Genomic DNA, 243,793 nt, shown 5'->3' on the forward strand with positions numbered 1-243,793 from the left:
ATCCATCATCACCCGTTCTACCTTCTGTGCAGGTGTAGATGACTCTGGCTGCAGCCATTTCTGGACCAGGTGCAACAGATCAAACATTTGGGAGCGAGGTGGTTTGTCCCGGTGATAGGCCCAGCACTGAATTCGCTGTGCCCTGACAGTCAGTGTCACCCCCAAATGTGCGAGAATCTCGGCTTTCAATTTGTGATACTCCTTGGCATCTGCAAGGTCAAGTCATAGTACGCCTTCTGGGGTTCTCCCGTCAGGTATGGCGTCAGTACCTCTGCCCACTGCTCTGGCGGAAGTTTTTCCCTCTCAGCGACCCTCTCAAACACCGTCAGAAAGGCCTCAACATCATCCCTGGGGGTAATTTTCTGCAATGCGCGTCTTACTGTCTTCCGGACGTGGGTGTCATCAGCCAGACCTGGGATTGGGGCGCTTGTCTTGCCCTGGATGGCGGTTGCCAGAAGCTGCATCTACTGCCATTGCTCCTACTGGCTCTGTTGCATCTGCTGCCATTGCTGCTGCTGGCTCTGTTGTATCTGCTGCATCAACAGCCTGTTGGTCTCTTGCTGTATCTGCTGCCGTTGCTCCTGCTGTGACTGCAACTGGACCAAGTGTTTCAGCAGGTCCTCCATTTTCCCCGGCAATGCTTGCTGGCTTGCAACAGACTTGACCCAGGACATTCAATAATAGACTTACGTCTCCGCTGAGAACGCTGCCCGCACGTCTACCACCAATTGTAGGGGTTTCACTCACTCAGGTGCGACGGCTGACACTCAGGAGGCACGTTCCTTTAAAAGTTCATAGGGTTTATTGCTCCATAAACCATATAGCAAAATAACAGAAAGCAAATAGCCTTTAGTTCAGGAAAAGGAAACCAAGTGTCCAGTCCTTCAGGCTCAGTCCTGGAGCCTTAACGCACTCTGGAGGGTTTCACCTCCACACATATATATCCTGTGTAAAGCATTAGGCTGTGTGCACACGTTGCGTTTTTTTCATGCTTTTTCTCGATAAAAATGCTATAAAACCGCATACAATAAGCATCCCATCATTTAGAATTAATTCCGCATGTTTTGTGCACATGATGCGTTTATTTCCATGATAAAAAACGCATTGCGGTAAAAACCGCAGCATGTTCATTAATTTTGCGTTTTTTTTGCGGATTTCCCACTGCAAAATGCATTGGGAAATGTCCGGAAAAAACCGCGGCAAAAACACATGCGGTTTTCTTGCAGAAAATGTCCGTTTTTTCTCAGGAATTTTCTGCGAGAAATCCTGAACGTGTGCACATAGCATAGCCTTAGCCTGTCTTATATGGAGCTAACCACACCCAGGAACCCATCACATGATTAGACATGTGGTAATGACATCACCACAGGTCCTGAAGCACATATAGATAGGCATGGTTATGTGCAATAAAGAAAACACTCCGGGTTACATCACAGCAACAAGCGACCTATGTGACACATACCTCCCATCGACTACACAACCTTTAGCCATGCTCAGTAGCGTAGCTACTGGGGGGGCAGAGGGGGCCATCGCCCCGGGCCCTGTCACATGAAGGGGCCCACCGAGAGCCAGGGCCACTTCTGTGATGAGGCAGAACACATCATAGGAGCAGAGCAGTATAATGTCTGCTCCTATCTGACGGAGAGTCGGAGACACACGCTGCTAGCACAGTGGCCGGCTGCAGTCTCTTTCTTCACTCTGTGCACGCTGGGATTGGCTCAGACACGCTGGGTCTTAGTGCCCACACCTTGCATTTCACTTACTTCCTGGTCCTGCCTGCAGTGCAAACTTTAGCAGTAAGTGGGGATGGAACTTATTAGATTTATTAAATTCAGTTATGTCACTGTGAGACCGTTGGGTAATTGTGGGGGCTGAAAGTGAGTGAGGGGGGACAGGGCACTGAGAGGTGAATGTGAGATGATGGGGGTATTGGGGCTGAATTGGGGGAGGGAGGCCAGGTCACTGGGGGCTGAATATTATAATGTTTTATGATAGTATATGTGCTCCATCACGTAATATTTGCTGTCTGGGGAAGCTGGAGATGGGGGGGTAGGGGGCTTTTGATACGTATCACCTGGGTCTTTTATGAGTATTAGTATACGAAGCCCCCATACAGTAACCAAGAGCTGCATCACATTTACAGCACCACTCCAGCATTATTTTTTATTTCATTGCTGGAGCGGTGCTGAAAATCCAAGTCCGCTGCCCCCAGTCTGATACTCATCTTCTGGCATCTTCATCTGTTTTTGTCTCTGCTCGGCTCTGTCTCCTGCAGTTTGTGGCCTGTCCGTGGCTCCAGTGTTTTATAGAGCAGCGCAGAGGTCACTAATCAATGTGAGTCGGTGGGAGCCTCGTTCTGGCCTCTTTCTCACTCTCAGGCTATGTGCACACATTGCGGATTAGCCGCTGCGGATTCGCAGCAGTTTTCCATCTGGTTTACAGTGCCATGTAAACCTATGGAAAACCAAATCCACTGTGCCCATGGTGCGGAAAATACCGTGCGGAAACGCTGCGTTGTATTTTCTGTAGCATGTCAATTCTTTTTGCGGATTCCGCAGCGTTTTACACCTGCTCCTGTATAGGAATCCACAGGTGGTAAAACGCAGGTGAAATCTGTACAAAAAACACAGGAAATCCACGGTAATTCCACACACGAAACACAACAAGTGCACATAGCCTCATAGTCTTACATTGAGCGCTTGTGAAATAGCTTCTAACTTCTGGCGTGTCAGAAGCTGCGCTCATAAGTTTGAGCAGCGGCACTGCAGCAGTGCCACAAAATAGTGAATACGCCGGAGGATGAGTAAATGACCGGGACATCCAAATCATGACAGGGAGCTGTGAGTCCATCATACTGTGTATAAGGAAGCTGCGGGCCCATCACACTGTGTATACGGGAGCTGTGGATCCATCATACTGTGTATACGGGAGCTGCGGGTCCATCATACTGTGTATACGAGAGCTGCGGGTCCATCATACTGTGTATAAAGGAGCTGCAGCCCATCATACTGTGTATAAGGGAGCTGCAGGCCAATCATACTATATATAAGGGAGCTGCGTGCCCATCACACTGTGTATACGGGAGCTGCGGGCCCATCACACTGTATACGGGAGCTGCAGGCCAATCATACTGTGTATAAGGGAGCTGCGGGTCCATCACACTGTAAAAGGGAGCTGCAGGCCCATCATACTGTGTATAGGGGAGCTGTGGCCTCATCATACTGTCTATAAGGGAGCTGCGGACCAATCACACTGTGTATAAGGGAGCTGCGGGCCCATCATACTGTGTATAAGGGAGCTGCGGGCCCATCATACTGTGTATAAGGGAGCTGCGGGCCCATCATACTGTATATAAGGGAGCTGCGGGCCCATCATACTGTGTATAAGGGAGCTGCGGGCCCAACATACTGTGTATAAGGGATCTGCAAGCCCATCATACTGTGTATAAGGGAGCTGTGAGTCCATCATACTGTGTATAAGGGAGCTGCCGGCCCATCACACTGTGTAAACAGGAGCTGCGGATCCATCATACTGTGTATAAGGGAGCTGCGGGCCCATCACACTGTGTATACAGGAGCTGCAGGCCCATCACACTGTGTATAAGGGAGCTGCGGGCCCATCATACTGTGTATAAGGGAGCTGCGGGCCCATCATACTGTGTATGCAGGAGCTGAGGGCCCATCACACTGTGTATAAGGGAGCTGCGGGCCCATCATACTATGTATAAGGGAGCTGCGGGCCCATCACACTGTGTATACAGGAGCTGCAGGCCCATCACACTGTGTATAAGGGAGCTGCGGGCCCATCATACTGTGTATAAGGGAGCTGCGGGCTCATCACACTGTGTATGCAGGAGCTGAGGGCCCATCACACTGTGCATAAGGGAGCTGCGGGCCCATAATACTGTGTATAAGGGAGCTGCGGGCCCATCACACTGTGTATACAGGAGCTGCAGGCCCATCACACTGTGTATACAGGAGCTGCGGACCCATCATACTATGTATAAGGGAGCTGTGGGCCCATCATACTGTGTATAAGGGAGCTGCGGGCCCATCACACTGTGTATACAGGAGCTGCGGGCCCATCACACTGTGTATACAGGAGCTGCGGATCTATCATTCTGTGTATACGGGAGCTGCAGGCCAATCATACTATGTATAAGGGAGCTGCGGGCCAATCACACTGTGTATAAGGGAGCTGCGGGCCAATCACACTGTGAATAAGGGAGCTGTGGGCCCATCATACTGTGTATAAATGAGCTGTGCGTCAAACATACTATGTATAAGGAAGCTGTGCACACATCATACTGTGTATATGGGAGCTGCGGGCCCATCATACTGTGTATAAGGAAGGTGTGGGCCCATCATACTGTGTACAGGGGACCTGTGGGGGACATCATACTGTTTGACAGGAGCTGCAGGCCCACCATACTGTGTATAGGGAACTGTGAAGGCATATTGTGCATATGGGAGCTGTTGGCCCAATACACTGTATATAGGGGAGCTGTGGGGGGGCTTATACTGTGTATAGGGAAGCTTTAAGCTCACCATACTGTGTATAATGGAGCAGTACATGGGGGAACTTAAGGGACATTATTAAATGTTACGTGGGCACTTAAGCATCATTGTTATAGGGGCACTCAGAGTATTGTGACCATCAAAGTTGCATATGGTCACAATATGGCGGTAAAGTCAATATATATATATATGCACCAGAGCTTTACCATATACAAACCATTACAATAATGATGAGCGTTGTTTTCCTTACTACATTAATTCCTATACATGAATAAGTATAATAATTTCAATCCCATTCGTAGGTTTTTCTGGTACCAGTCATTTGGTTTAGTCCTACACAGCAGATACCTTTTAGGTGATCAATGCACTACTTGAACAATTGATTATTACTACTGATTATGCTTTTAAAATTGCTCATCATCTGGATCAACTTGCCACAATGCTGCATAACAATTTTCATGAATATTTGCTATTTCAGATGTTATATAAAGTTGACACAGGAGTAAGACTGGGTATTACAAATAAAAGGAATATTTATATTATGATCAATATCTCAATAGTCTACTCATAGGTGATTACCAAATAGTAAACCAAGCCACCACCTGTGTAAAAAAGTATATAAGAGCAGGAAAAACATGCACCGAATATGAACAAAGCCAGGAAAAACAAAGGATGTCAGGAAATACTTTGAATATATCACTTTTATTTATATATAATGACAAACAGTAACCAATATTTTTTTTTTTAAATAATGTATATGTATACTAATAAAATATATTTTACTATGTGCACATATTAAAAATATATACAGTATGTGTTAGGTCTCGAGTTCCCGCTTCTGCACAGGGGGAATCTCGAGCCATCTCCGCTGCGGTCTCCCATTCTTATCCAGCCGCAGTGGAGTCTGCTCAGCAGGGACGTCGGTCCCAGCGTCTTGCTCAGTCTCACTCTGTACAGAGAGTTACTGCTGCTTCTTCAGCTTCTGCCATTAAAGCCAGTGCTGGTCAGCAGCGAGCGGACTTCTCTGGGACTAAGTCCTTGTCTGCACACACTGAGCATGCCCAGGGCAAGATCTCCCGTTGGAGATCGAGGGTCATGTGCTCAGGCTCTGCAGCACATTCCATTGGTCCTCTTGGCAGGCCTTGGAAGGGCAAAGTTTCTGTGGCCACTTCCTGTGCTGCAACTATATAAACTGCGCATGACCGCACGGCCATGCGCTAGTGTACAATTGTTAATGTGTGTATGTTGTGAGTGCAAGTCGTCCTTGGATACCCCTACCCTATTGAATGTCTGTTCGCGGAAGGTGTATGGTTGCTATCTAGCGCCCGACTTATCTTACAGCACGAATCACACATTACAGCGTCCAGTTGCTGTGACTGCCAGTACGGCGCCGTGCACTTCCTCTGTGCTTTCCTTACCCAAGCCTGGGTGGTTAGTGGCGTTCGTCAGTGCGGCACCGCATGCACTCTTGTGCCTTAATATTGTTATTTGGTTTCCTTACACACCCAGTTGCGGTGTTGTGCCAGCAAGGGTCTAATCGGACTTCAATCCTAGTTGGGGTTGAGTTCGCTGACTACTTGCTCGCGCTCTATGTGCGGTACCGCGGTCCTGTGACTCAACAGGATCGCTTCCTTCACGCTGGGTGAGGTTTAACCCACGTGTGTATACTTATGAGTACCGCCATATAGTCCGTCATTACTTGGCAGCAGGTTCCATCTCTGCACGGTGGACCCCGGGCTGCGAACGCACCATACTCTATCTGTCTTATTATTTGGTGCGTTCCGCTAGCCCTAACATTACACTAGCGCCAGGGTCTGGCTAGTAATGACGGACAAACAGCAATCCTTGCGGTATATCCAGCAGCTGGAGGGTAGGTTGGCGGCTCTTGAGAGCGCAACCTCAGCTGTGGATGTTACCGCAGTTGCTGTACAGGCTGCTAGCGTGGCTGCAGCAACCCTGTCCATTGCCACCCCTGCTCCGACATTTTCTCGCCTCCCGCTGCCAGAAAAATTTTCTGGTGATAGCAAATTTTGTAGGGGATTTGTGAGTCAGTGCTCTATTCACCTCGAGCTCCTGGCTGCACGTTTTCCCACAGAGCGGGCTAAGGTGGGATTTATAGTGTCTCTCTTGTCGGACAGGGCGTTGGAATGGGCTACGCCGCTGTGGGAGCGTGGCGATCATGTGGTGCAGAGTGCTCCGCTGTTTCTGAGCATTCTGAAACAGGTCTTTTTAGGACCTCAAGTCACCCATGATACTGCGCTCCAACTGCTGGCATTAACTCAGGGTGAGTCCTTGGTCAGTCATTTTGCCGTCCAATTCCGCACTTTAGCTTCTGAGCTGGATTGGTCAGATAAAGCTCTTATCCCCATATTTTGGAGGGGCCTGGCTGACCACGTTAAGGACGCTCTGGCCACTAGGGAAGTTCCTGCCACACTGGAGGAGTTAATAACTGTCTCCACTCGAATTGACCTCCGTTTTAACGAGCGGAGGTTAGAGCGAGCCCAGTGTAGGCAGAGGTTTCGGCTGGCTCCTACCTTCGCCAAACCTCTGGAATCTCCGGTCCTAGTTCCTGAGTCACATGAGGCCAGGGAAGTGTCACAAGCGGGATCTAAGTCCCGGACCGCTTGTGCACTCAAGGTCTGTCATGTTTGCCAGCAGTCAGGACATCTAGCCACCAGATGTTCTCAGCGGTCGAGGAAACGTCAGCGTCTAGTGGTAGTAGGTGGAGGTACACTAGACACGGCGACGTTTGCCTCTAAATTGTCCTTTAAGGGGACAATTACTATAGGCTCATTCTCCCACTCGGTAGAGCTCTGCGTGGATTCTGGGGCGGAGGGCAATTTTATGTCTTCTGCCTTCGCCCAACGTCACGCAATACCCCTGGTTATGCTAGCTCAACCAGTAACGGTACGAGTGGTGAATGGGTCGACACTGCCCTCACAGATAACACACCAGACCATCCCGTTTACTCTGTCCATGTCACCATCTCATCAGGGGATTATATCTCTGCTCGTCATTCCTGAGGGAATTGATGAGGTCCTGTTGGGAATACCTTGGCTACGGTACCACTCTCCTCATATCGAGTGGTCCTCTGGCAGAATCCTGGGATGGGGCGAATCTTGTGGGGGTAGGTGTCAGAGGGAGTGCGTTCAGGTTGCTACTACAGAGGTACCCGCAGATCTTTCCTCTCTCCCCAAGCAGTATTGGTCTTATGCAGACGTGTTCTCCAAAAAGGCGGCGGAGATCCTTCCGCCCCATCGCCCCTATGACTGTCCTATTGATCTCTTGACTGGTGCTGAGCCTCCCCGGGGTCGAGTCTATCCGCTATCTCTCCCGGAGACGGAGGCAATGTCACAGTACATCCAGGAAAATCTGGCAAGAGGATTCATTAGGAAGTCAGTGTCACCTGCTGGGGCAGGGTTCTTCTTCGTGCAGAAGAAGAATGGGGAATTGCGTCCATGCATAGACTACAGGGGTCTTAATGCCATCACCGTTAAAAATAAGTATCCTTTGCCCTTGATATCTGAGCTCTTCGATAGGCTTCGGGGAGCAAGGCTATTTACTAAACTAGATCTGCGGGGTACTTACAACCTGATTCGCATCCGTGAGGGGGACGAATGGAAGACGGCTTTTAACACCAGAGATGGGCACTATGAATATCTGGTGATGCCCTTCGGGCTCTGTAATGCCCCAGCCGTTTTCCAAGACTTTGTGAACGATATCTTCCGGGATATGCTTTCCACCTCGGTCGTAGTCTATCTGGATGATATTCTCATCTACTCTCCAGATATTGACTCCCACCGGAGAGATGTTTGCAACGTCTTCGACCTCCTACGGGCAAACTCCCTCTATGCCATGTTGGAGAAGTGTATGTTTGAGCAGGAGTCCTTACCTTTCCTGGGCTACATCATCTCTGCCCAGGGATTGGCTATGGATCCTGCCAAACTACAGGCTGTGATGGACTGGCAGGAACCCCATTCTCTTAAAGCGGTGCAGCGCTTTATGGGGTTCATTAATTATTATCGCCAGTTCATTCTGCACTTCTCAACTTTGGTAGCTCCCTTGGTTGCCCTCACCAAGAAGGGGGCGAATCCCAAATTGTGGTCTGAGGAGGTCTCCAAGGCCTTTAACTCTATAAAGTCACACTTCGCTAGCGCTCCCATCCTACATCGCCCCGATGTTGATAAGCCATTTATCATGGAGGTGGATGCCTCTTCTGTTGGTGCTGGAGCAGTCCTCTTCCAAAAGGATGCTCAAGGTCGGAAGCATCCTTGCTTCTTTTTCTGCAAGACCTTCTCACCAGCAGAGAGGAATTATTCCATCGGGGACAGGGAGTTGCTAGCCATGAAGTTGGCTTTATCGGAGTGGAGACATTTCTTGGAGGGAGCACGTTTTCCCTTCCAAGTCTTCATAGACCATAAAAATTTGGTGTACCTGCAGACAGCCCAGCGGTTGAATTCTCGCCAGGCCAGATGGTCCTTATTCTTCTCCCGGTTTCATTTCACCCTCCATTTTCTTTCTGGGGAGAAGAACATTCGGGCCGACGCTCTCTCTCGCTCCGTTGTGTCATCTGCGGAGGAGGAGGAGGAGCCTCGGCTTATTGTCCCCACCGAGAGCTTGAGAACTGTGGCCCCGGTTTCGCTAGAGTCTGTGCCCCTGGGCAAGACTTTTGTTCCATCCAGTTTGCGACCGGAGGTTCTCTCTTGGGCACACTCGTCCAGGGTGGGTGGACATTTTGGTACCAAAAGGACATCTGAGTTACTGGCGAGGACATACTGGTGGCCGCATATGGCTCGTGATGTCGCAGAGTATGTTCGGGCGTGTGTCTCTTGCGCCAAGAACAAGACTCCTCGGCAACGGCCAGCTGGTTTGCTTTATCCTCTGCCGGTGGCGGACAGGCCCTGGGAGATGGTCGGGATGGACTTTGTGGTGGGCTTACCCAAGTCTCGTAACTGCACCATTATCTGGGTGATCACCGACCATTTTTCCAAAATGGTGCACTTGGTGCCTCTTCCACGGCTACCTTCTGCACGGGCGTTGGCTGTCTTGTTCGTCAAGCATATCTTTCGCCTACACGGTATGCCAGACAAAATTGTTAGTGACCGGGGTCCCCAGTTTGCGTCTCGATTCTGGAGAGAGCTTTGTCGTCTACTCAGTATTGAGTTGAATCTCTCTTCGGCATATCATCCCGAGACGAATGGGTTGGTAGAGAGGGCCAACCAGACCTTGGTCACATATTTACGACATTTTGTTTCTGCCAGGCAGGATGACTGGGCATCCTTGCTACCGTGGGCAGAGTTTGCACTTAACAATGCCGTAGCCGACTCCACCGGTCAGACTCCATTCCTCCTAAATTACGGCCAGCATCCGCGTGTTCCTGTGCCCATGCCTGTGTATTCTGCTGACTCCAGGGTGGCAGACTGGGCTGTGGAGGCACGGGACATTTGGGACCGCACGCAGGATGCCATTCAGGCAAGGTTCTCGAACGGGTTAATCCTGTGGTCTACCGTTTGGCTCTTCCTCCACGTTTGGGTATCACCGACACCTTTCATGTGTCCCTCTTGAAACCCGTATACATGTCCCGGTTTTCCGAGTCATCTGCCGGGACATCGGGTTCGTCTACGGACGATTACGAGGTGAACGCTATTTTGGGATGCAAGGTGGAACGCGGCAAAAAGTTCTATCTGGTGGATTGGAAGGGTTATGGCCCAGAGGACAGGTCATGGGAGCCTGCTGAAAACATTCGGGCCCCACAGCTCATTGCTGCCTTCGAGCGCAGCGAGGCCCAAGGAGGGGGGGCCCTAGGAGGGGGGTTAATGTTAGGTCTCGAGTTCCCGCTTCTGCACAGGGGGAATCTCGAGCCATCTCCGCTGCGGTCTCCCATTCTTATCCAGCCGCAGAGGAGTCTGCTCAGCAGGGACGTCAGTCCCAGCGTCTTGCTCAGTCTCACTCTGTACAGAGAGTTACTGCTGCTTCTTCAGCTTCTGCCATTAAAGCCAGTGCTGGTCAGCAGCGAGCGGACTTCTCTGGGACTAAGTCCTTGTCTGCACACACTGAGCATGCCCAGGGCAAGATCTCCCGTTGGAGATCGAGGGTCATGTGCTCAGGCTCTGCAGCACATTCCATTGGTCCTCTTGGCAGGTCTTGGAAGGGCAAAGTTTCTGTGGCCACTTCCTGTGCTGCAACTATATAAACTGCGCATGACCGCACGGCCATGCGCTAGTGTACAATTGTTAATGTGTGTATGTTGTGAGTGCAAGTCGTCCTTGGATACCCCTACCCTATTGAATGTCTGTTCGCGGAAGGTGTATGGTTGCTATCTAGCGCCCGACTTATCCTACAGCACGAATCACACATTACAGCGTCCAGTTGCTGTGACTGCCAGTACGGCGCCGTGCACTTCCTCTGTGCTTTCCTTACCCAAGCCTGGGTGGTTAGTGGCGTTCGTCAGTGCGGCACCGCATGCACTCTTGTGCCTTAATATTGTTATTTGGTTTCCTTACACACCCAGTTGCGGTGTTGTGCCAGCAAGGGTCTAATCGGACTTCAATCCTAGTTGGGGTTGAGTTCGCTGACTACTTGCTCGCGCTCTATGTGCGGTACCGCGGTCCTGTGACTCAACAGGATCGCTTCCTTCATGCTGGGTGAGGTTTAACCCACGTGTGTATACTTATGAGTACCGCCATATAGTCCGTCATTACTTGGCAGCAGGTTCCATCTCTGCACGGTGGACCCCGGGCTGCGAACGCACCATACTCTATCTGTCTTATTATTTGGTGCGTTCCGCTAGCCCTAACATATATGTGTGTGTGCAATTCGCACTAGGCAGGTCAAAAAATTATTATTATTATTTCATTTATATAAACTGGATATCCCAAAAGATAAAATTGTAAGTCTAGAAGTAGGGAGGTTATAACTCTGGAACGCTTTAACGGATCCCGGTGATTCTGACATTGTTTTCTCGTGACATATTGTACTTCATGATAGTGGTAAAATTTCTTTGATATTACCTGCGTTTATTTGTGAAAAAAACGGAAATATGGCGAAAATTTTTAAAATTTCGCAATTTTCCAACTTTGAATTTTTATGCAATTAAATCACAGAGATATGTCACACAAAATACTTAAAGGGACACTGTCACCTGAATTTGGAGGGAACAATCTTCAGCCATGGAGGCGGGGTTTTGGGGTTTTTGATTCACCCTTTCCTTACCCGCTGGCTGCATGCTGGCTGCAATATTGGATTGAAGTTCATTCTATGTCCTCCGTAGTACACGCCTGCGCAATGCAATCTTCCCTTGCGCAGGCGTGTACTATGGAGGACAGAGAATGAACTTCAATCCAATATTGCAGCCAGCATGCAGCCAGCGGGTAAGGAAAGGGTGAATCAAAAACCCCAAAACCCCGCCTCCATGGCTGAAGATTGTTCCCTCCAAATCCAGGTGACAGTGTCCCTTTAATAAGTAACATTTGCCACATGTCTACTTTACATCAGCACAATTTTGGAACCAAAATTTTTATTTGTTAGGGAGTTATAAGGGTTAAAAGTTGACCAGCAATTTCTCATTTTTACAACACCATTTTATTTTAGGGACCACATCTCATTTGAAGTCCTTTTGAGGGGTCTATATGATAGAAAATACCCAAGTGTGACACCATTCTAAAAACTGCACCCCTCAAGGTTCTCAAAACCACATTCAAGAAGTTTATTAACCCTTCAGGTGTTTCACAGGAATTTTTGGAATGTTTAAATAAAAATTAACATTTAACTTTTTTTCACAAAAAATTTACTTCAACTCCAATTTGTTTTATTTTACCAAGGGTTACAGGAGAAAATGGACCCCAAACCTTGTTGTACAATTTGTCCTGAGTACGCCGATACCCCATAAGTGGAGGTAAACCACTGTTTGGGCGCATGACAGAGCTTGGAAGCGAAGGAGCGCCATTTGATTTCTCAATGCAAAATTGACTGGATTTGAGATGGGACGCCATGTTGCGTTTGGAGAGCCACTGATGTGCCTAAACATTGAATCCCCCCACAAGTGACACCATTTTGGAAAGTAGACCCCCTAAGGAACTTATCTAGAGGTGTGGTGAGCACTTTGACCCACCAAGTGCTTCACAGAAGTTTATAATGCAGAACCGTAAAAATAAAAAATCATTTTTTTTTCACAAAAATTATCTTTTCGCCCCCAATTTTTTATTTTCCCAATGGTAAGAGAAGAAATTGGAACCAAAAAGTTGTTGCACAATTTGTCCTGAGTACTCTGATACCCCATATGTGGGGGTAAACAACTGTTTGGGCGCATGGGAGATCTCGGAAGGGAAGGAGCGCCGTTTGACCTTTCAATGCAAAATTTACAGGAATTGAGATGGGACGCCATGTTGCGTTTGAAGAGCCACTGATGTGCCTAAACATTGAAACCCCCCACAAGTGACACCATTTTGGAAAGTAGACCCCCTAAGGAACTTATCTAGAGGTGTGGTGAGCACTTTGACTCACCAAGAGCTTCACAGAAGTTTATAATGCATTACCGTAAAAATAAAAAATCATTTTTTTTTTCACAAAAATTATCTTTTCGCCCCCAATTTTTTATTTTCCCAATGGTAAGAGAAGAAATTAGAACCAAAAAGTTGTTGTACAATTTGTCCTGAGTACGCTGATACCCCATATGTGGGGGTAAACCACTGTTTGGGCGCATAGGAGAGCTCGGAAGAGAAGGAGCGTCATTTGACTTTTCAATGCAAAATTCACAGGAATTGAGATGAGACGCCATGTTGCGTTTGGAGAGCCACTGATGTGCCTAAACATTGAAACCCCCCACAAGTGACACCATTTTGGAAAGTAGACCCCCTAAGGAACTTATCTAGATGTGTGGTGAGCACTTTGACCCACCAAGAGCTTCACAGAAGTTTATAATGCAGAGCCGTAAAAATAAAACAAAAATTTTTTCCCACAAAAATTATTTTTTAGTCCCCAGTTTTGTATTTTCCCTAGGGTAACAGGAGAAATTGGACCCCAAAAGTTGTTGTGCAATTTGTCCTGAGTGCTCTGATACCCCATATGTGGGGGGGAACCACCGTTTGGGCGCATGGGAGGGCTCGGAAGGGAAGGAGCGCCATTTGGAATACAGACTTAGATGGAATGGTCTGCAGGCGTCACATTGCGTTTGCAGAGCCGCTAATGTACCTAAACAGTAGAAACCCCCCACAAGTGACCCCATATTGGAAACTAGACCCCCCCAAGGAACTTATCTAGATGGGTTGTGAGAACTTTGAGCCCCCAAGTGTTTCACTACAGTTTCTAACGCAGAGCCGAGAAAAAAAAAAAAAAATTCCCCCCAAAATTATTTTTTAGCCCCCAGTTTTGTATTTTCTCGAGGGTAGCAGGAGAAATTGGACCGCAAAAATTGTTGTCCAATTTGTCCTGAGTGCGCTGATGCCCCATATGTGGGGGGAACCACCGTTTGGGCGCATGGGAGGGCTCGGAAGGGAAGGAGCGCCATTTGGAATGCAGACTTAGATGGAATGGTCTCCAGGCGTCACATTGCGTTTGCAGAGCCCCTAATGTACCTAAACAGTAGAAACCCCCCACAAGTGACCCCATATTGGAAACTAGACCCCCCACGAACTTATCTGGATGTGTTGTGAGAACTTTGAGCCCCCAAATGTTTCACTACAGTTTATAACGCAGAGCCGTGAAAATAAAAAATCTTTTTTTTTTCCACAAAAATTATTTTTTAGCCCCCAGTTTTGTATTTTCCCAAGGGTAACAGGAGAAATTGGACCCCAAAAGTTGTTGTCCAATTTGTCCTGAGTACGCTGATACCCCATATGTTGGGGTAAACTCCTGTTTGGACACACGGGAAAGCTCGGAAGGGAAGGAGCACTGTTTTACTTTTTCAACGCAGAATTGGCTGGAATTGAGATCGGACGCCATGTCGCGTTTGGAGAGCCCCTGATGTGTCTAAACAGTGGAAACCTCCCAATTATAACTGAAACCCTAATCCAAACACACCCCTAACCCTAATCCCAACGGTAACCCTAACCACACCTCTAACCCAGACACACCCCTAACCCTTATCCCAACCCTATTCCCAACCGCAAATGTAATCCAAACCCTACCCCTAACTTTAGCCCCAACCCTAACTGTAGCCTTAACCCTAACTGTAGCCCTAACCCTAGCCCTAACCCTAACCCTAGCCATAACCCTAGCCCTAACTCTAACCCTAGCCCTAACCCTAACCCTAGCCCTAACCCTAGCCCTAACCCTAGCCCTAACCATAACCCTAGCCCTAACCCTAACCCTAGCCCTAACCCTAGCCCTAACCCTAATGGGAAAATGGAAATAAATACATTTTTTTAATTTTTTTATTTTTCTCTAACTAAAGGGGGGTTTGATTTACTTTTATAGCGTTTTTTTTAGCGGATTTTTATGATTGGCAGCCGTCACACGCTGAAAGACGCTTTTTATTGCAAAAAATATTTTTTGCGTTACCACATTTTGAGAGCTATAATTTTTCCATATTTGAGTCCACAGAGTCATGTGAGGTCTTGTTTTTTGCGGGACGAGTTGACGTTTTTATTGGTAACATTTTCGGGCACGTGACATTTTTTGATCGCTTTTTATTCCGATTTTTGTGAGGCAGAATTACCAAAAACCAGGTATTCATGAATTTCTTTTGGGGAAGGCGTTTATACTGTTCCGCGTTTGGTAAAATTGATAAAGCAGTTTTATTCTTCGGGTCAGTACGATTACAATTATTTTTTAGCCCCCAGTTTTGTATTTTCCCAAGGGTAACAGGAGAAATTGGACCCCAAAAGTTGTTGTCCAATTTGTCCTGAGTACGCTGATACGCCATATGTTGGGGTAAACTCCTGTTTGGACACATGGGAGAGCTCGGAAGGGAAGGAGCACTGTTTTACTTTTTCAACGCAGAATTGGCTGGAATTGAGATCGGACACCATGTCGCGTTTGGAGAGCCCCTGATGTATCTAAACAGTGGAAACCTCCCAATTATAACTGAAACCCTAATCCAAACACACCCCTAACCCTAATCCCAACGGTAACCCTAACCACACCTCTAACCCAGACACACCCCTAACCCTAATCCCAACCCTATTCCCAACCGCAAATGTAATCCAAACCCTACCCCTAACTTTAGCCCCAACCCTAACTGTAGCCTTAACCCTAACTGTAGCCCTAACCCTAGCCCTAACCCTAACCATAACCCTAGCCCTAACCCTAACCCTAGCCCTAACCCTAACCCTAGCCCTAACCCTAACCCTAGCCCTAACCCTAACCCTAGCCCTAACCCTAACCATAGCCCTAACCCTAACCCTAGCCGTAACCCTAGCCCTAACCCTAGCCATAACCTTAACCCTAGCCCTAACCCTAACCCTAGCCCTAACCCTAGCCCTAACCCTAATGGGAAAATGGAAATAAATACATTTTTTTAATTTTTTTATTTTTCTCTAACTAAAGGGGTGATGAAGGGGGGTTTGATTTACTTTTATAGCGGGTTTTTTAGCGGATTTTTATGATTGGCAGCCGTCACACACTGAAAGACGCTTTTTATTGCAAAAAATATTTTTTGCGTTACCACATTTTGAGAGCTATAATTTTTCCATATTTGAGTCCACAGAGTCATGTGAGGTCTTGTTTTTTGCGGGACGAGTTGACGTTTTTATTGGTAACATTTTCGGGAAAAAAAGAGAAAAAAGATATGCATACAGTGGGATCAACCATATGTAATAAACTTTTATTATACCATAACATGTCACTTCACATAGAGGCAAAGACAAGGGGGGGAACAAACATTTAAAAACATTTAAAAACCAAATGGACCAACCCTCATCCCCCAAGGTACAATGATAGGGATCCTTAAACCAGTATACAAAATATGTGCAACAAATACAGAGAACATCAGAACAAGCAGCAAAAAGATACAATAATAGTGCAAATGCTTAATGCCCTATGCTGCTAAACCAGTCCCAAATGCCCTAGACCCTACATGTAACCGACTCTCCTAGTTCAAATAACAGGCATGGAATAGAATTATACAGTTGTCCCAAGAGACTAAAATGTACTGCTAGACCACACAGTTATAAATGATATAACCGGCCTACTGCCTTCCTTAATGCAAACACCCCATACTATACATTACCACAATAAGGAACAAGGTCCTAACCAATGAGGAGCCCATATGCTGACAATGCAGAGCGGTAGATATGCCCCTAAGAAGGAATATAAAGGCTAGCAGGCACAGCAAGAGCGTGTGCCCCTGAGTGCAGCCGGGGTGTGAAGGGAGTAAGGCCGGAGCATAGGAGGCCTGAGAGAGGGGGGATGGCGGCCCCACGCGTATCGACGCTGCTAAGGCGTCTTCGTCAGGGGAAGGTAGTGAAAATAATCCCCAAGTATGCCTCTTAAGTATACAACATAATTAAACGTAAGTAGATATCACCTGTGAGGCTGACGGCGGCATGATGCTGACCTGGCGGCGTTCAGTGTTGGGTGAAACTTCCGGACATGCGCAGATGCATAGTACCCATTAGCACTGCGCGCCCGCTCATTAGTTCCAATGTACGGCATCCTACTACGTAAGCGCCGCATAAGTCCATACACAGGACGCTGGATACCCTGCAATCACTCCAGGGCTTGTGCGCAAGCGCACCGGTTACCATGGAGGGGACGCCAAAGGGAGCCTCCTGACATGCGCAAATGCACGGCACAAATAGGTGTCTGTGCGCCCGCCTGCTAGTTGGAGTATGCATCGTCCTGCTATGCAGGCGCCGCATAAGTTCATGCAGTGGACACTAATCCTTCTGCTATGGCCACGGGACTTGTGCAAAAGCGCTCAGATGACCATGCAGAGGACGTCCACACATGCACGCTCGTGTCCTTGGCCAAGACTGCAAAATATGCAAGCCTGATAAGGGACAGAAGCCCAGATTGTGTATCCATAATGGCCCCAAAGGAGCCCGGGCCTCTGGTAGGGATGCGCCAGTCCTCTCACCAGCAAAGACGGCATATCAGTGTGCACGCATCGCACAGGTCCATAAATCTAATTTACAAGAACCCTATTTTATATATACACAGGCACATGGAATGCCATGGCAGCAGTGCCCAGGCATACACGATAAGAAATAAAAAGCGTTACCCAAATATGGACAAACAATGTTACACCTCATTCACGCTGCATGCATACGACACATAGATGGTAGTACGCAGATAGTCATGTGCGAGCGCACAAATTGCCGTAGAAAGAGCGCTTTGGGTCCAAACAACGTATGCACAGATGCTAAATGGCACAGGTGGTGACAAATGTCACCCCATGCCACCAATCACCTTGTAGGAATTTGTAGAGCTAATGAGAAAGGGTATATACATATAGAACCGATACAGCAAGTTGTTATTGTGTATAATTTTATTATTTCGTGCAAGATGTATCCTACCCTTACAGACATATCCGGGTTACGCTAAGTCCCTCTTTATTTCGTGAGCCCCATGTGTGGCGTAAAGAAAGGGGAAGAAGCCCGGACCCACGATGAGGGTGGTGACACCACCCAAATGGCAAATGGGGTTTAACCCTAGACAGTATGCCACCCCAAGTAACAGACCAATAAAGGTACAGTCCACCCCATAAGCTCGGCCAGGCTACAGAGGCAAATAGGGAGACAAAATATCCCAGCACAACCCTATAAATAAAAAGGGTTTGGGCAAGGAAAAAAAATATATATATATTATTTATATATACATAGCACAAAAACCCAATGGGCAACCCATAAATAAACCAGGGATAAAGTAGGGGAAGAGGAAGGGAGGGGAAAAAAAAGGGGAAAAGGGCGGACACAGCTGGCAACACAATAAAAATCTGGTCAAATGCAAATAAAGATAAAATACAGATGACAGCAGTAAGATAGCAGTAAGAAGGTCAACAAGACCTATCCAAGAGTACCAAAATCCATGATAGGGAACAGCCCCAATGCCATTGAACCTGCAGGAAAAAATGGTATAAATGACTAAACCCGCACCAAATATGTACCTCAGAACCTAGACCTGTTTGTAAAAGCCAGTGAATAAAAGTTCTTCATTGATGCCTGCCGGAGCCCGACTGTTCAAGTTGTAAATCCACTTGGATTCCCTCCTGAGCAGGTCCAGTGTAACATTGCCACTCCTTATATCCAATTTCACCCCCTCCAATACCATCACCCTCAAATTCCTGGCGTCGCCCCCATGCGCCTGCAAAAAGTGTCCAGCCACCGATGAGAGTTTTTTCCCTTTCTCCAAGTCTTTCTTGGCCGTATTGATGTTAGAAAGGTGTTGTTGCACCCGGCGTCTCAACTCCTGTGTTGTGTAACCCACATGTACAGTTAGGGCCAGAAATATTTGGACAGTGACACAATTTTCGCGAGTTGGGCTCTGCATGCCACCACATTGGATTTGAAATGAAACCTCTACAACAGAATTCAAGTGCAGATTGTAACGTTTAATTTGAAGGGTTGAACAAAAATATCTGATAGAAAATGTAGGAATTGTACACATTTCTTTACAAACACTCCACATTTTAGGAGGTCAAAAGTAATTGGACAAATAAACATAACCCAAACAAAATATTTTTATTTTCAATATTTTGTTGCAAATCCTTTGGAGGCAATCATTGCCTTAAGTCTGGAACCCATGGACATCACCAAACGCTGGGTTTCCTACTTCTTAATGCTTTGCCAGGCCTTTACAGCCGCAGCCTTCAGGTCTTGCTTGTTTGTAGGTCTTTCCGTCTTAAGTCTGGATTTGAGCAAGTGAAATGCATGCTCAATTGGGTTTAGATCTGGAGATTGACTTGGCCATTGCAGAATGTTCCACTTTTTGGCACTCATGAACTCCTGGGTAGCTTTGGATGTATGCTTGGGGTCATTGTCCATCTGTACTATGAAGCGCCGTCCAATCAACTTTGCAGCATTTGGCTGAATCTGGGCTGAAAGTATATCCCGGTACACTTCAGAATTCATCCGGCTACTCTTGTCTGCTCTTATGTCATCAATAAACACAAGTGACCCAGTGCCATTGAAAGCCATGCATGCCCATGCCATCACGTTGCCTCCACCATGTTTTACAGAGGATGTGGTGTGCCTTGGATCATGTGCCGTTCCCTTTCTTCTCCAAACTTTTTTCTTCCCATCATTCTGGTACAGGTTGATCTTTGTCTCATCTGTCCATAGAATACTTTTCCAGAACTGAGCTGCCTCTTGAGGTGTTTTTCTGCAAATTTAACTCTGGCCTGTCTATTTTTGGTATTGATGAATGGTTTGCATCTAGATGTGAACCCTTTGTATTTACTGTCATGGAGTCTTCTCTTTACTGTTGACTTAGAGACAGATACACCTACTTCACTGAGAGTGTTCTGGACTTCAGTTGATGTTGTGAACGGGTTCTTCTTCACCAAATTAAGTATGCGGCGATCATCCACCACTGTTGTCATCCGTGGACGCCCAGGCCTTTTTGAGTTCCCAAGCTCACCAGTCAATTCCTTTTTTCTCAGAATGTACCCAACTGTTGATTTTGCTACTCCAAGCATGTCTGCTATCTCTCTGATGGATTTTTTCTTTTTTTTCAGCCTCAGGATGTTCTGCTTCACCTCAATTGAGAGTTCCTTTGACCGCATGTTGTCTGCTCACAGCAGCAGCTTCCAAATGCAAAACCACACACCTGGAATCCACCCCTGACCTTTTAACTACTTCATTGATTACAGGTTAATGAGGGAGACACTTTCAGAGTTAATTGCAGCCCTTAGAGTCCATTGTCCAATTACTTTTGGTCCCTTGAAAAAGAGGACGCTATGCATTACAGAGCTATGATTCCTAAACCCTTTCTCCGATTTGGATGTGGAAACTATCATATTGCAGCTGGGAGTGTGCACTTTCAGCCCATATTATATATATAATTGTATTTCTGAACATGTTTTTGTAAACAGCTAAAATAACAAAACTTGTGTCACTGTCCAAATATTTCTGGCCCTAACTGTATCTTGGGGCACCCACACACCAGGGCATATACCAAGTTCTTAGGCTACGTTCAGATTAGCGTTGCGCGCCGCTGCGTCGGCGACGCAACGCACGACGCACGAAAAAACGCGTGCAAACGCACGCAAAAACGCTGCGTTTTGCGACGCGTGTGTCGTTTTTTTTACGAAATCGGACGCAAGAAAAATGCAACTTGTTGCATTTTCTTGCGTCCGACGCTAGCGTCAAAAACGACGCACGTGTCGGAAAACGCAACAAGAAAAACGCATGCGTCCCCCATGTAAAACATAGGGGCGCATGACGCGTGCGTCGCCGCTGCGTTTCCCGACGCAGCGTCGGGAAACGCTAATCTGAACGTAGCCTTAGTGCGGCAGTTAAAATACGCTGGTGGTTCAATCCTGCTAGGGATGTGTGGTAATGTTACACCCGTGTCCGAAATCATAAGGCTACAAACATTGCAGCCACCACATGGGTATGGACCAAAGTTACGGCCACAGGTGTTGCTCCTAGAGGACGCACGTTTAAAGTGGCTAGATACCAACTCGTCCTTGAGGTTACGCGACCTCCTAGCCACCATCCTTGGAGTGGGGGCCAACCAAGGGTGGAGTTTGGGCTCCGTAAGCAAAATGTTCCAGTTCTTTTTTAAGATCTCATAGACGTCCCCCCACTGATTATGATACACAGTAATAAGATCGATGGTGCGTACACTCTTCTTCTGTCTTGGTTTGAGTATCTCCTCACGTTCACACTGCTGAGAATGTTGGAATGCTCGTGAAACAACTCCACGTGGGTATCCCCTGGCCTGAAACCTCTCCGTGAGCTTCCTAGACTCTGCCTGAAAATCCTCCTCAGCAGAACAGTTCCTCCTCACTCTCAGGAACTGTCCTTTATACTTTTACGAAGGTGAGTCAGATGTGCACTGTCATAGTGGAGTAGGCTATTCGTAGCCGTTTCCTTCCTGTGTAGGTTCGTGATAATCCGATTGTCCTTTACAATGATGTTAAGATCCAGAAAATCCACTATGACAGGAGATATCTTAGAGGTGAGTCTGATGTTCCATGGGTTCCTGTTGAGGAGATCAATAAAGTTATTACACTCATCCAGGGTCCCAACCCAGAAGAAGAGGACATCATCAATGAATCTGTGCCATTCCAGCACATGCTCACGGAACCATTGTAGCTCATACACATGGGTCTCCTCCCACCACCCCATGTAAAGGTTGGCATACGAAGGTGCGCACCTGGCACCCATGGCGGTGCCGGATGCCTGTCTGTAGAAGGTACGATCAAATATGAAATAATTCTTCTCCAGAACTATCTTAAGCAGGTCCAATATAAAGCAATCATGGTCCCTGTCCCAGCTTGATTTCTTGTCCAAAAAATATGTGATTGCCTCCAGTCCAAGCTTATGGACATTTTCGGGCACGTGACATTTTTTGATCGCTTTTTATTCCGATTTTTGTGAGGCAGAATTACCAAAACCCAAGTATTCATGAATTTCTTTTGGGGAAGGCGTTTATACCATTCCGCGTTTGGTAAAATTGATAAAGCAGTTTTATTCTTCGGGTCAGTACGATTACAGCGATACCTCATTTATATCATTTTTTTTATGTTTTGGCGATTTTATACGATAAAAACTATTTTATAGAAAAAAATAATTATTTTTGCATCGCTTTATTCTCAGGACTATAACTTTTTTATTTTTTCGCTAATGATGCTGTATCATGGCTCGTTTTTTGCAGGACAAGATGACGCTTTCAGCGGTACCATGGATATTTATATCCGTCTTTTTGATCGCGTGTTATTCCACTTTTTGTTCGGCGGTATGATAATAAAGCGTTGTTTTTTGTCTCGTTTTTTCTTTTTTTTTCCTTACGGTGTTTACTGAAGGGGTTAACTAGTGGGACAGTTTTATAGGTCGGGTCGTTACGGACGCGGCGATACTAAATATGTGTACTTTTATTGTTTTTTTTTTTATTTAGATAAAGAAATGTATTTATGGGAATAATATTTTTTTTTTTCATTATTTAGGATTTTTTTTTTTTTTTACACATTTGTAAATTTTTTTTTTTACTTTTTTACTTTGTCCCAGGGGGGGACAATACAGATCGGTGATCTGCCAGTTTGCACAGCACTCTGACAGATCACCGATCTTGGTAAGCCACCTCCCTCCCTGCAGGACCCGGATCCGCGGCCATTTTGGATCCGGGACTTGCTGCAGGAAGGAGGTAGGAGACCCCCGGAGCAACGCGATCACATCGCATTGCTGCGGGGGTCTCAGGGAAGCCCGCAGGGAGCCCCCTCCCTGCGCGATGCTTCCCTGCACCGCCGGCACATCGCGATCATGTTTGATCGCGGTGTGCCGGGGGTTAATGTGCCGGGGGCGGTCCGTGAGCGCGGCCGATCGCCTATGACGTACTATTCCGTCCTTGGGAAGTAAAGCCCACCCCACATGGACGGAATAGTACGGCTAATGGCAGAAAGGGGTTAAAAACAGAAAGAATATATATCTGCTTTTTTTGGAAGTATATATTATCTCACAAGTGACGTGATATTATAAGTGTTAAATATAACATATAACATGCAAATGATGCAAAAAAAAGTGCTACGTGCTAAATGTAGTTTGCTATGCAAATACCATATGTATAGATCATATAGGAAATATAGACCAGAAGGTGCAATGTGCGTATTATACCAAGTATGGTTTACCATGTATATCATACATGGTCCCCATAAATACTGAATATATGATCCAATCGCTACTTACTTATAATCAAGTTGGGGGATATATCCAGGACCGCCAATATGAAGCTATGTGCACCCCGACGCGCGTTTCGGACCCAAGAGTTCCTTCGTCAATTTTATTGATTACTGTTTGTCATTATATATAAATAAAAGTGATATATTCAAAGTATTTCCTGACATCCTTTGTTTTTTCTGGCTTAGTTCATATTCGGTGCATGTTTTTCCTATTTCAGATGTGTAATTTTTTGTCACTTCCTTCCCACAGCTCGCTGAGTCTGTATGGACAGTACATGTGGTCACCATGTTTTACAGTATTGCCATTTCTCTTTAATTGAATTTATAGATGTAGGATGACCACTTCAATGGAAGATGAAACAAATGAAGTTGTACAGCTTCATCCAAAAATAAAAGTATTCTTAGGATTACATCTCAATTAAAATCTGTAACAAAATACAACTGAGGAAAAAAGCTAAAAAAACCATTTAATTCCAGATTAATAACACACATTGCGTTCAACATGTTGGAGACATCTCCATTTATCCCATAAAAGATCAGATCAACGGTGATCTGTCTATTTACTTCACCTCAAGGCACATGACAGAATTAATACCACAGTCCTTAACCCCTTCATGACCTCGGGATTTTCCATTTTTCCGTGTTCGTTTTTCGCTCCCCTCCTTCCCAGAGCCATAACTTTTGTATATTTCTGTCAATATGGGCATGTGAGGGCTTATTTTTTCGGGACGAGTTTTACTTTTGAACGACATAATTGGTTTTACCATGTCGTGTACTAGAAAACGGGAAAAAAATTCCAAGTGCGGTGAAACTGCAAAAAAAGTGCAGTCCCACACTTGTTTTTTGTTTGGCTTTTTGGCTAGGTTCACTAAATGTTAAAACTGACCTTTCATTTTGATTCTCCAGGTCATTACGAGTTCATAAACACCAAACATGTCTAGGTTCTTTTTTATCTAAGTGGTGAAAAAAAATTCCAAACTTTGCTAAAAAGAAAAAGAAAAAGAAAAAAAAATTGCGCCATTTTCCGATACCTGTAGCGTCTCCATTTTTTGTGATCTGGAGTTGAGTGAGGGCTTATTTTTTGTGTGCTGAGCTGACGTTTTTAAATGATACCACTTTTGTGCAGATACATTCTTTTGATCGCCCATTATTGCATTTTAATGCAATGTCGCTGTGACCAAACAAACGTAATTCTGGCGTTTCGAAATTTTTTTCTTGCTATGCCATTTAGCAATCAGGTTAATCTTTTTTTTTTTTTGATAGATTGGGCGATTCTGAATGTGACGATACTAAATACGTGTAGGTTTTATTTTTAATGGGGCGAAAGGAGGGTGATTTAAACTTTTATATTTTTTTTATTTTTTTCACATTTTTTTTAACTTTTTTTTTAACTGTTGCCATGCTTCAATAGCCTCCATGGGTGGCTAGAAGCTGGCACAACTCGATCAGCTCAGCTACATATCAGCGATCATCAGATCAGGGTGGCGCTCACAGCAGGCCGGCATCAGTAACCATAGAGGTCTCAAGGACCTCTATGGTTACTATCCCGATGCATCGCTGACCCCCGATCATGTGACAGGGGTCAGCGATGCGCTCATGGCTGGAAGCGCTGGTTAAATGCTGCTGTCAGCGTTTGACAGCAGCATTTAACTAGTTAATAGCAGTGAGTGGATCGCGATTCCACCCGTCGCTGTTGCGGGCACATGTCAGCTGTTCAAAACAGCTGACATATCCCGGCTTTGATGCGGGCTCACCGCCGGAACCCTGCATCAAAGCGCGGTATCTGACCTCGGACGTACTATCCTGTCCGAGGTCAGAAAGGGGTTAAAACTCCTGACTGTCCTATCATAATTTAACAACAGATGCCTTTACATATGTAAGATTAATGTGATGAAATGTAAAAATAGTACAAAGAAAAAACAGCTTTTTATCTTTTTTGAGAAATACCACTCAGCCTCAGACTGTCACCTTTTTAGGATACAGATATTTCTTTTATCCCCATAGCCTAAGACCTGTGAGGGAGCCTGGAAGGTTCAGTTCTGTTGTGTAGAAGAGCCAGAGGCGTAGCTAGGGTTTTGGCTCAGGGGGGGCGAAACTTCTCAGTGGGCCCCTAACCAGGTAACCTTGATTAAAACTCGGTGACACACCCTAATACTGGAGGAGAACCTCAGCAGATGACAGCGATGTTGCTGAAAATAATCTCTATACAAAGACCAACATGGATATTACCGCCATATGGTCAGTGGTAGATACCAGCCCTACAGAACATATAAGTGATCACAGTACAGTTATGGATAGTAACTTACAAAGATGTTCATTTTTCCGGTCTTTTCCATCTGGCCCAGACCAACATGACAACTTCTTCCAGCTACAACTCGGCTGCAGAGATTACAACAAAGACATATTTCACTTCTCATATTCCAGCCCCATCACCATCTATTCCCAATCTGCACAAACTTCTCATCCTGCGGATATCCAAATACTGATCTGCTGCTGCTGCTGCTGACGTATTTGTCCCTATTACTGCACCTGCTGTGTGGTTCTCTGTGCCTTCTAAATTCTAAAGCAACCCTCTATAATATAGTACTGCTGGGTGCAAGTGCCCTAGAAAACAGTGCCCATATTTTGCCCCCTAGAAAGTAATAATGCCCTCTGTGTGCCTCTTTGATAGTCACAGTAACCTGTACAGCTCCCCTATACACAGTATGATGTTCTCTTATACACAGTATAAAGCCCCCTCACTGTATAGTACCACCCACACAGTATACTGACCCCTTAGTAGCCCCCAAACTGTTTGATGTATCCAACACTGTATGATGGCCCCCTCACTGTAATCTCCACACTGTATGATGGCCCCTAGATAGCTCCATATAGTATAATGCACCAGATAGTCCTCAATATAGTATAATGCACTTCCCATAGGCCTCCATATAGTATAATGCACTCCCCACAGGCCTACTCTATATTGTATAATGCACCCCATAGACTGACTCTATAGCATAAGGCAGCCCCCATAGGCCTTCATATAGTATAATACACTCCCCATAGGCCTACTCTATACTCTATATTGTATAATACACTCCCCATAGGCCTACTCTATATTGTATAATGCACCCCCCATAGGCCTACTCTATATTGTATAATGCAGCCCATAGGCAGACTCTATAGCATAAGGCAGCCTCCATAGGCAGACTCTATAACATAAGGCAGCCCCATAGGCAGACTCTATAGCATAAGGCAGCCCCATAGGCAGACTCTATAGCATAAGGCAGCCCCCATAGGCAGACTCTATAGCATAAGGCAGCCCCCAAAGGCAGATTTTTAGCCCAAGGTAGCACCCATAGGCAGACTCTGTAGTATAAGGAAGCCCCCATAGGCTGACTCTGTAGTATAAAGCAGCCCTCATAGGCAGACTCTGTAGTATAAGGCAGCCCCCCATATGCAGACCCTGTAATATAAGGCAGCACCTCATAGGCAGACTTTGGCAGCACCTCATAGGCAGACTCTGTAGTATAAGGAAGCCCCCATAGGCAGACCCTCAAGTATAAGGCAGCACCCCATAGGCAGACCCTGTATCACACGCCGATACAGTTACAGTAGCATAGCTATGGGTGGGCCCCCTCAGAGCATGGGCTCAGGGTGATGGGCCCCTCTGTCCCCCGGTAGCTACACTATTGTAGTAGACTGAACAAGTATGAAATGAACGGTTTGTTAGGCAAAGGCTCTTAGGATTAAGACCAGATAAACAGTGAGTATGGAAAGTATTCAGACATCTTTAAATGTTTCACTCTTTGTTTCATTGCAGCCATTTAGTAAAGTTCATTTTTTCTCATTTTCTCATTAATGTACACTCTGCACCCCATCTTGGCTGAAAAAAACAGAAATGTAGAAATTTTTAGGCACATTTAAAAAAAAAAAAAAAACAGAAATATCACATGGTCATAAGTATTCAGACCCTTTGCTCAGTATTGAGTAGAAGCACCCTTTTGAGCTAGTACAGCCATGAGTAGTGTTGAGTAGTGTTGAGCATTCCGATACCGCAAGTATCGGGTATCGGCCGATATTTGCGGTACCGAGTTCCGATATTTTTGTGATATCGGGAATCGGTATCGGGATTAAGATTCATGTGTAAAATAAAGAATAAAAATAAAAAATATTGATATACTTACCCTCGGACGCGCCCTGGTTGTCACCGCTGCAACCGCCATGCTTCCGTTCCTAAGAATGAGCGCGATAAGGACCTTCGATGACGTCGCGGCTTGTGATTGGTCGCTGAGCTCAGCGACCAATCACAAGCCGCGACGTCATCGAAGGTCCTTAACGCGCTCATTCTTAAGGGAAGCATGGCGGTTGCAGCGGTGACAACCAGGGCGCGTCCGAGGGTAAGTATATCAGTATTTTTTATTTTTATTCTTTATTTTACACATGAATATGGATCCCAGGGCCTGAAGGAGAGTTTCCTCTCCTTCAGACCCTGGGAACCATAGAGGATACTTTCCGATATTTGTGTCCCATTGACTTGTATTGGTATCGGATATCGGTATCGGCCGATACCATCCGATACCGATACTTTCAAATATCGGACGGTATCGCTCAACACTAGTGTTGAGTATTCCGATACCGCAAGTATCGGGTATCGGCCGATATTCGCGGTATCGGAATTCCGATACCGAGTTCCGATAATTTCAGTATATCGGATACCGGAATCAGAAGTTCCCGTAAGGCAAAGTCCCGGTTTTATTTAATTCAGCCAATGAGGAATGATTACAAGTGTGGGCACATCCTGTTCTGCATATTGGCCATGTAACTACTGGCATGGCTGTGATTGGCTGCTGAAATGATGTCACGATGCCCTATAAAAGTCGCCGCCGCCATTTTGGGTTCACTCTGCTGTGAATTCAGTTAGGGACAGGACGCTGTGTTCTGACTGAGGGCCAGTTTAGAGATAGCGATTTGCTTCATTGTGCTTTACCCAGGCTAATTTAGCAACCGCTGTGTGAGAACCTTGCTTTTGACTTGCAGCGCTGTTCACAGCTGTCTGCAACGTCTCTGGGTGTGTGAGTGCAGTTCACTCGGTAGTCTGTCCACAGCCACAGCCGGTCGTGGTCAGCTCAGGGTGCATCACTGCCTCATACTGCTCAATCCATTGTCCTTTTTTGCAATTAGTGCAGCCTGCTGCACATTTTTTCAAATTTATCCTATTAGTGGCTTTCCCTCCGTATCCTGCTAGATTGTGGAAAAACACTATATAGGATTATTTAGAGGAGCTTGTTTTAGCCTTGCAGCGCCATTCACGGCTGTCTGCATGGTCTGTCTGTGAGTGCAGCTCGCTCTGTAGTGTCTGTTCTGCAAAAAAAATAAATAAAATAAAGTTCACCAAACACACCACTTTTCAGTTGTGTAGGCCACATTAGCTCATATTAAAGTGTAGTCCATACTTTATAAAATTAGTGTTTCTTATACCTGTTAGCAGCTGTTCAGGAATAAGCACACTAAGCCCTTAGTACTTTTCTGCCTATCTTTATTAGTCTACCAAGATGAAGAAGGTAGAGAGTAAGGCACGTGGTCGTGGGTGTGGAGCAGGGAGAGGACGTGGGGATACTGTGCCTGCTGCGGGCACCGGTGACTCATCATCCCCCAGTTTTAGCAGGGAACAGACCTTCATGCGCAGCTTTGTAGGAGCTCGCCGTACCCCGCTGCTGTGGGACGAACAAATTGAAGCCATTGTCGGATGGATGGCAGCTAACGCATCGACTTCAATTAGTGCCACATCCTCTCAGGCACAGAGTACTGAAGAGCAACCATCTGTCTCTTCACCACCTACCAAATTGCCCAGGCAGTCAAAGAGCCCAAGACAGGAGCCATCTCTACTTCTGTTCTCTGAATCTCTTGGCTTGGAAAGAGGGGGCCCGCCAAGCAGCATTCTAGAATCAGAAGAGGCAGCATGCAGTGATGCCCAACAGCTTGTTCTCTCTGAATCTGAAGGGGCGGGTGGTATAGTGCCTCCGGTCAGCACACCTCAGTACGCATCTGATGATGAGACTCAGGTGCCACTTTCAGGTGCATACTGTGCTGCCAAGACAACCCAGGAGAAGCAGTTGGTGGAAGAGGGTTGCGTAGATGATGAGGTGCTTGACCCATTATGGCGTGAGGTACAGGAAGGTGGTGGGAGCAGCTCTGAGGAAGAGATTCCCCGAACGGCTTGGGAGAGGGAGGGGGAAGACTGCCTGTAGCCTCCACTTCGGCACCCATTAGGAGCATGCCTCTTCCAAAAGCCAAAGCGGGCGCTCCCAAGACTTGCAGTGCCTAGTCCTTTTTTGACACAATTGCAGTTGACATTTGCTTTGTCAAATGCATGCTGTGTCATCAGAAAATCAAACTCTGGGATAGGAATTCTAGGTTCAGACATAGGCGTATGTACAACAAAATCTTGTATATTTTGAACCTTAGCAGCAAGATTATTCAGGCTGGAAGCCAAACTCTGGACGTCCATGATAAACAGCTGAGGTCAGAGCCATTCAAGGATTAAGAGGAGGAAAAAAAACAGCCAAGCTGCAATTAAGGCTAGGCAGCAAACACTGAGGAGGGGAAAACAAAAAAAAAAAAAACTTCCTCAGACTACTTTGCCTCCTACTTCAGCCAAAACGATGACCAATTTTTTAGGGCCGGCTATACTGTCATGATCCCTATGGCAGGGGATCACAAAAGGACAAGCACAAAAACAAAACAAGCTCTAGGGTGATGGAACCTGAGCTGACCGCGATCCTGAACCTAAACACACAACTAGCAGTAGCCGGGGAACGTGCCTACGATGATTCCTAGACGTCTCGCGCCAGCCGAAGGATTAACTTCCCCTATTAGAAGAAACACAGACCTCACTTGCCTCCAGAGAAACACCCCACAGAAATAGCAGCCCCCCACATGTAATAACGGTGAAATGAGAGGAAAGCACATACGTAGTTATAAAAATAGAATCAGCAAAAATGAGGCCCGCTAAAGCTAGATAGCAGAGGATACAAAAGTGAACTGCGCGGTCAGCGAAAAACCCTTCAAAAAACCATCCTGAAATTACTTGAACTCATGTGCCAACTCATGGAACATGAGGAGTAATTTCAGCCCACTAGAGCAACCAGCAGCAAGGAATCACATAACAGCAAGCTGGACTAAGACAAAAATAAAGCAAAACGTGGAACAGGAAAATCAAAACTTAGATTGTCCTGAAGATAACAGACGCAGGGAGCAGAGGTAAAAAGACACGCTGATTACATTGATAGCCGGCGAGGAAATGACAAAAAGGCCAGGTTAAATAGGAAACTCCCATAACCTGATGGAACAGGTGGACACCAGAGACCGCAGAGAACACAAGTCACCCAGTACCATCAGTAACCACCAGAGGGAGCCCAAAAACAGAACTCACAACAGTACCCCCCCTTGAGGAGGGGTCACCGAACCCTCACGAGAACCACCAGGGCGACCAGGATGAACCCTATGAAAAGCACGGACCAAATCGGCAGCATGAACATCAGAGGCAATCACCCAAGAATTATCCTCCTGACCATAACCCTTCCACTTGACCAAATACTGGAGTTTCCGTCTGGAAACACTAGAATCCAAGATCTTCTCCACAACATACTCCAATTCACCCTCCACCAGCACCGGAGCAGGAGGCTCAAGCGAAGGAACAACAGGTGCCTCATACTTCCGCAACAACGACCGATGGAACACATTATGAATAGCAAACGATGCCGGGAGATCCAAACGAAACGACACAGGGTTAAGAATTTCCAAGATCCTATAAGGACCGATGAACCGAGGCTTGAACTTAGGAGAAGAGACCTTCATAGGAACAAAACGAGAAGACAACCACACCAAGTCCCCAACAAGAAGTCGAGGACCCACGCGGCGACGGCGATTAGCAAACTGCTGAGCCCTCTCCTGGGACAACTTCAAATTGTCCACCACATGACTCCAAATCCGATGCAACCTATCCACCACCATGTCCACTCCAGGACAATCAGAAGGCTCCACCTGACCAGAGGAAAAACGAGGATGAAACCCCGAATTACAAAAGAAAGGAGAAACCAAGGTAACAGAACTAGCCCGATTATTAAGGGCAAACTCGGCAAGCGGCAAAAAGGAAACCCAGTCATCTTGATCAGCAGAAACAAAACACCTTAAATAAGTTTCTAAAGTCTGATTAGTTCGTTCCGTCTGGCCATTCGTCTGGGGATGGAATGCAGACGAAAAGGACAAATCAATGCCCATCTTAGCACAGAACGTCCGCCAAAATCTAGACACAAACTGGGATCCCCTGTCAGAAACGATGTTCTCCGGAATGCCATGCAAACGGACCACATTTTGAAAAAACAGAGGGACCAACTCAGAGGAGGAAGGTAACTTAGGCAAGGGTACCAGATGAACCATCTTAGAAAAGCGGTCACACACAACCCATATGACAGACATTTTTTGAGAGACAGGGAGATCCGAAATAAAGTCCATGGAAATGTGCGTCCAAGGCCTCTTCGGGATAGGCAAAGGTGACAACAATCCACTGGCCCGAGAACAGCAAGGCTTAGCCCGAGCGCAAACTCCACAAGACTGCACGAAAGAACGCACATCCCTCGACAAGGAAGGCCACCAAAAAGACCTGGCCACCAAGTCTCTAGTACCAAATATTCCAGGATGACCTGCCAACACAGAAGAATGGACCTCGGAGATGACTCTACTGGTCCAATTATCCGGAACAAACAGTCTTTCCGGCGGACAACGATCAGGTTTATCCGCCTGAAACTCCTGCAAAGCACGTCGCAAGTCTGGGGAGACAGCCGACAAAATCACCCCATCCCTAAGGATACCAGTGGGCTCAGAATTTCCAGGGGAGTCAGGCACAAAACTCCTAGAAAGAGCATCCGCCTTCACATTCTTTGAACCTGGCAGGTATGAAACCACAAAATTGAAACGGGAGAAAAACAGTGACCAACGAGCCTGTCTAGGATTCAGACGCTTGGCAGACTCAAGGTACATCAAATTTTTGTGATCAGTCAAGACCAGCACACGATGTCTAGCACTCTCAAGCCAATGACGCCACTCCTCAAATGCCCACTTCATGGCCAAAAGCTCCCGATTACCAACATCATAATTCCGTTCAGCGGGCGAAAATTTTCTAGAAAAGAACGCACATGGCTTCATCACTGAGCCATCGGAGCTTCTCTGTGACAAAACCGCCCCCGCTCCGATCTCGGAAGCATCAACCTCAACCTGAAAAGGAAGCGACGTATCTGGCTGACGCAACACAGGAGCAGAAGAAAACCGGCGCTTAAGTTCTTGAAAGGCCTCCACAGCCGCAGGAGACCAATCAGTAACATCAGCACCCTTCTTAGTCAAATCCGTCAAAGGCTTAACAACACTAGAAAAATTAGTTATGAAGCGACGATAAAAATTAGCAAAGCCCAAGAACTTCTGTAGACTCTTAAGAGATGTAGGCTGCGTCCAGTCACAAATAGCCTGAACCTTGACGGGATCCATCTCAATAGTAGAAGGGGAAAAAATATACCCCAAAAAGGAAATCTTCTGGACTCCAAAGAGACATTTAGAACCCTTTACAAACAAAGAATTGGCCCGCAGGACCTGAAACACCTTCCTGACCTGCTGAACATGAGACTCCCAGTCATCAGAAAAAAACAAAACATCATCCAAAAACACGATAATAAATTTATCCAGATATTCACGGAAAATATCGTGCATAAAAGACTGGAAGACAGAAGGAGCATTAGAAAGTCCAAAAGGCATCACCAAATACTCGAAATGGCCCTCAGGCGTATTAAATGCGGTTTTCCACTCATCACCCTGCCTTATCCGCACAAGATTATACGCACCCCGAAGATCAATCTTAGTGAACCATTTAGCCCCCTTAATGCGAGCGAACAAATCAGTCAACAATGGCAAAGGATACTGATATTTGACTGTAATCTTATTCAAAAGACGATAATCTATGCAAGGCCTCAAGGAACCATCTTTTTTGGCCACGAAAAAAAAACCTGCTCCCAAAGGGGACGAAGATGGACGGATATTGTTATGGCTGGCAATCAGGCCATCTGATCTGCTGTATCCACACCCCCTTTGGTGGCATTGTAAAATGTAATTATCTCCGGTTTTTTTTCTGCCCCAGTCCCAGGATCGATGGCAGCATCATCATGAAGTGTTGATAGAAGAAGTACGATTTTTTTGGCATGTGGTACATAGGAAACTAAAGCCTTTCCATTATGGAATGTGTTATGGCTGGCAATCAGGCAACACAGCGTGCAGTAATCAGCGCACATACAGAGATCTGGCAATAACCAAAAACAATAGGACGAGCTCTGAGACGTGGAATCTCTGTAGACTGCAGTACCTGATCTATCCTCACACAACTATAAGCAGCAGTGGATTGCGCCTAACAACTACCTATGCAACTCGACACTGCCTGAGGAGCTGACTAGCCTGAAGATAGAAATACAAGCCTGACTTACCTCAGAGAAATACCCCAAAGGAATAGGCAGCCCCCCACATATAATGACTGTTAGCAAGATGAAAAGACAAACGTAGGAATGAAATAGATTCAGCAAAGTGAGGCCCGATATTCTAGACAGAGCGAGGATAGCAAAGAGAACTATGCAGTCTACAAAAAACCCTAAAACGAAAACCACGCAAAGGGGCAAAAAGACCCACCGTGCCGAACTAACAGCACGGCGGTGCACCCCTTTGCTTCTCAGAGCTTCCAGCAAAAGTTAATAGCAAGCTGGACAGAAAAAACAGAAAACAAACTAGAAGCACTTATCTAGCAGAGCAGCAGGCCCAAGGAAAGATGCAGTAGCTCAGATCCAACACTGGAACATTGACAAGGAGCAAGGAAGACAGACTCAGGTGGAGCTAAATAGCAAGGCAGCCAACGAGCTCACCAAAACACCTGAGGGAGGAAGCCCAGAGACTGCAATACCACTTGTGACCACAGAAGTGAACTCAGCCACAGAATTCACAACAGTACCCCCCCCTTGAGGAGGGGTCACCGAACCCTCACCAGAACCCCCAGGCCGACCAGGATGAGCCACATGAAAGGCACGAACAAGATCTGGGGCATGGACATCAGAGGCAAAAACCCAGGAATTATCTTCCTGAGCATAACCCTTCCATTTGACCAGATACTGGAGTTTCCGTCTAGAGACACGAGAATCCAAAATCTTCTCCACAATATACTCCAATTCCCCCTCCACCAAAACAGGGGCAGGAGGCTCCACAGATGGAACCATAGGTGCCACGTATCTCCTCAACAACGACCTATGGAATACATTATGTATGGAAAAGGAGTCTGGGAGGGTCAGACGAAAAGACACCGGATTGAGAATCTCAGAAATCCTATACGGACCAATAAAACGAGGTTTAAATTTAGGAGAGGAAACCTTCATAGGAATATGACGAGAAGATAACCAAACCAGATCCCCAACACGAAGTCGGGGTCCCACACGGCGTCTGCGATTAGCGAAAAGCTGAGCCTTCTCCTGGGACAAGGTCAAATTGTCCACCACCTGAGTCCAGATCTGCTGCAACCTGTCCACCACAGAATCCACACCAGGACAGTCCGAAGACTCAACCTGTCCTGAAGAGAAACGAGGATGGAACCCAGAATTGCAGAAAAATGGAGAGACCAAGGTAGCCGAGCTGGCCCGATTATTAAGGGCGAACTCAGCCAACGGCAAAAATGACACCCAATCATCCTGGTCAGCGGAAACAAAACATCTCAGATATGTTTCCAAGGTCTGATTGGCTCGTTCGGTCTGGCCATTAGTCTGAGGATGGAAGGCCGAGGAGAAAGATAGGTCAATGCCCATCCTACCACAAAAGGCTCGCCAGAACCTCGAGACAAACTGGGAACCTCTGTCAGAAACAATATTCTCAGGAATGCCATGTAAACGAACCACATGCTGGAAGAACAAAGGCACCAAATCAGAGGAGGAAGGCAATTTAACCAAGGGCACCAGATGGACCATTTTAGAAAAGCGATCACAGACCACCCAAATGACCGACATCTTTTGAGAAACGGGAAGGTCAGAAATGAAATCCATCGAAATATGTGTCCAAGGCCTCTTCGGGACCGGCAAGGGCAAAAGCAACCCATTGGCACGTGAACAGCAGGGCTTAGCCCTAGCACAAATTCCACAGGACTGCACAAAAGCACGCACATCCCGTGACAGAGATGGCCACCAGAAGGATCTAGCAACCAACTCCCTGGTACCAAAGATTCCTGGATGACCGGCCAGCACCGAACAATGAAGTTCAGAGATAACTTTACTAGTCCACCTATCAGGGACGAACAGTTTCTCGGCCGGACAACGATCAGGTTTATTAGCCTGAAATTTCTGCAACACTCTCCGCAAATCAGGGGAGATGGCAGACACAATGACTCCTTCCTTGAGGATACTCGCCGGCTCAGATAACCCCGGAGAGTCGGGCACAAAACTCCTAGACAGAGCATCCGCCTTCACATTTTTAGAGCCCGGAAGGTATGAAATCACAAAATCAAAACGAGCAAAAAATAACGACCAACGGGCCTGTCTAGGATTCAAGCGCTTGGCAGACTCAAGATAAGTAAGGTTCTTATGATCAGTCAAAACCACCACGCGATGCTTAGCACCCTCAAGCCAATGACGCCACTCCTCGAATGCCCACTTCATGGCCAGCAACTCTCGGTTGCCCACATCATAATTACGCTCAGCAGCAGAAAATTTCCTGGAAAAGAAAGCACATGGTTTGAACACTGAGCAACCAGAACCTCTCTGTGACAAAACCGCCCCTGCACCAATCTCAGAAGCATCAACCTCGACCTGGAACGGAAGAGAAACATCAGGTTGACACAACACAGGGGCACAGCAAAAACGACGCTTCAACTCCTGAAAAGCTTCCACGGCAGCAGAAGACCAATTAACCAAATCAGCACCCTTCTTGGTCAAATCGGTCAATGGTCTGGCAATGCTAGAAAAATTACAGATGAAGCGACGATAAAAATTAGCAAAGCCCAGGAATTTCTGCAGACTTTTTAGAGATGTCGGCTGAGTCCAATCCTGGATGGCCTGAACCTTAACCGGATCCATCTCGATAGTAGAAGGGGAAAAGATGAACCCCAAAAATGAAACTTTCTGCACACCGAAGAGACACTTTGATCCCTTCACGAACAAGGAATTAGCACGCAGTACCTGGAAAACCATTCTGACTTGCTTCACATGAGACTCCCAATCATCTGAGAAGATCAAAATGTCATCCAAGTAAACAATCAAGAATTTATCCAGATACTCACGGAAAATGTCATGCATAAAAGACTGAAAAACAGATGGAGCATTGGCAAGTCCGAACGGCATCACCAGATACTCAAAATGACCCTCGGGCGTATTAAATGCCGTTTTCCATTCATCTCCCTGCCTGATTCTCACCAGATTATACGCACCACGAAGATCTATCTTGGTGAACCAACTGGCCCCCTTAATCCGAGCAAACAAGTCAGAAATCAATGGCAAGGGATACTGAAACTTAACAGTGATCTTATTAAGAAGGCGGTAATCAATACACGGTCTTAGCGAACCATCCTTCTTGGCTACAAAAAAGAACCCTGCTCCCAATGGTGACGACGATGGGCGAATATGTCCCTTCTCCAGGGACTCCTTCACATAACTGCGCATAGCGGTGTGTTCAGGTACGGACAAATTAAATAAGCGACCCTTAGGGAATTTACTACCAGGAATCAAATCGATAGCACAATCACAATTCCTATGCGGAGGTAGGGCATCAGACTTGGACTCTTCAAATACATCCTGAAAGTCCGACAAGAACTCTGGGATGTCAGAAGGAATGGATGACGAAATAGACAAAAATGGAACATCACCATGTACTCCCTGACAACCCCAGCTGGTTACCGACATAGAGTTCCAATCCAATACTGGATTATGGGTTTGTAGCCATGGCAACCCCAACACGACCACATCATGCAAATTATGCAGTACCAGAAAGCGAATAACTTCCTGATGTGCAGGAGCCATGCACATGGTCAGCTGGGCCCAGTACTGAGGCTTATTCTTGGCCAAAGGTGTAGCATCAATTCCTCTCAACGGAATAGGACACCGCAAAGGCTCCAAGAAAAATCCACAACGTTTAGCATAATCCAAATCCATCAGATTCAGGGCAGCGCCTGAATCCACAAATGCCATGACAGAATACGATGACAAAGAGCACATTAAGGTAATGGACAAAAGGAATTTGGACTGTACAGTACCAATAACGGCAGAGCTATCGAACCGCCTAGTGCGTTTAGGACAATTAGAAATAGCATGAGTAGAATCACCACAATAGAAACACAGTCTGTTCAGACGTCTGTGTTCTTGCCGTTCTACTTTAGTCATAGTCCTGTCGCACTGCATAGGCTCAGGTTTACTCTCAGACAATACCGCCAGATGGTGCACAGATTTACGCTCGCGCAAGCGACGACCGATCTGAATGGCCAAGGACATAGACTCATTCAAACCAGCAGGCATAGGAAATCCCACCATTACATCCTTAAGAGCTTCAGAGAGACCCTTTCTGAACAAAGCCGCTAGTGCAGATTCATTCCACAGAGTGAGTACTAACCACTTTCTAAATTTCTGACAATATACTTCTACATCATCCTGACCCTGGCATAAAGCCAGCAGATTTTTCTCAGCCTGATCCACTGAATTAGGCTCATCGTAAAGCAATCCCAGCGCCTGGAAAAATGCATCAACATTACTCAATGCAGAATCTCCTGGTGCAAGAGAAAACGCCCAGTCCTGTGGGTCGCCGCGCAAAAAAGAAATAATAATCAAAACCTGTTGAATAGGATTACCAGAAGAATGAGGTTTCAAGGCCAAAAATAGCTTACAATTATTTCTGAAGCTCAGGAACTTAGTTCTGTCACCAAAAAACAAATCAGGAATCGGAATTCTTGGTTCTAGCATCGATTTCTGATCAATAGTATCTTGAATCTTTTGTACATTTACAACGAGATTATCCATTGAGGAGCACAGAGCCTGAATATCCATGTCCACAGCTGTGTCCTGAAGCACTCTAATGTCTAGGGGAAAAAAAAGACTGAAGACAGAGCTAAGAAAAAAAAATGATGTCAGGATTTCTTTTTTCCCTCTATTGGGAATCATTGGTGTGGCTCCTTGTACTGTTATGGCTGGCAATCAGGCAACACAGCGTGCAGTAATCAGCGCACATACAGAGATCTGGCAATAACCAAAAACAATAGGACGAGCTCTGAGACGTGGAATCTCTGTAGACTGCAGTACCTGATCTATCCTCACACAACTATAAGCAGCAGTGGATTGCGCCTAACAACTACCTATGCAACTCGACACTGCCTGAGGAGCTGACTAGCCTGAAGATAGAAATACAAGCCTGACTTACCTCAGAGAAATACCCCAAAGGAATAGGCAGCCCCCCACATATAATGACTGTTAGCAAGATGAAAAGACAAACGTAGGAATGAAATAGATTCAGCAAAGTGAGGCCCGATATTCTAGACAGAGCGAGGATAGCAAAGAGAACTATGCAGTCTACAAAAAACCCTAAAACGAAAACCACGCAAAGGGGCAAAAAGACCCACCGTGCCGAACTAACAGCACGGCGGTGCACCCCTTTGCTTCTCAGAGCTTCCAGCAAAAGTTAATAGCAAGCTGGACAGAAAAAACAGAAAACAAACTAGAAGCACTTATCTAGCAGAGCAGCAGGCCCAAGGAAAGATGCAGTAGCTCAGATCCAACACTGGAACATTGACAAGGAGCAAGGAAGACAGACTCAGGTGGAGCTAAATAGCAAGGCAGCCAACGAGCTCACCAAAACACCTGAGGGAGGAAGCCCAGAGACTGCAATACCACTTGTGACCACAGAAGTGAACTCAGCCACAGAATTCACAACAGGATATGTCCCTTTTCCAAGGACTCCTTAACATAATTCCGCATAGCAGTATGCTCTGGCACTGACAGATTGAACAAACGACCTTTAGGGAATTTACTGCCAGGAATCAAATCTATAGCACAATCGCAATCCCTGTGAGGAGGAAGCGAACTGAGCTTAGGCTCCTCAAAAACCTCCCGATAATCAGACAAAAATACCGGAACCTCAGAAGGAGTAGATGAAGCGATAGAAATCGGAGATGCATCATCATGAACCCCCTGACATCCCCAGCTTAACACAGACATTGTTTTCCAGTCTAGGACTGGGTTATGAGTTTGTAACCATGGCAGACCAAGCACTAAGACATCATGTAAATTATACAGTACCAGGAAGCGAATCACCTCCTGATGAACGGGAGTCATACGCATGGTCACTTGTGTCCAGTACTGAGGTTTATTCATAGCCAAAGGTGTAGAGTCAATTCCTTTCAAAGGAATAGGAACTTCCAGAGGTTCCAGACTAAACCCACAGCGATTGGCAAATGACCAATCCATAAGACTCAGGGCAGCGCCTGAATCCACATAGGCATCGACGGAAATGGATGATAATGAACAAATCAGAGTCACAGACAGAATGAACTTAGACTGTAAAGTACCAATGGCAACAGACTTATCAACCTTTTTTGTGCGTTTAGAGCATGCTGATATAACATGAGCTGAATCACCACAATAAAAACACAATCCATTTTTCCGCCTATAATTTTGCCGTTCACTTCTGGACTGAATTCTATCACATTGCATTATCTCAGGTGCCTGTTCAGAAGACACCGCCAAATGGTGCACAGGTTTGCGCTCCCGTAAACGCCGATCAATCTGAATAGCCATAGTCATGGACTCATTCAGACCTGTAGGCGCCGGGAACCCCACCATAACATCTTTAATGGCCTCAGAAAGGCCATCTCTAAATTTTGCAGCCAGAGCGCACTCATTCCACTGAGTAAGCACCGACCATTTCCGAAATTTCTGACAATATATTTCTGCTTCATCTTGCCCCTGAGAGAGAGCCAATAAAGCTTTTTCAGCCTGAATCTCTAGGTTAGGTTCCTCATAGAGCAAACCCAATGCCAGAAAAAACGCATCCACATTGAGCAACGCAGGATCCCCTGGTGCCAATGCAAATGCCCAATTCTGAGGGTCACCCCGCAGGAAAGATATAACAATCTTGACCTGCTGAGCAGGGTCTCCAGAGGAGCGAGATTTCAAAGAAAGAAACAACTTGCAATTGTTCCTAAAATTCAGAAAACTAGATCTATCTCCAGAAAAAAACTCTTGGATAGGAATTCTAGGTTCAGACATAGGCGTATGTACAACAAAATCTTGTATATTTTGAACCTTAGCAGCAAGATTATTCAGGCTGGAAGCCAAACTCTGGACGTCCATGATAAACAGCTGAGGTCAGAGCCATTCAAGGATTAAGAGGAGGAAAAAAAACAGCCAAGCTGCAATTAAGGCTAGGCAGCAAACACTGAGGAGGGGAAAACAAAAAAAAAAAAAAAACTTCCTCAGACTACTTTGCCTCCTACTTCAGCCAAAACGATGACCAATTTTTTAGGGCCGGCTATACTGTCATGATCCCTATGGCAGGGGATCACAAAAGGACAAGCACAAAAACAAAACAAGCTCTAGGGTGATGGAACCTGAGCTGACCACGATCCTGAACCTAAACACACAACTAGCAGTAGCCGGGGAACGTGCCTACGATGATTCCTAGACGTCTCGCGCCAGCCGAAGGATTAACTTCCCCTATTAGAAGAAACACAGACCTCACTTGCCTCCAGAGAAACACCCCACAGAAATAGCAGCCCCCCACATGTAATAACGGTGAAATGAGAGGAAAGCACATACGTAGTTATAAAAATAGAATCAGCAAAAATGAGGCCCACTAAAGCTAGATAGCAGAGGATACAAAAGTGAACTGCGCGGTCAGCGAAAAACCCTTCAAAAAACCATCCTGAAATTACTTGAACTCATGTGCCAACTCATGGAACATGAGGAGTAATTTCAGCCCACTAGAGCAACCAGCAGCAAGGAATCACATAACAGCAAGCTGGACTAAGACAAAAATAAAGCAAAACGTGGAACAGGAAAATCAAAACTTAGCTTGTCCTGAAGATAACAGACGCAGGGAGCAGAGGTAAAAAGACACGCTGATTACATTGATAGCCGGCGAGGAAATGACAAAAAGGCCAGGTTAAATAGGAAACTCCCATAACCTGATGGAACAGGTGGACACCAGAGACCGCAGAGAACACAAGTCACCCAGTACCATCAGTAACCACCAGAGGGAGCCCAAAAACAGAACTCACAACACATTGGCAGTCCCACAATACAATGTGCCCAGCCGCTTTTATTTCAGCAGGCAAGCCGTCCCTGCCCTGCAAAAGCATGTGGAGGGAAACATTAAACATGCGCTACTAAACGCCATCAGTAGCAAGGTCCACCTCACCACCGATGCGTGGACCAGTCACCATGGACAGGGACGATACCTTTCCCTCACTGCCCATTGGGTTAATGTTGTGGAGTCGGGTACAGATCGTGAGATTGGCGCTCTACGTGTTCTGCCAACTCCTAGGATTGCAGGAATCCAGTCTGTACACATTGACTCCTCCTCATACTCCAGTTCCTCAGAATCATCGCTGCAGGAGCCATCAGGGTCCACCTCCACATGGACCCGTGAACGCCTACCTGATCTTACCGATATGAGCACAGCCATGGCCAAACGTCAATAGGCTGCATTGAAATTAATTTCTTTGGGGAATCGAAGCCACACAGCGCAGGAGCTCTGGAATGCCATCAAGCAGGAGAGCGACGTGTGGTTTGTGCCAGCGAATCTCCAGCTAGGCATGGTAGTGTGTGACAATGGCCGAAATCTGGTGGCAGCGCTGGGCCTAGGCAACCTCACTCACATCCCATGTCTGGCACATATGCTCAACTTGGTCGTTCAGAGTTTTTTGAGGGACTCTCTGGATCTTGATGCACAGAGAAAAACATTCGCTCATGTGTCAGTGGGGTTCAGTAACCCCAGCTGTTCCCCTGCTGTGTAGCCAGCAACGTGTCCTGCGACCGCCACGCAGACACAACAGATATTTAACTGCCTCCAGTGCAGGCCTTGGCCTACACTCTGCTCCTCCTAGATTCCCTGGGCTTCAATACCGCCAGTTGGTGGTCGGAAGTGCAGTCTGCACAGAGAAAAACACTTGCTCATGTGTCAGTGGGGTTCAGTAACGCCAGCTGTTCCCCTGCTGTGTATCCGCCAAACGTGTCCAGCGACCACCACGCTGGCACAATAACAGACATTAACCTGCCTCCAGTGCAGGCTTCGGCCTACATTCTGCTCCTACTGGATTCCCTGGGCATCAACACTGTCAGTTGTTGCCCGGAAGTGCTGGCTGCACAGAGAAAAACACTCGCTCATGTGTCAGTGGGGTTCAGTAACGCCAGCTGTTCCCCTGCTGTGTAGCCAGCAACGTGTCCTGCGACCGCCATGCAGACACAACAGACATTTAACTGTCTCCAGTGCAGGCCTCGGCCTTTACTCTGCTCCTCCTAGATTCCCTGGGCTCCAATACTGCCAGTTGGTGGTCGGAAGTGCAGGCTGCACAGAGAAAAACACTTGCTCATGTGTCAATGGGGTTCGGTAACGCCAGCTGTTCCCCTGCTGTGTAGCCAGCAACGTGTCCTGCGACCGCCACGCAGACACAACAGACATTTAACTGCTTCCAGTGCAGGCCTCGGCCTACACTCTGCTCCTCCTAGATTCCCTGGGCTCCAATAACGCCAGTTGGTGCTCGGAAGTGCAGGCTGCACAGAGAAAAACACTCGCTCATGTGTCAGTGGGGTTCGGTAACGCCAGCTGTTCCCCTGCTGTGTAGCCAGCAACGTGTCCTGCGACTGCCATGCTGGCATAACATCAGATATTAAACTGCCTCCAGTGCAGACTTCGGCCTACACTCTGCTTCTCCTGCTGACCCTGGGCACTTACACCGCCAGTTCGTACTCGGAAGTGCTGTCTGCACAGTCCACACTTGCTGCCGTGTTATTGGGGTTCAGTAACGTCAGCCGATCCCTAGCTGTGTGTGCGGCAATGTGTCATGCGACCGCCACACTGGCACAACATCAGATATTAAACTCCCTCTAGTGCAGGCTTCGGCCTACACTCTGCTCCTCCTGCTGTCCCTGGGCACTTACACCGCCATTTCGTGCTCGGAAGTGCTGTCTGCACAGTCAACTCTTGCTGCCGTGTTATTGGGGTTCAGTAACGTCAGCTGATCCCCAGCTGTATGTGCGGCAATGTGTCATGCGACCGCCACGCTGGCACAACATCAGATATTAAACTCCCTCCAGTGCAGGCTTCGGCCTACACTCTGCTCCTCCTGCTGACCCTGGGCACTTACACCGCCAGTTCGTGCTCGGAAGTGCTGTCTACACAGTTAACAGCTGCTCCTCTGTTATTGGGGTTCAGTAACGTCAGCTGATCCCCAGCTGTGGGTGCGGCAATGTGTCATGCGACCGCCACGCTGGCACAACATCAGATATTAAACTCCCTCCAGTGCAGGCTTCGGCCTACACTCTGCTCCTCCTGCTGACCCTGGGCACTTACACCGCCAGTTCATGCTCGGAAGTGCTGTCTGCACAGTTAACAGCTGCTCCTCTGTTATTGGGGTTCAGTAACGTCAGCTGATCCCCAGCTGTGGGTGCGGCAATGTGTCATGCGACCGCCACGCTGGCACATCAGATATTAAACTCATTCCAGTGCAGGCTTCGGCCTACACTCTGCTCCTCCTGCTGTCTCTGGGCACTTACACTGCCATTTCGTGCTCGGAAGTGCTGTCTGCACAGTCAACACTTGCTGCCGTGTTATTGGGGTTCAGTAACGTCAGCTGATCCCCAGATGTATGTGCGGCAATGTGTCATGCGACCGCCACGCTGGCACAACATCAGATATTAAACTCCCTCCAGTGCAGGCTTCGGCCTACACTCTGCTCCTCCTGCTGTCCCTGGGCACTTACACCGCCATTTCGTGCTCGGAAGTGCTGTCTTCACAGTCAACACTTGCTGCCATGTTATTGGGATTCAGTAACGTCAGCTGATCGCCAGCTATGTGCGGCAAAAACTTAAGTCTGCTCCTCCTGCTTTCCCTGGGTTTCAACACCGCCAGTTATTGCCTGGAAGTGATGTCTGCACAGTCAGCAGTTGCTCCTATGTTATTGGGGTTCAGTAACGCCAGCTGTTCCCCTGCTGTGTGTGCGGCAAAAACTAAAGTCTGCTCCTCCTGCTTTCCCTGGGTTTCAACACCGCCAGTTGTTGCCTGGAAGTGCTGTCTGCACAGTCAACAGTTGCTCCTCTGTTATTGGGGTTCAGTAACCCCAGCTGTTCCCCTGCTGTGTGTGCGGCAAAAACTAAAGTCTGCTCCTCCTGCTTTCCCTGGGTTTCAACATCACCAGTTGTTGCTCAGAAGTGTCTTTTGCACGGGTACTCCCTCCTGCCCAGCCCGGTTCTAGTATGCCTGCTGTTTCCGGGTAGTGTCAAGGTCACTTAGACTCCAAAACGTTGTCCTGTCGTGTTGCGGTCAGGTTAGCTGACTCCATGGTGCCTGCAGTTTAGGTGCTTCCTATGTGGGCTGCGGGAAGTGGCAATCAAGGCTGGTTCTGTAGTGCCAATGGGACAAGCTCCCAATGTAGGACTGTGGTTTTTTGGTAATTGCGGCCGGCTCGTGGCATAGCTATTGTTTCTTTTCCTGTGGACCTTCTGCTGCCTATCTGAGTTCCAGCACCGTTAGCCAGTTCTTGGGAAGACAATCTTGACTAGGTCCCCCTGGTTCCAGGCAGAGCCTTTGGCTTAGATGCCTCCTTCTGGGTATCCGAGTTCCGCCAACATCAGGTGGTCCTTGGTAGTGCTTTCAGGCACGGGTACCTCCTGCTTAGTAACTGGGTTCCAGTACCGTCAGCTGGTCCTTGGTCGTGCCATTGGCTCTTCTACCTTCGGGTCGCCATCCGGGATCCAGTACCGTCAGCTGGTTCTCGGCAGTGTCTTTTGCTCTTCTGCCTTCTGCTCCCCATCCTGGTTCCTGCACCATCAGCTGGTTCCAGGCAGAGCCTTTGGCTTAGGTGCCTCCTTCTCGGTATCCGAGTTCCACCAATGTCAGGTGGTCCTTGGTAGTGCTTTCAGGCACGGGTACCTCCTGCTTAGTAACTGGGTTCCAGTGCCGTCAGCTGGTCTTCGGTCGTGCCATTGGCTCTTCTACCTTCGGGTCGCCATCCGGGTTCCAGTACTGCCAGCTGGTTCTCGGCAGTGTCTTTTGCTCTTCTGCCTTCTGCTCCCCATCCTGGTTCCAGCACCGTCAGCTGGTTCCGGGCAGAACCTTTGGCTTAGGTGCCTCCTTCTGGGTATCCGAGTTCCACCAACGTCAGGTGGTCTTTGGTAGTGCTTTCATGCATGGGTACCTCCTGCTTAGCAACCGGGTTCCAGTACCGTCAGCTGGTCCTCGGTCGTGCCATTGGCTCTTTCACCTTGGGCAACGCATCTGCGTTCCAGTACCGTCAGCTGGTTCTCGGCTGTGTCTTTGGCACAGGTACTCCCTCCTGCCCAGCCTGGTTCTAGTATGCCTGCTGTTTCCGGGTAGTGTCAAGGTCACTTAGACTCCAAAACGTTGTCCTGTCGTGTTGCGGTCAGGTTAGCCGACTCCATGGTGCCTGCAGTTTAGGTGCTTCCTATATGGACTGCGGGAAGTGGCAATCAAGGCTGATTCTGTAGCGCCAATAGGACAAGCTCCCCCTGTAGGACTGTGGTTTTTTGGTAACTGTGGCTGGCTCGTGACCTAGCTATTGTTTCTTTTCCTGTGGACCTTCTGCTGCCTATCTGAGTTCCAGCACCGTTAGCTGGTTCTTGGGAAGACAATCTTGACTAGGTCCCCCTGGTTCCAGCACCGTCAGCTGGTTCCAGGCAGAGCCTTTGGCTTAGGTGCCTCCTTCTGGGTATCCGAGTTCCGCCAACGTCAGGTGGTCCTTGGTAGTGCTTTCAGGCACGGGTACCTCCTGCTTAGTAACAGGGTTCCAGTACCGTCAGCTGGTCCTCGGTCGTGCCATTGGCTCTTCTACCTTCGGGTCGCCATCCGGGTTCCAGTACCGTCAGCTGGGTCTCGGCAGGGTCTTTTGCTCTTGTACCTTCTGCTACATTTCCAAGTTCAAGACCCCAAAGATGACGACCCTGAAGACCGAGAAGCAGTGTCTTTTGCTCTTCAGCCTTCTGCTCCCCATCCTGGTTCCAGCACCGTCAGCTGGTTCCGGGCAGAGCCTTTGGCTTAGCTGCCTCCTTCTGGGTATCCGAGTTCCACCAACGTCAGGTGGTCCTTGGTAGTGCTTTCAGGCACGGGTACCTCCTGCTTAGTAACCGGGTTCCAGTAACTTCAGCTGGTCCTCGGTTGTTCCTTTGGCTCTTCTACCTTCGGCTAGCCATCTGGGTTCCAGTACCGTCAGCTGGGTCTCGGCAGGGTCTTTTGCTCTTGTACCTTCTGCTACATTTCCAAGTTCAAGACCCCAAAGATGACGACCCTGAAGACCGAGAAGCAGAAGAACAAGAAGCTGCAGAACAAAAAGCAGAAGAACATTAAGCATAAGACTAAAAATCAGACCAAAATATATTATCTAAATTATAAGGAGAAGAAGACTAAGCAGTGTAAGGGGGTGAGTCCGTTCCTCCTCGTGGTGCCCCTCAAAAATTCCTGCTGCTGCAGGCAAAACCGAACGCAGACAAATACTGTTGTAAATCTTTTGTGACAGGCAGAACGGAAGGTGTAATCTTCAAACTTTTATAGATAACAACTACAGGAATGCCTGTCACAAATAAGAATATTATGAAGAAGAAGAATATGAAGAAGATGAAGAAGTAGAATATGAAGAAGAATAAGGGTTGAATAAGAAGAATATGGAGAATTTTTACAAAAAGAATAATAGGAAGAAGGTGAAGAAGATGAATAAGGTGAAGAAGATGTTGAAGAAAAAGATGCTGCTGCCGAGGATGATGAAGAGGAAAGTGTGGGAGAAGAAAAAAAAGGTGCAGAGCATGGAAGTAGTGAAACATAAATATCTGACAAAATATAAAAAAATCTAAACATAGTCAATATCTTTGTAACTCCGAACATCTTAAAAAGAATTAATTCCTGCTCTTCCATTTGATTTGGGCTAAACCTCTATGCCTTTAATGTCTCCTTCGCCTCCCCCGATACATTCTACTTTATTTTTTGTTGTTTTCCTTTTTGTGGAATTAACCACAAGGAAAGAAAGGGTTTATTTTAATTCCAATATTTTTGTCCCATTGACTTGCATTGGTATCGGGTATCGGTATCGGCGATATCCAATATTTTGTCGATCCAATCCGATACCGATACTTCCGAATATCGGAAGGTATCACTCAACACTAGTCAGTAGTTTTCCTCTGATTGGGCTAAGGTGAGCTAAGGTGGAATTCCTAATGTCCTAACTAGCCGATCATGCCCTGGCATGGCTCAACCCTCTGTGGGAAAATGGGCTCCTATCACTTTGGACCTGCAGGCCTTCCTGGTGGCCTTCCGTTAGGTCTTCAATGAGCCAAACCCAGAATCTTCAGCAAAAAATTCCTTTCCTAGCTTCCAGGAACAGAACAGACAAGTGACGCGTGTAAGGAATCTGTCACGTCTGGCCCTGTCCTTTCAAAGACCACCTGTTCCCTAGTCTGCTGGGGCAGCTATCCATGCAGAACCCAGGAAGGTCTACCATGTTTGGTAGGCTCACCAGAAGCTGAAACTCAGTCGTGAGATGGGACTGCGGTATCCCTGCAATTGTACGGAGCATCCTGATAGTCTTTGTCCAGTGAAGTCTTAAAAACTCCAAAGCCTAGGACCAGAAGGAAAGGCTGGCTTTGGTGAGAGTATTCCATCTCCACCAATGACTGTGACTGTATCTGTGGCAAGTGGAAACTTCGGTCCAGAGGGAGAGTTGGCTTTGCAGGCCAAGAAGAGTCCGTGTCAGATTCCTGTCCGACAACGCCAGAATTCGGTGAGGGTGTTGCCAGGTGAAGAACGAGCTCTACCAAAAAACAGTCAGGTCATCTTAGAGCTTCTGATAAGAGCAGTACGTATGGAGAATAATTTTTGTTTTTTGATCACCTGTTCTTATGATTCACACTGAATAATTTATTACACTGTATATTAATCATTTTGCCATATAGGCTCCTTTGAGTACTTTTTTTGCATACATTTTTTATGCTTTATACTGTATTCTATTTTTTTCTGATCACTTGATCTGATAACTGCATTGCATTTTCTTCATGTGGCCACTTTGATTATCATCGAATATCTATTCTTTTCATTTGCATATTGCACTTTGGCACTTTATGTATATCATTTTTTGTGAAGGTCTTCATCATATATCTTTCTGAGTGAAGCAGTTAATCTGCATTTTTATCTACTTTTATATTTGTGGTATTCTATTTTTTTGATTAGTAAAAGGTTTACATTATTTATCAAGATTGGTAATTCTGCTTCCTTTTCTTTGTAAGTTTTTGAATTGTATTGAAAGTATCTGTATTTACTTAGTTAAAGCCGCATTTGGGTTTTAGGGTATGTGCACACGTAGGAAAAGAGGTGCAGAATTTTCTGCACAAAATCCGCATCTCCTGGCAGAATCCGCAGCCGCGGATTTACCGTGGTTTTTATGCGGATTTTGTGCGGAATTGATGTGAATTTTGTGCGGATTTTCAGCGGTTTTTGCCACTGCGGAATTTTAACATGGAGGGGTGCAGAAACGCTGCAGATCCGCACAAAAGAAGTGACATGCATATACTGTACATCACAGTGCGAATCTGCAGCGTTTCTGAGTGGAAAAATTCCGCTGCGGATCCGCAGCAAATCCGCATCGTGTGCACATAGCCTTATAGCACAGCGATCAATTGTAATTTCATGTCAGCCCCATGGATACACACATGTACATCCACATATACACACACACCTATATACACACACATATACAGTGGGGCAAAAAAGTATTTAGTCAGTCAGCAATAGTGCAAGTTCCACCACTTAAAAAGATGAGAGGCGTCTGTAATTTACATCATAGGTAGACCTCAACTATGGGAGACAAACTGAGAAAAAAAAATCCAGAAAATCACATTGTCTGTTTTTTTAACATTTTATTTGCATATTATGGTGGAAAATAAGTATTTGGTCAGAAACAAAATTTCATCTCAATACTTTGTAATATATCCTTTGTTGGCAATGACAGAGGTCAAACGATTTCTGTAAGTCTTCACAAGGTTGCCACACACTGTTGTTGGTATGTTGGCCCATTCCTCCATGCAGATCTCCTCTAGAGCAGTGATGTTTTTGGCTTTTCGCTTGGCAACACGGACTTTCAACTCCCTCCAAAGGTTTTCTATAGGGTTGAGATCTGGAGACTGGCTAGGCCACTCCAGGACCTTGAAATGCTTCTTACGAAGCCACTCCTTCGTTGCCCTGGCGGTGTGCTTTGGATCATTGTCATGTTGAAAGACCCAGCCACGTTTCATCTTCAATGCCCTTGCTGATGGAAGGAGGTTTGCACTCAAAATCTCACGATACATGGCCCCATTCATTCTTTCATGTACCCGGATCAGTCGTCCTGGCCCCTTTGCAGAGAAACAGCCCCAAAGCATGATGTTTCCACCACCATGCTTTACAGTAGGTATGGTGTTTGATGGATGCAACTCAGTATTCTTTTACCTCCAAACACGACAAGTTGTGTTTCTACCAAACAGTTCCAGTTTGGTTTCATCAGACCATAGGACATTCTCCCAAAACTCCTCTGGATCATCCAAATGCTCTCTAGCAAACTTCAGACGGGCCCGGACATGTACTGGCTTAAGCAGTGGGACACGTCTGGCACTGCAGGATCTGAGTCCATGGTGGCGTAGTGTGTTACTTATGGTAGGCCTTGTTACATTGGTCCCAGCTCTCTGCAGTTCATTCACTAGGTCCCCCCGCGTGGTTCTGGGATTTTTGCTCACCGTTCTTGTGATCATTCTGACCCCACGGGGTGGGATTTTGCGTGGAGCCCCAGATCGAGGGAGATTATCAGTGGTCTTGTATGTCTTCCATTTTCTAATTATTGCTCCCACTGTTGATTTCTTCACTCCAAGCTGGTTGGCTATTGCAGATTCAGTCTTCCCAGCCTGGTGCAGGGCTACAATTTTGTTTCTGGTGTCCTTTGACAGCTCTTTGGTCTTCACCATAGTGGAGTTTGGAGTCAGACTGTTTGAGGGTGTGCACAGGTGTCTTTTTATACTGATAACAAGTTTAAACAGGTGCCATTACTACAGGTAATGAGTGGAGGAAAGAGGAGACTCTTAAAGAAGAAGTTACAGGTCTGTGAGAGCCAGAAATCTTGATTGTTTGTTTCTGACCAAATACTTATTTTCCACCATAATATGCAAATAAAATGTTAAAAAAACAGACAATGTGATTTTCTGGAATTTTTTTTCTCAGTTTGTCTCCCATAGTTGAGGTCTACCTATGATGTAAATTACAGACGCCTCTCATCTTTTTAAGTGGTGGAACTTGCACTATTGCTGACTGACTAAATACTTTTTTGCCCCACTGTATATACACATACATGCATTATTTCATTAGCTTAGCCCATATTTCTCTGTACAATTTATGTTCAGTCAAAACAGACATCAGTGGGGTTCACATACTAATTGTCCAAGTTTGAAAACACTCTTGTAACTGAACATGAAAACATTTTACTCCTATTGGTCCAGAAAGAGGACATGTACGAGGTAGCACAGCTACATCATTTTATAGCAGTGGTGATATCTGCCACAATCCATCATGAGATCACAATGTTGGATTCAGTTATCTCTATACAGCTAGTGAGTTATCTCTGAGCAGATATTAGCTGCAATTTGCAATTATATACACAATGTTTTAAAATTATTTAAATAAAACAAAAACTCAATTTTATACTGTTTTATTAGGGTATGTTCACACGTTCCTGATTTCCATCCTTTTTTTTCAGGACTGTTTTTTAAAAAACTGCAGCTCTTGGCAGAAAACGCAGGTCCTTTTTTTGGTCCTTTTTTTGTCCTTTTTTTGATCCTTTTTTTTTATCCTTTTTTTGATCCTTTTTTTTTTGCAGTTAAAATGGCTGAAAATACCCTAACCCTACCCCTAACCCTACCCCTACCCCTAGCCCTACCCCTAACCCTACCCCTACCCCTAACCCTACCCCTAACCCTACCCCTACCCCTAACCCTAACCCTACCCCTAACCCTACCCCTAACCCTATTCTAACCTTAGTGGAAAAAAAAAAAAAAATTCTTAATTTTTTTTTATTGTCCCTACCTATGGGGGTGACAAAAGGGGGGGGGGTCATTTACTATTTTTTTTTATTTTGATCACTGAGATAGGTTATATCTCAGTGATCAAAATGCACTTTGGAACGAATCAGATTCGGCGGGCGCACTGCGCATGCGCCCGCCATTTTGCAAGATGGCGGCGCCCAGGGAGAAGACGGCCGGACGGACACCGGGACTCCGGGTAAGTATAAGGGGGGGAGATTAGGGCACGGGGGGGCATCGGAGCACTGGGGGGGGCATCGGAGCACGGGGCGGTGGGATTGGAGCACGGGGGGGCGGGATTGGAGCACGGGGGGGCAGCCACACTCCGCCCACGCACTTCCGCCCGCTTCCTTGCACTTCCTGCTGCAGCGGTTCGGCACCACAAACCGCAGTAAAACCCGCAGATATTTTTTTCATCTGCGGGTTTTACTGCGGGTTTGACCTCACAATGGAGGTCAATGGGTGCAGAACCGCTGCGGCTCCGAAAAAAGAAGTGACATGGTACTTCTTTTTTACCGCGGCTATTCAGCGCGGCTTTTTTTCCCGATTCCCGCATCATGTGCACAGTGGTTCCTGTTTTCCATAGGGTACAGTACACTGTACCCTGCATGGAAAACAGCTGCGGAACCGCAGCGGCAAAAACGCTGCGGTTCCGCAGAAAAAAACGCACTGTGTGAACATGGCCTTAAACAGGAAACAGTAATTTATTCTGTGCCTCTAATGGACTTGCCAGTATTAACACCCAGTATCAACTAAATGGAGTCATCAAGTGCAGTTTCCAGTAAAAGGTCCCTGGGTTCAGTAAGACCCAAATCTCAGCAAAAGCCCCCTCTATTGGTAAAAAGGTCACATTTATTCTTCCATTAAAAGAAGACAAATAGTGCAGACATCATGAAAAAATAAACGATAAGAAAAATGACATACTGTTCAAAAATGTAAATGTGTCTTTTTCTGCAGTAGTAGTAAGAATTGCTCAAAAATGTTTTCATATTCAGTTATTTTCAAAATTGGACAATTAGTATGTGAACCCCACTGATGTCTGTTTTGACTGAACATAAATTGTAAAGAGAAATATGGGCTAAGCTAATGAAATAATGCCTGTGTGTGGTGTATATATTTGTGTGTATATGGGTGTGTGTATATACAGTATATGTGTGTGTATATGTGGGTGTACATGTGTGTGTATATATATATGTGTGTGTATGTGTGATGTGTGTGTGTATATATATGTGTGTGTGTGTATATATGTATATATTTGTGTGTATATGGGTGTGTGTGTGTATATACAGTATATGTGTGTGTATATGTGGGTGTACATGTGTGTGTGTGTGTATATATATATATATATGTGTGTGTGTGTGTATGTGTGATGTGTGTGTGTATATATATATGTGTGTGTGTACATGTGAGCACGTGTGTGTATATGTATGTATGTGTGTATGTATATATGTGTATGTGTGTGTACATGTGAGCACGTGTGTGTGTTGCGTGTGTGTTTTTGGGTGTGGTGTGTACACATTAATTAAATTATTCTAGCATATTCTGAAGATCAGATATGACTTTATGTATATATGTACAGTGCCAGCAAAAAAAATCTTTACATATAAAATCGGCGTCATGATTTCACTTCTTAAAAGTGCACACAATGCGGGAGAAGATCAAAACCTGTCTAATCGCAAAACTAACTTAGGAAAATATAAATACTAATTAGTACAAATGAATTAATGACGAAATACTAATTATAATGGAATATCCACAATAAAACATTGGAATGTTAATATTTTGTGGTTTGGTCGAACTTGTAAAGATTTTTCTGGCGTGTATGTGTATATATACGGCCAGTGCATAGTCCATTCTATCGATCTATCTGTGATTCTATCTGTGATGCTGATGAACAGAAATACAATAATCATAACTGTAAGAACAGCTCCTGGCAGTGAAAGGGTGGGTCGCCCCCAATCCATTTTCCTGTTGCTTCAGCTCAGCCTACACTCTGGTCCAGGATTCTCCTTCGGAGTCGGGGGGAGCAGGCTCCCTGACACTGGGGGGCTCGGAATGAACCTGCACTACAGAAGTGCTTTGAATGGGAGAGGATGTGTAGAAATGGTTGTAACCTTCTAGCAGAGGATGTTCTGCTGCTCCCCTGCTGCTTGGTCGCGCAGGCGCACACCGTCACTGGTCCTCTCCCCCTCCTCGGCTTCTCTCTCACACTCTCTCACTCCCTCTATCTTCTATGCTTCTCTCTCTTTTCTCGGTTCCTCTCTTTCTGCCGGCTGGGTGCTGAAGTTGGGCGGATGGCAGCGATACACCTCGGCTAGAGAGCAGAAGAGCCTCTCCTGGACAGCTTGTCAGCAGCTGCGGCAGCCCCCATCACAGGCAGTGGTAAGAGCGCCCCCATAGCAGTGGCGTCCACCTTCACCATCACTTCTCTATGTCCTCGTTATAGAAAGCTGTGTGAGGAATGGCAGGAATCTCAGAATAATGCAAAGTGGCTAATGGCAGCATGTCCTCTGCTGCAGCCTGCCCCCCATCATCCTGCATAGCACAGGCAGACCCCGGGGGGCTTCCTGGGACCCCTGGATTGTGCAGTGGTCTGCTGGTGCAGTACCTGATTTCCAGCATCACTCCAGCAGCAGCTGCAACAGCTATGGGAGGGGAGAAAGGGGGCTCAGAATCCCCCTCATCAGGAAACATTATCAAAACGTGAGAACTGGAGGCGGTGGATGAGGAGGAGGAGAGGCGGGGATGTAGGGGAAACTCAAAAATATAGTGTGTATGGAATAGAATAAAGAACATTAATATTCCCCTCTATATATTCACCATACAGATGTTGTGGTCCTATAGGAAGATAAAGGCGACATATTGTAACTATGGGGGGATCAATAGCCTGTATATGCCCCGCTCTCACGGTGAATTAAGGTCATTGTCGATTTCCTAGTGAGCGGGGGAGGGGGATACATAGTATTTATGTCTTCTGTAATGCATTGCAATTAAACCAGAGGAACGCCCACTGGATCTACTATGTTGGCAAATCCCTGTATGATCGTTGCACAACAGCGTTCCCCATGTAAATATTGAGAGACGTTTGGTAAATACTCCAGATCTGCCTCCCTGTTACTCCATAGATATTTCATACAGTCATTACAGATTGCTGGCGTGTTGTTTCATCAGGGCTACATTATAGATGATAGCTGGTGAATAAATAAAGCTGATGACTGGCTGTGAAGATGAGGATGAAATGTACACATACAGAGCACTGTACATGTATCCATGTAGTCAGGTGGGATGTGGTAGCCTTCAGAATATCAGCATGACATAGTATATAACATCTCATGATACTGATCGGATTTTTGGTCATTTGCAGTTTGCCCGCTATTAGGTCTTGTAGGGTGCAACAAATCAATGCCAACAACTATAGGATTGGTTTTACCATAATATTCTGTGTCACAGCAGATCAGTTCACTCTTCTATACGCAATGATTATAATGGAAATTGGACCCCAACGTACCTCAAGGCCCATAAAAACCTATTTAAAGGGATTTATCATCAGGTTTTTGCTACATGATGTAGAGACAGAGACCCTGATTCCAGTGATGTGTCACTCACTGGGCTGCTTGCTGTAGTTTTGATAAAATGTCATTTTATCCGCAGATTATCACTAGAGGACTAGCAAACCTGCAGCAATGTAGTCCTCCATATTCATGATCTCTATACAACCCCACATCTACCACTGACTGGGAGCTTTCTGCTTATGCACAGTGTACACAGAAAGCGGTCAGTCAGTGGTGAGGAGGGGGGGGGGGGTAGTCAGAGCTCAACATTGAGAGAACTGACAGATCTGCAGTAAAGAAAAAATGACATCATACAGGCAAGCAAGTGACGTATCTCTGGAATCAGGGTCTCTGCCTCTAAATCACACTACTCTCAATGGGGTAGCACAAACCCTTTAAAGATCTGCAGCAGATGAAAATTACAGCACCTAGTAAAGTAAGTGACATATTGCTGGAATCAGGGTCTGTGCCACTACATCATGCTGCTCTCAGATAGAATATGAAAAACCTGGGGACAGATTTAACCCCTTGATTCCTCAGCCAATTTTTGTTGTTAAATTTGTATTCTTCCCTCCCCTTCTTCTAAGAGCCATAACTTTATTTTTTTTTTCGACCTAGTGGTGCTATGACAGTTTTTTTTTTTTTCGGAGTGAGTTATATGACACCATCCCTTTCACCAAACGTTGTACTGAAATCCCCCCCCCCCTCCCCTATAAAAAGAAAAAATAATTCCAAGTGTGATGAAATGGTGAAAAAAATGAAATTCTGCAAATACGTTTTATGGTCTTCATACTGACTGGAGCGGTGGTAATAAACGGTGAAGACGCCGGCAGGTGAGTATAAGAGTAGGTCAAGGACCTTAGATTAGAAGCACCATTCCAGCGGTGACATTTTAAAGTAATCGCCGGAGTCATGCTTTTATGGAACAGAAAAACAGATCTCTTGAAGGAAACCGATCATTCACGTGACACAAACAGCTGCACACATACTCCATTGATAAAGTTGAGGAGTATCTGGTAATATATGGGAAATAACAGCTCCGCGTCCAACACATTTTCTCCCTGTGAAGGTGGAGCATGTATGAACTTAACCTGATTCCAGGTATCTGTCGCTTATGGGTTAAATGCTGTATTTTGATAAAATCACTGTTTTATCTGCTGTAAATCTATCAGTTTGCTCAATGCTAAGCTCTGTATAACCCTGCCCACACCACTGATTGGCAGCTTTCAGTATAAACTGTGCATAGGCAGAAAGCTGCCAATCAGTGGTGGGGGTAGGATTATACAGAGTTCATGAATATGAAGGACTACAATACAGCAGATTTACTAGTCCTCTAATGATAATTTCCTGCTTATAAAACAGTGATTTTATCACAATTACAGCAAACAGCCCAGTAAGTGACACATGACTGGCATCAGGGTCTCTGCCCCTACATTATGCTGCTTTACAATTAGGTGGCAAAAGCTAGTGACAGATTTCATGGGGGTTTTCATGACTTCTTGATTGATGACCTATCTGAAGAGTAGTATAAGATACTCAGCATCCTCATGATTAGTTCTTATCACCGCTAGCGGTATGTGAATGTAACTGTGTGTGTAGCGGAACAGTGTGTATTGGCCGCTGACAGGCACTGCAGATCGCCTCCAATTCTCTTTAATAGGAGCTGATCTGCAGCAACCAGCTGCAGCGACTACACAGTGTACAGAGCTGAAGATCCGACCCGCAGCCGCTGATTGGCTGCAGCCGACATGTGACAATAATTATAACATGTAACCACCAAGGTGACACAGTGCAGACATTGGTGGAAAAGATAATAAATTATTTTTTGATTACGAAGGGGTCTTCCAGCAGTGGGAACTTCATCACAGTAATCAGTAAGTAATCCGCTAAATCTGGACTGATTTAACAAGCTTCTTATGTCATTCTTTTGCTCTCTTTAGGATCCATTCTTACTTTTTTATGGGAAGGAAACAAACCCGAAATAAAGCAATATTGTGAATGTTGTCTGGTCTGCGGGAGCTCAACACTTCACTAAAACACCCCACTTCATACAGAAGGATTTTGGCGGTACGACATCGCTCACAATATTTTATCTTTGTCCCAGAGATCTAGGGTTCACAAAAGTGTATGCAAAATTCATAAGTGTTGCATATGGTGCAGGGCCTGAACGCTCCACTAATGTTCATCTCCGGGCTCACGCACAGGTTCATGCTGCAGTATAACTCTACACTGTGTAAAATAAAGGCAGCATTCTGCTTCAGAGCCATTATGAGAACTGATTGGTCCAGTAAAGGTGGACTGGATGACCTCCATGCCGTTACTTTATTTTGATTTGAATGAGTATATATAGAGCTGAGTCCTAGAATACTTCTGTCATCATTGGGCAGAAAAATATATATAGAGCTGAAACACAAGCCACATGGGGCGCAGTCTGGTTATTTTTAAGATTCTGTAAATAGACCTATATGGGTACCTTATTCCAGTCACCACTTGTGCTTTTTACGGCTAAAAAGAAAGAGTGACCCACCATTCCGAAGATTCCATGCAACGTACTTACCCCATATGGTTTCTAGTTATTTCTAGTGATGAGTGAACGTGATCAGATAAGGTGTTATCCTAGCATGATCCTGTGCTAACCGAGTGTCTCCGGAGTGCCCAAAACATATGTCCAAGTCCCGCAGCTGCATGTCTCGTGGCTGTTTGACAGCGACAAAACATGCAGGGATTTCCTAACAAACAGGCAATCCCTGCTTGTGTTATGGCTGTCAAACTGCTGTGAGACGCAGGCGCAGGGACTCGAACATATTATTCGAGCACACCGAAGTCACTCAGTTAGCACACGAGCATGCTGGGATAACACCTTCGCACATCCCTAGTTATAATACACCCACATCGGACTCCCTCCCTTTGATGTGGCACATCGGCTGTTTTCAACAGCTGACAAATGCCTCTAACAGCCACAGGTGGAACTTCAATCCACCTGCAGCTGTTAACCCATTAAATGCTGCTGTCAATCTCTGACAGCAGCATTTAACTCGCTCTTCCGGCAAGCGTTCCGGAAATCCCGCCCATTGGTGACCCCGTCACGTGATTGTGGGTCACCAATGGGTTGCTACGACAATCAGAGGTCTCCAGCAGATCTCTATAGCTGTCACTGCTGGATTGCTATGAGCGCCGCCCAGTAGTCGGCGCTCATAGCAAGTGACCATTTTTGCTACTGTTAAGTCCTTCTCAGTCCCTGGCTTACTAGAGGTAGGGATCCTAAGTAAATGACACGCAAACAAGGTATTGTGTGATCATATACAGGGGAAGCCCAGGAGCACATCTCTCTCTCTGGGCTTTGCCCTCCCTTTATATAGAAAGAATTATTCTTTTACAGACATGCGCACAAGCGCTCATATTTCACTATCTCTTACATAAACAATCTATACCAGTCTTTATCAGTAGAAAGTTACATCATCTGGAAGGTGAATGAAAGGCTGCTATTGAAAGAAGGAATGCACACATGATTACTTCCATAAAAGGAAATGTCAAGTCAGCAGAAATGTATCTTGTTGTAAGCGAGATTTCTCAGGAAGAAGATAAGATGGATTCCTTTAGTTCAGTCTGATCTCCACAATTCCCCCCTTTGACATTTTCTTTTATTTATTTTATTACCACAGGGCCAAAGACAAAGCCTTTATTTGGTATTACACATGTACATGCTTGTATTCAATAAGAGAATCAAATCTAGTATTAATTCTTCCGTTTAACTCTCGCAACCTTTTCTTTGTTTTGCAATAAGTACAGATATTACAAAGGGATAGCAAAATAAGCGCAATAATCAGTATTAGCAAAGGATAACATAAGAGAAGAAGGAAAAAAAACTTTATACTCTTGCATCTATTACACAAAGTTTATCTGTGCATACTGAGATACTCTTGAGCACAATCTGGAATAGTACGTATATGACTACAATAATCATAACTATATGTATTATGCTCTGCATAATCCCAGCAACCCACCCACCGATTCCTCTGAACCAGTTGGCTGGGTTAAGAAAAGAAAAGGTATCTGACCACCAGCTATCCTTATTCTGGTCATTGTCTTTGTCATACTGATCCCTGAGTCGTTGTACGTCCTTTAATTTAAATCTCATACTCATAGTACTATTCGGGTCTATATAATGACAGCAGGTGGGTCCGATGATTTGACACATACCCCCTTGTGAGGCAGTTAGGTAATCCAATACCAGGGTATGTTGGTTAGTGACTATTATAAGCTGATTCTGTACAGCTATACTAGTGTTTAGTATATCCAATATATCCCAGATCTGATCATCTAGATAATCCGTGGCTCTAACTAATTTATCCCACATCTGTGTTAACATAGGATAAATAAAAATGGTACTAGCAATTTTGTTGGGAATTCCCATTTGTACTATATGTGGCCTCCCCGAGGGACGTGGTGAGTTATCTGCAGCTCTTTTATACAGTGTGTGCTTGGGCACGGCTTGCATATTCACTTGTTTATTTGAAATTATGAATGTAGCCGGGGTTAGGCGTCCTAATGTACAAGTACCCTTTATACCTACGGGAAGCCATTTATATGCTCCTTCTCCGCATATCCAAAATGTACCTTCAGGCAGATCCCATAGAGCTGAGTGCTGCAATACCAATCTGTGAGCCAAGTCCACAAATCTAGATACATTCTGAAGCATACACCAAGAGGGTTTTTGTCCCAAGGGGCTACAGTACCCGGCTGCGGGATTCCCACATACAGGCATTCCTTTGATATACTCATTGGATTTATTACAAACCAGGTTCCCCAGCTTACTTGTACAACTGTTTGCATCACCTTGGGGGAACAATTTAGAATGTTTCCATTTTCTATTATGTATGTATCTTTCCAATACTACAGGTTTGAAAGCATCAGAGGGGGGGACGGTTGTACTGAAACTAAACTGTAGATTTTCTGTGGGGACCTGTCCTAAATTAGTTAATCCAGTCTTATTTCTAGGTACCCATTTTCCTCCCCTAAATGCTAAATATTGTAGATGTGTGTTACTCCCTGAGAGATTACCCTGCCACCAAGGAAATTCTACCCATCCCACAATTGGTATGGCGATTGTAGTATTCCACAGCCTAGCATTACCAATTTGGTTGTTGGCCAGGTTGTCTGAACAATTAGGCCAAGCGAATATTTCTTCTGCTAATACGGGAACTGCTAGAAAAGGTATACTTGTGGCTGATACCGGCGAATGGGTACAGATCCAACAATCTGTCAGGGTTTGTGTATTGTTTAACAAGTCATGCACTAATTTTCTATGATGTTGTACGAATCTATTGTTCAAAGGGGCTAGAGAATTCAGTCTATCCCACGCCTCCGTTGAGGTTATCATTATTAACATCAATATCATGAGTTTATACTGCTTTTCTTGCAATGGCTTGCATGTATCCATGATGCCTTTCCTTCAAGCTTGACTGATGTAGGTGTTGTCAACAGGACTTGGAAGGGTCCGTCAAACCTTGGTTCTAGAGCCTTTCTGGTGTGTCTTTTTACATAGACTTGATCACCTGGTTCCAACTTGTGACTTCCTTCTGTGTTGTCAGGATCTGGAAGGGAAGCAAAAACTTGTGCATGCACCTTAGTTAGTTGTTTCTGAAGATTTTGCACATAAGAAGTCAATGACTCAATATTTAACACAAGTTGCTGTGGAAAATAACATCCTAAATTGGCAGTCCTGCAAAACAAAATTTCATATGGAGACAGTTTAGTCTTACCCCTTGGGGTATTGCGTATTGAGTAAAGGGCCAGTGGAAGGCATTCTGTCCAAGGCTTTCCTGTTTCAGCCATGGCTTTCTGTATTTTTAATTTTAAAGTTCCATTCATACGTTCTACCTTACCAGAACTTTGAGGATGGTACGGAGTGTGTAACTGACTTTCAACACCCAACATTTTCAGTACATTTTGAAATATTTCTCCAGTGAAATGAGTACCCCTATCTGACTCGATCACTTCAGGGAGACCGTAACGGGGTATCAGTTCGGCAACTAGCTTTACAGCAGTGTTTTTAGCTGAAGCCTTCCGAACTGGATAGGCCTCTGGCCACCCCGAGAACATGTCCACACATACCAACACATACTCATACCCATTACTTTTTGGCAGCTGGATAAAGTCTATTTGTAATCGCTGAAACGGGTAGAGAGGTCGGACGTGGTGCTTCATAGGGGTCTTTGCTGTCTGTCCGGGATTATGTGTCAGGCATATAGCGCATGCAGCACAATAGTCTCTTGCATAGTTGCCAAAACCTGGAGCCAACCAGACTTGCTTTGCCAGTAGTGTCATTGCATTTGCAGACACATGAGTAGGGTGGTGCAGTCCACCAACTACAATCGGATACCAGGCTCTAGGTAGACATATTAGTCCATCTTTCTTCCAAATTCCTGCTTGTTCTTCTGCCCCTTCCTTTTTCCACCTGTCCCTCTCCTCTTCTCCTGCATCTTCCTGTGCTTGTCTCAGTCTATCTTCAGTATTTTCTGTGGGGTTTACAGTATGAACCTGTTGTAAGGGTTTGACAGCTGCTGCTTTGGCTGCTTTATCAGCCCTATCATTTCCCCTAGATTCCCTAGTGTCGAGTCTCACATGTGCAGCTACCTTGATTACTGCTACTTCTTTTGTTTCTTGTGCAGCCTCTAAGATCTGTTTGATCAGAGAAGCATGTTTTACAGGTTGTCCTGACGCTGTCATGTAACCTCTAGCTCTCCAGATTACTCCAAAATCAAACACAATACCATGTGCATACCTAGAATCAGTGTATATATTAGCTGTCTGGTTCTCAGCTATTTTAAGAGCTTCAATCAATGCTGTTAGTTCTGCTTCTTGTGCAGACTGTTTCGGTGGAAGTGGTTCTGCTTTGAGAGTTTCAGATTCTGACACAACTGCATACCCTGTATGGAAGTTACCTGTGTCATCTGCAAACCTACTACCATCTATAAACAGCTCTAAATCTGGATTTTGAAGTGGTGTTTCGGATACATTGGGTAAGCCTACCGTTTCTTGTAAAATGAGCTCTGTACAATCATGTGTGTCTGTAGGGAAAAAATTTGCGTGTGGATCAGTGTCCTTATTCCCCCCTTCAGACTCGAGAGGTAGCAGTGTAGCTATATTGAGAGTCTGAAGCCTAGCAAATGTGATAGTAGAGGGGAGCAACAAAGAACACTGTAGCCGCAAATGTCTGACCATGGAAATGTGTTTTGGTTGGACCTGGTTTAATATCCCATAAACATCATGTGTAGTTTGAACTGTGAGTGGATACTCTAGGACAATTTCTGATGCTTTGTCCAACAATAGTGAGACAGCAACAACTACACGTACACAGGTTGGCGCTGCTCTAGCTACGGGATCTAACCTTGCTGAAAGATATGCAATTGGTCTTTGTTTCCCTGCATGCTTCTGGGTAAGAACTCCTGTAGCATGGGAATCAACTTCTGCAGCCATAAGCTGAAACGGTTTGGTGTAGTCTGGTAGCCCTAACGCTGGAGCTGAAACAAGGGCATCTTTTAATTGTTGGAACGAAATCTGACCTTCTTTTGTCAACAAATAAGGTTCACTTTTTACACAGTCATACAGTGGTTGCATTAGTTGACTGGCATGTATAATCCATTGTCTACAATGAGACACTATTCCTAAAAATGCTCGTAGCTGTTTATGATTTCTAGGCTCATTCATCTGTCTTATTGCTTCAGTTCTTTGTGGTGTAAGATGCTTTTTACCTTGAGAAATGCAATGACCTAGAAAGACCACTTTGGTCTGACAAACTTGTAGCTTTTGTCTATTCACTTTACACCCTTCTTTTTCTAAAAAACATAGTAAACTCACAGTGGACCTTTCTGCAGTTTCTAGATCTGGGCAGCAAAGTAGTAGGTCATCCCCATACTGCAAAATTACTACCTGTGGTTCGGGTTCAAACCTCTGAAGGACTGTTTGTAGGGCATTTGAATAAAGAGTAGGGGAGTGTATCATTCCCTGTGGAAGGCGTGTCCACGCCAACTGTTTGCCCTTAAATGTAAATGCAAACAAATGCCAACTATCTTGGTGTAAAGGAACCGAGAAAAATGCATTTGAAAGATCTATTACAGTAAATACTTGAGAACTGGCTGGTATCTGTGATAGTAACGTATGAGGATTGGGTACAACTGGGGTGATTGGATCTAGAACTTTGTTTATTTCTCTTAAATCATGTACCATACGATATTTGGGCATAGAACTCTTATCAAGAGTTCTCTTTTTGACTGGATACAGAGGAGTGTTAGCAGGTGATTGTATCTCTACCAAAACTCCTTTCTCTTTATATCCCTCTATCTGTTTTGTAATCGCTAGTTCCTGCTGGGCACTCACAGGGTATTGTCTGAGCTGTGGGAGAACAGTTCCTGGTTGCACAGATAGTTTTACAGGAGAGATATGCAATAATCCCACATCAGTGTCACCCTGTGCCCACAGTGTTTCTGGGACCATTGAGAGGTCTAGATCTGTGGTGTACTCTTTTTCTTCAGCATAATCCTCAAAAGCCTGAATTCTAACATATTGTTCTAATGTTTCTGCATCATCAGGGATAGTCAGTATAACTGTGCCATCTTCCCTAAAATTGATGTTAGCTTCTAATTTCTTTAGGACATCAGTTCCTAACAAACATGTTGGGGCACCTCTGGCATACAAAAATCTGGATGCAAAACATTTAGGTCCTAATGAGACCTCTAGGGGCACAGTATATGGCAGTGTTCGAATTACCCCATCATAACCCTCAGCAAAAGTTGTTTGTTCTGAAATATCTTCCGGATTCGGAAGAAAATCTTGATTCAAAATTGAGGAAGTTGCACCTGTATCTATCAAAAATGGAATCTCTCTCCCCCCCACATTCACCTGTATCATAGGTCTTCTAGCTGGTAGGGAAGTTTGTAACACATCGAGTCAATCTGAATCTGGTATGGGACCATCTATGATGGTAGATTTCTGCTGGTTGTCCGTTTGGGGAGGGTTATTTCTGGGAACAAATTTGCCTGACTTTATATCTGCCAACTTCTTCCTGCACTCTCTTTGGAAATGACCTGGCTTTTTACAGTAGTGGCAAGGAAAGTTGTGTCTCACTCTTCCTCCTGTATTAGCTTGTGCTATTCTAACAGGCTTACGATTCTCTCTCATATCCATGACTATTCCTAAACATCGTTGTTTCACAATATTTGGTTGTTCAATTGTTCTCCAATCTGGAGTAGAGGATTTAAATTTTTCTCTGATTTTCGGATCTAGCCCCTCTATTAATTGTTTTGTAAAAAGTCTCCTTACTGAAGCATCAGTCAAATCCAATCCTTCATCCCTAAAGCTATTTTCTAATTCTTGACTATATTCTTCAATACTTTGCCCAAATTTCTGCATAATCACACCCGTAGATCCCCTTTCCCTCTGTTTTTCTCTCATGAAAATTATTAATGCCTCTGTGAACTGGGTACCTGATGCTTCTGTCTGTAAGGCACCCCCTTCTGCCACTGGTCTATTGGGCTGTAGGTGTGTCAATAATTCCTGAAAAAGTCCGGGGGACATTTTCATTCTACATAATTCTTCCCCGTCCGCCCAGACCCCAGCATGAGTCTGCATGATTTGTTGTATGTATTGTGCAAATCGGATGGGATATTGAGTGGGATCAGGCGCATTATGCAGGAGGGACATACCTTCAGCAGGGGACCAAGGAAAATACTGTCGGGTCTGGTGATATCTAGTTCCCATTACCCCGTCAGCACCAGGTTCCCTAAAGGGTCTTGGTACTACCCTAACAGGGGCAAGTACAGCGCCATGTCTAGGTGTACCACAGACTAGGCAATCATTTCTCCAATCTGGATTTTGTTGTCCACAGTGTGAACATACCCATCCTCCTACCCCACCAAGATTGGGATACAAGGCTGGAAATTGTTTTCCTCCTTCTGCTCCTCCAGATGGTACAAATGATTGGGCTTTTGGATCTAGGTAAGGTGGTGGGATTATGTCACAACTTTTTCCCTTCCCCATAATCCATTTGGAAGTGTCTGGATCATACTTCCAATTCTCCTCTTTAGCTGTTTTTGAGACCTCTATCATACAGTGTATGATTTCTTCCCACCCATTGTCTTTGATAATTCCACCTCGTTCTTTACTCAGTTTTTCCCATTCTGTACTGAACATAAGTGCTTCTGAAATTCCCAATTTTTCTCTTACCCTTCTAATCTGACTTCTGACTGTCTTCCCACATCTTTCCTGTATGATATCTGCTGCTTCCACTTGTCCTAAGACGGTTTTTTTGTCTGTTTATTTCCCATTTTTCTTTTTTTTTTTTTTTCTTTCAATATTAGCTATTTCTACCCCAGGTGACGTTTGGACAATCACTTATCCTAGGTGATGTCTCGTTGCCTTCTCTCCTAGGGAGCTAAAATATTGAAGGGCTGATCTGCTCCATTCTTTCTAATGTGCAGAATGTACTTAAGTGCTATTATGCACGCAAACAGACCCAGCAACACCATACAGATCACAAAACTTTCTGTGTCAGTTAGCATACTTGTCCCAGGCTCATGGACCCGCGTCCTGGGCTCATTCTATCAAACCTTATCCAGAAATGAAGGAGGTTGAGCACTTAAATGAGAGTCAAGCATGGGCGGAGGTCTCCCCGAAAGGACGCAACCACATGACCCAGTTAGGCTGACTTCCGTGTATAAGGCTTATACCCCAACTATTTCGGCTTATTTTTCTACGCACTTTTGCTCTTCTTTCACAACATACCACAACCTTCACACTTGTTCACACACTGCCAGGGACAGGACTCATAAATCTATACAATATAGTAACCCAAGTTTTATAGGTATCTACTCACTACTAGACTAACCCAGCGTGACACGGCTCATAGAGATCTTTCGGATAATACAAGGCAGATAAAAGAGAACTAATAATGTCTCTTACCTGGCCAGGTTTTTCAGTTCATTTTCCGTCCATTATCCCAGATCTCCATTGTCCGTATCTGCAGGTGAATCTCGAGCAAATACTCTCATCTCGGGTCCCTGTTCGGTGCGCCAAAGAAATGTTAAGTCCTTCTCAGTCCCTGGCTTACTAGAGGTAGGGATCCTAAGTAAATGACACGCAAACAAGGTATTGTGTGATCATGTACAGGGGAAGCCCAGGAGCACATCTCTCTCTCTGGGCTTTGCCCTCCCTTTATATAGAAAGAATTATTCTTTTACAGACATGCGCACAAGCGCTCATATTTCACTATCTCTTACATAAACAATCTATACCAGTCTTTATCAGTAGAAAGTTACATCATCTGGAAGGTGAATGAAAGGCTGCTATTGAAAGAAGGAATGCACACATGATTACTTCCATAAAAGGAAATGTCAAGTCAGCAGAAATGTATCTTGTTGTAAGCGAGATTTCTCAGGAAGAAGATAAGATGGATTCCTTTAGTTCAGTCTGATCTCCACACTACATACAGGTGATCTGATCATCGACTGTATGTAGCCGAGCCAATTGGACAAGTGCAGCTTCTAGTCTCCCATGGATGCTATTGAAGCATGCAAAAAGTAAAAAAAAAGTTTTAAAATATATTAACAAAATAAAATGTAAAAGTTCAAATCACCCCCCTTTCGCCCCATTCAAAATAAAACAATACAAAAAAATTAAACATACATATATTTGGTATCACCGCATTCAGAATTGTCCGATCTATCAATATAAAAAAATAATTAACCTGAGAAATTAAAAAAAAAAGTCAAAATGCCAGAATTACTTTTTTTTGATTACCACTACATTGCAATATAATGCAATAACGGGCGATCAAAAGATCATATCTGCACCAAAATGTTATTATTAAAAACGTCAGCTCGACATGCAAAAAATAAGCCCTCACCTAGCCCCAAATCACAAAAAAATGCAGACGCTACAGGTCTTGGAAAATGGAACCATTTTTTTTTTTTTTTTACCAAAGTTTGGATTTTTTTTCACGATGTAAATAAAAAATAACCTAGACATGTTTGGTGTCTATGAACTTGTAATGACCTGGAGAATCATAATGGCAGGTCAGTTTTAGCATTTAGTGAACATGGTAAAAAAAAAAAAAAAAAACAACCATTGTGGAATTGCCCTTTTTTTTACAATTTCACTGCACTTGGTATTTTTTTTCCGTTTTCCAGTACAAGATATGTTAAAACCAATGGTGTCGTTCAAAAGTGCAACTTGTCCCGCAAAAAACAAGCCCTCACATGGCCATATTGACTGAAAAATAAAAAAAGGTATGGCTCTGGGAAAGAGGGGAGCAAAAAACGAAAGAGCAAAAATGGAAAATGGCCTGGGGGTTTAGGGGTTAATAAAGCAGAATAGAGAGTGGATCCAGATGCCCCTTGTGCATTGATAAAGAGGCATAAAATAATTATTTTGAAACATTTAATGAGACAGTTATTTTGAGCCCAGAATTCTTAAACAAAATGAAACATATTACAAATAATGCCACCATTCATCATTGCCAAAAAATAGTAACATACAGTTCTTCCAAAATACTTCCTTAGGGTGCTTACAGAATAATATCTCAAACCTTTCTAATTATCATTCTAATAGTACAGATAATGCAATATATGATGACTCCCACTGCCCACCAAAAAGTATGATCTTACACACAGAATGATGACACCCACGCAGTATGATCCCCTACAGCTCCCTATCTTAATATGTACTTACTATGTCTTCACATCCTGTTCCATCCAGATCCCAGAATTCAAAGCGGCGGAAGTTCATCGACCGCGATATTGGGACACCTAAGTGATGGGTGTCTCAATATGGAAACTGCTGGTGGTACTAGCCTCTTGCGCGGTAACACCAGAACACCGTCGCACCACACACACACCACACACACATTGTATACGCCGTATGCACCACACACACACACACTGTATATGCCGTACACACACACTGTATACCCCGTCCGCGCCACACACACTGTATACGCCGTATGCAGCCTCTTGTGCGGTTCCACCTGCTCAACACCGTCGTGAACACGTCACCGCCGGGATCAGCCGAATGATTCACTGACCACCACCATCTTTGTACAGGAGGTGCGCATACACAGTTTTAATATGACCACCGCTTTCTGTCTGCACAAAGATGGCGACGGTCTGATTTACTGTGCCTGCACAAATTCTGCACAGGCGGGGACAGATACGCGACATGTCTACAGGCAGAGGAAGCCGGTCACATTAAAGGGGTTTTCACACGAATGAAAGTTCATCTTAAAAATGTTCTGTGTCTGACCGTGTACGGAGCATACCACATCTCCTGGGCAGGGGAGCAGGCAAAAGACAATACTGACATTGCAGCAGGGGATCACAGAGGATTCACTTTGTCAGATAAAATATTTCACTGACTATTTTTAAACAATATTTTACCTCACAAAATGTATCCTCTGCGATCTCCTGCTGTAATGACAGTATTGTCTTTTGCTTCCTCCCCTGCCCAGGAGCTGTGGTATGTCCGGTACACGGTCAGACACAGACCATTTTTAACATGAACTTTCGATCATGGGAAAACCCCTTTAAAAAGCAAATATAAACGCGAACATGGCTCCTCCTAAAAAGTATGCCAATGACAACGCTGCAAAACCTGCCCCCATCGTAACAATACCGCCCTCCCGATGCGATGGCATTGGGCCTCCATCTAGTATACATAATAATCACTGTCGCAGCATGATCCCTCATAGCCCCAACACATTATGATGGTCACCACAGCACCCAAACTGTATGATGGCCTCCACAGCTTCATATACACAGTAAAATGGTTCCTACTTTCCCCCTCACAGTATGATCCGGCATGGCCCTCAAACACAGAATGCTGGCCCCCAACACAATATGATTTCACCTCAAACACAGTATGATCCACTACAGCCCCCAAACACAGAATAATGACCTCCACAGTCCCACAAACACAAAATGAGAAGCCCCACAGTATTATTTCCCATAGTCCCTCAAACACAGAATGATGACCAACACAGTCCTCGAAACACAGAATACCTACTCCCACAGTCCACAAACACAGAATGATGACCCACATAGTATGTTTCCCCACAGTATCATCACCCTCACACAGTATGATGTCCCCCACAATCCTCCAACTCAATATCATAGCCCCATGGTTCCACCCACAGTTTCACAACACATTATGATGGCCTCCACAGTATAATTCCTCACAGCCCTCTAAAACATTATGATGAAACCCATACAGTATGACACCACAGGCCCCAAACACATATTGATGGCCCCACACGTTAATGACAAACACTACTCATCTTGAACCCGTTCCACCGCCTCCCAATTCCGGTCTTTGCTCCGCACACTGAGGCCCACAGCAGGTGTGATCTAATGACATCATTGCACCTATTGCACTAATACACTCAGTCTCACAGGCTGAATGGTGGAAGATCAAGCCAATGGCTACCTCTTGTACCTTCTTACATTCACCGATATTTGCATGCCGAGGATGTAGATACCAGGGAAATCGAGACGAAGCTGGGCAGGTCACTGCTTCTAGCCCTCTTGCTGTCCCGATCCGTGGGATGGATAGGAACAGCCAATAGGCTGGATGTGGCCCTTGGGCCATAGTTTGCCCTGCTCTGTCTTAGTATGAAAATAATATAAATCCAACTACAAATTTGACACTAATTTAGGCCTCATTCAGACGTCTAGGAGTCATGTATGTGTTCTGTATTTTTCATGGATATAACATTTACCCAAGTCATACAGATCAAAACCACCCATTTAATTCTATGGATCTGTTAAAATCACAGACAGCACACGCATGGCATCAGTGTATAGCCTGTGTATAGCCTGTGTACTTTACGTGATTATTATTGCAATGAATGAATAGGAGAAACTTTGTAATTTATTTATTTTTCCATATGTGAAATGCACTGATGAAACACTGATGGTAAAAACGAGAAACTAACCAAATGTTTCTGAACAGATGAAAATTGGTCTGTTTTTTGGTGTACCAGAAAATTCACTGATGTCTGAACGAGGCATTAAATCTTTGGGTAGACAGGCATCACAATGGTACATGACCTCATTGCTTCATGGTAATGTACACTGCAACCTGGTACGACTTCAAAAACTGAATGCACTAGTATGGTAAAAGAGTGCAGGTGTTATGACTGACAACACAAAATCTGAATGCTGATTTTCTGAGTGATACTCAACCAGAAAATACAGTTTATTTGCCAATTAGTTTTTCTTAATTTCAACAACTGTGTTTGAAATATAATTTTGTGGTACAGGTTCTCCCCCTTTCTTATTATAAAGTGAGTATGGAAAGTATTCATACCCCTTTAAATTTTTGACTCTTTGTTTCATTGGAGCCAATTGGTAAATTCAAAAAAGTTCATTTTTTTCTCATTAATGTACACTCTGCACCCCATCTTGGCTGAAAAAAAAACAGAAATGTAGACATTTTTGCTAATTTATTAAAAAAGATAAACTAAAAATATCCCATGGTCATAAATATTCAGACCCTTTCCTCAGTATTGAGTAGAATCACCCTTTTGAGCTAGAACAGCCATGAGTCGTCTTGGGAATGATGCAACAAGTTTTTCACACCAGGATTTGGGGATCCTCTGCCATTCTTCCTTGCAGATCCTCTCCAGTTCCTTCATGTTGGATAGTGAACATTGGTGGACAGCCATTTTCAGTTCTCTCCAGAGATGCTCAATTGGGTTTAGGTCAGGGCTCTGGCTGGGCCAGTCAAGAATGGTCACAGAGTTGTTCTGAAGCCACTCCTTTGTTATTTTAGCTGTGTGCTTAGAGTCATTGTCTTGTTGTAAGGTGAACCTTCGACCAAGTCTGAGGTCCAGAGCACTCTGGAAGAGGTTTTGATCCAGGATATCTCTGTACTTGGCTGCAATAATGTTTTCTTCAATGGCAACCGGTCTTCCTGTCCCAGCAGCTGAAAAACACCCCTATAGGATGATGCTGCCACCACCATGTTTCACTGTTGGGATTGTATTGGGCAGGTGATGAGCAGTGCCTGGTTTTCTCCACACATATCGCTTAGAATTATCACCAAAGACTTCTATCTTCCTCTCATCAGACCATAGAATCTTACTTCTCATAGTCTGGAAGTCCTTCGTGTGTTTTTTTTAGCAAACTCTATGCAGGCTTTCATATGTCTTACACTGAGGAGAGGCTTCCGTCGTGCCACTCTGCTATAAAGGCGCGACTGGTGGAGGGCTGCAGTGATAGTTGACTTTGAGGAACTTTCTCACATTTTCCTACTGCATCTGTGGAGCTCAGTTACAGTTATCTTGGGGTTCTTCTTTACGTCTCTAACCAGGGCTTTTCTCCCACGATTGCTCAATTTGGCTGAACAGCCAGGTCTAGGAAGACTTCTTGTGGTCCCAACATCTTCTATTTAAGGTTTATGGAGGCCATTGTGCTCTTAGGAACCTTGAGTACTGCAGAAATTGTGTTGTAACCTTGTCCAGATCTCTGCCTTGCCATAATTCTGTCTCTGAGCTCCTTGGCCAGTTCCTTTGACCTCGTGATTCTCATTTGGTCTGACATGCACTGTGGGCTGTGAGGTCTTATATAGGCAGGTGTGTGCCTTTCCAAATCAAGTCCTATCAGTTTAATTAAACACAGCTGGCCTTCAATGAAGGAGTAGAACCTTCTTAAGGAGGATCACAAGAAAATGGACAGCATGTGACTTGTCTGAGCAAAGAGTCTGAATACTTATGACCATGTGATATTTAATTTTTTATTAAATTTGCAAAAATTTCTACGTTTCTGTTTTTTTCAGTCACGTTGGGGTGCCGAGTGTACATTAATGAGGAAAAAATGAACTTTTTTGAATTTACCAAATGACTGCAATGAAACAAACAGTGAAAAATTTAAAGGGGTCTGAATACTTTTCGTACCCACTGTATGTCACCGATTGTTGACAGCCTTCCTCAAACTGCACTGCGCTCTGGTTCTCAGTATCACAGTTGATGGTGGAGTAGACCATGACCAAACCTGTCCTTCACTACTATTAGAAAACACGGCACTCGATAGATGTAGAGATTGAAGGTGCTCAAGTAGGGTGTCCACCCCGTCGAATAAAGATGAATAAAACTTGGCACTCAATGTGAGAAGAAAAAGCTTCTTAATTTATTGATGCATCCAGACAAACAAAACTGCTAAACGTTTTCGGTCCACACCAGACCTTCGTCAGAGCGTTTCTTTGACATTGACTATGAAATATATAAATAAATATAGTATCACATGATGCAGAAGTACATCTCAAATAATGTAAACAAGAGTGATATATACTAGTGAATGTAGCACAAAAATATATACGTGATGCTCCATCTGGTTAAAGGAACATGTGTCGGAGAGATGAATCTATCCAGAAAAACAGGTGCTCCGTGCGTGGTGGAGATCTAGTCCGTGCTGAGTTGCTGGATAAGGGAAATAACAATAGTGCTAAGGATGGAAGAGCGCTGATGATGGTGTGGCCAAAGGCAAATAGATAGGACCTGTTGAAGCGCTTGCTGCGCGAAACAGCTGTTGTCCCGTTCTTTCCCGAACACATTTTTCTCCCGTCCGCTCTTCCTTGTAAGATGTCTCAATAAAGATTACTTCTTCGTCCGTATTGAGGAGTGCGCTCCACTTTCTTCTTTGGCATTTAAAGGCAAATAGATGCCTCGCTCAATGAGGGAAATGAAAAAGGATACATAGCAAATATGCACTACTTAGTGGTAGATCTAACGTGAAGACCTAAAACGATAAAGAATGAGTGAAAGTGTGCATATGTACATAACTGGGCACACAAGGAGTACAGAAGTAATGAAAAAAACGGGAACAAGGAAAAAAAAAAGGGAAAAAATGGAGAAGAAAAAAGAAAAAAGGCAGTGGTGAAAGAGGAGAGCATGAGCGAAATGGGTCCTGGGAGAATAGAGATGAGGAGAGAGACACACATGTACCTGAAGGTAAAAGAGCAGCGAGGTAGGTAGGTACGTACAGAAGGAAAGCAGGGTATGTAAAAAAGGAGAGAACTACCTGGATATGGAAGCTAAAATGGTGCCCAGTGTAGTGAGTATAGTGAAATCTAGCGATTCTAAAGGAGGAAAAAAAAAAGAAAAAAGCCAATTAGTATACAGAAACAAAACATAATGTACAATAATAAACAACAATTTACAACAATAAACAACAATTTACAATAGGGCCGATACATCATATTCCCTATTGAGACCTTTTGGCTCTAGGGTCTGAAGGGTAAAGATCCAAAAAGCCCGTTTTTTAAGGATTTTAATCCCATTAAGACCTCTCCTATTAGGTTCAATTTGTTCCAGAACCTGGAACCTCAGTTGCGAAATATTGTGGTTCTTTTGGTGGAAGTGGTATGGAAGGGGCAGATGATTTTTATTACAGCGAATGGTTGATTTATGCTGTGAGACCCTATCCCTAATGGGTTGGGTGGTTTCCCCAACATAGGCAAGACCGCATGGACATTTGATAAGATATACTACGTATGAGGAATTGCATGTATAGTAACCCTTGATAGGGATGCCCTGGCCCGTGTGAGGATGAAACACTTTGGAACCTTTTTGGACGTTATTACACTGGAGGCAACCGAGACAGGGGAAGGTGCCCTGTTTTTGTGTCTGTAGAAAAGTTTGTCTAGATATAGTGCTCCTAGAACCCACATCCGCCTTCACTAGCCTGTTCCGTAGATTTTTTGCCCTGCGAAAACAGGATAAAAAGGGTAATTTAAACTCGGGAATGGTAGGGTAACTCTTTTGCAATAGACCCCAATGGCGCCTGATGGTGGATTGTACAACATTGGAAAAGGGGTGAAAGGTGCTATCAAAGGGAATACGTTTAGTATTGTCGTTAGCCGTGTTGGAAACACTAGAATGTCTAGCTTGGAGTAGTGTTTTTTGTGGGTAACCCCTATTAGAGAATTTCTGTTGCATTTCATTGAGTCTGGTATTTTTAGTGGTTTCATCCGAGACTATCCTGTTTATACGTTGAAATTGTGATTTGGGGATGGCATTTTTAATCGAGGGGGGGTGGCAACTATTGTAATGCAGGACACTATTCCTGTCAGTGGGTTTCGAAAATGAATCAATAGATAACTCACCACCATCATTTTTACAGATCAGGGTATCCAGAAAGCTTATCCAGTCCATGTTAAACTGCAAAGTGAATTTTAATTCTGGCCACACGTTGTTCAGGTGTTTGTCAAAAGAAATGAGTGAATCAACAGGGCCGTCCCAAATGCAAAATATGTCATCTATGTAGCGGCGCCATATGCGCGAGTGGGTTTGGAATAGAGGGTGGGTGTACACAAAGTCTTTCTCGAAGGATGACATATAGGCGATGGCATACGGGGGCGCTACGTGCGAGCCCATCGCGGTGCCCTGTTGTTGAATGTAGAAAGTGTCCTCAAACATAAAGTAGTTCTCTCTAAGGACCAGGTTTAAGAGGTCCATGCAGAAGCGGCGTATCTTAACATGGGTGCCCGCTTCATTAAGGAGTCTGTCTACAGCTAGTATACCTTTCTCATGTGTTATGGACGTGTATAGGCTGCTCACATCCCAGGTGACTAGCAGTGAAGAGGAAGGGATAGTGCCGAGAGCCCTAATGAGTCCAAGGAATTCATTGGTGTCTAGAATAAAGGAGCTGGTAGCATTGACCAAAGGTGTAAGGATTTTCTCCAATACTATAGCTGGAGGGGATAGAATGGAGTCAGTGAGGGACACTATAGGATGCCCGGGTGGTTTAAACAAACGTTTATGAATTTTGGGCAAAAGATAGAAGATAGGAGTAATAGGATCAGTTTTGGTAAGGAAAGTCCTGAGCTTGCTATCTATAGTGCCCTCCTGTTCATGGAATTCAAGTAGGATCTTAATTTTCTGGGCAATGCTGTTGAGAGGGTTTTGTGAAGTGGCTCTGTATATATCAGAGTCATTAAGCTGTCTATAAGCCTCTTCCATATAATCTGTCCTATCCATAATCACTATTGCCCCACCCTCATCAGCTGGTTTAACCACAAGTGTCTTATCAGCAGACAGCTGATCTAGGGCCAGTTTCTCAGATGGTGCTAAGTTGGTGTGAAAATGGAATTTACCACAATGTAAATCTCGATGGAAAACATCAATGTCCCTTTCCACCAGAGAGATGAAAGTCTCAATCGGTGGACTATTTTTTGGAGGCATAAAGGAACTTGGGGAGCGAAGGCCCAAACCCCGAAGGCCAAGGAGAGATTGACCCGCCTGTGAGGGAGGGTCACCTGAAGGTGGCTGAATAGAGAAATGGACACGTAAACGAAGGGATTAGGAAAGAACATCTGTAGATCCATATTAAGTTCAAAAGAATTGAACTTATATGTAGGACAGAAAGATAAGCCTTTCTGGAGTAAAGTCAGTTGTGAGGTGTCCATAGATTTCGAGGAGATGTTGATCACCAGTGGGGGTTGCGGTATCTATTTTCACTGAATTCGTTTACCCGGATACATTTGTCTCCACAGCGCCGTTATCCCCACTAGGCTCTGATCCTTTCCATGGCGCTCCATATTTAAGTGTGTTCCGATCCTCAGGTATATATTCTCTCTGCCTTTAGCAGGCTTACTCGTTACTACTATGTAGCACCTATGTTCTTTTATTCCTGTTAACCCCTTCTTTCTCATGTCTGGTCTCTTTTAGCATCTGCTGCAGTATGTGCACTTTGTTCTGACGCTCATCCATTCATTTTAGCTTCCATATCCAGGTAGTTCTCTCCTTTTTTACATACCCTGCTTTCCTTCTGTACGTACCTACCTACCTCCCTGCTCTTTTACCTTCAGAAGGGGCCACAGATACACCAAACACTGTTTTTCTTATACCTGTGCCACAATTAGCAAAAACTTAGATAATAGTTAATATCTGACCAGTGTTCTGTGGAAAACGTGAACCGAACCACTATCAAGGGAGCAGGGGCAACCACAGCCAATATATAGATACAAAAACCAGAAAAGTACACCAAAGAAGAAGTAGATATAAAATGCCTTTATTAAATATAGACGGCAAAGAACATATAAATAAAATTATATAAAAGTGACGAAGGAGTTAAATCCGAAACGCGCGTCGGGGTGCGTTACACAGGGACTCGGCTGACCCCATTTATTTGATCAAAGGTATTGTGTGTTTCTCCCTGGCTTATTTGTACATTGTATGGTGGGCTCTTCGCTGGATTACTACTTGCAGCCACACTCGGTGTTTCAGTAAATGTACACCGGTGTACGGACTGTGGCTGGACTGATCATTTCTGTGCACACTATCATCAGGTGCATCCAGCTCACTTTGCGGTTTTGCACATTTCCCTTTATACGAGCACTTTACAGAGCTTTATTCTCATCTCCTCAATGTTAGTTTTGCACATAGCACTTTTTTATATAACTCCATAACACATATTTATTATAATCTTTTTTGGCTCTTATGGAGTGGCATTGATTGAGTTTTATCACCTCATAATCTGGGTTATACGTCCCCCTTTTTTTGCACTTATTACTTCATGAATATAGTTCATGTTTAAGGCTCTTTTCATATTTATTTTTATTTTTACTATTTATTATATATATTTTTTTAACCACCACTAACTTTGTATTCAAAAAAATTTTCTATTATACGCTGCTAGGGGTTACACCGACCTTACAATATAAGGACTTATTTAGGTCAGCCTTTTTCATTTCCCTTGTTTTTATATTTTTTTATTATATATTGAAATGTAAAATATAATTTTTTGTCCTTTTGTGCGCACACTGTCACTTTTATATAATTTTATTTATATGTTCTTTGCCGTCTATATTTAATAAAGGCATTTTATATCTACTTCTTCTTTGGTGTACTTTTCTGGTTTTTGTATCTATATATTGGCTGTGGTTGCCCCTGCTCTTTTACCTTCAGGTACTATACACGTGTGTCTCTCTCCTCATCTCTATTCTCCCAGGACCCATTTCGCTCACGCTCTCCTCTTTCACTACTGCCTTTTTTCTTTTTTCTTCTCTTTTCTTCTCCTTTTTTTCCCTTTTTTTTCCTCGTTCCGGTTTTTTTCATTACTTCTGTACTCCTTGTGTACCCAGTTATGTACATATGCACGCTCTCACTCATTCTTTATCGTTTTAGGTCTTCACGTTAGATCTACCACTAAGCAACTCTATATTTTCTCTCCGAAGGCGCATATTGTGTCTTTTTTCTGGCCTTTAACCATTTGAGTAGTGCATATTTGCTATGTATCCTTTTTCATTTCCCTCACTGAGCGAGGCATCTATTTGCCTTTGGCCACACCATCATCAGCGCTCTTCCATCCTTAGCACTATTGTTATTTCCCTTATCCAGCAACTCAGCACGGACTAGATCTCCACCACGCACGGAGCACCTGTTTTTCTGGATTTCTGGATAGATTCATCTCTCCGACACATGTTCCTTTAACCAGATGGAGCATCACGTATATATTTTTGTGCTAAATTCACTAGTATATATCACTCTTGTTTGCATTATTTGACATGTACTTCTGCATCATGTGATACTATATTTATTTATATATTTCATAGTCAATGTCAAAGAAACGCTCTGACGAAGGTCCGGTGTAGACCGAAAACGTTTAGCAGTTTTGTTTGTCTGGATGCATCAATAAATTAAGAAGCTTTTTCTTCTCACATTGAGTGCCAAGTTTTATTCATCTTTATTCAAACCTGTCCTTCAGCCTCTTCCATTTGAAGAACAGCTTTCCTATTTGAAGCGTTTTTCAATTGGAGGAGGCAGAAGGACAGTTCTGGTCACGTGCCCTGGATTAACTGAGGTTTTGATAACAGGAGAACAGTGCAGTCTGATGATTGTGGCATTTAACTAGCGCTTCCGGCCATCCGGGGTCCGTCACGTGAACGGGGGTCAGCGATGCATCGGCATGACAACCAGAGGTCTATTGAAGACCTCTATGGTTGTTGATGCCAGATTGCTGTGAGCGCCACCCTGTGGTCGGCGCTCATAGCAATGCAGCAATTCTACTACATAGGAGCGATCTGAACATCGCTTCTATGTAGCAGAGCCTATCAGGCTATGCCATTTTCTAGCCTCCCATGGAGGCTATTGAAGCATGGCAAAAGTAAAAAAAATACGAAAAAAAAAATAAAAGTTTAAATCACCCCCCTTTCACCTCATTCAAAATAAAACAATAAAAAAATCAAATCTACACATATTTGGTATCGCCGAGTTCAGAATCGCCCGATCTATCAATGAAAAAAAGAATTAACCTGATCGCTAAACGACGAAGCGAGAAAAAAATGTAAACACCAGAATTACGGGTTTTTTTGGTCGCCGCGACATTGCATTAAAATGCAATAACGGGCAATAAAAAGAACGTATCTGCACCAAAATGGTATTATTAAAAACGTCAGCTCGGTGCGCAAAAAATAAGCCCTCACTCAACTTCAGATCACGGAAAATGTAGATGCTACGTGTATCGGAAAATTGCGCTTTTTTTTTTTTTTTTAGCAACCTTTGGAATCTTTTTTAGCACTTAGATAAGAAAGAACAGAGCCAGTCAGTTTTACCATTTAGTGAACCTAGCAAAAAAGCCAAACAAAAATAAGTGTGGGATTGCACTTTTTTTGCAATTTCAGGGCACTTGGAATTTTTTTCCCATTTTCTAGTACACAACATGCTAAAACCAATAATGTCGTTCAAAAGTACAACTTGTCCTGCAAAAAATAAGCCCTCACATGGCCATATTGACGAAAAAATAAAAAAGTTATGGCACTCGGAAGGAGGGGAGCGAAAAACGATAACGCAAAACCGAAAAAAGCTGGGGTCATGAAGGAGTTAAGGACCTCCAAATTTTCTGTGTTCAACTGCAAAAATTACACATGTGATATGAAAATGGTCTGACCTGCCGAACAGATGAAGGCAGCATTTTTCAACATTTTCCACAACCCTTGTAAGATAAGAACAATTCCACATTACTTTCTTAGTTTCTGTTATTAGAGTAAGGGACTGGTTTGCATTCATGCTGCTGAAATGCTCCCACCCTCATGCAACAGATCATTTATAATACTGGTGGAGCCTTAAGACATTTCAATCACGAGTGCCAGAGTGGCACTACTAAGGCCGGGATCACACACAGCGAGATACGGCCGAGTCTCGCAGGTTAAAACCAAGCTCTGGCACCGGCACTCCAGAGCGGAGCGTGCGGCCGCATAGCAATACATGGATCTGCACGCTCCGCTCCGGAGTGCTGGTGCCAGAGCTTGTTTTTAATTTGCGAGACTCGGCCGTATCTCGCTGTAGTGTGACTCCAGCCTAACTCTGACCACCCTGACACTTGTGCCGGACGTGACAACTGCTCTCGAGTTATATACTTGGTTTTTTGTTTCCTATTCTAAATGTTGTCAACTTTTTCTTAAAGTTTTTTTACGTGGGTACAGAGTGTGTATGTTCCCTTTACTTTCCTATAATTTCACCTCTTAGTGTTTACACCTGCAGCTGCCATACCCGTATTTTGGCCTATTCAATATTCCACGGTACTTTGCAGTGTCATGTGGACTCTTTTCTATCCTTCATTTCATTGGCTAAGGCTAAAAATCAACTGCTCAATATCTATGACCTTGCTCAGTGTGTCAAGGGAACTTGTCAGCAGGATTTCACCTTCCAAATTATTTATATGCGCATATAACTCTTTCAAAAACAAGTCCAGGAATACCTTTACATGGCTAGTCCATTCCTCCATTACTCAGATATCAGCATTTGAATTAATATGCAAATGAGGCTGAAGAGCCATTTGTAGGTCTGGAGCCTCTGTCACTCCAACTCTATCCCCAACCAGTGGCACCTACTCCTGCTTGACCAACAACCTCTGCACTGTGTGACTTCAGACAGAGGAGCCTTCAGTTAAGCATGAGGTGGCGGTGAGAATAGAGCTGTAGTGACAGAGGCTTCAGATTTACAAATAGATTTACATATCATTTACATATTAATTCAAATTCTGATTTCTCACTAATGAAGGAGTGGACTTGCAAAGTGAAGGTATTTCTGATCTTGCGTGGGAAATAACTACCGTACATGTACAGATAAATAGTTTGGCAACTGTGAAATCCTACTGATATATTCCATATAAAAGTATTGCTTATAGACAATCACCTTTAGTCTGAAGAATCCCCCGATAATATGCAAGATGTCCAGGATTTCCAGATGTTGGGACCCTTAGCATTTAGTTGTAATCATTGGGATAACCAAGAAGCAGCTTCCGTGGGAATTAAAAAGTACGGTAGTTGTTTTGGCCAGGCGACTACTAGACAAGTTAGCATAACGCATTACCTGTAGAAAGCAATAAACTGTCTAATGAGCGAATATAAAAGATCTCCCAGAGTAAGTGGCATACTTTGTTCAGTAGCTAATAAAGGACTACAGAGCGGGGGACTTAATACTTTACACTCATATACTGTAACAGGGTTTATCAGCTGTTTTGTCTCAGGCTCTATTCACACTAGTGTCATCATTTTCTAAAGACAGGCAGTAATGGACCTTATTTATCTTGCTGACTTTCTGCTGTTCTTGCGTATCCTTATGTTTGTGTTTTACCTGAATTGACTTATAACACTAGTTATCTGTGACTCCATTGTCTCTAGATGCTCTGCAGTTTTGGTTGGCGCTACCCTACATTCTGACCATAGCTAATAGTTGATCTAGTATTTTCTTTGGCGCTGCACCTACTGACTCCTCTCAAACTAGCTACACGATGTTGAGACTTCAAGCTCTATTTGCAACTGCTTGCTCCACTTCTTTGATCTACCACATTCCAAAGATATACTGATAAGGAATTTAGATTGTGAGCCCCATCGGGGACAGTGATAATAATGCGTGCAAACTGTAAAATGCTGCAGAATATGTTAACCCTACAGTACAGACCAAAAGTTTGGACACACCTTCTCATTCAAAGATTTTTCTGTATTTTCATGACTATGAAAATTGTACATTCACACTGAAGGCATCAAAACTATGAATTAACATATGTGGAATTATATACTTAACAAAAAAGTGTGAAACTGAAAATATGTCTTATAGTCTAGGTTCTTCAATGTAGCCACCTTTTGCTTTGATGACTGCTTTGCACACTCTTGGCATTCTCTTAATGAGCTTCAAGAGGTAGGCACCAGGAATGGTTTTCACTTCACAGGTGTGCCCTGTCAGGTTTAATAAGTGGGATTTCTTGCCTTATAAATGGGCTTGGGACCATTAGTTGTGCTGTGCAGAAGTCAGGTGGATACACAGCTGATAGTCCTACTGAATAGACTGTTAGAATTTGTATTATGGCAAGAAGAAAGCAGCTAAGTAAAGAAAAACGAGTGACCATCATTACTTTAAGAAATGAAGGTCGGACAGTCCGAAAAATTGGGAAAACTTTGAAAGTGTCCTCAAGTGCAGTAGCAAAAACCATCAAGCGCTATAAAGAAACTGGCTCACATGAGGACCGCTCCAGGAAAGGAAGACCAAGAGTCACCTCTGCTTCTGAGGATGTTTATCCGAGTCACCAGCCTCAGAAATCGCAGGTTAATAGCAGCTCAGATTAGAAACCAGGTAAATACCACACAGAGTTCTAGCAGCAGACACATCTCTACAACAACTGTTAATAGGAGACTTTGTGCAGCAGGCTTTCATGGTAAAATAGCTGCTAGGAAACCACCGCTAAGGACAGGCAACAAGCAGAAGAGACTTGTTTGGGCTAAATAACACAAGTTATGGACATTACACCAGTGGAAATCTGTGCTTTGGTCTGATGAGTCCAAATTTGAGATCTTTGGTTCCAACGACCGTGTCTTTGTGCGACGCAGAAAAGGTGAACGGATGGACTCTACATGCCTGGTTCCCATTGTGAAGCATGGAGGAGGAGGTGTGATGGTTTGCTGGTGACACTGTTGGGGATTTATTCAAAATTGAAGGTATACTGAACCAGCATGGCTACCACAGCAACTTGCAGCGGCATGCTATTCAATCCGGTTTGCGTTTAGTTGGACCGTCATTTATTTTTCAACAGGACAATGACCCCAAACACACCTCCAGGCTGTGTAAGGGATATTTGACCAAGAAGGAGAGTGATGGGGTGCTACACCAGATGACCTGGCCTCCACAGTCACCAGACCTGAACCCAATCAAGATGGTTTGGGGTGAGCTGGACCTTGTGTGAAGGCAAAAGGGCCAACAAGTGCTAAGCATCTCTGGCAACTCCTTCAAGATTGTTGGAAGACCATTTCCGGTGACTACCTCATCAAGAGAATGCCAAGAGTGTGCAAAAGCAGTCATCAAAGCAAAAGGTTGTTACTTTGAAGAACCTAGAATATAAGACATATTTTCAGTTGTTTCACATTTTTTTGTTAAATATATAATTCCACATGTGTTAATTCAGTTTTGATACCTTCAGTGTGAATGTACAATTTCCATAGTCATGAAAATACAGAAAAATCTTTAAATGAGAAGGTGTGTCCAAACTTTTGGTCTGTACTGTATATAAAAATAAAGATAATTATTACTTACATTATCCACAAACTCTTCCAATAGACAAAAAAAAGTTATTTCCAACCTAAGGCCATGTTCACACCATCCTTTTTTTAATGCGGAACCGCCGCGATTTTCCCGCTGCGGGTCCGCAGCTGTTTTCCATACAGGGTACATTACAATGTACCCTATGGAAAACAGGAACTGCTGTGCCCACATTGTGGAAAATCGCGAAAAAAGCCGCGCTGAATAGCCGCGGTAAAAAAGAAGTACCATGTCACTTCTTTTTGCGGAACTGCAGCGGTTCTGCACCCATAGACCTCCATTGTGAGGTCAAACCCGCAGTAAAACCCGCAGATGAAAACAATATCTGCGGGTTTTCTGCGGTTTGTGGTGCAGAACCGCTGCAGTGTGGCTACCCCCCCGTGCCCCAATCCCACCCCCCCATGCTCCGATGCCACCCCCGTGCTCCGACGCCCCCCCCGTGCCCTCATCTCCCCCCCTTATACTTACCCGGCCTCCCGGTGTCCGTCCGTCCGTCTTCTCCCTGGGCGCCGCCATCTTGCAAAATGGCGGGCGCATGCGCAGTGCGCCCGCCGAATCTGCCGGCAGGTAGATTCGTTCCAAAGTGCATTTTGATCACTGAGATATAACTTATCTCAGTGATCAAAATAAAAAAAATAGTAAGTGACCCCCCCCCCCTTTGTCACCCCCATAGGTAGGGACAATAAAAAAATAAAGAATTTTTTTTTTCCACTAAGGTTAGAATAGGGGTAGGGTTAGGGGTAGGGTTAGGGGTAGGGGTAGGGTTAGGGTTAGGGGTAGGGGTAGGGTTAGGGGTAGGGTTAGGGGTAGGGTTAGGGTTAGGGTATTTTCAGCCATTTTAACCCTAAAAAACTTCCTAGAAAACACACAGACTCTGCACAGAAAACTGCATAAAAAAGCACTAAAAAATGCATCAAAAAACGCACCAAAAAAGCACCAAAAAAAGGACCTGCGTTTTCTGCCAAGAGCTGCGGTTTTTAGTGCAGAAAAAACAGCAGGGAAATCAGGAACGTGTGAACATGGCCTAAGTGTTAAAGTACTTAGGGTATGTCTACATGTTGCCTTTTAACTGTATGCAAACCCCACGAGTTTTTCCAGAGGAAGATGCTTCAGGCCAGGTCTTTTGTCCTGAAGCCTCTATGTTTTGGACGTCTTCTCAGTTGTTTTTTGTGAGGTTTTTGGTTGCCGACTTTTTTTTTTAAATACATGAGTTGTATAATTCAGAAATGAATGTAGTAGTCCATGGAGGTGTGGTACAATTTGAAGCTTTCTTTTATAACACAGGCCAGGTTTGTTGGGGCAAGTGTCGCATTGATAATGGTGTCCTTGCGTATCCCCCTTCTGTTACACAATCGGCTCCCTCTTTTGTGATTTTCCTTTCTTTGTGGTTTGAGAGATTTTCCCAGGGAAATGTTGGCCTGGTTCAATACAAGCACATTCAGTTTCAGGAGTATTGGGGCCCACTCCTTCCTGATCTCCAAAGATTAGGGCATTGATCACTACTAGTGATGAGCGAATATACTCATTACTCGAGATTTCTTGAGCATGCTCGGGGGTCCTCCGAATATTTTTTAGTGCTCGGAGATTTAGTTTTTCTTGCCGCAGCTGAATGATTTACATCTGTTGGCCAGCATAAGTACATGTGGGGGTTGCCTAGTTGCTAGGGAAAACCCACATGTACTTATGCTGGCTAACAGACGTTAATCATTCATCTGCAACAAGAAAAATTAAATCTCCGAGCACTAAAAAATACTCGGAGTACCCCGAGCGTGCTCGAGAAATCTCGAGTAACGAGTATATTCGCTAATCACTACCTTCTGGAACTGAAGGGATCGGTCTGGCCTTCACATCGTGATATCACGTACACATTGTACATTGCCATCTGTACGATGTGCACAGCCAGCTTCTTGTACTTTTTTTACTCTTTACTATCTTACACTAACCCTGACTCAATTCAGTAAAAAATGCTGCAGTAGACGCTGATTACTACAATATATTCTTTCTGTTCATAGTCTAGTCCTATCATCTAATCTAAATTATTTCTATTGATTCCTTTTCCACACAAAAATAAGAAAAAAACAACCGGAGGCTGATCACTGGTGTGATCGACTTCTGTAGAAAGCGCGCACGGATGTGGTGCAAAAATGGGATAAAAAAATTAGACAGGGAAAAAAAAAGTTTGTGCCCGGAGCGAGCACAGACACTAATCAGTGATGTTCATCTCATCAGCGGCTGTAGGATGCAGACATGCAGGTGGTGCAAAGATGGGGAGAAAAAATAGAGGAAAAAAAAGTAGAGGAAAACATAAAGCTTGGTCGTTGATCAGTGATTTTAATCACAAAAAAGAAATTCACAAAAAAATGCACATAAAAGAGAAAAGTTGCCAAAAATCTAGCAATCAGCCCTTGGCGGTAGAAATGTGTTTGGGGGGGGGGTGAAAGGGGATAAAAGGGCGTAAAGGGGGAAAGGGGAATTGGGGTGGATTAAGAAAGGTCAAGGATGCAGAATGGATCACGGAAGGATCAGAAACATCTTCTTTCTTCAGCAGAAACACCAGCAGTGATGGCACAGGTTTGAAAAAGTCTGTAGCACCACAATGCCCAGCACAGCGCGCAGAACGACACGGTGACCGCCCTGTACACGTCCACAGCTAAAATGAGGAAGTGCAAGGCGGTCACTGTGGGTTCAGATCGCGTCTGTGCACTCTGATTGGTGCAATTGACTTCTTTGTTGATCCCTCCCATCAGAGCTAGGCCTGGTGATGCCATGGTTGCTAGGCTCCAGCATGTGATCGATGCTCTTACAGTACCGACCGTAGGCTGAACATCATTGCCTGAAATACTGAAAATGCTCTGATTGGCTATTCAGAATTGAACAGCTAATCACAGCGATCATAGTTGTGGGGGGTGTCAGCACTACTACTCCATGTGCCCTGGTGCAAGCTGGAGGCTGGCATCTTAATACGATGACTGCGACTGACCTTGCAGTGCCGCATTAAAGATACTAAATGATATATACATACGTCCAAGTTCGGTAAGAACCTACCTACATGGACTTATGGATACATCAAAGGTCGTAAAGGGGTTAATCAACCCAAATATTTGGAAACCTGAAGCATTTGAAAGAAGCTCAAAGGACTGAACATATGCACAGCAAGTTGCTTTTTCATTGTAGTGCAAATGTTCATGATGTTTAACATTTATTTAGCACTTTTTCAGGCTGGTCACTGAAAAAGACATATTCTTAGATTTCTGTGCTATGGGATGAGGTGTTTTATGCTTTTCACGTAATACTAAATTCACTATCACTCTCCTCTGTATCCTCTCAAGTTACTTATCGATCTCTGTTTTACTTACATTATTTTGTGGAACAATAATGTCTTAAACTATTAAACCATTATTCTTAGGGTATGTGTCCTTGCGTTTTTTCTGCAATGTAAGGACATGCGTTCTTAAAAGGCGCGCCACATATGCGTTTTTGCGGGTATGCCGCATGCGTCTTTTAATGCATAGTGGAGACGTGATTTCATGAAATCCCCTCCACTATGCTGTAACATCTGGATGCTGCGTTTTTGACGCTGCGGCTCAACGCAGTGTCAAAAACGCAGCGTTTCCTGAACGTGGAAACATACCCTTATACTGTTTCTTTTATTATATAACAATTTTTTATCAGTTTTTCTAATTTGCTTCTTTTGAGTGCATGAAGACCATTTAAGTTATTAAGTAGATCTGTGTTTTAGACTTTGACTATATGTACGTATGAACACATAGTCTGTAATTACATATCTATTGGTAGAAGAGATTCTTGTGTTGTAAAAGTGGCAACTAAATACCATATATACTCGTGTATAATTCGAGATTTTCAGCACATTTTTTTGTGCTGAAAACGCCCCCCCTCTGCTTATACACAAGTCAGTTGTCCAGAATGCTGGCGGGGTAGCGGCGGAGCAGTGGCACAGTGACAGCTACAGCCACCAGCTAACAGAAGACATCATACTCACCCTCCGTCGCTGCATCTCCGTTGTCCCAGCGCCAGCAGCTCTCCTCTCCTGTGCTGAGCGGTCATGTGGTACCGCTCATTAAGGTAATGAATATGCACGCGTCTCCACTCCCAAAGGTGTGGAGCACATATTCATTACCTTAATGAGCGATGCCACGTGACCGCTCAGCACAGGAGAGGAAATCTGCCGGCGCCGGGACAATGGACATGCAGGGACAGAGATGCAGCGACGGCGCGAGGTGTTGTGAATTCTGTGGTCAAGCTCCCTCCTGTGGTCATGAGTGGTACTTCGGCTGGTTCTGTCTATGAGCTTTCGCTGGTGGATGTGAGTGGGGCTGCGGCTTCTGAGTTTCCTTCCTCAGGTGACGAGGTTAAGTCGTTAGGTGCTGCTCTATTTAACTCCACCTGGTTCTTTGTTCCTGGCCTCCAGTCAGTGTTCCAGTATTGGTCTGGCTCTCTCCTGGATCGTTCTTGTGGCCTGTCTGCCCTGCATAAGCTAAGTTCTGCTTGTGTTACTTTTGTTTGCTATTTTTTCTGTCCAGCTTGCTATATTGGTTTTTCTTGCTTGCTGGAAGTTCTGAGACGCAGAGGGAGCACCTCCGTACCGTTAGTCGGTGCGGAGGGTCTTTTTGCCCCTCTGCGTGGTTGTTTGTAGGTTTTTGTGCTGACCGCAAAGCTATCTTTCCTATCCTCGGTCTATTCAGTAAGTCGGGCCTCACTTTGCTAAAATCTATTTCATCTCTGTGTTTGTATTTTCATCTTAACTCACAGTCATTATATGTGGGGGGCTGCCTTTTCCTTTGGGGAATTTCTGAGGCAAGGTAGGCTTATTTTTCTATCTTCAGGGTTAGTTAGTTTCTCAGGCTGTGCCGAGTTGCATAGGGAGCGTTAGGCGCAATCCACGGCTACCTCTAGTGTGGTATGATAGGATTAGGGATTGCGGTCAGCAGAGTTCCCACGTCTCAGAGCTCGTCCTATGTTAGTAACTATCAGGTCACTTTGTGTGCTCTTAACCACTAGGTCCATTGTGGTTCTGAATTACCTGTTCATAACAGTACTGGAGGCCCAAAGTACTAATGCTTCTCAATAGAGGGAAAAGAGAAGTTCTGAGACCATTTTTTTTTCTTTGCACTGTGTTTTGTTTTTCTTTTCCCCTTTACATCAGGGTGGTTCAGAACACAGGTGTAGACATGGACATTCAAGGTCTGTCCTCTTTGATGGATAATCTCGCTATAAGTGTTCAGAACATTCAAGATTTAGTGGTTCAGAATCCTATGTTAGAACCTAAAATTCCTATTCCTGAGTTGTTTTCTGGAGATAGAGCTAAGTTTCTGAATTTCAAAAATAATTGTAAACTATTTCTGGCTTTGAAACCCCGCTCCTCTGGTGACCCAGTTCAACAAGTAAAGATCATTATTTCTTTATTACGTGGCGACCCTCAAGACTGGGCATTTTCCCTTGCGCCAGGAGATCCTGCATTATGTGATATTGATGCGTTTTTTCTGGCGCTCGGGTTGCTTTATGATGAACCTAATTCAATGGATCAGGCAGAGAAAATCTTGCTGGCTCTGTGTCAGGGTCAGGATGAGGTAGAGATATATTGTCAGAAATTTAGGAAGTGGTCTGTGCTCACTCAATGGAATGAATGTGCTCTGGCAGCAATTTTCAGAAAGGGTCTCTCTGAAGCCCTTAAGAATGTCATGGTGGGATTTCCTATGCCTGCTGGTCTGAATGAGTCTATGTCTTTGGCCATTCAGATCGATCGACGCTTACGTGATGGTAAAACTGTGCACCATTTGGCGGTATTATCTGAGCATAAACCTGAGCCTATGCAATGCAATAGGACTTTGACCAGAGCTGAACGGCAAGAACACAGACGACGGAATGGGCTGTGTTTTTACTGTGGTGATTCCACTCATGCTATCTCCGATTGTTCTAAGCACACTAAGCGGTTCGCTAGGTCTGCCACCATTAGTACGGTACAGTCGAAATTGCTTTTGTCCGTTACTTTGATCTGCTCTTTGTCATCCTATTCTGTCATGGCATTTGTGGATTCAGGCGCTGCCCTGAATTTGATGGACTTGGAGTATGCTAGGCGCTGTGGGTTTTTCTTGGAGCCCTTGCAGTATCCTATTCCATTGAGAGGAATTGATGCAACGCCTTTGGCCAAGAATAAGCCTCAGTACTGGACCCAGCTGACCATGTGCATGGCTCCTGCGCATCAGGAGGATATTCGCTTTTTGGTGTTGCATAATCTGCATGATGTGGTCGTGTTGGGGTTGCCATGGCTACAAGTCCATAACCCAGTATTGGATTGGAAATCAATGTCTGTGTCCAGCTGGGGTTGTCAGGGGGTACATGGTGATGTTCCATTTCTGTCTATTTCATCATCCACCCCTTCTGAGGTCCCAGAGTTCTTGTCGGATTACCGGGATGTATTTGATGAGCCCAAGTCCAGTGCCCTACCTCCGCATAGGGATTGTGATTGTGCTATCGATTTGATTCCTGGTAGTAAGTTTCCTAAAGGTCGACTGTTTAATTTGTCTGTGCCTGAGCACGCCGCTATGCGGAGTTATGTAAAGGAATCCTTGGAGAAGGGTCATATTCACCCGTCGTCATCGCCATTGGGAGCAGGGTTCTTTTTTGTGGCCAAGAAGGATGGTTCGCTGAGACCTTGTATTGGTTACCGCCTTCTAAATAAAATCACGGTCAAATTTCAGTACCCCATGCCGCTGCTGTCTGATTTGTTTGCTCGGATTAAGGGGGCTAGTTGGTTCACCAAGATAGATCTTCGTGGTGCGTATAATCTTGTGCGCATTAAAAAGGGCGATGAATGGAAAACAGCATTTAATACGCCCGAGGGCCATTTCGAATACCTGGTTGTGCCATTCGGGCTTTCTAATGCTCCATCAGTGTTTCAGTCCTTTATGCATGACATCTTCCGAGAGTACCTGGATAAATTCCTGATTGTATACTTGGATGATATTTTGGTCCTCTCGGATGATTGGGATTCTCACGTGAAGCAGGTCAGAATGGTGTTCCAGGTCCTGCGTACTAATTCTTTGTTTGTGAAGGGGTCAAAGTGTCTCTTTGGTGTTCAGAAGGTTACATTTTTGGGTTTCATTTTTTCCCCTTCTACTATCGAGATGGACCCTGTTAAAGTTCAGGCCATTTATGATTGGACTCAGCCGACATCTCTGAAGAGTCTGCAAAAGTTCCTGGGCTTTGCTAATTTTTATCGTCGCTTCATCAATAATTTTTCCAGTATTGCTAAACCGTTGACTGATTTAACCAAGAAGGGTGCTGATGTGGTCAATTGGTCTTCTGCTGCTGTGGAAGCTTTTCAAGAGTTGAAGCGTCGTTTTTCTTCTGCCCCTGTGTTGTGTCAACCAGATGTTTCGCTCCCGTTCCAGGTCGAGGTTGATGCTTCTGAGATTGGAGCAGGGGCTGTTTTGTCACAAAGAAGTTCTGATGGTTCGGTGATGAAACCATCCGCCTTCTTTTCCAGGAAGTTTTCGCCTGCTGAGCGTAATTATGATGTTGGCAATCGAGAGTTGCTGGCCATGAAGTGGGCATTCGAGGAGTGGCGTCATTGGCTTGAAGGAGCTAAGCATCGCGTGGTGGTCTTGACTGATCACAAGAACTTGACTTATCTCGAGTCTGCCAAACGGTTGAATCCTAGACAGGCTCATTGGTCGCTGTTTTTCTCCCGTTTTGACTTTGTGGTTTCGTACCTTCCGGGCTCTAAAAATGTGAAGGCGGGTTTGTCTGAGCCGACGGGTATTCTCAAAGAGGGGGTAATTTTGTCTGCCATCTCCCCTGATTTGCAGCGGGTGCTGCAAAAGTTTCAGGCTAATAGACCTGACCGTTGCCCAGCGGAGAAACTGTTTGTCCCTGATAAATGAACGAGTAGAGTAATTTCTGAGGTTCATTGTTCGGTGTTGGCTGGTCATCCTGGAATCTTTGGTACCAGAGATTTGGTGGCTAGATCCTTTTGGTGGCCGTCTCTGTCGCGGGATGTGCGTTCGTTTGTGCAGTCCTGTGGGATTTGTGCTCGGGCTAAGCCCTGCTGTTCTCGTGCCAGTGGGTTGCTTTTGCCCTTGCCAGTCCCGAAGAGGCCCTGGACACATATCTCTATGGATTTTATTTCGGATCTCCCCGTCTCTCAAAAAATGTCGGTCATTTGGGTTGTTTGTGATCGCTTCTCAAAGATGGTTCATTTGGTACCCTTGTCTAAATTGCCTTCCTCCTCTGATTTGGTACCATTGTTCTTCCAGCATGTGGTTCGTTTACATGGCATTCCGGAGAACATCGTTTCTGACAGAGGTTCCCAGTTTGTTTCGAGGTTTTGGCGAGCCTTTTGTGCTAGGATGGGCATTGATTTGTCTTTTTCCTCGGCTTTCCATCCTCAGACTAATGGCCAGACTGAACGAACCAATCAGACCTTGGAAACATATCTGAGATGTTTTGTTTCTGCCGATCAGGATGATTGGGTGTCTTTTTTGCCTTTGGCTGCGTTCGCCCTTAATAATCGGGCCAGCTCGGCTACTTTGGTTTTGCCGTTTTTCTGCAATTCTGGTTTCCATCCTCGTTTCTCTTCAGGGCAGGTTGAGTCTTCTGACTGTCCTGGTGTGGATACTGTGGTGGATAGGTTGCAGCAGATTTGGACTCATGTGGTGGACAATTTGACATTGTCTCAGGAGAAGGCTCAACGTTTCGCTAACCGCAGGCGCTGTGTGGGTCCCCGACTTCGTGTTGGGGATTTGGTTTGGTTGTCATCTCGTTATATTCCTATGAAAGTTTCCTCTCCTAAGTTTAAGCCTCGTTTCATTGGTCCGTATAGGATTTCTGAGGTTCTTAATCCTGTGTCTTTTCGTATGACCCTTCCAGCTTCTTTTTCCATCCATAACGTATTCCATAGGTCATTGTTGCGGAGATACGTGGCACCTGTGGTTCTATCCGTTGATCCTCCTGCTCCGGTTTTCGTTGAGGGGGAGTTGGAGTATATAGTGGAGAAGATTTTGGATTCTCGTATCGTATTTCGAGACGGAAACTTCAGTACCTGGTTAAGTGGAAGGGTTATGGTCAGGAAGATAATTCCTGGGTCTTTGCCTCTGATGTTCATGCTGCCGATCTGGTTCGTGCCTTTCATTTGGCTCATCCTGGTCGGCCTGGGGGCTCTGGTGAGGGTTCGGTGACCCCTCCTCAAGGGGGGGGGGTACTGTTGTGAATTCTGTGGTCAAGCTCCCTCCTGTGGTCATGAGTGGTACTTCGGCTGGTTCTGTCTATGAGCTTCCGCTGGTGGATGTGAGTGGGGCTGCGGCTTCTGAGTTTCCTTCCTCAGGTGACGAGGTTAAGTCGTTAGGTGCTGCTCTATTTAACTCCACCTAGTTCTTTGTTCCTGGCCTCCAGTCAGTGTTCCAGTATTGGTCTGGCTCTCTCCTGGATCGTTCTTGTGGCCTGTCTGTCCTGCATAAGCTAAGTTCTGCTTGTGTTACTTTTGTTTGCTATATTTTCTGTCCAGCTTGCTATATTGGTTTTTCTTGCTTGCTGGAAGCTCTGAGACGCAGAGGGAGCACCTCCGTACCGTTAGTCGGTGCGGAGGGTCTTTTTACCCCTCTGCGTGGTTGTTTGTAGGTTTTTGTGCTGACCGCAAAGCTATCTTTCCTATCCTCGGTCTATTCAGTAAGTCGGGCCTCACTTTGCTAAAATCTATTTCATCTCTGTGTTTGTATTTTCATCTTAACTCACAGTCATTATATGTGGGGGGCTGCCTTTTCCTTTGGGGAATTTCTCTGAGGCAAGGTAGGCTTATTTTTCTATCTTCAGGGTTAGTTAGTTTCTCAGGCTGTGCCGAGTTGCATAGGGAGTGTTAGGCGCAATCCACGGCTACCTCTAGTGTGGTATGATAGGATTAGGGATTGCGGTCAGCAGAGTTCCCACGTCTCAGAGCTCGCCCTATGTTAGTAACTATCAGGTCACTTTGTGTGCTCTTAACCACTAGGTCCATTGTGGTTCTGAATCACCTGTTCATAACAGCGAGGAGCATGAGTAGGACGTGGGGGTGGAAGGGGGGAATGTGAGCCATGCGGGACCAGGGAAGCCAAGTTATGCGGGACCAGGCGAGCTGAGCCATGCGGGATCGGGGGAGCCGAGCCGTGCGGGACTGGGGGAGCCGAGCCATGCAGGACCGGGGATGCCATGCATACAACAGGGGGAGCCACACATACCAGGACAGGATAGGGAGAGCCAGATACCAGGACAGGATGGGGGGAGCCACATACCAGGACAGGATAGGGGAGACACATACCAGGACAGGACAGGGGGAACCACATACCAGGACAGGACGGGAGAGCCACATACCAGGACAGGGGAGCCACATACCAGGACAGGGGGAACCACGCATACCAGGACAGGACCGGGGGAGCCACATACCAGGACAGGACGGGGGAGCCACATACCAGGACAGGGGGAACCACGCATACCAGGACAGGACAGGGGGAGCCACATATCAGGACAGGACAGGGGGAGCCACACATAGCAGGACAGATATGAGGGGACAATGCACACCCGGCTTATACTCAAGTCAATAAGCTTACCCAGTTTTCCTTGGCAAAAGTAGGTGCCGCGGCTTATATTCGGGTCGGCTTATACTTGAGTATATACGGTATTCGATATCTGCCAGGAAATGTCACACTTTGACTCTTGCTAGAACTGCTGCTTACGATAGTTTCATCAGTCTGAGACCAGTACACTTATGAAGGTATTATCTGGTGAGCCACTTACATGGCCTAGTCCACTGACAACAATGGCCTTTAGGGCTACTGCAGTCAAGCATGCTATTGGTCTCTGTGCTGTCTGTGTGTGCAACAGACAGCACATTGATAAGGGTATGTTTCCACGGTCAGTATTGCCAGCACTTTGGACGCAGCACATGTCTGCTCTGTCCAAAGTGCTGCTGGCTTTGGTACGCGCGGTGATTCTGCATGTGTTCATTGAACCATGCGGAATCACCATGTCCAATACATTGTTTGGGTGACTTTATCTTGCGGAGACGGAGCGTCTCCACAAGATAAATAGACATGCTGCGATCTGGAAAGACGCACCGCATGTCCGGTTATGCAGGCAAGCCGCGGGCGTCGGTGCACGCATAGTGGAGCTGGGATTTCATGAAATCTCCTCCACTATGCAGTAACATCTGGCCTCTGCGGGTTGGACACTGCGGTTGTATGCAGCATCCAACCCGCAGCATTTACTGACCATGGGAACATATGGACAAGACTACTAAGAACAGTAGAAGGAAGGACGCTCCTGCACCCGTCTATATGGGCAAATGCAGGGATGCACACGGAGCCAATCACGACTGGTTCTATTTTTCATACACCCATCATAACCCTGTCTCCAAACTCCTATAGAAACAGTCATCAGCGTTACTTATTGAATTATTTAAAAAAAAAATTATTTAGAAAATTTGTAGTCCTAGTTTCTTGCAAATGTTATTTTCTGACATGTTTAATAATATGAGAAAATATTAAACATTTAAAAAAATATTTTAATGGTTTTATTAAAGGGTCATTCCAGTCTTAGGCTGGTTTCACACTTGCGTTTTTTGCCGCTGCGTTTTAGCGCAAAAAAACGCATGCGTTTTTTTTCTATACTTAACATTAAAAACGCATGCTTTTTTTGCATGCGTTTTGCCGCGTTTTGACGACGCATGCGTCGTTTCTATGCTTGCGTTTTGTTGCAGAAATGCAACATGTAGTAATTTCTAGAGGCGTTTTTTTGCCGCAAAAAAACACATGCTTTTTTTGCGGCAAAAAAACGTATTGCTGTCTATGTAAACACATGCGTTCTTAAGCACATGCGTTTGCTTGCGTTTTTAAACGCATGCGTTTCAATAGAAAAAAACAAGAATACACACTGATAAGCCAACCCTAACCCATAAAGGTGAAAAGTGATCCAAACCCTAACCCTAACCCTAGGGATCCTAACCCTAGGGATCCTAACCCTAACCCTAGGGATCCTAACCCTAACCCTAGGGATCCTAACCCTAGGGATCCTAACCCTAGCTATTTCTGTTTATAGTGGGTTTTCTAGTTGATTTTCATGATTGGCAGCTGTCACACACTTCTCATCATGCGTTTCAAAAACGCAAACGCAGGAAAAAACGCATGTTAGGCTACGTTCACATTTGCGTTGTTGTGTGTTGCGTCGGCGACGCAACGCACAACGCATGCAGAACGCATGCAAAAACGCATAGTTTTGTGATGCATGCGTCCTTTTTTGGCAGATTTTGGACGCAAAAAAAAATGCAACTTGCTGCGTCCTCTGCGCCCTGATGCTTGCGCCAAAAAAGACGCATGCGTCACAAAACGCAAGACAACGCATGTCCATGCGCCCCCATGTTAAATATAGGGGCGCATGACGCATGCGTCGCCGCGGTTGCGCCCGACGCACCGCAAATGTGAACGTAGCCTAAACGCGTCAAAACGCCGCATTTTTTTTACCACATGCAAAAACGCATGCGTCTAAAAAACGCAGCGTTTGCACGCGTTTACATGCGTTTTTTTCACCACCTGCGTTTGCGTTTAAGACGCTGCGTTTTTAAACGCAAATGTGAAACTAGCCTTAGCCTTATATTTCCCTGGTGGCTATATCTCAGTCTGAGCTCCGATCACTGCTAGTGGACTTACTCAAACAGCCAAGAGCAGCTGAGCAGCACTGTTTGTTTTACTCCAATAGAATGTAAAAGAAGTTACAAAAACTGCATAGTACAAAACAATCAAGCAAAAAACACAGCGTAGCTGTACGTTCTACAATGCCCTGTTCATGTCTTTAGAAGCTACGTAAGCAGCATAGCCCAAATGCTCTCTGCTGATTTTGTAGATTCACCGTCAGTGGTCTGTGCCTGGACAGACATATTCCTCTGCAGCATCCACAAATCTCTGTACGGAGCTGTGGTGTTCCGTTCCAGTCATTGCTTACATTTGGTCTCTGCTGGATCAGATTTTAGCTGTTCGTTGTGGGTGTTAGGCCATGTTCACACAGTGCGTTTTTTACCGCGGAACCGCGGCGGTTTTGCCGCTGCGGTTCCGCAGCTGTTTTCCATGCAGGGTACAGTACACTGTACCCTATGGAAAACAGGACACACTGTGCACATGGTCCGGAAATTGTAAAAAAAAAGACGCGCTGAATAGCTCCCGGAAAAAAGAAGGAGCATGTCAATTCTTTTTCCGGAGCCGCAGCGGTTCTGCACCCATAGACCTCCATTGTGAGGTCCAAACCGCAGTAAAACCCGCAGATCAAAAATATATCTGCGGGTTTTACTGCGGTTTGATGTGCAGAACCGCTGCAGCAGGAAGTGCGGGGAGCGGGCGGAAGTGCGTGGGCGGAGTGTGGCTGCCCCCCCCGTGTTCCGATCCCGCCCCCCCGTGCTCCGATGCCCCCCCCCAGTGCTCCGATGCCCCCCCCAGTGCTCTGATGCCCCCCCCGTGCCCTAATCTCCCCCCCTTATACTCACCCGGCGTCCCGGTGTCCGTCCGGCCGTCTTCTCCCTGGGCGCCGCCATCTTGCAAAATGGCGGGCGCATGCGCAGTGCGCCCGCCGAATCTGCCGGCCGGCAGATTCGTTCCAAAGTGCATTTTGATCACTGAGATATAACCTATCTCAGTGATCAAAATAAAAAAATAGTAAATGACACCCCCCCCCTTTGTCACCCCCATAGGTAGGGACAATAAAAAAAATAAAGAATTTTTTTTTTTTTTTCACTAAGGTTAGAATAGGGGTAGGGGTAGGGTTAGGGGTAGGGTTAGGGGTAGGGTTAGGGTTAGGGTTAGGGGTAGGGTTAGGGTTAGGGTTAGGGGTAGGGTTAGGGTTAGGGGTAGGGTTAGGGTTAGGGGTAGGGTTAGGGGTAGGGTTAGGGGTAGGGGTAGGGTTAGGGGTAGGGGTAGGGTTAGGGGTAGGGTTAGGGTTAGGGGTAGGGTTAGGGTTAGGGGTAGGGTTAGGGGTAGGGTTAGGGGTAGGGTTAGGGTTAGGGGTAGGGTTAGGGGTAGGGTTAGGGGTAGGGGTAGGGTTAGGGTATTTTCAGCCATTTTAACCCTAAAAAAATTCCTAGAAAACACACAGACTCTGGCTAGAAAACTGCATCAAAAAAACGCATCAAAAAACGCATCAAAAACGGACCAAAAAAGGACCAAAAAAAGGACCTGCGTTTTCTGCCAAGAGCTGCAGTTTTTTAAAAAACAGTCAGGAAAAAAAAAGGATGGAAATCCTGAACGTGTGAACATACCCTAAGTGTCAGACAAATGAGTCACTAGTATGTACATTCCAGACAATCCCTTTAAGGACTTCTCTTGGAAGAGAGAGACTCAGAAAACGGACTTCGGTTGGAAGAGAGTCTCTGAAAATGGATTTCTCTTGGAAGAGACTCAGAAAACTTTGACTTCTGTTGGAAGAGAGACTCTGAAAATGGACTTCTCTTTGAAAACGAGAGAAAGTCTGAACTTCCACTGGTCCGCTCTTCCATTCTTATAGCTTATATTCTTTCTATAGATACCTTATAACTATAGCATTCAGATGTTGCAAATGTCTTGCAGTTTTTCGATGTGGATAGGGTTTTGAAAACTGAATCGATATACAGCAGAGTTAAGGACTTTCATATCAATTCCGTTGCAGAAATGCCAAAAAATTTTCACCCTGCTTTTTGTCCTTTGAGATCCAGAGGTTGAAATGCATGGAGAATTCACTAGTGTTGAGCCACCTCCCTAGTGTTCGGGTTCGGTTTGGTTCGTCGAACTGGGACGTGTTCGACGAATGTTCGTCGAACGTTCGACGAACACCGTCGAACCCCATTGAAACCAATAACAGGCAAACACAAACACATACAAACACATAGAAAACACATAGAAAATACCTTAAAAGGTGTCCAAAAGCTGACAAACTGCTCAGAAGACACAACAAACACATGGAAAAGTCACAACTACATATACTCATGCGAAAAGAGGAGGAGGAGTAAAAGGAGGAGGAGACAGATATAGGCATGTCATGCCCTTCTAAAATCTAGAAAGGCTGGAGTAAAAATCTAAAATCACTCTACCAATACCCAGACGTCTTGACAAAAAAAAAAAATATATATATCTTTAGGTAGAATTGCGGAGGGTCCATTCAGAACACTTTCCTTAGAAGACGTAGTGGTAACCCCATTGGGAGTTGTGCCAAAAAATGAACCCAGTACATTCAGACTACCAGGTCAGTAAACGACAATATCGACGCGGAACCAAGTACAGTACTATGTACTGTACCTCCTTTGATGAGGCAATCAGGCGGGTCAAGAAGTGGGTAAGGGGCACCTTTATGGCCAAAACAGACATTGAGGGGGCGTTCCGGTTACTACCTCTGCCTCCGAATAGTGTCCTCCCATTGGGCTGCTTCTGTGAGCGAGCATACTACATAGATCGCTGTTTGCCCATGGGGTGCTCCATATCCTGCTCACTATTTGAGGCGTTTAGTTGCTTCCTCGAATGTGTCGTCATGGACGTTTGTAAGGCAGCACATATTATCCAATACCTCAACGACTTCTTATGCCTGGGCCCAAAAGATTTGCCACAGTGTGAAAACACGCGGTAGTCCACCTGTGAGAAGGAGAGAGCTGGAAGGAGAGTTGACACCCCAGTGCCGAGGGGTTAGATTGAGAAAGAAAGAAGACGTTGTAGCTTGCTTCATGGGTGGGGTACTCTGCTGAGTAGCAGAAATTGCTACTAGGCCCAAAAGGATTTCCTGGGCCAGATGCCGTTAAAAAATAGTACTTAGGTAAACAGGCAGTGTAGCTTGCTTCATGGGTGGGGTACGCTGCTGAGTAGCACTAAATTCTACTAGGCTCAAAAGGATTTCCTGGGCTAGATGCCGTTACAAACTAGTAGGTAAACAGGTGGTGTAGTTTGCTTCATGGGTGGGGTACGCTGCAGAGTAGCACCAAATTCTACTAGGCCCAAAAGGATTTCCTGGGCTAGATGCCGTTACAAAATAGTACTTAGGTAAACAGGCGGTGTAGCTTGCTTCATGGGTGGGGTACGCTGCTGAGTAGCACTAAATTCTACTAGGCCGAAAAGGATTTCCTGGGCTAGATTCCGTTACAAACTTGTAGTGAGGTAAACAGGCAGTGTAGCTTGCTTCATGGGTGGGGTATGCTGCTGAGCAGCACTAAATTCTACTAGGCCCAAAAGGACTTCCTGGGCTAGATGCCGTTACAAAATAGTACTTAGGTAAACAGTCGGTGTAGCTTGCTTCATGGGTGGGGTACGCTGCTGAGTAGCACCAAATTCTACTAGGCCCAAAAGGATTTCCTGGGCTAGATGCCGTTACAAAATAGTAGTTAGGTAAACAGGCGGTGTAGCTTGCTTCATGGGTGGGGTACGCTGCTGAGTAGCACCAAATTCTACTAGGCCGAAAAGGATTTCCTGGGCTAGATTCCGTTACAAACTAGTAGTGAGGTAAACAGGCAGTGTAGCTTTCTTCATGGGTGGGGTACGCTGCTGAGTAGCACTAAATTCTACTAGGCCGAAAAGGATTTCCTGGGCTAGATTCCGTTACAAACTAGTAGTGAGGTAAACAGGCAGTGTAGCTTGCTTCATGGGTGGGGTATGCTGCTGAGTAGCACTAAATTCTACTAAGCCCAAAAGGATTTCCTGGGCTAGATGCCGTTACAAAATAGTAGTTAGGTAAACAGGCGGTGTAGCTTGCTTCATGGGTGGGGTACGCTGCTGAGTAGCACAAAATTCTACTAGGCCGAAAAGGATTTCCTGGGCTAGATTCCGTTACAAACTAGTAGTGAGGTAAACAGGCAGTGTAGCTTGCTTCATGGGTGGGGTACGCTGCTGAGTAGCACTAAATTCTACTAGGCCCAAAAGGATTTTCTGGGCCAGATGCCGTTAAAAATAGTACTTAGGTAAACAGGCGGTGGGTGGCTGGGCTACTCTGCTGACTAGCAGACACTGAGGCTTTGGAGCAGACCTCTGAATCCCAGGCCATAGTATGAGGAAACAACTCTGCAGACGACCCCACCCACCTGGAATTGATGATGGCAATGTCATGTAAAACTCAGCAAGGGGACTAAATAAAGAGTCTCCATTTTTTCCAAAAATTCGGCCACAGACACCACTTAAGTGGCATCAATTTCGCCAGACCAACCAACCAAAACGGTTGGTGAGGTGATTTTCAAAAATCATCAAGCTTTTAGTCTCCCCAAGATGACACAGGGGTACAAAAGTCCTTGGGGAGCCAGGATTTGTTCATCTTGATGAACGTTAGTCTGTCTACATTGTCACTGGACAGCCGCATGCGCTTATCTGTCAGCACACCACCAGCAGCGCTGAACACACGTTCAGAGAGAACGCTGGCTGCGGGGCACGACAAGATCTCCAAGGCATGAGTGGCGAGCTCAGGCCATTTTTCAAGATTGGAAGCCCAAAATGAGCAAGGGTCCAGTTCCACAGTCATGGCATTGATGTTAACTTGGAGATACTCTTCTACCATCCTCTCTAGGCGTTGGCTGTGCGTCAGACTTCTTGTCTCCTGTGGCCTTGCAAAGAATGGTCTAAAAAAATCTTGAAACGATTGGAAAAAATTGCTGTTACCACCAGATACGATGTTACTGTTACGGTATGAGTGATGACTCGATAGTCCCACGGTTGGCAAGTTAGAACTCAGAGATTCACTACGTGCACCACTGGTGTTTTGTGGAAAAGCAGATGTTAGATTCTGTAACAGTCTCTGCTGATACTACTACATGCGTGAATCCCTTTCTATGGCAGGAATTATTTTGCCAAATTTACTTTTGTACCGGGGATCTAAGAATGTGGCAACCCAGTAGTCGTCATTACTTCGGATTCTAACAATCCGAGGGTCATGTTGCAGGTAGTGCAGCAATAAGGCACTCATGTGTCTTGCGCATCCAGGAGGACCAAGTTGTCTTGGTGGTGGCGAGGTGAGAATCATGCTTCCTTCGTCTGCCCTCTCCCCCCAACCTCGCACAACAGAAATTTGATCAAGGTCTCCCTCATCTAATGAGTCTTCCATGCCCAGCACCAGTTCGTCCTCCACTTCTTCCTCGCCTCCTGCACCTTCCTCAACAATTTGGCTGCTACCATGCGCCCTCAGTAATCCCTTTCCCCCAGCCTCCAATGCCAGCCGCCTTGGTGCTGCCAACCTTCTTGACCTTGGAGATATTATCCCTTCCGCATACTACTCCTGTTCCTCTTTCTCCTCCTCTTGTTCCACCACCTGACTCCAAACACTGTGTAAGGTGTGCTCCAGCATGTAAATCACCAGAATGGTCATGCTGATAATGGCATCGTCAGCACTAAACATCTTCGTTGCTATTTCAAAACTGTGCAGAAGGGTGCATAGGTCCATGATCTGAGACCACTTCTGCAGCCGGATTTGCCCCACCTCTTGATCTCGTTGGCCCAGGCTATACGTCATAACATATTGCACCAGGGCTCGTCGTTGCTGCCACAGTTGCTGCAACATGTGCAGAGTTGAATTCCACTGTGTGGGCACATCGCATTTCAGCTGGTGAACTGGCAGGCCCAACGACTTCTTTAGAGATGTAAGTCGTTGAGCTGCGGGATGCGAACGGCGGAAGTGAGCACACAGCGACTGTGCCCTCTGCAGAAGCCCATCTAGTCCGGGATAGTGGGATAAAAATTGCTGGACAACCAGGTTCAAAACGTGAGCCATACAAGGTACGTGTGTGACATTGCCCCGGCGAAGGGCCGCACCCAGGTTTGCAGCATTGTCGAACACAGCCTTCCCTGGCTGCAGGTTGAGTGGAGACAACCATTGATGGAACTCGGTCTCCAGAGCTGACCACAACTCCTCAGCTGTGTGACTCACATTTCCCAGATATTTCAATGTAAACACTGCCTGATGCCGTTGAGCCCTGGTAACAGCATAGTGAGGAGGTGTGCAGGATTCCTTCTGCGCAGTTACAACGCGGGTGGCATTACCAGACAGGCTTTGGGTGCAGGTGCAGGACCGAGAGGAGGTTGAGGAGGCAGAAGCAGTGGAGGAACTTCTAGAAACAGAGGATCGATGAGCAACTCGTGGGAATGGCAAGACTTGGACAGCAGCCCCTTCTCCTGATGTGACCGTAGTTACCCAGTGCCCAGTCACCGACATGTAACGCCCCTGTCCATGTCTACTCGTCCAAGTGTCTGTGGTGAAATGCACCCTGTCACACACAGAGTTTCTGAAGGAAGCGGTGATGTTGTGTACGACATGCTGGTGTAGCGCAGGCACAGCTTTCTTTGAGAAGTAGTGGCGACTGGGCATCTGGTACTGGGACACTGCAACAGACATAAGGTCTCGAAAATCCTCTGTGTCCACCAGGCGGAAAGGCAGCATTTCTGTAGCCAACAGCTTGCAGATGGAGAAATTCAACTTCTTAGCTTTCTCATGGCTAGGAGGAAATGGTCTTTTACTTGTCCACATCTGAGGGACTGAGGGCTAGCTGCCGTGCTTAGACGGAGTTGAGTAGGGTGTCCCCGGCACACTGCTGGTCTGTGAGGGAGGTGCAGGCGGAGATGTTATGTTGCCTTGATCAAAATGTGGTGTCGATGTCGGAGAGCGCTCAACAACAGCAGGTGTTTCCACTTCCAAACGTCCTGACGACCTGCCAATTACACTGGCTGTTGCGAGTAAAAAGGTGTAAGGTCTGCGTCCAAAACCATGTGCGACTGCTGTCCCCACAGTAACATAGGATGAAGAGGACGCGGATGCACTTGATGGGGTAGACAGTGGTTGACCCAGCCCACTAGGCCGCATTGTAGCACAGTGAGCTTCCCACTGCAACTTATGCCTCATATCCATGTGACGGTTCATGCATGAAGTACTCAAGCTAGTAATTTTTTGTCCTCTACTGAGATTTTGTTGACAAATCTTACAGACAACATGAGTTGGGTCATACTTTGCAATGTCAAAAAATGCCCAGGCTATGCAAGGCTTAGAGCCCGTGTGACCTGAAGAGCCACCACGACTTCTGGTATGAGGCACAGTTGGGGTTGAGGATGCAGTTGTTGACGTGCTTCCAGTACTCTGTCTCTGTCCAGGAAGGCGCAACATAACCTCGTCGTCAGACTCGTCAGTAGCATCCTCCTCCACCTCCTCTGCTAACCTCATGGACTGGCGGACTGGGGGTTGACAGTAAGTGGGGTCTAAAACCTCATCATCATCATCCTGTGTGTTCTCACACCCGTCGTCCTCAAAGCCAACCTCTTCCTGCCCCGACCGAAAAGTCAAGTTTTCGTTCCAATCAGGTATCTCAGTTTCATCGTCATCTTCCTGTTATAATCTGGTGGCCTAGGAGCAGCATGAGACGTACTCTGGAGAAGGTGGTACCTGTACTGACCGCAAACCCTGAACTAGCAGCGCACCTAGAAGTAGCCGTGGGGGGTACCTAACACTCCCTAGACCCCTCGACACAGCCTAAGAACTAACTTCCCCTAAAGACAGAAACGAGAAAACTATCCTCAGAGAATGCCTCAGAGAAAATCCCAAAAGGATAGACGGCCCCACACATATATTGACAGTGAGAGGAGAGGGAAATAACATACGCAGACATGAAATCAGGATTTAGCATAGGAGGCCATTCTAGCTAAAAAGAAAGAACAGGACAGAGTACTATGCGGTCAGTATTAAAACACTAGAAAATATCCACCACAGAAAATACAAATCACCACATCTGACTAAAAACATGGAGGGTATATCTGCATCTCCAGAGACACAGCTTGGCTGCAAAAAATCCTTCACAGACAAAGCTGGACAAGACAAAACATGAAAATGCACAGAACTATAAGGTCCACAGCAGGTGGACAGCAAAAACAAAGCCAGAACTTATCTTTGTTGAAATGAACAGCAAAAACAGGAGAGACCAGGAATGGATGTGAATCCTCCAAAAACAATGGACAACTGGCACTGACAAAAGGATAAAGCAGGACTAAATAGCCCAGCCCAAATTGCAAGAAATGGATACACCTGATAAATGCTGCGATCCAAAGACAGCAGCACTACCACTCATAACCACCGGAGGGAGCCCAAGAGCAGAATTCACAACACTTCCTTATTGTCTCCACCAACAGGAGTTACAGTTTGGGAACGAGTGTCTACATTATGCTCAGAACCTTCTTCATCTGGGCCTGGATCCGACTCACAAAGATTCTGGGCATCAGTGTAGATCAGTTCCTCGTCTGGATTCACAGAAGCTCTGGAGCAGACCTCTGATTCCCAGGCTATAGTATGCGTAAACAGCTCTACAGACTCAACCATGTGTGTTACCCCATCCTCAGACGGGCGGCTGGAGAATTGGGAGCTGTGAGGAAGCAAGTGCGATTGGGGTGACAACTCTGAGGATTGGAGTAGTTGTGATGTTGAAGTTGACATGGAGGAGAGCCCACTTGAATGAGCACTTGATATCCGTTCAAGCACCTGCTGTTTTTGTGCCTCATCTGGAATTTTTGGCAATGTTTGTAGCGATGGTCATAAGAAAGGGATCATATCAGATTGTCCATGAAAAGATGTAGACTGTTATGACCTGGTGGTCAGGACAATAATGGACCTGGTGGTTAAGAGCACACGGAATGACCTGATAGTTACTGATAATTAAGGACGAGCTCTGGGACGTGGGAACTCTGCTGACCGCAATCCCTAATCCTATCAAACACACTAGAAATAGCCGTGGATTGCGCCTAACGCTCCCTATGCAACTCGGCACAGCCTAAGAAACTAGCTAGCCCTGAAGATAGAAAAATAAAGCCTACCTTGCCTCAGAGAAATTCCCCAAAGGAAAAGGCAGCCCCCCACATATAACGACTGTGAGTAAAGATGAAAATACAAACACAGAGATGAAATAGATTTAGCAAAGTGAGGCCCGACTTACTGAACAGACCGAGGATAGGAAAGGTTACTTTGCGGTCAGCACAAAAACCTACAAAAAGACCACACAGAGGGCGCAAAAAGACCCTCCGCACCGACTCACGGTGCGGAGGCGCTCCCTCTGCATCCCAGAGCTTCCAGCAAGCAAGACAACAATAAAAATAGCAAGCTGGACAGAAAAATAGCAAACCAAAGAAATACAAGCTGGAACTTAGCTTCTGCTGGGAAGACAGGTCACAAGAACGATCCAGGAGTGAACTAGACCAATACTGGAACATTGACAGGTGGCCTGGAGCAAAGATCTAAGTGGAGTTAAATAGAGCAGCCAGCTAACGAATTAACCTTGTCACCTGTGGAAGGAAATTCAGAAACACCCACCAGAGGAAGTCCATGGACAGAACCAGCCGAAGTACCATTCATGACCACAGGAGGGAGCCCGACAACAGAATTCACAACAGTACCCCCCCTTGAGGAGGGGTCACCGAACCCTCACCAGGGCCCCCAGGCCGACCAGGATGAGCCAAATGAAAGGCACGAACCAGATCGGCAGCATGAACATCAGAGGCAAAAACCCAGGAATTATCTTCCTGACCATAACCCTTCCACTTGACCAGGTACTGGAGTTTCCGTCTCGAAACACGAGAATCCAAAATCTTCTCCACCACATACTCCAACTCCCCCTCAACCAACACCGGGGCAGGAGGATCAACGGATGGGACCACAGGCGCCACGTATCTCCGCAATAACGACCTATGGAACACATTATGGATGGCAAAAGAAGCAGGAAGGGCCAAACGAAATCACACAGGATTGATAACCTCAGAAATCTTATACGGACCAATGAAACGAGGCTTAAACTTAGGAGAGGAAACCTTCATAGGAACATAACGAGACGACAACCAAACCAAATCCCCAACACGAAGTCGGGGACCCACACAGCGCCAGCGGTTAGCGAAACGTTGAGCCTTCTCCTGGGACAATGTCAAATTGTCCACCACATGAGTCCAAATCTGCTGCAACCTATCCACCACAGTATCTACACCAGGACAGTCCGAAGACTCAACCTGCACTGAAGAGAAACGAGGATGGAAACCAGAACTGCAGAAAAACGGCGAAACCAAAGCAGCCGAGCTGGCCCGATTATTAAGGGCGAACTCAGCCAACGGCAAAAAGGACACCCAATCATCCTGATCAGCAGAAACAAAGCATCTCAGATATGTTTCCAAAGTTTGATTAGTTCGTTCGGTCTGGCCATTTGTCTGAGGATGGAAAGCCGAGGAAAAAGACAAATCAATGCCCATCCTAGCACAAAAGGATCGCCAAAACCTTGAAACAAACTGGGAACCTCTGTCAGAAACGATGTTCTCCGGAATACCATGTAAACGAACCACATGCTGGAAAAATAATGGCACCAAATCAGAGGAGGAAGGCAATTTAGACAAAGGTACCAAATGGACCATCTTAGAAAAGCGATCACAAACCACCCAAATGACCGACATCTTTTGAGAGACGGGGAGATCTGAAATAAAATCCATAGAAATATGCGTCCAGGGCCTCTTCGGGACCGGCAAGGGCAAAAGCAACCCACTGGCACGAGAACAGCAGGGCTTAGCCCAAGCACAAGTCCCACAGGACTGCACAAAAGAACGCACATCCCGTGACAAAGACGGCCACCAGAAGGATCTAGCCACCAAATCTCTGGTACCAAAGATTCCAGGATGCCCAGCCAACACTGAACAATGAATCTCAGAGATAACTCTACTAGTCCATCTATCAGGGACAAACAGTTTCTCCGCTGGGCAACGGTCAGGTCTATCAGCCTGAAATTTTTGCAGCACCCGCCGCAAATCAGGGGAGATGGCAGACAAAATTACCCCCTCTTTGAGAATACCCGCCGGCTCAGGAACACCCGGAGAGTCAGGCACAAAACTCCTTGACAGGACATCAGCCTTCACATTCTTAGAGCCCGGAAGGTACGAAACCACAAAATCAAAACGGGAGAAAAATAACGACCATCGAGCCTGTCTCGGATTCAACAGTTTGGCAGACTCAAGATAAGTCAAATTCTTGTGATCTGTCAAGAGCACCACGCGATGCTTGGCTCCTTACAGCCAATGACGCCACTCCTCGAATGCCCACTTCATGGCCAACAACTCACGATTACCAACATCATAGTTACGCTCAGCAGGCGAAAACTTTCTAGAAAAGAAAGCACATGGCTTCATCACCGAGCCATCAGAACTTCTTTGCGACAAAACAGCCCCTGCTCCAATCTCAGAAGCATCAACCTCAACCTGAAACGGGAGCGAAACATCTGGCTGGCACAACACAGGGGCAGAAGAAAAACGACGCTTCAACTTCTGAAAAGCCTCTACAGCTGCAGAAGACCAATTGACCACATCAGCACCCTTCTTGGTCAAATCAGTCAACGGTTTAGCAACAGTAGAAAAATTAGCGATGAAGCGCCGATAAAAATTAGCAAAGCCCAGAAACTTTTGCAGGCTCTTCACAGATGTCGGCTGAGTCCAATCGTAAATGGCCCGGACTTTAACAGGGTCCATCTCGATAGTAGAAGGGGAAAAAATGAACCCCAAAAATGAAACCTTCTGAACTCCAAAGAGACACTTTGACCCCTTCACAAACAAGGAATTCGCACGAAGGACCTGGAACACCATTCTGACCTGCTTCACATGAGACTCCCAATCATCCGAAAAGACCAAAATATCATCCAAATACACAATCAGGAATTTATCCAGGTACTCTCGGAAGATGTCATGCATAAAGGACTGAAATACTGATGGAGCATTGGAAAGCCCGAATGGCATAACCAGGTACTCAAAATGGCCCTCGGGCGTATTAAATGCTGTTTTCCATTCATCGCCTTGTTTAATACGCACAAGATTATACGCCACTCGAAGATCTATCTTGGTGAACCAACTAGCCCCTTTAATACGAGCAAACAAATCAGACAGCAACGGCAAAGGGTACTGAAATTTGACTGTAATTTTATTAAGAAGGCGGTAATCAATGCAAGGTCTCAAAGAACCATCCTTCTTGGCCACAAAAAAGAACCCTGCTCCTAACGGTGATGACGACGGGCGAATATGGCCTTTCTCCAAGGATTCCTTTATATTACTCTGCATAGCGGCGTGTTCTGGCACAGATAAATTGAACAATCGGCCCTTAGGAAACTTACTACCAGGAATCAAATTAATTGCACAATCACAATCCCTATGAGGAGGTAGGGCACTGGCTTTGGGCTCATCAAATACATCCCGATAATCCGACAAAAACTCTGGAACTTCAGAAGGAGTGGAAGACGAAATAGACAAAAATGGAACATCACCATGTACCCCCTGGCAACCCCAGCTGGACACAGACATAGATTTCCAGTCCAATACTGGATTATGAACCTGTAGCCATGGCAACCCCAAAACGACCACATCATGCAGATTATGCAACACCAGAAAGCGGATATCCTCCTGATGTGCAGGAGCCATGCACATGGTCAATTGGGTCCAGTACTGAGGCTTATTCTTGGCCAAAGGCGTAGCATCAATTCCTCTCAATGGAGTAGGATACTGCAAGGGCTCCAAGAAAAAACCACAGCGCCTAGCATACTCCAAGTCCATCAAATTCAGGGCAGCGCCTGAATCCACAAATGCCATAACAGAATAGGATGACAAAGAGCAAATCAGAGTAACAGACAATAGAAATTTAGACTGTACCGTACCAATGGTGGCAGACCTAGCGAACCGCTTAGTGCGCTTAGGACAATCGGAGATAGCATGATTGGAATCACCACAGTAAAAACATAGCCCATTCCGACGTCTGTGTTCTTGCCGTTCAGCTCTGGTCAAAGTCCTATCACATTGCATAGGCTCAGGCCCATGCTCAGATAGTACCGCCAAATGGTGCACAGCTTTACGCTCACGCAAGCGTCGATCGATCTGAATGGCCAAGGACATAGACTCATTCAGACCAGCAGGCATGGGAAACCCCACCATGACATCCTTAAGGGCTTCAGAGAGACCCTTTCTGAAGATTGCTGCCACATTCATTCCACTGAGTGAGCACAGACCACTTTCTAAACTTCTAACAATATATCTCCGCTTCCTCCTGACCCTGACACAGAGCCAGCAAGATTTTCTCTGCCTGATCCACTGAATTAGGTTCGTCATAAAGCAATCCAAACGCCAGGAAAAACGCATCAACATCACGCAATGCCGGATCTCCTGGCGCAAGGGAAAATGCCCAGTCTTGAGGGTCACCACGTAACAAAGAAATAATGATCTTTACTTGTTGAACAGGGTCACCTGAGGAGCAAGGTTTCAAGGCAAGAAACAATTTACAATTATTTTTGAAATTCAAGAACTTAGATCTATCACCAAAAAACAAATCAGGAATTGGAATCCTAGGCTCTGACATCGGATTTTGAACCACAAAATCTTGAATGTTTTGTACCCTTGTAGTGAGATTATCCATCCAAGAGGACAGACCTTGAATGTCCATGTCCCACCAGAGGAAGTCCATGGACAGAACCAGCCGAAGTACCATTCATGACCACAGGAGGGAGCCCGACAACAGAATTCACAACAGTAGACATCTTACTTTGGCTGGAAGATGGTCTTTCTTCTGCAGATGTTACTGTTGCTTTACCACCTACCCCACGGACACAACCTTTTTTTCCCTTTCCAATACGCATATTCCCCTTTCCACCAGCAGCAGGCCTTTTGCCACTCATTTTAGTGCTTAACTAATTGGCAACTCTGTATCTGTAGTTGTTGGCACAACAACCGATGGATGAAAACCGAGCAGAACTGAGTGGCCTGAGTGAGGGTTAGCGTTGGGGCTAAAGTTATGGTTAGGGTTTAGATTACATTTACAGTTGGGAATAGGGTTGATATTAGGGTTAGGGGTGTGTCAGTGTTAGAGGTGTGGTTAGGGTTACTGTTGGGATGTTGGGATTAGGGTTAGGGGTGTGTTTGGATTAGGGTTTCAGTTATAATTGGGGGGTTTCCACTGTTTAGGCACATCAGGGGCTCTCCAAACGCGACATGGCGTTCGATCTCAATTCCAGCCAATTCTGCGTTGAAAAAGTAAAACGGTGCTTCTTCCCTTCCAAGCTCTCCCGTGTGCCCAAACAGGGGTTTACCCCAACATATGGGGTATCAGCGTACTCAGGACAAATAAGACAATAACTTTTGGGGTCCAATTTCTCCTGTTACCCTTGGGAAAATACAAAACTGGGGGCTAAAAAATAATTTTTGTGGGAAAAAAAAGATTTTTTATTTTCACGGCTCTGTGTTATAAACTGTAGTGAAACACTTGGGGGTTCAAAGTTCTCACAACACATCTAGATAAGTTCCCTGGGGGGTCTAGTTTCCAATATGGGGTCACTTGTGGGGGGTTTCTACTGTTTAGGTACATTAGGGGCTCTGCAAATGCAATGTGACGCCTGCAGACCATTCCATCTAAGTCTGCATTCCAAATGGCACTCCTTCCCTTCCAAGCCCTCCCATGCGCCCCAAACGGTGGTTCCCCCCACATATGGGGTATCAGCGTACTCAGGACAAATTGGACAACAACTTTTGGGGTCGAATTTCTTCTCTTACCCTCGGGAAAATACAAAACTGGGGGCTAAAAAATAATTTTTGGGGAAAGTTTTTTTTTTTTCACGGCTCTGCGTTACAAACTGTAGTGAAACATTTGGGGGTTCAAAGCCCTCACAACACATCTAGATAAGTTCCTTAGGGGGTCTAGTTTCCAAAATGGTGTCACTTGTGGGGGTTTCTACTGTTTAGGTACATTAGGGGCTCTGCAAACGCAATGTGACACCTGCAGACCATTCCATCTAAGTCTGCATTCCAAATGGCGCTCCTTCCCTTCCGAGTCCTCCCATGCGCCCAAACGGTGGTTCCCCCCCCACATATGGGGTATCAGCACACTCAGGACAAATTGGACAACAAATTTTGGGGTCCAATTTCTCCTGTTACCCTCGGAAAAATAAAAAATTGGGGGCGAAAAATAATTTTTGTGGGAAAAAATTTTTGTTTTATTTTTACGGCTCTGCATTATAAACTTCTGTGAAGCACTTGGTGGGTCAAAGTGCTCACCACACCTCTAGATAAGTTCCTTAGGGGGTCTACTTTCCAAAATGGTGTCACTTGTGGGGGGTTTCAATGTTTAGGCACATCAGTGGCTCTCCAAACGCAACATTGTGTCCCATCTCAATTCCTGTCAATTTTGCATTGAAAAGTCAAACGGCGCTCCTTCCCTTCCGAGCTCTCCCATGCGCCCAAACAGTGGTTTACCCCCACATATGGGGTATCAGCGTACTCAGGACAAATTGTACAACAACTTTTGGGGTCCAATTTCTTCTTTTACCCTTGGGAAAATAAAAAATTGGGTGCGAAAAGTTAATTTTTGTGAAAAAATATGATTTTTTATTTTTACGGTTCTGCATTATAAACTTCTGTGAAGCGCTTGGTGGGTCAAAGTGCTCACCACACCTCTAGATAAGTTCCTTAGGGGGTCTACTTTCCAAAATGGTGTCACTTGTGGGGGGTTTCAATGTTTAGGCACATCAGGGGCTCTCCAAACGCAACATGGTGTCCCATCTCGATTCCAGTCAATTTTGCATTGAAAAGTCAAATGGCGCTCCTTTGCTTCCGAGCTCTGTCATGCGCCCAAACAGTGGTTTACCCCCACATATGGGGTATCGGTGTACTCAGGACAAATTGTACAACAACTTGTGGGGTCCATTTTCTCCTGTTACCCATGGTAAAATAAAACAAATTGGAGCTGAAGTAAATTTTTTGTGAAAAAAAGTTAAATGTTCATTTTTATTTAAACATTCCAAAAATTCCTGTGAAGCACCAGAAGGGTTAATAAACTTCTTGAATATGGTTTTGAGCACCTTGAGGGGTGCAGTTTTTAGAATGGTGTCACACTTGGGTATTTTCTATCATATAGATCCCTCAAAATGACTTCAAATGAGATGTGGTCCCTAAAAAAAAATGGTGTTGTAAAAATGAGAAATTGCTGGTCAACTTTTAACCCTTATAACTCCCTAACAAAAAAAAATGTTGGTTCCAAAATTGTGCTGATGTAAAGTAGACATGTGGGAAATGTTACTTATTAAGTATTTTGTGTGACATATCTCTGTGATTTAATTGCATAAAAATTCAAAGTTGGAAAATTGCAAAATTTTCATAATTTTCGCCAAATTTCCGTTTTTTTCACAAATAAACGCAAATACTATCAAAGAATTTTTACCACTATCATGAAATACAATATGTCACGAGAAAACATTGTCAGAATCACTGGGATCCGTTGAAGCGTTCCAGAGTTATAACCTCATAAAGGACTGTGGTCAGAATTGTAAAAATTGGCCCGGTCATTAACGTGCAAACCACCCTTGGGGGTAAAGGGGTTAAAGACCTCAATACAGCTTATTTTGCAAGTGGTATTACAAATTTCATACTAAACACCACTTTTACAGACTATTGCTGTCTCAGAATCTCAAAATTATTCAACCTCTGTATTATATTCCCTCACAAGATCACATATTTTATCAAATCAAATGTCTCAAGCACAGTTTAAAGTATGATTTACAACTTCAAAGTTAAAAGAGCACTAACTACACTGCCTGGACATGACAGATGGAGGAAACTATCACCACTAAGCTGATGCGGATAAAAAACGCTTTGTTTGCATGCGTTTTGGCATGCCTTTGTGCATGCAGATGATACACTGCGCACAGAGACGCTAATGTGAACTTAGCCTAAATAAGTCACTGAAACTTTGGGATTCTGTCCTGTGGAACAATGAATCAAAACCTATTGGATCAGTGGTAAACTATATTGGCCTCTGGATGATCAGTATGTCTGAAAGAGAAAGAGTGAAGTGTATGCGGAAAAGAACAACGTGCCTACGGTGAAGCATGGAGATGGCTCAGGGATGCTCTGGGTCTGTTGTGCTTCCCTAGGCACTGGAAATATGCAGTCTATGGAGGAAAATATGAATTTCAGCAATTATCAGGAAATCCTGGTAGAAAATGTCTTGTGTGATGAAGCTGAACCTTGTGCATCATTGAACCTTCCAGCAGGACAGTGATTCCACGAACACCTCCATGTCCACCACGGCTTGGTTTAAGAAGAAATCCTGGAAGACTCTTGAGTGGTCGTGACAGTCAAGTGACTTGAAACTTATAGAAAATCCATGTAATATGAAAAAGGTGGTTTCAGGACAGTAAACCAAGAAATTGTAGGTCATTGCCTGTTGAATGGGCTAAGATTCGACAGGTACGCTGCCAGAAAATGGTGTACGATTAGACATAATGTTTGCAGCAGGTCATTGCAACCAAAGTGTGCTTTACGAAGTGCAAAATATGCTAGTCATGAAGGAGTTAAATAACTTGTGTTGACCTTCAAGAAACCCCATGTTATGTTAGATGCGTTGAGGTATATAAATTATTTGGTTTATTGCAAATAGCAGAAAGTTTGTAATTGTTGCTACTAAAACTAATTTGCTATTGTGGGGGTGAATAATTTTGATTTCCGCAACAACACTGGTATGTTATTAAAAAGAAGGAATGTGCTAGGCTGCTGAGCAACATGAAAAGGTGTGGAAGAGCTCAGAAGACAACAGGAGTTTTCTTGGCAAAGGAAAATCCCCTTCACAAGATCTAGCCAAGTCAAGACCCAGTGCCCCTTTCAAAGAGTTGGGTTTATCATTATCAAAGCCTACAATCAAGATCTGCCTTCATGGATGTAAATTTAAAGGGTTTATGTAAAAATGCAAATCACAGTGAAGGGCTTACATATTGCTGATTTACTGTGCATTCCCCATCCAGATTTGTGGACATAAAAACCACAGCAGAATAATGAAAAACTCTCATCTAAGCATTGTTAGTCATTTTCAACATGGATTTGATCCTTTGCTATGCAAAAGGTAAATGAGTAGCACGTCTCCAACAACATCCACATTTAAAACAGACATATTCTGTAACGGATCTGAGAAGAAATCCATGACAGAAACTGCAACACTTTTATTTCTCCCACCTCTGGATATAGAGATTAGGACCCTGTGCAAGAACAGCACATGGACGCTTTGCAGTCTAATACCTAATCATAATGCACCCCTTTATGTGCCCATGGCAGAGGCTGTGGGCCTCTTTACTCTATGGGCCACTGTACAAAATCAGCTTTTGGTGCTGTCCATGCATTCAGAATTCAGACTGTCGTTGATGGCAAAGTATGCTTATATTTATAACTAGATGGTGGCCCTATTCTAATGCATCGGGTGTTCTAGAATATGTATGTATATAGCAGCCACATAGTATATAGCACAGGCCACGACATATTCTTGAATACCCGATGCGTTAATACAGGCCACACAGTATATAACAGTGGCCGCGCAGTATATAACACAGCCCAAACAGTATATAACACAGCCCACGCAGTACATAACATTGCCCTCACAGTATATAACACTGCCCACATAGTATATAGCACTGCCCACGTAGTATATAGCAGCCTTGTAGTATATAACGCAGCCCACACAGTATATAACACTGCCCATGTAGTATATAGCAGCCATGTAGTATATAACGCAGCCCACGCAGTATATAACATAGCCCACATAGTATATAACACTACCCACATAGTATATAGCAGCCATGTAGTATATAACGCAGCCCACGCAGTATATAACACTATAGTATATAGCACAGGCCACGACAAATTCTTGAATACCCGATGCGTTAATACAGGCCACGCAGTATATAACAGTGGCCACGCAGTATGTAACACAGCCCAAACAGTATATAACACAGACCACGCAGTACATAACATTGCCCACATAATATATAACACTGGCCACGTAGTATATAGCAGCCATGCAGTATATAACACAGCCCACACAGTATATAACATTGCCCACATATAGTATATAACACTGCCCACGTAGTACATAGCAGCCATGCAGTATATAACGCAGCCCACGCAGTATGTAACAGCCACGTAGTATATAGCAATGTGGGCACTATATGCGTGGTTAAAAAAAGACTTAAAATAAAAAATAAACATATAATCATCTTCCGAAGGCCCCTTGAAGTCCTGGCACCTGTGTGCGGTGAACACGGCAGCTTCCGGTCCCAGGGTTAGAATGAGAGCAGGACCTGTGATGACGTCGTGGTCACATGACCGTGACGTCATGGAAGGTCCTTCTCGCATAGCATCTTTGGCACCGGAACCTGCCGCTTGCACTGCCGAGGACAGCATGCTACGTCGGAGGGTGAGAATAACCATTTTCTATTATTATTTTTAAAATTAGATCGTTTTACTATTGATGCTGCATAGACAGCATCAATAGTAAAAAGTTGGTCACACGGTTAATAGTTGCGTTAATGGAGTGCATTACACCGCGGCATAACGCGGTCCATTAACGCTGCCATTAACCCTGTGTGAGGGCTGACTGGAGGGGAGTATGGAGCGGGCACTGACTGCGGGGAGGAAGGAGCGGCCATTTTGCCGCCAGACAGTGCCCATCACTGATTGGTCGTGGCAATGGTCGTGGGCGTTTTCCTCAGCTACTAAGACAATTTTAAAGCAAAGACTGTTGAATTATGCTAAACAAAATCTTAATATCAGTAACATCTTGATGGTTTTGTGTTAAATCCATTGTACTAGAGTACTGAGGATAATTTAAAAAATTCTGTCCCTGGGACTTACTGTAGCTGTGAATTTACATTATAAACTTATATTGCTTATTTACATTCTAAAAAACTGTCTGTTTCCTTTATAATCAGCAGCCATAACCTCTGGGACCATGGCTGCTGGCTAAAAAATACATACTGTACCCTCAAACAAAGAGATGGGATATGTCCATAGGCATAAATGTACATATTTGTTAGCAGGGATGAGATCTGAACAAACCATCCCCACTGCAGCTATGTGTCTTGGGATCAGCTGGAGGGCTAAGCTTTGAAGAGGATTACAGAATAAATGAAAGTACATGTAGTACTTTTGTGATATCTTAATATATATTTTTATATATACATATACATATATATATATATATAGTAAGATTTCTTTTTACTCACTTGGATGCGTCATGAGGTAGGGCCGGGAAGCGGTTTCTGTAAAACGTCTGGGCTGGTTTATTATGACTCCATAATCTGCTCAGGCCAACAAAACAGCCTTTTCCATCACAAAGTAAAAAAACATAAAATAAATAGTCCATACAGTAGACCGCCTTCACCCACTCGGGTTAGTGTCCAGCTTTTTAATCCTTAGCAAAGGCAAGCAACACTAGAGGTCTGCACACCTCCACACACAGACACTGAATGAAACAACTGGTCTCCTTGCCATACCCCCCCGGGGGTATCCCACCCATCTCTCTGACTGCTCGCAAACTCGGCCCTGATACACCCTATTCACTATCAGAACTATACGTGATGGAGCCTGGATCTCCCATCGAGTACCTGTCCAGTGGCCATCTTACTATATATATATATATATATATATATATATATATATATATATATATATATATATACTAACAAGCAAAAAGGTAACAATCTTTTGAACGTTAGAACTTCAGACTCCATATCTCACCATTCACTACTGCTTCAAACCTAAGACTATCCTCATTTTTTAGATCTTGGCTATCTCAAACATAAATTTCACTTGCAACTATTATGCAGATAACTAGTTATTGTAATGTGCTGCTGCATTGCAGTATAGTGCAACCTTCACCAGGGGGTGCTGATGAGGGAAGAGAGGTTGTACACACAGAGTAGCAACACTGAATAGCAGCACTGGTGCCACAGGTAATGAAAGAGTAGTTAGACAAGCCAAGATCATACACAGAGAGGTCAGCACAGTACACAGGGGCAGTCAGAAGAATAGTCTGGGACAAGCAAGAAGTCAGAGCCTACCGGGAACGTGGTAACCAAAACGTGAGACGTAAGACGAAGTTGGGGTACAAACCAAAGTCGAAGCCAGTCGGGGAGCGTGGTATCAGAAACAGAAAACCAGGGGCAAAGTCCAGAGATCAGATCGAGTCATACACGGGTACAGGCAGTCAGAGGCACAAGGATCACTAATACAGGTCAGGGGCTCAAGCCTGGAAGCGAGAACTATCACTAACACTGGTCAGCAGGCTGTGACGGACTGAAATAGCCCAGCTAGCTCCGAATGAGGCTGAGGAGATTAAACCCTGCATGACCAGTCACTAGAGAGGAAAGAAGAAAGTAAACTCCGGACTGGACATGACAGTTATGTTTGCGATTGGACTGATTGGTAGGGTGAGTAAGTGCACTTTGGCAATGTGCAGTCTGGTACTCTTGCCAGATTGACCATTATTGTGGCTGTTAGGATGCCACTGAATTGTGTCAAGATATATATAAAACATTCTTGGACAGTTTTTAGAAGATGTTTCTTACGTAGCTATGCTCATTGCCAGTTAATATTGAAAGAATTTGTGGGCACTGTAGCTATGCACAAACTTAAAAGGGGTTTTTCATTCCCTTCATTTATCACTAGGACAAAGTAATAAACTTACATATTACTCACCCTACCTAGTTCCAGAGCTGCTAAGTTCCCAGACTGAAATGGTAATGTTATGGCTATAGTGCATGTGACCACTGCAGCCAATTACTCAGCTTAGTGGCTCTATTAATGTAGATGGCTCAAGCCAATGAGTTCAGTGATTGGCTGCAGCACTCGTGTGATGAATCATTGATGACACCGCTGCAGCCTGTCACCAAAGATTTGAGCAGTGAGAGGCAGTGCTTGACATGCAAAGGGTAAATAACACCTGAGTTTATTTTTTTAAGTCAACGGGTATGAAAATGTATATCTTGGAAGCCCCTCTAATAAGTGGCTAATATTACACATTTCATTGTAAAGTCCTTTTTTAAATAGAAAATTATTGATTTGGAAGACAATGAACTGCATGTAGGTATCTATGCTTTATTTACAGTGCTGTAATGATGGTCTACCAATAGAGAGTAATACAGAAAGTAGGGGTGTATATACCATACCTCCTGTGTCAGATGTCTAGCTGTAAAAACGTAAAGTAACAGAAGAATACTTTAGATGTAGCGTTGTTGCTGTGTGGGTGCTCTTCAGTCATATATTTTTGAATATGAAATTTGTTACGTATAAATAGATGTGCAATTATGTGATTGTGCTGGCAGAGGTATTGTTATCAGTAGGATTTTGCTTAACCCCTTAACCCCCGGAGCTTTTTTCGTTTTCTGCTCCCCTACTTCCCAGAGCCATAACTTTTTATTTTTCCTTCAATATGGCCATGGAAGCGCTTAAATTTTTCGTTGTACTTTTGAATGACACAATTGTTTTTTATCATGTTGTGTACTAGAAAACGGGAAAAAAATTCCAAGTGCGGTGAAATTGCAAAAAAAAGTGCGATCTGACACTTGTTTCTTGTTTGGCTTTTTTGCTAGGTTCACTAAATGCTAAAACTGACCTGCCATTATGATTCTCCAGGTCATTCCGAGTTCATAGACCCCAAACATGTCTAGGTTCTTTTTTAGCTAAATAGTGAAAAAAAATTCCAAACTTTGCTACAAAAAAAAAAAATTGCGCAATTTTCCGTTATCTGTAAAGTCTCCATTTTTCGTGATCTGGTGTCGGGTGAGGGCTTACTTTTTGCATGCCGACCTGACATTTTTAATGATATCATTTGGTGCCGATATGTTCTTTTGTTCGTCCATTATTGCATTATTTTTATTGTTATATTTTGAATGGGGCAAAAAAGGGGTGATTTAAACTTTTATATATATTTTTTTTCATATTTTTTAAAACATTTTTTTTTTATTTTGGCATGCTTCAATAGCCTCCATAGTAGGCTAAAAGCTGCTGCAACTTGATTGGCTCTGCTACATGCTGTAGTAGATTTGCAGCATTGCTATGAGCACCGACCACAGGGTGGCGCTCATAGCAATCTGGCATCAACAACCATAGAGGTCTTCAGGAGACCTCTAGTTGTCATGCCGATGCACCGATGACCCACGAACACAGCCGGAGCCCACATCAAAGCGGAGGTTCTGCCATCGGACGTACTATTCCGTCCGATGGCAGACAGGGTTAAACCATAATAGTTATATGTGTGATCAAATTAAATGAAATTAATGATTTTAAAGGGAACCTGTCACCCCGTTTTTTCAGATTGAGCTATAAGTACTGTTAAATAGGGCCTGCGCTGTGCGTTACTATAGTGTATGTAGTGTACCCTGATTCCCCATGTATGCTGAGAAATACATTACCAAAGTCGCCGTTTTCGCCTGTCAATCAGGCTGGTCTGGTCAGGTGGGCGTGTTCACAGCGCTCTTTTCTTCTCCAGCTTTCCGTTGGTGGCGTAGTGGTGTGCGCATGTCCAAGGTCCGAATTCCCTGCGCCCACGTGAAGACACAGCGCGCGATCTGCGCTGTTATCCCTTGCATCGGTGGGGGCGGCCATCTTCCTGGGGCCGCGCGTGCGCAGATGGAGTGCTCTGCTGCACGGGGCTTCAGGAAAATGGCCGCGGGATGCCGCGTGTGCGCATTAGAGATCGCGGCGGCCATTTTTCCAAAGCCGAGATGCAAACTCAGCTTTGGGAAAATGGCCGCCGCGATCTCTAATGCGCACGCGCGGCATCCCGCGGCCATTTTCCTGAAGCCCCGTGCAGCAGAGCACTCCATCTGCGCACGCGCGGCCCCAGGAAGATGGCCGCCCCCACCGATGCAAGGGATTACAGCGCAGATCGCGCGCTGTGTCTTCACGTGGGCGCAGGGAATTCGGACCTTGGACATGCGCACACCACTACGCCACCAACGGAAAGCTGGAGAAGAAAAGAGCGCTGTGAACACGCCCACCTGACCAGACCAGCCTGATTGACAGGCGAAAACGGCGACTTTGGTAATGTATTTCTCAGCATACATGGGGAATCAGGGTACACTACATACACTATAGTAACGCACAGCGCAGGCCCTATTTAACAGTATTTATAGCTCAATCTGAAAAAACGGGGTGACAGGTTCCCTTTAAAGTGAATGTAATCTATTTCTGTGCAATGTAAAAAGTAATCAGATCTGATTCACAGTGCTAATCATAAAGAACATTGCTATAAGGTTGTCATTTTTTTCCTTTTTAAATGGCATCTCAATGAATTTGATAACTTGAAGCTGGGATGTACAAAGGGCCCATTTAATTATTGTAGACTTGGTACACTGAATGGTAAATATAGTAGAAGATTCACCCAATGACAAAATACTGACCAGGCAATTTTTTAAAGCTTTGCTCATCTCTAATTTTAAGTGGAAAATGTATAAATGCCACTATAGCTGAATACATAACAGCTCAGTTTATAATATTGGTACTAGCTATTGAACCCGTTCTATGCCCGGGTGGCGAGTATTTATATTGGTATATGGTCTCCATCCTGGTATGTGCTGCTTCCATTCTGCGCCCTAATTTTGTCATGTGCTGCTACCATCTTGCGCACCCCATAGGCAGACCCTGTAGTATAAGACAGCACCCCATAGGCAGACTCTGTAGTATAAAACAGCACCCCATAGGCAGACTCTGTAGTATAATACAGCACCCCATAGGCAGACCCTGTAGTATAAGACAGCACCCCATAGGCAGACCCTGTAGTATAAGACAGCACCCCATAGGCAAACTCTGTAGTATAAAACAGCACCCCATAGGCAGACTTTGTAGTATAATACAGCACCCCATAGGCAGACCCTGTAGTATAAGACAGCACCCCATTGGCAGACTCTCTAGTATAAGGCAGCCCCCTATAGGCAGACCCTGTAGTATAAGAAAGCACCCTATAGGCAGACTCTGTATTATAAGACAGCACCCCATAGGCAGACCCTGTTGTATAAGGCAGCATCCCATAGGCAGACCCTGTAGTATAAGGCAGCACCCCATAGGCAGATGCTTTATTATAAGGCAGCACCCTATAGGCAGACCCTGTAGTATAAGGCAGCACTTCCCCTACAGGCAGACTCTGTAGTATAAGGCAGCACCCCCACAGGCAGACTCTCTAGTATAAGGCAGCACCCACCCACAGGCAGACTCTAGTATAAGGCAGCACCCCCCCAGGCAGACTCTGTAGTATAAGGCAGCACCCCCCCACAGGCAGAGTCTAGTATAAGGCAGCACCCCCCACAGGCAGACTCTGTAGTATAAGGTAGCAACCTCCTGCCACAGGCAGACTCTGTAGTATAAGGCAGCACCCCCCACAGGCAGACTCTGGAGTATAAGGCAGCACCCCCCCAGAGGCAGACTCTGTAGTATAAGGCAGCACCCCCCGAGGCACACTCTGTAGTGTAAGGCAGCACCCCCCACAGGCAGATTCTGTAGTATAAGGCAGCACCCCCCCCCCCCGCCACAGGCAGACTCTGTAGTGTAAGGCAGCACCCCCCACAGGCAGACTCTGGAGTATAAGGCAGCACACACACCCACACAGGCAGACTCTATAGTATAAGGCAGCCCCATAAAGAAAAACATAAATACTCACTTCTCTTCCTGGTTCCTGCGCTGCTCCTACTCACCTCCGGACCGCAGGCGCTGGGCAGTGACGTCATCTTGCCCCCTGTCAGTGTCGGCGTCAGTGACGTCAGACGCTGACAGGGGGATGATGGGAGAAGGATCGTAGTGCTCCTTCCCTCATCAATGCGGTCAGCTGCATTGGCTAGATGCCGATACAGCTGACCCTGCGGTGCCAGCAGTGGGTCTCCGCCTGCTCAGGGGCCCCATAGCAGCTGGGTGGCAGAGCAGGGAGATCGATTCTCCCTGCTCTGCCACAGAATGAAACTGTATCTGCACGCTGATGGGCCACAATCCTCATCCCATGCAGCGTAACTCTGTGGGGTCCAGACTGCGCAGGCGCGTTGCGCTTGCGCCGTCTATAAAGGCTTTGGACAGAATGATGCTCCCACCATTATATTATAGATAGCGCTATCACAAAAAAGTATTGGCCCCTGACATATGTCATGATTAAGGAAGCTTAGTCTCCAGAAACGCGTTGAGATTCTTACCCATATGGTTTGTGCTGCAGTTTGTATCCTCCATGTTTAAGTTTGTGAATAAAGAAAACTTTTCACGGATTCGGTGAAGCTGGACATTTTCTTGTCTTACAGATTTCTGCACTGGAAGTATGTATTAAATCAGTACACCAGCACCATTATGGCAATGCCATAAGTTTAATATGACCTGATGGCAGGTTCTCTTTAAATCTAACACAGCATTTCACATCATTTGTTTAGAATGATATTGTGATGGCAGTCCAGAAAACTGCTTCATATCTGAAGGCGTTACTGGCTCCTCTTTGGATTAGGCTTCTTTCACACTAGCGTCGGAATCTCCCCGTCGCAATGCGTCGGGGAGAGATTCCGATGCTAGTGTTTGCTGCATTGCACAATGGGTGCAGCGGATGCATTTTTCCGGCACATCCGCTGCCCCATTGTAAGGTGCGGGGAGGTGGGCGCATGCGCGGTCGGAAAAAGCGGTCCGTCAGGAGAAAAAAACGTTACATGTAGCGTTTTTTTCTCCCGACGGTCCGCAAAAGCACGACGCATCCGTCGCTCGACGGATGCGACGTGTGGCAATCCGTCGCAAATGCGTCGTCAATGCAAGTCTATGGGGAAAAAACGCATCCTGCAAGCACTTTTGCAGGATGCGTTTTTTCTGCAAAACGACGCATTGTGACGGATTGCAGAAAACGCTAGTGTGAAAGTAGCCTTAGCCAGCATAGCATGACACCATCGTTGCAGCAAAATAGTTTTCAGATACATTGTGCTCTTCAATGTTCAATTCGTGTTAAAAATTGGGTTATTTGCACTCCAAAGTCATCTTTATCTAACATTACATTTCAGTTGAGATAACTACAGGGACCTTTTCCTTCCACTGCGTGATAAGTTAAGCACATTGTGATAATCTATTGCATGCTTGTTTTTTTGTTCTAATTTAATTTTCGTTTGCAAGGTAATGTAACTTTTGCTAAATATAACTTCTAATTCATCAGATTCCACAACAATGTGATCTGACATCATTCTGATACTTATCTGTGCTAGAAATGTAATACATTACAGACTGGATGATTTCATTACTTTAGATCAGGGGTCCTCAACCTGTGGCTGGGAAGTCACATCTGTTTTGGGCCCAGGATGTGTGGCTTACAACTGCAAATTTGATGCAGTAGCAAAAGCAACCAATTATGAAGAGAAGGTGTCCAGTTGGTGACGTTTGTGAGTACCTTAATACAGGAGAACAGATTTGGTTGTGCATATACTATCAGGAGCAACAGACTCGGCGTGAGTCAGGGGCAGACACATCATTTGTGCAACCTTTCTGCAACAGGGGCCAATAGGATGAGGACCCATTTCAACCTCTAAAAACAGGTAAAATGGTTCATTATGATGAGCTGTTGGACTGGAAAGGGCCCCTATATTGTTCTGGCACAGGGCCCTTTTCTTTCTGTGTACACCAGTGGGGTGGATGAGGGCTCTGCATCTCTGGTTAGACAGATCACTAATTGCCAATGGGTTGTCATGGCACATGGGCCTACTGAAGCCACAATGCCTGCCATGTTTTTATTCCTATAAAGCGTTTTATAGTAGACCGCTAATGCACAATACATTGCAATACAAAAGTATCTATGATCACAAATTAGCGTTCCCTACAAGCAAGTGCTTGTTTTTTATTTAAATTGAAACAACTGAGATGCAATTGAAGTGGAGACTTTCAGGTTTAATTAAAGGGTTGAGAAAAAATATCCTGAGAAACATTTAGGAATTGCAGCCATTTTTTTTTACTAACCCTCCTCATTTCCAGGACTGAGAAGTAATTGGACAAATTTAACTTTACCATAAATAAAATGTTCATTTTTAATACTTTGTAGAGAATTCTTTGCAGGCAATGACTGCCTGAAGTCTGGAAGCCATGGATGTCACCAAATGCTGGGTTTCCTCCTTTGTGATGCTTTGATAGACCTTTATGCTAGCGGACTTCAGTTGTTGCTCGTTTGTGTGTCTTTCAGCCTTAAATTTTGTCATAAGGTACCTTCACACTAAACGACGCTGCAGCGATCCAGACAACGATCCGGATCGCTGCAGCGTCGCTGTTTGGTCGCTGGAGAGCTGTCACACAGACAGCTCTCCAGCGACCAACGATGCCGGTAACCAGGGTAAACATCGGGTTACTAAGCGCAGGGCCGCGCTTAGTAACCCGATGTTTACCCTGGATACCATCCTAAAAGTAAAAAAAACAAACGCTTCATACTTACCTTCGGCTGTCTGTCCCCGGCGCTGTGCTTCTCTGTACTGGCTGTGAGCACAGCGGCCGGAAAGCAGAGCGGTGACGTCACTGCTCTGCTTTCCGGCCGCTGTGCTCACAGTGAGTGCAGGAAAGCACAGCGCCGAGGGACAGACAGCCGAAGGTAAGTATGAAGCGTTTGTTTTTTTTACTTTTAGGATGGTATCCAGGGTAAACATCGGGTTACTAAGCGCGGCCCGGCGCTTAGTAACCCGATGTTTACCCTGGTTACCAGCAAAGACATCGCTGAATGGGTGTCACACACGCCGATTCAGCGATGTCAGCGGGAGAGCCAGTGACCAAAGAAAGTGCTGGCCTTCTTGCCCCGACCAACGACATCACAGCAGGGGCCTGATCGCTGCTGCGTGTCACACTGAACGATATCGCTAGCCAGGACGCTGCAACGTCACGGATCGCTAGCGATATCGTTTAGTGTGAAGGCACCTTTAGTCATGTGAAATGCATGATCAACGGGGTTGTGATCTGGCAATTGACTCCACCATTGCACAATATTCCTTTGCCTAACAAACTCCTGGGTTGCTTCTGCAGTATGGTTAGGGTGATAGTGATAGTCCGTCTGTACTGTGACGTGCCATCCAATCATCCTTGCTGCATTTGGTTGAATCTGAGTAAAAAGTTTAACCCTGTACACTTGAGAATTTATCCTGCTGCTTGTGTCTTCAGCTACATCAATTCGTAGCCATTAGTGATTCAGTGCCATTAAAATACATGCATGCCATGCCAACACACTGCCTTCACAATCTTTTATAGAGTATGTGGTTTGCTTTGGATCATGAGCCATTCCAAGCCTTCTCCCTACTTTCTTATTCATATCATTCTGATACAAGTTTTTCTTAGTTTCATCTGTCCAAAGAATGGTTTTCCAGAATTGAGCTGGCTTCTTGTGATGTTTTTTGTCAAAGTCTAATTAGGCCTTTCTATTTTTAAGGCTGTTTAATGGTTTGCACATTGTGGTGAGCCATGTGTGCTTGTTCTCATGAAATCTTCTCTTTATGATAGACTTAGATATTAAAACATCTTCGAGGAGAATGTTCTTCACTTGGATGAATGTTGTGAACGGGTTTTTCTTTACCATGGAAAGGATTCTGCGATCTTCCTCCACTGTTATCTTCCATGGATGAGCAGACCTTTTTGAGTACCCAAGCTGTCTAGTGCGCTTTTTTTATTTTGCAGAATTCACCAAACTGTTGATTTGGCGAACTCCTAAGATTTCTGCTCTCTCTGATGGATTTCTTGTTTTTTTTTCAGCCTAATGATGGTCTCTCTCACTTCCAGTTAAGAACTCTTTAGTCCGCATGTTGTGAGCTCACAGCAACAGCTTCTGAATGCAAATGCCACACCTGGATTTTAGCTTCCAATCTTTTACCTTTTTAACTGATGATGGATTATGGAGTGAATAGTCCATGCAGTCAATTAAAGAGCTTCTGACATAATTGTCCAATTACTTTTAATCCCTTTAAAAAGAGGCTGCTACAGTGTGGAAAATAAGTATTTGATACACTGCCGATTTTGCAAGTTTTCCCACCTACAAAGAATGGAGAGGTCTGCAATTTTTTTGTAGATACTCTTCAACTGTGAGAGGCAGAATCTAAAAATAAAAAATCAGAAAATCACAGACAAAGGTCAAGCAGCTCGGTGAGAAGGCAACAACTGTTGGCACAATTCTTAGAAAATAGAAGAAACCCAAGATGACTGTCAATCTTCCTTTGGTCTTGGGCTCCATGCAAGATCTCGCCTCCTGAGGTCAGGAATCAGCCCAGAACTACATAGGAGGACATGGCCAATGACCTGAAAAGAGCTGGGACCGCAGTCTCAAACATTATCTTTAGTCACACACTACGTCATCATGGATTAAAGTCCTGCAGGGCATGCAAGATTCCCCTGCTCACACCAGCACATGTACAGGTCTGTTTGAAGTTTGCCAATGATCTGGAATAATCCAGAAGAGGCATGGGAGAAGGTCATGTGGTGAACTTTTTGTTATCAATGCCACTCATCGTGTTTGGAGGAAAAAGAACAATTAGTACAACCCCAAGAACCCCTGTCCCAACCATGAAATGTGGTAGTGGAAACATCATATTTTGGAGGTGGTTTTCTGCAAAGGGGACAGGACAACTGCATCGTATTGAATGGAGGATGGATGGGTTTATGTATTATGAGATTTTGGCCAACAACCTTCTTCCCTCAGTAAGAGTGTTGGGATTCGAGCCCGATGGTTCCTGTGCACCGGCAGCGGCTCTTCCCTCTGAGCTATTCAGCATGCTGGACAGTTTCTTGCTAACCCAAATACTTGTGCCTATGTTGTTGCTGAGGTCTCCACCCTGAGGTCCTGTTGGTCACCACCCTGAGTTTCTGATTGGCTCCATCCTGATTGAACACACTATTTAAACCTGGCCTTGCTCTCCTTTCCTTTAGTGATTATTGAGCCACCAGCCTCTAGTCAAGCTTCCTCCCACCTGCTGCTTCAAATGACGTTGCTGCTCCTGATATCGACCTCTGGCTTCCCTGACTACAATTCCTGTATATTCCTTCTAACGACATTGCTGTTCCTGGTAAACGACCTCTGGCTTCCATGACTACGATTCCTGCTTACTCCTTCAAACGACATTGCTGTTCCTGGTAACGACCTCTGGCTTCCCTGACTACGATTCCTGCAAATCACATTGCTGTTCCTGTGTACCAACTCCTTTGCTATCCCTGACTATGTTACCTGCCGATGCTTCCTCTAGTAGTTGCAATATCACTACTCCAAACCAGATCAGTCCATAACAAAGATCATTGAGGATGGGTCATGGTTTGGTCTTCCAGCTGGCAATGACCCAAAACACACAACCAGGGCAACTAAGGAGTGGCTCCATAAGAAGCATTTCAAGATCCTGGAGTGGCCTGGCCAGTCTCCAAACATGAACCCAATAGAAAATCTTTAGAGGGAGCTTAATCCCTATCTGACCTCGGACGGGATAGTACGTCCGAGGTCAGATCCCCTGCTTTGATGCAGGGCTCCGCGGTGAGCCCGCATCAAAGCCGGGACATGTCAGCTGTTTTGAACAGCTGACATATGCCCGTAATAGGCGCGGGCAGAATCGCGATCTGCCCGCACCTATTAACTAGTTAAATGCCGCTGTCAAACGCAGACAGCGGCATTTAACTACCGCATCCGGCCGGGCGGTCGGAAATGACGTCATCGCCGACCCCCGTCACATGATCGGGGGTCAGCGATGCGTCTCCATTGTAACCATAGAGGTCCTTGAGACCTCTATGGTTACTGATCGCCTGTGGTCGGCGCTCACAGCACACCTCCATTTCTGCTACATAGCAGCGATCAGCAGATCGCTGCTATGTAGCAGAGGCGATCAAGTTGTGCCTGCTTCTAGCCTCCCATGGAGGCTATTGAAGCATGGCAAAAGTAAAAAAAAAAAGTTGAAAAAAATGTTATAAAAATATAAAAGTTTAAATCACCCCCCTAAAATCTACGCATATTTGGTATCGCCGCTCTCAGAATCGCCCGATCTATCAACTAAAAAAAAGCATTAACCTGATCGCTAAACAGGGTAGCGGGAAAGAAATTCAAAACGCCAGAATTACGTTTTTTGGGTCGCCGCGACATTGCATTAAAATGCAATAACGGGCGATCAAAAAAACGTATCTGCACCGAAATGCTATCATTAAAAATGTCATCTCGGCACGCAAAAAATAAGCCCTCAACCGACCCCAGATCACGAAAAATGGAGACGCTACGGGTATCGGAAAATGGCGCAATTTTTTTTATTTTTTTAATTTTTTTTTTTAGCAAAGTTTGGAATTTTTTTTCACCACTTAGATAAAAAATAACCTAGTTATGTTAGGTGTCTATGAACTCGTACTGACCTGGAGAATCATAATGGCAAGTCAGTTTTAGCATTTAGTGAACCTAGCAAAAAAGCCAAACAAAAAACAAGTGTGGGATTGCACTTTTTTTTGCAATTTCACCGCACTTGGAATTTTTTTCCCGTTTTCTAGTACACGACATGCTAAAACCAATGATGTCGTTCAAAAGTACAACTCGTCCCGCAAAAAATAAGCCCTCACATGGCCAAATTGACGGAAAAATAAAAAAGTTATGGCTCTGGGAAGGAGGGGAGTGAAAAACGAACACGGAAAAACGAAAAATCCCAAGGTCATGGGTTAAACTCAATGTTGTCCAGTGACAGTCCCTAAACCTGAAGGATCTGGAGAAGATCTGTATGGATGAGTGAGCCAAAATCCCTGCTGCAGGTTGTGCAAACTTGGTCAAGAACTACAGGAAATGTCTGACCTGTGTAATTGCAAACAATGGTTTCTCTACCAAATATTAAGTTCTGTTTTTCTATTATATTAAATACTTATTTCATACAGTAAAACGCACATTAATTATGTAAAAATCATGCAATGTGATTTTCTGGATTTTTTTTAAACTTCTGTCTCTCACAGTTGAAGTGTACCTTCGATAAAAATTACAGACCTCTCCATTTTTTGTACGTGGGAAAGCTTGCAAAATCCGCAGTATATCAAATACAGGTGCTTCTCACAAAATTAGAATACCATCAAAAAGTTAATTTATTTCAGTTCTTAAATACAAAATGTGAAACTCATATACAGTCATGGCCAGAAGTTTTGAGAATGACACCAAAATTATATTTTCACATGATCTGCTGCCCTCTGGTTTTTATTAGTGTTTGTCTGATGTTTATATCACATACAGAAATATAATTGCAATCATATTATGAGTACCAATAGGTTATATTGACAGTTAGAATGAGTTAATGCAGCAAGTCAATATTTGCAGTGTTGACCCTTCTTCTTCAAGACCTCTGCAATTCTCCCTGGCATGCTCTCAATCAACTTCTGGACCAAATCCTGACTGATAGCAGTCCATTCTTGTATAATCAATGCTTGAATTTTGCCAGAATTTGTTGGTTTTTGTTTGTCCACCCGTCTCTTGATGATTGACCACAAGTTCTCAATGGGATTAAGATCTGGGGAGTTTCCAGGCCATGGACCCAAAATCTCTATGTTTTGTTCCATGAGCCATTTAGTTATCACCTTTGCTTTATGGCAAGGTGCTCCATCATGCTGGAAAATGCATTGTTGGGAGAAGTTGCTCTTGGAGCACATTCTGGTGCCATTCTTTATTCATGGCTGTGTTTTTAGGCAAGACTGTGAGTGAGCCGATTCCCTTGGGTGAGAAGCAACCCCACACATGAATGGTTTCAGGATGCTTTGCAGTTGGCATGAGACAAGACTGGTGGTATCGCTCACCTCTTCTCCGAATAAGCTGTTTTCCAGATGTCCCAAACAATCGAAAAGGGGATTCATCAGAGAAAATGACTTTGCCCCAGTCCTCAGCAGTCCACTCCCTGTACCTTTTGCAGAATATCAGTCGGTCCCTGATGTTTTTTCTGGAGAGAAGTGGCTTCATTGCTGCCCTCCTTGAAACCAGGCCTTGCTCAAAGAGTCTCCGCCTCACAGTGCGTGCAGAAGCACTCACACCAGCCTGCTGCCATTCCTGAGCAAGCTCGGCACTGCTGGTAGTCCGATCCCGCAGCTGAAACAGTTTTAAGATACGGTCCTGGCGCTTGCTGGTCTTTCTTGGGCACCCTGGAGCCTTTTTGACAACAATGGAAGCTCTCTCCTTGAAGTTCTTGATGATGCGATAGATTGTTGACTGAGGTGCAATCTTTGTAACTGCGATACTCTTCCCTGTTAGGCCATTTTTGTGCAGTGCAATGATGGCTGCACGTGTTTCTTTAGAGATAACCATGGTTAACTGAAGAGAAACAATGATACCAATCACCAGCCTCCTTTTAAAGTGTACAGTGATGTCATTCTTACTTAATCATGACTGATTGATCGCCAGCCCTGTCCTCATCAACACCCACACCTGTGTTAATGGATCAATCACTAAAACGATGTTAGCTGCTCCTTTTAAGGCAGGACTGCAATGATGTTGAAATGTGTTTTGGGGGTTAAAGTTCATTTTCTGGGCAAATATTGACTTTGCAAGTACAGTAATTGCTGTTGAGCTGATCACTCTGACATTCAGGAGTATATGCAAATTGCCATTAGAAAAAATGAAGTAGTAGACTTTGGAAAAATTAATATTTGTCTCATTCTCAAAACTTTTGGCCATGACTGTATTATATAGAGTCACTGCAAACAGTAATCTATTTCGAGTGTTTATTTCTGTTAATGTTGATGATTATGGCTTACAGCCAATGAAAACCCAAAAGTCATTATCTCAGTAAATTAGAATGTTTAATAACACAACCTGTCTCATCCATACATCTGTGACATGGTCTCCCGGTACCTACCTACATTCAACCTCCAATCCTCTCAAGACCTCCTTCTCTACTCCCTTCTCATCTCTTCTTCCCACAACCGCATCCAAGACTTCTCCCGTGCTTCCCCCATACCTTGGAGCTCTCTACCCCAACACATCAGACTCTCGCCTACCATAGAAACCTTCAAAAAGAACCTGGAGACTCACCTCTTCCGACAAGCCTATAGCGTGCAGTGATCCTGAACTTACTGAACCACCGCAAAACCTGCCCTACCCTCTCCTAGTGTTTCATCACCCATCCCCTCAGACTGTGAGCCCTCGCAGGCAGAGTCCTACCTCCTTATGTACCCGTGTGCCTTGTTATTTGCTCATGTTTAATGTATTTGTCTATATTTGCCCCGTATTCACATGTAAAGCGCCATGGAATAAATGGCGCTATAAAAATGTATAATAATAATAATATCAGCTTGAATAATGATCTTAAAATCTGTAATGTTGGCCTACTGAAATGTATTTTTAGTGAATGCACTCAGTACTTAGTCGGGTCTCCTTTTGCATCAATTACTGCATCAATGCGGTGTGGCATGGAGGCAATCAGCCTGTAGCACTGCTGAGGCATTCTGGAAACCCAGGTTGCTTTGATAGCAGCCTTCAGCTCATCTGCATTGTTGGGTCTGGTGTCTCTCATCTTCCTCTTGACAATACCCCATAGATTCTCTATGGGGTTAAGGTCAGACGAGTTTGCTGGCTAATTAAGCACAGTGATACTGTTGTTTTTAAACCAGGTATTGGTACTTTTGGCAGTGTGGACAGTTGCCAAGTCCTGCTGGAGAATTAAATTTCCATCTCCAAGAAGCTTGTCGGCAGAGGGAAGCATGAAGTGCTCTAAAATTTCCTGATAGACGGCTGCGCTGACTTTGGTCTTGATAAAGCACAGTGGACTTACACCAGCAGTTGACATGGCTCCCCAAACCATCACTGATTGTGGAAACTTCACACTAGACCTAAAGCAGCTTGGATTGTGTGCCAATACAATCTTCCTCCAGGCTCTCGACCTTGATTTCCAAATTAAATACAAAAATTACTTTAATCTGAAAACAACACCTTGGACTACTGAGCAGCAGTCCAGTTCTTTTACTCCTTGACCCAGGTAAGACGCTTCTGGCATTGTCTATTGGTCATGAGTGGCTTGACACAAGGAATGCGACACTTGTGGCCCATGTCCTGGATACATCTGTGTGTGGTGGCTCTTGAAGCAATGACTCCAGCAGCAGTCCACTCCTTGTGAATCTCCCCCAAATTTTTGAATGGCCTTTTCTTAACAATCCTTACAAGGCTGCGGTTATCCCAGTTGCTTGTGCACATTTTTCTACCACACTTTTTCCTTCCACTCAACTTTCCATTAATATGCTTGGATACAGCAATCTGTGAACAGCCAGCTTCTTTAGCAATGACCTTTTGTGGCTTACCCACCTTGTGGAGTGTGTCAATGACTGCCTTCTGGACATCTGTCAAGTCAGCAGTCTTCCCCTTGATTGTGGAGCCTACTGAAACAGACAAAGGGACCTTCGGAAGCCTTTGCAGGTGTTTTTTTATTATTCTAATTTACTGAGATAATGGCATTTGAGATTTCATTGGCTATAAGCCATAATCATCAACATTAACAGAAATAAACACTTGAAATAGATCACTCTGTAATGACTCTATATAACATGAGTTTAATTTTTTTGTATTGAAGAATTGAAATAAATTAGCTTTTTGATGATATTCTAATTTTGTGAGAAGCACCTGTACTTTTTTTTTACACTGTACATATTAAAGATCTGTAATTCCTAAACTCTTTCTCCCATTAGGATGTGAATACCCTCAAATTAAAGCTGAAAGCATGAACCTTAAGCCCATATTGATTATATAACTGTATCTTGATTATGTTTTGTTAAACAGTTAAAATGACAAAACTTGTGTCACTGTTAAAATATGTCTGGACTTAACTGTATGTATGTTCTTATAAAATAAACTCTTTAACAACTTTGTAGTTGTAACCATTGCCCATTAATATGACAGATATATAATGTAGTTGTGTATGTTATCATCTTCCAAACAAAAGTGATGGGAAACTAAAAGCTAGGTGTTACAGGATTTGCCAGAACCGTAATGTTAACTACAGTTCAGTAAGTGCAACATATTGCATTGTCCTCGCACAGTTAGAAGTCTCCATGCATATATAACCGATGACAGCTAATACTCATGTTCACATAATAAAAGCAGAAACAAAGTTTTTTCAAGCAGCCGAAATAAATGCAGCCATAACAAACCTGGAGCTTTGATTAGAGCTTTGATAACATTGCCACCTAGTGTCCTGTCAGCTTACTGATCTGGGATGTAATTGAATGTACAGACATCAGGTATTGCTTTTCTGTGCAGGTGTAGAGAAGTGGAGCAGCAAATGCAAATTATACGCTAATTGGGAACAATATAACTTGTAGTCTTTGAGAATAGATCATGTGTCAGATTTATACATTTGTATCAGAAACAGTGTAAGGACGGCAACGCCCTGTTGAGTACATGTATAGAAAGTTTAAAAAAAAGGTCGAAAATATTTGTTCAGTCTCAGCTTCATATAATATATAAAGATAAGCAAAGAAAATATTAAAGTAATTTTTATTATGAGCTTCAGAATTAAATACAAATTAAAAATATACATGAACCTATAATCTTGTTTTACAGGCTATAAAAGACAGATTCCAGTTCTTGCCTCAAATATTCCAGCCCAATAACCATCTCCTGGTGCACCGAGCTATAGGAGCTGATCAGATTCCTTTTACAGATGTAGCAGTTACTGGATTGTGGTGTGCCAATAGCAGAGTGTCATGGCATGCGTATTAACATAGTGTGCCAGCTGCTCGTCTTGGCGGCTGCTGCATCTCTAATCACACTGCACATATTAAGAACTATCCATTATATTTTATACTGTATATAGTACATAATATTGAACTGACCCAAAAGAAGATTCATGTAAAACAAGAAAGTGCAACCTTTTTTTGAGTAGTTAAGCATGGAGACAACTATTGACTGTAGTACCTATGCATATAGATACAAGGTGGGATGACATCACAGTCCTCTCTCTAGCCATCTCCAAACCCACTGATCCCACACTGGCAACTGAGGATAACCATTCAGATTAGTAGTGCCCTTTGGATCTCAGTATTATACAAATGTGACAGAATGGGACACTCCTTATTACTAGCTAAGATCCATCGAACATAACAAATAACTATGGTCATGTAATAGAAATGGAACGTTGTCACCCAAATCCAACCATGTTGGCAATACCCAGAATTACACTTTCCAGTATGATGGAATCGATATCTCACTAACTGTGCCCATAACTTGTCCAGGCTGAAGGAAGTACAATGGCATGTAAAAGTTTGGGCACACTGGTCAAAATTGCTGTTATTGTCAACAGTTAAGCAAGTTGAAGATGAAATGATCTCTAAAGGGCTTGAAGTTAAAGATGACACATTTCCTTTTTTAGGCAAAAATATGTATTTTTATCTTTTACACTTTTGAAATCACGAAGAGGAAAATGAGAAAATACAAAACTTTGGGTATCCTTGAAGATTTGTGTGCTCAGATAACTTTGACCAAAGTTTCTGACCTTATCTTTAGGAAAAGGCCAGGTGATGCAAATTTCCCAGCTTTATAAAAACTCATCCTCCCCTAACCTTGTGTCAAAAACTGCAGCCATGGGTTCTTCCAAGCAGCTGCCTAGCACTCTGAAAATAAAAATGGTAGAGGCCCACAAAGTAGAAAAAGGCTATAAGAAGATAGCAAAGTGTTTTCAAGTTGCCCTTTCCTCAGTTAGAAATGTAATTAAGAAATAGCAGTTAAAAGGAACAATTGAGGTCAAGATAAGGTCTGGAATACCAAGCAAAATTTCAGTGACAGCTGTTCATAGGATAGCTAGAAAGGCAAATCAGGACCCCCAATTGACAGCATAAGACCTTCAGAAAGATTTAGCAGATTCTGGGCTAGTGGTGGTACATTTTTCTACTGTTCAGAAACATCTGCGCAAATATGACCTTCATGGAAGAGTCATTAGAAGAAAACCTCTCCTGCATTCTCACTATAAAATTAAAATATTTATACAAGCCTGATGCATTTTGGAAACAAGTTCTGTGGACCGATGAGGTTAAAATATAACTCTTTGACCACAATGAGAAAAGGTATGTGTGGAGAAAAAGGGCACAGAATTTCAGGAAAAGAACATCTCACCAACTATTAACCCCTTTCTGTCCTTGGACGGAATAGTACGTCCGAGGACAGAACCCCCACTTTGATGCGGGCTCCAGCGATGAGCCCGCATCAAAGCAGGAACATGTCAGCTGTTTTGTACAGCTGACATGTGCCCGCAATAGCGGCGAGTAGAATCGCGATCCACTCGCCGCTATTAACTAGTTAAATGCCGCTGTCAAACTCTTGACAGCAGCATTTTACTAGCGCTTCCAGCCATCGGGCCGGAAATGCATGCATCGCTGACCCTCGTCACATGATCGGGAGTCAGTGATGCGTCAGCATGACAACCAGAGGTCTACTGAAGACTTCTATGGTTGTTGATGCCGTATTGTGGTGAGGCCCACCCTGTGGGCGGCGCTCATGGCAATGCAGCAATTCTACATAGGAGCGATCTGAGCACCGCTCCTGTGTAGCAGAGCCAATCAGGCTATGCCAGCTTCTAGCCTTCCATGGAGGCTATCGAAGCATGGCAAAAGTAAAAAAAAGTTTTAAAATATATATATAAAATTTTAACCCCTTCCCGACCTGTGACACAGCGTATGTGTCATGAAAGTCGGTGCAAATCCGACCTGTGACGCATATGCTGTGTCACAGAATGATCGCGTCCCTGTAAGTCAGGTGAAAGGGTTAACTGCAATTTCACCCGACCTGCAGGGACAGGGGAAGTAGTACTTCAGCCCAGGGGGGGTGGCTTCGCCCCTCGTGGCTACGATCGCTCTGATTGGCTATTGAAAGTGATGTTTCACTTTCAATCAGAGCAATCATAATATTTCACCAATGAAAATTAGTGAAATTTTACAATCCAGCCATGGCCGATGCTGCAATAACATCAGCCATGGCTGGAGACCGCGATCTGCCACCGTCAACGATCCACTGCCCACGTCCTCCGTCCTGTCCTGTGCTCTGCTCCCCTCCATACTCCTGTCCGCTCCCCCCGCAGTCCGATCTCACCCCCCATGGTCCGATACCCACCCCCGAATACTTACCGACCTCCGGTGTCCCTCCCGGTGTCCGTCTATCTTCTGCATGGGCGCCGCCATCTTCCAAAATGGCGGGCGCATGAGTAGTGCACCCGCCGAATCTGCCTACCGATTCATTCTAGGTACATTTTGATCACTGTGATTGATTGCTGTGATAGAACCTATATAAAAAAATAAATAAACCCCCGTTTATCACCCCCATAGGTAGGGAGAATAATAAAATAAAGAATATATATATATATTTACTTATATTTTTCCCACTAGGGTTAGGGTTAGAACTAGGGTTAGTGTTAGCACTAGGGTTAGGGTTAGAACTAGGGTTAGAACTAGGGATAATGTTAGAACTAGGGTTAGGGTTAGAACTAGGGTTAGGATTAGAACTAGGGTTAGAGCTAGGGATAGGGTTATAACTAGAATTAGAACTAGGGTTAGAGTTAGAACTAGAGTTAGGGATAGAACTAGTGTTAGGGTTAGAACTAGGGTTAGGGTTGCAATTAGGGTTAGGGTTAGAATTAGGCTATGTGCACATGGTGCAGATTTGGCTGCGGATCCGCAAAGGAATGGCCACGGCGGATTCATAACAGTTTTCGATCATGTTTACAGTACCATGTAAACGTATGGAAAACCAAATCCGCTGTGGCCATGGTGTGGGAAAATACTGTGTTGTATTTTCCGCAGCATGTCAATTCTTTGTGCGGATTCCTCAGCATTTTACACCTGTTACTCAATAGGAATCTGCAGGTGAAATCCGCACAAAAAACACTGGAAATCCACGGTAAATCCACAGGTAAAACGTAGTGTTTTACCTGCGGATTTTTCAAAAACTGTGGAAAAATCCTCACACGAATCTGCAACGTGGGCACATAGCCTTAGGGTTGGAATTAGGGTTAGGGTTGGAAATAGGGTTAAGATAGGGTTAGGCGTATGTTGGAGTTAGGGTTAGGCTTGTGGTTAGGGTTATGGTTAGGGTTGGGATTAGGGTTAGGGGTGTGTTGGGGTTAGGGTTGAGATTAGGGTTAGGGGTGTGTTGGGGTTAGGGTTGTGGTTAGGGGTGTGTTGGGGTTAGGGATGTGATTAGGGTTATGGCTAGAGTTAGGATTAGGGTAGATGTGTGTTGCGGTTACTGTTGGAGTTAGAATTGAGGGGTTTCCACTGTTTATACACATCAGAGGTCTCCAAACGTGACATGGCGCCACCATTGATTCCAGCCAATCTTGCGTTCAAAAAGTCAAATGGTGCTCCCTCCCTTCCGAGTGGTTTACCCAAACATATGGGGCATAAGCGTGCTCAGGAGGAAAATTTGCACAACTTTGGGGGGTCTAATTTCTCCTGTTACCCTTGGGAAAATAACAAAATGGGGCTAAAAACTTATTTTTGTGGGAAAAAATGATTTTTTATTTTCACGGCTCTGCATTATACATTTCTGTGAAGCACTTGGGGGTTCAAAGTGCTCATCACACATCTAGATAAGTTCCATGGGGGGTCTAGTTTCCAATATGGGGTAACTTGTGGGGGGTTTCTACTGATTAGGCACATCAGGGGCTCTGCAAATGCAACGTGACGCCCGCAGACCATTCCATCAAAGTCTGCATTTCAAAACGTCACTTCTGAGCCCTGACGTGTGCCCAAACAGTGGTTTATCCCCACATATGGGATATCAGCGTACTCAAGACAAATTGGACAACACCTTTTGGGGTCCAATTTCTCCTGTTACCCTTGTGAAAATAAAAAATTGGGGGCTAAAAAATAATTTTTGAGGAAAGAAAAATGATTTTTTATTTGCACGGCTCTGCGTTATAAACTTCTGCGAAGCACTTGGGGGTTCAAAGTGCTCACCACACATCTAGATAAGTTCCTTGGGGGTCTAGTGCCCAAAATGGGGTCACTTGTGGGGGGTTTCTACTGTTTAGGCACATCAGGGGCTCTGCAAACGTAACATGACCCCCGCAGACCACTCCATCAAAGTCTGCATTCCAAAACGTCACTACTTCCCTTCCGAGCCCTGATGTGTGCCCAACCAGTGGTTTACCCCCACATATGGGGTATCGGCATACTCAGGACAAACTGGACAACAACTTTTGGGGTCCAATTTCTCCTGTTACTCTTGTGAAAATAAAAAATTGCGTGCTAAATATAATTTTTGAGGAAAGAAAAATTATTTTTGATTTTCATGACTCTGCGTTATAAACTTCTGTGAAGCACTTGAGGGTTCAAAGTGCTCATCGCACATCTAGATTAGTTCCTTGGGAGGTCTGGTTTCCAAAATGGGGTCACTTGTGGGGGAGCTCCAATGTTTAGGCACACAGGGGCTCTCCAAACGCGACATGGTGTCCGCTAACGATTGGAGCTAATTTTTCATTCAAAAAGTCAAATGGCGCTCCTTTCCTTCTGAGCCCTGCCATGCGCCCAAACAGTGGTTTACCCCCACATGTTATGTATCGCTATACTCAGGAGAAAATGCCCAACAAACTTTAGGATCCATTTTATCCTGTTGCCCATGTAAAAATGAAAAAATTGAGGCTAAAATAAATTTTTATGTGAAAAAAAGTACTTCATTTTTACGGATCAATTTGTGAAGCACCTGGGGGTTCAAAGTGCTCACTATGCATCTAGATAAGTTCCTTGGGGGGTCTGGTTTCCAAAATGGGGTTACTTGTGGCGGAGCTCCAGTGTTTAGGCACACAGGGGCTCTCCAAACGCGACATGGTGTCCGCTAAAGATTGGAGCAAATTTTTAATTCAAAAGTCAAATGGTTCTCCTTCCCTTCCGAGCCTTGCCGTGTGCCCAAACAGTGGTTTACCCCCACATGTAAGGTATCGGTGTACAATAACTCCTTTTACCCTTGGGAAAATAAAAAAAATTGTTGCTAAAAGATCATTTTTGTGACTAAAAAGTAAAATGTTCATTTTTTCCTTCCATGTTGCTTCTGCTGCTGTGAAACACCTGAAGGGTTAATAAACTTCTTGTATGTGGTTTTGAGCACCTTGAGGGTAACTCTCTGGTTTAAAGAATAAAAATTCAAAATTTGAAAATTGCGAAATTTTCAAAATTTTTGCCAAATTTCCGATTTTTTCACAAATAAATGCAAAAATTATCGACCTAAATTTACTACTAACATGAAGCCTAATATGTCACGAAAAAACAGTCTCAGAATCGCTAAGATCCGTTGAAGCGCTAAGATCCGTTGAAGCGTTTCTGAGTTATTACCTCATAAAGGGACACTGGTCAGAATTGCAAAAAATAGCCAAGTCATTAAGGTCAAAATAGGCTGGGTCATGAAGGGGTTAAATCACCCCCATTTCGCTCCATTCAAAATAAAATAATTAAAAAAAAATCAAACCTACACATATTTGGTATCGCCGCGTTCACAATCACCCGATCCATCAGTAAAAAAAAAGATTAACCTGGTTGCTAAATGGCGTAGCGAGAAAAAAATACAAAACACCAGAATTATGTCTTTTTGGTCGTCGCGACATTGCATTAAAATTCAATAAGGGGCTATTAAAAGAATGTATCTGCACCAAAATGGTATCATTAACCCCTTTCTGGCCACGGTCGGGATAGTACATCCGAGGTCAGATCCCCTGCTTTGATGCGGGGTCCAGCGGTGAGCCCACATCAAAGCCACGACATGTCAGCTGTTTTGAACAGCTGACTTGTGCGTGCAATAGCGGCGAGTGGAATAGCGATCCACCCAGCGCTATTAATTAGTTAAATGCCGCTGACAGCGGCATTTAGATACCGCTTCCGGCCGCGCGCCTGGAAATTCACGCATCGCCGATGCGTCAGGATAGTAACCATAGAGGTCCTTGAGACCTCTATGGTTACTGATGTTGGTTTGCTGTGAGCGCCACTCTGTGGTCGGCGCTCATAGCAAGCCTGTAATCAGCTACATAGGAGCGATCTGATGATCGCTCCCATGTAGCAGAGCCGATCAAGCTATGCCAACTTCTAACCTCCCATGGAGGCTATTGAAGCATGGCAAAAGTTTAAAAAAAGTTTCAAAAAATATGAAATAAATAAAAAAATATAAAAGTTTAAATCACCCCCTTTCACCCCATTCAAAATAAAACAATAAAAATAAAATCAAATATACACATATTTGGTATTGCCGCGTTCAGAATCGCCGATCTATCAATAAAAAAAGGATTAATCTGATCGCTAAACCACGTAGCGAGAAAAAAATTGGAAAAGCCAAAATTAAGTTTTTTTGGTCGCTGCGACATTGCATTAAAATGCAATAACGGGCGATCAAAAGAACATATCTGTACCATAATGGTATCACTAAAAACGTCAGCTCAGCACGCAAAAAATAGCCAACCCCAGATCACGAAAAATGGAGACGCTGCGGGTATTGGAAAATGGCGCAATTTGGTTTTTGTTTTTTTAGCAAAGTTTGGAATTTTTTTCACCACTTAGATAAAAAATAACCTATACATGTTTGGTGTCTATGAACTCATACTGACCTGGAGAATCATAATGGCAGGTCAGTTTTAGCATTTAGTGAACCTAGTAAAAAAGCCAAACAAAAAACACACATGGGATTGCACTTTTTTTGCAATTTCACCGCACTTGGAATTTTTTTCCCATTTTCTAGTACACGTCATGATAAAACCAATGATGTCATTCAAAAGTACAACTCGTCCCGCAAAAAAATAAGCCCTCACATGGCCATATTGACAGAAAAATAAAAAGGTTATGGCTCTGGGAAGGAGGGGAGTGAAAAACGAAAATGGAAAATCCCAAGGTCATGAAAAGGTTAAAAATGTCAGTTCAGCATGCAAAAAATAAACCCTCACCCGGGTATCGGAAAATTGCGCTTTTTTTTTTTTTAGCAAAGTTTGGAATTTTTTTTTATCAGTTAGATAAAAAATAACCTAGACATGTTTGATGTCTATGAACTCGTAATGACCTGTAGAGTCTTAATGGCAGGTCAGTTTTAGCATTTAGTGAACCTAGCAAAAAAGCCAAGCAAAAAAAACAAGTGTGGGATTGCACGTTTTTTGCAATTTCACCACACTTAGAATTTTCTTCCCGTTTTCTAGTACACAACATGCTAAAACCAATGATGGCGTTCAAAAGTACAACTCGTTCTGCAAAAAATAAGCCCTCACATGGCCATATTGACGGAAAAATAAAAAGTTATGGCTCTGGGAAGGAGGGGAGCCAAAAACGAAAACGCAAAACCGAAAAAAGTTGGTGTTAGGGCTAGCGGAACGCACCAAATAATGATACAGATAGAGTATGGTGCGTTCGCAGCCCGGGGTCCACCGTGCAGAGATGGAACCTGCTGCCAAGTAATGACGGACTATATGGCGGTACTCATAAGTATACACACGTGGGTTAGACTTCCAGCGTGAAGGAAGCGATCCTATTGCATCACAGGATCGCGGTACCGCACATAGAGCGCGAGCAAGTAGTCAGCGAACTCAACCCCAACTAGGATTGAAGTCCGATTAGACCCTTGCTGGCACAACACCGCAACTGGGTGTGTAAGGAAAATAACAATATTTAGGGCACAAGAGTGCATGCGGTGCCGCACTGACGAACGCCACTAACCACCCAGGCTTGGGTAAGGAAAGCACAGAGGAAGTGCACGGCGCCGTACTGGCGGTCACAGCAACTGGACGCTGTAATGTGTGATTTGTGCTGTAGGATAAGTCGGGCGCTAGATAGCAACCATACACCTTCCGCGAACAGACATTCAATAGGGAAGGGGTATCCAAGGACGACTTGCACTCACAACAAACACACGTATGCAAATGTACACTAGCGCATGGCCGTGCGGTCATGCGCAGTTTATATAGTTGCAGCACAGGAAGTGGCCACAGAAACTTTGCCCTTCCAAGACCTGCCAAGAGGACCAATGGAATGTGCTGCAGGGCCTGAGCACATGACCCTCGATCTCCAACGGGAGATCTTGCCCTGGGCATGCTCAGTGTGTGCAGACAAGGACTTAGTCCCAGAGAAGTCTGCTCGCTGCTGACCAGCACTGGCTTTAATGGCAGAAGCTGAAGAAGCAGCAGTAACTCTCTGTACAGAGTGAGACTGAGCAAGACGCTGGGACCGACGTTCCTGCTGAGCAGACTCCACTGCGGCTGGATAAGAATGGGAGACCGCAGCGGAGAGGGCTCGAGACCTAACATTACCCCCCCTCCTAGGGCCTCGCTACGCTCGAAGGCAGCAATGAGCTGTGGGGCCGAAATGTTTTCAGCAGGCTCCCATGACCTGTCCTCTGGGCCATAACCCTTCCAATCCACCAGATAGAACTTTTTGCCGCGTACTACCTTGCACCCCAAAATAGCGTTCACCTCGTAATCGTCCGTAGACGAACCCGATGTCCCGGCAGATGACTCGGAAAACCGGGACATGTATACGGGTTTCAAGAGGGGCACATGAAAGGTGTCGGTGATGCCCAAGCGTGGAGGAAGAGCCAAATGGTAGACCACAGGATTAACCTGTTCGAGAACCTTGAAGGGACCCAAGTAGCGAGGAGCAAACTTAGTGGACTCAACTCGCAGCCTGATGTTACGGGCGGAGAGCCACACCAAGTCGCCAGGAGCAAAGGTCGGAGCGGGTCGCCGATGAACATCGGCGGAGGACCTTATTCTCTCCTTGGAGGCCCGAATGGCATCCTGCGTGCGGTCCCAAATGTCCCATTCCTCCACAGCCCAGTCTGCCACCCTGGAGTCAGCAGAAGACACAGGCATGGGCACAGGAACACGCGGATGCTGGCCGTAATTTAGGAGGAATGGAGTCTGACCGGTGGAGTCGGCTACGGCATTGTTAAGTGCAAACTCTGCCCACGGTAGCAAGGATGCCCAGTCATCCTGCCTGGCAGAAACAAAATGTCGTAAATATGTGACCAAGGTCTGGTTGGCCCTCTCTACCAACCCATTCGTCTCGGGATGATATGCCGAAGAGAGATTCAACTCAATACTGAGTAGACGACAAAGCTCTCTCCAGAATCGAGACGCAAACTGGGGACCCCTGTCACTAACAATTTTGTCTGGCATACCGTGTAGGCGAACGATATGCTTGACGAACAAGACAGCCAACGCCCGTGCAGAAGGTAGCCGTGGAAGAGGCACCAAGTGCACCATTTTGGAAAAATGGTCGGTGATCACCCAGATAATGGTGCAGTTACGAGACTTGGGTAAGCCCACCACAAAGTCCATCCCGACCATCTCCCAGGGCCTGTCCGCCACCGGCAGAGGATAAAGCAAACCAGCTGGCCGTTGCCGAGGAGTCTTGTTCTTGGCGCAAGAGACACACGCCCGAACATACTCTGCGACATCACGAGCCATATGCGGCCACCAGTATGTCCTCGCCAGTAACTCAGATGTCCTTTTGCTACCAAAATGTCCACCCACCCTGGACGAGTGTGCCCAAGAGAGAACCTCCGGTCGCAAACTGGATGGTACAAAAGACTTGCCCGGAGGCACAGACTCTAGCGAAACCGGGGCCACAGTTCTCAAGCTCTCGGTGGGGATAATAAGCCGAGGCTCCTCCTCCTCCGCAGATGACACAACGGAGCGAGAGAGAGTGTCGGCCCGAATGTTCTTCTCCCCAGAAAGAAAATGGAGGGTGAAATGAAACCGGGAGAAGAATAAGGACTATCTGGCCTGGCGAGAATTCAACCGCTGGGCTGTCTGCAGGTACACCAAATTTTTATGGTCTGTGAAGACCTGGAAGGGAAAACGTGCTCCCTCCAAGAGATGTCTCCACTCCGAGAAAGCCAACTTCATGGCTAGCAACTCCCTGTCCCCGATGGAATAATTCCTCTCTGCTGGTGAGAAGGTCTTGGAGAAAAAGAAGCAAGGATGCTTCCGACCTTGAGCATCCTTTTGGAAGAGGACTGCTCCAGCACCAACAGAAGAGGCATCCACCTCCATGATAAATGGCTTATCAACATCGGGGCGATGTAGGATGGGAGCGCTAGCGAAGTGTGACTTTATAGAGTTAAAGGCCTTGGAGACCTTCTCAGACCACAATTTGGGATTCGCCCCCTTCTTGGTGAGGGCAACCAAGGGAGCTACCAAAGTTGAGAAGTGCGGAATGAACTGGCGATAATAATTAATGAACCCCATAAAGCGCTGCACCGCTTTAAGAGAATGGGGTTCCTGCCAGTCCATCACAGCCTGTAGTTTGGCAGGATCCATAGCCAATCCCTGGGCAGAGATGATGTAGCCTAGGAAAGGTAAGGACTCCTGCTCAAACATACACTTCTCCAACTTGGCATAGAGGGAGTTTGCCCGTAGGAGGTCGAAGACTTTGCAAACATCTCTCCGGTGGGAGTCAATATCTGGAGAGTAGATGAGAATATCATCCAGATAGACTACGACCGAGGTGGAAAGCATATCCCGGAAGATATCGTTCACAAAGTTTTGGAAAACGGCTGGGGCATTACAGAGCCCGAAGGGCATCACCAGATATTCATAGTGCCCATCCCTGGTGTTAAAAGCCGTCTTCCATTCGTCCCCCTCACGGATGCGAATCAGGTTGTAAGCACCCCGCAGATCTAGTTTAGTAAATACCCTTGCTCCCCGAAGCCTATCGAAGAGCTCAGATATCAAGGGCAAAGGATACTTATTTTTAACGGTGATGGCGTTAAGACCCCTGTAGTCTATGCATGGACGCAATTCCCCATTCTTCTTCTGCACGAAGAAGAACCCTGCCCCAGCAGGTGACACTGACTTCCTAATGAATCCTCTTGCCAGATTTTCCTGGATGTACTGTGACATTGCCTCCGTCTCCGGGAGAGATAGCGGATAGACTCGACCCCGGGGAGGCTCAGCACCAGGCAAGAGATCAATAGGACAGTCATAGGGGCGATGGGGCGGAAGGATCTCCGCCGCCTTTTTGGAGAACACGTCTGCATAAGACCAATACTGCTTGGGGAGAGAGGAAAGATCTGCGGGTACCTCTGTAGTAGCAACCTGAACGCACTCCCTCTGACACCTACCCCCACAAGATTCGCCCCATCCCAGAATTCTGCCTGAGGACCACTCGATATGAGGAGAGTGGTACCGTAGCCAAGGTATTCCCAACAGGACCTCATCAATTCCCTCAGGAATGACGAGCAGAGATATAATCTCCTGATGAGATGGCGACATGGACAGAGTAAAAGGGATGGTCTGGTGTGTTATCTGTGAGGGCAGTGTCGACCCATTCACCACTTGTACCGTTACTGGTTGAGCTAGCATAACCAGGGGTATTGCGTGACGTTGGGCGAAGGCAGAAGACATAAAATTGCCCTCCGCCCCAGAATCCACGCAGAGCTCTACCGAGTGGGAGAATGAGCCTATAGTAATTGTCCCCTTAAAGGACAATTTAGAGGCAAACGTCGCCGTGTCTAGTGTACCTCCACCTACTACCACTAGACGCTGACGTTTCCTCGACCGCTGAGAACATCTGGTGGCTAGATGTCCTGACTGCTGGCAAACATGACAGACCTTGAGTGGACAAGCGGTCCGGGACTTAGATCCCGCTTGTGACACTTCCCTGGCCTCATGTGACTCAGGAACCAGGACCGGAGATTCCAGAGGTTTGGCGAAGGTAGGAGCCAGCCGAAACCTCTGCCTACACTGGGCTCGCTCTAACCTCCGCTCGTTAAAACGGAGGTCAATTCGAGTGGAGACAGTTATTAACTCCTCCAGTGTGGCAGGAATCTCCCTAGTGGCCAGAGCGTCCTTAACGTGATCAGCCAGGCCCCTCCAAAATATGGGAATAAGAGCTTTATCCGACCAATCCAGCTCAGCAGCTAAAGTGCGGAATTGGACGGCAAAATGACTGACCAAGGACTCACCCTGAGTTAATGCCAGTAGTTGGAGCGCAGTATCATGGGTGACTTGAGGTCCTAAAAAGACCTGTTTCAGAGTGCTCAGAAACAGCGGAGCACTCTGCACCACATGATCGCCACGCTCCCACAGTGGCGTAGCCCATTCCAATGCCCTGTCCGGCAAGAGAGACACTATAAATCCCACCTTAGCCTGCTCTGTGGGAAAACGTGCAGCCAGGAGCTCGAGGTGAATAGAGCACTGACTCACAAATCCCCTACAAAATTTGCTATCACCAGAAAAATTTTCTGGCAGCGGGAGGCGAGAAAATGTCGGAGCAGGGGTGGCAATGGACAGGGTTGCTGCAGCCACGCTAGCAGCCTGTACAGCAACTGCGGTAACATCCACAGCTGAGGTTGCGCTCTCAAGAGCCGCCAACCTACCCTCCAGCTGCTGGATATACCGCAAGGATTGCTGTTTGTCCGTCATTACTAGCCAGACCCTGGCGCTAGTGTAATGTTAGGGCTAGCGGAACGCACCAAATAATGATACAGATAGAGTATGGTGCGTTCGCAGCCCGGGGTCCACCGTGCAGAGATGGAACCTGCTGCCAAGTAATGACGGACTATATGGCGGTACTCATAAGTATACACACGTGGGTTAGACTTCACCCACCGTGAAGGAAGCGATCCTGTTGCATCACAGGATCGCGGTACCGCACATAGAGCGCGAGCAAGTAGTCAGCGAACTCAACCCCAACTAGGATTGAAGTCCGATTAGACCCTTGCTGGCACAACACCGCAACTGGGTGTGTAAGGAAAATAACAATATTTAGGGCACAAGAGTGCATGCGGTGCCGCACTGACGAACGCCACTAACCACCCAGGCTTGGGTAAGGAAAGCACAGAGGAAGTGCACGGCGCCGTACTGGCGGTCACAGCAACTGGACGCTGTAATGTGTGATTTGTGCTGTAGGATAAGTCGGGCGCTAGATAGCAACCATACACCTTCCACGAACAGACATTCAATAGGTAAGGGGTATCCAAGGATGACTTGCACTCACAACAAACACACGTATGCAAATGTACACTAGCGCATGGCCGTGCGGTCATGCGCAGTTTATATAGTTGCAGCACAGGAAGTGGCCACAGAAACTTTGCCCTTCCAAGACCTGCCAAGAGGACTAATGGAATGTGCTGCAGGGCCTGAGCACATGACCCTCGATCTCCAACGGGAGATCTTGCCCTGGGCATGCTCAGTGTGTGCAGACAAGGACTTAGTCCCAGAGAAGTCTGCTCGCTGCTGACCAGCACTGGCTTTAATGGCAGAAGCTGAAGAAGCAGCAGTAACTCTCTGTACAGAGTGAGACTGAGCAAGATGCTGGGACCGACGTCCCTGCTGAGCAGACTCCACTGCGGCTGGATAAGAATGGGAGACCGCAGCGGAGATGGCTCGAGATTCCCCCTGTGCAGAAGCGGGAACTCGAGACCTAACAGTTGGGGTCATTAAGGGGTTAAGCATGGTTGTGGATCAATCATGCTTTGGGGATGTGTTACAGCCAATGGCATGGGAATAATTTCACGGGTAGAGGGAAGAATGGATTCAATGAAATGTCAACAAATTATTGACGCAAACATCATCTGTAAAAAAGCTCAAATTGAAAACAGGATGGCTTCTACAAATGGATAATGATCCTAAACACACATCAAAACCCAGAATAGAATACCTCAAAAGACAGAAGCTGAAGGTCTTGCAATAGACCTCACAGTCCCCTGATCTGAACCTCAATGAAAATCTGGCTAGATCTCAAAATAGCAGTGCATATAAGATTACCCAGGAATCTCGCAGACCTGGAAGATTTTTCCAAGGAAGAATCAATGAAAATCCCTCAACCAAGAATTTAAAGACTCTTGGCTGGTTGCAAAGCATTTACAAGCTGTGATACTTTCAAAAGTGGGTGCTACTAGGTACTAACCATGTAGGGTGTCCAATATTTTGCATTGGCCTATTTTCCTTTTTGTAATTTTTAAAATATGAAAGATGAAAATATGTATATATTTTTTGCATAAATTACAAAGGAAATGTGTCATCTTTAACGTTAGTCTTTTTAGAGATCATCTTCATCTTGCTTAACTGTTCATAATAATTTTAATTTTAACCAGGGGTGCCCAAATTTTACATGCCAATGTATGTTTAAAATGGCTTCCAATGTGTTTCCTGTTTATGATTCATAAGCGGAGACTGGTGTTGGTAGTGGTCTTTCCTTGCCACTTTTATGAGCAGGTATTGCTAACGCATCTCGCGGTCATCGGACACCTTTATGCTGACATGTGTATTAAGGAAACTCTACCTTTTGTATGTGCTGCTCCGTATATGACATGACCGCAATAATCATAATAATAAAAGTAAAGGGCTCTATGCCACTTCAATAAATAGGTGCCACAAGGAAAATTTGTAAAAGTGTGAAGAAGAACCTTCAGCACAATCGTAATCTTGCTAACATAATAGAATGTATTAAGCCAATATGAGACAGAATTCGTATCAACGTTTCGCCCCTCAGGCATTTTTCAAGGTTATCTGTGTACAACATAAAATGCATCATAATTTTATGTAAACTGAGCCAAAGAAGTTTGCGAACATGTCTCATAGTATGACAAAAATATTTTGTGGGATATTATGTAACAATAAAGCATAATGGACACTGAATCTTGTACATAGGAGATTTGTATGGCATAAATGTTTTCATTCCCAAGTAAACGGCAATGATCAGTGCGGCACATAAAAAAGATAGAGTTTCCTTAATACCTGAGTTGCTGATGTGGGATCAGTGGGTTTGGAGATGGATAGAGGATTGTGATCTTATCCCACCTTGTATCTAAATGCATAGGTGCTACTGTCAATAGTTGTCTCCTTGGTTTACTGCATCAGTAAGGATGCACTTTCTTGCTTTACATTAATTTTCTTTTGGGCCAATATTTTAAATGTTAAAATAAAAGTAAAATTTTAAGCACCCTACTAATTGCTATTTCATACTTTAATAAGTGGGTTATTATAACTTTATATTCAGCTATTCTAACACAGAATATTGTTTACATTCTAATGATAACATCTATGCCTGTATCTGTCCCCTCTATCTCCACTTGTGTCACAGGCCAACACAGGATGACTATGTGGTTGCTTTTTTTGACTTCTGGGAATTGTACTACCTAGCCTGGAAAATTTGTAGTTACGGTAATTTCGGCTAGTTAGAATTTGTGCTTTCTGTGAGCCCCTATGTTTAAACTATTGAGTCTCAAGTCTCCCAGTGCCAGTTATAGTTTATACTAGATCTGGCTTAAGTCTGTTGTCATCTTGGTATATTCTCATACTGATCTTGGTTCATTTACGGATGATTCTTCTGACTTCCTATTTTGTCCCTTGTTTTCAATCCTGATGCTGACCTTGGACTGTTAAGTGACAGTTCTTAAGAATTACGATTCTGTCCCTTGTCTTCCTTCCTGGTCGTAATTGCCAACCTAACCATTCCACCCATCCCACTCCATCGGCTATTCTGAGGACTCAACCCAGGGCCTTTGTGTAAGTCCACATATATGTACATTGGTTAATAGGTGAATGCCTAGGCTCTTCTAGAACCTGATAAAAAGTAGCTTGTGCAAACTTTGTCCATGGAAACACTATTTAGAGCTGCCTGATAACCATGGACCTAGCATCATTACACTAGTCTTGATAATACAATAACAGGGTTTGTCCCATATCGACACTTATGTCCTGATGACTCATGACTGGCAATAACGATTCAGCAATGAGAGCCATGATACCAGCATTATAGTATGCAACCTTTGTGGTCACTTGTCAGCCATGTGTAACAAACACTTGGAGCACCATAGGAGACTCACCACTGATGGAGACAAAGAGTAAAACTGAAAGCCCTTTTCACAAACTTTCTTAATACATACAATTTTTTTTATTGTGTTATATTCTATTTGGCATATTCTCAAAAGTAAACATTTATTGGGATCCCATTTTATAAATCCCTTATACAATAGTGTGATGCAAATTAAACTTAACATGGGCGTATTTGTAGCTTTCTTCAGTATAGAATACATGTTGCTTACCTGCTGACATGAGTTTATATGCCACGCGTTCATTACCGTTCAGTAGTCATAGTGTGCATCTTAGATTGTGTAGTTCTCCACACAGGATTCTGGAGACCACTGGTTTTGCTTTTGGGTAAGACTACCCTTGATCCCATACTTCTCCATATAACCAAGTGGTTTCCCCTGTTCTACAGTCTAAAGCCTGATGAAGGATACCATAACTGGATCGTTGCTGCCCCTTATTATAACTCACTACTGTGTGAATCATGAATATGAGAAAAACAAAATAAGAAGTATTTGTAACATTTTTCGTGTCTCCCAAAATTCAGCAGCAAAGTTGTGTGCTCCATTGGGTCAAGCAGCCACTTATCTATTTGCACGAACAGAGGATTAACCTGCACCTAAGTTGTTTAAACTTTATTCTTTGGTTCAGTATAATTACAGCAATACCAAATTTATGTAGGTTTTTTTATCATGTTTTGCTCATTTTGAACAATTTTTTTATTATATTATGAGAGCACTGTTTTCACTAACCCTTCTCCTTAACTGACATGAGATGGAAGAAATGTGGGCACCACTGACCAGACATCAGATTAGCAGGATCCACGTATAAAACTCTGATGCCTAATTCCAGAAACATCTTATTCACTCATATCAATTTTAATAGAAAGATAAGGAAATTCTCTTTATGATTGCTGAAGGAAACTGTAGATCTTTGAGAAACCCTTTATGAATTTGGAGAGAACATTAGATGCCTTCACGATACTGTTCTTGTTAAAATCCAGCATACTGTGCTGCAAAGCAAGACGAGTCATTGTACTGTCAAGATGCAAGAGCTGAGATAAATTGGAAGATAGATCTGGGAGGAGGGAAGTACGTTTTAAGTGTGCAGTGTAAATTAATATAGGCCCTTCATATGGCTGAATAGATCAGGATATGTCATCATCTAAATATATCTTCAATAAAATGCAGCCATATAAAAGAAAAATATGGTACCGTTTAGAGGGATATCTCCTTTTCATTGCATAGCAACTCTACAGTGTGGTTGTTTATGTAAATGTCACCTTTTTAGACGAATGCAGTGTTTAACTACCTGAACAGTTCTATACTGCCAATAGCAGAAATCAACATAATTTTTATCATAGTAAATTCATGACAGTTGACAATAAAATTTTTATAGTCTGCAATATCTATAGCAATAGGTCTGGTGGATATTTTCCTTAATGCTATTCAAGGGCTTAGAGAACTGGGATTTATACAAGAATCTCAAATCCTGTCCTCTTATGTTTCTATGTTCCATTACATCTTTAGATTTTCAGTAGGAATTTTTTTTACTGCACTTAAAGGGAACATGACAGCTCATACATGCTGCACGATCCACGGGTTGCATGTATCAGACACTGGCTGTATGATCTCAGCCTGGTATGTTTGATCCTGAAATACTGCAGCATTTAGGAGAAAAAAAAACTTAAAAAGCCGCTGGGATTTGAGCCGCATGTGAAACTGGTAGGAAAGGCAAGTCTCAACGGCTTCTCACCATCAGCTTTTCTTGAGTTACAGTACTCTTTACATGTGTAGAGACCTGTGAGTCATTGACTGTGGACGGGGAGAAGCCACAGGAAATTTGCCTTTCTTACTGGTCACCAGCTAGGTCCCCAGCAGTTTTTAAAGTATGTTTTTTTCAGAAATACCATAGCCTTTCAGAGTCAACGATACAAGGTTGAAATCATACTATCAGTGTATTCTCTTTAGGATTCCCTTTCAGAAACTTTGACGACTTTCAACAAAAGACCACGTCAGAAATGGTTGTATATAAATTTCATCTAGACAATCATTGTGGTCTAATTTGAGGTAGTCCAACATTTATTGTGGGATTGAGCAATGGATACTAACTGCATCAACAGACAGCATGGACCTACAATGGCGTGCGTTGGAGTTCTGTTGGAAATCCAATGTTTTGGTAACAAGATTAGCTCTGCTTGAAGCTGTACTCCTACCTGTAACAGTGTGATAGGATTTGTGATAACAGCCTCCATGGAGCTTTCATCACAATAGTGAATATATCTTTAATAATAATAATAATAATAATAATTTTTATTTATATAGTGCCAACATATTCCGCAGCGCTTCATATTTTCTAATTAATATTTAAGGCTTGATCAGATGAACGTATTACACGGACGGGTGTTATACATAGTAACATAGTTAGCTAGGCCCAAAAAAGACATTTGTCCATCCAGTTTAGTCTATATTCCATCAGAATAAATCCCCAGATCTACGTCCTTCTAAAGAACCTAATAACTGTAAGATACAATATTGTTACGCTCCAGGGAGACATCCAGGCCTCTCTTGAACCCCTCGACTGAGTTTGCCATCACCACCTCCTCAGGCAAGGAATTCCAGATTCTCACTGCTCTAACAGTAAAGAATCTTCTTTTATGTTGGTGGGAAAACCTTCTCTTCTCCAGACGCAGAAAATTCCCCCTTCTGACCGTCACCTTCCTTGGTATAAACAGATCCTCGGAGAGATATTTGTATTGTCCCTGATATACTTATACATGGTTATTAGATCGCCCCTCAGTCATCCAGGTTCTAGACTAAATAATCCTAATTTTGCTAATCTCTCTGGGTATTGTAGTCCCCCCATCCCCTTTATTATTTTTGTTGCCCTCCTTTGTACTTGCTCTAGTACCATTATATCCTTCCTGAGCACCAGTTCCCCAAACTGTACACAGTACTCCATGTGTGGTCTAACCAGGGATTTGTATAGAGGCAGTATAATGCTCTCATCATGTGTAACCAGACCTCTTTTAATGCACCCCATGATCCTGTTTGCCTTGGCAGCTGCTGCCTGGCACTGGCTGCTCCAGGTACGTTTATCATTAACTAGGATCCCCAAGTCTTTCTCCATGTCAGATTTACCCAGTGGTTTCCCGTTAAGTATTTAACCCCTTCATGACCTTGTGATTTTCCATTTTTCCGTGTTCGTTTTTCACTCCCCTCATTCCCAGAGCCATAACTTTTTTATTTTTCTGTCAATATGGCCATGTGAGGGCTTATTTTTTGCGGGATGAGTTGTACTTTTGAACTACATCATTGGTTTTACCATGACGTGTACTAGAAAATGGGAAAAAAATTCCAAGTGCGGTAAAATTGTAAAAAAAAAGTGCAATCCCATGCACTTTGGCTTTTTTGCTAGGTTCACTAAATGCTACAACTGACCTGCCATTATGATTCTCCAGGTCAGTATGAGTTGATAGACACCAAACATGTCTAGGTTATTTTCTATGTAAGTGGTGAAAAAAAAATCCAAACTTTGCTAAAGAAACCAAATTGCGCCATTTTCCAATACCCGTAGCGTCTCCATTTCTCATGATCTGGGGTCGAGTGAGGGCTTATTTTTGCATGCTGAGCTGACATTTTTAGTGATACCATTTCGGTGCAGATACATTCTTTTGATCGCCCGTTATTGCATTTTAATGCAATGTCGCAGCGACCAAAAAAAATTAATTTTGGCTTTTCAAATTTTTTTTCTCCCTACGCCGTTTAGCGATCAGGTTAATCCTTTTTTTATTGATAGATCGGGTGATTCTGAATGCGGCGATACCAAATATGTGTATATTTGATTTTATTTTTGTTTTATTTTGAATGGGGCGAAAGGGGGTGATTTAAACTTATATTTTTTTTATTTATTTCATATTTTTAAAAAAAAAATGTTACTTTTGCCATGCTTCAATAGCCTCTATGGGAGGCTAGAAGCTGGCACAACTGGATCGGCCCAGCTACATAGGAGCGATCATCAGGTCGCTTCTATGCAGCTGAATTACAGGCTTGCTATGAGTGCCGACCATAGGGTGGCGCTCACAGCAAACCAGCATCAGTAACCATAGAGGTCTCAAGGACCTCTATTAGCTTCATAGGTCTCTGTTTCCCAGTTAATATCCAGGTAGTTAAAGTCCCCCATAACAAGGACCTCCTTATGGGTTGCAACTTCATCTATCTGCCTAAGGCCGGGATCACACTAGCGTATTGCATCCGATGCTAATGACACTCGGCTCCTGCTCGCAGCAGAGCAGGAGCAGAGTGTCATGCGTCTGTGCTCCGATTCTCTCGCACAGGGAAAATCGGAGCACAGCTGCGGAGGAGGCGGAGAAATGAATTTCTCCATCTCCTCCATTGCTGGGGTCCGCTTATAGCGCACATCACTCGGATGATATCCGAGTGGTGTGTGCTGTCTCACTCGCACCCATAGGCTTATATGGGTGGGAGTGAGCCGAGAGTTTTCCTCGGTCCGAGACAATCGCAGCATGCTGCGATTGTCTCGGACTGAGGAAAACGGCCGACAAAAAGTCGGCTGGTGGGAGCGGCCCTATATTGTAACATTGGTCCGAGTGCAATGCAATTTTTTATCGCATTGCACTCGGCCATATTACGGTCTAGTGTGACCCCGGCCTTAGTAGTAGACTTTCCATGATTTCTATTATATTTGGGGATTTGTAACAGACCCTAATTAGAATTTTGTTACTATTTTTCCTTCCATGTATTTCAACCCATATGGACTCGAAATCCTCATTCCCTTCACAAATATCTTCCCTTAAAGTGGACTTTAGACAAGAAGGTACATAAAGACAAACCCCTCCTCCCCTCCGATTTTTACGATTCTTTCCAAACAGACTGTAACCCTATAAGTTAACTGCCCAGTCATAGCTTTCATCTAACCATGTCTCGGTTATTCCCACTATGTCATAATTACCTGTAGATATTTCTGCTTCTAGTTCTTCCATCTTGTTTGTCAGGCTTTCTGGCATGCAGTTTAGAGGATTTTGTTTTGTTCCAATCTCCTCCCTGTGGAGTGTTTTAGAAATTTTCTTACCTTCCTTCCGAGCATGTTGTCTTGGGTCTTCTTTGCCGCATCTCATATCCTTCATCAGTATATTTTCTGGCTTCATGTTCGTGTCTAATGTTTTTCTTCCCCACCCCTCTTCTTCTAGTTTAATGCCATCCTGATGAGTGTAGCGAGTCTTCTGGCGAAGACTATATTGTTCTAAACAAGACAGCACACTGACCGATATCAAGAGGACTGTTCAGATGACAGGTTTTTTTTTTTGCAAGGACCAAATATCCATATGAAAAAAATCTCAGCCTGCACTATTCTTTTTTGAGTCTTGGATGAGATTCACCTATTCAAATCTATTCATGCTCAAAAAATAGGATCCCATACGGAACATCTGTATCACATCCGATTTTTACAGATACATTGCCTTTATTAACCTACAAAGCTGTACTTGCTCATGTACATTTTAAAATGTTGATGTATAAATAAATGTCACACTGACTTAAAATACGGACACACGGATGACAATAAGGATGAAAATATCTGAGTTTTCTGGTTGAAAATTTGAAAATTTTTCAAACACTTGTATGTCCCCTGCCTTAGGCTCGGGGCAAATGAACGTAGATTCTCTCATCCGATAGAATCAGGCCAATTTTGCAAATAACACTCTAATCATAGTGTTAGCATAGTGTCAACTGATTCTCTAGGATGAGAGAATTGGAGCATACTGTGTCAGTGTCAGTGTGTGGAGATTGAACTGCATTCAGATGTTATCCATTTATAGAATGATGATTTGAACGGTTTCATTGATTTGCATGGGCAAGTGCAATTTGATAATTGGATCAAACTGGGAAATGCTGCAATTTTTTCTGAGGAAAAACATTGAGCATGTGCGCGGCCCCATAAAATTACAATGGTCTGAGTATGATCCAATGTTTTTGTCAGATCGCACTCGGATGAAAAATACGATGGTTTGCACCTGGCTTTAAGTAGAGTTGTTGCTACTGTAAAGATAGCCTACTAGTGACATATTTTAATACTTTAATAAAGCGTATAGTAGCATACCTAAGGAATAGGAATTTGAACCTGAAACAAAAATAAAAGAGATCCCTTCTATATAAATTCCTGTAGTGCTCAGAGGAGCGTAGAGTAGCGATCTCATGCATAATAAAACTCCAGAGTAAGAGAGCGTGCAGGGCTAGTTGCGAGAGACAAGCAAAAACATTTGTAATGCAAAATTCTGACCTCTGACGAACATCTCCTGGGCACCTCTGCCCTTTCCTTAGCTCTGCCACATCATGATGTGGTTGAGTGATGAACATCTCGGTCTGAACTTGTTAACAAAGATTATTTTGCTCATCTTTACTACCTGTTGTAAGCAGATGCATAATAAAGTATGGTACACAAGTCTGATGCCAGTATATTAGGACATCATATATAGTAATGGTGCCCAGTCAGGAGCATTTCACATTAGGTAATAGCAAACATGTAATCTGCCATCAGATACAAAAATGAATAGTCGTTACCAAGAAGCCCAAGGATCCAGGTTGCCACCCTCACACCTTGCTATAGCTTGTAATATGTTGTTGTACTTAAAGGGAACTTGTCACCTGAATTTGGCGGTTTTCGATCGTATGGGCGGAGTTTTCAGGTGTTTGATTCACCCTTTCCTTACCCAATCTTGCCTTGCGCAGGCATGTACTACGGAGGACAGAGAATGAACTTCAATCCAATATTGCAGCCACCATGCAGCCAGCGGGTAAGGAAAGGGTGAATCAAACACCTGAAAACTCCACCTATATGACCGAAAACCAGTCCCGCCAAATTCAGGTGACAGGTTCCCTTTAAGGCTGTAATCTAGTGTTATCAGCTATTCACTCAGTGAGATCCACGCATTAATACTAGGTTAAATGGTATGTCAGAAGCTGATCAATAACTATTGCTTCTAAATACATCTGAATCACTTAGGAGGATTGCCATTAAAATTAAGCTGTGGTGTATGCTGTAGATAGCTACAAACACACAAAATCAATAAAGCAATAGATAAAGTAAGTAATGGTCTCTTTATGCGGCATGATCTCAAACCACCAATGAATTACTAGTGGTATGAAAATTTGTACAACTAAACAGGCTTCTCAATCATGACAATTCTCTCTGGATGAATAGGATCATTGTTGCCTCATCATAACTCTTGCGAGAGCCATTGGCTAGTCACTAAGGCCTGTTGTAAAATGGTGCATGTATATTTACTGATATTTTTTTAATCAATAAATTAATTGACAAATAGAAGATTTCATCATTCACACGGGATAAAAAGTTTCTAATCATTCAGAAACAAACAAATTGTGGCAAAGTGGTAGTCTAGACAATGTATTAGATGTGTGAATAGGCTGCTGAATGTTGACAGTATGTAATATACTCACTGTCAGTACTCTTCACGCCTGCCTTGAGACAGCGCTTATTCATGTACCCAGCTTCATTACAAATTTAAAGGGACTCTGTAATCTATTTTCCTATACATTTCAGAGATAGTGTTCTCCTTCCTGAATGGAAATGTGTAGGATAACAGACTACTGTTTTTTCTCACCGGGAGACCCTTAGCAAGTGACGTCACTTTTGCTGAAAGTGGCAGTCTTTTTTGGAGTTTCTCAAATTAGTACAGCTGGCCAAAGCACTACAGACACAGAAAGCTCCACAGATGGAGGTCTGACAGCTTCTTCCCCACTCAGCTAATCCTCATTCAGTGAATCATCTCTATGTTCCTACAGATCTAGCAGCGACCCATCTCACATCTATTCACAGGTAGACATGGGAGATTTTTTATATTCGGGATTCTATGCATCTATCATAGAGGATAATTATTTATATTATATTTTAACTACATTTACTCATTTCACTTTGGACATAAAGAGATTCTCTGGTGCATTTGACTCTTATTTGAATTTTGTATAGCATTTTATGTACGTAGGCAGCAAGTGCAATGTTTTATGTAAAGTAGTATTCTATGTTTGGGAAAAATATAGCGGCAATTCAAAATCAATAAATGTTCCCATATATCCATTTATGGAATCTGTACAAGAAAGGGAGGATGATGTATTCTAATCAAATGTGCTATCCAAGGGTGGGACTGGGAGGTATTTTTATATATAGTCCTATCTATCTACACATGCATGTTAAGGGCTCACTCACACTGACGTATAACACGGCCGCGTGCTATACAAGGAATTATTGGAGAGTACTCGGCCCAATGTTATACTATGGGACAGTGCAGATCTGTGATTATTTGCTCATGCTGATTCGGCATGCGAGAGACAGATTTTCAGACCACACAGAACCATACAAGTCTATTTCTGCGTATAAAACGTCAGACTGCACTCAAATGTCATCCAAATATCGTCTGACGTCTGTGGACTCAATGTAAAAGATGGAGAAATTAAGTTCTCCATCTTCTCTGCACCTGTGCTGCTATTCCCTCATGCGAAAAAAATCGGATCATACTCTGACAGAGATTGACCTGAGTGTCATTAGGATCGTCCTGATTCTCTTGCATGAGAGAATATACGCCAGTATGATCAAGCCCTAAAGATGAGCAATTTGGTTTACACTCCTCCTTGCCTGGCATCTTGTTCCCCTCATTATGAATGCCTTTGACGTTCACTAAGCCCTTTGACATGAAGTCAAGATGTTAGCTTCATTTTTTTTTAACAAATGTTTGGGGACATAATTTGTGACAGTGTATAAGTATTACAGGTTATCCTTATCAGGATCCTAGCTGCAGACTTGAAGCAGGAGTCTGCGCACGTTTCCCGAGAGTGTGTGAGGAGAGCTGCGGAATGCTTTATTTATTCCCACCCTCTGGCTTTCATTCCCAGAGGAGCGCATAGTGAAAAATAAAATTTGCACCACTCTTTGAACACCCTGAATAATTTTTTATCACCAGAAAAGGTGTTGGATAACTTAACAGTTGGTTTGGGGGAACTAGGGAAACATCTGTGACACCGCCATCCTGAGCCCCAGAAGGAAAAGAACCCCACATGGTGTCAGCAACCTCTCTCTGAACTTGTTGGTGCGACTGAACCAGGGTTCTCTGCTCCAACAACCGCTCTTGCATAGTTTGAGTGAGGTTACTCACTTGCTCAGAAAGTGCATGCAACGGATTCATGGCAAAGCAGAACCCTCACAGCAGAAAGGAAGAAATACTGTGCGGTCAGTGATAATATGAGGAACCTAGCTGCAGACTTGAAGCAGGAGTCTATGCACGTGTCCCAAGAGTGTGTGAGGAGAGTTGCGGAAGGCTTACCTGCTGGCGCACAAGACCTGAGGCACGTGGCCGGAGACAGGGTTATGCGCCAAGTAGCGGCGGTGGCCGTCAATGCTTGAGAGTAGTCAGAACATGCCAAAGTCAAGCCAGGAAGGTCGAAACAGTACCATAGGTGAAACACAGAGAGTGGTCAGGATGTAGCCAGAGGTCAGAAGGCCGAAGATAGCGGTACAGTACAAACAGGTCAGACAGGAGAGAGGTACGATTAATAAGCCAAAGGTCAGAACCAGAAACAAACCATAAACACAGAGTCACAAGGCAATACACAGAGCGAGGAAACAGAACGAATCATACACAGGAAGGCAAATGGACTAATAGTATGCAAGCACTCCAGGGGGTCAGACACTCCACAAAGATGAGTGTATCACTGAGAAGGAACCCCAGGCAGAGACGGGTAAATATAGCCCTCCCCAAACCAAAAGGAGGCCATGCAAAATTAACCCTGCGGAGGCAGGAAAGGGAACCAAGTACACAACCATGACAATCCTCCTGTTCTCAAATGGCAGTCAATAGAGGAGCGCTGTTTGTTAGGTAATTTACAAAAACAAGACGGAATTTGACAAAGTAGGTGCCACAAATTTGTATTCTTTTCACATTTGTTAAAATAGATAAAGTGGATTGCCAATTAAAATGATTGTCAGCACATATAGGAGGGTCCTTACTTTTGTGTTATATGTCTGGTTTACTTGAAGGGTTATTATCATTTAAGACTGGATATTTTTGAGGATACTGCTTGTAAACACAAGAACTTTTGCAATTTACAGCTTATTAAAATGTGCTGCTGTTCTTGAGATTTTAACTCTTACCCTTTGTTTACAGATTGTTGTCTAAGAGACCGACCACCGCTGCTGTCTTACATGTAAGCACTGAGCTGAAGCTTGTTGGGATTAGGAGGTAACTGCACTCCAGCAATAATGACCAGCTTCAAAGCCGTGTTCACAAGCTCAAAAGAAATGCACTTGTGAGCAGTACCTATGTACTCCTGTGTAGTAACCTTGGTCGGTCTTCACGGCAATGAGCTGTAATCAACAGAACGGTGTTAATATCTCAAGAATGGCTGAAAATGCTAATAAGCAGCAGACTGCAAAATTTGCTTGTACATACAAGCACTATGAGACAATACCCATTTATAAAGATGGGAATAACCCTTTAATAGGTCCAGAGTTACAGGTGCATCTCACAAAATTAGAATATCATCAAAAAGTTTATTTATTTTTTTCAGTTCTTCAATACAAAAAGTGAAACTCGTATATTACGGTATATAGAGTAATTACAAATAGAGTGATGATTTCAAATGTTTATTTCTGCCAATGTTGATGATTATGGCTTACAGCCAATGAAAACCCAAAAATCATTATCTCAGTAAATTAGAATGCTTCATAACACCAGCTTGAAAAAATTATTTTAAAATCTGAAATGTTGGCCTACTAAAATGTATGTTAAGTAAATGCACTCAGTACTTGATCAGGGCTCCTTTGGATTCAATTACTGCATCAATGCGGCGTGGCATGGAGACAATCAGTCTGTGGCACTGCTAAAGTGTTATGGAAGCCCAGGTTGCTTCGATAGCAGCATTCAGCTCATCTGCATTGTGGGGTCTGGGGTCTCTCATCTTCCTCTTCACAATACCCCATAGATTCTCTTTGGGGTTAAAGTCAGGCATGTTTGCTGGCAAATCAAACACAGTGATATTGTTGTTTTTATTAATACTTTTGGCAGTGTGGACAGTTGCCAAGTCCTGCTGGAGAATGAAATCTTCAAAAAGCTTATCAGCAGAGGGAATCATGAAGTGCTCTAAAAGTTCCTGGTAGACGGCTGCGCTGACTTTGGGCTTGATAAAACACAGTGTACCTATACGAGCAGATGACATGGCTCCCCAAACCATCACTGATTGTGGAAACTTCACACTAGACCTCAAGCAGCTTGGATTGTGTGCCTCTCCACTCTTCCTCCAGACTCTGGGACCTTGATTTCCAAGGTGTACGGTGAAGTATCCACAATCAATGATGGTATGGGTAGCCATGTCATCTGCTGGTGTAGGTCCACTTTGTTTTATCAAGACCAAAGTCAGTGCAGCCATCTCCCAGGAAATTTTAGCACACTTCATGCTTCCCTCTGTCGTCGAACTTTTTGGAGTTGGAAATTTAATTCTCCAGCAGGAATTGGCACCTGTCACACTGCCAAAAAAACCAATACCTGGTTTAAAACAACAGTATCACTGTGCTTGATTGGCCAGCAAACTCATCTAACCTTAATCCCATAGAGAATCTAAAAGGTATTGTCAACAGGAAGATGAGAGACACCAGACCCAACAATGCATATGAGCGGAATGCTGCTATCAAAGTAACCTGGTCTTCCAGAACACCTCAGCAGTGCTACAGACTGATCGCCTCCATGCCACGCCGCATTGATGCAGTAATTGATGCAAAAGGAGCCCCTACTAAGTATTGAGTGCATTTACTGAACATACATTTTAGTAGGCCAACATTTCGGATTTTAAAATCATTTTTTCAAGCTCGTGTTATAAAGTATTCTAATTTACTGAGAAAATGACTTTTCGGTTTTCATTGGCTGTAAGCCATAACTATCAACATTAACAGAAATAAACACTTGAAATAGATCACTCTGTTTGTAATGACTCTATATAATATATGAGTTTCATTTTCTGTTTTGAAGAACTGAAATAAATTAACTGTTTGATGATATTCTAATTTTGTGAGATGCACCTGTAACTTCGAATTTCCACTTTTGACCAGGACATGCAGTTGGACCTGGCCAGCCTTGACCTTCATTTACACTATGTAACAATTTTTATTTATTTTTTGTTCCTGGGTACAAAGTCTATTTTCCTTGTGCAGGCATGTACTACGGAGGACAGAGAATGAACTTCAATCCAATATTGCAGCCAGCGGGTAAGGAAAGGGTGAATCAAACACCCGAGAACCCCGCCCCTATGGCTGAAGATTGTTCCCTCCAAATTCAGGTGACAGAGTCCCTTTAAAAATCCCATTAGGGAAGGCAAGTCTCTAGCAACTACAGTCTACCTATTTTTAATCTCCATGACCATCTCCATGACTATATTCTCCATTTCGGATCTTAAGCTACTATAAAATTATTATAAAGAAGAAATAGTTTTGAAAAAAATAATATTTTAATTTCTTTTACTGTCTTATATGCAGGCTGATTAATACCTGAATACAAGGCTATTGACCCGTGTGAAGCAGCCTATTTTAGGTTTTACGGAGATTTTCTTAACCACGGTTCTTCTGAATTTCTCTTAATAGGCAATACTAAATTAACTAACTAAAGAAGATGGATCTAACGTCCTCTCAGTTACAACAGGAATGAAGGTGATTGAACTGTATAGTTGCAAAATTTTGAAATGTTCTTGTCGACAATAATGCTCTAGAAGAGATGTAGGAAGGGATCTACTGAGACTCACATTGAGTTTTCTGTACTAATACTAATGGTAGAGCTAAAGTTGTCATCCATGAGATCTCCATCAGATCACTTTTTTATGCTGTAATCTGAAAGATCTGCTTGGGGCAAACCCCCTTTGCGTTTTACTAACCCTAAATCAGCATATGAGACATATATGCCTTCCAGGGAATTAAAAAGCCTTGCTATAAATCCTGTAAAAAATACTTCTAATGATGAATGCATATGCTTGTTATTCACTGTACAGAGAGAAAATAAGCAGTGTATCTATGCACAAAACATTGAATTTACCAAAAATATGTGTATTGCATTTCTTCCTCACTATATATCATTATAATTAAGCCTTAAATCATTATTTAGAAAAAAACAAAGAAAACAGCTCCACAAATGTTTCTTTTGAAGCCAATCAGCGTTTTGCTGCTGGAATAAATGATGTAATTAGCAGTTGAAAATTGGAGGCGATGAATCAAGTCTGCGAGGCATATTTCTTCACTTCTAATCTTTAATTTTTTTTTCATCATTTATTCTTTTTGTTGAGAATCCAACACATTGAATCAAAGTTTTGTGACGACATAATAGTTTGTTGTGTGCATATAATTAATCTGCGGGTGCATACTGTGTGAGAAATAAAGACTGAATTGTCAAAATATAATCGATATTACTTGCGATTCTGGTCATTTGCCTTGTTAAATATTAGTTTTTTATTTCTTTGCTTTAATGAGTGCAATAAATCTGTTTTTTTGCAGAAATGTAAAACACATAGTTATGACATTTCCTTTTTTTTTACAACACTATATTGACATCCCTTTTGGCCATTTTGTTGGGTATGACTTTATAAAACAATCATATTCATGTGTATGACAGTTACATTTTCAATTAGTTCAATTAAAGCTAACTAGAGAAAAACGCGAGCACTTGCTGCTGGCTCAACAGATGGACTCCCTGTAATAGGAATATAATTGAGGAATTCTTTAAAGGCAATCTTTCACCAAGTTTATTCCTTATTCCTTTGAGAACAGTGTGATATAAGGGTAGAGACCCTAATTCCAGAGATGCATCAATTAGTGTGCTGCCTGCTGCAGTTTATTCATTGAAAACTGTTTTATCTGCTGCAGATCTACCAGTTCTCTGAATTCTGAGCTCTGTATAATCCCGCCCACACCACTGATTGGCAGCTTTCTGTATAAAATGGGCATGGGGAAAAAGAGCTGCCAATCAGTGTTGGCTGCCGGGTTATATAGAGCTCATGAATATGGAGGACTACATGGCAACAGGTTAACTAGTCCATTAGAGATAATCTCCTGCTGATAAAACAGTGATTTTATGATAACTACAGCAAGCAGATCAGTAAGTGATGTATCACTAGAATCGGCATCTCAGTCTGTTCATTATTCTGCGCTCAAATTAGGTGGCAAAAACCTGGTGATAGATTCTCTTTAAAAAAAAATGAGGGGGCTTGACAAAATGAACACCATAGATCCACGATCAGTTCATTTATGGCCCTGGGAGGATGCAGCTAACAACTAGCACCATAAAAGTTGTCTCTGCACTAAAAGTAAGGCTGTGTTCACATGTCCAGTAATGATCCATTAGAACAGATCCAGCAAAAATCCGTTAGGAAAAAAGTTGTGCTGACACAACTTTTTAGTCCGTTATTTACTAACTGAACACTTCCGGATCTGTTATTTTAACTTTGGTGTCAATGGGCAATGGATCCGTTAATGCAGCATTCGTTATCTTCTATTTCTTGCTTTATCTGTTAGAAAGACACAACAACAGATGTCGCATTAACTTTGCTTTTCCATTATGCTTCAATCATGCCTCGATCACACCCATTCTCAAAAAGCCCTCCCTTGACCCATCCTCTGTGTCTAGCTATCGACCCATATCACTTCTCCATTATGTCTCAAAACTAGTGGAACAGCATGTCCATCTGGAACTGTCCTCCTGCCACCTCTTTGGCCGCTTACAATCTGGCTTACGGCTGCATCATTCCACTTAAACTGCCCTGACTAAAGTCTCCAATGTTTTACTAACTGCCAAATCCAAGTGACACTACTCTGCCTCCTCCTCCTGGATCTGTCATCTGCTTTTGACACAGTGGACCATTCCCTCTTACTACAGACTCTCTCATCTCTTGGCATCACAGACTTAGCTTTGTCTTGGATTTCTTCATACCTAACAGACTGGACAGTCAGAATCTCCCACTCACTCACACACCACCTCCTTATCTCACCCCCTATGCTCTTCATTAACACCTTTGGCCTGGGACAGCTCATAGAGTCCCACTGCTTTCAGTATCATAATAATAATAATAATAATTTATATAGCGCCAACATATTCCACAGTACTTTAACAGTCAGAGGTTCATATGCAACAGTCATAAGTAACATAGTTACAGATAATACAATAATTAAAGGAAAAATAATGATAACGCTGCTCTTCAGAGCTTACAATCTACAATGAGGGGGTGACACAAAGTACAGTTCCTTATTTACAATGATGGTCCAGCCATCTTGATGGCATGGGGAATAGATAAAGACTGCATGACATAGTCCCCAGCCAATATTTGTAGAGCTTTTGGGTGTGGTAGAGTTTGATCGAAAACTCTATTATCTCTATGATCAGAGGACACACAGATCTACCTCTCTGGACGTGATATCATCTTACTAAACTAACCAGAATCCCACAATATCTGCTATTTCATCCCTCTTCTCTGCTCGATTTCTAAAACTTTACATGGACAAAACATAATTCATCATCTTTCACCCATCTCACTCAACCCCCCCCCCAACAGACCTATCCATTAAAGTATTTGGCTGCTCACTCTCCCCAGTCTCACATGCTTGCTGCCTCAGGGTGACCCTGGGCTGTGATCTCTCTGCCAAACCACATATCCAAGCCTTTTCCACTTCCTGCTGACTCCAAAGCAAAAATATTTTCTGTATCCGTACATTCCTTAATCAAAAATATGCAAAAACACTAGTACATGCCCTCATCTCCTGCCTCGACTTTTGCAACCTCCTGCTCTGTTGCCTACCTTCTAGCACTCTCACACCCCTCCAATCTATCCTCAAATCTGCTGCCTTACTAATCCACCTATCCCCCTGCTGTTCCCCAGCCTCTCTCCTCTGTCAATCCCTTTACTGGCTCCCCATTGCCCAGATACTTCAGTTCAAAATCTCAACCATGACATAGAAAGCCATCCACAACCTGTCTCCTCCATACGTCGGTGATCTAGTCTCCTGGTACTTACCTGCATGCAACATCTGATCCTCACAAGATCTCCTTCTCTAATCCCTTCTTATCTCCTCTTCCCATAATGGCTGTTGTGAATTCTGTGGCAGAGCTCCCTCCTGTGGTCACAAGTGGTACTTCGGGTGATTCTCTCTGTAAGCTTCCGTTGGTGGAGGGAAGTGGTACTGCGGTTTCTGAGTTTCCTCCCTCAGGTGATGTGGTGAGGTCGTTAGGTGCTGCTCTACTTAACTCCACCTAGTGCTTTGATCCTGGCTTCCTGTCAATGTTCCAGTATTGGACTTGTTTTCCTCCTGGATCGTTCCTGTGGCCTGCTGCTCTGCATAGCTAAGTTTTCCTTTGCTATTTTGTTTGCTTTTCTTCTGTCCAGCTTATCTATTTGTTTGCTGGAAGCTCTGGGATGCAGAGGGTGTACCTCCGTGCCGTTAGTTCGGTACGGAGGGTCTTTTTGCCCCCTTTGCGTGGTTTTTAGGGTTTTGTGTTGACCGCAAAGTTACTTTTCCTATCCTCGCTCTGTTCAGAAAGTCGGGCCTCACTTTGCTAAATCTATTTCATCTCTACGTTTGTCTTTTCATCTTACTCACAGTCATTATATGTGGGGGGCTGCCTTTTCCTTTGGGGTATTTCTCTGAGGCAAGGTAGGCTTATTTTCTATCTTCAGGCTAGCTAGTTTCTCAGGCTGTGCCGAGTTGCATAGGTAGCGTTAGGCGCAATCCACGGCTGCCTCTAGTGTTGTTGGATAGGATTAGGGATTGCGGTCAACAGAGTTCCCACGTCTCAGAGCTCGTTCTATGTTTTTGGATTATTGTCAGATCACTGTATGTGCTCTGACCTCTATGTTCACTGTGGTACTGAATTGCCTAATCATAACAAATGGCATACAAGATTATGCAACATAATATCAGTCTCTTGCCTTCCATGAAAACCTTCAAAAGGAACCTGAAGACCTACCTCTTCCAAAAAGCCTACAGCCTGCAGTAACCCTCGCTCCATCATATTGCTGCATGACCAGCTTTACCCTCACCTGCTGTATCCTCACCCATCCCTTGTAGACTGTGAGCCCGAGTGATTAGGGTCCTCTCTCCTCTTGTACCAGTCAGTGACTTGTATAATTTAAGATTATTATACTTGTTTTTATTATGTATACCCCTTTGCGCTATAATAATAAATAATAATAATTATCCGGCAGAGATCAGTTAGTGAATAATGGACTGAAAAGTTGTATCAGCACAACATTTTTCCTAACGAATTTGTTATGAATCGTTACTGGACATAGCCTAAAGGTACCTTCACACATAAGGATATCGTTAACGATATCGTTGCAACTTCACGCTTTTTGTGACATAGCAACGATCCCGCTAACGATCTCGTTATGTGTGACAGCGACCAACGATCAGGCCCCTGCTGCGAGATCGTTGGTCGCTGGGGAATGATCAGGACCTTTTTTTGGTCGCTGATCACCCGCTGTCATCGCTGGATCGGCGTGTGTGACGCCGATCCAGCGATGTGTTCACTTGTAACCAGGGTAGATATCGGCCGCTGTGCTCTGCTTTACGGCTGGCGCTGACACAGTCAGTGCGGGAAGCTGACGGCGGGGGACGTGACAGACATTGGATTTTGAGTATGTAGTGTTTTGTTTTTTTTACTTTTACAATGGTAACCAGGGTCAATATCGGGTTACTAAGCGCGGCCCTGCACTTAAGTAACCCGATGTTTACCCTAGGTACCCGGGTGCTGCAGGGGGACTTCGGCATCTTGAAGACAGTTTCAACGATGCCGAAGTCGTTCCCCTGATCGTTGGTCGCTGGAGAGAGCTGTCTGTGTGACAGCTCCCCAGCGACCACACAACGACTTATCAACGATCACGGCCAGGTCGTATCGCTGGTCATGATCGTTGGTAAAGGTACCTTCACACTGAACGATATCGCTAGCAATCCGTGACGTTGCAGCGTCCTGGCTAGCGATATCGTTCAGTTTGACAGGCATTAGCGATCAGGCCCCTGCTGTGCCATCGTTGGTCGCTGCAGAAAGTCCAGAACTTTGTTTCGTCGCTGGAGTCCCTGCAGACATCGCTGAATTGGCGTGCGTGACGTCGATTCAGCGATGTCTCCACTGGTAACCAGGGTAAACATTGGGTTACTAAGCGCAGGGCCGCGCTTAGTAACCCGATGTTTACCCTGTTTACCAGCGTAAAAGTAAAAAAAAACAACCACTACATACTTACCTTCCGCTGTCTGTCCCCCGCTGTGCTTCTCTGCACTGTGAGCGCCGGCCAGCCGGAAAGCAGAGCACAGCGGTGACGTCACCGCTGTGCTTTCCTGCCGCTGTGCTTACACAGTGCAGGAAAGCAGAACGCCGGGGGACAGACAGCGGAAGGTAAGTATGTAGTGTTTGTTTTTTTTTACTTTTACGCTGGTAACCAAGGTAAATATCGGGTTACTAAGCGCGGCCCTGCGCTTAGTAACCCGATGTTTACCCTGGTTACCGGCATCATTGGTCGCTGGAGAGCTGTCTGTGTGACAGCTCTCCAGCGACCAAACAGCGACGCTGCAGCGATCGACATCGTTGTCGGTATCGCTGCAGCGTCGCTTAGTGTGACGGTACCTTTAGTCGTTTAGTGTAACGGTACCTTAAGGCTTTAACTGATATCAGCTACTTCCAAGATTGGAGCTCCAATTTGCATCTTGCATTAGATGCTACATTCAATATTGACCATTGACACCTTTCATCTACACAAAGGAAGGAGGATCACTGTCACCAAATCCTGCAAGCATAGTTAAATATCTAGACAACAGTTAAGTTATTAAGGTGAAAGAGGCAAATATATACAGTATATATACTTATATATTCACAGTAGAAAATAAATGAGTTTTAGAATAATTTGTTACTCAAGTTTGCCAAAATTAATTAGTAAAGTTCAGAGTTAATGACATGCCATAATTTGACTACTTTTAAATTGCTGTCACATTTTTCAAAGTGTAAATAATTTGGTGCTTTCTACTGATCAATTTGATTTAGTTTCCATATATCTGTAATAGTTTTACACCTCTTTCTTTATATACAGGACTGTGCAAAACTTTCAGGCAAGTGTGGACTGCCCTTTGCATTAAAAACTGCATCACGGCATCAATTTTTCTAGCTACACTTGCTCACAGTTTTTGAAGGAGCTCAGCATGGAGGTTGTTTCAATCATGTTGGAGAACTCACCACAGATCTTCTGTGGATGTAGGTTTGTGCACAGCCTCATGTCCACTCATGTTATCCCTCACAGACTCGATAATGTTGATATCAGGGCTCTATGGAGGCTGTATTATCACTGACAGGACTCCTTGTTCTTTTTTGCGTTAAATATACTTCTTAATGACATTGACTTTATGTTTGGAGTCCTTGTCCTGCTGCAGACTAAATTTGGAGCCAATCAGACACCTCTTTGGATGGTATTAAATGGTGGATAAGTATCTGCTTCTTTTTCTTAGCATGTAGAACACCAAGAAAGAAGCAATGTTGAGGACAGTAGATCATGTGGCCAGCCAAGGAAACTTACTGGAGCAGATGAAAGACGCATCATGTTTTCTTAACTTCGAAATTGGAAGACGTCTACCAATGCTAACAGCTCAGAATTGTCAGCAACCAGTAGGATCTAGATACACCCATCTACTGTTCGGAGAATCCATGCCTTCAGCGTGAAAAAAAGCAAATGACTCAATCATGGAAGAATATGAAACATAAGAATTTCAGAAAATAAGAACTGGTTTGAAAATAAAAAAAATTGCAGAAGGTTCTCCGTAAATATGACTCAAAATGTGAAATATTTGGCTGAAAGAGAAGGCAGCTTGTCTCTGAGGGGCTGAGGAGCAGAACTATAATGACTGTAGATAACAGTGATGGATGGTTTAGGTTCCTTGCAAGTTTGGGCTGCATTTCAGCAAACGGAGATGAGAATTTAGTCGTGATTAATAATGTTCTTAATGTTCTTAATACAGGTAGACACTTATCCATTATTTAATCATAAGGGAGGCGTCTGATTGGCTCAAAATCCTCTTCTACATAAAGAAGAACAAGTATTCTTGGAAGTTCCATCAAGACTTTGTGCATGTGTATCTAGAAGAATTGATGCTGTTTTGAAGGTAACAAATAGTGATTTGATCTATATTTTCCTTTTTTTTAATTCACTTTATATTTTTTAATTATTAAAAATAGACTATTAACATTTCTATTTTTGAAATAATTCTTACTATGCCATATTTTTCCACACCTGCCTAAAACGTTTGCACAGTATTGTACATACTTTTCTTGATTGCATGTCGTGTACTCATTTAATAAAAAATGCATTTATATTCAAGCACGGGACCACTTGAGATGTTGCAGTTTATTATCCTATATCCTCTTTTGTTTTTCAGCCTCAGAGGAATTGCTGAAATGAGAAAGAGGCAGCAGTCACAAAATGAAGAAGCTTCGACGGTACCACAAGCTCCTGGAGCGAACCAAAGGCCGAATACTTGCTGCTTCTGCTGGTGCTGTTGTTGCAGCTGCTCATGGTACGTCTTGCATTATATTTGCCACCTTAGCTAATACAATGAACGGACATGTAGGTCATCCATATCATATGATTGGGCAACCCCTTTTAAAGGGAACCTGTCACCAGTTTTTTCATGTCTAAACTAAAACTAGCACCTTAATCAGCGCCTGTGCTGCATTCCATAAAGGGTTAAATAACCCCCTGACTCCTGCTGTATATCATCCCAATACACTTTAGAAATTCTCCCACGGTTTATGTAAATCCTTCTGGTCCGATAGGCGTTTTTGCTGATGCATTTGTCCCTCCTTTCAGCTTAGCATCGCTGTCCTCCTGTTCTGATTGACGTGGATGATACCTCCTGCGTCGTACACATAGTCGGGCGAAATCTCGCACCTGCACAAAGATATTGCTGTCTGCGCAGTTTGCTGTGCCCTACTGCAGGCAGAGCCAAAACATAAGGGCATAAGTAGTATACCTCATTATGGAATGCAACACAGATTCTGATTAAGATCTAAGACACAGAACTACAGCTGCTAGTATGGTCTCTAAACATAGGCTATGTTCACACGTTGCCTTTTTGATGCGTTTTTTTCCCTCAGGCAAAACCTTCTCTTTAGGCAGTAAGAAAATTGCCTCAAAAAGTAAGTTTTGCTTAGTTTGTGTTGTGTTTTTTGCTGAGTTTTTGGTCTATTTAAGACTATGAGTGCGTATGAAACATCGAACTGCACTCTGATATCACCGGAGTGCATTGCAATTCCCGCCGATGCCGGCAGCAGAGGAGATGGAGAAATTAATTTGTCCTTCTCCTCCACAGCTGTCCATCGCATCTGATATGATTTGTTAGTGGGATCCTGGCCTAACAGTGTAAGGCCTCTTTCACATGTCCTGATATTTCCAGTACTGGAAAAAAACAGTACCAGAGATATCAGTGTCCATGTGTAATACCTGTAGCAACCGTGTGCGGCATCAGTAATACACCTACCGATGCCTGGGAAGCAGCGGTACTGTTTGCCCTGTTCCCCGGCGCCAGGTACTGAAGACAGCTTCCATTATTCTCCCCTGATCGTGCTGCAATCAGTGCCAGCAAGAGAGAATGTTGAGAGTTGTATTCAGCTGATATCAGCGAGATCAGGCAGCAGATGGGCGTATTCATCCGCCGCTGTCTGTGCTCTAAATGGATAAATAAAAAAAGGTGTGGGCTCCACCTGTAATTTTGATAACCAGCCAGTCAAAACTGACAGCTGCGGGCTGCAGCCCTCAGCTGTCAGCTTTAGCAAGCCTAGTTATCAAGAATAGAGGGGTCCCCACGTCGTATTTTAATTATTTAAATAAATAATTTAAAAAATAGTGCGGGGTCCCCCCATTTTTTGCAACCAGCTTTGTTAAAGCAGACAGACAGCTGGGGGCTGGTATTCTCAGGCTGGTAAGAGCCATTGACATTGCCCCCTCAGCCTAAATATAGTAGCCCTCAGCCGCCCAGAAAAGGAACATCTATTAGATGCGCCAGTTCTGGCACTTTGCCCGTCTCTTGCCACTTGCCCTGTGGCGGTATCAATTGGATTTCATATCTGTGGGGTTGATGTCACCTTTGTATTGTCTGGTGACATCAAGTCCATGGCTTAGTAATGGAGAGGCGTCTATAAGACACCTATCCATTACTAATTCTATAGTTATCTGGTAAATAAACACACAGCCAGAATAAAGTCTTTTATTAGAAATAAAACAAAACACAGTTTTACATTTTAATTTAACCCCTTAATCTCATAAGACATACTATCCCGTCGAGGTGACCTGGGACTTAATTCCTAGTGACGGGATAGTACGTCATATGCGATCGGCCTCGCTCACGGGGGGAGTGCGGCCGATTGCGGCCGGCTGTCAGCTGACTATCGCAGCTGACATCCGGCACTATGTGCCAGGAGCAGTCACGGACCACTCCTGGCACATTAAGCCCCGGCACATTGCGATCAAAGATGATCGCAGTGTTCAGGCGGTAAAGGGAAGCATCGCGCAGGGAGGGGGCTCCCTGCGTGCTTCCCTGAGACCCACGGAGTAACGCTATGTGATCGCGTTGCTCCCAGGGTCTCCTACCTCCTCCTCCCTGCAGGCCCCGGACCCAATATGGCCACGAGGCTGCTTCCGGGTCCTGCAGGGTGGTGGCTTGCAAGCGCCTGCTCAGAGCAAGAGCTCTGCAGTGCCTGTCAGATTGCAGTGCTTTGCAAAGTGTCAGATCAGCTATATAATGACCCTATAACATGATGCCAAACCCCCCCGGGGGCAGTGTTATAAAGTGAAAAAAAAAATCCTAAATAAAGGAAAAAAATATTGTTCCCATAAATACATTTCTTTATCTAAAAAAAAATAAAAGTACACATATTTAGTATCGCCACGTCCGTAATGTCCCGACCTATAAAACTGTCCCACTACGTAACCTCTTCAGTGATCACCGTAAAAAAAAAAAAACACAAGGCAAAAATCAACGCTTTATTATCATACCGCCGAACAAAATTGGCGGTCAAAAATACGCGATCAAAAATACGGATATAAATAACCATGGTACCGCTGAAAACGTCATCTTGTCCTGAAAAAAAAAAAAGAGCCGCCATACAGCATCATCATCGAAAAAATAAAAAAAGTTATAGTCCTCAGAATAAAGCGATGCAAAAATAATTATTTTTTCTATAAAATAGTTTTTATCGTATAAAAGCGCCAAAACATAAAAAAGATGATATAAATGAGGTATCGCTGTAATCATACTATCCCGAAGAATAAAACTGCTTTATCAATTTTACCAAACGAGGAACGGTATAAACGCCCCCCATAAAAAGAAATTCATGAATTGCTGGTTTTTGGTGAATCTGCTTCACAAAAATCAGAATAAAAAGTGATCAAGAAATGTCACATGCCCGAAAATGTTACCAATAAAAATGTCAACTCGTCCCGCAAAAAACAAGACCTCACATGACTCTGTGGACCAAAATATTTAAAAATTAGAGCGCTCAAAATGTGGAGATGCAAAAACTATTTTTTGCAATAAAAAGCGTCTTTTAGTGTGTGACAGCTGCCAATCACAAAAATCCGCTAAAAAACCCGCTATAAATAGTAAATCGAACCCCCTTCATCACTTGGCTAATTAGTACTGTACAGCCACATATGGGGCATTGCCACGTTCAGTAGAAATTATGGAACAAATTTTTGTGCCATTTTTACCCACTTATTGTGTGAAAATGTAAAATCTGGGGCTAAAACAACATTTTGGTGGTAAAAACTTAATTATTTTTTCTTCACTGCCCAATGGTATAAAATTCTGTGGCCCAACGATGGTGTCAAAATAATCACTGCACCCCTAGATTAATTCAACAAGTGGTGTAGTTTGTAAAATGGGGTAAGTTATGAGGAATCCTGCTATTCTGGCACCTCGGGGGCTCCCCCAGTGGGTCATGACACCCTCAAACCATAATAGTAAAATCTGCACTATAATATGGCGCTCCTTCCATTTTGAGCTTTGCACTGTGCCTCAAAAGTAGTTTTCACCCACACATGGGGTATTGGCACACTCAGGAGAAATTGCACAACAAATTTTGGGATCCATTTTCTCCTGTTACCCCTGAGAAAATAAAAAATTTGGTGCTAAAAAATGATTTTTGTGGAAAAAAATTTGATTTTTAATTTTCAGAGCTCTACGCTATAAACTTATGTGAAGCACCTGGGAGTTTATGGTGCTCACCGAACATCTAGATAAGTCCCTTGAAGGGTCTAGTTCAAAATGGGGTCATTTGTGGGGGATCTCCACTGTTTAGGCACATCAGGCGCTCTCCAAACGCGACATCGTGTCTGCTCTCGACTGCAGCCAATGTTGCATTCATAACATGAAAAGGTGCTCCTTCCTTTCCGAGCCCTGCCATGCACCCAAACAGTGGTCTTCGTCCACACATGGGGTATTGGCGTACTCAGGAGAAATTACACAACAATTTTTGGTGTCCATTTTCTCCTGATACCTTTGTTAGAATAAAAAAAAATTGGTGCTAAAATATAGTTTTAGGGTAAAAAATGTGAATTTTAATTTTCACGTCTCTACTTTTCAAAACTTATGTGAAGCACTTGGGGGTTCAGGGTGCTCAACAAACATCTACATAAGTACCTTGAGGGGTCTAGTTTCCAAAATGGGTCACTTGAGGTGGGTTTCCACTGTTAGGCTCTCCAAACACGACATGGCGTCCTCTCTCAATTCCAGCCAATTTTACGTTCAAAACCTCAAATGGTGTTCCTTCCCTTCTGAGCCCTCCCGTGCGCCTAAAAAGTGGTCATCCTCCACACACGGGGTATCGGTGTACTCAGGAGAAATTGCACAACAAGTATTATGGTTCATTGTCTCCTGATATCCTTGAGAAAATAAAAAAATTGTGTCCGAAGTAAAATTTTGGTGAAAAAAGTTAAATTTTTTCCATCCACATTGCTTCAGTTCTTGTGAAGCACCTGAAGGGTTAATAAACTTCTTGAATGTGGTTTTGAACAACTGGAGGGGTGCAGTTTTTAGATTGTTGTCACTTTTGGGCATTTTCTGTCATATAGGCCCCTCAAAGTCACTTCAAATGTGAGGTGGTCCCTAAAAAAATGGTTTTGTAAATTTTGTTGGAAAAATTAGAAATTGCTGGTCAACTTTTAACCCTTCCTAACAAAAAATAATGATGTTTCAAAAATTGTGCTGATGTCAAATAGACATGTGGGAAGTATTAGTTATTAACTAATTTGTGTGACATAACATTTTGATTTAGGGGCATAAAAATGAAAATTTGAAAATTGTGATTTTTCTACATTTTTGCCAAATTTACATTTTTTCACAAATAAACTCAAGTCATCTTGAATAAATGTTACCACTTTCATAAAGTACAATATGTCACGAAAAAAATAATCTCAGAATTAGTGGGATCTGTTGAAGCATTCCAGAGTTTCCACCACATAAAGTGACAGTGGTCAGATTTCAAAATTAGGGCCTGGTCATTAACCTAAATGTGGCTTGGTCCTTAAGGGGTTAAAATCTGAAATGCTGGCCTACTGAAATGTATGTTCAGTAAGCGCATTCAATACTTGGTTGGGGCTCCTTTTGCATCAATTAATGCATCAATGCGGCATGGCATGAAGGCGATCAGCCTGCGGCACTGCTGAGGTGTTATGGAAGCCCAAGTTGCTTTGATAGCAGCCTTCAGCTTATCTGCATTGTTGGATCTGGTGTCTCTCATCTTCCTCTTGACAATACCCCATACATTCTCTATGGTGTTAAGGTCAGGCAAGTTTGCTGGCCAATCAAGATCAGTGATACTGTTGTTTTTAAACCAGGTATTGGTACTTTTGGCAGTGTGGACAGGTGCCAAGTCCTGCTGGAGAATGAAATTTCCATCTCCAAAAAGCTTGTCGGCAGAGGGAAGCATGACGTGCTCTAAAATTTCCTGATAGACGCCTGCGCTGACTTTGGTCTTGATAAAACACAGTGGACCTACACCAGCAGATGACATGGCTCCCTAAACCATTACTGATTGTGGAAACTTCTCACTAAACCTCAAGCAGCTTGGATTGTGTGCCTCTCCACTCTTCCTCCAGACTCTGGGACCTTGATATCCAAATGAAATGCAAAATTTACTTTCATCTGAAAACAACAACTTGGACCACTAAGCAACTGTCCAGTTCTTTTTCTCCTTGGAAATTTGTCCACACTGGCAGTGTCCACACTGCCAAAAGTACCAATACCTGATTTAAAAACAACAGTATCACTGTACTAGATTGGCCAGCAAACTCGCCTGACCTTAACCTCAATGAGAATCTATGGGGTATTGTCAAGAAGAATATGAGAAACACCAGACCCAACAATGCAGACAAGCTGAAGGCTGCTATCAAAGCAACCTGGCTTCCATAACACCTCAGCAATGCTATAGGCTGATCGCCTCCATGCCACGTCACATTGATACAGTAATTGATGCAAAAGTAGCCCTGAACAAGTATTGAGTGCATTTACTGAACATACAGTACATATCAATAGGCCAACATTTCGGATTTTAAAATCATTTTTCAAACTGGTGTTATAAAGTATTCTAATTTACTGACTTTTGGGTTTTCATTGTCTGTAAGCCATAGTCATCAACGTTAACAGAAATATACACTTGAAATAAATCACTGTCTGGGGGCTCAGCAACAGCTTTAATGAGTTTGTGTTGTTTGATTGGTTCTTGTTATCTCTCCTCATGAACAGGTCTGATATGATTGGGCCAGAGAAAGGGCTCCAAAATGTAAAATATAAATGGATCCTGTGACTGGTCAAAAGTGCACCATGACTTTACGGACACACTGTAGATAAATCTGTCCCCATACAGTATCATGTTATCAGCAGCACATCTACAGTTTATACTGGGGATGTGCTGCTGAGAACAATCATTTCTATTCCGGCATAAACAATCCAATCACTAGATGAATATGCAGCATTTTGCTTGTTCAATATAATACACCCCATAGTCCTCCATATATTATAATGTGCACCACAGTCCTCCATATTGTAAAATGCACACCCCATAGTCCTCCATATAATATAATGTGCCCCATAGTCCTCCATATAGTATAATACACTCCCCATAGTTCTCCATATAGTCTAATACACTCCCTGTAGTCCTCCATATAGAACAATATGCTCCCTAAAGTCCTCTATATATTAAAATAAACTCCTCAGTCCCCCATATAGTATTATACACTTCCCATAGTCCTATATATAGTATAATACATTCCTCATAGTCCTCCATATACTAAAATACACTGCTCAGTCCTCCATATAGTAAGATACACTCCTCATAGTGCTCCACATAGTATAATGCACTGCCATAGTCACCCATATAGTACAATTCATTTCCCATAGTATAATGCACCCCATAGTTCTTCATATAGTATAATGTATTCCTCATAGTCCTCGATGCAGTGTAATGTAGCCCCCTCATAGTATAATGCAGCCCCGCCATACAATATAATGTAACCCCCATAGAATATAATGCAGCTCCCCTCATAGTATAATGCAACCCCTCCATAGAATATATGGTAGCCCCACAGAATATAATGCAGCCCCTCCATAGAATATAATGCAGCCCCTTTATATAGTATATTGTAGCCCCTCCATAGAATACAATGTAGCCCTTCTCATATACACTGCTCAAAAAATTAAAGGGAAAATTTAAACAACAGAATATAACTCCAAGTAAATCAAACTTCTGTGAAATCAAACTGTCCACTTAGGAAGCAGCACTGTTTGACAATCAATTTCACATGCTGATGTGCAAATGGAATAGACAACAGATGGAAATTATTGGCAATTATCAAGACACACTCAATAAAGGAGTGGTTCTGCAGGTGGGGACCACAGACCATATCTCAGTACCAATGCTTTCTGGCTGATGTTTTGGTCACTTTTGAAAGATGTTTCTGCTTTCACACTCGTGGTAGCATGAGACGGACTCTACAACCCTCACAAGTGGCTCAGGTAGTGCAGCTCATCCAGGATGGCAGATCAATGCGAGCTGTGGCAAGAAAGTTTGCTGTGTCTGTCAGCGTAGTGTCCAGAGGCTGGAGGTGCTACCAGGAGACAGGCCAGTACACCAGGAGACGTGGAGGGCGCCGTAGGAGGGCAACAACCCATCAGCATGACCGCTACCTTAGCCTTTGTGAAAGGAGGAACAGGAGGAGCACTGCCAGAGCTCTGCAAAATGACCTCTATCAGGCCACAAATGTGCATGTGTGTGCACAAACGGTTAGAAACTGACTCCATGAGGATGGTCTGAGTGCCCGACGACCACAGATGGGGGTTGTGCTCACAGCCTAACACCGTGCAGGATGCTTGGCATTTGCCACAGAACACCAGGATTGGCAAATTCGCCACTGGCGCCCTGTGCTCTTCACAGTTGAAAGCAGGTTCACACTGAGCAGATGAGACTGACGTGACAGAGTCTGGAGATGCTGTGGAGAGCGATCTGCTGCCTGCAACATCCTTCAGCATGACCGGCTTGGCAGTGGATCAGTAATGGTGTGGGGTGGCATTTGTTTGGAAGGCCACACAGCCCTCCATGTGCTCTCCAGAGGTAGCCTGACTGCCATTAGGTACTGAGATGAGATCCTCAGACCCTTTGTGAGACCATATCCTGGTGCAGTTGGCCCTGGGTTCCTCCTAATGCATGACAATGCCAGACCTCATGTGGCTGGAGTGTGTCAGCAGTTCCTGCAAGATGAAGGCGTTGAAGCTATGGACTGGCTCGCCCATTCCCCAGTCCTGAATCCAATTGAACACATCATGGGACATCATGTCTCACACCATCCACCAACGTCACGTTGCACCACAGACTGTCCAGGAGTTGGCGGATGCTTTAGACCATCCACTGCCTCATCAGCAGCATGCCCAGGTGTTGTTGGGAGGTCATACAGGCACATGGAGGCCACACACACTACTAGTTTACTACTAGTATAATGTAGCCCCCTCATAGAGTATGATGCAATCACCCCTCATAGAATATAATAATTATAATACAGCCCCCATAGAATATAATGTAGCCCCGATAGAATATTATACAGCCCACCTCCCCATAGAATATAATGTAGACCCCATAGAATATAATACAGCCCATCTCCCCATAGAATATAATGTAGCCCCCATAGAATATAATACAGCCCACCTCACCAAAGAATATAATGTAGCCCCATCAAAGAGTATGATGCAATCCTACCTCATAGAATATAATACAGCCCCCCATAGAATATAATACAGCACACCTCCCCATAGAATATAATGTAGCTTCCCATAGAATATAATACAGCCCTCCTCCTCATAGAATGTAATATAGCCCCCATAGAATATAATACAGCCCTCCTCCCCATAGAATATAATGCAACCCCCATAGAATATAATATATCCCTCCTCCCCATAGAATATAATGTAACCCCCATAGAATATAATACAGCCCACCTCCCCATAGAATGTAGTGTAGCCCCCTATAGAATATGACCCATCTCCCCATAGAATATAATGTAACCCCATAGAATATAATACAGCCCACCTCCCTATAGAATATTATGTAACCCCCATAGAATATAATACAGCCCACCTCCCAATAGAATATAATTTAACCCCCATAGAATATAATACAGGCCCCCTCCCCATAGAATATAATGTAACCCCCCATAGAATATAATTAATACAGCCGACCTCTCCATAGAATATAATGTAACACCCATAGAATATAATACAGCCCACCTCCTCATAGAATATAATGTAACACCCATAGAATATAATACAGACCACCTCCCCATAGAATATAATGTAGCCCCTCATAGAATATAACACAGCTCCCCCCAACCCGGAGAATGACCCCACAGTCCAGTACTGATATATTTAAAAAAAAACAATCCTCACTCCATCTCCTCACGCACCGTGCTGCTCCACGCTCGGCTCCTGTGGTCTCAGATGATGCACTGCCCAGGACTGGCACACAGCAGGTGCACAATGAAGTAACGTCATCACGCACCCTCAGAGGCAGAGGGGAATGATGGGAGAGGGAGCGTCATCTGAAGCTCTCTCCTCCATCATTGCTGCCGGCAGGCGGGCCCCCTTGACCCACGGGCCCCATAGCGGCTGTATGATGTGCTATCAGCGGCATGCCACTGGCTGGGGGAGCGGGGGCCCTAGGCAGCTGCCTGGTCTGCCTGCCACTAACATCAGCCCTTCTTATTCTCAAAGTCTTATCAACATCAACATCCCTATCAGCTTGAATTCCCAGATTTTAAGACTTTTAAATCTGTAATACTATGTTAAGGTCCAGAAATATAGTTTCCCACAGGCGTGTCGAACTCATTCCTTAGAGTGTGTCTGTGTAGATTCATCTTTGTTTGTAGTTTTTGTTTAGTTTCCCCAATATAGGTTCATCCAGGGCACCTTGTATATTCTATCATGCATGTACACCACAGTAGATGATGTACATGAGAAGAAATCATTATCTTATAGCTCTGATTTGTGTTGAATATGCGGATTTTTATTGTAAAATGTGCCCATCTCTGATGGTGATAAGAGGACATTTCTGACAAGGAGATTAGGGGACTGTTTGTAGCAGAGAAGTGGTAGATATGGGATAGATCTCTTTCTTTCAGTCTGTTGTCTTTGTGGAATATTTGTTGAAGATCAGCACCAATTTTTCTTAGGATACTCATGTGGGTATTGTATGTGACCACATAAGGTGCTATGTCGTAATTCTCTCTCAGTTTGTAGTTTAGTAGGCTACTTTTTGGGATTCTTGTGGGTCTGTGAATCTGTTCATAGTCTTTCTATAGTTCATACTGCAAATAAGCTATGAAAGAGAAATCATCCATAATAATAACACCTGGGAAACCTCAGCGGTTCCTCTGCAATATGGGACCTCACTATGCAAAATTATAGTGTGATGGGAGAATTTTTGAACAAGTTACATGAAACCGTTCTTGTCCTTTGGCTTTGTGTGATATTATAGGCCAGTCCCTTCAATGTAATGCTGTATGAACAGTGTTGCTTGTCAGGAAAATATGTATTATGTTCCATTGTTCTGGGGGACACAACCAGAGCTGACCTATTGGTTTCTGTAGGACCAAATCCTACACACAGTCCCTTTCTCTATGAATTTCCATCCCCCCTCCCTTCAAGCAAATGGTCAGCTGGAATACGAGTTTTATTGCCTGCTAGGACTAGCAGACCTGAATGCGTTTTCCCTCCAAAAAAACTCTTTCTCTTCTAAGCAAAACAGTCAAAGTCAAATTCAATAATACACATTAGTCCCGAAAACATGAAAATTAGATTTCCTGGATCTGGGCACTTGGGGTTACGCATGGCAGTATTTTGCGGTATTTAGGGCTATCAGAAACCTGGAAATTAATTTCTGCCCTCCAGCAAATCACAAACATACTGTTTGTGGACTCTAAAAAACAGTAAAATTGCAAGGGAAAAAATAATTCCAATACCTTTGGCCTGTGAGCGTCCAGGCCAAAGATATGAAGAAAAGGATTTATCGATAGCTTTCAAAAATGTGTGCATCTCCCAGAAAACAGCCTTATGTGAGGTCAGCAAAGTGGGAGTTCTTAGTTTTATGGCCGATGCATAAAACAGGAACCTCCATCTTTGGCCATGACTGTATATATACAGTTAGGGCCAGAAATATTTGGACAGTGACACAATTTTCGCGATTTGGGCTCTGCATGCCACCACATTGGATTTGAAATGAAACCTCTACAACAGAATTCAAGTGCAGATTCTAACGTTTAATTTGAAGGGTTGAACAAAAATATCTGATAGAAAATGTAGGAATTGTACACATTTCTTTACAAACACTCCACATTTTAGGAGGTCAAAAGTAATTGGACAAATAAACATAACCCAAACAAAATATTTTTATTTTCAATATTTTGTTGCAAATCCTTTGGAGGCAATCACTGCCTTAAGTCTGGAACCCATGGACATCACCAAACACTGGGTTTCCTCCTTCTTAATGCTTCTTAATGCTTTGCCAGGCCTTTACAGCCGCAGCCTTCAGGTCTTGCTTGTTTGTGGGTCTTTCCGTCTTAAGTCTGGATTTGAGCAAGTGAAATGCATGCTCAATTGGGTTTAGATCTGGAGATTGACTTGGCCATTGCAGAATGTTCCACTTTTTGGCACTCATGAACTCCTGGGTAGCTTTGGCTGTATGCTTGGGGTCATTGTCCATCTGTACTATGAAGCGCCGTCCAATCAACTTTGCAGCATTTGGCTGAATCTGGGCTGAAAGTATATCCCGGTACACTTCAGAATTCATCCGGCTACTCTTGTCTGCTCTTATGTCATCAATAAACACAAGTGACCCAGTGCCATTGAAAGCCATGCATGCCCATGCCATCACGTTGCCTCCACCATGTTTTACAGAGGATGTGGTGTGCCTTGGATCATGTGCCGTTCCCTTTCTTCTCCAAACTTTTTTCTTCCCATCATTCTGTTACAGGTTGATCTTTGTCTCATCTGTCCATAGAATACTTTTCCAGAACTGAGCTGGCTTCTTGAGGTGTTTTTCTGCAAATTTAACTCTGGCCTGTCTATTTTTGGTATTGATGAATGGTTTGCATCTAGATGTGAACCCTTTGTATTTACTGTCATGGAGTCTTCTCTTTACTGTTGACTTAGAGACAGATACACCTACTTCACTGAGAGTGTTCTGGACTTCAGTTGATGTTGTGAACGGGTTCTTCTTCACCAAATTAAGTATGCGGCGATCATCCACCACTGTTGTCATCCGTGGACGCCCAGGCCTTTTTGAGTTCCCAAGCTCACCAGTCAATTCCTTTTTTCTCAGAATGTACCCAACTGTTGATTTTGCTACTCCAAGCATGTCTGCTATCTCTCTGATGGATTTTTTCTTTTTTTTTTCAGCCTCAGGATGTTCTGCTTCACCTCAATTGAGAGTTCCTTTGACCGCATGTTGTCTGCTCACAGCAACAGCTTCCAAATGCAAAACCACACACCTGGAATACGCCCCTGACCTTTTAACTACTTCATTGATTACAGGTTAACGAGGGAGACGCCTTCAGAGTTAATTGCAGCCCTTAGAGTCCATTATCCAATTACTTTTGGTCCCTTGAAAAAGAGGACGCTATGCATTACAGAGCTATGATTCCTAAACCCTTTCTCCGATTTGGATGTGGAAACTATCATATTGCAGCTGGGAGTGTGCACTTTCAGCCCATATTATATATATAATTGTATTTCTGAACATGTTTTTGTAAACAGCTAAAATAACAAAACTTGTGTCACTGTCCAAATATTTCTGGCCCTAACTGTATGTTCATATGTTCCTACCAGGAACCAGTGATATATACATCCCGTCACATCACGTGCCGTAATATTCGACATAAATTAGAGCAGCTGCACTCATTTTCTTATCCTCTGTCAATACCTGTGATTGGCCAGCAGGGTAAGGGGGCGCCAGAGAGCTGCAAGTTCCTATTAAGTTTGTGACAGGGCTGATTCTAAAAGAAAGCAGAAATCAGTGTACAAAAATTATAGAATCTCTGTAACTTAATTTTAATTTGATAAATAATACTTAAAGAGCCACCTTGTGCAGCAGTAATGCTGCATTCTAACAAGGTGGCTCTTTTAGTTTTTTGTTCATGTATTCCCAAAATAAAGCGGAGGGGACAGCGCCGAAAGCCCCTGAAGATTGGAGTGACGGCAGAGTACCGGTTCAAGCTAGGGAGTGAGGACACGCTTCCATGGACAAAGAGGTATTTTGGATAAATTTCAAAGCTCTTTATTTTGGGAATACATGAACAAAAAACTAAAAGCGCCACCTTGTTAGAATGCAGCATTACTGCTGCACAAGGTGGCTCTTTTAGTTTATAACGGCTGGAGGGGGGTGACAGTGGCCCTTTAAAATAATATCCTTTGGGCACATATTGATAAATGTACATTTAATGATTTTATTTAAATTGCTTAACTTTCTCTAGACAAAATAAAGTGTTGTACTACATTGCAGCCTCACTGTTAGGAATGAAGATAGAGGTGAAAATTCAGGAAGAACGCCCCACACGACAAAGATGGAGAATATACAAGCTGTAGAAGAATGGTGAGTTTACATTTCAATGCTAATTTGACAGTGTATCAACAATTCTAATAAATAAAGTCTTACGGGGAATTTTCCTGCACTTGTTCTTATTTTAGTATAACCTCTAGGCATGTACAGAGGGATGAAATACTTTAAAATCTGTTCTCAGCTCGAGCATTCAGCAGTGTTCTTTGCTGAACCCATCACATGCTTTTGCTCACAGGAGTCTAGTGACAAAATTCTTCCTAACTCATGTGACCTGTATTTGTAATGACAAGCCAATAAAAGCATAGTAACTTCTTGGAAACAGATTTTTTTGTATTTAATATTTTTTTGTGATATCTGTGTCATAGTAAAGCTATTTGCCTAATAATTATGTAGGAAAAGTCTTGCATATCTTATATAGTTCATGCATTGCCTACAGGGACAGGATTTCTAAAGAATTTCTCTAAATATTGGATGTTGCCTGTGGCTGCCACATGGACCATGCTGACAACAAAGGTTGACACTGGTTGAAAAATACAGTATGGCATATAGTTCTTGAAAAATACTGCAGTATTGACCAATAATACAAGTTTTGTAGTGAACCAATATACAGTAATAACTCATGACCGAAAGTGTTGGCACCCTTGAAATTGTTCCAGAAAATGTAGTATTTCTCCTAGAAAATTATTGCAATTATACGTTTTGTTATACACATATGTATTTCTTTTGTGTGTGTTGGAACAACACAAAAACCAGAGAGAAAAGGCAAATCTACTATATAATTGTCTAAGGGTCACTTCCGTCTGTCCTTCTGTCTGTCACGGTTATTCATTCGCTGATTGGTCTCGGCAGCTGCCTGTCATGGCTGCCGCGACCAATCAGCGACGGGCACAGTCCGGAAGAAAATGGCTGCTCCTTCCTCCTCGCAGTCAGTGCCCGGTGTCTGCATACTCCCCTCCAGTCAGCGCTCACACAGGGTTAATGGCAGCGTTGACCGCGGTGTAACGCACTCGGTTACCGCCGCTATTAACCCTGTGTGACCACCTTTTTACTATTCATGCTGCCTATGCAGCATGAATAATAAAAATATCTAATGTTAAAAATAATAAAAAATAGTTACATACTCACCCTCCGGTGGCCCCCTGGATCAGGAACCGGCCTTTCCCGCTGCATGCATTGCGGTCTCGCGAGATGTTGACGTACGGTCTCGCAAGACCGTTACGTCATCATCTTGCGAGACCGCAATGCAACCAGGAGGAGGATGGCGCCGCTGCCGCTGCTCCTGTTCTGTGCAGGGAGCCTCCGCGCTGCCGGGTGTCCGGAGGCTGTGAGCCCGGAGCGGAGCCTGGTGTGGGGGCCGGGGCTGCAGGCAGACATCACCCTGCCCGTCTGACACTTCCACATGCAGGCTGTGAGCGGCGCCGGATGGAACTTCTCCTCCTCCCCAGGTAACCACGTGACCGCGGCTAATCATCAATGATCCCAGACAGACGGGAGCGGCGGCCACACAGCCCCGTCCTCTGACGTCACCGCCCCACCATTAACCCCTTAGACTCCTTATCTACTATATGTGACTGGGCAATATACTACGTAGCTGGGCAATATACTATATGACTGGGCAATATAGTACATGAACTACGTGGCTGGGCAATATACTACGTAGCTGGGCAATATACTATGTCACTGGGCAATATAGTACGTGAACTACGTGGCTGGGCAATATACTACGTGGCTGGGCAATATACTACGTGGCTGGGCAATATACTACGTGGTTGGGCAATATACTACGTGGACATACATATTCTAGAATACCCGATGCGTTAGAATCGGGCCACCATCTAGTTGGATATAATGTCACGTAACCCCAAAAAAGGTCCTGACAAAATTGTTGGCACCTTTCAAAAAAATGTATGTAAACAACTTTGTTTCACTCATGTGATGCTCATTCAAACTCACCTATGACAAGTAACAGGTGTGGGCAATATGAAAATCATACCTGAAGCCAAATAAAAAGGGGAGAATTTGACTCAATATTTGCACTGTCTGTGTGTGCCACACTAAGCATGGAGAACAGAAAGAGGAGAAGAGGACTGTCTGAGGACTTGAGAACCAAAGTTGTTGAACAATATCAACAATCTCAAGGTTATAAGTCCATCTACAGATATCTCCAGAGAACAGTGCATGGAGCCAGTAATAGCCACCGTTTTCAGATATGACTGGCCTGATACGTTAAGCAGTTTTGGTGAACTTAGACTTAGAAAGTTTAGAGGCACACTCTATTGACATATGGATTTCAATTTATTTGTACATTTTCATAAAAAATAACAGATCAATGGCTCTCAAGACCTCAAGTGTAAGGCAGACTGGAAAGTTGCCACAAGAAATGCTTGTCACTCTGGTAGATCTGCAACATTCATGCATTAAATAAGACAGCCCATTAATTTCAATAGAACCTGTGTATGCATATCCATTCCCATGTGGTTGTGTTTCAGGAGAATCGAACACTTGTTACTGCTTCCTCCACAGAGTACTGGTGGATGCTGATCTCTGTGGTTCCCCACAATAGTAGTTCCTTTCTCCATGTTGTTAGCTGGCATTTTGCTGAACAACTCCATATGGTTTGGAGTTTATTCCCAAAATACAAATTTCCATGAAAAGCTGCTTTTAAATGGGTATTCCCATATCAGACTTTTATAGCTACATTAAGTGCCATAAATGTCTGATAGATATTGGATCAACCATAGAGTTTTGCCCAAATGTTGGGATTGAATGTCCATAGATTTATTCCTGGATGATGAGGTGGTCGCTATAGACAGAATTTAAGGATCGGTGGCCAAGAATCCATCACGGGATAGTACATCATACGCGATCGGCCGCGCTCACGGGGGGAGCGCGGCCGGGTGTCAGCTGCGTATCGCAGCTGACATCCGGCACTATGTGCCAGGAGTGGTCACGGACCGCCCCTGGCACATTAACCCCCGTCACACCGCGATCAAACATGATCGCAGTGTGCCGGCGGTACAGGAAAGCATCACGCAGGGAGGGGGCTCCCTTCGGGCTTCCCTGAGACCCCCGCAGCAATGCGATGTGATCGCGTTGCTGCGAGGGTCTCCTTACCTCCCTCCCTGCAGCAGGCCCCTGATCCAATATGGCCGCGGCATCCTGGTCCTGCAGGGAGGGAGGTGGCTTACCAAGTGCCTGCTCAGAGCAGGCGCTTGGTAAGCCTACACTGCTGCAAGTCAGATCGCTGATCTGACAGAGTGTTGTGCAAACTGTCAGATCAGCGATCTGTGATGCCCCCCCTGACAAAATAAAAAAGTTTTAAAAAAAAATTTCCAAATGTGTAAAAAAAAAAAAAAATTCCTAAATAATGAAAAAAAAAATATTCCCATAAATACATTTCTTTATCTAAATATAAAAACAAACAATAAAAGTACACATATTTAGTATCGCCACGTCCGTAACGACCTGACCTATAAAACTGGCCCACTAGTTATCCCCTTCAGTAATCACCGTAAGAGGGAAAAAAAAAGAGGCAAAAAACAACGCTTTATTATCATACCGCCGGACAAAAAGTGGAATAACACGCGATCAAAAAGACAGATATAAATAACCATGGTACCCCTGAAAACATCATCTTGTCCCGCAAAAAACGAGCCGCCATACAGCATCATCAGCAAAAAAATAAAAAAGTTATAGTCCTGAGAATAAAGCGATGCAAAAATAATTATTTTTTCTATAAAATAGTTTTTATCGTATAAAAGCGCCAAAACATAAAAAAAATATAAATGAGGTATCGCTGTAATCATACTGACCTGAAGAATAAAACTGCTTTATCAATTTTACCAAACGCGGAACGGTATAAATGCCTCCCCCAAAAGAAATTCATGAATAGCTGGTTTTTGGTCATTCTGCCTCACAAAAATCAGAATAAAAGTGATCAAAAAATGCCACGTGCCTGAAAATGTTACCAATAAAAACGTCAACTCGTCCCGCAAAAAACAAGACCTCACATGACTCTGTGGACCAAAATATGGAAAAATTATAGCTCTCAAAATGTGGTAACGCAAAAAATATTTTTTGCAATAAAAAGCGTCTTTCAGTGTGTGACGGCTGCCAATCATAAAAATCCGCTAAAAAACTCGCTTTAAAAGTAAATCAAATTCCCCTTCATCACCCCTTTAGTTAGGGAAAAATTAAAAAAATGTATTTATTTCCATTTTCCCATTAGGGCTAGGGTTAGGGCTAGGGTTAGGGTTACACAAAGTCAAAACGGGCAAAAAACAACGACCAACGAGCCTGTCTAGGATTCAACCGCTTGGCGGACTCGAGATAAGTCAAGTGCTTATGATCAGTCAAGACCACCACGCGATGCTTAGCTCCTTCAAGCCAATGACGCCACTCCTCGAATGCCCACTTCATGGCCAGCAACTCTCGATTGCCCACATCATAATTTTGCTCAGCAGGCGAAAACTTCCTGGAAAAGAAGGCGCATGGTTTCATCACCGAGCAATCAGAACTTCTCTGCGACAAAACAGCCCCTGCTCCAATCTCAGAAGCATCAACCTCGACCTGGAACGGAAGCGAAACATCTGGTTGACACAACACAGGGGCAGAAGAAAAACGACGCTTCAACTCTTGAAAAGCTTGCACAGCAGCAGAAGACCAATTGACCACATCAGCACCCTTCTTGGTCAAATCGGTCAATGGTTTAGCAATACTAGAAAAATTGCAGATGAAGCGACGATAAAAATTAGCAAAGCCCAGGAACTTTTGCAGACTTTTCAGAGATGTCGGCTGAGTCCAATCATGGATGGCTTGGACCTTAACAGGGTCCATCTCGATAGTAGAAGGGGAAAAGATGAACCCCAAAAATGAAACCTTCTGAACACCAAAGAGACACTTTGATCCCTTCACAAACAAAGAATTAGCACGCAGGACCTGAAACACCGTTCTGATCTGCTTCACATGAGACTCCCAATCATCCGAGAAGATCAAAATGTCATCCAAGTACACAATCAGGAATTTATCCAGGTACTCTCGGAAGATGTCATGCATAAAGGACTGAAACACTGATGGAGCATTGGCAAGTCCGAATGGCATTACTAGATACTCAAAATGGCCCTCGGGCGTATTAAATGCAGTTTTCCATTCATCGCCTCGCTTAATACGCACAAGATTATACGCACCACGAAGATCTATCTTGGTGAACCAACTAGCCCCCTTAATCCGAGCAAACAAATCAGATAACAACGGCAAGGGGTACTGAAATTTAACCGTGATCTTATTAAGAAGGCGGTAATCTATACAAGGTCTCAGTGAACCATCCTTCTTGGCTACAAAAAAGAACCCTGCTCCTAATGGCGACGATGACGGGCGAATATGCCCCTTCTCCAAGGACTCCTTCACATAACTCCGCATAGCGGCGTGCTCAGGCACAGATAAATTAAACAGTCGACCTTTTGGGAATTTACTACCAGGAATCAAATCGATAGCACAATCACAATCCCTATGTGGAGGTAGGGTATTGGACTTGGGCTCATCAAATACATCCCGGTAATCAGACAAGAACTCTGGAACCTCAGAAGGGGTGGATGACGAAATAGTCAGAAATGGGACATCACCATGTACCCCCTGACAACCCCAGCTGGACACAGACATGGATTTCCAATCTAATACTGGATTATGGACTTGTAGCCATGGCAACCCCAACACGACCACATCATGCAGATTATGCAACACCAGAAAGCGAATAACCTCCTGATGTACAGGAGCCATGCACATGGTCAGCTGGGTCCAGTACTGAGGCTTATTCTTGGCCAAAGGCGTAGCATCAATTCCTCTCAATGGAATAGGACACTGCAAGGGCTCCAAGAAAAACCCACAACGCCTAACATACTCCAAGTCCATCAAATTCAGGGCAGCGCCTGAATCCACAAATGCCATGACAGAATACGATGACAAAGAGCAGATCAAGGTAACGGACAGAAGAAATTTTGACTGTACCGTACCAATGGTGGCAGACCTAGCGAACCGCTTAGTGCGCTTAGGACAATCAGAGATAGCATGAGTGGAATCACCACAGTAGAAACACAGCCCATTCAGACGTCTGTGTTCTTGCCGTTCAACTCTGGTCAAAGTCCTATCGCACTGCATAGGCTCAGGTTTAAGCTCAGGTAATACCGCCAAATGGTGCACAGATTTACGCTCACGCAAGCGTCGACCGATCTGAATGGCCAAAGACATAGACTCATTCAGAACAGCAGGCATAGGAAATCCCACCATGACATCCTTAAGGGCTTCAGAGAGACCTTTTCTGAAAATAGCTGCGAGCGCACCTTCATTCCACTGAGTGAGTACGGACCACTTTCTAAATTTCTGACAATATACCTCTATCTCATCCTGACCCTGACACAGAGCCAGCAAATTTTTTTCTGCCTGATCCACTGAATTAGGCTCATCGTACAGCAATCCGAGCGCCAGGAAAAACGCATCGATATTACTTAATGCAGGATCTCCTGACGCAAGAGAAAATGCCCAGTCCTGAGGGTCGCCACGTAAAAAAGAAATAATGATCCTAACTTGTTGTACTGGGTCACCAGAGGAGCGAGGTTTCAAAGCCAGAAATAGTTTACAATTATTTTTGAAACTCAGAAATTTAGTTCTATCTCCAAAAAACAAATCAGGAATAGGAATTCTCGGTTCTAACATAGAATTCTGAACCACAAAGTCTTGAATATTTTGTACTCTTGCCGTGAGCTGATCCACACATGAAGACAGACCTTTAATGTCCATCGCTACACCTGTGTCCTGAACCACCCAAATGTCTAGGGGAAAAAAAAGGCAAAACACAGTACAGAGAAAAAAAAATGGTCTCAGAACTTCTTTTTTCCCTCTATTGAGAATCATTAGTACTTTGGGCCTCCAGTACTGTTATGATAAGGTAATTCAGTACCACAATGGACATAGAGGTCAGAGCACATACAGTGACCTGAAAATAACCCAAAAACATAGAACGAGCTCTGAGACGTGGGAACTCTGCTGACCGCAATCCCTAATCCTCTCCAACCACACTAGAGGCAGCCGTGGATTGCCCCTAATGCTTCCTATGCAACTCGGCACAGCCTGAGAAACTAGCTAGTCTGAAGATAGAAAATAAGCCTACCTTGCTTCAGAGAAATACCCCAAAGGAAAAGGCAGCCCCCACATATAATGACTGTGAGTTAAGATGAAAAGACAAACGTAGAGATGAAATAGATTTAGCAAAGTGAGGCCCGACTTTCTGAACAGAGCGAGGATAGGAAAGGTAACTTTGCGGTCAACACAAAACCCTACAAAAACCACGCAAAGGGGGCAAAAAGACCCTCCGTACCGAACTAACGGCACGGAGGTACACCCTCTGCGTCCCAGAGTTACCAGCAAGCAGGAAAAAACAAATAGACAAGCTGGACAGAAAAAAACAGCAAACAAAATAGCAAAGCGAAACTTAGCTATGCAGAGCAGCAGGCCACAGGAACGATCCAGGAGGAAACAGGTCCAATACTAGAACATTGACTGGAGGCCAGGATCAAAGCACTAGGTGGAGTTAAATAGAGCAGCACCTAACGACTTCATCACATCACCTGAGGAAGGAAACTCAGAAGCCGCCGTACCACTTTCCTCCACCAACGGAAGCTCACAGAGAGAATCAGCCGAAGTACCACTTGTGACCACAGGAGGGAGCTCTGCCACAGAATTCACAACAGCACACAAAGTGACCTGATAGTTACTAACATAGGACGAGCTCTGAGACGTGGGAACTCTGCTGACCGCAATCCCTAATCCTATCATACCACACTAGAGGTAGCCGTGGATTGCGCCTAACGCTCCCTATGCAACTCGGCACAGCCTGAGAAACTAGCTAGCCCTGAAGATAGAAAAATAAGCCTACCTTGCCTCAGAGAAATTCCCCAAAGGAAAAGGCAGCCCCCCACATATAATGACTGTGAGTTAAGATGAAAATACAAACACAGAGATGAAATGGATTTTAGCAAAGTGAGGCCCAACTTACTGAATAGACCGAGGATAGGAAAGATAGCTTTGCGGTCAGCACAAAAACCTACAAACAACCACGCAGAGGGGGCAAAAAGACCCTCCGCACCGACTAACGGTACGGAGGTGCTCCCTCTGCGTCTCAGAGCTTCCAGCAAGCAAGAAAAACCAATATAGCAAGCTGGACAGAAAGTATAGCAAACAAAAGTAACACAAGCAAAACTTAGCTTATGCAGGGCAGACAGGCCACAAGAACGATCCAGGAGAAAGCAAGACCAATACTGGAACATTGACTGGAGGCCAGGAACAAAGAACTAGGTGGAGTTAAATAGAGCAGCACCTAATGACTTAACCTCATCACCTGAGGAAGGAAACTCAGAAGCCGCAGCCCCACTCACATCCACCAGAGGAAGCTCATAGACAGAACCAGCCGAAGTACCACTCATGACCACAGGAGGGAGCTTGACCACAGAATTCACAACTGTACCCCCCCCCTTGAGGAGGGGTCACCGAACCCTCACCAGAGTCCCCAGGCCGACCAGGATGAGCCAAATGAAAGGCACGAACCAGATCGGCAGCATGAACATCAGAGGCAAAGACCCAGGAATTATCTTCCTGACCATAACCCTTCCACTTAACCAGGTACTGGAGTTTCCGTCTCGAAATACGAGAATCCAAAATCTTCTCCACTATATACTCCAACTCCCCCTCAACCAAAACCGGGGCAGGAGGATCAACGGATGGAACCACAGGTGCCACGTATCTCCGCAACAATGACCTATGGAATACGTTATGGATGGAAAAAGAAGCTGGAAGGGTCAAACGAAAAGACACAGGATTAAGAACCTCAGAAATCCTATATGGACCAATGAAACGAGGCTTAAACTTAGGAGAGGAAACTTTCATAGGAAAATAACGAGATGACAACCAAACCAAATCCCCAACACGAAGTCGGGAACCTCTGTCAGAAACTATGTTCTCCGGAATGCCATGTAAACGAACCACATGCTGGAAGAACAATGGCACCAAATCAGAGGAGTAAGGCAATTTAGACAAGGGTACCAAATGGACCATCTTAGAGAAGCGATCACAAACAACCCAAATGACCGACATTTTTTGAGAGACGGGGAGATCCGAAATAAAATCCATAGAGATATGTGTCCATGGCCTCTTCGGGACTGGCAAGGGCAAAAGCAACCCACTGGCACGAGAACAGCAGGGCTTAGCCCGAGCACAAATCCCATAGGACTGCACAAACGAACGCACATCCCGTGACAGAGACGGCCACCAAAAGGATCTAGCCACCAAATCTCTGGTACCAAAGATTCCAGGAAGACCAGCCAACACCGAACAATGAACCTCAGAGATAACTCTACTCGTCCATTTATCAGGGACAAACAGTTTCTCCGCTGGGCAACGGTCAGGTCTATTAGCCTGAAATTTTTGCAGCACCCGCCGCAAATCAGGGGAGATGGCAGACAAAATTACCCCCTCTTTGAGAATACCCGCCGGCTCAGACAAACCCGGAGAGTCGGGGACAAAACTCCTAGACAGGGCATCCACCTTCACATTTTTAGAGCCCGGAAGGTACGAAACCACAAACTCAAAACGGGAGAAAAACAGCGACCAACGAGCCTGTTTAGGATTCAACCGTTTGGCAGACTCGAGATAAGTCAAGTTCTTGTGATCAGTCAAGACCACCACGCGATGCTTAGCTCCCTCAAGCCAATGACGCCACTCCTCGAATGCCCACTTCATGGTCAGCAACTCTCGATTGCCAACATCATAATTACGCTCAGCAGGCGAAAACTTCCTGGAAAAGAAGGCGCATGGTTTCATCACCGAGCCATCAGAACCTCTTTGCGACAAAACAGCCCCTGCTCCAAGCTCAGAAGCATCAACCTCGACCTGGAACGGGAGCGAAACATCTGGTTGGCACAACACAGGGGCAGAAGAAAAACGACGCTTCAACTCCTGAAAAGCTTCCACAGCAGCAGAAGACCAATTGACCACATCAGCACCCTTCTTGGTTAAATCAGTCAACGGTTTAGCAATACTAGAAAAATTATTGATGAAGCGACGATAAAAATTAGCAAAGCCCAGGAACTTTTGCAGACTCTTCAGATATGTCGGCTGAGTCCAATCATAAATGGCCTGAACTTTAACAGGGTCCATCTCGATAGTAGAAGGGGAAAAAATGAAACCCAAAAATGAAACCTTCTGAACACCAAAGAGACACTTTGACCCCTTCACAAACAAAGAATTCGCACGCAGGACTTGGAACACCATTCTGACCTGCTTCACGTGAGACTCCCAATCATCCGAGAAGACCAAAATATCATCCAAATATACAATCAGGAATTTATCCAGGTACTCTCGGAAGATGTCATGCATAAAGGACTGAAACACTGATGGAGTATTAGAAAGCCCGAATGGCATAACCAGGTACTCAAAATGGCCCTCGGGCGTATTAAATGCTGTTTTCCATTCATCGCCCTGTTTAATACGCACAAGATTATACGCACCACGAAGATCTATCTTGGTGAACCAACTAGCCCCCTTAATCCGAGCAAACAAATCAGACAGCAGCGGCAAGGGGTACTGAAATTTGACCGTGATTTTATTTAGAAGGCGGTAATCAATACAAGGTCTCAGCGAACCATCCTTCTTGGCCACAAAATAGAACCCTGCTCCCAATGGCGACGACGACGGGCAAATATGACCCTTCTCCAAGGATTCCTTTACGTAACTCCGCATAGCGATGTGCTCAGGCACAGACAAATTAAACAGTCGACCTTTAGGAAACTTACTACCAGGAATCAAATCGATAGCACAATCACAATCCCTATGCGGAGGTAGGGCACTGGACTTGGGCTCATCAAATACATCCCGGTAATCCGACAAGAACTCTGGGACCTCAGAAGGGGTGGATGATGAAATAGACAGAAATGGAACATCACCATGTACCCCCTGACAACCCCAGCTGGACACAGACATTGATTTCCAATCCAATACTGGGTTATGGACTTGTAGCCATGGCAACCCCAACACGACCACATCATGCAGATTATGCAACACCAAAAAGCGAATATCCTCCTGATGCACAGGAGCCATGCACATGGTCAGCTGGGTCCAGTACTGAGGCTTATTCTTGGCCAAAGGCGTAGCATCAATTCCTCTCAATGGAATAGGATACTGCAAGGGCTCCAAGAAAAACCCACAGCGCCTAGCATACTCCAAGTCCATCAAATTCAGGGCAGCGCCTGAATCCACAAATGCCATGACAGAATAGGATGACAAAGAGCAGATCAAAGTAACGGACAAAAGAAATTTCGACTGTACCGTACCAATGGTGGCAGACCTAGCGAACCGCTTAGTGCGCTTAGGACAATCGGAGATAGCATGAGTGGAATCACCACAGTAAAAACACAGCCCATTCTGACGTCTGTGTTCTTGCCGTTCAGCTCTGGTCAAAGTCCTATCGCACTGCATAGGCTCAGGTCCATGCTCAGATAATACCGCCAAATGGTGCACAGTTTTACGCTCACGCAAGCGTCGACCGATCTGAATGGCCAAAGACATAGACTCATTCAGACCAGCAGGCATAGGAAAACCCACCATGACATCCTTAAGGGCTTCAGAGAGACCTTTTCTGAAAATTGCTGCCAGCGCACATTCATTCCATTGAGTGAGCACAGACCACTTCCTAAACTTCTGACAATATATCTCTACCTCCTCCTGACCCTGACACAGAGCCAGCAAATTTTTCTCTGCCTGATCCACTGAATTAGGTTCATCATACAGCAATCAGAGCGCCAGAAAAAACGCATCAATATTACATAATGCAGGATCTCCTGGCGCAAGGGAAAATGCCCAGTCTTGAGGGTCGCCACGTAATAAAGAAATAATGATCTTAACTTGTTGAACTGGGTCACCAGAGGAGCGAGGTTTCAAAGCCAGAAACAGTTTACAATTATTCTTAAAGCTCAGAAACTTAGCTCTATCTCCAGAAAACAAATAGGAATTCTTGGTTCTAACATAGAATTCTGAACCACAAAGTCTTGAATATTTTGTACTCTTGCAGTGAGATGATCCACACAAGAAGACAGATCTTTAATGTCCATCACTACACCTGTGTCCTGAACCACCCAAATGTCTAGGGGAAAAGAAAGACAAAACACAGTACAGAGAAAAAAAATGGTCTCAGAACTTCTCTTTTCCCTAACATAGGACGAGCTCTGAGACGTGGGAACTCTGCTGACCGCAATCCCTAATCCTATCATACCACACTAGAGGTAGCCGTGGATTGCGCCTAACGCTCCCTATGCAACTCGGCACAGCCTGAGAAACTAGCTAGCCCTGAAGATAGAAAAATAAGCCTACCTTGCCTCAGAGAAATACCCCAAAGGAAAAGGCAGCCCCCCACATATAATGACTGTGAGTTAAGATGAAAATACAAACACAGAGATGAAATAGATTTTAGCAAAGTGAGGCCCGACTTACTGAATAGACCGAGGATAGGAAAGATAGCTTTGCGGTCAGCACAAAAACCTACAAACAACCACGCAGAGGGGGCAAAAAGACCCTCCGCACCGACTAACGGTACGGAGGTGCTCCCTCTGCGTCTCAGAGCTTCCAGCAAGCAAGAAAAACCAATATAGCAAGCTGGACAGAAAGTATAGCAAACAAAAGTAACACAAGCAAAACTTAGCTTATGCAGGGCAGACAGACCACAAGAACGATCCAGGAGAAAGCAAGACCAATACTGGAACATTGACTGGAGGCCAGGAACAAAGAACTAGGTGGAGTTAAATAGAGCAGCACCTAACGACTTAACCTCGTCACCTGAGGAAGGAAACTCAGAAGCCGCAGCCCCACTCACATCCACCAGAGGAAGCTCATAGACAGAACCAGCCGAAGTACCACTCATGACCACAGGAGGGAGCTTGACCACAGAATTCACAACAAAAAATTTAATGTTTTTTTCTTCACTGCTCAATGGTATAAAATTCTGTGACATACGTGTGGTGTCAAGATGATCACTACACCAATAGATGAATTCTTTGAGAGGTTTAGTTTGTAAAATTTGGTCACATATGGAGGAGTTCTGCTGTTCTGGCATCTCAGGGGCTCTGTCAAGGTGACATGGCACCGTCAAACCAGTGCAGCAAAATTTGCACTGTAATATAGCACTTCTTCCCTTCTGAGCTTTCCACTGTGCCTTAAAAGTAGTTTTCGACCATATATGGGGTATCGGTGAACTCAGGAAAAATTGCACAACAAATTTTGTGTTCCATTTTCTCCTGTAACCATTCTGAAAATACAAATTTGGGGGTTAAAAACATTTTTTGAGGGAAAATTTAGATTTTTTTATTTTCATGGCTCAACGTTATAAATTTCTGTGAAGCACCTGGGGGTTCAAGGTGCTCACCACACATCTAGATAAGTTCCCTGAGGGGTCTAGTTTCCAAAATGGTGTCACTTGTGGGTGGTTTCCACAGTTTAGGCACTTCAGGGGCTCTCCAAACGTGACTTGGTGTCCCGTAATTATTCCAGAAAATTTTACATTCATGATGTCAAATGGCGCTCCTTTTCTTCCAAGCACTGTAGTGCAAGCAAACAATCATTTTCCCCCACATATGGATTATCGGCATGCTAAGGAGATTTTGCTGAACAAATTGAATGGTGCAATTTCTTCAGTTACCCTTATGAAAATGCAAAGTTTGGAGCTAAAAATCATTTTTGTGGAAAAGATGTGATATTTTCATTTTCACGGCTCAACGTTCTAAACTTCTGTGAAGCACCTGGGGTTTCAAGGTGCTCAATTCCACTGTTTAGACACATCAGGGGCTCTCCAATTGCGACATGGCATCCGCTAACTATTCCAGCAAATTTTACAGTACATTCAAAAAGTCAAATGGCGCTCCTTACCTTCCAAGCCCTGTCATGCACCCAAACAGTGGTTTTCCCCCACATTTGAGGTATAGGCATGTTCAGTAGAAATTGCTCAACTAATTTTATGGTGCACTTTTTATAGCTAAGCTTATGAGAATAAAAAAATGGGTCTAAAGAAAATGTTTGTGAAAAAAAGTTATGTTTATTTTTTCCTTCCACACTCCATAAATTCCTGTGAAGCACCTGAAGGGTTAATACATTTCTTGAATGTGGTTTTAAATCACTACAAGGGTGCAGTTTTTAGAATGGTGTCACTTTTGGGTATTTTCTGTCATATATGCTTCCCAAGATCACTTTAAATGTGATGTGGTCCCTAAAAAAATGGTTTTGTAAATTTTGTTGAAAAATGAAAATTGCTGGTCAACTTTTAACCCTTATAACTTTCTAATAAAAAAAAAAGTTTCAAAAATTGTGCTGATGTAAAGTAGACATGTGGGAAAAGTTATTTATTAACTATTTTGTTTGACATTACTTTCTAATTTAAGGGCATAAAAATTTAAATTTAAAAAATTACAGAATTTGCTATATTTTCAACAGTTTTTTCACAAATAAACGCAAGTCATATTAAATTCATCTTACCACTATCATGAAGTACAATATGTCACAAAAAAAATTCTTAGAATCACTGGAATCCATTGACGCGTTCCAGAGTTATCACCTCATAAACTGGTCAGAATGGAAAAAATTGGCCTGGTCAGGAAGGTGAAAACAGGCTTTGGGTGAAGGGGTTAAGGAAGTCTCAATTTTTTTTATTTATTACTGTTCATAATTGCAATTCATCTTTGTACAGTGATGATAATTAGTATTTTGCTAATGACAGCTTCTGAATTTTTTTCATCTTTCATCTTTCCCAGTAACAATCTTACCTGTTCTCATGTGAAAACTAGCCCTTTGGAGTAAAATATTGTACGTTCTGGGATATTGCTGTGGAATGCACAGAGGCACACGTTATGCATCTGGATTCCACAGATTTCCCACAGCATCTGAGGCTGGGAAATCCTCTTGAAGGTAGAGCACATCTTTATTTTGGCCTATATCCAAATTGCAGTTTAACCTCGTATAAAAAAGCAGCCAGAAATCAGAGATCAGACTGTTTGAAAACAGCTATTTTAGAGTATTTCTTGGGAATCAAATATGTTTACAAAGCCAGATATCAAGATATGTGCCCACTGAAAGTACGGTATATGATCAGTGGGAAAACATTCTTCTGAAGCAGAGAGCAAAGTATGAATACACGAGAACATGCTACAATTCTGAAAATCATATAATCTTTAACACTAGTAACAGTAGCATTTAGGTGAAGTCTCAGTAAGGCCTCATTCACACATAAGTATTTTTGATCAATATTTCATCAGTATCTGTATGCCAAATCCAGGAGTGTCTCCAAAACACAGAACAGGTGTCAATCTTGCAATTATAGGTTTTCTCTCTAAGACTGGTGTCACACTACTGTAGAATACGGGCGAGTGCTATACAAGAAAACATCGCATAGCACTTGGACCATTGTTAATCTATGAGGCAGAATCACATCAGCGTTTATTTTCTCAGGCATATTCGACGGGCATGTAAAATCACAGCATGCTGCGATTGTACACGTATATTGTTATGAACAGGTGATTCAGAACCACAATGGACCTAGTGGTTAAGAGCACACAAAGTGACCTGATAGTTACTAACATAGGACGAGCTTTGAGACGTGGGAACTCTGCTGACCGCAATCCCTAATCCTATCATACCACACTAGAGGTAGCCGTGGATTGTGCCTAACGCTCCCTATGCAACTCGGCACAGCCTGAGAAACTAACTAGCCCTGAAGATAGAAAAATAAGCCTACCTTGCCTCAGAGAAATTCCCCAAAGGAAAAGGCAGCCCCCCACATATAATGACTGTGAGTTAAGATGAAAATACAAACACAGAGATGAAATAGATTTTAGCAAAGTGAGGCCCGACTTACTGAATAGACCGAGGATAGGAAAGATAGCTTTGCGGTCAACACAAAAACCTACAAACAACCACGCAGAGGGGGCAAAAAGACCCTCCGCACCGACTAACGGTACGGAGGTGCTCCCTCTGCGTCTCAGAGCTTCCAGCAAGCAAGAAAAACCAATATAGCAAGCTGGACAGAAAATATAGCAAACAAAAGTAACACAAGCAGAACTTAGCTTATGCAGGGCAGACAGGCCACAAGAACGATCTAGGAGAGAGCCAGACCAATACTGGAACATTGACTGGAGGCCAGGAACAAAGAACTAGGTGGAGTTAAATAGAGCAGCACCTAACGACTTAGCCTCGTCACCTGAGGAAGGAAACTCAGAAGCCGCAGCCCCACTCACATCCACCAGCGGAAGCTCATAGACAGAACCAGCCGAAGTTCCGCTCATGACCACAGGAGGGAGCTTGATCACAGAATTCACAACAGTACGTCCCCCTTGAGGAGGGGTCACCGAACCCTCACCAGAGCCCCCAGGCCGACCAGGATGAGCCATGTGAAAGCCACGAACCAGATCGGCAGCATGAACATCAGAGGCAAAGACCCAGGAATTATCTTCCTGACCATAACCCTTCCACTTAACCAGGTACTGAAGTTTCCGTCTCGAAATACGAGAATCCAAAATCTTCTCCACTATATACTCCAACTCCCCCTCAACCAAAACCGGGGCAGGAGGATCAACGGATGGAACCACAGGTGCCACGTATCTCCGCAACAATGACCTATGGAATACGTTATGGATGGAAAAAGAAGCCGGAAGGATCAAACGAAAAGACACAGGATTAAGAACCTCAGAAATCCTATACGGACCAATGAAACGAGGCTTAAACTTAGGAGAGGAAACCTTCATAGGAATATAACGAGATGACAACCAAACCAAATCCCCAACACGAAGTCGGGGACCCACACAGCGCCTGCGGTTAGCGAAACGTTGAGCCTTCTCCTGAGACAATGTCAAATTGTCCACCACATGAGTCCAAATCTGCTGCAACCTATCCACCACAGTATCCACACCAGGACAGTCAGAAGACTCAACCTGCCCTGAAGAGAAACGAGGATGGAAACCAGAATTGCAGAAAAACGGCGAAACCAAAGTAGCCGAGCTGGCCCGATTATTAAGGGCGAACTCAGCCAAAAGCAAAAAGGACACCCAATCATCCTGATCGGCAGAAACAAAACATCTCAGATATGTTTCCAAGGTCTGATTGGTTCGTTCAGTCTGGCCATTTGTCTGAGGATGGAAAGCCGAGGAAAAAGACAAATCAATGCCCATCCTAGCACAAAAGGCTCGCCAAAACCTCGAAACAAACTGGGAACCTCTGTCAGAAACGATGTTCTCCGGAATGCCATGTAAACGAACCACATGCTGGAAGAACAATGGCACCAAATCAGAGGAGGAAGGCAATTTAGACAAGGGTACCAAATGGACCATCTTCGAGAAGCGATCACAAACAACCCAAATGACCGACATTTTTTGAGAGACGGGGAGATCTATAATAAAATCCATAGAGATATGTTTCCAGGGCCTCTTCGGGACTGGCAAGGGCAAAAGCAACCCACTGGCACGAGAACAGCAGGGCTTAGCCCGAGCACAAATCCCACAGGACTGCACAAACGAACGCACATCCTGCGACAGAGACGGCCACCAAATCTCTGGTACCAAAGATTCCAGGATGACAAGCCAACACCGAACAATGAACCTCAGAGATAACTCTACTCGTCCATTTATCAGGGACAAACAGTTTCTCCGCTGGGCAACGGTCAGGTCTAGGGTTGAGCGAAACGGGTCGTTCATTTTCAAAAGTCGCCGACTTTTGGCAAAGTCGGGTTTCATGAAACCCGATCCGACCCCTGTGCGGGGTCGGCCATGCGGTACGCGACTTTCGCGCCAAAGTCGCGTTTCAATGACGCGAAAAGCGCCATTTCTCAGCCAATGAAGGTAAACGCAGAGTGTGGGCAGCGTGATGACATAGGTCCTGGTCCCCACCATCTTAGAGAAGGGCATTGCAGTGATTGGCTTGCTGTCTGCGGCGTCATAGGGGCTATAAAGGGGCGTTCCCGCCGACCGCCATGTTACTGCTGCTGATCTGAGCTTAGGGAGAGGTTGCTGCCGCTTCGTCAGAAGCAGGGATAGCGTTAGGCAGGGTCCATTAACCACCAAACCGCTTGTGCTGTAGCGATTTCCACTGCCCAACACCACCTTCGGTGTGCAGGGACAGTGGAAGCTACATTTTTTTTTTTTTTCCCCTCAGCGCTGTAGCTCATTGGGCTGCCCTAGAAGGCTCCCTGATAGCTGCATTGCTGTGTGTACGCCGCTGTGCAAACCAACTGCTTTTTTCAAAGCACAAATCCTCTTGTTCCTTCCTTTCTGCACAGCTATCTTTTTGGTGTGTACACACTTTTTATTTAATTTGTGCATCAGTCCACTCCTTATTGCTGCCTGCCATACCTGGCTGAGATTACTGCAGGGAGATAGTAATTGAAGGACACTCCCTGTTTTGTTTTGTTTTTTTGTGGGAGATTAAGATTGACATTTCTGCTAGAGTGCCATCCCTGTCTGTGTCATCTCTCACTCAGTGGGCCATAGAAAGCCTATTTATTTTTTTGCTTGATTTGGGTTATAAAATCTACCTGAAAAAATCACTACATCAATCAGTGGGAGAAAAATATTGGCCTCAGGGCTTGTGTGCCACTCTTGACTCCTGTGTGCATCATCACTCACTCAGTGGGCCATAGAAAGCCTATTTATTTTTTTGCTTGATTTTGGTTCTAAAATCTACCTGAAAAAATCACTACATCAATCAGTGGGAGAAAAATATTGGCCTCAGGGCTTGTGTGCCACTCCTGACTCCTGTGTGCATCATCACTCACTCAGTGGGCCATAGAAAGCCCTTTTTTTTTTTTTTTTTGCTTTATTTGGGTTCTAAATTCTACCTGAAAAAAATCAATAAATCAATCAGTGGGAGATTAATATTGGCCTTTGGGCTTGTGTGCCAGTCCTAAGCGTGCCATCTCTCTCTCTCAGATAGTGGGCCATAGAAAGCCTATTTATTTTATTTTTTTTTTTATTGGGTTTATAAATTTTCCCTGGAAAAAAAAAAAAAAAGTGGGAGATTAATATTGGCCTCTGGGCTTGTGTGCCAGTCCTGAGCGTGCCATCTCTCTCACAAATAGTGGGCCATAGAAAGCCTATTTAGTTTTTTTTTTTTGGTTTTATAAATTCTCCCTTAAAAAAAAAAGGGAGATTAATATTGGCCTTTGGGCTTGTGTGCCAGTCCTAAGCGTACCATCTCTCTCTGTCTCTCAGATAGTGGGCCATAGAAAGCCTATTTATTATTTTTTTTATTGGGTTTATAAATTTTCCCTGGAACAAAAAAAAAAAGTGGGAGATAAATATTGGCCTCTGGGCTTGTGTGCCACTCCTGACTCCTGTGTGCGTCATCTCTCACTCAGTGGGCCATAGAAAGCCTTTTTTTGTTTTATTTGTTTTCTAAATTCTCCCTGAAAAAATCATTTTATTTTCTTTGGTTTCTAAATTCTTCCTGAAAAAATCATTTTATTCTATTTTTTTTTTCCTAAAGTCTCCCTGAAAAACAAAAAAACAAAAAAACAAATCAGTGGGAGATTAATATTGCCCTTTCTGCTTGTGTGCCAGTCTTGACTCCTGGGTGTGCCATCTCTCTCTCTCTCTCCAATTGTGGGCCATAGAAAGCCTATTATTATTTTAGCTTGATTTGGGTTCCAAAATCTACCTGAAAAAATCACTACATCAATCAGTGGGAGATAAATATTGGCCTCTGGGCTTGTGTGCCACTCCTGACTCCTGTGTGCGTCATCTCTCACTCAGTGGGCCATAGAAAGCCTTTTTTTGTTTTATTTGTTTTCTAAATTCTCCCTGAAAAAATCATTTTATTTTCTTTGGTTACTAAATTCTTCCTGAAAAAATCATTTTATTTTATTTGGTTTCTAAATTCTTCCTCAAAAAATCATTTTATTCTATTTTTTTTTTTCCTAAAGTCTCCCTGAAAAAAACAAAAAAAAACAAATCAGTGGGAGATTAATATTGCCCTTTCTGCTTGTGTGCCAGTCTTGACTCCTGGGTGTGCCATCTCTCTCTCTCCAATTGTGGGCCATAGAAAGCCTATTATTTTTTTTAGCTTGATTTGGGTTCCAAAATCTACCTGAAAAAATCACTACATCAATCAGTGGGAGATAAATATTGGCCTCTGGGCTTGTGTGCCACTCCTGACTCCTGTGTGTGTCATCTCTCACTCAGTGGGCCATAGAAAGCCTTTTTTTGTTTTATTTGTTTTCTAAATTCTCCCTGAAAAAATCATTTTATTTTATTTGGTTTCTAAATTCTACCTGAAAAAATCATTTTATTCTATTTTTTTCCTAAAGTCTCCCTGAAAAAAAAAAAAAAAAACAAATCAGTGGGAGATTAATATTGCCCTTTCTGCTTGTGTGCCAGTCTTGACTCCTGGGTGTGCCATCTCTCTCTCTCTCCAATTGTGGGCCATAGAAAGCCTATTATTTTTTTTAGCTTGATTTGGGTTCCAAAATCTACCTGAAAAAATCACTACATCAATCAGTGGGAGATAAATATTGGCCTCTGGGCTTGTGTGCCACTCCTGACTCCTGTGTGCGTCATCTCTCACTCAGTGAGCCATAGAAAGCCTTTTTTTGTTTTATTTGTTTTCTAAATTCTCCCTGAAAAAATCATTTTATTTTATTTGGTTTCTAAATTCTTCCTGAAAAAATCATTTTATTCTATTATTTTTTTTTCCTAAAGTCTCCCTTAAAAAAAAAAAAAAATCAAATCAGTGGGAGATTAATATTTACATTTGTGCTTCAGTGACAGTCCTGCGTGTGTGGCATCTCTCTCATTTGTTGCCACCAACAACAGAGTGTGTAACATTGTGCCTGATTTTCGTTGTGGTCTCACTCACCTGTAAAGGGGTAGCTAAATCATACTGAAGTTATAGCTCACCGTGTAATTTGTGTGACAGCAACAAATACCGTTAGTTTGTTTACGTTTTTAAAACAATGAGGAAGTATGGTGGAAGAGGTCGTGGCCGGGGGCGTTCATTGTCAGCTGGTAATGAGGGTAGTGGTAGTGGTGGAGCATCAGCTGGTCGTGGGAAAAAAAATATTGCACCTAAGTCTGGAGCTGTGGAGCCAGGCTCGTCGTCTGGCTACACAAGGCCTCGAACGCTCCCTTTTCTGGGAGTAGGAAAACCGCTTTTAAAGCCGGAGCAGCAAGAGCAAGTTTTGGCTTATCTTGCTGACTCAGCCTCTAGCTCTTTTGCCTCCTCTCGTGAAACTGGTAAATGTCAAAGCAGCGCGTCGTTAGTGGATGTTCACGGTCAGGGACAAGTCGCTTCCTTGTCCTCTTCAGCAAAAACAACAACAGAGAAGAATGCAGCAGGCGACACAACGGGTTACTCCATGGAGCTCTTTACACATACCGTCCCTGGCTTAGAAAGTGAAGCAGTTAACAGTCCATGCCCATTACAAGTTGAATCTGACATGGAGTGCACTGATGCACAGCCACAGCCAGACTACTATGCTGGTCCTTTGACTCAGACCACAACATTGCCCTCGCAGGGTGCTGATCAAGAATCAGACCCTGATGAGACTATGTTGCCCCATCACGAACGCTATACCACCGACCGACACGGTGACACAGACGAAGTTGCACACGAGCTACAAGAAGAGGTAATAGATGACCCAGTTCTTGACCCCGATTGGCAGCCATTGGGGGAACAGGGTGCAGGCGGCAGCAGTTCTGAAGCGGAGGAGGAGGGGCCGCAGCAGGCATCAACATCGCAACAGGTTCCATCTGCCGGGCCCGTATCTTGCCCAAAACGCGTGGCAAAGCCAAAACCTGTTGGAGGACAGCGTGGCCATCCGGTTAAAGCTCAGTCTGCAATGCCTGAAAAGGTATCCGATGCTAGAAAGAGTGCAGTCTGGCATTTTTTTAAACAACATCCAATTGATCAGCGCAAAGTCATCTGTCAAAAATGTTCAACTACCTTAAGCAGAGGACAGAATCTGAAAAGTCTCAATACAAGTTGCATGCATAGACATTTAACCACCATGCATTTGCAAGCCTGGACTAACTACCAAACGTCCCTTAAGGTTGTAGCACCCTCGGCCAATGAAGCTAGTCAGCAACGCAACATCCCTTCCGGCAGTGTAGGGCCACCATTTTCCGCACCACCTGCAGTATCTGTGCAGGTTTCTTTGCCAGGCCAAAGCAGTCAGGGTCAGGGAATCACCAGTTTCGTAGTAGGAAACACTGCATCTAGGGCACCGGTGGCAACAATACCATCTCCCACCGTCTCTCAGTCTGCCATGTCCACCGGCACCCCCGCTAGTTCCACGATCTCCAGCTCTCCAGTCCAGCTCACCCTACATGAGACTATGGTTAGAAAAAGGAAGTACTTAGCCTCGCATCCGCGTACACAGGGTTTGAACGCACACATAGCTAGACTAATCTCGTTAGAGATGATGCCCTACCGGTTAGTTGAAAGCGAAGCTTTCAAAGCCCTGATGGACTACGCTGTACCACGCTACGAGCTACCCAGTCAACACTTTTTTTCCAGAAAAGCCATCCCAGCCCTCCACCAGCATGTTAAAGAGCGCATCGTCCATGCACTCAGGCAATCTGTGAGCACAAAGGTGCACCTGACAACAGATGCATGGACCAGTAGGCATGGCCAGGGACGTTACGTGTCCATCACGGCACACTGGGTAAATGTGGTGGATGCAGGGTCCACAGGGGACAGCAAGTTTGGGACAGTTCTGCCTAGCCCACGGTCTAGGAAACAATTGGCTGTAGCCGTTCGCACCCCCTCCTCCTCCTCTTCGTCCTCCTGCAAAAGCGAGAGCTCGTCCACAGACCGCAGTCGCACAACCACTCCATCCGCAGCTGCCACTGTTGCACACCAGGTCTCCCATTATGGGGCAGCTACTGGCAAACGTCAGCAGGCTGTATTGGCTATGAAGTGTTTGGGCGACAACAGACACACCGCGGAAGTTCTGTCCGAGTTCTTGCAGAAAGAAACGCAGTCGTGGCTGGGCACTGTAGATCTTGAGGCAGGCAAGGTAGTGAGTGATAACGGAAGGAATTTCATGGCTGCCATCTCCCTTTCCCAACTGAAACACATTCCTTGCCTGGCTCACACCTTAAACCTGGTGGTGCAGTGCTTCCTGAAAAGTTATCCGGGGTTATCCGACCTGCTCCTCAAAGTGCGTGGACTTTGCTCACATATCCGCCGTTCGCCCGTACACTCCAGCCGTATGCAGACCTATCAGCGTTCTTTGAACCTTCCCCAGCATCGCCTAATCATAGACGTTGCAACAAGGTGGAACTCAACACTGCACATGCTTCAGAGACTGTGTGAACAGAGGCGGGCTGTTATGTTTTTGTGGGAGGATACACATACACGGGCAGGCAGTAGGATGGCAGACATGGAGTTGTCAGGTGTGCAGTGGTCGAAGATTCAAGACATGTGTCAAGTCCTTCAGTGTTTTGAGGAATGCACACGGCTGGTTAGTGCAGACAACGCCATAATAAGCATGAGCATCCCCGTAATGCGTCTGCTGATGCAAAGTTTGACGCACATAAAGGATCAGGCGTCTGCAGCTGAGGAAGAGGAAAGCCTTGATGACAGTCAGCCATTGTCTGGCCAGGGCAGTGTACAGGACGAGGTAGCGGGCGAAGAGGAGGAGGAGGACGAGGAGGATGATGGGGATGATTATATTTTTAATGAGGAACTTTTCCGGGGCCACTGGAAATTGGTGGCGCGGCAAGGCCGGGTTCTGGTTTTTTGAGGGACACAAGTGACGTGGATTTGCCTGAAACTGCCCCTCAACCAAGCACAACCGCAGATTTGAGAACTGGAACTTTGGCCCACATGGCGGATTATGCCTTACGTATCCTCAAAAGGGACACACGCATAACTAAAATGATGAATGATGACGATTACTGGTTGGCCTGCCTCCTTGATCCTCGCTATAAAGGCAAATTGCAAAATATAATGCCACATGAGAACTTGGAACTAATATTAGCAACCAAACAATCAACTCTTGTTGACCGTTTGCTTCTGGCATTCCCTGCACACAGCGCCCGTGATCGTTCTCACACGAGCTGCAGGGGCCAGCAGACCAGAGGAGTTAGAGGGGCAGAAATCAGAAGTGGCGTTGGCCAGAGGGGTTTTCTGACCAGGTTGTGGAGTGATTTTGCTATGACCGCAGACAGGACAGGTACTGCAGCATCAATTCAAAGTGACAGGAGACAACATTTGTCCAGTATGGTTACAAACTATTTTTCATCCCTTATCGATGTTCTCCCTCAACCGTCATTCCCATTTGATTACTGGGCATCAAAATTAGACACCTGGCCAGAATTGGCAGAATATGCATTGCAGGAGCTTGCTTGCCCGGCAGCTAGTGTCCTATCAGAAAGAGTATTCAGTGCTGCAGGTTCAATACTAACAGAAAAAAGGACTCGTCTGGCTACCCAAAATGTAGATGATCTAACCTTCATTAAAATGAACCACAACTGGATTTCGAAATCTTTTGCCCCACCTTGCCCGGCTGACACCTAGCTTTCCTATGAAAAGGTCTTGCCTGTGGACTATTCTGAATGCCTTTTCCAATCTCGTAATTTTCTGCACCTGATTGTCCAGCATACGACATGTTTACACCTCACTAAATGGCCAAACTCCCCACACGGGGCCGTGGTATCGACACTTGGCGACAGCACCCGTGAGAGTGCAGTTTGTCTGAAGAGGTGGGTGAGCCCGCTTTTGGTCGACGGCACTGCCACTGGGTCCCTCCTAGTACAATAAAGTGTCTCTGGCGGTGGTGGTGCGCACCCAACGTCAGACACACCGTTGTAATATGAGGGGCCCTGGGCCTGTACCGCCGGCCACAAGACAGTTTCCCCCCACCCCAGCTCAAACAGTGCTCTACCACTTGCAAAATTATCTCACAGCTCCACCAATGTTTAGTCTATGCGCTGACATCCTTCAATGCCTGCCACTGACAATACCATTGTATTGACATTTTTGTTATGTTAGGCGTTCGATGCCTGTCTGTGGTCACTCCTTCCACTAGGCCTCCACTGACCACACCACTGCTGCCCGTGTACCCCTGTAACCAATTTAAAATTGCCTACAGCCATGTGTTATTATTTTAGGCCTTCGATGCCTGTCTGCGGTGACTCCTTCCACTAGGCCTCCACTGACCACACCACTGCTGCCCGTGTACCCCTGTAACCAATTTAAAATTGCCTACAGCCATGTGTTATTATTTTAGGCCTTCGATACCTGTCTGCGGTCACTCCTTCCACTAGGCCTCCACTGACCACACCACTGCTGCCCGTGTACCCCTGGAACAAATTTAAAATTGCCTACAGCCATGTGTTATTATTTTAGGCCTTCGATGCCTGTCTGCGGTCACTCCTTCCACTAGGCCTCCACTGACCACACCACTGCTGCCCGTGTACCCCTGGAACCAATTTAAAATTGCCTACAGCCATGTGTTATTTTTTTAGGCCTTCGATGCCTGTCTGCGGTCACTCCTTCCACTAGGCCTCCACTGACCACACCACTGCTGCCCGTGTACCCCTGGAACCAATTTAAAATTGCCTACAGCCATGTGTTATTATTTTAGGCCTTCGATGCCTGTCTGCGGTCACTCCTTCCACTAGGCCTCCACTGACCACACCACTGCTGCCCGTGTACCCCTGGAACCAATTTAAAATTGCCTACAGCCATGTGTTATTATTTTAGGCCTTCGATGCCTGTCTGCGGTCACTCCTTCCACTAGGCCTCCACTGACCACACCACTGCTGCCCGTGTACCCCTGGAACCAATTTAAAATTGCCTACAGCCAGCCCAATTTTTTTATTTTAGGCCTTCGATGCCTGTCTGCGGTCCATTCTTTCTACTACTACTACACTGACCAGGGCACTGCTGCCCGTGTACCCCTGGAACCAATTTAAAATTGCCTACAGCCATGTGTTATTATTTTAGGCCTTCGATGCCTGTCTGCGGTCACTCCTTCCACTAGGCCTCCACTGACCACACCACTGCTGCCTGTGTACCCCTGGAACCAATTTAAAATTGCCTACAGCCATGTGTTATTATTTTAGGCCTTCGATGCCTGTCTGCGGTCACTCCTTCCACTAGGCCTCCACTGACCACACCACTGCTGCCCGTGTACCCCTGGAACCAATTTAAAATTGCCTACAGCCAGCCCAATTTTTTTATTTTAGGCCTTCGATGCCTGTCTGCGGTCCATTCTTTCTACTACTACTACACTGACCAGGGCACTGCTGCCCGTGTACCCCTGGAACCAATTTAAAATTGCCTACAGCCATGTGTTATTATTTTAGGCCTTCGATGCCTGTCTGCGGTCACTCCTTCCACTAGGCCTCCACTGACCACACCACTGCTGCCCGTGTACCCCTGGAACCAATTTAAAATTGCCTACAGCCATGTGTTATTATTTTAGGCCTTCGATGCCTGTCTGCGGTCACTCCTTCCACTAGGCCTCCACTGACCACACCACTGCTGCCCGTGTACCCCTGGAACCAATTTAAAATTGCCTACAGCCAGCCCAATTTTTTTATTTTAGGCCTTCGATGCCTGTCTGCGGTCCATTCTTTCTACTACTACTACACTGACCAGGGCACTGCTGCCCGTGTACCCCTGGAACCAATTTAAAATTGCCTACAGCCATGTGTTATTATTTTAGGCCTTCGATGCCTGTCTGCGGTCACTCCTTCCACTAGGCCTCCACTGACCACACCACTGCTGCCCGTGTACCCCTGGAACCAATTTAAAATTGCCTACAGCCATGTGTTATTATTTTAGGCCTTCGATGCCTGTCTGCGGTCACTCCTTCCACTAGGCCTCCACTGACCACACCACTGCTGCCCGTGTACCCCTGGAACCAATTTAAAATTGCCTACAGCCATGTGTTATTATTTTAGGCCTTCGATGCCTGTCTGCGGTCACTCCTTCCACTAGGCCTCCACTGACCACACCACTGCTGCCCGTGTACCCCTGGAACCAATTTAAAATTGCCTACAGCCATGTGTTATTATTTTAGGCCTTCGATGCCTGTCTGCGGTCACTCCTTCCACTAGGCCTCCACTGACCACACCACTGCTGCCCGTGTACCCCTGGAACCAATTTAAAATTGCCTACAGCCATGTGTTATTATTTTAGGCCTTCGATGCCTGTCTGCGGTCACTCCTTCCACTAGGCCTCCCCTGACCACACCACTGCTGCCCGTGTACCCCTGGAACCAACATCAGAAAATATAAAAATAAGTATTTTGCTTATAAAAAAGAAAATACTGGAGAGATATCAAATGCAGACATTTTAACATTAAAAACAAACACATACAACAAAAATCTGGTACAGTACTAAAAATGGCCACCAGCTACAATAACTTTCTCCTGCAAGTAGTTAACTGAAAGGTTTTTTCAATTTTAAACACAGATATGGCATCCACCGAGTGTTGTCCTGTCGCGTCTTCTTTATATTATTGCCAAGAAGATGCAAAACAATGAAAATAATAAAATCATTATTTACCAAAAAAATAGAGTAAGTCAAAACCACATTGCAAATAAACATTCATTACAAATAAAGAAGCAGGGCGCGTCCGAGGGTGAGTATATACCTAATAAGAATATAATCACCCTCGGACGCGCCCTGCTTCTTTCCGACAGCCTTCCTTCCTAAGAATCAGCCCTTCCGTGGTGTAGAGAGAGGGTTTGTTACACTCCAAGGTGTTCCCCAGGTTGCCTTTCCTGAGCTTCGATCTTCCGGCTCTCGTTTAGTAGTTGTTGGAAACTACGCTGCATTGGGCCTACAAATTGGGTATGGGGTGTAGAGAGATGGTGTGTTCCACTCCAAGGTGTTCCCCAGGTTGCCTTTCCTGAGCTTCGATCTTCCGGCTCTCGTTTAGTAGTTGTTGGAAACTACGCTGCATTAGGCCTACAAATTGGGTATGGGGTGTAGAGAGATGGTGTGTTCCACTGTTGAGAGATGGTGTGTTCCACTCCAAGGTGTTCCCCAGGTTTCCTCGCCAATGCTTCGATCATCATGCTCTCGTTTAGTAGTTGTTGGAAACTACGCTGCATTAGGCCTACAAATTGGGTATGGGGTGTAGAGAGATGGTGTGTTCCACTCCAAGGTGTTCCCCAGGTTTCCTCTCCAATGCTTCGATCTTCATGCTCTCGTTTAGTAGTTGTTGGAAACTACGCTGCATTAGGCCTACAAATTGGGTATGGGGTGTAGAGAGATGGTGTGTTACACTCCAAGGTGTTCCCCAGGTTTCCTCTCCATTGCTTCGATCTTCCGGCTCTCGTTTAGTAGTTGTTGGAAACTACGCTGCATTAGGCCTACAAATTGGGTATGGGGTGTAGAGAGATGGTGTGTTACACTCCAAGGTGTTCCCCAGGTTTTCTCTCCATTGCTTCGATCTTCCGGCTCTCGTTTAGTAGTTGTTGGAAACTACGCTGCATTAGGCCTACAAATTGGGTATGGGGTGTAGAGAGATGGTGTGTTACACTCCAAGGTGTTCCCCAGGTTTCCTCTCCATTGCTTCGATCTTCCGGCTCTCGTTTAGTAGTTGTTGGAAACTACGCTGCATTAGGCCTACAAATTGGGTATGGGGTGTAGAGAGATGGTGTGTTACACTCCAAGGTGTTCCCCAGGTTGCCTTTCCTGAGCTTCGATCTTCCGGCTCTCGTTTAGTAGTTGTTGGAAACTACGCTGCATTGGGCCTACAAATTGGGTATGGGGTGTAGAGAGATGGTGTGTTCCACTCCAAGGTGTTCCCCAGGTTGCCTTTCCTGAGCTTCGATCTTCCGGCTCTCGTTTAGTAGTTGTTGGAAACTACGCTGCATTAGGCCTACAAATTGGGTATGGGGTGTAGAGAGATGGTGTGTTCCACTGTTGAGAGATGGTGTGTTCCACTCCAAGGTGTTCCCCAGGTTTCCTCGCCAATGCTTCGATCATCATGCTCTCGTTTAGTAGTTGTTGGAAACTACGCTGCATTAGGCCTACAAATTGGGTATGGGGTGTAGAGAGATGGTGTGTTCCACTCCAAGGTGTTCCCCAGGTTTCCTCTCCAATGCTTCGATCTTCATGCTCTCGTTTAGTAGTTGTTGGAAACTACGCTGCATTAGGCCTACAAATTGGGTATGGGGTGTAGAGAGATGGTGTGTTACACTCCAAGGTGTTCCCCAGGTTTCCTCTCCATTGCTTCGATCTTCCGGCTCTCGTTTAGTAGTTGTTGGAAACTACGCTGCATTAGGCCTACAAATTGGGTATGGGGTGTAGAGAGATGGTGTGTTACACTCCAAGGTGTTCCCCAGGTTTTCTCTCCATTGCTTCGATCTTCCGGCTCTCGTTTAGTAGTTGTTGGAAACTACGCTGCATTAGGCCTACAAATTGGGTATGGGGTGTAGAGAGATGGTGTGTTACACTCCAAGGTGTTCCCCAGGTTTCCTCTCCATTGCTTCGATCTTCCGGCTCTCGTTTAGTAGTTGTTGGAAACTACGCTGCATTAGGCCTACAAATTGGGTATGGGGTGTAGAGAGATGGTGTGTTACACTCCAAGGTGTTCCCCAGGTTTCCTCTCCATTGCTTCGATCTTCCGGCTCTCGTTTAGTAGTTGTTGGAAACTACGCTGCATTAGGCCTACAAATTGGGTATGGGGTGTAGAGAGATGGTGTGTTACACTCCAAGGTGTTCCCCAGGTTTCCTCTCCATTGCTTCGATCTTCCGGCTCTCGTTTAGTAGTTGTTGGAAACTACGCTGCATTGGGCCTACAAATTGGGTATGGGGTGTAGAGAGATGGTGTGTTACACTCCAATGTGTTCCCCAGGTTTCCTCTCCATTGCTTCGATCTTCCGGCTCTCGTTTAGTAGTTGTTGGAAACTACGCTGCATTAGGCCTACAAATTGGGTATGGGGTGTAGAGAGATGGTGTGTTACACTCCAAGGTGTTCCCCAGGTTTCCTCTCCATTGCTTCGATCTTCCGGCTCTCGTTTAGTAGTTGTTGGAAACTACGCTGCATTAGGCCTACAAATTGGGTATGGGGTGTAGAGAGATGGTGTGTTCCACTGTAGAGAGATGGTGTGTTCCACTCCAAGGTGTTCCCCAGGTTTCCTCGCCAATGCTTCGATCATCATGCTCTCGTTTAGTAGTTGTTGGAAACTACGCTGCATTAGGCCTACAAATTGGGTATGGGGTGTAGAGAGATGGTGTGTTACACTCCAAGGTGTTCCCCAGGTTTCCTCGCCAATGCTTCGATCATCATGCTCTCGTTTAGTAGTTGTTGGAAACTACGCTGCATTAGACCTACAAATTGGGTATGGGGTGTAGAGAGATGGTGTGTTCCACTCCAAGGTGTTCTCCAGGTTGCCTTTCCTGAACTTCTATCTTCAGGCTCTCATTAAATTGTGGTTAAACGGAACAACTGCATTTGGCGTACTAGTTGGTTTGGGGCCTACTATCGGTGTCTGCCGCTCCTTGCTGTTCTCCTGGTTTCCTGTCCTGAAATTCCGTTTTCAGGCGCTCGTTAAGTAGTTGTTAATGTTAGACTGCATTTGGCCTACTAGTTGGGTTGGGGCCTACTATCGGTGTCTGCCACTCCTTGCTGTTCTCGTCCACTGAACAAAGCTGTGCCGCCTGTTTACTAATGTTGCCAATTTTGAACTGCATTTCGACTACTTACTGATTTGGGCCTACTCTCTGTGTCAGCCTCTCATTCCAGTTGTCCTCCACTGCAATGCCCCCTGATTAGTCCTGTGTTACCAATTTTGAACTGCATTTAGCCCACTTTATTCTTTGGGCCTATATCTGTGTTTCCTCCTCATCCTGCCCATTGCCCAGCCAGTGATAGATGAGTCTGCTGGTACATTGACCCATAACGCAACATTTCCCGTGCACGCTACACTGCAAGATTGTGACCCTGCTGAAAGTCAGGTCCCCCTTCCCGCATACCATACCACCTTACACGGGGACAAACAGGAAGGTGCAGATGAAAGTGCAGGTTCCTTCATCAGGTGGGGGGAGGAATACTAGTTGGCGACGTCACTGGCACAGGGCCTCTCATGGTACGCAAAAGTGTTGCTGCCGGTGGGAGGCGCCCCCGCCGTGCAAACACACCGCTGTACTTTGAGGGGCCCTGTGCCAGTGCCAATGCCAACGAGTGGGCCCCCCCTGCTTGCTCAGGTTCACAGCACTTGCAAAGTTGAAATACTTACCTCTCCCTGCTCCACTGCCGTGACGTGGTCCAGATTTCCTGGGCCCACTAATTACTTGAACCAGCCCTACCCACCACAACTTTAGCCAAATGACCCCCAATTTCAAATGCCTTCCAATTATTATAAGGTAAATTACGCTTGACAAGCTTCATTAAGAAGAATGGATGGTTTTGACATTAAAATGGGCACTCTAGGTGTTTTCCTGGCCCCCACTCACTGCCGACTATGCTGCCCCATTGACTTGCATTGGGTTTCGTGTTTCGGTCGATCCCGACTTTACGTCATAATCGGCCGATTTCACTCGACCCGACTTTTGAGATAGTCGGGTTTCGCGAAACCCGGCTCGACTCTAAAAAGGTCAAGGTCGCTCAACTCTAGTCAGGTCTATTAGCCTGAAATTTTTGCAGCACCCGCCGCAAATCAGGGGAGATGGCAGACAAAATTACCCCCTCTTTGAGAATACCCGCCGGCTCAGGCAAACCCGGAGAGTCGGGCACAAAACTCCTAGACAGGGCATCCGCCTTCACATTTTTAGAGCCCGGAAGGTACGAAACCACAAAGTCAAAACGGGAGAAAAACAGCGACCAACGAGCCTGTTTAGGATTCAACCGTTTGGCAGACTCGAGATAAGTCAAGTTCTTGTGATCAGTCAAGACCACCACGCGATGCTTGGCTCCTTCAAGCCAATGACGCCACTCCTCGAATGCCCACTTCATGGCCAGCAACTCTCGATTGCCCACATCATAATTACGCTCAGCAGGCGAAAACTTCCTGGAAAAGAAGGCGTATGGTTTCATCACCGAGCCATCAGAACTTCTTTGCGACAAAACAGCCCCTGCTCCAATCTCAGAAGCATCAACCTCGACCTGGAATGGGAGCGAAACATCTGGTTGACACAACACAGGGGCAGAAGAAAAACGACGCTTCAACTCTTGAAAAGCTTCCACAGCAGCAGAAGACCAATTGACCACATCAGCACCCTTCTTGGTTAAATCAGTCAACGGTTTAGCAATACTAAAAAAATTATTGATGAAGCGACGATAAAAATTAGCAAAGCCCAGGAACTTTTGCAGACTCTTCAGAGATGTCGGCTGAGTCCAATCATAAATGGCCTGGACTTTAACAGGGTCCATCTCGATAGTAGAAGGGGAAAAAATGAAACCCAAAAATGAAACCTTCTGAACACCAAAGAGACACTTTGACCCCTTCACAAACAAAGAATTCGCACGCAGGACCTGGAACACCATTCTGACCTGCTTCACGTGAGACTCCCAATCATCCGAGAAGACCAAAATATCATCCAAGTATACAATCAGGAATTTATCCAGGTACTCTCGGAAGATGTCATGCATAAAGGACTGAAACACTGATGGAGCATTAGAAAGCCCGAATGGCATAACCAGGTACTCAAAATGGCCCTCGGGCGTATTAAATGCTGTTTTCCATTCATCGCCCTGTTTAATGCGCACAAGATTATACGCACCACGAAGATCTATCTTGGTGAACCAACTAGCCCCCTTAATCCGAGCAAACAAATCAGACAGCAGCAGCAAGGGGTACTGAAATTTGACCGTGATTTTATTTAGAAGGCGGTAATCAATACAAGGTCTCAGCGAACCATCCTTCTTGGCCACAAAAAAGAACCCTGCTCCCAATGGCGACGACGACGGGCGAATATGACCCTTCTCCAAGGATTCTTTTACGTAACTCCGCATAGCGGCGTGCTCAGGCACAGACAAATTAAACAGTCGACCTTTAGGAAACTTACTACCAGGAATCAAATCGATAGCACAATCACAATCCCTATGCGGAGGTAGGGCACTGGACTTGGGCTCATCAAATACATCCCGGTAATCCGACAAGAACTCTGGGACCTCAGAAGGGGTGGATGATGAAATAGACAGAAATGGAACATCACCATGTACCCCCTGACAACCCCAGCTGGACACAGACATTGATTTCCAATCCAATACTGGGTTATGGACTTGTAGCCATGGCAACCCCAACACGACCACATCATGCAGATTATGCAACACCAAAAAGCGAATATCCTCCTGATGCGCAGGAGCCATGCACATGGTCAGCTGGGTCCAGTTCTGAGGCTTATTCTTGGCCAAAGGCGTAGCATCAATTCCTCTCAATGGAATAGGATACTGCAAGGGCTCCAAGAAAAACCCACAGCGCCTAGCATACTCCAAGTCCATCAAATTCAGGGCAGCGCCTGAATCCACAAATGCCATGACAGAATAGGATGACAAAGAGCAGATCAAAGTAACGGACAAAAGAAATTTCGACTGTACTGTACCAATGGTGGCAGACCTAGCGAACTGCTTAGTCCGCCTAGGACAATCGGAGATAGCATGAGTGGAATCACCACAGTAAAAACACAGCCCATTCCGTCATCTGTGTTCTTGCCGTTCAGCTCTGGTCAAAGTCCTATTGCATTGCATAGGCTCAGGGTTATGCTCAGATAATACCGCCAAATGGTGCACAGTTTTACGCTCACGTAAGCGTCGATCGATCTGAATGGCCAAAGACATAGACTCATTCAGACCAGCAGGCATAGGAAATCCCACCATGACATCCTTAAGGGCTTCAGAGAGACCCTTTCTGAAAATTGCTGCCAGAGCACATTCATTCCATTGAGTGAGCACAGACCACTTCCTAAATTTCTGACAATATATCTCTACCTCATCCTGACCCTGACACAGAGCCAGCAAGATTTTCTCTGCCTGATCCACTGAATTAGGTTCATCATAAAGCAACCCGAGCGCCAGAAAAAACGCATCAATATCACATAATGCAGGATCTCCTGGCGCAAGGGAAAATGCCCAGTCTTGAGGGTCGCCACGTAATAAAGAAATAATGATCTTTACTTGTTGAACTGGGTCACCAGAGGAGCGGGGTTTCAAAGCCAGAAATAGTTTACAATTATTTTTGAAATTCAGAAACTTAGCTCTATCTCCAGAAAATAACTCAGGAATAGGAATTTTAGGTTCTAACATAGGATTCTGAACCACTAAATCTTGAATGTTCTGAACACTTATAGCGAGATTATCCATCAAAGAGGACAGACCTTGAATGTCCATGTCTACACCTGTGTTCTGAACCACCCTGATGTAAAGGGGAAAAGAAAGACAAAACACAGTGCAAAGAAAAAAAAATGATCTCAGGACTTCTCTTTTCCCTCTATTGAGAAGCATTAGTACTTTGGGCCTCCAGTACTGTTATGAACAGGTGATTCAGAACCACAATCGACCTAGTGGTTAAGAGCACACAAAGTGACCTGATAGTTACTAACATAGGACGAGCTCTGAGACGTGGGAACTCTGCTGACCGCAATCCCTAATCCTATCATACCACACTAGAGGTAGCCGTGGATTGTGCCTAACACTCCCTATGCAACTCGGCACAGCCTGAGAAACTAACTAGCCCTGAAGATAGAAAAATAAGCCTACCTTGCCTCAGAGAAATTCCCCAAAGGAAAAGGCAGCCCCCCACATATAATGAATGTGAGTTAAGATGAAAATACAAACACAGAAATGAAATAGATTTTAGCAAAGTGAGGCCCGACTTACTGAATAGACCGAGGATAGGAAAGATAGCTTTGCGGTCAACACAAAAACCTACAAACAACCACGCAGAGGGGGCAAAAAGACCCTTCGCACCGACTAACGGTACGGAGGTGCTCCCTCTGCGTCTCAGAGCTTCCAGCAAGCAAGAAAAACCAATATAGCAAGCTGGACAGAAAATATAGCAAACAAAAGTAACACAAGCAGAACTTAGCTTATGCAGGGCAGACAGGCCACAAGAACGATCCAGGAGAGAGCCAGACCAATACTGGAACATTGACTGGAGGCCAGGAACAAAGAACTAGGTGGAGTTAAATAGAGCAGCACCTAACGACTTAGCCTCGTCACCTGAGGAAGGAAACTCAGAAGCCGCAGCCCCACTCACATCCACCAGCGGAAGCTCATAGACTGAACCAGCCGAAGTACCACTCATGACCACAGGAGGGAGCTTGATCACAGAATTCACAACAGTATATACTGTACAAGACTCCCCAATGCAAGCCCATGGGTGCTAGAAAAAAATCACACAGCACTGGGGCCATGCGAGTGCTGTCTGGTTTTTACGCATCGGTGTCCTTTGAAAAGTCTGCAATTCATGTTCCGCATCCAGTAAAATCACTCTGACAGGTTAGATTAGAATAGATAGGTATAAACACATAGAATGCATAGATATATAGATGTCAGTGACACACCCATATATATATATATGTATATATATATATATATATATATATATATATATATATATATATACTACCATTCAAAAGTTTAGGACCACTTAGAAGTTTCCTTATTTTTGAAAGAAAAACACAGTTTTTTTCCAATGAAGCTAACATTAAATGATTCAGAAATACACTCTGTACATTGTTAATGTGGTAAATGACTATTCTAGCTGCGAGCGTCTGGTTTATAATGCAATAACTTCATAGGTGTGTAGAGGCCCACTTCCAACAATCATCACTCCAGTGTTCTTATTGTTCTTTGTGTTTGCTATCTGTGTAAGAAGGCTAATGGATGCTTAGAATACCCTTGAAAACCCTTGTGCAAGTATGTTAGCACAGCTGAAAACAGTTTGGCTGACTGGAGAAGCTATAGACCTGACCTTCCTTTGATAATCTGGAGCATTACATTTGTTGGTTCCATTAAACTCTCAAAATTGCCAGAAAAAAAGAACTTTCATGTGAAACTTGACAGTCTATTCTTGTACTTAGAAATGAAGGCTATTCCATGCGAGAAATTGCCAAGAAACTGAAGATTTCCTTTAACGGTGTGTACTACTCCCTTCAGAGGAGAGCATAAACAGGCTCTAACCAGAGTAGAAAGAGAAGTGGGAGGCCCCACTGCACAACTGAGCAACAAGACAAGTACAATAGAGTCTGTAGTTTGAGAAATCGACGCCTCACAGGTCCTCAACTGGCAGCTTCATTAAATGGGACACGCAAAACGCCAGTGTCAATGTTTACAATGAAGAGGCGACGTCGGGATGCTGGACTTCAGTTCAGAGTGACAAAGAAAAAGCCATATCTGAGACTGGCTAATAAAAGGAAAAGATTAATATGGGCATAAGACACAGACATTGGCCAGATCAAGATTGGAAAAAAGTTTTATGGACAGACAAATCCAAGTTTGAGGTGTTTGGATCACACAGAAGAACATTTGTGAGATGCAGAACAACTGAAAAGATGCTGGAAGAGTGCCTGACGCCATCTGTCAAGCATGGTGGAGGTAATGTGATGGTCTGGGGTTGCTTTGGTGCTGGAAAAGTGAGAGATTAGTACAAGGTAAAAAGGATTTTGAATAAGGAAAGCTATCACTCCATTTTGCAATGCCATGCAATACCCTGTGGACAGCGCTTGATTGGAGCCAATTTTATCCTACAACAGGACAATGACCCAAAGGACACCTCCAAATTATGCAAGAACTATTTAAGGAAGAAGCAGGCAGCTGGTATTCTATCTGTAATGGAGTGGCCAGCGTAGTCACCAGATCTCAACCTAATTGAGCTGTTGTGGGAGCAGCTTGACCGTATGGTACGCAAAAAGTGCCCATCAAGCCAAACCAACTTGTGGGAGGGGCTTCTGGAAGCATAAGATGAAATTTCTCCAGATTACTTCAGCAAATTAACTGCTAGAATGCCAAAGGTCTGCAATGCTGTAATTGCTGCAAAGGGAGCATTCTTTGACAAAAGCAAAGATTGAAGGAGAAAATTATTATTTCAAATAAAAATATTTTTTTCGAACCTTGTCAATGTCTGGACTAGATTTTCAATTCATTTGGCTACTCATTTGATTAATAAAAGTATGAGTTTTCATAGAAAACACAACATTGTCTGGGTGACCCTAAACTTTTGAACGGTAGTGCACACTGCTCAAATTAACCCCTTCATGACCCAGCCTATTTTGACCTTAAAGACCTTGCCGTTTTTTGCAATTCTGACCAGTGTCCTTTTATGAGGTAATAACTCAGGAACGCTTCAACGGATCCTAGCGGTTCTGAGATTGTTTTTTCGTGACATATTGGGCTTCATGTTAGTGGTAAATTTAGGTCAATAAATTCTGCGTTTATTTGTGATAAAAATGGAAATTTGGCGAAAATTTAGAAAATTTTGCAATTTTCACATTTTGAATTTTTATTCTGTTAAACCAGAGAGTTATGTGACACAAAATAGTTAATAAATAACATTTCCCACATGCATACTTTACATCAGCACAATTTTGGAAACAAAATTTTTTTTTGCTAGGAAGTTAGAAGGGTTAAAATTTGACCAGCGATTTCTCATTTTTACAACGAACTTTACAAAACCATTTTTTTTAGGGACCACCTCACATTTGAAGTCAGTTTGATGGGTCTATATAGCTGAAAATACCCAAAAGTGACACCATTCTAAAAAATGCACCCCTCAAGGTGCTCAAAACCACATTCAAGAAGTTTATTAACCCTTCAGGTACTTCACAGCAGCAGAAGCAACATGGAAGGAAAAAATGAACATTTAACTTTTTAGTCACAAAAATTATCTTTTAGCAACAATTTTTTTATTTTCCCAATGGTAAAAGGAGAAACTGAACCACGAAAGTTGTTGTCCAATTTGTCCTGAGTACGCTGATACCTCATATGTGGGGGTAAACCACTGTTTGGGCGCACGGCAGGGCTTGGAAGGGAAGGAACGCCATTTGACTTTTTGAATGAAAAATTGGCTCCACTCTTTAGCGGACACCATGTCACATTTGGAGAGCCCCCGTGTGCCTAAAAATTGGAGCTCATCCACAAGTGACCCCATTTTGGAAACTAGACGCCCCAAGGAACTTATCTAGATGCATAGTGAGCACTTTGAACCCCCAGGTGCTTCACAAATTGATCCGTAAAAATGAAAAAGTACTTTTTTTTTCACAAAAAAAATTTTAGCCTCAATTTTTTCATTTTCACATGGGCAACAGGATAAAATGGATCCTAAAATTTGTTGGGCAATTTCTCCTGAGTACACTGATACCTCACATGTGGGGGTATACCACTGTTTGGGCACATGGTAAGGCTCAGAAGGGAAGGAGCGCCATTTGACTTTTTGAATGAAAAATTATCTCCATCGTTAGCGGACACCATGTCGCGTTTGGAGAGCCCCTGTGTGCCTAAACATTGGAGCTCCCCCACAAGTGACCCCATTTTGGAAACTAGACCCCCCAAGGAACTTATCTAGATGCCTAGTGAGCACTTTAAACCCTCAGGTGCTTCACAAATTGATCTGTAAAAATGAAAAAGTACTTTTTTTTCACAAAAAAATTCTTTTCGCCTCAATTTTTTTATTTTCACATGGGCAATAGGATATAATGGATCCTAAAATTTGTTGGGCAATTTCTCCCGAGTACGCCGATACCTCATATGTGGGGGTAAACCACTGTTTGGGCACACGGCAGGGCTCGGAAGGGAAGGCGCGCCATTTGACTTTTTGAATGGAAAATTAGCTCCAATTGTTAGCGGACACCATGTCGCGTTTGGAGAGCCCCTGTGTGCCTAAACATTGGAGCTCCCCCACAAGTGACCCCATTTTGGAAACTAGACCCCCAAGGAACTTATCTAGATGCATATTGAGCACTTTAAACCCCCAGGTGCTTCACAGAAGTTTATAACGCAGAGCGATGAAAATCAAAAATAATTTTTCTTTCCTCAAAAATGATTTTTTAGCCTCGAATTTCCTATTTTGCCAAGGGTAATAGGAGAAATTGGACCCCAAATGTTGTTGTCCAGTTTGTCCTGAGTACGCTGACACCCCATATGTGGGGGTAAACCACTGTTTGAGCGCACGGCAGGGCTCGGAAGGGAAGGCACGCCATTTGGCTTTTTAAATGGAAAATTAGCTCCAATCATTAGCGGACACCATGTCACGTTTGGAGAGCCCCTGTGTGCCTAAACATTGGAGATCCCCCACAAATGACCCAATTTTGGAAACTAGACCCCCAAAGGAACTAATCTAGATGTGTGGTAAGGACTTTGAACCCCCAAGTGTTTCACAGAAGTTTATAACGCAGAGCCATGAAAAAAAAAAAAAATTATTTTCTCAAAATGATATTTTAGCCTGCAATTTTTTATTTTCCCAAGGGTAATAGGAGAAATTTGACCCCAAAAGTTGTTGTCGAGTTTCTCCTGAGTACGCTGATACCCCATATGTGGGGGTAAACCACTGTTTGGGCACATGCCGGGGCTCGGAATTGAAGTAGTGACGTTTTGAAATGCAGACTTTGATGGAATGCTCTGCGGGCGTCACGTTGCGTTTGCAGAGCCCCTGATGTGGCTAAACAGTAGAAACCCCCACAAGTGACCCCATTTTGGAAACTAGACCCCCAAAGGAACTAATCTAGATGTGTGGTGAGGACTTTGAACCCCCAAGTGCTTCACAGAAGTTTATAACGCAGAGACATGAAAATAAAAATAAAAAATTATTTTCTCAAAATTGATCTTTTAGCCTGCAATTTTTTATTTTCCCAAGAGTAACAGGAGAAATTTGACCCCAAAAGTTGTTGTCCAGTTTCTCCTGAGTACGCTGATACCCCATATGTGGGGGTAAACCACTGTTTGGGCACATGCCGGGGCTCGGAAGTGAAGTAGTGACGTTTTGAAATGCAGACTTTGATGGAATGCTCTGCGGGCGTCACGTTGCGTTTGCAGAGCCCCTGATGTGGCTAAACAGTAGAAACCCCCCACAAGTGACCCCATTTTGGAAACTAGACCCCGAAAGGAACTTATCTAGATGTGTGGTGAGCACTTTGAACCCCCAAGTGCTTCACAGAAGTTTATAATGCAGAGCTGTGAAAATAATAAATACGTTTTCTTTCCTCAAAAATAATTATTTAGCCCAGAATTTTTTATTTTCCCAAGGGTTACAGGAGAAATTGGACCCCAAAAGTTGTTGTCCAGTTTCTCCTGAGTACGCTGATACCCCATGTGTGGGGGTAAACCACTGTTTGGGCACACGTCGGGGCTCAGAAGGGAAGTAGTGACTTTTGAAATGCAGACTTTGATGGAATGGTCTGCGGGCATCACGTTGCGTTTGCAGAGCCCCTGGTGTGCCTAAACAGTAGAAACCCCCCACAAGTGACCCCATTTTAGAAACTAGACCCCCCAAGGAACTTATCTAGGTATGTGGTGAGCACTTTGAACCCCCAAGTGCTTCACAGACGTTTACAACGCAGAGCCGTGAAAATAAAAAATCATTTTTCTTTCCTCAAAAATGATGTTTTAGCAAGCATTTTTATATTTTCACAAGGGTAACAGGAGAAATTGGACCCCAGTAATTGTTGCGCAGTTTGTCCTGAGTATGCTGGTACCCCATATGAGGGGGTAAACCACTGTTTGGGCGCACGTCGGGGCTCGGAAGTGAGGGAGCACCATTTGACTTTTTGAATACAAGATTGGCTGGAATCAATGGTGGCGCCATGTTGCGTTTGGAGACCCCTGATGTGCCTAAACAGTGGAAACCCCTCAATTCTACCTCCAACACTAACCCCAACACACCCCTAACCCTTATCCCAACTGTAGCCATAACCCTAATCACAACCCTAACCACAACCCTAATCCTAAGGCTATGTGCCCACGTTGCGGATTCGTGTGAGATTTTTCAGCATCATTTTTGAAAAATCCGCGGGTAAAAGGCACTATGTAATGAATAAAGATTTGCAACCAGAATATTTCATTCAGTGATATCTAGGATGTGGGATTTGAGTGTTCCTTTTATTTTTTTGAGCATTGTATATATATATATATATATATATATATATATATGTTAGGTGTCGAGTTCCCGCCTCTGTACAGGGGGAATCTTGAACCATCTTCGCTGCGGTCTCCCATTCCTCTCCAGCTGCAGTGGAGCCTGCTCAGCGGAGACGTCGGTCCCAGAGTCTGACTCAGGCTGATACTGGGCGACTGGTTACTACTGTTCTTCCAGGCTCTGCCTTTGTAGCTAGCACTGATCAGCAGTGAGCAGATCTTTCTGGGACTAAGTCCTGCTTTTCCCATACTGGGCATGCCCACGGGACGACCTCCCATTGGAGGTCGGGGGTCACATGCGCAGGTGCTGAAGCGGTTCCTGTTGGACCACTAGGAAGGTCCTTGAGTGCTAAAACTATAAAAGGTTTGCATGGCCGCACGTCCCATGCGCCAGCAACAAACCTATGTTATGGGTTCCAAAAAAGAAGAAAAAAAAAAAAAGTAGCACTCACCAAGTCCGTTGCTGTAAAAGTCTTTATTAGGACATGGACAGGGAGAACATGATGGTCCAGGGATGACAGCTGTTTCGCGCTACATGCGCTTCCACAGATCCCGGGATCCCGGTGAGTGCTAACTACTTTTTTTTTTTTCTTCTTTTTTGGATGTCATACACTCTTTTGGTTATGCACCCCTAGTGCCCATGCAATTGAGTAGGAGGTAAAGGTGCTGGTACAGCATTCTACAGCACGCAGATAGGTGATCGCGTAGGCAGCAGTGCGGGTATACCTTTTTCTTCTCAGTGGACAAAGTGGACATTATGTTATGGGTTCAGTGCCAGTGTGGTCATGGTTGTGTAACATAGTAACATAGTAACATAGTAACATAGTTAGTAAGGCCGAAAAAAGACATTTGTCCATCCAGTTCAGCCTATATTCCATCATAATAAATCCCCAGATCTACGTCCTTCTACAGAACCTAATAATTGTATGATACAATATTGTTCTGCTCCAGGAAGACATCCAGGCCTCTCTTGAACCCCTCGACTGAGTTCGCCATCACCACCTCCTCAGGCAAGCAATTCCAGATTCTCACTGCCCTAACAGTAAAGAATCCTCTTCTATGTTGGTGGAAAAACCTTCTCTCCTCCAGACGCAAAGAATGCCCCCTTGTGCCCGTCACCTTCCTTGGTATAAACAGATCCTCAGCGAGATATTTGTATTGTCCCCTTATATACTTATACATGGTTATTAGTTCGCCCCTCAGTCGTCTTTTTTCTAGACTAAATAATCCTAATTTCGCTAATCTATCTGGGTATTGTAGTTCTCCCATCCCCTTTATTAATTTTGTTGCCCTCCTTTGTACTCTCTCTAGTTCCATTATATCCTTCCTGAGCACCGGTGCCCAAAACTGGACACAGTACTCCATGTGCGGTCTAACTAGGGATTTGTACAGAGGCAGTATAATGCTCTCATCATGTGTATCCAGACCTCTTTTAATGCACCCCATGATCCTGTTTGCCTTGGCAGCTGCTGCCTGGCACTGGCTGCTCCAGGTAAGTTTATCATTAACTAGGATACCCAAGTCCTTCTCCCTGTCAGATTTACCCAGTGGTTTCCCATTCAGTGTGTAATGGTGATATTGATTCCTTCTTCCCATGTGTATAACCTTACATTTATCATTGTTAAACCTCATCTGCCACCTTTCAGCCCAAGTTTCCAACTTATCCAGATCCATCTGTAGCAGAATACTATCTTCTCTTGTATTAACTGCTTTACATAGTTTTGTATCATCTGCAAATATCGATATTTTACTGTGTAAACCTTCTACCAGATCATTAATGAATATGTTGAAGAGAACAGGTCCCAATACTGACCCCTGCGGTACCCCACTGGTCACAGCGACCCAGTTAGAGACTATACCATTTATAACCACCCTCTGCTTTCTATCACTAAGCCAGTTACTAACCCATTTACACACATTTTCCCCCAGACCAAGCATTCTCATTTTGTGTACCAACCTCTTGTGCGGCACGGTATCAAACGCTTTGGAAAAATCGAGATATACCACGTCCAATGACTCACCGTGGTCCAGCCTATAGCTTACCTCTTCATAAAAACTGATTAGATTGGTTTGACAGGAGCGATTTCTCATAAACCCATGCTGATATGGAGTTAAACAGTTATTCTCATTGAGATAATCCAGAATAACATCCCTCAGAAACCCTTCAAATATTTTACCAACAATAGAGGTTAGACTTACTGGCCTATAATTTCCAGGTTCACTTTTAGAGCCCTTTTTGAATATTGGCACCACATTTGCTATGCGCCAGTCCTGCGGAACAGACCCTGTCGCTATAGAGTCCCTAAAAATAAGAAATAATGGTTTATCTATTACATTACTTAGTTCTCTTAGTACTCGTGGGTGTATGCCATCCGGACCCGGAGATTTATCTATTTTAATCTTATTTAGCCGGTTTCGCACCTCTTCTTGGGTTAGATTGGTGACCCTTAATATAGGGTTTTCATTGTTTCTTGGGATTTCACCTAGCATTTCATTTTCCACCGTGAATACCGTGGAGAAGAAGGTGTTTAATATGTTAGCTTTTTCCTCGTCATCTACAACCATTCTTTCCTCACTATTTTTTAAGGGGCCTACATTTTCAGTTTTTATTCTTTTACTATTGATATAGTTGAAGAACAGTTTGGGATTAGTTTTACTCTCCTTAGCAATGTGCTTCTCTGTTTCCTTTTTGGCAGCTTTAATTAGTTTTTTAGATAAAGTATTTTTCTCCCTATAGTTTTTTAGAGCTTCAATGGTGCCATCCTGCTTTAGTAGTGCAAATGCTTTCTTTTTACTGTTAATTGCCTGTCTTACTTCTTTGTTTAGCCACATTGGGTTTTTCCTATTTCTAGTCCTTTTATTCCCACAAGGTATAAACCGCTTACACTGCCTATTTAGGATGTTCTTAAACATTTCCCATTTATTATCTGTATTCTTATTTCTGAGGACATTGTCCCAGTCTACCAGATTAAGGGCATCTCTAAGCTGGTCAAACTTTGCCTTCCTAAAGTTCAGTGTTTTTGTGACTCCCTGACAAGTCCCCCTAGTGAAAGACAGGTGAAACTGCACAATATTGTGGTCGCTGTGGTCAGGGTTTGGCTGAAATAAGCCCCTAGAATACCAGCACCTCCGGTGAGGAGTTTTTGTGTATGTGGATTCAGGGCTGGCGTATAGCCATTAGAATTCTGGCTCCACCGGAGAGGAGTTGCTTGTGTGCTATTCTGACCACATGACCACTGTAGGCTCTATTAGGTAGCTGTGATCTCCTATGAGGTTAACAGGGCACGGTGTTCTCTTTTCCTAGTGAATCTGTTTAGTAACAAAGTTTGCTTATACCGCCATATAGTATCGCCTGTTACTAGCAGCAGGTTTCTCTCCTGCACGGTGGACCTCGGGTTGCGAATGCACCTACTGTCTTATATATATATATATATATATATATATATTTATATATATATATATATATATATATATATATATATTCGGTGCTTTCCGCCAACCCTAAACTATATTTTGGGGTGCAAGGTGGTACGTGGCAAAAAAATTTATTTGGTGGACTGGAACGGTTATGGTCCAGAGGACAGGTCCTGGGAGCCTATTGAGCACATTCGAGCTCCGCAGCTCATTGCTGCCTTCGAGCGTAGCGAGGTCCAGGGAGGGGGCCCTGGGAGGAGGGGTAATGTCAGGTGTCGAGTTCCCACCTCTGCACAGGGGGAATCTCGAACCATCTATGCCACGGTCTCCCATTCCTCTCCAGTGGAGAGTGGAGCCTGCTCAGCGGAGACGTCGGTCCCAGCATCTGACTCAGGCTGATACTGGGCGACTCGTTACTACTGTTCTACCAGGCTCTGCCTTTGTAGCTAGCGCTGATCAGCAGTGAGCAGATCTTTCTGGGACTAAGTCCTGCTTTCCCCATACTTTTCCCATGCTTTTCCCATACTGGGACATGCGCAGGTCCTGAAGCGGTTCCTGTTCGACCACTAGGAAGGTCCTTGAGTGCTAAAACTATAAAAGGTTTGCATGGTCGTACGGCCATGCGCTAGTATCAAACCTATGTTATGAGCTCAGCGCCAGTGTGGTCATGGTTGTATGTGGTCAGGGTTTGGCTGAAATAATCCCCTAGAATACAGGCACCTCCGGTGAGGAGTTTTTGTGTATGTGGATTCAGGGCTGGCGTATAGCCATTAGAATTCCGGATCCACCGGAGAGGAGTTGCTTGTGTGCTATTCTGACTGCATGACCACTGTTGGCTCTATTAGGTAGCTGTGATCTCCTGTGAGGTTAACAGTGCACGGCGTTCTCTTTTCCTAGTGAATCTGTGAAATAACAGAGTTTGCTTATACCGCCATAAAGTACCGCCTGTCACTAGCAGCAGGTTTCTCTCCTGCACGGTGGACCTCGGGTTGTGGACGCACCTACCGTCTCATATATATATATATATATATATATATATATATATATATATAGTGCGTTCCGCCAACCCTAACAATATATAGTACAGAGCAAAAGTTTGGACATACTTTCTCATTTAGAGATTTTTCTGTATTTTCATGACTATGAAAATTGTAAATTCACACTGAAGGCATCAAAACTATGAATTAACACATGTGGAATTATATACTTAACAAAAAAGTGTGAAACAACGGAAAATATGTCTTATATTCTAGGTTCTTCAAAGTAGGAACCTTTTGCTTTGATGACTGCTTTGCACACTCTTGGCATTCTCTTGATGAGCTTCAAGAGGTAGTCACCGGAAATGGTCTTCCAACAATCTTGAAGGAGTTCCCAGAGATGCTTAGCACTTGTTGGCCCTTTTGCTTTCACTCTGCGGTCAAGCTCACCCCAAACCATCTAGATTGGGTTCAGGTCTGGTGACTGTGGAATCCAGGTCATCTGGCGTAGCAGCCCATCACACTCTTTCTTGGTCAAATAGCCCTTACACAGCCTGGAGGTATGTTTGGGGTCATTGTCCTGTTGAAAAATAAATGATGGTCCAACTAAATGCAAACTGGATGGAATAGCATGCCGCTGAAAGATGCTGTGGTAGCCATGCTGGTTCAGTATGCCTTCAATTTTGAATAAATCCCCAACAGTGTCACCAGCCAAGCACCCCACACCATCACACCTCCTCCTCCATGCTTCTCGGTGGGATCCAGACATGTAAAGTCCATCCGTTCACCTTTTCTGCATCGCACAAAGACACGGTGGTTGGAACCAAAGATCTCAAATTTGGAGTCATCAGACCAAAGCACAGATTTCCACTGGTCTAATGTCCATTCATTGTGTTTTTTAGCCCAAACAAGTTTCTTCTGCTTGTTGCCTGTCCTTAGCAGTGGTTTCCTAGCAGCTATTTTACCATGAAGGCCTGCTGCACAAAGTCTCCTCTTGACAGTTGTTCTAGAGATGTGTCTGCTGCTAGAACTCTGTTTGGCATTGACCTGGTCTCTAATCTGAGCTGCTGTTATCCTGCGATTTCTGAGGCTGGTGACTTGGATAAACTTATCCTCAGAAGCAGAGGTGACTCTTGGTCTTCCTTTCCTGGGGCGGTCCTCATGTGAGCCAGTTTCTTTGTAGCGCTTGATGGTTTTTGCAACTGCAGTTGGGGACACTTTCAAAGTTTTCCCATTTTTTTGGACTGACTGACCTTCATTTCTTAAAGTAATGATGGCCACTCCTTTTTCTTTACTTAGCTGCTTTTTTCTTGCCATAATACAAATTCTAACAGTCTATTCGGTAGGACTATCAGCTGTGTATCCACCAGACTTCTGCACAACACAACTGATGGTCCCAACCCCATTTATAAGGCAAGAAATCCCACTTATTAAACCTGACAGGGTACACCTGTGAAGTGAAAACCATTTCCGGTGACTACCTCTTGAAGCTCATCAAGAGAATGCCAAAAGTGTGCAAAGCAGTAAGACATATTTTCAGTTGTTTTATACTTTTTTGTTAAGTATATAATTCCACATGTGTTAATTCATAGTTTTGATGCCTTCAGTGTGAATTTACAATTTTCGTAGTCATGAAAATACAGAAAAATCTTTAAATGAGGGGTGTCTAAACTTTTGCTCTGTACTGTATATACTGTATATGTGTGTGTCACTGACATCTATATATCTATGTATCCTATGTGTATATATCTCTTCTATCTGAGCAGCACAAAAAAACAGTCCTGGTGCAAAAAAGCTTCCACAGGCAAGCACCAAACCTTGAATCTATCTATCTATCTATCTATCTATCTATCTATCTATCTATCTATCTATCTATCTATCTATCTATCTATCATTTATATATGTGTGTTTTAATGAATATTTCCTTTGAAAATGATGTTTAAATGACATAGAGAATTGCTCTATGTAAAAGCTCATGTTAAAATCACATTGCAATCGGATAGCAATCGCACTGCATTCGGATCCACTTTTTAATATTTTTTTTTAACTTTTTTACATTGTCTCATCCTGGGACATCACTGTTTGGCGTCAGATCGCTCTCAGCAGGCACTCACAGGCCACCTTCCCTGCAGGACCCCGCGGTCATCTTGCCGCCATGGGTTTCCATGTAGACCATCAGGACAATGCGATCGCATCGCGTTGTCCTGATGAAGTTCGCAAAGAACTCATTCCCTGTGCAATTCTCCTCTATGTCGCTGTCACTACTAACAGCAGCATCAGAGGGGTTAAATGCCCGCGATCGGTGCTAGCCCGATCGTGGGCATTGATGCGGGGTGTCAGCTCTCATATATATCTGACACCAGCTCCCAATCGCCGCGGCAATCGTGCCGCAGTATATGTGCTGCTGTTTGTGGGAACGCAGCTCTCGCAGAGCAGTCCATGTACGGCGCATGACGGGAAGGGGTTAAGGATTTAGAGTCTGACATTTTTGTCCATTCTTCTGTGCACACTTGCTATAGCTTAGTGAGATTGGATTGATACCTTTATGAACAGCAGTTTCAAGTTTTGTCACAGATTCTCAATAGGATTTAGGTCTGAAATTTGATTAAGCCATTCACACGCATGAATATGCTTCGATCTCAACCATTCTATTGTACAGTGGCTTGTGAAAGTATTCACTCCCTTGGCTTTTTACCTATTTTGGTACATTACAACCTGTGTTTAAACATTTTTGTAGTCCGATTTATATCTGGTGTATCAGGACTAAGAAGTTTAAGTTGGTGAAATGAAATGAGGAAAATATAGGCATAAATGATATTTACTTGATCAAATAACTAAAAATTGGCATGTGCATAAGAATTCACCCCTTTTGCTATGAAGCCCCTAAAAGTCCACCTGTGTGCAATCTAAGTGTCACAGGATCTGCCATGAAAAACACAGCTTTTCTGAAAGACTACAGGCACCACTAACCTAGCAACACCATGAAGACCAAGGAGATCTCCAAACAAGTCAGGGACAAAGTTGTTGAGAAGCACAAGTCATGGTTGGCTTAGAAAAACATGGTACCACAACAAATCTGCCAAGTGAGGGCCGCCCACCAAAACTCTCAGCCCAGGAGAGGAGGGTGTTTATCAGAGAGGCAACACAGAGACCAAAGGTAATCCTGAAAGAGTTCCAGAGTTCCCAAGCAAAGACTGGAGTATCTGACCATGTGACCACAATAAGCGGTACACTCCATAGAGGTGGCCTTTATGAAAAAGTGGCCACAAAAAAGCCTATACTTACACACAAAAATTCTAAAGCTCATTTTGCGTTTGCAAAAAGACATGTGGGAGACTTCCCAAAAGTATGAAGGAAGGTGCTGTGGTCAGGAACTTTTTGGCCATCAAGATAAACGTAGTGGTGGCAACATCATGCTGGGGGGATGTTTTTCGGTAGCAGAGACAGGGAAATGGTCCAAGTCAAGGAGAAGATGGATGGTGTTAAATACAGGGATATTCTTGAGCAAAAACTGTTTCAGTTTGTCAGTGATTTAAGACTGGGACAGAGGTTCACCTTCCAAAAGGCAATGACCCAAAATATACTGCTAAAGTAATACTCAAAGCACAGACCTTAATCCAATTAAGAATCTGTGGTCAGGCTTGAAGGTTGCTGTCCACCAGAGTAATCCATCTAATTTGAAGGAGCAGGAGAGGTCTTGCCTTGAGGAATGAGCAAAAATCCCAGTTATAAGATGTGGAAAGCTCATAGACACTTATCCAAAGCGATTTGCAGTTGTAATTGCTGCAAAATAAGGTTTTTACAAAGTACTGACTTTAGGAATGTGAATAGTTATGCACACTGAAGTTATAATTTATGTTGTCCTATTTGTTGTTTCCTTCACAATAACAAAAAAACCAAATATTCACATTCGTAGGCACGTTCTTTACATCAACTGATGCAGACTAAAAAAACAGTGAAATGCCAAGAGGGTGAATACCTTTGCAAGCCACTGTAGCTCTATCAGTATGTTTAGGGTCGTTGTCCTGCTGTTGTTGATGGGATGATGGATGCAGCTAAAAACAGGGCAATCTTAGAAGAAATCCTGTTAGAGGCTGAAAAAGACTCAGGAATGGGGCATAGGTTCACCTTATAGCAGGATATTCATGTGTTTAATTGGCCCTAAGCCCATACCAAAATCCGAAGACTTGAAAATCGCTGTTCACAGGTGCTCTCCGTCCAATGTCACTGAGCTAGAGTTATTTTGCAAAGGAGTATGGGCAAAATGTTCAGCTTCTAGATGTGCAAAGCTTGTAGAGACCGATCCCAAAAGACTTGTAGCAATAATAGAAGTGAAAGGTTCTACAAAAGTATCAGACTACAGATGGCTGAATATAAATGCACATCACAATTTTCAGATTTATATTATTTCATTATAAACCATGTATCATTCCTCTACAATTCACAAATACTTTCTACTTAGTGTTGGCATATCACATAAAATCCCAATAAAATGGGGCATGAATATTTATATACGATATATATAGTGTGTGTGTGTGTGTGTGTGTGTGTGTGTGTGTGTGTGTGTGTGTGTGTGTGTGTGAAAGATGATTCCAGCATCTACATAAGATATGGTTAATCGTACGGTTAGTCATACTGTGGAATTCCCTACCACAAGGGATAGTAACAACAGATGCTATATCACCATTTAAAGAGTAACTAAAATTGTTGATTCAAATTTTTTTTCAAAAAATATTTTATCACAGAAATGTACTTCTTTCTCCTCCTGAACTTGATCATTCCTTCAAGTATTCTCAATTATAGGATACGTGTTTTTTGGTACTGCCTCTTATCAGTGCAAAGTGGAGATCTGGCTTGGCTGTGTGAGAGGCGTCCGACCGATATCTGACATTTTGCACTGACGAGTGGCTATTATCCTAAGTCATGCGACAAGACCCGTTAAAGGGTTGACATTGACTTGTAAGAATGCTACCTTCCAATAGGTGGCACTAGAGTTCTAGTTCTCTTCCTCTCTGAAGAGACAATTTTCATAAGTAGCATATTTCCCAGAGGAGCATTGCGGCTTTAAGTCTCCTCATCTCGGCATACTTAGCAATGAAGATTTCTGTGATAAGATACATTGCAAAGTTGCTTATTTAATGTTTACTATTTATAAATTTAAAAAAATAATAATAAAATGATGTTAGTCCAAGCCTGGTTCACCCACTAGTACTTGTACTGTCTGTTTAAGGTTTCATTTGTCAAACAACTATTCACTCTGTATAACAATCACTGTAATTGGTTCAGAATACATATAAGAGTATACTAATAAGACATCCTGACTTTCAGCCAAATTCCAACCATGGAAGAAATTCTAACTTGGTCTCACAATTTTGACAAGATGATGAAGAGTCCTGCAGGAAGAAATCTCTTCCGAGAATTTTTACGCACAGAATACAGTGAAGAAAATCTACTTTTCTGGCTTGCATGTGAAGACCTAAAGAATGAACAAAACAAGAAATTAGTTGAGGAAAAGGCTAGAAATATATATGAAGATTATATCTCCATACTTTCACCAAAAGAGGTAAGTCCTCCTTGTTAGTTGAGTCTCTTCCATTGATGATCCATGGAAAATTAAAAGTGTGATGCAAAAATACTTACAGATGTGTATACTTTGTGTCAAAATTAGTGTTTGACCAACTTGTCTAGATTACCTTTTTGGAAAAGAAATAATAGCCAAAGAAGGAGAACATAGTTTTAATTTCTATTTCGTAAATCAAAAGTCATCCCATTAGTCTAGTATAGTGTGTGCCTGAACCTGAATCCAAAACCGCTCCAGCGGTACCTGTACCCGAAACTACTCCGGCGGCGCCTGAATCCAAAACTACTTCTGCGGTATCCAAACCCTGAAACCACATTGGTGGTACCTGAACCATTTCCTGATATACTGCGAGAACCTATCCCCGAGATTCAAGTTACCTGGACTCTCTGTAAGTCTCTGAATCCTGCTCACTGGTGACTCCTGTCATGTCTCCCCATCCAGCGAACTCGACCCTTGGGATTGGTAGATGCGGTACCAGAGACTTCCTGAGAGTGGTACCTGGTGGCTACCTGCAGCTTAAGCATTTCTCAACCTTCAGGAGCTTCAGTGAACACCAGGTAGCTCCTTAGCTATGCCCCTCCCAGGCAAGCCCAGCCCCGTGGCACAGTGGGTCCACGAACCACATGTGCCAACTGCAAGCGTTACAGTCACTGGTCTACAGAGCCAGTGTCAGACAGCCAGAATTACGTTCATTAGGCACCTGGGTCCATTCATTCTCATCCACAAATAGCCACATTTGCCATTCCTCAACTTCTCTCTGTTATCCACAGCAAGGTGTAGTATGATCATTATTAAATTGCAAACTCCACCATTGTTCCCATTGCCTTCAGGAACATATTTTCTTCTCACATTTTTGTAGACAAGTGAAAAAATGGATGTAATGCCACTCTGCCAATCTTGCACCAGGCTATGAGAAGACAATGAAGTATATTTAACTGCGTTTTTTTATTTGTCAATGCAATTCAAAGCATACAAAACGTCTTCATCAGGACAAACAACAATAATCGTATCTTAATTATTGTGGTTTGTACTGACAAAGAAGTTCTGCATGCTTTGAAATATTTCATGCATTTAAATATATTTCATTCTCTTCTCATAGCCTGATGGAACATTAGCACCGCACCATTATATCCATTTTTCCAGTTATCTACATGCTATTTTTCTTTATGGATCCGCAGCAACCTTCTCCCTCCACAAGCTAACAAAAGGAGTTGTAACTATCATAACCCTACAAGGTGAGCACAATCTGTTTTATTTTTTTATTTTATACTGGATAAGACCTTGTTGCACTTTTTGTTTTCCAAGTCTTCATTTACTCTTCCTACATCTTCGACACCAACTTCTTCCTATCCATCCCTACATTTCCCTCTCACAGCACTATCTATGACCCCTCCATCTCTGAAACATGACATCTCCCTCATACTGATCTCCCCATTTGCACCCCTGCACCTTACCATTCCCTCCTGTTCTCCCTAAATCTCCCCCTTGCAGCCCCATCTTCCCTTCAGCGTAATTAACGTCCTCGAGAAGCACATCTCACCCTCACAGCGCAATCATTCCCTGCTAACAAAATTTCATATCCCTGTCTCTCTGCTCCCCGCAGCAATACATTTTTCTTACACACTCTGCTCTCCCTCACAAATCACTGAAACCTCATCCCCACTAGCACATCTGCTACCTTCTCTTCATGTGTGGGACACCAGCAGGGACTCACAGACGCTTGTTCATCGGGAGCGATGATTTTTAAGCTGGATCAAAAATTATCGTTATTGGCAGCATATCGCAACATGTAAACAGCTGATGCGCTGCCGATAACTATGATATTCTATGAGTGCAAAACAATCGTTTTAGGCCAAGTTCACACATTCAGTATTTGGTGAGTTTTTTACCTCATTATTTGTAAGCCAAAATCAAGGAGGAACAGTCACAGGAAAAGTGTAATAGAAACACGTCACCACTTCTGTATTTTTCACCCACTCCTGGTTTACCTTAGAGATACTGAACAAATACTGAATGTGTGAACGTGGCCAAACAATCATTCTGTGCACACAGTATTCTCTGGAGTCCTGTCCTTAGGTTTCTCTGCATGATGTTAGTCAATCTGTGTAAACAGACCAGTTATTGACTTCCAATCATCTTGCTATTATATAATGGCTTCAGTCATACCTTATAAAGCTACAGTAGCATAACACTTGCTGATGGTGCCTGCACTTACACAACAGGGCAAAATGAAAAACCATTACACTGTGTGATGTGTGCGGGCTTTGTGGAACCTTCTGCTTCAGGCGAAACATGTTTCCTTTATAGGAAGGCCCAGCGCTTAATGCAGGTTTCTGTCATACAATTTCAAGTCATAGCTGCATGACATGAGAATGCATTAACTAATAAGCACTTTAGTTTGTAGTAATAGAAAGCGCCCATTGTTGAATGACGCCTGTCACACAGGAGTTGCCTGTCATGAAGGGACAGTAGTCTGTATTAACCAAAGAGCACTTACCTTCACTGCAGAGAAAAGAACACTACTAATGGGCTGAACATTGGACTTTGAGGGTTAACAATTTTTCAAAAGATTGGCCCTTTAACTTTGTCCTTTGGAAGGACCTCCACTGTGACATGTTAACGCAATTGTAGTTTTATAGTATAATGTTGAGCGGTTAGTGCTGCTTATGTTCATTTAACACAATGAGGTTGGTTAACCTGTTTGTTGTGTGCTTGAGGGAACATGTGGGCATGGCTGCAGGCTGACAAGAGCAGTCGAGGGATGTCACCCTGAAATGAGTTGTAGAAGTTTATGTCGATTACATGTAGTGTAACTACACACTGTAGATGCGGCCCAAGTCACTTAAACACCACTCCAATTTTTTTTTATTGCAACACTGGAGTGGTGCAACTAATTTAAGTTCCCTTCCCCCATTATTATACATACCAGCCACCATCTTCTAATACCATCGCTTCAGTAGGTCTTCTGCAGGTTGTGACCTGCCGGATTGCTCCAGTGTTTGCTGAGTGAACCAAGGGCACTACTCAGTGTAAGTGAGAGCCTTGTTTTGGCGCTCATAAACTTGCATTGAGAGCTTGTGATAGTTACCTCTCACTTCCGGTCAGTCACAATTTGTCACAAAATGGCAGCGCAGGACTTCAATGACGCAAGGAAGAGCTAAAGACGGCAACTGGTAAGTATAATACTGGGGCAAGGAACTTACCATATACAGTGGGGCAAAAAAGTATTTAGTCAGTCAGCAATAGTGCAAGTTCCACCACTTAAAAAGATGAGAGGCGTCTGTAATTTACATCATAGTTAGACCTCAACTATGGGAGACAAACTGAGAAAAAAAAATCCAGAAAATCACATTGTCTGTTTTTTTAACAATTTATTTGTATATTATGGTGGAAAATAAGTATTTGGTCAGAAACAAAATTTCATCTCAATACTTTGTAATATATCCTTTGTTGGCAATGACAGAGGTCAAATGTTTTCTGTAAGTCTTCACAAGGTTGCCACACACTGTTGTTGGTATGTTGGCCCATTCCTCCATGCAGATCTCCTCTAGAGCAGTGATGTTTTTGGCTTTTCGCTTGGCAACACGGACTTTCAACTCCCTCCAAAGGTTTTCTATAGGGTTGAGATCTGGAGACTGGCTAGGCCACTCCAGGACCTTGAAATGCTTCTTACGAAGCCACTCCTTCGTTGCCCTGGCGGTGTGCTTTGGATCATTGTCATGTTGAAAGACCCAGCCACGTTTCATCGTCAATGCCCTTGCTGATGGAAGGAGGTTTGCACTCAAAATCTCACGATACATGGCCCCATTCATTCTTTCATGTACCCGGATCAGTCGTCCTGGCCCCTTTGCAGAGAAACAGCCCCAAAGCATGATGTTTCCACCACCATACTTTACAGTAGGTATGGTGTTTGATGGATGCAACTCAGTATTCTTTTTCCTCCAAACACGACAAGTTGTGTTTCTACCAAACAGTTCCAGTTTGGTTTCATCAGACCATAGGACATTCTCCCAAAACTCCTCTGGATCATCCAAATGCTCTCTAGCAAACTTCAGACGGGCCCGGACATGTACTGGCTTAAGCAGTGGGAAACGTCTGGCACTGCAGGATCTGAGTCCATGGTGGCGTAGTGTGTTACTTATGGTAGGCCTTGTTACATTGGTCCCAGCTCTCTGCAGTTCATTCACTAGGTCCCCCCCGCGTGGTTCTGGGATTTTTGCTCACCGTTCTTGTGATCATTCTGACCCCACGGGGTGGGATTTTGCATGGAGCCCCAGATCGAGGGAGATTATCAGTGGTCTTGTATGTCTTCCATTTTCTAATTATTGCTCCCACTGTTGATTTCTTCACTCCAAGCTGGTTGGCTATTGCAGATTCAGTCTTCCCAGCCTGGTGCAGGGCTACAATTTTGTTTCTGGTGTCCTTTGACAGCTCTTTGGTCTTCACCATAGTGGAGTTTGGAGTCAGACTGTTTGAGGGTGTGCACAGGTGTCTTTTTATACTGATAACAAGTTTAAGCAGGTGCCATTACTACAGGTAATGAGTGGAGGAAAGAGGAGACTCTTAAAGAAGAAGTTACAGGTCTGTGAGAGCCAGAAATCTTGATTGTTTGTTTCTGACCAAATACTTATTTTCCACCATAATATGCAAATAAATTGTTAAAAAAACAGACAATGTGATTTTCTGGATTTTTTTTTCTCAGTTTGTCTCCCATAGTTGAGGTCTACCTATGATGCAAATTACAGATGCCTCTCATCTTTTTAAGTGGTGGAACTTGCACTATTGCTGACTGACTAAATACTTTTTTGCCCCACTGTATTAGTGGCACCACGCCAGCCCTGAAATATGCTTTAAGGGACAGATTCTTGCCACTTGGGGTAAGTGATAAAGGACATGAGCCGAAGGTAAGCAAACCCTATTATGAATAGCCTTTGACTTGTAAGTGGGGAAAATGTACACCATTAAGTTGTGATGAACTACTTTAGGCTATATCATGGGGGGAGATGGCCTCTGTTGCTGTCCTGCTCAGAGGAATCTGGGCCGCCCCATAAGGAGAGAAAGAAGGAAGCTGCCATGTTTGTAATACAGGCCTATTGCAGTGCACTGTACAAGTCATCAAGTTGTTGCAGGTTTAAAGCCCCAAATGGGGCAAAAAAATTTAAAAAATATAAAAAACTTAAAAATTCTATGAACTTTCCCTCTATTTTTCATTACTTAAATAAAAAAAAATCTAAGAAGTCAAAAACTATTGCTCCTTCCCTAAAGGTCCATAAGGTTGGTGACAGTTCTGGTAGCATCATTGTATTTCCTCACACCTACACATAAGGCCAGTTTAACGCGTCCTGATGTTTCCAGTACTGGAGATATCAGTGTCCATGTATGTAATATTTGCGGCACAAGTGTGTCAACCGTGTGCCGCATCAGTACCACACGTATTGGCGATTGGCAAGCAGCGGTACTGTTAGCGCTGTTCCCTGGCGCCAGGTGCTGAAGACAGCTCTCATTATTCAGCCCTGCTCTGCCGGCGATCATTGCGAGCAGGAGAGAATGTTGAGAGTTATATTCAACTGATAACAGAGCGAGCAGGTGGCAACTGATGAGACTATTACTTCCATCTGCCTACACCTGCTGCCACTAGTAACAGTGAGAGCAGGCGGCAGCTGGTGGGAGCATTCATCAGCCACCACCTGCACTGTAAATAAATAAAGCGGCGTGAGTTCTCCTGTATTTTTGATAACCAGCCAGGCAAAACTGACAGCTGTGGGCTACAATTCTTAGCTGTCAGCTTCAGCAAGGCTGGTTATCAAGAATAGAGGGGTCCCCAAGCTGTTTTGTTCATTTAAATAAATAATTTTAAAAAATGGCGTGGGGTCCCCCTATTTTTGACATTCAGCCTTGCTAAAACAGACAGCTGGGGGCTGGTATATTCACACACTGGTAAGGGACCATGGTTCTTGACCCCCAGCCTAAAAATAGCAGCCCACAGCCACCCAGAAAAGGCACATCTATTAAATGCACCAATTCTGGTGCTTTGCTCTGTGGCAGGGCAAGTGGGGTAATATTTGTGGAGTTGATGTGACATTTGTATTGTCTGGTGACATCACCTATCCATTATTAATCCTGTAGTTGTATTGTAACTAAAGACACAACAAGGATAACGTTCTTTATTTGAAATCCAAACAAAAATCACTTTTCCATTTTTATTTAAAAATAACAAACAGTTATGCTCACCTAACGCTCACCTCACCTAACGCCTATTCCATTGAAGCCAACGTCTCATGTAATAAAATTAAAATAAAAAAACAACAATATCCCTCACCTGCCCAGCGTTCTGTCCAATGCTATAATCCATGTCTGGGGATAAATAGTTTTCAACCTGGATGGTGGTAGGATACGACCGCCCAGGCTGAGAATCACTGATGAATGAGCTGCTGCAAGCCCATTTTCAGCAGAAGAACTAGAGATAATCAGAATTGCTTCAGAACTAGAGTAACTCAAGATGATACATCTGATTATGAAAGAGCTGACACTAAACTTCAAAGTTTAGAAACTGCAAAAATTGAATGTCTTTACAGGCAATGCCTGGGTTGTGAACTAAATTTGTCCTGTAGTTTTGTTTGTATCCCGGATATGTATGTAAGTTGAAACAGGACCAGGAAGAAAATGTAACTCTCACTTGACCACTCCGGTCACCCCACTGCTTGCAATGAGTTTTCCGGGCCTCTTTTTCTCATTGTCAGGCGTCCCGCATCTCTGGCCTCTTCACTATAGGCCAGGACATGTGGCCGTGTCAAGGCCTTGGAAATTACTGCGCGTCACAAGGTGACCTTATGATGCGCAGTAACTCCAGGGGCCTGGGCATGAACAGGAAATTTCCAGGCGTCTTGGTCTATCATGAAGAGGCTGGAGATGCGGTGCGCGACGGCAGAAAAGTAGTGGACTGGACAGTGGACAGAGAACTATTGGGGGTTTTTTTATTGAACATTAGACGTTTATGAAAAGGGGTTGTATGTAAGTCAGATGTTCATAGGTCGGTGATTCCCTGTACTTCACTCCCCCTTCAATTGTAGCACCAAGGTCTTGTAAATCTTTTTTTTTTTTAACTTTGTTACAATTTCCTTTACATACTTATGGACGCAGCCAAATTATGTATATTTAATATTTTCTTCTTCTTTTTTCAAAGGCCATAATTTTTTACCTTTCAACCAGCGTTGCCATATATGAGCTTATTTTTTTGCAGAATGATTTGTAGTTTTGAAAGATGACATTAATTTTATCATGCAGCGTATAATAAATAGGGGAAAAAATTCCAGGAAAGGTCTGACCAGAAACACATTATCAGTGACATACTGTATATGGATAGAGGTACCAAGTGTGTTTCTTAGTGTGATGTGATGTCGGAAATGGTTTTACTTACAGGCCGAGTTGAACAATTATTTTAATCTGGGCCTTGTATTGCAGCTTGGGCCCTATACATTGTATTACAAAAAAATTGTAAAAGGTGGTCGACATAGAGCTCTTCCGGATGTTTTATTGTGTACTTTTTTAACAGTCTGACGTATATTTTTCTGCACAGTATATTTCATTGCAATAGAAAACCCAGTTCCTATAACTTGTCTGTATCCACAGGTCAGTCTTGACTCCAGAGTCCGGGAAGTGATCAACAGGAATTTGTTAGACCCGACACCTCACATGTACGAAGATGCCCAACTTCAGATTTATACACTGATGCACAGAGACTCATTTCCACGGTTCTTGAACTCACAAGTATTTAAGACTGTTCTTGAGAGTACAGAAGATTCTACTAATGACTCTTAGCTGAAAACTTGGACAAACTATATGGGGGTTTTATCTCAAAAGAACAAATATGTAGTTTAATAACATCATACACTGAGTTCCTGGAGAACTCCAGTTGTGCACTACTCAGGCTACTGTGAAGAATAACCAGAAAACTGCTTTCTGTCTCCATTTCCCCAAGGTCTTTCATGCTTGATTTTGAGATGACAAAAAAACAACACTGGAATTGCCACGTTAGTTTTCTACACAGTTCACTTGAGCATAGGACATAATGATCTATTTAATGAACTATGAAAATACAAATTGTTTTCTCATTCTGCATGTGTAGAAATAGACATTCTCCTTAACCCACACACAGACACATTGCAATCTATAGGCAATTACATTAAACATGTACTTAGCACTATTTTTTGTGGAGCTCCGGAAGTAGACCTTGGCTCGGTTTTCATGATCATACTTGACAGATGAGTCTAAGATGATGTTAAATTAGATTTTTCAGTGGTCTAAGACACGTGATATTGGAAAGCCAATATCCGAGTGCGCTTATAACGCTCTTGATGAAGTAAAGGAGATAGACGTTGGATTAGTCACAGATATTCACTGCCAAATGTGGCTTTTTTTATTTTTGTTACAGAGTTTGCAATGTCAAAGAAGCACAAACCACATAAAGGATATGTCTGAATGACCAAATCTTTGAGCTGGCATTGTTTTATTGTTGTTATGAAAAAAAATGGAAAAAATAGAGTATTTATGTACATTTCAGATGTCATTTACATAAAATGATTTAATAAAACTGGGCGTCCAGTTTTAACAGTGTTGTCTAACATAATGTATTTCAGCAAAAAAAAAAAAAAGTTAACTAACAAAGAGCTTGATACTTTAATATTTTGAATAAAATAAAATGTTTACCTATATGTAGCATTTGAAACATTTTAATGGAAAGAACTGTCTTTTAAATTAATATTACTGTGTGCAAAATGCTTTGAATGCTTGGTTTAAGTTTCTCACAGGAGTTACTGTACCTTTTCGACAGTTACATAGACTTAAAAGTTAAGCTCTCAGCTTCTTTGCTTATTGTACCTCTCCTTGAAATTAAGGGAAGCTGTAGAGGTCAGCAAGAAAACCAAATTTATTTTTTTTTCTAATTATAAGATAGCAAACCAGTGTTTTTGCTTGTACTAGCTAAATGATGGTTTTAACTCTGGTTTTTTAACTTTCTATTTAACCTGCCTTTGTACGTAAATGTGCGTGTGTGTGTGTAACTATGCTCATAGGTATACACACATATACACACCTGACTACTGTCATTTACTTTTTGAAATATAGTAAAATATAGTATATTAAGTAAAACAAGGATATAATACAATTATCCATGTTTCAATTTCTACTTTAAACAGTAGCGGAACAAAAATAGATTAATTGCATGAATTTTAAGTGGCAGAATGGGCCTTACA

The 243,793-nt window shown here is 44.2% G+C and overlaps 1 protein-coding gene across 3 annotated transcripts; it reads left to right on the top strand.

The window, feature by feature from the left end:
* The first annotated feature begins 53,814 nt into the window (after window positions 1–53,814).
* RGS17 (regulator of G protein signaling 17) lies at window positions 53,815–243,567 on the top strand. 3 transcript variants are annotated; one of them, XM_069769193.1, is made up of 6 exons: window positions 53,815–54,023; window positions 161,944–162,009; window positions 169,753–169,890; window positions 183,413–183,502; window positions 234,290–234,524; window positions 242,172–243,567. In XM_069769193.1, the coding sequence occupies exons 3-6, from the start codon at window positions 169,772–169,774 to the stop codon at window positions 242,358–242,360; spliced, it is 633 nt and encodes a 210-aa protein (XP_069625294.1). In that variant the 5' UTR covers window positions 53,815–54,023; window positions 161,944–162,009; window positions 169,753–169,771; the 3' UTR covers window positions 242,361–243,567. The 3 variants fall into 3 exon arrangements, with proteins under 3 accessions (XP_069625294.1, XP_069625295.1, XP_069625296.1); XM_069769194.1 differs by lacking the exon at window positions 161,944–162,009; XM_069769195.1 differs by lacking the exon at window positions 161,944–162,009 and having other exon boundaries at window positions 183,425–183,502.
* Window positions 243,568–243,793: the final 226 nt, after the last annotated feature.

The sequence above is a fragment of the Ranitomeya imitator genome, chromosome 5 (assembly GCF_032444005.1).
Source record: "Ranitomeya imitator isolate aRanImi1 chromosome 5, aRanImi1.pri, whole genome shotgun sequence".
NCBI lineage: Eukaryota > Metazoa > Chordata > Amphibia > Anura > Dendrobatidae > Ranitomeya > Ranitomeya imitator.

Coding starts and splice junctions, on each gene's coding strand:
- RGS17 (XM_069769193.1), top strand. CDS start 169,772: ATGAGAAAGAGGCAGCAGTCACAAAATGAAGAAGCTTCGACGGTACCA. Junction 169,891..183,412: donor TGTTGTTGCAGCTGCTCATG/GTACGTCTTGCA, acceptor ACTACATTGCAG/CCTCACTGTTAGGAATGAAG. Junction 183,503..234,289: donor ATACAAGCTGTAGAAGAATG/GTGAGTTTACAT, acceptor CCTGACTTTCAG/CCAAATTCCAACCATGGAAG.